The sequence below is a fragment of the Pipistrellus kuhlii genome, unplaced genomic scaffold (genome assembly GCF_014108245.1).
Source record: "Pipistrellus kuhlii isolate mPipKuh1 unplaced genomic scaffold, mPipKuh1.p scaffold_m20_p_3, whole genome shotgun sequence".
In the NCBI taxonomy this organism is placed as follows: domain Eukaryota; kingdom Metazoa; phylum Chordata; class Mammalia; order Chiroptera; family Vespertilionidae; genus Pipistrellus; species Pipistrellus kuhlii.
This window is the reverse complement of record NW_023425529.1, coordinates 32593989-32837781: the sequence shown is the minus strand read 5'-3', so window position 1 is coordinate 32837781 and position 243793 is coordinate 32593989. Positions and strand designations below refer to the sequence as shown.

Below are 243793 nucleotides of genomic sequence, written 5' to 3'. Positions count from 1 at the left end.
TAAATGGGCATGCCCACGCCCTAAACCTCCAGGAAAGCATATCTAATTCTAATATAAATATTGGGATTTTTAAAACAACATCGACAGGAAATAAAAAATATATGCATATTTTGAAATGGTTACTTCAAATTAGAACATTTTATAAGACTAGTTTTTAAAAACGCTATTGCTTAATGTGAATTGCTGTTTGATATTTTTAAATGGATAATAACTTCTAAAAATTTGAGTAAGATATATAATTTAATAATTTTAAAAACTGAAGCAGTTATGATGTGAGCAGGATAATTTTTATCTATCTTTCAAATAAGATCCAACCTGACCACCTCATTTAATAATACTATGTTTCACTTTCTCCCAGCACAATCTCTTTCCCCCTGCTACTTTTTTCTTTTTCCTCAAAAGTTTCATATTTTGCTGTTTACATATTTGTTTTACTATTTTTTATATTTTCCCTCATTGCTACATGATATAAACTTCAAAAAGGCATGAAACCACCTTCATGTTGTTTTCTGACACAACTTAATCTGCTAGAGCAATACCTGGCATAAAATAGGTTCTCAATAAATATTTGTGAATTAGTGCATGTATAAGTGAATGAATGAATTTCATCATATAGGATTTTAATAGTGGCAGCTACTGTGCTATTGGAAATACTATTGGCTACCAAAGGCTAAACACTGTTTGAAAAATAGCTTTAAACATATGTTTGAAAGATCTTACATATGTATTTCACTTAATCTTTGCAATAACCTTGTCAGTAGGCATTTTTACCTCATTTTAAAAATGAGACAGTTGAGGTTGGAGAGGTTAAGTGCCTTTCTAGCATCTCAGAGCTGGTAAGTGCCAGGGCTAAAATTTGCACAAAATTTCATGCTTTATTAAAAAAAAAAACAAACAAACAAACCTCCTGCTGACAGCCTGCTTTAGAAGTTATTTCTTTAGAATTCGTGCTAATTTTTATTTCTGACTTCACTATGAAATATTTCTTTATATTCTTATTTTTTAATAGATACTATATTTCCTGGGTTGAAATAGAAACTATAAAAAGATAATCACCTACTGAGAAATCTGACTCCCTCTTCCCTCCCACCCCCTATTCTCTCCCATCAACGCTTTGCTCTTTGACAGGTAACTATTTCTATAAGTTTCCACAGTTACCTTATGGAAAACAAGAAAAAAGCATGTTCTTATTTTTTTCCCTTTCTTACTTATAGGGTAGCTTCCTATAATGAGAGCTGATATTATCAGTGTCAATGTATTTCAATGTGGTGAATAACTTGTTTCTCCTTTATTTGAGAAAGAAGTTTATATGACTGGCATTAATCTTGGCCTAATAATAGTTCTTTAAGTGAGGTAAGTCATCCTGTGACATTTGATGGATGTTATTAATAATTTAAAATGTCAAAGAAAGTCAACTTCTGAAGGTAACAGTAGTGTTCCTACATTAGGTTTACTTTAATATACACTAATTAAAATGTTTACTGATCATATTTTCAAGTTTTAATGATTTTTATAATCTCTGTACAACTTGATACATATGTGAGGTTTTAGAAATTTTGAGTTGAAATGCTGCAGTGGAATATGGAAGTATTGCAAGATTCAGCTTTCTTAAGTCTTTGAAGTAATGACATTTTTTCCCCCTAAAAACATAAACCCATTATTTTTTTCTTCTAAGCACAGAAACCAGGAAATTCATTGTTAAAAATAAAGCCAGATCCTGGATAGCGAAGTTCATTGTTGAGGGAGGTATTGAATCATTCTTTCCGCACAGTCTGGGGCTAGGCTGGCTTCATGGGCATGCGGACCTGTCTGGTCATACGAGGCTTGTGCTTAGGACCCCCTGCTTAGTTTACTGCCACGGTCTTGAAATTTTTAATAATTTTTGAACAAGGAGATCCATATTTTCATTTTCAATGAGTCTCACAAATTATGTGGACAGCTGCAACATTTTTTACTATTTACAGGATCTCACTAGAGTTATGATTCATCTTTGCATTGCTTTCTACATTTAAATTATTTTATAAATTGTGTTTGCTTTTGACACTGGCAATATTTTTGCCAGTGAGATTTATCTTCCTTGACAGTTATGTTGTAGATAAATTATTCTGTTTCTTCTTAACATATCCAAGTCATAGTTGATTCATAAAATGTTTAAGAAGGAACTCTGAATAATTTCAAATACAATGTTAGAGATCTAGTTTTCAGATTGACTAAGAGAGAATCATAGGAATAATCATTCACTTAATTTAACGACCATTTCCTTCAATTAGTTGGTATTTAGTACCTACTGATGTCATTGTAGGTAACATTAGGTTCTATAAACTTGATTCCTGATGTGTTATAAGAAAAGCTAGATGGCAAAGAACCCACTTTATTGAGTTCCTCCAATGTGCTAGTCAATGCATGTACAACCAAAACAAAGAAAATTCTTTCCATAAATTCCCATCAATTTTGGCCTCTTTCTTATCCACAGTGGGGTTGCAGAAACACGCCACATGGCTCTCACAACAATATAGTGCTATCCAAGTCTCCTGCAAAATGTAGGGATGAGAAGAGATTTTTCTTGACACTCCTGGAGGCTGATCCAGTTTAGCTTTTGAATGCAACACACTATCAGTTTTATTGCATAAGAGAAGATCAAGGGCCCCATAGACTTATAGTTCCAACCTCAAAGAAAAACAGTATCTTTCAGAAGAGAAAATGGAGAGATTTTTAGGAAAGTTTATGCTATTATTTCTAGTATTTTATACAATAGGCAGGTGGTCAACTTTAGCTGGGATTGGTGCAGTGCCCATGGTGGGTTATAATGAGGATTGCATTAGAGGTTTCAATTTATTAGAACCTCACAGAAATCCAATTCTGTCTGCTTCCCCACCTCTTCTGTCTCCCCGAAAAAATCAAGTCAAAGAGCAGGATTCTCAACAGCAGCTGATTTGCTACAATACATATTTGTTCTTCAAAGAAGGCGCTAGTAAATGAATTCTTCTCAAAGTTTTGGGTCTCTGTAGTAAGAGAACAAAGAAGAATTGTCTCCCCAAATAAAGCATACAATCTTCATTCTACTTTCATTAAAATCATGTTTCTTTCATTAAAATGTTTCCCTTTTTCAGAACAGGTATTTCTTTCATGCCTAATTCACCTAAGTGTAGCCTCTTGCCGAAATAACCTTTTAGCAAAGATTACGAGGAGAGATGAGAGGTGGAGAAAATGGGCAAAAGTGATACATGTTTCTTAATAAGGAATGTGCAGACATGTCAAAGCAAAGCACTCAGTTTTTGGTTCAAGTAAGTGCTCAGTTTGAATGAATATATAAATCATGTAGAAATTCATAAACTTTTTTTGCAAGTACAAATTAAAGAGAAGTTGCTCAAACTGATAGGTGAAATGAACAAAAGATAACCAGTTTATTTACTGGGAAGAGTTATGCATTACACCATATTTAGTTGGTAACATAAACCAAGATATAAGAATTAATATATTGGCTTCATTTATTTTCTTAGCACTGGAGTATCTTTTCCAACCATTTGAGTGCATGATCAGATTACAGAAATGCAAGCACATATATGGATTCTCCCATGAGGCATTCACTTAGGATTGTCTACAATTAAAAAAAAAAATGAAAAAAAAGACAAGCAATGATAAATTAATAAGGAATTTTTTGAATTTAAAATATATGCACATATTTACTTTGAGAACAAGTTTCCTTTGAAATTTGGATTTTTAAAAATAATTAGCAATTAATTTAAAGGTCAGCCTTTTAGTCATGTTTTTATGTGATATTTTCATTATGTGGAAATGCTTCACATCATTTATCCCCAAAAGACATAATAACAAAATTGCAATTAAAGGTGGAAATAGCAGAATAATTACAACAGTAAACATACTGTGTACAAATTGGGGTTGGCCACACATTACACAAATGTTAATGCTGGAAAGAAACACAGTATCAGAATCATGTACGGTAAATCCCATATACATAATCATGCAAATAAAAACAGAGATTATAAAAATGTCATAAAAGATTTCCAAAGAATTAATTGACTCTAATAGTCAAACCATCCAGTTTAAAAATGCCGTGGCAATAATGTTAAAGTCATTTAGTTTCTCTAAGTTTTGGTGCACAATCATACTATGAACCCAAACAACAAAATGATTCATTCTCTATCTCCATTATTATCGACTAATGATTTGTCAACAAAATGATGGCATGTCTCTCTATAGTTTTCTGATCTTTGTTTTAAAAAGACTTTGAAAAAAGGAAAATAGTCACACGTTTTCTTCTCAATGTTTTCAAAAGAGAACCAATTGATCAGAGACTAATTCTGAAAGGAAAAAAAAAAAAGTTAAAATCAGAATGTGCTCTCAACCAATGTTACACAGCAAGTAAACTCGAATCGCAGAATTAACCAGGCTCAGCAGTTTATCCAGGTTTCAGTTTAAATAGTACAAAATTTAAATAACTCCAGAGGAAAGGAATAAAAATATACTGATTAGAGCCATGCATTTCAATATGGAAAGGAGACCAGATATAGGTAACAATCTCCTTACATTCCTAATGGAGAAATCACAAGAAAATAAGACTTCTATACTGTTCATATTATGAATATGGGAAAGCTTACATGGTGGGAAATATCTCATGCAAACATTTTACATGGCATACTTTTATGCCCTCATACCCTTATATTAAAGGCAGTTAATTGCTGCTCTTCTTCGAAAGTAGATTATTTCTGGAAAATTCTTGATTGAGGAACATATTTTAATACTAAATATCTTTTTTTCAGTTATACTTTGAGTAAAAACAATAGAAGAGATGTCTAGACAAAACCTTCCAGATGTTAAGTAATGGAATCCGGTTACAAATGAAATACATCAGGAACGATGGCAGTTAACCTGGTATTTAAAATAAATTGAATTCAATTTCAGACACAACTCATCTGGGGGCATTATTACAGACAATGGAGAAGTTCATTCATTCAGGAGCTAGATCAGTCTTGAATGTCCACAGAAATTGATTTTAAGGTGAAAATTCTGTCAGTATCAGCACTCATTAGACCACCTATCACTACACCAGTTCAACAGTTTTTTGAAGAATTATGTTCCCATTATTTGGAAACATATTTTGCAATCTTAAATACAAGGACTATTTAAAAAAGACTCTGGTTCATAAACAAATAAGTTATAGGGCAATATTTAAAATCGTGAACTTTTCCCTAAGAGTTCCTTTTGAACCTAGTCCTGCTTTATATCTACAACATCAGTGCATTTGTGGTAACCTTGGTTGAACCAGCACAGTTACTTCCGGAAAAATCCATGTTTCCTCTGATGTGCCTTTCTGATAGACAGATTATGTCTTTTGGCTGATTGAACAGGACAATTATACATTAAACTTACCATTCTTATCACAGTAGAAAATAGATTTCATTTTTCGTTTTTACATTTCGTAATTACCATTTAAGACTGCAGAGGATTTTATTTAAAGCAGAATATCAGGAAATGTCCACATTTATGGTTTATTTGATCGACATTTTATGCTTGTTTGAGACATAAGGACTATCTGTACATGGATATTTAACAAAGCCTGAAAAAGCAAATGTTGTAGATTGAAGATTCTTTTAAGGAAAGATAATATTTGAGAGGCATTTACACCCCTAAGGGAATGCAAACCTTCTATTTCCAAAGTATTCCTGAGGATGTTTGTTTTTTTTAGACTGACAATTGAGGCTTTTATAGTAAAATTACTACATTCTGGATAACTTTAAAGATATGAAATATAGCTGCAAGAAAAAAATACCAACAATCTTGTTTTATTTTTTACCAAATATTTTGGAAACTCAAGATTGCTATCCTACTTTCAAGGAATAAAATATTTTATGGCTAACCAGAATACTTTATTACTAAATCTAAAATGAAAGACTAATAGGATTATGAAATCCTAGAATCTTAGTATATCATCATAAGGTATCTTTCCATGTAAATTAATCCTTACTGGACAATAAATATTTAATTTTGTAAAAACAAATCATCAATATTGATTATTAATTTCCCACTGTTAAGAATCTCTTTCCTAGAGTTATTATAAATCCCTCACACTGAAGCCTTTTTTTTTTCTTCTTATTCTAGTCTTAATAATAATGTCAATAGCTGGTATCTATCATTGGTTACATTTTCTTGCAGATCAATAGTCTACGTCTTCTTCCTTAGGCTATAGTTTAATCTTTCTGAATAGGTCCTTTCTTAGTTATTTAATAACTTTGATCCCTCAAAGTTATCCAAATTCCTCTTATTGAAACAGAAGTGGATGGAAAGGATATGATTGGGAATATTAATCCGAGGGTCGTGTATGCTTTTTATTTTATCATTTACCTAAGAACAATCCTCTGAAGAAAGCATTTCCACATACTGTCCTCTTCAGTATGGTAATTGTGCTTACTTTTCAAAAATCACCTGGTTACTCTGCTAACCACACTTGCTGGCTACCTTTAATCTTTGCCCACCATGTTTGAAATAATTAGCCAGTATTTTTTTTTTTTGTAGTCTTCCTCTCCCCAACCCCCACCCCACATCTCTCTTGAAGTGGTTTTACTGAGTTTTATTCCCCCCCCCCCACTAATTCTTCAATTTCCATTTATCATTACAGCTATACTGATTTTTATCAGTGCTGCACATATTTATTCATTTTAAGTGCCTATAAATAAATATAGATGGGGCTGATTTCAGACTATACTAAGTTACATCATAGTGTAAACACATGGAGTTCTCTCTGACTGCTTAGGGACTATGACCTAATTTTGTGACAAAAATTTATTTCCAAGTTTCTCTACCTTCTTGGCAAAGTTTTGCTAAAATGAACATTTTTATAGAATTGATGTTTCCAAATAAACATTTCCCATTCTGTGAGTAAAAAGGAACTAAAAAAAAATTCATATAGACTTGATAAAATTCCTATTGGAAGAAATAAAAGTGTTGTCTGTGACCCGGCCTTTCACTGGGGCATAAATACAGAGAAAGAGAGCAACAGTGCAACACTGTGCTTGCCAGTGGGATGGCTGCTCTATGGTTACACAGAGATGACGCCCACGGCTGAAACTCCCAGCACCAGCAACAAACCCAATGAGGCGATATAGAAAGAGGTTCTGAGGTACTTTTAAAATGGTGTATTTTCCCTCAGATACAAACAGTTTTTATTAAAAGTCAACTTTGCAGCTAAACCACTTCTCAGGTTCGCACACATAATACTTGCAAAAGAAATAACAAAAAGAAAAGAAAGAAAAAGCAATGGTGAGGAGCAGCTACCTTTAATTGAACTCTCATACAATCAGTCTCACTAATACTGGTACAAGGCAGATACAACACCAATAAAAAGAAGAAGGTGTTTGGGAACAGCAAGGCCATTGCAGGTGAGAAGAAAAAAAAAACAAACAAACAAAAAACAAAAAGGCGAGGCTGCCATGATTGAGACTTGACGAAGATTTGTTCCTTTTTCTGTTTCTTTAACCTGAATCTCTATGTATGGTGAAGATCTCTGACTACTTCAAGTTGCATACTAAGTGACACTGTTGAAAATAGCACTCATATAAGAAACGACAAACCTCCTGGTTGCTTTGGTAATAGTGACCCCAGCCTCACAGGTGCATGACTGATGAACGCTCCTGCACTGGTTTGTGACTTACCGAGTGGCCGCCATCCTCAATGGACCATTCCATTAAGGTTCCACCCACTTCCACTCAACGGGCTGAGTGGCTCTGACGAGATCTTCATTACTAGGGCCCTGTATTGTTAACCATCTTCCGTGTGAACAGTGAGGATTGTGTTTGTTTTAAAGAGAAGTTTACAGACATCATTACATGGGCAGGCCACACCGTTATGATTTTAAATAAGTTAAGGCTACCTGTCTAGACCAGGAATCAGGGCGAGGAGCAATTGTGTGGGCAGCACGTGGTGGTTAAGGAGCCCAAGAGTGTTAGACCTTTCAGCCCGATTCGCTGTTTTCCTTGGGCATCAGGTTATGTGCAAACTAAATCTTGCCATGAACATCTACAGCCTTAAATCAAGTCGTAAGTTACCCGGCAGAATGTGTAAGTGAACTAGGAACATGTATGATCTCAATATGTATAATATGATTGTAGGCACCTGAGTATTTGTCAAAAGTAGACAATGAGCTAAGGTTTATTATCTATTTTTTTTTTTTTTTGGCAAGGAAGATTCATTATGAAAAAAACTAACAACAACACATAACAATTTTAATCACTATTTGAACACTTTCTGGGTAAATTCATTAATCAAAGGCGAACTTTCATCTATCTATGTATATATTTTCCCCATTTGTACTTGATACCTTTTAGCAGGAAAGACTCATAGGAGGGCCCTGAATTTGGGAGGAAAAAAAAAAGACAACTCTGGTCATTAAATAAACACACCATTTCCCCCCTCGTGTTTTTCAGCCTTCTTTAACATGATCACACACACATACACACACAAAGGAGCAGCACCAGGGCATCTACTCGTCTGCAATTTTAAAAAATTAAAGATGCCGTCAAAAGTTGAATAAGTCAATGAATCATCACATAGTCTCTTTCTTAGATTTACTTAATGTCCAGTGAAGACTTCTAGTTAAATTTAAAAAAAAAAATCCAGCAGTTAATGAGCTGATTAGAAAGTAAGTGCATAAACAATATCAGCGTAGCAGCAAAATACAGTTACGGTTAACATTCCGATGCACCTCATTTATCATTTTGTGCAAGAAAAATGTCCACAGTCCGGCCGATGCCAGATTTCAAACCATATTGCAACTCATACTTCATGGAGCAATGACACGTCTCTAAAAATACAGGAATTAAGTTCGCCTCTTAGAGAAATGATGTTTATAAACATAACCCATGTGGCAAGTAAGAGTACAAAATAAATACCAATGGTGAAAAAAACAAACAGTGGAATCAACCTCTACAGCTGAACGTGACGTTTGAGGAAAGATGATTTTACAATCTGTGTATTTTACATGGTCTTAGATCTCTCTTATGCTATCGAGATAAAGCCAGTCGGCTGAGCTGTGTGTCCTGTGTCTTGTTTGTCTGTTTCATTGAACTGTGGCCCTGTCATTGCAGAAGTTTATCTGTGACTTAGAGAAACCGTAATACGTTGTATCACTTGGGAGTCTGTTACTCTTCTTAACTGTCCTTCACCTTCCACAGATGTGACGATTACTGATCCCAGCACAACGTCTAACTACCGAGGAGCCAACAGCGGCTGGGTCTTGGGCAGTGTCCTGTGTGTGGCTACAAAACCTTCACCCCAGATGCTCGTCGGCGGGGGATGGAGAGGAGGGGCCGGGAGTGGAGAGAAGGCGGAGAGGGGTGCACTTCGGGCTGGAATGTGGCTGCTCGTTGTCCGGGAGAGCGAGGTCAGGACTGGAAATGAGAGACAAGCTGGTCAGCAAGACTGGCATCTGCACTTGGTGAGGCAGGCACAGGTCATTCACTGAATCGAGAGAAGAAACATGGACAGAAATGCTGAGGGGAGGTGGTTTGCATGCCAGGACAGCCGCCGCGGTTCAAAACCGCTCACAAACCAGGAAAAAAGAAAACGCGTCAGGGGAAACGTGTGAATGCTTCCTTGCGATCACTTCTGTCACCATTTTCGCACACGGTCTTGTTCCCCTAACTCAGGGGTCGGCAAACTCATTAGGCAACAGAGCCAAATATCAACGATTGAAATTTCTTTTGAGAGCCAAATCTTTTAAACTTAAACTTCTTCTAACGCCACTTCTTCAAAATAGACTCGCCCAGGCCAGTCGTATTTTGTGGAAGAGCCACACTCAAGGGGCCAAAGAGCCGCATGTGGCTCGCGAGCCGCAGTTTTGCCGACCATGGCCCTAGGTCTCTGGGTTGGTGTTTTTTTTTGTTGTTGTTTTTTTTTAATCTCAGACTTGAATGCGTACTCCAGTCATGGGGGGGGGGGGGGGGGGGGGGGGGCAGCAGCTTGGGTGAAATGCAAAATCTGGATCTGCAGGTGGGACCTGAGAACCTGCATTTCTACCAAGCACCCGGGGACCAAGGCTTTAGACGAGAGGATCCTAATCAGTTCCATGGTAGATTCAGATGCAATAGGATCATCAGTTTGCCAGCTGGATTCCTAATTTGCTCCAAGGACTCCCCCTATTTGCTTTAGCTTGGCAGTTTAAATAAGACTGCAGAGAGTTTTAAAGCATTTTCTATTTGCTAAGTGTATCACGCAGACTTCCGCAAGACCTCCAGGAGCCTCCAGTTTAAATAAACTCAGGCATGCTCAGGCTCATCAGTACCATCAGAAATAATCCTGAAGAACAAGGAAGCATACTTACTGAATTTCCTAAGGTAAAACTACACATCGAATCTGGGTTCAGACCTTTTGAAATCCAATGGGGAGAAAGGAATCCCACTGTGGGGATATGTGTATTATTGAAAGAGATCAGAGAGAGAAACCAAGAATGCAGCCTACCACAACAAATTTGAATTTAGAACTGAAAAACAGGGTAAACATCACCCTGAAGTACCGGACGGCTGGCTGAGAAGAGGCTCTACCATCTGGGAAGGAGAAAGAAGGTGCGCTGAACCTCAGGAACTGTGAAGGTGCGGAGAACCGTTTGCACAAAAAGGCGGCCACCCGACTTCGCTGCCGGCTTGCTTGCGGAGTGCAGAGAGGGCGGGCAGAGTTCGCTGCTGGCTTACTCCTTCCCTGTGCGCAGAGAGGGTGGACAGCTAATGCGTGGCTGGCTTTCTTGTTCAGGAGGAAAACAGAAACACCCTATTGCGCTGATAGACGGTCCCAGACAGGGAGAGGCCAGACTGTCAGGAAGTGGGCAGAGATCTCTTGGAGGTGTGTGAAGCCAGCAGCCATTACTGCGGGACTCAGAAACCAGACTCTCGAAAGGAGGGGCTGAATAAAGCTTGTCTGCACCACCCGAGACTCTGCCCCATTCAAGTGGAGCACAGAAGCCCTTTCAGTGGCTAGTTTTCTCGTTCTTAGTGAATGGGACTCTCCAAGGGAGTGACAGACAGGAATCTAAAGCTTGTCTGCGCCTATACCAAAGAGGTGCGTGCACCTGCAACCAATTTTGTGAGATTCAACAAAGCTTGTCTGTGCCACCCCAAGACTCTGCCCCATTCTAGCAAAATGCAGAAACCCTCCTAGCTGAGACACTTCTGATCCTCATAGCCAATTGGCTTGGAGATCAACACTTCCCAGTGATTCCAACAACAAGCAAGGCTTAACAACAAGACTGCACACACAGCCCACAAAGGGCTACACCAAGACTGTCCACCTCAAGTAACTGGGAGGCTGACTCACTGAACCAAATAGGACACCTTAGCACACAAAGCCACCCTACCAACTCAGGGAAGCTGTGAAAATACCTAGATAAGGAAACAAATCACAAACAAAAAAAATGGAGGAAAAGAAGCGACTGGATATAGAGTTCAAATCTACGCTTATAAGGTTTTTCAAGAATTTCCTAGAAAAGGTCCATAAGACCTATGAGGATATGAAAAGAGATGAATTAGAATTAAATTAATAAGGAATCAACAAGAAATGATAAGGGATCAACAAGAAATAAAGAATACATTGTCTGAAATAAAAAATATTATACAGAGTCCTAAAAACAGAATGGAAGATTGCAAGAATCAAGTCAAAGATTTGGAATATAAAGAGCCAGAAGATACTCCTCTGCAGAAGCAAGAAGGCAAGAGAATCCAGAAAGTTGAAGATAATGTAAGAAATCTCTGGGATAACTTTAAGCGAACCAACATCAGAATTATGGGGGTCGCAGAAGATGAGAGAAAGCAAGATATCGAAAACCTACTGAAAGAAATAGTGACAGAAAACTTCCCCCACCTGGTGAAAGAATTAGACTTACAAGTCCAGGAAGCACACAGAACTCCAAACAAAAGGAATCCAAAGAAGACCACACCAAGACACATCATCATTAAAATTCCAAGAGCAAAAGACAAAGAGAGAATATTAAAAGCAGCAAGAGAACAGCAGGTAGTTACCTATAAAGGAGCACCCATACGATTGTCAGCTGATTTCTCAACAGAAACCATGCAGGCCAGAAGGGAATGGCAAGAAATATTCAAGGTGATGAACAGCAAGAACCTACAGCCAAAAATAATCTACCCAGCAAAGCTATCACTCAGAATCAAAGGCCAGATAAAGAGCTTCACTAATAAAAAAAACCTAAAGGAGTTCATCACCGCCAAACCAGAATTATATGAATTGCTGAAGGGAGTTCTTTCGAAAGAGAAAGTAAATAAAGATAAAAACTATGATCAACAAATACATAACTATCAACAAGTGAATCTAAAAACCAAGGGAATTAAAAAAAATCTGATGAACAATATTAACTGTTGAATATAATAGAATCAGAGGTATGGAAGGGGAGTGAACTGACGATTCTCGGGGAAAAGCGGAGAGAGGGGTGTGGGAAGAGACCGAACATAAACTGTGCACCTATGGATGAGGACAATGGGGGGTGGGGAAAGGGCAGAGGGTGGGGTGGGAACCTGGTGGAGAGGAGTAATGGAGGGGGGGGAAATGAGGAACATTTGTAATAATATGAACAATAAAGATTTAAAATAAATAAACAATTTTTAAAAAGAAAGAGAACAGCATTTTTCCATAACTCTGCTTCCCCTCCCCTTATATTATGAAATTCAGTACCATATAATTCATTTCTGACAGGAGCAAGGTTTGAGAAAACTATTCAAGGTTCATTATTATTATTATTATTTACTTGTTTATACATAACTTTTGGGCTACTGTTATCATTGAAGTCAGTTGAAAATGATCATTAAAACAATTTTAATCTTTGGTGCTGAAATGACCCTTCATATATACCTCCAATTTAATATATACATATAGATTTTTTTTATGGAGAGGGAGAGAGAGTTAAAAACATCAATGAGAGAGAAACATCAATCAGCTGCCTCCTGCACACTCCCTACTGGAGATGTGCCTGCAACCAAGGTGCATTCCCTTGACCGGAATCAAACCTGGGATCTTTGAGTTCGCAGGCCGATGTTTTATCCACTGAGCCAAACCAGTTAGGGCAAAATATCAGAATTTTGATACAAAATCAAAATTATGCCAAATACCCATCTGCTTGAGGTCACTCTTAGTTCCCAAAGTTTTTGAACTGCCATCCATTTAGTTGAAAAGGAGATATGCTCTACTATAGAGTTGGAACCAGCAGTGATAAAAATGATTTTTCCTATTTTAAAAACGTGGTAGGTAAACAGGGGAGACCTGGTTCCAAGAGGACTGGGGAAATATTTTGTGGCCAGACTCTCTCTCCCCTCCCCAGACAGTCAGATGGCCCGGGAAACGCCACAGCGGACAGACTTTCCCACAGACCCAGCAGAGTTCCTTTCCGTTAAACCTGCACGATTTAGAATGAGTTTCTTTTCAGGGCAGCAGACATGTCACCCAGCCAATGGCAAGTACACAAGGGATACACGTTTGAGGGCCCTGTGTAGTTCAATAGAGAAAGGAAGACAAGCATTTCTGCCTGGCCAGCTAAAGTGTGTAGCAACAGCTTACACATGAGGTACCGCCCACTTGGCCCAACCTTGACATTATGTCATTCATGATCATTTAAAAAATGTTTTCAAGGTGAAGGGATTAAGAAGTTACAAAATAGTCACAGGGATGGAAAGCGCAGCACAGGGAATATAGACAATAATATTGTAACAACTATGTATGGCGCCAGGTGGGCACTAGACTTATAGGGGGAAATATTACTTCGTAAGTTATAGAAATGTCTATATACCTATGCTATATACCTGAAAAGAACAGAATATTTAATATCAACTATAATTTTAAAATTAGAAAAAAATTAAAAAAAATTTCCCCCATTATTTCAGATTGCTTGCATGGTATGATATTATATTTTGTATCATAGTATTACTATTCTAAATTTGCATGAATGCAATCACACCACACACACACACACACACACATATATATATATATATATATATATATATATATATATATATATATATATATATATATATATATATATGGCAGAAGCATATTTTTGGCTTACAGAATAAGAAACTATTTCTAAAATGTAAGTATTTGATAGGTTCTAATCAAAATGATTAGCTATAGGAAAGAATTCAGTTTCACTTCTGACTGCTAAATATCTTTAGGAGCTGACTCGTTCAATTTTTACCATTTACAAGTTTAATTTATGTAGGTAAAACCATGTTGTGAACAAGTAGATCTAGGGACTATTACTAAGTCCAAAAATGGATATATCTTCAGAAAGGTTTCTTTTCCCAAGTAAGCAAGTTCTTGGGGAAAAATACCAAATACCAAATATCTCTATGTATTTAAATATTACATTCAACGCTGCAATACACTGGGGAATCCTTTCATATTATGGTTTTTATTATCTATAAACAACTTTAGTAATTTAACTCTACAATGAAATCAGCCTGTAAAAGACATTTGGAAAGTTCTATATTTTTAAATATGAGAAAATGTTTTTATTCAAAACCCCAATATATGTACAAGCTGTAGGAAGTATAAAACAATTTTTAAAGTGAGAAACAGAAGTAGAACACCTGACCTGAAATCACTCATCATTCTTAGCTCCTTTTGTTCTTTATTAAACAAATGAACCTTTTCAATTCAGGGATAAAGAGTCAACACGGGTGATTGAAGCGCTCTCTGACTTTGCTTCTCCCAGCACGGCTAAAGGGGGACGGGGGTGTCGGAGCACCTCCAGGCAGGGCCCCGGTACATGGTGGTGGTTAGGAGAGTCATTGGGCTCAGTTGCTTTCAGGATGGGCGACCCTGGACAAGTCATTTTATCTCCCCCAAACCATGTTCTCCTCATTTTCAAATGGGTGTAATAACTGTTTACCTTATTGGGGGGTTGTAGTGTTTAATAAGTATAAAGAATTGAACATTTGTGTACGATAAGAATTCAAAGTGTTAAGTTTTCTGTCGGAAAGAAGTGAAAAGGGCAGCGAGGACATTTCATTTGATCCATTTGGCAGTGGGCAGAGGTGGGAGGGAAGCCAGTCGTAATTCCAGCAACTTAGAAAAGGACAGTCTTTTCGAGTCTAAACGCATTTTATCGTTTCTCTGCGTGGACCACAAGGAGGGACAGTGAACCGTGCTGTATTCATGTGGGTAGAAACCAGAAACATTTGCAATTCATTAACTTTTTTTTTATTTGTGCGGAGGTTGCAAGCCATCTAAATTCAGTCATTTCAGAAGGTATGGGACTGGGGCAGGTAATCATTTAGTCAAACTGGTTCTCAAAAAAAAAGGGGGGGGTGCAATATAAAATAAAAGTGAAGTTAAAAATATTCCCCACTGGCTTCTCCACTCCTTGCCCAAGCTAATTAGTGTCTTGAGGAAAGGTTAGGCAGTGAGCACGGTTCGCAGCAATGTCAGATACCAAGAGCACACTGCGGGGCCAGGCCTGTGCCTCCTTCTCATCCTTCCTTTATGAGAGATGGAACTCAGCCAGCGAAAGGAACTTCCCAAGAACGCACAACTGGCATGTGCTAGAGATGGAACCGAAACCCAAGCAATCTGACTTCAAAGCTCCTTCACTCTTCTCTGGCTGAGCACGGGTCACGGCCCTGGGAGGGGGTGCCGGTGAAAAAAGAACTGCAGGTGTAGGGCCCACATGCTTCACCGCTCCCCACGGAAAATCGGCTGAGAGGGGTGTGAACATTTATAACTGCATTTCCCTGACGTGACTGAAATTAGTCTAAGCTGCCTACAGTAGACTAACGGCATTTGTACGTTCATGTACAGAACTTACCTGACGTAAAACCCTGCTGCTGGAAGTGGTGGGGGAGGCAGGCTGAGGTAGCAATCAGGAGACCCAGGCGTGGGGTCTCTTTAATCATGTCCCTTTTCGGGCTGACTCAATGTCCCACTTAGCAGGCACTTAGCAGGCTGCACAACTGCCTCAGAGACCAAGGCACACTGGGGCTTTGGGGCCACTGTTTCTGGGCAACACTTGTGACACACACACCCCCCCCTTTTCTGTCCTCCGCGTTTTCCAGCTAAGCCCTGACCACCGCCACCTGCTAACAGACACCTACTCCTCAGACACACATGGAAGCACACGGGAGCCTGCCCTACTCAAAAGAAGCCCTGCCTGGTAGAAGTGAGCACAGTAAGCAGATAGAAAGGCCACGCCAGACTCTAAAGGTTTGGCACCGTCAGAAGCCAAATAACTGGAGATGAAATACCATGGAGGATGGTGAGGCCTGACGGGGTGCTCTATGATGTAGACGTTCACCCGGGACGAGAGTTCTCGATGGACAGGCAACGCTTTCCCTGGAGCAGCCACTGCCAGCGCCCTCTCTGGCTGAGTGTCTGGGGAGTACGGAGACCTGCCTCTAAATTTCTTCAGTTCATCTCACAAGGAGGGCTCTGTCACTGCAAATATTCCTTTTTTGGAAATGCCGATTACTACAAGTTTTTCTCCACCTTCCCATGTCAGCTTTAATGAGGGTGCTGAAGAAGGTTGTAACGCCGTCTAAGATCAGACGTTACCTATGCTTTATATCCTTCCTGTTTGTTTGCCTGAGGAATATATTCTTTTAAAATATATATATTTTATTGATTTTTTTACAGAGAGGAAGGGAGAGGGATAGAGAGCTAGAAACATCGATGAGAGAGAAACATCCATCAGCCACCTCCTGCAAACCTCCCACTGGGGATGTGTCCACAACCAAGATACATGCCCCCCACCGGGAATCGAACCTGGGACCCTTCAGTCCGCAGGCCGATGCTCTACCCACTGAGCAACACTGACCAGGGCCTGAGTAATATATTCTAAGGACAAGGGACAAACAAAAGAAAAAGTAGGGCAAGCATCCTCACAACCCCAGGCTTTCTATGTGGGAATATAATGGAACGTCGGGGTAATGCAAATAGCTAGTCCTGCCAGCGGCCAGGAAAGCAAACGCTAGCTTCTCTTGGATTTCCATTAGGTCCACGTGGACTTCAGGTTCCAATGTGCATTCGCATCACCCCTATTTGGAATAAGATGCAGCAAGTGAAATGATGCGTAGGCGGTTATGGTGGTGAAAGGAGAGCATGGGGTGGATGGCTCCGACATGCAGTTGGGTGGGGAGAGAAAGGACGTCTGAAGTTACCTGACAGTCGGGCAGTCTTGCCTCTCTGCTAGTTGTGAGCACTGTGGCGGTACGGAGGCAGCAGGCTGCTGACAATCTACAAGAAACTGATAAATTAGACATGTATACAAAGAGACGACAGAGCATCATGTTAGTAACGAAGCAGCTGCCTGAGAGATTTAGTGAGGAATGCGTATTCACCCAGAAACATCTAGATTAAGCTATTCCCCCCAATCATGCCGATAGAAAAGACAAGACTTTTTTCTTAAATACCGTATTAGTGACACGAAATTAGTAATGAGATTTCTCAAGCACATCAGGACACCTGTGGCCATTCGTATTTGGTACTTGGATACATCTGAAAGTAAAGGGTCCTTTAATGTAATAGAAAAATCTTCGGGTTCTAAACTTGCACGTGACGGTAGTGACTTGCTTTGGCACTTAGATCTGCTATTTCCAAAATGGAATACTTTAATATAACTGACTTTATTGTCAGGACAGCTGGACATAGTATCATCCCATAGGTACATGGAGAAAAGCAATCTTTTCCATGACTAATAGGAGGATATCAGGGAAGAAAGTAATCTTTACAGTTTTCTAAAATTAGATTTTTTGTAATTTTCCCAAGAAATAATTGGTTAGCAGAAATCTTAGGATGTGTAAGTTGTTAGTAGCTGGGACTGATGAGAAAACCAATCTGAATGGGAAATCCACTTTTGTTTTACTTTTGCTATTTAAAAGTATATAATATATAACTCATGCTAGGTCAGTGGTCGGCAAACCGCGGCTCTTGAGCCACATGCGGCTCATGAGCCGCGGTCTGCTGCTCTGTTGACTAAAGAGTTTTCAGACCACTGTGCTAGGATAACAAATTGCTAGTTAATCATGCTTTAACTGATCATGCTTTACTGGTACCAGGCCAACCACACTAGAATCACCAAGGAAGCTGGCTAGAAATACATAGATTATATTTCTGCAAAAAGATTTGGCAAAAAGGTTAAAATTCAAATTATAATTAGAAGTTTGATTATTTGCAAAATTTCCTCTTGCTAAATGCTTAGATTATGTGTTTGCCTAGCCTGCCTCTTTCCCCATGTTATGAAGATAACACTTAAAGATAAATTCTAAATTTGCAGCCTTGAATTAATGAGAATGTATTTTTTTAAAATCTGTATTCCAAAACTGTATCCAAGTATTGCTTGTTCTAAAGCCAGTATATTCTCTATTATAACAAAATCTGACTAGAACTCCAGACTATCAAAATTCATAAAAGTTGCTGATGCTTTTGTATAAGATATTGAAAACACACTACAGCTGTCTGTGATGCAGAGTAGAACACAATAGAAGGCAGGGTTGGTTGGAATTCATTCAGGAGAACATTATTGAAGGGACCCTTTAATAAGGCGGTCTTTGTTGGAGATTAACTTATTAATTATTGATTATCAATAGGAATGAGATTTGATTCTTGTTTAGTATCTGATATTCAGATTACACACTCAGTAAAAGTCCTTCAAACATAGCAAATATTTCCGTTTTCTCTGCTGTGAGGCACTCTTTTTGTTTTTCTTTAACTCTTTGTTTTCCCATTTTGCAGCTTGATTAGCTCAATGGTTCCCTTTTGTAGAAACTCAGAGTCTTAAAGGATGAATTCCTTTATGCTCCTTTTATCTTTTCCAAAGAATTTTCTAAGTGATAATTTAGGAACATGTTGGACTAATTTAGATAAGGATTCTGATACAGCCAGGTGTGTGCTGCCCTCCCATGGTGCATTTGGGTAATGTAATGGATGCAAATGAACCCGAATCCTTGGAAAACATGCTGGAATCTGGCCTTATGCCTTACATTGCAGGGGAGGTATAAATACAACTCTTTTATAGCAACGTTTTGGCCTCCATGAAATGAAAAGCCCTAGAATCTGGGCCAATGCAATCACACATTATTCATTTGAAACAGGGGTCCTCAAACTTTTTAAAGTGGGGGCCAGATCATGGTCCCTCAGAGAGCTGGAAGGCCGGACTATATGAACTACTAATTCCTACTGTAACACCTCGGCTGCGCTCACTGCCCAAAAAACCTGGCGGGCCGGATCAGACTCCTCTGCGGGCCGCATGTGGCCCGCGGGCCATAGTTTGAAGATGCCTGATTATTCATTTGAAATATGTTGTGTGTTGAAAATTGAAAAACCGGTGAGCAGGACTACAATGTACTACCTAAATGAACTCTTAATATGAGGTAGATAGTCCTTCCATCTGTAGTGAATATCAGCTTTTTTTCTTCTTTAGAAGTAACATTCTCTGGCTAATTATTATTAATTGTTGCATTTATTATTTATATGTACTTAAGGGATAAAAAGTGAATTCCACAAATAAGATGGTGATAGAGGAAAACAAAAGAAATTTTAAAAATAGCTGTATTGCTCCAACTCAATTTTCTTCTAAACTTTTCTCATGTCAGTAGCCATCTAATCACATGCATGTCTAATCCCGCCGAACAGCCCGTGTATTAGCATGTACTTGGTGAAATGGAAGGGATGAGTTGGGAGATTGAGGAAATCCCCTCCAGCGCTGAGATGCTGTGGGCTTTGCATAAACTCACCAGTTCGATCTAGGAGCTGGTAAACTAATTCCTGAAGGAACTAGGCCTCATCTCATTGTGTTAGAGGGCATAAAAGGTGAACATTATGTGTCTTAAAGGAGGAGGCATTAAAGAACCCTTGCAGTCACTGCTGTTATCTGGGGGCTACCAAAATTAGTCTCAACCATTCAATAGTCAAGTTAAACTCCTATTATGTGTCTGAAACTGTGTTTGGAGGTGGGGATAAAAGGAAAACAGAGAAGATACAGTCCCTGGTCAATGGAGAAACACAAGCACATTCAACAAGCAATTACAAACAAAGTGTCATGACAATGAGGTGGTGATGATGATGGTAGCAGCTCACACTTACTGATTGATGGCCATGTACTTGGCGCTGTGCAGGCACTGAAATGCAAGCCCTTCTTTAACTCTGTTTTATTATTCCCCGCTTATGGATGAGGAAAGAGGGATTTTGGTTAAGTAACTTGCCAAAGTCCACTAAGAGGTGAGGCTGAGATTTGAATCTAGGACTGTATGACCCAAGGGCTGAATTAAACTTACAGACACATTACTGCCTTACTGCCCACGATAAGGAAGTTAGGGCTCTCAGAGCAGAAACAATGAACTAAATCTAAGTGGCCAGGGAGCGCTCCCTGGAAGTTTTGACAGCTGTGATGTACATCAAAAAATAAGAGTTGGCCAGGAACTTCTTAGCAACTGTTATGTGTTTATGGTCTCTACTAACAGTAATTAAACATTTTACAAGATTAAAGTGTTTAGTTGAAAGGTCCAGAACTGAATTAAATAACACTGTGTATTTATATCATAAAGTCACAGGCCTGAGAAAGGCCACAGCATACACAAGAGATTGTTAGTGCCTTAAGGGCAGAGGTAAATAAAGGATGTTATTGCGCAAAGCACCTGTGGGTCTGTTTTAATTACACATGAAGAGCATCCTTATACGACATTCCTCCATAAAACAAAGGCCAAGGAGAAAGGAAGGTAGTAAAGACAATGAGGACAAAGGAAGGAAATTACCAGCTGCATCAACATGAAGTAGTTTCTCCTAGAAACTTATACTAGTTATCTGTCTGGACTAAGACACTCTGGAGTTCTTATTTTCACTATTCTTACCATGAGGAAAGCAAGTATTTTTGGTATATGCGACAATATCAAAATCTCATATATCCTGAGACTGTCTTTTTTCTTTAACATTTTTCATGATCCTTGCTACAGAAACAAATTCAGAGTTTAGCATCAGAGCAGGGTGTCTACAAACACTCAGTGATTAATGAATTACTACAGATCACCATATATATATTAACTTGCTCAAGGTCACAAGCTGGAAAGTAGCAGAGCAAGTATTTTACTTCAGACTTTTCTGATACTCACTACTCTCTCAAATTGACACCAGCTGCCTCTATAACATACCAGGGTCATAGAATCAAAGAAACATAAAAACTTCACCAGACATGGTAGCTTGGAGGCAACCAATTACCTCAAAAACACAAAGCAAGATAAAGGTTGGGGATAGCCGGGACCGGTTCGGCTCAGTGGATAGAGCATCGGCCTGCAGATTGAAAGGTCCTGGGTTCGATTCCGGGCAAGGGCATGTACCTTGGTTGTGGGCACATCCCCAGTAGGGAGTGTGCAAGAGGCAGCTGATCGATGATTCTCTCTCATTGATGTTTCTAACTCTCTATCCCTCTCTCTTCCTCTCTGTGAAAAACCAATAAAATATATATATTAAAAAAAAAAAAGGTTGGGGATAATGTCTAGTTTCTCTAAAGAGGCGGCTGAAATCAACAAAATTCATTGGCTAGGGAGAAAGTCTCATCCTATATTTTCCTCTTCAGGCTTCTACTATATTTTAAAACTTTCCCAATGCAACTTAGAAAATGAACGGAGTCTCTAAAAGTCAATGCCCACCGGTGGCGGTTTGGGTGGGGAGGGAGAGCCTCCATGGAAGGAGGCAGGGTGCGCCTCTGTTTTGGCTCCACCCCTGGCTCAGAGGAAGAGGTGGGAGGTGGTGAGGACAGTTGGGTGAAGGATGATCTGTGGAGATAACACCAGGCTATGAGGAGTCGTGGGGCTGCGAAATGGCGTCCTGGTGGCCAGATGCTGGGCGAGAGGCAGGGCAGCAGCTCTCTGTGGCAAACAGCCTCCTCTGGAATGGCTTTCACTCAACCCCTGGCTGTCCTGACTTGAGAACAAATGCAAGCCTACCGTTTCATGAGATCTTATTTTCCACATCACATCTGCTTCCCTCATGACCATAAACTCCTCTGGGTGCTATGTACTTTCCCATGAAAACTCTCTCTGTCCCCTGAGTTTTCCTTAGGTCACATTCTTTATTTTTAAAATATATATATATTTATTTACTTCAGAGAAAAAGGGAGAAGGAGCAAGAGATGGAAACATTAATGATGAGAGAGAACCATTGATTAGCTGCCTCCTGCACAACCCGTACTAGGGATTGAGCCCGCAACCCAGGCATATGCCCTGAATAAGAACTGAACTGTGACCTCCTGGTTCATAGGTCAATGCTCAACCACTGAGACACACCAGCCTGGCAGGCCAAGTTCTTGCAAGACATGATTTCAACTTCCCTCACTCTCCTCCTTGCTCCCTGACCATGCCCCAGTTTGTGCACAGCCTTCTGAAAATGAGGTGTTCAGGACAGAAATCAGGTGAGATAAGATGTGACTGGCGGAGTGGGGTGGCAGAGTCTCACCTTGTCTGAGACATCCTGGTTCTATGAAAAGAGCAGAAGCCCGTGTGGCATTTTTTCGGCAGCCACATCTCCCTGATATTTCCCATGAGCCTGCTTTATTTACAGACAGTGCTCTCAAGCTACGCTTTCTCCATCCTGAAGTTACAGTGTCTGGGACTCCAATGGAATATTGTATGTACTTTTAGCTTTCTGTTCACTTCTAACAGAGGTTTCGCCTTTTCCTACCTGAACTATCTTTCAGATCTGATGCTGTCATCTAGCATATTAACTTCCTCTCCCTTTTATTTCTCTTTCAAATCAGAAAATGTGATAACATGACCTTGATATCTTTATATCTAAGATTAGCAACTAATAGTAAGGCTAGGCTAAGTAGAGACCATATTTTATAAATATCAGTCTATGAATTTGGACCCTTTGAACATGTCCATTCAACCAGTTATGAATCCAAACAATTATAGTATTATCTAGAATTTCTGTCTAAAAAATATTGTAAAATACCTGGTTTGCCAAAATGTTGTTTACTATTTTGCCAGGTTTTATAAGCAAGAGAATGAGGGTAAGTCTAGCATAAGTCATTCTTGAACTCATGCTGGTTTTTAGTAATCCCTACCTTAGATTGAGCATATGAAACCCATTGATTTCTAGAAATCTGCTAAGGATCAGCCTCAAGGTTTTAGGTCTACAGGTTAGAGAAATTACTTTCTTTTATGAGAAATTACATTTCTTCTTCTGATGCACATAGGAATTCACCTTTTCATTTTCATATTCTATTTCTCCCTGGGACCTCTCCCCCTGTCTTTGTAAGGCCATGTTTTCTTTAAGCATCTTTCTTTCAACAACAACAAAAAGTGAGAAGGAGAGGGATATATGCTTTTCTTTTCTTTCTTTCTCATTTTGAAAATGGCAACTCATAAATACTCAAATATTGGCAGAAGTGAAAAATCATGACACAAAGAGCAAACAGTAACTGTCTCTTGATGAGTCAGTTAATATCTTTGATAACTTGGTGTACTGTTTCCAGGACTATTGAAGAAAGATAGCCTTAATAATCAAATCTACCCACCTGGGCAATTGCTGTTATAGAATATGACATCACTATTATTTCCAAATAGATATACTTTGAACAACAACTTTACCTATTTGAAGTAAACAGTCACTCTTCATTAAGGACCTTTCAGTAGAGCAGATGATTAACAGTAAAAAAGCAAGAATGTTTAATTATTAACATCATTACAATAAGAGTTGACAGGGACTTGTTCTAAGGTAACTCCATAGTTAATGATCACACCCTCTTTATATCCATAAGATATCCTTCTTTCTTCTTTCTGCAAATCTGGCCTTGTTCTTCCAAACTATTCCCTAATTGAGATTTCAGCAAATACATAAAAGAAAGAGCATGCAAAGGGAAAGTAGAAGGAAGAGGAAAGGATGAAAAATAATGGGTAACATGTAACAAGTCCTGCATATATGCAAACACTAGGCTAAGCACTTTGCATGCAACAGCTCTTTCATCCTTGTAAAAACTCAAAGAAGTAGGTTTTGTTTTTATTTTATAAATAAGAAACTGAGGCCTATGGAGCTTAAGGAACTTATGCATGGTCACTTTCTGTATGGTATTTATAGTGAACAAAATCTTTTTAGTGCTCAGGATACTCAACTAAATTTGGTTGTCATAGCCCATTTTACAGATTAGAACACTGCGGATCCGAAGAGTTAAGTGATTTTTTCTGAGGCCCCTCAGAGAGAGGAACAGAGTAAGAACCTGAGCCCAGGTTTCTGACTGTGCACCCCATGTCCTTTTGGTAGAATGCCCCATAGTGCCTGTTATATAGACTGACTATGTGTTTCCCCACCCCTCCAATCCATATGTTGAAACACTAACCCAGTACCTAAGAATATAACCATATTTGGAGATAGGCTTTTTAAAGACATACTTAAGGTAGGGTGAGCCCTAATCCAATCTGACCGATGCTCTTATAAGCAGAGGAGATTAGGAGTGTAGGACACCCCGAGAGACCCAGAGATGCATTCACACAGACAAAAGGCAGTGAGAAGGCAGCCATGTGCACAGCAAGGAGAGGCCTCAGGAGGGACCAAACCTGCCCACACCTTGATCTTGGGCCTCCAGCCTGCAGAACTGGGAGAAAAATAAATGTCTATTGTTTCAGCTCCTTAACCGAACTAATACAGAGCCTTTGTACCTGATCCAAAGTGAAAGCAGTTATTACTCTCTCTTATCTGCCAACTCTTTAGTCTTAATAAACCAATAACTAAACTTCTCTTGAATTCTTCTAAAATCTAAGAAGTCCAAGGGTTGAAATAAATAAATGTTTTAATTCAAGGAAACTCAAATGAAAGGATATATACAGAAAGCCAGAGCATAAATTGTAAGTGAAAATCTACACTTGAATTTCAGCAGACTTTCTTCTTAGCAAAAAGCACTTTAGAAAGATGTAAAAGTGGTCAAATCAGGGATGCTGGGGAAAACGAAATCAATGATAGGATGTGAAATTTGAGTAATTAGGTTAGCAGAAAGTATAAGTTTCTCTGCACTGTGCACTGAAGGACAGAAAAACTGCATAATGATTTTTAAAAGCCTCCCTAATGCAGGAATTCTGGATTTTTGTGGATAATAGCACAAAGGTGCTTCCCATAGTTACTGACATGTTTCTTGAGGTTTTTACACAACAATCTAAGGGAATGGGTAATGGGTATGTCACAACAATGTCCTTCTATTTGCCAATGATGCTTCTGCAGTAATTTTCTATACCTCTTTGCCTTCCTCTCCCTTCTTCCCTCCCCTCCCCCCCGACACTGTGCTCCTCAACTTTCCTCCATTTCAGCATGAATTTCGGGGTCCATGAGAGACCTCTGGGTTTTGATCCCCGCTCCACCACTGAGCAGTTGAGGGACACTGAGGAACCATTCTGCGTCTCAGTTATTCTATCTGTGAAGTGAGGACACGAAATGCCAATTTTGCAGATACCAGGTGAAAGAATGTTCGGGAAAGCACGTAGCCCGGGTTCCATCGACAGGAACTGGTCATTGATTAGACATGAGGGACCAAAGGGAGGAGTCAGCATCAAGAAACAAAGTAAATCCCACTAACAGGAAGGAAAATTAAAAAGGCCCCAAATAGACTATATGATGAAATCATTTCAATCCAGCCTTTGCTCCTCACATTGCATTAATCTGAAATGGTCTCCCTTCTCTCTGACTATTCAGAACCAACAAGTTCCAGCCTGGTCACTCCAGGAGGAAGTGCCTGCTTCCTCTAAACTCCTTCAGCACTTATCTCATCTCCACCAGCATTTCTCGTGTCCAGCGTGTGGCCACTGCTATCTGCCAAGGAGACCTAACTTCCTCAGCCAGGCTGCAGGGTGAGGCAGCGAGGGCCTTGCCTTCTAATTCTTGTCATTATTCATTTCCCCAGGGGAGTGTGCCTGGAGAATTTGCCTGTGGTGCAAAAATACTTTCTAATATACTGACTTCACTTCCCCTAACAGATCTTTGGACTCATTTCTTCATTAGTACTTTATTCATGCCATTGTTGGACAGATCCTCTTTGAAAAGGGAGAGTTTACAATTTAGATATTCTTGTCATCAGAACCACATATTTCTAATAAAAGGAATAAGAAAGAGGAAATGTTACTTGATAAAGATCTTAGAGCTAGTTTAGCTATATCAGGTCGTTAATGATGACTTTGATATATACATTTTAAAAATAAAATTTTAATTGCCATATTTAAAGTGTGCCCAATACTAAATTATTCCTCACTAAATCTACCAAATGATTAATAACATGTTGCTGAATTAACAGAAAAATTAATGGAAAAAAGCATCAAAATACGTTCTCCTAGGAGTAACAACTTGAACAGTTACGTAGTCCTATGATGCCTATACATGTAAACTGAAAAAACAAACATAGAAAGTAAAAGAGTTAGAAAAATATAAGAAAAATTTAAGGTAGAAACATTATATAAAGAACAATAATAAGGAGGCATGAGATAGCAACATTTACATACATAAAAACTGGTTAGAAAAATTTGAAATATTTTTTAAAATGAAATGATGAATTTAATGGTGCACTGACTATTTAATGGTGCACAGTTGATCTGTGAACAACTTTTAGCATTTTATAATCAAACACATAGAGTTGACTACCTCATCCCTTTTTGCCATACGTATCACATATCCTATTAATATATTAGTTTATCAAAAAGTACCCACAGATAATAGCATTATTTCCAACTACGCAGGGGTGCAATCTGCTAATTTATGTCACCAGACACTTCAGGTTTAACTTTACATCAGTGTTTAACATGGAAAATTCCCACATTTATATCCTTGATAGTCAGAAACAATCATTTACTCATTAAATCTTTCTGGAATAAATATTATTCATTAAATATTTCTAGAAAAGACAGAATTGTTGAAACACAAAAACATGTCAGTATAGACAATGCAAAAAATATTACTAATAAATCTTTAAAAACTTTTGGCTCTACCTTTACATAATGACAACTGTGTACAGTTTATTACACTTTTGGGACACACATTAAAACTGCCTTCAACAATGTAGACTCGAAGCATGACTTGCTAAGAACAGGGAGCATTTTTAGACTTTATAGTGATTAGAAATTAGACCAAGCATGTCAAACTCGCAGTCTGCAGGTCGCATGAAGCCCACAATGAATATTTTTTGCGGCCCAGCCAGTATAACTGTTTGTAAAAAACGTTTTAATAAAAATTTCATCACTTAATTTTTACAATATCCTCTTATACATAATTATTAATAACAAACTACAATGTTCTCTAAGGACATTGATTACAATAATCGTGTTGCATTCATTACCCTTATGCGCAGGCACACCATTTCTCTCCACTAATACTGGCAGTGAATATTTTAGCGGCCGATTGCCCCGTCATTAGTCTTGTGCTCTCTTGTTTGGTGTGCACAACCAGAAATATTTTGCTTTTTGAGAGCAAGAAAAATAGGTTTGCTTGTGTTACACTTATTAATTTGTGCAGTTATTCAGAGTCTGGTAAGTTAATGTCCAAGAAAAATATAAATTTTCATTATGTTCTACCCTGTTTCCTCGAAAATAAGACAGTGTCTTATATTAATTTTTTCTCCCAAAGTTGTGCTAGGTCTTATTTTCAGGGGATGTCTTATCTTTCCATGCGCTAGGTCTTATTTTCAGAGGATGTCTTATTTTTGGGGAAACACAGTATTATTTTATGTTATTGATTACTCATTTATTTCAGCCCTTTGTATTCAGCACCTCTCTATAGAAATAATATTATTCATTAAATACATTTCTATGAATATTAAAGCTTTTGTTTTTTTACGGCCTACATAAACTTAAACCTTGTATATTAGGCCCGCATTAGCCTTTGAGTTTGACATGCTTGGATTAGACAAAAACTTTCATCTAGCTTCCCATTTTCTGTCCTGAAGAATATCATCTGACTCGCTGGTAAGACAAAGCAATACTCATAATCTATTTTTATTTCAAACCTTGCAAAAAAAGAAATATAAAAATGCCTGGCAGCAGAGTTAATGTTCTGCTCCTGAACAACTTACCATTAAACTATGAGCATGTGTGTAAGCAACAGCCTTTGGTAGGAAAGACATGGGAGGTGAGAGGGAGGGTAATGAAATGCAGTGGCACCAAGAGGTAAAAGTACATTTTGCTGCTAGATTCTTACACCAAATAAACACCCATTAGGAAATTGTCTTTTGTTCAGAAATGACCTTTCCAAGAACAATGGCATAGAGTTAACTGGCACCACGGTTAACTCAGGGTGGTTTGGTAGATCCTTTCTCAATCAGTAACAGCATGTATCAGATAAAGACCAGCTTATACCTTTGAAATGTCAAGATTAATTCATCATCAAAAGAAAAGATAAAGTTAAACAAACTACAACTAAAAGATCAATTGTAAAAATATATACCAAACAAGAAAAATATATGAGACACCACTCAGTGAAATGTGTTTGATTTTCCTGTTCAACATTATTATTTTTTATCATTTAAAAAAAATCAATGCTGGGAAATACTCTGAGAGGTTCAGGGCATGGATCTGAAAATTACAGGCTTTCACCATTGTCAATTGTTTCTTTTTTTTCCTTTTGTTTTTTAAGAAAAGAAGAAAATCACTATAACACATAACCCACAATTTTGGGGGAAAACAATTCAGAAACCCCAAAACTAAGCCAAGTGTTTCAAAATATACTATATCCTCATAAGCAAATTAAACCATACGTATAGCCCAGATAAAGTAAAAGCAATATGTTTAAATATTAAATATTTTTAAATCCAAGTTCATAGAAGGTGTTGATTCATTTTTTTTTTCAAAGAAAAAAATAAGTATTTACAATGACAAGCTTTCTAATGTAAAAGTATTTGATTTGTAGAAATTTAAGTGAAGCAATGCTATCAGGAATATATCTATTAAAGAAAATAAGATTCACTTTCAGTTTTACATCCAACTTACCTCTTTTTGCTTGATGTCAAGTAGTGCATAAAAAGAGAAAAAAATGTGTTTAACTGATTCTACCATCATCACACAATGGCTTATTCTATAAATACCTACTCAGACTAAGCGACTGTACTATTTTTGTTTTCTCTAAGGATCCTATCAGCAGAGGTGGAGCCAGGTCTGCCTGGAAAGCCAGAAATAAGTATTTAAGATGAACTAAGCAACATTCGCCTTAGGAACTCTGTGCCAGGGACTCAGGGACCTTTGGCCAGAGCAAATGGTGCTCCTTTCTACTCTACATTTCCAGTTTCATTTCTTATGATCCAAACTGGTTATAGACTGATGTTCAACTTTTTAGCAAGACATAATCTTAAGTGCAATGAAGAATTGAGAGGTGAGGTTCAGTGTAGAACAGAAAACTGATTTGGTGAATCGCATCAGAACACCAAAAAAGTTCTTCACGTGAGCAAAATACATCACCTTCAACTAAAAAAAAAAAAAAAAAAAAAAAGGACCAATTTTATATCCACTCAAAGTAGGTTAAGTTAAAATGACAGTCCTGTTCTAAATCGTTATCCTGCAAAATAAATGCACGTGTTTTCATATAAATCTTTAGTGAAAATACTTGAAAATCATCCAAATCGTTTTTATTTAAAAATCTTATGATTGTGCATCTTTACTGCCAATAAAAGAAATGGATGACTACAAGTTGCAACTATGAGAAGAAAAAGAAAAAAAGAAAGAAAGAACCTTGCCTTTTAAATAATTATGATAATTATATTCTGAAAATATAATTATAGTCTAATCTAGTCTACCTTTCCAGAACATTCACTGACTCATGCAATGACAGGAGAGGCGTGTTCAAGAAGCAAGATCTGATTTGTGGGCTGGACACTCTGCAGGACATAAGTAACCTAAGCACCAGAGCAGAGGAGAGCATCTTGGGAGTCCAGGATGAGGAAGGCCAAAACAAGCGCGGCTTTCATGTGGATGGCTCACCAAAACTTTAAATGTGAGATACTGACAGTATATCAATGACTTCCTTTTTGGCTTAAAAGACAACAAAATTAATGATTAGATAAGCAACAGAAAGGAGTAAAGTCAACCATTTTGACTTGTGCTTTCCCTTGTGCATAACAAACACACCGTTCATGGACGACTAAAGAGCGGGGTGCGCGGAGGAAGAGACCCAAAGCTCTGCACCAGGAAAGGAGAGGGCGGTGGGTGCTGCCCTGCAGGGCGCACGGAGCACCGTGACTCTTGTCTGGTCGGTTAGCTGTGCAGTTTAATGACCAGGTCACTTGAAGTAGGTGTGAGTGCTAGGGAACTGCACTGTCACTTCATCATTGAAAACAAAGGAACAGTTAGCAGAATAGCAGGTGCAGGCTTCCCGTGAGCAATAGTCCTGCAAGGTGCTCCCTAGAAGTCAGCATCTCCGCCAGGCCCCACCCACACCCTCAGAGCCAGGGGAGCTGCAGGGCCAGGTTTGGCGCAGCCAGGAGAAAGGTGGGTTCCCAAGCTGTTGAATGCACAGAAGAGTCTGCTTGGCTGCCATGTTGAAGGGTACCGGATTAAATCAGCGGCCCCCATATCCAGTGTAACAAACTACAATAGGTCTGGGTTTGGACAAGGAAGCCCGCCCGTTTGGAGAAGGAAAGCAATGCATCAGCACGCCACCAGAAGTCAGCGTTAACGCAGAACACTGCTCTTTCCGGCCAGTTCATGACACATACATATATTAAACTGTTCGAAAGTATATTAGATTGCAGGAGTTTTCCTTGGTGAAAGGTATGCTATATGACGCTAAGATCTTTTAGCATAGTTCTGTTTGGAAACATGAGCTCCAGTCCGAATCATGGAGAGAAAGTTTGTACTCGTGGGATCAGAGTCTCAGAGTTGGGAGAAGGCCCTTCAGTATTTCTTCCCTCTAGCTGTCCACGCATCCTTATACATGTAAAGGGGAGCCTGACAGCTCTTAACCTAGAGACCGGCTTCACGGGGTACCTTTTGTGGCTTTTTCTTATTATGTTTTCCTTGGTATTCTTTCTAGGTAGAAAAAGTCCCTTTCAAAGCTGCAGTTTGAATATAGCAATCCAGGAAAAGCTTAGAATCAGAGGGTTTTTTTAGAACAGAGGTTGTTATGTAGTTGCACGAGGTAAACAGTAGGATACATAGACTAGTGCCAGTGGGTTGAATTAAATAGTGTAAGCAGAGCATAGAGGGTGCGGACAGCCATTTCCCCCTGGAATACATTGAGGGGGAGATCCCACTGTCTGCCAGACAGAGTTCAGCACTAAAACTCTTATTTGCACGGGGACGGGGGCCTTTGGGATATGAAGGCAAGGCCAAGCTGATGGCACAGAGTTGTAGCACCTGGTTCCTTGGTACAAAAGATATCAAAGAAACTAAGGGCTAGGTTCTGTAAGTATAAATATGTATGTCATGAACTGGCTGTACCAGGCAGGAAAGAGCCGTGTTCTACGTTAACACTGACTTCTTACAGTTTGTCTGGTAAAAAAAAAAAAAAAAAAAAAGCTGTTCTCTGACTTAAGAATGGGAAGCATACATAGGTAGAAGGTGGTGGGATAACATGAGCCATTTAAAAAAAATGGAGCCTTTTTATTATTGTTTTTTAGAGAGGAAGGGAGAAAGAGAGAGGAGAGAAACATATATCAGTTGCCTCCTATACACACCCTGACCAGGAATTGAACCTGCAACCTGGCTATATGCTGTGATCAGGAACTGAACCCTCCACCTTTCTGTGCGCTTGACAATGCTCCAACCAACTGAGCCACGGGAGGCAGGGCTGTGCAACTTTTAAATTTACAATTTAGACTAGTTTGTCCTTTGGGGGCAGAGTTGCTCTTTTTTGGTGCAGCAGGAGCTATGATTTAGGAACCAACTATAGAGGACCCTGTGTCTTTCAGGTTTTCCATCTGCCTGTCAATATTTTTCAGAGACCCAGAAGGTGCCGTTCCGGCCAGGTCTGGAAAGGAAGGTAGGTATTGCCTAGAATGTCCTGGACCTTCCCTATGTCTCAACCCCTCCAGACTCAGCCACCTTCCGGAGGCCTCTATCTTTAGCTAGTTAAAATTGTTCGTAAGTAAGGTCAGAATTGCACGGCCCAGTACAGTAGCGACTAGCCAAACCTGGTATTGAGCACTAAAAATATGTTAGTTCAAACTGAGATATTCTAGAGTGAAAAGTACACATTGAATTTCAAAGACTGAGTAAGAACAGAATGTAACGTAGCTTAATTATTGCCCTCCTCCCCCTGATTGCATGTTATAATGATAATATTATGGATATAATGTGTAAAATAAAATATTCACCTGTTTTTTTTTCATTTTTTCTCAAGTAGCTATTAGAGTATTTAAAATTACATATATAATTATCACATTATCTTTCTATTGAATAGCTCTGATCTACAAGGTGAAATATTCTTATAGCTGTCATTTTATTATGTGGCAAGAAATATTTCTATTCTGCACATGGAAATACTTCAAGCTTTCTTAAAGGGTTCAATAATATCTTCCTTATTTTCCATAACTTCTGGTTAAAAATAAATAAAAGGATAAGCACTGATATGAATAAAAAGCCAAGATATATTAAGTAAAAAAAAAAAATCAGCATGCATAACAATGTTTGTGGTTGTGTCACTGCTATTAATACATATGTAAAATACATATTTGTGAGTATATATGTATCTGTTTATATAAACTTGCTTGTATGTGTAGAGACTGTTTCTGAAAGTATGCACAAGGTTGGCTGGACAAAGTTGTGGCATGAGAGCTACTTCTTTGCACACCCTTTTGTGCCTGTTGAATTTTGAACCATCATCTACGGAAAAATATTACTTAAAAACTATAAAAACATATAAAAAGGAATAAGAGAAAAAAGGGAGGAATGTGTATATATTTATATGAAACCTTTTACTCAACATTATATTATTCATACATTTTTGCCTCTAAAAATGGATATTGTCTCATAATTGCCTTGATTTGGGGGCATGCATATATTAAAACAACCAAATAAAGAAACTTCAAAATGATATATGCTGTCTGTACTAAATAATAAGAAAAATGAGTAACTGACTTGAAAAATGTCTAAATGAAATTGTTATGTAGATTTTATTACATCACCTATATTAAACCATATTGTATAAAGTATAGCATAGGGAATATAGTCAATCATATTGTAATAACTATGTATGGTGCTAGTAAGTGGGTACTAGACTTACAGGATGAGCACTACATAAATCATATAAATGTCTAATCAGTATGATGTACACCTGAAACTAATATAATATTGAATGCCAACTGCAATTGAAAAAATTGGGGCGGAAAAAACAAAATTGTAAGAAATATTTTTAAAAATCTGAAATACACTATTTATAATTCTGTACACTAGAACTGCATGTATAAATGCTAAACCACAACAAAGTCATACACTGTAGAAAATTTGGATTAATTACCAGTTATTTAAAAATTTGAGGGTCTCCTGTGTATGAAGTACAGGGCAAGATCGTGGGGATTAAAAGATCAAGGAGGCAGGATGCCTGCTCAAAAGGAGCTTATAGATTCATGGAGGAATCTGATTTAAGATGAACTGTGACTGTGCTCTCTGTCACTGGGCACAGAGGAGGAGCAACTAATTCTGCCTACAGGAGGCAAGGGACCAGAAAAAAATCTTCATAATCTTTATGTGTGTTTTTTAAATCCTCAACCATTTTTCCACTGATTTCCATTGATATTTAGAAAGAGTGGAAGAGAGAGGGAAAGACAAAGAGAAATATTAATGTGAGAGAAACACATTGATTGGTTGCCTCCTGCAGGAGTCCTGACGAGGGCCCGGGCCTGGAAGGACCCTGCGACCAACATGCATGCCCTTAACCAGAATCAAATCTGGAACTCTTCAGTCCACAGGCCAACACTCTATCCACTGAGCCAAGTGGGCTAGAACTAATCTTTGTGTATTTACTTACACAATGGTAAAACTGGTATGTAAGACATGCAGCTTAATCCTTTGCAATAGAAAATAAGAAGAAAAGAAAATCTGAAAAATTCAATATGTTTTTGTATGAAATTTGTTTTCTGGATGAAAATCAAAACATTCATCAATATTGGAGGATACTAAGTATTTACCTAAACAAAGCAAATGCTGAGTTCTTTGAGAAGACGTTAGATAAATTTCTGTATTTCTCAGATTTCTGTAAGGAAACTGTCATTATAGAGATGCTCAGAATCTACTGAAGAGACACATCTCTCAGATAACATTCTTAACATGGCACATTCCAATGGAAGATCATCCTATACTAAAAGATCTCCCATAAAAATGAAATTAATGCTTGAAGAAATACTGAAATAAATGAAAAGAAAATTGAGGGTGTTGTCTGTCTCTACTGTAAAAGAATTATGGCTAACCTAGAACAAGAAAGAAAAATACTCTTGCAGCATCCCCGATTCCCTAAAATTTGGAAATCTGATGCAATTTCTAATTGCATATTACACTGGGGCAAGATTTAAAAAAAAAATGCATTCCTCCATACATGGGTGGTAATTTTGTGAATTTATATATTTTAATTAACATTTGGTTTGGCGGATTCTAAACTCAGGGCAAGATGCTAAACTCAGGGAAGAACTCTGTGGAAGCTACATTAAAAGAAAATACCAACCTAAAATACTACAGATTTCAACAGAATATTGTTCACTCCTGCCACTTCGAGAATTGAATCCTGTGGAAAAACAAAGTATAATGATATGGGGAACTGGAGTACACATAAATGTAAAAGTCTATATAGGATAACATTTTAGGGGGGGAACCCCACTGAGGTGGTCAGTTCAGAAAGTTCAAAGAGCATAGACTGAGCTTCTTGCACATACAAACTGCCAGAGGATGATGGAGCAAAGGCGGTTAGATGAGGTTGTGTGTGCCTGGGACACGCTGCAGTTCACACATAGTTGGACTTCTCTAATTTAAGATTCATGTAAACATTCACGCCCCTTACAGTTTTGATTCTGAGTTTCCACCACCTCTCATCTGCATATTTCATTAATCCCTGTAAAGACTTCTTTACCTTCAGTGTTACCCACATCTAATCCATTCCCACCTCCTGTCAGAGTGATATTACATGATGAAAATCTGGTTTTGCCCAGCTGGTGTGGCTCAGTGGTTGAGGGTTGACCTATGAACCAGGAGGTCACGGTTTGATTCCTGGTCAGGGCACATGTGTGGTTCGCCAGTTTGATCCCCAGTGTAGGGCATACAGGATGCAATCCATCATTGATTCTCTCTCATCATTGATGTTTCCATCTCTCTCCCCCTCTCCCTTCCTCTCTGAAATCAATAAAGGTATATATTTTTAAAAATCTGGTCTTATTCTTAACACCATGCCCACAGAATAAAGTCTGCTTTCACTAAACTGGCCTCTGTTTCCAGACCCCTGCCCACCTTTCCAGTCTCATGTCCCTTCACTTCCAAGTCCTGCCCCCGTTTCTAGCCCCAAGCTCACGGCCTTTGCACCCCTACTAGTTTTAGTCACCTTTCATGACCAGTGCTCTTCCAGGAGGATTCTCCTAAGCACCTAACTCCTCTGTTATCCCAAAAATATCCATTAATATCATTACTTATTTACCTATCTAAGTCCCATACCAGATTATGAGTTTCTTGAATAAAAGGGGTAGAGTTTTACTTGAATGTTATTATTTCAAGGGCCAAAAAAAGGGCCTGACATATAGCAGGTGCTCATACATTTTGTTAAATTTTAACAAGTGAGTGAATGAGCAAATGGATCAGTGAAAAAACAAACATAGCTTTGGCACATAGTTAAGAATATAGGTTTTACAATATAACAAACACATAAATGAATGTCTACTTGTTTGAATGCAGTGAAATGTAAAAGCAACTTTCACTGTCGATTCTACATGTAAAGATGTGATTATGTACCCAAGGGTAAGACCTTCTACCAGCTGCTTTAAAATCAGTAAAATCTAAAATAGCATAGAATATTTTTTCAGATTTCAAAATAATACCATTCTTTCATACTGGTGATGTTGTCAGAGAGAGGGAGGGAGGAAAAGAGAGAAGCAGAAAAGGGCGGAGGGAATTGAAACCATACTAGGAAGGAAGCATTCAGGAAGAAAAGCTCCTGTGTGGGAGACACAGGATGAGCGTGAGTTGCTTGGGCTATCACTTCACAAAGAGCCCAAACTTGCTTTTGCAAGTCTGAGATTCCTTGCTTATCCTGTACAAACAATGTCGTTAGGTCTGTACTACAGAAGTAATATCACTTACCTATGAATTACAGGGATACCTTGTACATATTCTGGTAGACTGCTTTTAAGTATTGATTAAATGTGTGATGATTATGTAGATCTAGGTGGTTAAGGCATTGAGAGAAAATGTCAGCTACAGCATTTTATAGCCAATGATTTTATAAAGATATACTATCTGGTGCCTAATTGCAAACTCATTAGTAACAATAGGGTCCCCTTTTTTTAAAATCCTTACTCGAGGGTATTTTTTCCCATTGCTTTTTAGAGAAAGTGGAAGGGAGAGAGGAAGGGGGAGGAGAAAGAGAGAGAGAGTGAGAGAGAGAGAGAAAGAAATATTAACGTGAGAGAAACACATCGACTGGTTGCCTCCTGAATGGCCCCTGCAACTTAGATATGTGCCCTTAACTTGGAATCAAACCTGAGACCGTTTGGTGGAGCCAATCCTCTCACCACGGAGCCATGGTGGCCTGGGTGGGTCCCTCTTGATTCCAGTGGATCAAAGCTGTTAGGTATGTGTGGGAGGACTTGGAGCTTGTACATCAGGATAAGGATAAAGTCGATAATAAAAAAAGCCAACAAGCCATGCGCAGAAACAGAATTTCAAAGGCCAAGGCAGCAGAGACAGAGCCAAAGCTAAAGGCAAGGGCCACAATTTTCCTCTAAAAGGTTGTAAATCAATTAGTACAAGGTACTAATCAATTAGGACAAAACATTCTACTAATTTTTAAGATCAATGCCCCATCCTAGAGTTGATTCTCCAGAAATTGAAAAATTGTGCCTTGAAGAAGATGGTGCTTGCTGTTGATCATTTTCATGGTAAATATTTATGGTAAATAATATTTTACATTCTGCGCCTTAAAATAGTTTAAAATATATTGTTATTGATTTTAGAAAGGAAGGGAGAGGGAGAGAGACAAACAAAAATGACGAGAGAGAATCACTGATCAGCTGCCTCCTGCATCCCCCATATTGGAGATCAAGCCCGCAATCCAGGCATCTGCCCTTCCTGAGAATTGAACCATGACTTCCTGGTTCATAGGTCAACGCTCAACAACTGAGCCATGCCAGCTAGGCTGTGCCTTAAAATTTTTAATGTGATTTATAGCTCTATCAATTTTTTAACCTAAGGAGCCAAACTAAATTAATTTCATTTTATTGACTTAATTATTTCAATGATCCTCAATAGAAAAACAACCCATGTATGTGCTTATTAGATTAATTTAAATTACCTGGAAAGATATATTAAAAATATATTTTAGAAGACGAGGTTTACCAAAAACTGTTCTGACAAATTAATAGTGAATTGTCCTTTAAAAATGATGACTAGTATATATTGTTACTAGCCATTAACTTTTATAATAATCAACAACATCAATTTACAAATAAAAAATACACATAAAATTGGTTACTTCCCATGAGTTTAAGATATTTCTTGTATAGAACCTAGGATTGGTTAGTTATATATGGCATATTTTTCTTTGATCAGCCTAATTAAAATATTTTATGTAGCAAAAACATCATAAATAATGTTTACTACATCTTACCCAATATAGCTAAGCATAGGAAAAATAACATATAGTCAATAATGCAAATATTTTTAGAAGATACAATTTAGCATAGACAGTTACTCAGTTTCTACAGTAATTCTTTTAACTGGAACCTTTTAGAAAATACTGCTGGATTGATCTAAGAATTTATTAGGGACTGGTTGATTTCATGATACACAACTGAAAATTCCTTGGGATATATTAACAACATTACTTACTCCCCTCTTTTATTATAAACTTCAAATAAATTTTATTATTTTATTATATTATTAAAATATTCAAATATTATAAAACATGACAATATATTTGTTGTCATGAAAGTGCTTCTTTGGCCTAGAGGTGGTTCTGAATTTCGTATTATTTGTATCTTTAATCTCGCATATAACAATAATTTCCAAGTCCAATGTCATTTTCTGGTTATTTTAAAATAAACAGTTTAAAATAACAATGCTACTCTCATTCATGTATGTTAACTAGCCTTAGAGATGCAAGATGTGTAAAGTGTGTGTAAAGAAGTAGAAAGAATCAGAAGGTGTGAAAATGAGAAAAATGTCTTGTGGGGCTTTTAGTACATTGATATACCCTTTTTTACAGCAATATCAAAATGGAGCAAACACATAAAGAAGCTCATACTTCTAACCCAGTGGTTTCACTCAAGAAAAAAACTGAATCGATGAGGAGTGGGATACATGAGGATATTATCCGTGGTATTCTAAATATGATAAATAATGAAGAACTATCTCAGCGGTTAATGAGAGGAAGTAGTAATTAATATGATAACATCTACAATGAAGTATATAATACAACCTTTAAAAAGAAAAATAAGACTAGGCAGCATGGAAAAGCTTATGATATAATGTTAATGGTCTCCACAATGAATGACAATAACATAAAACATATATTCATGAATACAATGATCAAATAGTCACATACAAACTGAAAATAGCTATTGTTCATCTTTATTATTAATTCTTAATCATACTGATATGACACCTTTAAAATTAAAATACTAGGCTCACTCATTAATTATGTAACTTCTTTTCTAAGTTCTAGTAGACAGTGCAACTAAATCTATTGTATGTGGAACACTAAAAAGACTTGTGGGGTTTCATTCAAGTTAGGTGTCTTAATGGACCCTTACCATGTTGGTAATTCACAGGTATTTTCAAGGTACCTCCCAGTAGGGTCTAAGACAATAGGAAATGAGCTGTGGAGGCACAAACACCCACGGAGTTGTTGTCCTTTTATTTATTTATTTTTTTAGATGTACATTTTGACTCTCAGGCTCTTCCGACTCATTGTCACTACGGATTGCCTCAAACATTCTTAGCATGTTGAAAACGTGCTATTAATTTCCACACACTTTTTTCATCCCAATCAGTAGGCTGCTTCATGAATCAGATAAGGAAAGTATTAGAGATCCAAAGGCTGAGGTTTCCAAAAAGCAATTAAGGTAAAATTGAAGTAAATGAAGTAGGAGTAAATTAATTAAGTTGAGAAGTAAATTGAAGAAAGAAAGGAAGAAGGAGAAAAAAAAAAAAAAACTGTGGCCAAGGTGGGGAACTCAGAGGCTACAGGAGGGACCAGAGGATAACAGAAAGGAGCGCAGCAGGCTGGGTGCAGTGACGGGGAGGGAAGAGGCAGGGCCACTGCAAAGCTTGGCCTGTGTAAAAGCAGCAACCGGCCCCCAGTGCTAACGGGTTGCTGACATGCATGAAGCAGACCCAAGACTGGCAGATACTCAGAATCGTTCAACGTAGGTGCCCATGTGAACTCTCTGTGTTTCTGTTGACGACTCACTTAACTAGTTGTAACTTTTCATTCCCTGTACGGCCAAATGGATGCCTTTCGGCTTGTTTTGTTCCACGGGCTTTCTCGTGTGCCCCCTCTGTTATCTTTATTTGCCTGAAGTCACGTTTTCAATCGAGGCCCTTCATAGGCCAAAGAAAAAGAAAAATGCAAAATGGTGAAGCTGTGAGCACATGGGCTTGCAAACTGCAAGAACATCGCAGCAAGACTCGCATGTTCCTGAGGAGCAAAACCTCGGAGGATTTCACTTTGTCTGTAATGACGGAGGAAACATTCTGAGTCACTACAAAAAGGAAATGAGCCCCAAAGGCTTTTTGTTAAAAATGACCAGAACGAAACGACCAATTTTGACCAAGATGGAATTGCTATGAGCTACCACATGGCAAATAGGATACAGGTGTGTGTCCTGCGTTGCACCTGCCTGCGGCAAGTTTCTGGTCACCTATCCTATTCCTTCCAACTCTCACTTTCCAGCCTCGGCGGTTACTAAGGTGACCAGACGTCCCGCTGTTGGCAGGACAGTCCTGATTTTTAACAATTTGTCCCACGTCCCGTGGCGTTTTAAAAAAGTCCCGATTTTTGGAAAGATTATTTAAATCTTTTGGACTTTTTTAAAACGCTGCGGGACGCAGGACAATTTGTTAAAAATTGGGACTGTCCCGCCAACAGCGGGACGTCTGGTCAAACAGAAGTCCCGGTGGTCGACTGGCTGAGGAAAGGAGGACCCGGGAGGCTAAGGGTAAAGGTGTTTTTTTAGTTGAAAGGTAGGAATTTCCCCGTCATCAAAGTGAGGCTCTGCGGATGGGAGGGCAGGAGTGGGTGGGAGGATGGGGAGAGCTGTCTAGTCAACTCATCATTTGCGTCACATGCACCCAAGGAAAAAATGTTTACCTGGTGGAGCCACCGTTAACCTTTTTTCCTTGCTGAGCCGGTGCCCTTGGATGAATTCACTCATGGAAGGGGGGCCCTTCAGAAGAAATGACTCTGTGGAGTTGGGGTCAGGGGGAACGCTTAATAAATTCTGGAGGTAGGACGCCCCTGAAGTCCTGGGACGGCTCTGATCACAAAGGGAAGGTGAAAATTGTCTTGCAGGAGATCCAAGAAAATACATATAGGAAACAAAAAAGTTTTACTTTAATTACCTTTCAAAGCCTCACCAATGACAACATTATTTATATTGGCATTTAATTTTTTTAACATGTAAATCAATATTTTATTTTTTTATTATTAATTTTTTTTTTTTTTTTTGCTAATTGCTTAGTTTCCACTCCAGGTTACAACCCCATTTAGAAACTGTATTGGAAACTGAGAAAGAGATTTATTATAGTTAGTTTGAACCACAAATAAGAAAATACGTATATTATTTGATTTCTTACTGAAAGCTCCTAAAATATAAAAATCTGACTATTAACTGAAAATAGAGGGTTAAGTAACTCAACATCCAGGACTCTGGGAAAAAGGTCAGAAAGGCCACTGACAACCTTACACGTGATTTCTTGGAGCAATATTCGCATACCAGATGAAAATGCACAAAAACCTGCTTTAAAGAAAAAGACTATACACATTCCATCCCACTCTACCTAAATACAGACATCTCCTTTAGTCGGCTGTCCGTTTTGGTAACACAAACAAAAGTTCCCTCAGAGAACATATCCATATCCCGGCCCCATTAAAGAGAAGCTGCTAACAGCACCATTACCAGAGGTACCATGATTTTTAAATTGACCATCCATGTAAAACATAGCATCCTTCTTCATATCCATCTTTTATCTACCAAGTTTTAGGCTGGAGGTAAGGGAGAGGTATATTTGTGCATATAAGAAACAGCAAAAAATGTTGACAGACACCGAAGTTATTTTATGGTTAATTAAAAGTTGGGGTGTGAGGGACAGAAATGAGTAAATAAACATAATTATCCAACGGTTTTGATTTTTTAAAAAATACCAACATTAGCAAGGCCCATTTATACACCCACTCCCAGTTTTTCTCCTCCTTCCCTTCCTCCATCCTCCACAATAAGCACACATCAATTTTTGCAGTTAACGAACATCTGGCCACTGCACCACACTGTGAAGATTGCTGCATGCATACCTTTTCCTCTGAGTGCCACCGCTGCCCCGAATGTTGGGTGTCTGTGGGCCCTGCCTATGCAGGAGGTAAGTGTCTATGGTGGGCACGGTGCCTGAAGCCTCCCCACTTACTTTAGGGCTGCCGATCTTGCTCTTTCCAAATTTGCCTTTGCTGCGTCTCGACTGCTCATGGTCAAATTCTAAGTCCTCCAGCCGCTGGGTCAGGGCGAGTTTTTGCTGGATAGCCATTCGTAACAAAGTATTTAGAGTCTTCTTCTCGTCCTCTGCGGCTGCTAACTGTCTCTGCATCTCATCCAACTGGGTGACATACTCATCACATCTGGAACCAAAACAGAAACGTGGTCAGGAGAAAAACCTAGGTGAAACTGGAGTCGGATTTCAGTGGGAAAGGAATGGATTTTACTGGAATACGGTGGTCTTATTCCAGCAGAAGTGAGGTAACCTACGCTAACAGAAAATTAGAAACTGTAGAGCAGGTTCCATAACTGATGGTTCATCTATATCATGGAGTACATATTGGGACATTCTTTTAAAAATATATATATTTTTATTGACTTCATAGAGGAAGGAAGAGAGAGAGAGAGAGAGAAACATCAATGATGAGAGAGAATCATTGATCAGTTGCCTCCTGCACTCCCCCTACTGGGGATTGAGCCCACAACTGGGGCACTGAACCATGACTTCCTGGTTCATGGGACAACACTTAGCCAAGGAGCCACACTGGCTGGGCTGGGAACATTCTTAATCTGTGACATCTTCAACCCCTTATTGTGGGGGCTGCTGCATGATGGCACAGGATTAAGCAGACAAGTCTCAGGCAGAATCTTAGGTGAGTTACAGGTGGCTTTTTCTATTGTGTGATGTGTTCTTCAGAGAATTGTGTGTGACAAGTGTGTTATAGGCTATGCCTGTAACATGCAAAAAAATAATAATGTTTGTAAAGAAAACATTTCCTTCTTTATCTATATTTATAGGTTCTATTTTAATGAAGCATAGATTGCAGCTGCCACTGCTTTCAATATGGCAGGTTTGTTTGCATTAGAAACCTGAGTCTTTTCAATGATTTTTCAACCAGATGATTAAGCAATAAATGTCAAAGAAAGCCAAGATGAGCCTAGGATTTGTGCTGCAGCAGGAAGATACGCTCATTGGTCTTTTATCCACATCAAAGGTAAAACCTGAGCACACATACTGTTGGGAGAAAGAAATCTACATAATAAAAGTGTGATATGCTAAGTGTCCTACCCGTCAGTTGACTCACTTGACTAGTCACTATGACGTGCACTGACCACCAGGGGGCAGATGCTCTGACTGGTAGGTTAGCTTGCTGTTGGGATCTGGACAATTGGGACTGGGCAAGAGGGCTGGCCATGCCCTGGAGCCCTCTGTGGCCCTTCTCCACTGGCCAGCCCCCATGACCCCAATTGGGACTGGATGAGATGGTCCTGATTGCCGGCCAGGCTGAGGGACCACAACCATGCATGAATTTGTGCACCGGGCCTCTAGTTATTCACATTAGAGTTTTTTTCCGAGTTTATTTACCCACTATGATAATAATAATAACAAGTACTTTTTATATACCAATAGATAGTTAATGATTTTGTGGAGTAGTCCAAAACGTATTGTATACACTTTGCAATCAGCACAAACCTTATGGCATTTTAAAGAAAAAAACAGACCCTATAGTGAAATAAATTGAGATCTGGGTAGGTCCCCATTTTCTTTAACTTTGAATGTCAAAAAACACATAGGGATTTCATAAGAAAATCTAGGGCTTAGTAAAATAGAATGTAAATTTCAGGATCCTGGATTTATTAAATTGGCCAGATAACAATATTTTTTAAAATACTATGGAGCAAATAAGGCAGTTACTATCCCAAAAATAAGACAAATTTCTGTAAAAATGCATTATTTGGGGGAAATAATCTAACCTAATAATAGAGCAATATGCAAACTAACCATCACTCCATCACACAAGCCACACCCACCAGCCAATCCGAGTGAATATGCAAAATTAACCCAACAAAGATGGTGGTTAATTTGCATATGTGGAGGAAGGGAGGAGTGAAGACTGAAGACAGCATAGAAGGAAGAGGGAGGGAAAGTGGAAAGCAAGGCAGCTGTGGCTGCTGGAGGGAAAACACTGGCAACACGTGTGGGGCGGGGTGGGGTGAGGTGTACAGCAGCAGGAGGCAGCGGGTGCAGCAGGCTGGGTGGGGCACAGGCAGCAGTGGGCATGGCTGGGGAGGCAACGGCAGCAGTGGGGGGCAGAGGGTTAGGCATGTGGGGCGAGGTACGCAGTGGTCATGACACTGCTTGTAGCCACGGAGACGGTGGCAGCAGTGGCTGCGGGCATGATGGGGCAGGTGGGGATGGGCGCCCTGCTCACCGCAGTGGGAGAGATGGGGGGGTCGGGAGGGGTGGGGGTGGGGGAGCGGAAAGGAAACTTGCAGGAAGTCTTACAGGAATATTCTTGCAACAGGTGCCTAGTTCTTATATAAACCAGATTAAGACTTTCAATGTCCCTTTAAAAAGATCTGATTTCCTTTTCAAAAAGGAAATTTGTGTTCTTGATTCTACATATCATCCTGATTGGTTTCTTTCATCAGTGAGGGGTACGTGCACTATCCGAATTCTCTATCTTGCCTCCCCTCACAGTGGCCAGAGATGCATTTATTCTCCCCAAACTCTTATGCTTCAGTCCCTCCCCCCAACCTCCTCACCCCAAGTTCCATTGGGCACACAGCCGCCTCACTGCCACCTCCGAGAGTCAGTCACAAAGTATGAGCTTGAGCCTTTCTCTCCTGACACCCAAAGAAAGCTGGGCAGGTTCCTAGGATTTTGTTTTACACTGATATCAGCTATATGTAAATTATTTAATGAATCTGCAAATAAAGGCATATTGATGGTTTGTGAGCTTTGTATCAAGTTTGCATCATATAAGATATATAACTGTGTTTATTTTGGCAATACGTTGTGACAGCAAAAAAGGTCACATATTGAGATCTCAGGATTTTGAATGCCTTGAATCAACAGATTCTTAATAATCACTTCAAGTTTAAAAACAAAATACAGTGGTACCACATAATGAAACTGGTGGGAGGGAGGTACTAAAATTTGGTGAGATAATTACACTTTAGAAGTTATAGTTTCATCAGTGTATTTAAGTCTAAGTAATTAGCTGGTATAATGAATATTAATCTTCATTATAATGGTATCCTTCTCATACAATATTTATTAATGATAAGCACTTTGGTGATAGTGAATTTCAGTGGTGATAATAGTTAGCTACTTTAGCAAATAGGACTTTTCCCCTTGTTGGAGAATTCTTTTGTGTGTTCTAATTCTTTTCGGTACATTAAGTTCTATTGTAAATATAGAAAAAATGTCTCTTGTATTAACTTAAAATACTTCTGTGTAAAGGAATTGCTTGATCCAGTGTGTCCAGTAGAGGGCTCTGGAAAACAGCACGAGAGCTGGTATCTCTGGTTTGTCAAGAGTGGAATCTTTTTTCACGTTTACACTCAGCATGCAGGAAGATACCCGTGTGAATTCCAAAGTCTTTCCCCCATGGACCACACCTAGTCTTAGAAGAGAAAACGATTACCTTGTTGCAAACATTGCTCTCAGGGATGAGAAAGTTGCTGCATCTTCTTTCAGAGCCTTCAGTTCATTTCTAAGTTTTGTCATCGTCTCAGTCACCATCGCTTTCTCATTTTCATATTTGTTCTTGAGATTAGCTAGTGCCACCTCAGCTGTCTAAAGTGGAAAGATCACAATGCTTACAACTTTCATATCAGGAAAATCTATCACACAGATTTCTTCATGCTGGGAATATTACTTTCTTTCATAAATGGAGGTGAAATGGACTTGGCTATATTTTATATAAATATAGATATGTATTTTGGACTCAAGGCAGTTTCCCTTTAATGTCAAAATGTGTTGTGAATCCATGTGGTGAGATTTCCCTAGAAGCTGCCTGTGTCAGTATTAAGAACTAAGGCAATGATAGTTCAGTAAATATTTAATGTAGATTGTTGAGAGGGTATGATTTTTCAGACATGAAGAAGCCAAAATGAAATTTTACACAAGAATTTTATCAACGAAAAGTTAGGGGAAAAGCACTGCTTCCAACTGAAATGCAATAGAACTCAAATATTCTTGTCACCTGAGCTCTGTGGGCCAAAAACAAAGATGTAAGCCAAGCATGTCAAACTCGCAGCCCACAGGCTGCATGCAACCCTATAACGAATATTTTCGCAGCCCAGCCAATATAACAGCATGTAAGAAACGTTTTAATAAAAATTTTGTAGCCTAATTTTTACAATATGCTGCTATACATAAATGTTAATAAAGAACTACAACTGTTCACTGATTGATTACTATAATAGTATTGCATTCACTTCCCTTAATGGCCTTAAGCGTAGGTGCACCATTTCTCTCCACTCATACTAGCAGCGAATATTTTAGCAGCTGATGGCTACGTCATTAGTTTTGTACTGACTTGGTTAGTGTGCACAACAGGAAATATTTCGCTTTTGGAGAACAAGAAAAGTAGGTTTATTTGCGTTACACTTATTAATTTGTGTAATTTTTCAGTGTCTGATAAGTTAATGTTCAAGAAAAATATTTTTATTAAAATGTTCTATTATTTTATGTTAATGATTACTCATTTATTTCAACCCTTTGTATCCAGCATGTCTCCATTGAAATAAACCTACATTTCTATGAAAATTGAAGCTTTTGGGTTTTTTTGCGGCCCACATAAACTTAAACCTTGTTTATCTGGCCCGTGTTAGCATTTGAGTTTGATATGCTTGATGTAGGCCATTGAAATTTATGATGAGCATCTGATAAACTATTAATCCAAATTTTATGTTTAAGGAAAAAAATTAACAAAGAACCAATGATTTCTGATGCCTTTACATACAACTTCTTCAAAACATTCAAATTTAATAATCAGATTTTAATAATCAGAAAATAAAAATAATCAAATTTGAATATAGTCAAATTTAATTCTTCACAATGCCCATAAAAGAAAAAAATTCCAAAATGGTGAATGAACTAAAATATTTATTTGAATTTGGGCATGTTAGAAGTTTTAAGAATAATTAAGCTTGACACATGGCAGGAACTAAAATTTAAAAATGTTGAGTGAATCTATTAATGAAATGAATGTATATTTAAGGGCTGTCTGTTAGGTGCATAGCACATGGTATGCATATTGAAGCCAAACTGAGAACACACCATTTTTTACAAACTGCCAACTATAGCTTTCCGGCTATCTAAAAATATTCAATACTAATGAAAAAGTCCCTTAATAATGAAAGGAAATCCATTACTAATATGATTTCCCAGGAACACTACCCTGGTTTTTAACATTTCTTTTTGTGCTTGAAATGGACAACTTCAGTTTTCTTAAGCAATGCACAATTTCTATGGAGGTAAACGGATTCTTTTTAAATTAAAACAATGTTGGGATGGGGTAGTTTGTTCATGTTTTGATTATAAAGTAGTTCCTTATTAGTTTTGATTGAATTTAAGTTCAAATTGAAATGATTTGAAATGATTCCACTAAATTATAGCACTACAGGACATATTGAACTAATTATAATTACTCATAAAATAGTGCAATATGTCCTGTAGTGCTATAATTTAGTGGAATCTTCAGAAATATTATAAATTCAGAAAATTGTTTGGAATGCAGAAATTGACCTGGGGAAATGGCTGTTTTAAATTTTTAAAAAGAAATTATGCACATATCCATTTAGAACAGATAGTTAAGTTTAAGTTGTGCAAATGTAGATATAACAAATTTGTAAGCATATGGAGCCTCATGGTCAGTTATCTAAGGAGAGGTGAGTGGCGAGGGTGAGTGGGGGGAACAACAGAAAAACAAGATCTGAAATAGAAGTACAAAGTTATTTATTATTTGTGAGAAATGCCCCCAAAGGATTCAGCACTGTTGATTTATTTGTCCAGACTGTATAACACTTTTTCAGAATTAAGTAATTCTAAGTATCTATGTATAACCCATTAGTACATTTGTTGGCATCAGTAGCATTTGCTATATTCTTCAAACTCTCCCAAATTTTACTTTCTAAATAAAAATCTTGTTTCTAGCCACAAAGACCTTCAAAATCATTCTTTAAATATATCTTTCTCTTCTGTGCCTCAACCGCCTACTGTTCTTTCTGTCTGGAATTATTTCCTCCTCTTCTAGAAAACAACTCCTCACCCTGTAAGAACAGACACAGGAATAATTCCTTCTATGAAGTTTTCTCTAACTCTTCTAAAAGGCATTAGATAATTCCTCTGCAATGTTCCCCTAACTCGATTACAGCACGGAAACGTCAAACTGTAATGACCTGTTTCTATTCTGACTTCCCCACTGGTCTGTGACTCCTCCTCTGCGGGGTCAGGGACCCTGGATGAGTCTTTGAATCTTTAGCATCGAGCACAGTTTAGTAAACAGAGGGTACTTCATAAACATTTGCTTGTTCATCAGAAGACACTGTGCTTACCAAAAAAAATTTTTTTTTAAATTTCTAAATCATATTAAAAGACTCATAGAGAATGCAGAAAACTTTTAAAATAAAAAATTCCTTTTCCTGCCGAAACCGGTTTGGCTCAGTGGTAGAGCGTCAGTCTGCGGACTGAAGGGTCCCAGGTTTGATTCCGGTTGGGGGCATGTATGTTGGTTGCGGGCACATCCTTGGTAGGGGGTGTGCAAGAGGCAGCTGGAAGATATTTCTCTCTCATCGACGTTTCTAGCTCTCTATCTCTCTCCCTTCCTCTCTGTAAAAAATCAATAAAATATATATATATTTAAAAAATTCCTTTTCCTATATCACAGAATTCTCACTTAGCCTTAATAATTTACATTCCACATGCAGAAATATCATGAATGTTGTCTGTAGACACTTGAAGCTACTTACGGCATATATGCATCACAGCAATAGGCCCAGCATCATTAAAATGTGAACTAAATGCACAGCTAGAAATGTGTTCTCATTTAATTTACTGAGTCCATAAAGGCTATGACGTTAGCATAATGCAAATGGTACCAGAGCCAGAAATGCTTTGTTCTGCTCTGAATTCCTATGGCACTGTTTATGCCATTCTTAAGTGCTTGCTATGTATTATCTTGTAGACAGTTCTGGGCATTGTTGAACTCCTTCGAACTAGATGATCAGTTACTTATTTTTTCATCCTTACTGCCTGCCTGCCATGAAATATGTAATCAATGAGTGCCTGCTCACAAATTCATCTCTCTTGGCTGATCAACCATCCTTATTATCTAACCGCTGTGTCAGTTATGTGTTTTGACTTTCTTATAGATCTAGGTCTCTAGGTTGTTAATATTCAACCTTCAAGAAGAAATCAGAGAAGTTATCTAAATGGTTTTATCACAAATACCCTGGATATAATGTCCTTGAAAAAGGTTGTCTTATCTGATATGGTATTGATTATTTATGACCACTCTAAATCACTGGGTCTTTGGATTGTAGCAGGATTTATGATAACAAATTCCTTAATTCTGATCTCAAATCGGAGTCAGATCTCTCACACATTCTCCATTCACCCTAATCTTTTCTATTTCTCTGAACTGATGGCACAAAAGTAGGACCTACTTCATTCACCCTTAGATTTATATAAAACATGTTCATAGTGTGGACAATATTACTGTTTGTGGTATAGACCTCCAAATTATATGAATGGATTTATGGGAACTGTGGATGAAAATGCTGGAGAGCTGCACTGTAGATGACAAAATAAATGTGTGGTTTCCCCCAAAGGTAAAAGGAAGAACTCTGAATCTGAAATGAACCTCTAATACTAGCCCAGCTGACATTTGTAAGAAGGTATCTGATGCCTTGTTGCTTCTCTTTAACACCCTTTTAGCACCCTCCTCAAATCTGTCTTTCAGGGCTCATTTTCTACAGAAACTAAAGAAAAGTTAAAAATATTTTCCTGTCTATATTTCACAGCATAGCCACCCAGGTAAAGCTCAAGGTGGGAAACAAATCCAGTCATCAAGGAGATCTTGGAATTAGGCAGGTAGGGCCTTGTGGTAGCATCCTTACTTATTCCAGAGGATGAGATCTGTGGTTAGGAAAAATTCTCTACTGCTTAAGCTCTAACCCAAGAGAATTAATATCCCAACTGAAACTAAACTTCAGATATGTAGTCACTGGCACAGCTAGTGCACATGTTACCTTAATCTCTACCTGTTTCTCTACCTCTCTCTCTCTCTCTAGGTGACTCCCCTCTGTTTGCTCTGGCTGCCTGCCAGGCTTTCTTTCTTGCTATATCTCCCTGTTGTAAGTTGCCATGCCAGCCTATTCTGCCACCCCTCCACCTCATGTTTTCATACTCAGTGATAGCTGGTCTCCAGCTAAGTACTGCCTGAACAGCCTTTCTATGTCTGCGTGGATCCTCTCCTTTGTTCCTGCTTTAATTTCTTCACTTCTACCTCCACCTAATGGAGCATAGCGACTCTCCTATTGCTTCCATTCACTGAGCTAAAAACAATTATTACATTCTGACCTGGTACTGGAACTTAGTTTTATTTCCTCACTGACCAGGAATCTGAACTCTCATCCTGATGACAGTGGGACGCTCAAAAACATTAAGGACTAAATGCGTTAGGAAGGTGGTGGCTAGCATGCGTGGTCAGTAGGATGAGGTCACCTGCTTGTTGGCTTTCAACACAGCCCTCAGGGTGGCGATCTGCTCCCGTTTGGTGCTCAGCAGGGACTTGAGCTTGAGGATCTCCTCCATTAAGGCTTCCTTGTCTTTATCGATCATGGGGGCCAGCTCCCGTGCCGCTGCTCTCTGACGAGACAGCTGCAAGGACCGGTCCACGGCTTTCTGCAGATGCTTGATTTGGTCCCGGATAATGGCATTAAGGTTGTAGATATTCATTGGCTCTTTGCGGATGTCACTTGTGTCTAATACTGGAGATGATGGTGGGGCAGTAATTATGGGAGAGATGGTGGGGGTCTTGGTTGGGCTTGGTTCTTTGCTGGCCTCTGTGTTTTCTTTTGTAATCGGTTCAGAGGAGGTCCTTGATTCCACTGGGGATGACACACCCCGCCTGGCTAACCGTGGAGACAACAGTCCCCTGGGATCATCAGGCCCTTTTAGGCTGCCACTACGAGTAACTCGGCTTTGCCTATAGTAGTCCAGCATGACCCTGTTGGGGGTTTCATTGTTACACAGACATACATGGTGGTAAAGCTGAGCTAGCTCCTCACTAAAGGTCACCAACTCATCCTGGGCTGTGTTAAGGGTGTTGTGATTTTCGTTGGCTATGCTGGTCATCTTTTGCAACTCCTTCTCCATGTGGGCCATCTTCTCTCCACTCTCCTTGGTGGTCTTCTCAAGGCTTGTCACCTGCTCATCATACATTTGGATCTTACTCTCATACTTGGTCTTTTCTTCAGTATAGTTTTCTACAGATTTATTGTATTTCTCCTTTAAGGCTTTAATTTCAGCTTTCAAATCGATCACCTCGGTCACTGCCACCCTGTATTTGCACTCCAGGATCTCTAAGCCATTGATGTCCACCTCATAGTCATGCGCCTCTTCCTCTGGGACCCGGCCCTTCTCCCCATCCAGCTCAGTCTTGAGCTCCTTGCTGCTCTGTAGGCCCCTCATGGCGTTGACGTGCTCCGTGAGCCTGTGCACCCGTTCGTGCTGCTCTGTCAGTGCCCCCTTGGTGTGCTCCAGCTGCGTCTGTGACTCCTGGAGATTGGCCAGAAGAATGGCCTTTTCCCGCTCTACCTGCAATAAAAAAAGAAAGTCTCTGAATGCCTTCAATGCAATGCCACTGATGAGCTGAATCCATTCAATGTGGGACATAAATACATTTAAAGTAAGTGCAACAGACCCAATGTCCCAATTATTTCAAATTAAATTGGAGTGTGTTTGCTTATTTCAGCAGTCCTAGTGAGTCAATCACTCTGAAAGCACATCATTCTAAAACAATTATGCTATGCATATTTACCCATCCAAATTCTCATGCATTATACACATCCACTCATGAAACTTGAATGTTATTCAAACAATCTTATTTTTATCTTTTCACACTTCACAGAAAACATAACATGACTTCAAGAGATAGTACTTGGCTCAGTCTTTATTTTGAGAACCTGAGAGTGTATCTGCTCCTTGGTTCACGTGGGATAAGTAGGTGCCTATGAATCATCTTTTCCTTCCCAGAGCTTAACCCAAAGTCAGGTTAAAACTCTAAGACTCTAACTTATAAATACTGCTGAGAACCTTAGACATTCCCTTAAAAACAAGCATTTAATCCCCCAAATAAACATATACTAAATTTGAGAGCTTTTAATACAAAAGCCAAAGAATATAGAGTTTTAGGATTCAAAGACCAATTTACAAATCATTTCAATTCCTTCACTCCAAAATAAGAATTTTTAAAATTGGTAATTAATCTGAATAATATGACAACTTTGTTATTATATAGGTGGTATTACTGTATGCTGGAAAATATTCAGGGCTCAATATAAAACAGTGTGTCATTAAACCAAGTCTATGAGAAATTATAATCTGAAAAATTGTAAAAACCATTTCTGCCTGACCTACATGGCTCAGTGGTTGAGTGTCGACCTATGAACCAGGAGGTCACAGTTTGATTCCTGGTCAAGGCACATGTCTAGGTTGCATGCTTGATCCCCAGTGTGGGGTGTGCTGGTCACCCCTAATCAGTTGATCAATCATTCTCTCTCAACATTGATGTTTCTATTTCTCTCTCCCTTCCTCTCTGAAATCAATAAAAATACATATATTTTAAAAAGAACCATATCTGGGAGAAACCAAGATGGTGGCATAGGGTAGACACCCGAATGCAGCCTACCACAACAAATTTGATCTCTCAGTTCCTTCATAATAGCACCTCTAGAAAACATTAAATAGAACATTGCTCTTGTGTGCCTACACTCCACATACAGTGCTGTTTTCCACACTCAACACATTTCTGGGGAAACCACTTGAGAATGGAATGATATCCATATTTTACACACACACACACACACACACACACACACACGCGCGCGCGCGTTCCAGACAATTTTTTTTTGTCTAACAAAAAAAAAAAAAAAGGAATTACTAAATTATAGATCATTTTCTAAAAACTAGCATTATATTTTCTCTTAGCTATTGAGGCTTAATTGTATCTGGATTTTAGAGAGTCAGAAAGCAGTGCTTAAACTATTTATGATACATTGTGCTTCGAATTCATAAAGGCTAAGCACTTAAAAGATTAAAATGATTAACCATTGAACTGTGCTATTTTAATCTCCATTTGTAAACTTATCCAACAGAGACTTTCTCATTTAATTATAATGATCTATACTAGTAGTGACTGAGAATAGTTGTCTTATTTCACTTTCTACAATCTTTATCTTCTAAGTAGAACTGGGGATTTTACTTTTTTGGTCATTTTACCAGAAAACCTGCATGCTAAATTTATAAACTGTTTAGTCCAGTATAAGTATATATCTTAACTATTATTGCTGTTGTTATTATGTCCCATAGAAATTATGCTTAATTTCGCTGAATGTTTATCTTTTCAATAAACACATTTACATCTATTGAGAACTGATAGATTCTTTTGTGAAGGAACAACAATAAAAAATATATCCAGATTTGCACATTCCTAATAGGACTTCTACAGAATAAAAAATTTAAAAAAATCAAAGCTATTCATTTCCATAAAGTTTTAAACCTGGTCATGGGACACTGGACTGATTGGTGTGAATCTAGTAGTGGTATGCATAGTATCAACATACACAAGTAGAAATTAGAAATAAATAACTTTTTTTTTTTTTTTTTTTTGCTTGAGATGAAGTTTCTCTGGCAATGCATACCTCTGCTCTGATGAAGGAGAAGTGTGAAAAAACCTTAACATAGAACTAAGAAACACTAGGTGAGAGAATTCAGCAGTTGGAAAAGAAGAGAATATAGTTTGGAGATTGTGGTAAAAAGAAAACTCCTTTATTCTCCCTTTCTCTTATGCCCACACACATATGCAAAAGTCATACAACTGTACAAAGACAAAAAAAAAAAAAAAAAAAAAAAAAAAAAAAAAAAAAAAAAAAAAAAAAAAAAGATGGGGTAAGACCCTTTCAACTTATTCTGAGGCCACTATTACTGATACCAAAACCAGATAAAAGATGTAACAAGAAAAAAAAACACACACAAAAAACAACAACCTACAGACCAATGTTTCTTATAAATACAGACACAAAAATCCTCAACAAAATAGCAAACTAAGTCCAGCAATTTGACAATCAACTGGGATTTATCTTAAGAATACAACATTCAAAATTCAATAAATATAATCCACTGTATTAGTAGAATATAGAGCAAAAACCACACGATCGTCTTAATATATGCAAAAAAAGCATTTGACAAAATTCAATACCTCTTCATGATAAAAATAGTGAATAAATGTGTAAATAGAAAACTTTCTCAAGGTATTATATTAAGTGAAATAAGCCACAGATAAAATATTTAATGGTGAATATTTTCCTCCTAAGATCAACAACAAGACAAGGGATAATGCTCCTGCTACTTTTATTCAACATTATACTAAACGAGGCTATGATCAAAAGGCAAATGATAACAAGTTTTGGCAAGGATGCAAAGAAATCAAAATACTCATACACTGCTGATGGAGAAGTAAAATGGTACAGTTACTTTGGAAAACAGTATGGTGGTTACTTAGAAGATGAAACATAGAGCCATCATATGGCCCAGCAATTCCACTCCTAGTATATATACAAGAGAATTAAAACATGTGCACACAACCCAGACTGTGTTGCTCAGTGGTTGAGCATCGACCTATGAACCAGGAGGTCACAGTTGGATTCCCAGTCAGGGCACATGGCCGGTTTGCAGAATGGATCCCCAGTAGGGTGGGTGCAGGAGGCAGCCAATTGATGTTATTCTCTCACATAGATGTTTCTCTCTGTCTCTCTCTCTCCCCCTACTCTTTCTGTAAAAATCAATAAACTATTATTTCCAAATAAACAAACAACCCCACACACACACTGGGTTCTACCCTTTAAATAGGTGGGCTGTAATGGTACATGAAGCTCTTCATAAAACTCTTCTTAAGAAAATCTACATAGATACTTCCCCTGGTTTCAATTGCAGATGCTCTTTTTATGTTTACTGATATACATTAGAAAAGTGAAGCTTTTGGGAAATATGTTTGGTTATAAAGCTATAAAAGTAATCTTATACTGTGAAGTCTGATATTTTACTTAATTTTTTGACAGTTTCTAAATGTAATTTTAATTTTAAAAAATCTTTATTGTTGACAGTTTTACATATGTCCTCTTTTTCCCCACATTGATCCCTTCAAGCCTGTCCCCAGGCCTTCACCACTTATTGTCTGCATCCCATGGGTTAATGCATATATGCATACAAGTTCTTTGGCTGATCTCTTCCCACCACCCCCCATCCCCTTCTCTCTGAGATTTGACAGTCATACTTCTATGTCTCTGGATCTATTTTGTTTATCAGTTTATTTTATTCATCAGATTCCACATATGAGTGAGATCATGTAATATTTGTCTTTCTTGGGCTGGCTTATTTCACTTAATATAATACTCTCTAGGTCCCTCCATGCTGTCTCAAAGGGTAAGAGATCCTTCTATTTTACATCTGCACAATATTCTATGATACAAATGTCCCACAGCTTTTTTTATCCACTCATCAACTGATGGGCAGTTAACTATTCAATAGTTTATTACTGAAACTATAGCTTATAAATTTTGTACTGGAAAATTGTATTTATCACTTCAAGTTTTAAAAACAAGTAAAATTCGAAGAGTTTTTTCCTGCTTAGTTCTGTGAAGGTTACAGATATGTAAACCCAGGGAAGTTTAAACAAAGACCAGTAGCTAAAGCTGTAGCCTACCCTTGCTGACAAACTATTTTCTGCCCCACCTGGGCAACGTGGGAGGGGGAAGGAAAAAAAAAAAAAAAAAAAAGAGCAGTTTTACTCAGACAAGACAGACAAGAAGCTTTTGGTTCCAAAAGCAGCAGAATAAGAGGCGGCACTGGTGGGACCTTGCAGGCACTTAGAAAAGGACCAGGACAGGGGAAATTGGCAAAGCCCCGCTGGCATCATATCCGTTAAACATATGGTGGGGGCCCTAACTGGTTTGGCTCAGTGGATAATGCATCGACCTGTGGACTGAAGGATCCCAGGTTCGATTCCAGTCAAGGGCATGTACCTTGGTTGTGGGCACATCCTCAGTAGGAGGTGTGCAGGAGGCAGCTGGTCGATGTTTCTACTAACTCTATATATCTCTCTCTTCCCCTATTTAAAAAAATCAGTAAAATATATATTTTAAAAATAAACATCTGGTAGGCAGCATAGGTATTAATGGGGACCAGCTGGTCCACGTCTGCCTGTGACGTCACAAACCACGCAGGCCCTGCAGAAGTGGGAGCTGAGTTAACTATGAGGTGATTACAGCTTTGCAACTTCTGTGCCCTTGGGGGCACGGCAGCAAGGGAATGGAGGGGCGGTAGGCGTGACCTCCCACCATTTCCTCGGTGACATTCAGAGGATGTCGTATCTGTAACGTTACCAAGATATAAAAATTTAATGGCCAAATTGAAAATGGTTAATTCTGTGGTAAAGACCAAATTTTTCATGTTAAAACTGGTTTAAGTTTTAATAATCTTTAAATTGGGTCTACTTGACAGCTTTTCTGAATGTAATATTTCAAGAATTTAACTGAGAGACAGCTTTGTGACACCCCTAGGGCCCCAAAGATTTATTCTCTCTCTCTAAAAGAAGTATCTTTGAACTAAATTAGACCAATGCCATATACTTGAGATTGCATGAGGAAACTCTGCCAAATAAAAATTAATGTGGCAATGTTCTACTTAAAATACATATACTTTAAATGTTACAGAAATTTGTTTGCTATAAAAAACACACACACACACACACACAAAAACTCATACACATTCAAAGCCAAGTTCAAACACAAAACTTTCAGTCAGGGAAAAAGGGAAAGTGTGATAATTCTCTGTCTGCCAGTGATACCCTTGGGGGTTTACATTTCTGTTATTGGGATTTATAAATTGTTTTCAATGCTTTAATGCACTGTCTGCAATAAGCCATGTGCCACATGTTATATATATATATAAATTGTTTGTTGTACTGGAATGTTGTTGTCTCAGAATATTGTACAGCAAAGGTTTTATCAATTGCATTTTAAATAAATCTATAACTTTTGAATTTTGTCATTGGACAGCCATTGCCTTACTTTGGTGCTTTTAAGTCTTTAGAAAACCTATGGAAAAAACTCTTACTCTACATTGCAGGGTTCTACATAGGCCATATGTTTGAACGAAAAGGTGTTTGTGAAACTTTAGGAAATTATTAATTAGAAACAATAACTGAAATATGTAGAGAAGGTGGCACCCCTTTCCTAGCATACCCTGTGGGACCCTTTCCCTCCCCCACGTGGGAGTCCGTACTTGTTCTCCAATAAACCTCCACCTTTGCTGTACCACCCTCTGTTCGTGGATTCATTCTTTGACTCCAGCAGACAAAGAATCCAGATTCCAGCCCCAAAATTCTGTATCATTTTGATTCTCTGTGATGTGAAGTTAAACAGAAGCTATTTATCAAAGGTAAAAAAATTTAGCAGAAGCATAGAGACTCCTTTAAATAGATTGGGTAACTTAGTTTTCCCAGACAGGGTCTACTTCTATTCATTCTAATAAAACTAATTAAGGCACTTGACTATTACTGGAAAATGTCAATTGTAAGATATTGGAAATAACTGAGTCTAAAGAGCACCAAAAAGCCAAAATAATTTATCCAATAATACTCTGAAAAATGTCTCTTAGTGAATAAAGAATGACACTAATTGAGCTGTTCACTATCAAAGCCTATTGTCAAGTTTATAGGGACTTGTAGATGGATAAAATAAGTTTCTTTGGATTCCAGCCCAAAAATTCTGTATCATTTTGATTCTCTGTGATGTGAAGTTAAACAGAAGCTATTTATCAAAGGTAAAAAAAATTTAGCAGAAGCATAGAGACTCCTTTAAATAGATTAGGTAACTTAGTTTTCCCAGACAGGGTCTACTTCTATTCATTCTAATAAAACTAATTAAGGAACTTGACTATTACTGGAAAATGTCAATTGTAAGATATTGGAAATAACTGAGTCTAAAGAGCACCAAAAAGCCAAAATAATTTATCCAATAATACTCTGAAAAATGTCTCTTAGTGAATAAAGAATGACACTAATTGAGCTGTTCACTATCAAAGCCTATTGTCAAGTTTATAGGGACTTGTAGATAGATAAAATAAGTTTTCTTGGGGGACTGAGTGAAAGGTGAAGGGATTAAGAAGCATAAATTGGTAGTTATAAAATAATCACGTGGATGTAAAATAAGGCACAGGGAATATGTCAATAATATTGTAATGTCTATGTATGGTGCCAGGTGGGTACTGGAAATATCAGGGGAAGACTTTGTAAAATATATGATTGTCTAACTACTATGCAATACATCTGAAACTAATATAAAATAACATAGAATATAAACTGTAATTGAAAGATAAAATTTAAAGTTCTTTTAAAAATGTTTTCTTATACATATTTTATAAATTTCTTACATGAAATTTTCTTATATATATTTTAATTCATATGGATTTGTGTTATGTGAAAGTTAGCATGACTGGCTAAATTTAAATTATACCTATAATTTATTGCATACCCAAGAAGAAATACAGTTCAGTAAAATATTCACCCTCGTTTTCTCTAGTATGGAAAAAAACAGCCCCATATATAGATATAGGCTTACCATCGCTTGCCCTTCCCTGTACTTTCTATGCTTTTTATATTGACTGTTTATATAAAGTGGAAGTGGCACTCTAAAACTGATGGACGATTCCAGTACAATCATAAAAAATGGAGACTTATGCCTGGTTCCATATTTGGATGGTATGCTCACCAGAGCTTCAATGTAATTCTCTGCAGGGGGCACTGTTGTCCCCCATACAATGCTAGGGGGCACTCTTAGATGATAGTTGTCCTAGATTTTTATATTATTACTATTTCCCAGCAGATGGCAGTATGATACCTTGAGGAAGGGGACCTGGTTTGTTGTTATTGCTTTCCCTGCTAATTCCAACATGAGGCATCATGGAGACTAGCGATGGGGCTAATTTATTACCTTTCTCTGGATGAGTGTGTCTCAGAGAAGTGAAGCAACTCACCCAACATTCCTGATACCCAAGGCAGAAACACAGATTTATTTTCTTCCCCCCATTTCAGAACCAGATGAAGTAAATACTCGTGGGTGGGAAAACATCATTTACATACATAGATGGAATCTTAGAAGGTAAGAAAAGGCTGTGGCCTGGATATCCGGTTTCCAAAGGGTTTCTTTAATCCTAAGGAAGAAACTCTTTTTTTTTTTTTTTAATTTATTTATTTATTTTTTTTTACATATTTTAATGATTTTTTTTTGCCCCCCTCCCTCCCTCCCCCATAGCCCCTCCCTCCCCATAGTTTTATGTCCATTGGTTGTACTTATATGCATGTATACAAGTCCTTCGGTTAGATAATAGATAATAGATAATAATCCTAAGGAAGAAACTCTTAAAAGCTGCGTACTCCTGGCATAGAGTGTTCTATCCCTGCCGGTGCCCCTGGGCATCTTCACAGACTGTCAGTGTTAACCAAGAGCAGGAGTTCAATGTGAAGGCGCAAATGCAGTGCTCTGGATCCTGGCCAAAAGAGGTCCTAAGAGAAGAGAACTATGGAAATAAAAACTCGCACATCCCAGGTCACACACTGAGATATACAAAACTGAGAGCTGTCTAATAGCTACAGCGATTACTGTACCAAAGGCAGCCACAATCGCAAAATTCTTTAAAGTTTTATTGTATTTCACGTGGTGGCAACATTCAGACAGAACTAAATTCCCTGAGCGGCAAAACTGCACCTGACTGAGGTGAGCCCTCTTCGGGCCCTCATTTTTTCCTCTTAGTGTGAAAACTCACATGTTTCACTGCGGAACTGTTAGTGTTGGATCATTCAGTGCCACGCATGACCACGCTGGGGTGGGGGAAGCAGCATTTGCCCCCACAAAATATATATATATATATATTTTTTTTTTTTTTTTTGCGGGAAGGGGGGATATTGATTATTTTAAGCTGGTTGTTTTTAAGAAACAAAAGACTCAAGAAGAGCCTTTTTCCTTCTCCTTGCCTACCCAAAGGAATCCAGGAAGGGAGCTATCACCGTAGCTTAATATGAATAAGTGTGGCAGCCGGGGAGGAGCCGAGCCAGGCCTGCTTGGTAGCCCACCCTCTGTGCCCCACTGTTGTGGCCCAATTGGAATTTGTTTACTCAAATGCTCACTATTTCTCACCTACCTGTGCATTGCTTACATTCCCTCTGACCTCCCCCTCCCCTGCCTTCCCTTCCTTAGCCCAGAACTGCCCCATTTGTCCTCAGGTTCCCTATTCTTATGGAACTCCCATATGTACACATGTAATAAACTTGGCTATTTTCCCCTATTAATCTCTCTTGTATCAATTAAAAAAAAAATCCTCACCTGAGAATATTGAACTTAGAGAGAGGAAGGTAGAGAGAGAACAGCTATGTGAGAGGGAAACATCAATTGGCTGCCTCTCCTACACACCCCAACAGGGGCCGAACCTGCAACCTACATGTGTGTCCTGATCCAGGAATCGAACCTGTGACCTTTTAGCGTACAGGACGATGCTTCAGCCAACTGAGCAACACCAGCCAGGGCTCTCTCTTGTCAGTTTAATTCTTAGGCAGGCCAGTCCGAAAAACTAAGAAGGAATAAAGCAGAAGTTCCCCCTCCCTTCAATATCAACCTGCTTGGATTTGTGTACATTTAGCAAAAAGACGTGTGAAAGTATTACCTACAAAGAAGTGGGCCTTTCAGTCAGGCAAAGGTCTATATGAAATTCATTTTCTTCCATCCAGTGCCTATGCCTTCTTATCTTGATTCAAATGAAACGTTGTGAAAACATTCTCTTTCAGCAGCCCAAAGCACTGAGCAAGTGCAGCATATGTTCAACCGATGTAGTAGTAAAAGCAAGCCTTTTAATAAATTAACTTTATTCTTACTCTAACCTCTTATTTATTTCTGCTAATTTCATTCTTTATTCATCATTTCTGTAGAGGTAGGAAATTATAAGTGCTGTGTACCGTACTATACAAATAAATGATTGCTGGAGCCTTAACAGCCTCTCATTAGCAGCTATTTGGAAAGCACCTTGAGGGATAACATTCTGAAGCTTCAGCTCAAACTTAATCACCCAACAATCTTGTTGAACCAGATTCTTGGTTCAGTAGATTTGTGTGGAGCCCAACAATTTGTAGTGCTAAGAAGCCCCCAGGTGATGGTGATGGTGATGGTGATGGTGATGGTGATGGTGATGGTGACGGTGGTGATGTTATCCAGATAAAATTTCCACCAGTACTGGATTAAAGTATAGCACAGAAGCAAGACTCAAAGTAGAAGGCCATTTTATAATGAGATTATCTTAAACGCGGACTCAACACAAAACATCTTATTTGAATATGCTAAAATTAATTTATGTTGGGATCAGAATGCCTTGGTTTTAGATTTATACCTGTTCTGTATTTAATCATATGGTTTCCAGGCTAGTTAGTATATAGTAAGTCGAAGTATTGCTGTGAAATATAACCACTATTCTTGAAACTATATATTGTAGACTAAAAGAGGCCACATACTAACCTGATAAACTCAGGGAAGGCTTGCAAAGACGGCCTTACAAACTCAGAGACCTAAAGTAACCACTGATAGGTCCTCCCTTCCTCCAACTGATGGACGGAGAATGACGTAAATTCCACCTGCAGCAGGGCATTCCTGAGCACTGAACCACCAATCAGCACCTGCCAAATACCCTAAGCCCCCATTCCTAAGTTCCTAGGTTCCTAATCATGTGCCTTATATGAAACCACCAATCAGCATGTGCTGAGTGCCCTAAGCCCGGTCCCCTCTCTTTCCTCCCCTTAAAAGGTGCCTGCACCCCGGCCCTCACTCTCTTTCTCCTCTGGAAGCAGCCAGCAGTGGTACTCTTCTCTTCAATAAAGCCTATGTCCTGGCATCCTGGTCTCCGGCCCCCTCTGTTTCCTCTTTCAACCACAAAGGGTGGTCTGAAATGAAAACCTTTTTACTAAAAGCGGTTTATGGCAAGTAATCATGTCCTCGGCCAGCATCTTCCCTGACAAAAGTCAATCTGTACCTTCACTGAGACTGTCTATTGTGTCTTTTTGCATCTACAATACCGTATCCTTAGAATGTCAAAGTAATTTTCCTTTCTCTGGACCCCTCAATGCACAGGCACTACTCGGTGGAAACCACAAAACCCCTCATTGTTACTGAGTTCATTGCTGACTGGTAATTATCCTGTGTACCTACTAAAGTAGAAGATGTATGTATCTATCATTTTATTTTTTTCAACTAACCCCAGGGTTTCCCACTTTGCTTTTTCCCACCTCCCTAATCTATCACTAATGGATTTCATGTAACCCACTTACGTCTCCTCTTTTGATTATAATGTATAAAATATGGTGCAAAACTAGCATTCTCTGGAGCATTAGCTCAATCCGTTGAGATTTTGCTTCCCAGCAGCTGTCGACAGTTTGGCTCAAATAAACTCACAAGAATACACTCATAAGAGTGTTTCTTATGCTGACAATATACAATTGCTTAAGATGGAAAGGATAATTTTCTGTCATTTCACTTGTATAGAAAGTCTGAATTCTTTTGTTAGACATGCATCGAGCTGTCTTCTGACTGAGATCTGATCTGTGACTCCAAGAGAGAAATTTCTTAAAGCAATGCACATGAGATGCCTCAACACTTCTTCTGTTGTGTCTTTATAAAATACTGCACTTTCAAGTTGCTAATTAAAGAAGTAATATTTAAAAAATAATAATAATCTGGAGCAAAAATGTAGGAATAAGAAATCCCACAACATGCTATGCAATCTGTAAGAAATTCATTCTAATGCCCTTAAACAAAATTCTTACCTGCATAAGCTGCTGCTTCAACTTCTGTATTTCTGAAATGTTCAGCTCGCTGAATAAGTCGGACACCGGGTGCAGAGACTCTCCTTTCCTCAGAGTGGGAGTCCGATAGTCTCCGTTCAGTTTCACCAGAGGCCCGTGGATGTGCCCGTTCATTTTGTCGTCGTTGTTCGGCTCGCTCCCGTCCTCCGCAAACTTGAGCCCGTCCACGGAGATGCTGAGGTGGTTGTCGTTGAGGGTGATGTACTGGGACAGCTCCTTCCGCAGGTTGTTCTTTTGCTCCCTTTCGTTCTTCAGGGTCTCCAGGGCTTCCTCCAGTTGGTGCTCGGAGATCTCTTTCAACCGGATGGCGTCCTCCAGCTGGCTGTTCAGCAGCACCGTCTCCTCTTCAAACCGCTTAATCTCGTGCTTTAAGCCTTCGTATTCAACCTGGATTAGATAGGACAGAGAAGATTCATAAAACTAAAATTTGCGTCTTACAAAACTGCCATTAGACACTCTAGTGGACCTAATCATTAAAAAAAAAAAAAAAAATCAAAACATTCGTCTACAAAATAAGTCTATAAATACACAGTCTATTAGTGTATACCCTTACGGTAACACAGGATGGTTTTTTTTAGAAATTACATATCAAGATAAATTCAATTCTTAGCAGAGATGAAAATGTATTCTGTGTTTGGATTTCTTTTATAAGGTCCAATGGTCAAAAGGGGCATGGCTGGCCGAAACCAGTTTGGCTCAGTGGATAGAGCGTTGGCCTGCGGACTGAAAGGTACCGGGTTCAATTCTGGTCAAGGGCACATACCTTGGTTGCAGGCATATCCCCAGTGAGGGGTGTGTAAGAGGGAGCTGGTCGATGTATCTCTCTCATAGACGTTTCTAACTCTCTATCCCTCTCAATTCCTCTCTGTGTAAAATCAATAAAATATATTTAAAAAGGGGGGGGGGGCACGGCTGGCCTAATAAATTGGGGATTTTTTTCTTTAGTGATTGTTTATGAGACTATTCACAACCAAGATTTCATCATCACTATTACTTGTTTTCTTTAATTATTAATAATGAAGTAATTTTTATACCCAGAGATAAATTAGTTAAAAAGATCACAATAGCCGAAACCGGTTTGGCTCAGTGGATAGAGCATCGGCCTGCGGACTGAAGGGTCCTGGGTTCGATTCCAGTCAAGAGCATGTACCTTGGTTGCAGACACATTCCCAGTAGGGGGTGTGCAAGAGGCAGCTGATCAATGATTCTCTCTCATCGATGTTTCTAACTCTCTATCCCTCTCTCTTCCTCTCTGTAAAAAAATCAATAAAATATATTTTTAAAATAAATAAATAAATAAATAAATAAATAAATAAAAAGACCACAATAAAACATACTTTCAATAAAAATGTTTAAGGGTAAGATGAGGAAGCAAAAAAAAATTTTATGTGCTTAAGGATAGAATCTGGAATAACTATCATGCAAATATATATACACACACACACACACACCTATATACATACATATATATAATATTGTTATCAGTGTAATATTATTTTGAATTATATCAAATAAGAGCCTGCTCGAACACCCTCTTGATCATGAAAGCACAGAGAAAAAGATTTCTACCCTAAACCAACATTCCTTTCTTGGGGCCTTTTCCATGGCACTTATCACGGGCACTTTTCAAAAAATATTTTATCTCCACACTACATTGTAATCTCCTCAGAGAGGGGAAAGATTTTTTATGCACCAAGGTGTCCTTCCTAATGCTTCAGTGTTTGCTTGTAGTGTTTTAACAGAATTCTGCTCTACAGTAAGTTGCTGAATAAACTATTGTGGATAAAAAATTAATAGAAAAAGTAATATAATAAAGTCATTATAATATGAGGTACTAATATTACCTATGTGTTTAGTTTTTAAAAAATTTTTGGTTTTATTAGTTTAAACTTGTATTAAAAAAAAAAAAAACTTTTAAAAAGTAAAATATAGGGATCATAGACCATTATCACTTTCATACATTTCTAATTCTCCCCCATCCCCACCATCCTTCTTCACATAACCTCAATGGCTTGTCTTGCAAAGGTTAGGATAACAGTTTTCAATATAGTTTCAGTTAGGATGTAGGTTTGGCTGATGTAACAGAGGCCTAAATAAGAGCGATTTAGTTGAGATAAGAGTTTGTTCCCTATCATGTAACAATATGGAAGTTGTCAATCAAGGACCACTAGAAGTCTCTGCTCTATGAGGTCAGCCAGGAACCAGGCTCCTCCTAGCTTATTACAATAACTCTCATTGGTCCAGATGGTCTAAGGTGGCTTGCCATTTTTATTATGTTCCAAGCAGTGGGACAAGGTAAGGGGGCATGCCTTCTCTCTTTAAGGACCTGTCTCAAAGGTTGTCCATATCACTTCCCATATCCCACTGGCCAGGACTAGTCATATGACACTTGGTTGCAAGGGAGGTGACGAGTATACTTTTTACTCTGGGTAGATTATGTCCAGTTAAAAACTGGATACAATATTGGGAGAAGGGATAATGGATACTGATGGACAACCAACACTTAACTGCTATACGGAATTTCACAGGTCCATGTATTTTTGTAAATAAAGTTTTACTGAAACACAGTCACGCTCTTTTGTTTACAGATTTTCTATGGCTGCTTTTCACGCTCCAAGAACAAAGTGCAGTGGTTGCAGGAGAGACTATACTGCCTGCAAAACCTAACTAACTATCTGGCCCTTAAAGAAAAAGTTTGTCGACTCCTGGGCTTGATGACATTAATTTAGTGTTTTGTAGATTTTTTTTAAATTCTGTGATTTGTATTCAATTGATAGGAGACTTCCTATGAGACCTGATCTCTTTCCATTTGGGCAGCTTTACTCACTCCACTCACTGGTTCAAACTCCTGATATTTACCCAGATATTTTTGTCTTTCTCTACTTAGGTGAGGGCTAACATCAGAAAACTCTTATTTATCCTTCAAGATCCAAATCAGGAATCTAACCCTAACTCCGGTCTTTGTTGACCAGCTCAGGCTGACAGCTCTCTCCATGGTGCCATCATTGCAAGGAGGCATCAGATAATTAGAGCCCAGCAAACTATATCAACTAAGACACAGGGTGAGAAGGCACTTAAAAATTGGTGTCCAATATTTTAAAAACAGCATCAAAGTAAATAGTTACCGTGAGGGGGGAAAAAAATCAGTATTTTGTTGAGATTCCTTATAGCAAGTTCACAGTTGAGTAGCTCTTTTTATTTTTTATTACATGGGGGTTGGGAATAGGTACCATAACCTTTTCAAAGTCAGAAACTTTAAAGATCTTAATGTGGCCCTGTATTGCCAAACCTAACATATAGCTTTAACATGCAACTACATAAGTGTTCTCTGAGCCAGTGACCACATCTTTGTCCTTAAAAAAGTATATGGCTTTATAGAAAAATACCCTGGAAACACTGGTTCACTGAAGTCAAACTGAATTGAATAACAGTTCCCTAGGTCTCTTATGATATTATTGCCTGATACAGAAATATATCCCTGGAGGAAATGTTTTTCATAATAGAGATAAATTGAATTATTAATTTTAACAAGTATTATAGATAACACATATTTGAATGCTTTAGTTCAATATGTGAGATGTTAGGGAAATGAAATTCATTATTTCCCCCTCCTCTCACCATCATGTTTCTAAAAATTAAAACTAATGTAATTTCCTGCCCTATGCCAAACAATTGTTTTAATACTGCAACCAGGCAAATTTTCCTATCCCTCAGCTCTGCTACCAATAATAGGACTAGGCATGAAAAACTTAGCTGCTTACAGGGTCAGCTCGCTCCTGGAAGAGGAGACCCAACTCACACAGCTTCCTCAAGACTCATGTCAAGATGCTCACTCTGTTGTACTTTCCAACTCAAAGCTATTGTTATAAACTCAGTCTGTCCCGACCATTTGCCACCTGGCAAAACCCAGTCCAGATCCTAAAATCCTACAAACACTCTTCCCTAATGCTCCCATTTTGAGACATTACTAATGTTTTGTCAAGGTGGCTTCTTTTACAAGAGGTCTAAAAATCAGCTTTGCTTCATCAGTGGATTTTTTTGACAGTTGCCTTGACCGCTTTTTATCGTTGCTGCTTTTCCTATGCTTCGCTTAAAAAAAAAAAAAAAAAAAAGCATATTAGGTGGAAAATGCATTCAGAATGTTTTCATTTGGTACACAGAACCAAATCAGCACATGGAGGGATATGGCTCAAGTTTGCAGTCATTTGTTGATGATGTTCTATATATTTCATATTTAAGACCACATATAAAAAATGGTTTGGTGAATTATAATTTCCTCGCTGAGTAAATGTAACAGAGACTTAGAATTTATTCTTTTCGCCAGCAGATATTTATTTAATACCTTCCACAGGCCAGGCTCTATTCTAGGTGAGGTGCTATATCATAGTGGAAGGAGAAATGGAAAATAAACAAACTAATACATAAAAACTATAAAGGAGCCAGTCAATGAAAGAGAAACACCACATGACCTCACTCATTTATGGATAATAAAGAACATTATAAACTGATGAACCAAAAGATAGATGTAGAGACAGTAAAGCAACAAGCAGACTGTCAAATTACAGCGGGGAGGGGAGGGAGATCTGGGGGAGATAAGAGATCAACCAAAGGACTTGTATACATGCATATAAGTAAACCAATGGACACAAAACTCTGGGGAGGGAGGGTATGTATGGGAGGGGAGGGCAATGGTAAAATATGTACACAGATAATAATTTAATAAAAATTTTTTAAAAAGGACAAAAAAACTATAAAGGAAATGAAAAGTGCTATTTGAACAATATTTTAAAAAGAAAATAACCCTTAAGGAAAATGGAACTTCAGAAGGAAAGAATCTTCTAGTTCTTTGAACTAAGTCTTATATAATGCTAACAGCTTTGCTGCTGAGAGAAACATCAAACCAGGCTGGAGAGTGCATTTTGTATAGAGAGCTGCAATTCAAAGCAACAATCAGTTCAATTTTGAGGTTGAAAGTCAACCATCATTATCTGTTTGGGGAAAAAATCTGTGGCATAAATTATTATACTTAATATTTCATTAATTATATACTGAGTTTATAACAGATGCTATAAATAAAGGCCAACAGTAGGAGACAAAAACCAAACCAGTGTTTCCTTAATTGAAAGAGACTTGTGATGTGACAGTATATCCCTCTGTCAGGGAATAAGCCAGAATGGCCCTTTGTAAGGAAAATTATGTCAAAGTAATGAACTAGACACTTAATTGGGAAATTGTCATATTGCATCTAGAAAATAAAATTAAAGAGATGTTTACATTGTCCTATTTGTGTGTGTTTTTTTTTTCTTCTTCATACTTCTGAGTTAAGCATTCTATTCCCATGTTTCAATTACCGGTGGAAGGGCCCGGGTAAACTGTAAACAGCAATCTGCCAGACTGCTCGTACAAACTCCCACCAAAACGGCCTCTGGGTTAATGAGGACTCATAGGATACCTTGGCAGTCTTTCAAGAATACGTAATCCTGGCCTAAATTAACCTCCTGAGTAAATGAGTCTGCCACATGCAGTGATGGGAGGTCCCACAGCGCGGCTCTGGGCGCACTGCTGCCTGTGCAGAGAGCACTGGGGAGTTTTAGGAATCAAACAATGACTGCTTTAAATATTTGCACTTCGAAGGCAGGGAGTATTGAGGGGAGGGGGAGAAAGAGACCAACTGAAGGACTTGTATGCATGCATATAAACACAACAAATGGACACAAGACACTGGGTTGGGGGGGTGGGGGGATGAGGGCATGCGACAGGGGGTAGAGGAGGCTGGGGGAAGGTCAATGGGGAGGGGGAAGGAGATATATGTACTACTATATGTGATATTTTAAACAATAAAAAAATATTAAAAATATTTGCACTTCAAGTATATTTGCTGTAAAGCCTTTACATACTTCATGAGTGACCAAAATACAAACAAAAAAATAACAACAACAAAAAGACCACAAAAAATAGCCTTCTTATTTAAGAAGTTTATGAGAAGCATAGTTTCTAAAAAATTATTTGAAGTCTAATTTTCTCCACTGTGAGCTCAATGACCACAGTCAAATCAAGAGCTGGTATTGAGAGCCCTCTGCATGCGCATGTGCGCTCACATACACACAGTGATTCAGACTTAAAAGGGAGGGAATAAGGTAAGATCACATGGTGGCATCCTGGTAACCCTTTTTTCATGATCTGAAGTCGATCCTGCACTCCTTAGAAGATATCTTGTTCCCCTACATTCCAAAAATGGGGGAAATGGCAATGATCAGAAATCAAATTGCAATTGTATCAATACCCGAATTTTTTCCCCTCTGGATATTGCCTTTCTTCTCTTAACCCCTGTATCTATCAAAAGCCATAATAGTTTGGGATTAAGCTACCAACTTGAGTAGAAAGAAGAAGTAGAAGCATACATCTGGGCTGGCCTTTAAGTCTACTGAGGGCAAGAATGCTATTCTAGCCATAACCAGTTTGGCTCAGTGGATAGAGCATCTGCCTACGGACTCAAGGATCCTGGGTTCCATTCCAGTCAAAAGCATGTACCTTAGTTGCAGGCAAATCCCCAGTGGGGAGTGTGCAGAAGGCAGCTGATCAATGTTTCTCTCTCATTGATGCTTCTAATTCTCTATCCCTCTCATTTCTTCTCTGTAAAAAATCAATAAAATAAATATATTTTTTTTAAAGAATGCTATTCTATGGGTTTCATATCTTTCTAGCCTAGCACAGCACCTGGTATTTAGTGTGTTGACCTGAACTGAGAGGTTACAATAGCGATCAGAATCGAAGTTGTGGCTGAAGAAGCACTCTGAAAAGATCTTTAATATACAATCCAGCTTCACCTAATTACTTGATAAAATTGTATTCATAAATAAATTCTTCTAAAATTACAGGTTCAAGAGTGCTATAGCTAATAAAGGAAAATTAAACATTTAAGCTAAGCCTTACTATCAAAAAAATTTATTTAAACGTACACATGCCATCTGTTTAGTCAGGTTACAGCTGAAAAAAGAAATCAGGCATTTTCTTTTTCTTATAATTCTGTTCTTACTGCTTTCTATTTCTTAATCCATTTCCTTATATAACGCAAATGTCATTTTCAGAAAGAGAGAGAGAGAGCGAGAAGAAGAAGAGAGAGAGGATTGGTGGGAGACCTTAAGTCTGTAATACAAAACAAGCTTATGATCAGGTTTTTAATAAGTTGTCAGGTTAAGTTATTATAATACATGATTTATTCTGAAATAAATTAACATAGAGCTAAAGTATAAACTAAGATTTTTCTTACCCAATGAAACTTTACTGTAAATCATACAACTTCTAGGTTTGCCTTCTAAATCTTAGCTAAAATAGAAGCACTGGGAAATTTCAGCATATAAATATTGTAGGGAGATTAAGGCTTATTTTGACAGGTTCCTAACAAAGAAATAAAGAGAAGATTTAACCTTAATGGTCCAAAGACGTGGTCCATCTGGAGTGTAGCCAAATAACTTCTTAAATCTTACCTGGTTCTGTTTTAACGTGGACACAAGCTTCTGCAATGTGATATTTTCTTCTTCCAGTTCAGTGTAGTCCTGAAGGAGCCGAGCCTCTCGGAATTTATATTCTCGAATTTCATCCTTCATCCGTATTCTCTGCAGCTCCACCATTTCATTGTTCTGAAACGATACAATAAAGCATCAATACAAACCCTTCTTATTCTAAGTATGAAATGTAACGTCTGGGCAGTAAATAATACTCATGTGCCATTTAAGAACGGCAATAGATGCTAAGAAATTTGTTTCCTGGCGATTTCTTTGTGGCATGAGCATCACAGAGTGCATTCACACAAACCTAGACGGTCTAGCCTACAACACACCCAGGCTCTATGGTACAGCCTATTGCTCCTAGGCTACAAGCCTATACAGCACATGTGTCAAACACAAGGCCCGCGGGCCAAATCCGTCCCGCCAGGCCTTGCAATGTGGCCCGCACCGCGCTGTCATCACTGCACTCGGCTGCGTTTCCATCACAATGACAGTTTATGACTGTTCAGTAAACCATTCGACCCGCAATTTAGGCTGGATTTTAGATTTTGGCCCCTTCTCTGATTGAGTTCGACACCCCTACTATACAGCATGCTACTGCACTGCACAGAAACAGCACAAGAATAAATAAAACAGCAGAAAATTATTCAAAGAGACACAGTAAATACAAGATGTATGTATTTTATAAAGGAAGTTACAAAATGTTTTTTGCTGCTGCCGACATAACATGGCATACTGTCTTAGAGCAAACTTTTTTTTTATATAAGTAGGAAGAGTACATATACTCTAAAATAATGATTAAAAGCATAGTATAGTAAACACGTAAACCAGTATAATAGTCATTTACTATCATTATTGAGTATTATGTATTATATATAATTGTATGTGTTACACTTTTATGTGATTGGCGATACAGTAGGCTTGTTTATTTTATTTATTTATTTATTTATTTATTTTTAATATATTTTATTGATTTTTCACAGAGAGGGAGAGAGAGGGATAGAGAGTTAGAAACATCGATGAGAGAGAATCATCAATCAGTTGCCTCTTGCACACCCCCTACTGGGGATGCGCCCGCAACCAAGGTACATGCCCTTGACCGGAATCGAATCCGGGACCTTTAAGTCCCCAGGCCGACGCTCTATCCACTGAGCCAAACCGGTCCCGGCAATACAGTAGGCTTGTTTATACCAGCATCCCCACACACATGTGAGTAATGTGTTGTGCTACTATGTTAGGACAGCTCTGATGTCACTAGGTGATAGGAATATTTTTTAATTCTAATTTTTTTATCCCAAGGACATGGTTTTTAAATTTTATTTGAGAGAGAGAGAGAACAAGGGAAGGGGTAAGAAAGAGAGGGAGAAACACTGATGTGAGAAACATCCATCAGTTGCCTCTCCTAAGTGCCCTGACTGGGATGGAACCTGCAACCTAGTTACGTGCCCTGACTGGGAATTGAATCCCCAGCCTTTGGTGGCCAGGACAGCAATGGTAATTTTTAAGCTCTATTGTAACCTTATAGAACCACTGTACATATGCAGTCCATCGCTGAGCAAAACATTGTTATGTGGCACATAACGGTACCATAATTTCAAAGCAAAGACGGCACTTCAAAATGCCTGCGAGAACTGAGATATGGTAAGAAGATAGTGATCACAAAGTAACAGGTGCTGCTAATACCACTGAGGTTTGTTGTCTACATTCAAGCAGAAGAAAACGCTAAGTTTCAGTCTGAGTTCAGTGAAAATAGGTAATTATTTTTTCCACCCACATTTCCCATCCTGAATTCTGTCCACCGTCACCAAGGACCCTGATTAGGAAACTCTTCTGCTTCTACATGTCTCTTAGGTCTCAGTTCAAATGTTACCTCCTCAGAGAGGCTTCCCTGAAGAGCTAATATAAAACAACTCCCTCTTTAATCACCATCACCCTATGGTTTATTTTATAGATCAGCATCTCACATGAAGTAGGCACTCAAAAAATAATGGTTTTGGGGAGGGTGCTGGAGCAGGGTGGAGGGGATCAATGGAGGACATTTGGAATACTTTCAACAATAAAAATAAATTTTTAAAAAGCCAAAAAAAACCAAACTCATCTTAATTCCACCATCCAGAGAGAACACTGTTAATGCTTTAATCTGTATCCCTTAACACATCTTGTCTATGCATATCTGTACATATGTTTAAGAAATGAATCTTACCACGTAAAGATATTTTACAGCCTATTTTCTCACTCAATAAGTTGCATAACTCCTTCCAAGTTAAAAAAAAAGTAGTAATACTAATAGTTGAGGGAATAGTGTGGCACTAATCATTACTTGAAATTGGTTCTTTACCTACTGTTTACACTTTTTACATTTACTAAATTTCCTTTTCATCTGAATATAATAAACCTTTCTGTGTTGTTCATTGATGTGTTTAATTTCTGTCACATTTTAGGCCCTCATATTGATGGGATGGAAAACAAAACAATAAGCAAATTGTTCAACACAAAATTTTAGAAGAGTATTATTGCATGGATGATGGTATTCTGTCTTGCATTGTTTTAGAGGGTGGGAACAAAGGGGAAATAACGCACCTTGAACTGAAATGTGCCTAAGTAACTAGATGTTTAATTCCTCTTCACTACATAGTCTAGTGACATGGGGACAGAAACATTACTTTATTCCCTGCTCCCTGGACAATACTTTGAGCATACATGCTCAAAATACACGATAAAAAAATGGTAAAAGTTTGGCGATAAAGCCAAATTATAAAACTTCATTAAATTATTTTATTTTGCAAAAACATGAAACCTTGATATTTTTATACTTCTCAAAAGATCTACTATAACTGAGTAATATATAGTTTTCCTTATTTATGTGTATAACAACATGAGGAAGCCTGATAAATTGGATGCCAGTAATTTATATAAAATTATAAAGAAAATGTTAAGATACAAGAGATTCTGTAAAATGTGTGTACACTGTAAAAAATGTAATGACCCGAGGCCTAGTTTGTATATACTGAGAATTAACCATAAAATCTTATATAGTAAGATAGTAAATGTCAAGATAATTTTAAGACCACGGCAAAGTAATGAGGATCTCTAACCAATAACTCATAAAATAGCTAATGGAACTCCTGATGCTAATTAAGAAAAATCTTGGCTGGGAAACTGGTTAAGTTGAAAGGCTTGCTATCAATAAAACACAGGTAAGACCCAGCGAGAAAGAAAACTGGTCTTATTTATTTTGCTAGAAATCCTTGTTTTGATTGCCAAAGATTAAATTCTATGGCTATATTCTTTGCTTCCATAATAAACTTAAAAGATTGCTACTGTTGTTTTGTGCATAGCTCATGATATTTATCTCCCTCAATTTTTTCCTTACTGGGATACGATGGTGCTGAACTCTATTAAAGCAATTCCATGAAGAAAAACGAAGGTGAGAAAAACAAAGCATGAGAGAAAGGGGAGACAAGGGCACTACCAGGGACGGTGTTAGCCTTTGCCTTTCCCCTCCAGAGACCTGAGTCTCAGCTTTTCCTCAGGGGAGCGGGGATTAACCTGAAATGTGTGGGACAGACTGGCCTTATTATTTTCATGGCACCTGAGCATAGCAGCATTCTTAACATTTCATTTTAATGAACATGGAAAGGATTTCCTTCTGTGGGAATCATAAATTCCCTCCACTATTGTCAAGAAGAAAATATCAACGTGAACACTTATTACCACACACCAGAGTAATGTATCAAAAATAATCAAGCTGAAACCCGTTTGGCTCAATGGATAGAGCGTCAGCTTGGGGACTGAAAGGTCCTAGGTTCGATTCTGGTGGAGGGCATGTACCTTGGTTGCCGGCATATCCCCAGTAGGGGTATGCAGGAGGCAGCTGATCGATGACTCTCTCTCATCGATGTTTCTAACTCTCTATCCCTCTCTCTTCCTCTCTGTACAAAATCAATAAAATATATTTTTTTAAAAATCAAGCCTTCCAGTTCTATGGCTCTTCGTCTTTTATAAATTAACTAAAGGCCCGATGCACAAAATTCATGCAAGAGTAGGCCTTCCTTTCTTCTGCTGCTGACGCCAGCTTCCCTCTGGCACCCGGGACCCGGGCTTCCCTCACAGCCCCGGCTCAGTCAGGAAGATGTCGTCCAGAAGGAAATCCAGGAGGTCATCCGGAAGGACGTCTGGTCTAATTAGCCTCTTATGCTTTTATCATTATGAATTGTATTCATTGCCACAGGAGATCTTAAAAATAGTTTGTGTGAGGTAAGTGACTGACGTTCCTGTTTACTCATCTATAAAAAATGGGTATCCTAATCCTTAATATATGGTCACTGTGAGGACTTAATGATAACACATGGGGATGTGGGCAGGGGTGCGAGACACAGATAATTTATCATCACCGAACTAGTGCTGCTACAAAGATCCCCACCAAAAAGCTGAGTGACCAGTACTCCCGGGGACAGTAGAGAAAGCTTTATAAAGGAAGTTACATTTGAGCTGAACCTTGAAGGGCGAGCAGTTAACTACATGGATGAAGAGGCAGATAGACTTTCCAGCCAGAGGTCAACTTTTGCACAAAAGCGGAGTCAGATTTGTGGGGAGGGCAGTGCTACACTCCCCAACAGTCAGAACGAACATTTCCTGGGGGCACCAGCGAAGCTGGAGGGCTGCTAGAGAGGAAAGAGAGGAATTCAGAAAGATCTAGAAAAGTGCTCATTACTTTTAGCTTATGCCTAAGTGTGGGTAATTTCCTACCATAAAACATTAAATTACCGATTAGTGCTGTAAACCTGTGTGACACTGGGAGGGACCAAAATGTGTTCGGTGCTTGGAACCTTCAAAGGTCTTAACTCAGCTGTGGCTCAGGAACTATGCAGTCTCGTGTCAATGGAACAAAGAACTTGAGACAGTTTTTGCAGGAAATTCTATGCTAAACAAAGCAATGTGGGGAACCGGGAAAATCTTTTAAGTGAAGCAGCCGTGTGATTCTGTAGGAGGATGGGGGAGGAGCTATAAGAAGAAAGAGCCCCAGAGAATAAGTGAAGTTGGCTCTGTAACTGCCCAAAGCAAAGGATGGTGAGGAATGCGGAGGAACATCTCAGTTAGATGGAACAGGACTTGGTCATTGATTGATGTGATAATAAACAAATAAACAAGCAAACAAATAAAAACAGTACAGTAAACGTGCGCGCGCACACACACACACACACACACACACACACACCAATGACCTAAATAAGGATCAAAGTGCCTGAATAGAGTAGTAAGAAAAAGAGAAAACTTCCAAGGAGTGAATGTGAGAGCAAGTGATGTCCCTATAAATAATGATAATATTAATTTGGATTAGTCAAACCAGGAATTTCTGGACCTGTGAGTGGATAAAGGCAGACAGGAAAGGACAAGGAATGCGGTACCAGCTTTCTCACTCTCTCCCAGAAAGCTGCCACTGCCAGGGAATTCAGGCAGCTCAAGAATATTTATTTTCCTTCATTTGCCCCAAAATTAACGCTCCTCTTGTGGAAGAGAGGAGCCGACAATAATTCTCCTTGCCCCGCCCTCCCAGGACTTCTCTGCACTGGGACGTTTGACGCGGGCAGTGCTGTGGGCTTCACAGTTAGTCAGGACTCGAGAGCCACCAATGAAGAAAACATATATCCAGAGCACCATATACTCAGCATTGGCAGATGCCATCCAGACTTAATTGGGCAATCACTAGAAAAAACAGACAGGGCAAGTTTGAAGTGTGGCTTAAAACAAACATGCCCAGCAAGAAAAAAGAAATATAGAGATTTGTGATGGCTGGGAAAAAGTAATAAAGGAGGAGAGAATTATGACTGCAGGAGAGCATTTTCCACAGAGTTCTGAAGTTGAGTAGTTCTAAGCAGGATAACGAGGAGTCACTCAAACATAAGTTTGGGCTCTGGCCAGGTGGCTCAGCTGGTTGGGTGTCATCCCGTGAACTGAAAGGTTGCCAGTTCAATTCTCAGTCAGGGCACTTACCTAGGCCTGGGCACATACATGTTATTTCGCTCTCTCTATTTCTCTCTCGCTCTCTCTCTTCCCTTTCCCCTCTCTCCAAAATCAGTAAAATATATTCTCAGGTGAGGATTAAAAAAACAACAACAAAAAACCAAAGCATAAATATGAAAAATATTAGGTTAAATACAGTTACATATTTCTTTGTTGTTCTCAGAGCCCTTAATGTGCTAGCATGCACTGAGACTATGTCATGAGGAAGGCATGGTATGCAGCGTATGCTCAAGTTATTTAACCACAAGACCTCTGCCTTTTTAAAGGAGCCTTCTGAACAATGCACAGACCAAAGCATCAGGAAATGCTATTCTGAGACAATAGAAAAGGACAGTAAGCCACCACGGATCCTTACAGCCCAACTGCAGATCCCTTCCCACAGGCCAGGGCTGAATGGACCATCAGATTTAAATAATGGCACACAATTAAAGCGGGGGGGAGGGGGGGGCGTGGGGGGCGGGGAGAGAGATAGAGATAGAGATAGAGAGAGAGAGAGAGAGAAAGAGAGAGAGAGAGAGAGAGAGAAGGGTGAAACAAGACGATCAGGTCCTGTGTGGCAAGGAGCAAGTGACTATACAAGAGTAACAAAGCTATGATGAAACCAAGATTCTGTAGCTCTTCCTGTGAGGTATATGCAAATCTTGCTCTGAAAAACATGGCACCACAAAGGGTTAACTATCCTGGACTGAATCTGAAGCAATACAGGCATCTCTCCCGTGGGATAACCGCCCCATTAGAAGTCAGGGACCAGTCCATTTCACAAGCAGTTCACATTTCAGTGCCTCATTTCAAACATTTATCATTAGCAAAATCTTGACAGCCACATAAAATCTGCCCTTTTATTGCACGTACACATTTGTGGTAAATGGCACAAAATAAATAATACATGACTGATTTTCTTATACCCCATCTATAGCTTTTCCTTCTTCACTAAAATAACAACAACAAATAAAACCCAGATATTATTCCAAGTTTAAGAATAAGAGTTTAACAAACATTTACATTGCATCTTAGTTGGGTGGAACATGTGTTTCATAGGAAAGCTTTTTGTGTAAGATGTTTTTGGTATCAACTTTATTAAGATATAACCCGCATAATTATAATTCACCTGTTTAAAATGTACATTTCAATGGTTCTTGATATAGTCAGAGTTGTGACAGTCAGCATAATTAATTTCTGAGCATATTTATCATCTTGAAAAAAATTATGTACCTTTTAGCTATTGTCCCCCCTCCCCACGGCCTCATTCCCTCAACTATTAATCTACTTTCTACTTGCTTATGCTGGACATTTATATAAATGGAATCATACGATATATGGTCTTTTGAGACTAAGATTTTACACAATTCGGTTACTGCTGACAAAATATCTTTGTTTTTTGAAGTCTATAGACAGATTTACTGCAGCCAGAAGCATGTTTCACACTATTATCAGCAAAGTACTGCATTGTGCTGGCATTGATCCAGCACACATCAGATCCAGTTATCGCGATATTATGTTTCACAAGTACAGTCATTTAAGCACATTCACTCAATGGGCTGCAAGTTATTTTTTTTATTATTATCAATAAAAAAATGTGGCTTTGTGAGTTGGTGTGGCAGCATAAATACACTGATTGTTTTGGAATGAGCTTTTGTTTGTATAAAATGGTAAGATTTTTCTGTTTTCTATAATCCTTGAAGTCAGGAAACCAAGATCACTTCCCAAAATAGTCTAGTTGCTTCTTGCTTGATCTTTCTTAAATTTCCTTGATTTTCCTTTTTTAAATGTCTCATTTATTACTTTAAAGATGCAAAATACCATAATGAATGGTGGGATGATAGTTTTCTGATAGTATCTCACTATAACTATGAACATACATGCTAATCTGATTACACAATTACTCTAATAACTCATTAAATAAAAAGGGAAATTTAGGTACTACACTAAATAGATTTAAAATCTACATTGTGCAATAAATATGAAATTCCAGAAATAATTTGATCTCTAGCCAATCCTCCTTTCGCCTCAGCTGCACAGACTTTATTGTGACCTTGCTTTAAAGAATGATCTAACCCAAGAGATAAATAGCACCAACAGATAAATAGCACTCAAAAATCCTTCATCATGATAAGTAATTTTAGTTTCCATCAGTGTGGGAAGACAATATATATAGATTTTTATTGAGAGGAGACATTGTAAAAGGAAAAGAAGCGAACAGAAACAGAAGTAATGGTATGCATTAAAGCGACTGTTTAAAAATGGAAGTAAACATTGAAAGAAAACAATGTAGAGTGATGAAAAAGGAGTGGGGATTGAAGATCACAAAATGCAAGGTGAGTACCTACCATCAGGATGAAAAGGCTGAACAGAAAGGGGAAATTAATATAATTTACAACTTGCTTTGGAATGTATAAGTTAACCCCTCAAGAGACTGAGGGTTATTAGAGACACTATTTGTTTATACTTTGATTTAAATTTTTTTTAATTAATTAATTTATTTTTTTTACATATTTTAATGCTTTTTTTTGCCCCCCTCCCTCCCTCCCCCATATCCCTTCCCTCCCCATAGTTTTATGTCCATTGGTTGTACTTATATGCATGTATACAAGTCCTTCGGTTGATCTATTATCTCCCCCAGATCCTCCTCCCCTCCCCGCTGTAATTTGACAATCTGCTTGTTGCTTTACTGTCTCTATATCTATCTTTTGGTTCATCAGTTTATAATGCTCTTTATTATCCACAAATGAGTGAGGTCATGTGGTGTTTCTCTTTCATTGATTGGCTTATTTCACTCAGCATGATGTTCTCCAATTCCATCCAGGTTGCTGCAAATGATGAGAATTCCTTCTTCTTTATGGCAGCATAGTATTCCATTGTGTAGATGTACCATAGTTTTTGGATCCAATCATCTGCTGACGGGCACCTAGGCTGTTTCCAAATTCTGGCTATTGTAGATTGTGCTGCTATGAACATAGGGGTGCATATATCCTTTCTGATTGGTGTTTCTAGTTTCTTGGGATATATTCCTAGGAGTGGGATTACTGGGTCAAATGGGAGTTCCATTTTCAGTTTTTTGAGGAAACTCCACACTGTTCTCCACAGTGGTTGCACCAGTCTGCATTCCCACCAGCAGTGCACGAGGGTTCCTTTTTCTCCGCAACCTCGCCAACACTTGTCGTTTGTCGATTTGTTGATGTTGGCCATTCTGACAGGTGTGAGATGGTACCGCATTGTTGTTTTGATTTGCATCTCTCGTATAATTAGTGACTTTGAGCATGTTTTCATGTGCCTTTTGGCCTTCCTTCTGTCTTCTTTTGAAAATATTCTATTTAGGTCCCTTGCCCATTTCTTAATTGGATCATTCATCTTCCTTTTATTTAGTTCTATCAGCTGTCTGTAGATGTTAGAGATTAAACCTTTATCAGTGGTGTTATTTGCAAATATGTTCTCCCACACCGTGGGCTTTCTTGTTGTTTTGTTGATGGTTTCTGTTGCTGTAAAAAAGCTTTTTATTTTGATGTAGTCCCATTTGTTTATTTTCTCTTTAGCTTCCATTGCCCTAGGGGCAGTATCAGTGAAGAAGTTCTTTTGGCATACGTCTGAGATTTTGCTGCCTGTGGATGCTTCTAGTATTTTTATGGTTTCCCGTCTGATGTTTAAGTCCTGTATCCATTTTGAGTTTATTTTTGTGTATGGTGTAAGTTGGTGATCTAGTTTCATTCTTTTGCATGTGTCTACCCAATTTTCCCAACACCATTTATTGAAGAAACTGTCTTGACTCCATTGTATATTCTTTCCTCCTTTGTCAAATATTAATTGAGCATATTGATTTGGGTTGATATCTGGGTTCTCGATTCTATTCCATTGATCTATATGTCTGTTCTTGTGCCAGTACCAGGCTGTTTTGAGAACAGTGGCTTTGTAATACAGTTTGAAGTCCGGTATTGAGATCCCTCCTACTTTACCCTTCTTTCTCAGGATTGCTGTGGCTATTCGGGGTCTTTTATTGTTCCAAATGAACTGTTGGAGAGTTCTTTCTAGGTCAGTGAAATATGCCCTTGGTATTTTAATGGGGAGTGCATTGAACCTATAGATTGCTTTAGGAAGTATGGACATTTTGATGATGTTGATTCTACCAATCCATGAACATGGTATGTTCTTCCATCTCCTTACATCATCCTCTATCTCTTTTTTCAATGTTGTGTAATTTTCTGCATATAGATCCTTTACTTCCTTAGTTAAATTTATTCCTAGGTATCTTAATTTTTTTGGTGTGATGGTAAATGGAATTGCTTTTTTAGTCTCTGTTTCTGTAGTTTCACTGTTGGTGTATAGAAATGCCATGGATTTCTTGGCGTTAATTTTGTATCCTGCTACATTGCCAAATTCATTTATTAAGTCAATTAGTTTCTTAATGGAGTCTTTTGGGTTCTTTATGTACAATATCATGTCATCTGCAAATAAGGATAACTTTACTTCTTCTTTTCCAATTTGGATGCCTTTTATTTCATCCTCTTGTCTAATTGCAATGGCTAGTACTTCCAGTACTATGTCAAACAGGAGTGGCGAAAGTGGGCATCCCTGTCTTGTTCCTGTTCTTAGAGGGAATGGTTTTAGTTTTTGCCCATTGAGTATAATGTTGGCTGTGGGTTTATCATATATAGCTTTTATTATGTTGAGGTATGATCCTTGTACTCCCACTTTGTTAAGAGTTTTTATCAGGAAAGGGTGTTGGATTTTATCGAATGCTTTTTCTGCATCAATTGATATGACTATATGATTTTTATCTTTCAATTTGTTTATGTGATGTATCACGTTTATTGATTTGCGGATATTGTACCATCCTTGCATTCCTGGAATAAATCCTACTTGGTCATGGTGTATGATCTTTGTGATGCTCTGCTGGAGCCGATTTGCTAGGATTTTGTTGAGGATTTTGGCATCTATGTTCATGAGGGATATTGGCCTGTAATTCTCTTTCATTGAGTTGTCTTTATCTGGTTTTGGTATTAGGGTGATGCTGGCTTCATAGAAGGAGTTTGGAAGTGTTCCTTCCTCTTGAATTTTTTGGAAAAGTCTGAGGAGGATAGGTTTTAGTTCTTCCTTGAATGTTTGGTAAAACTCTCCTGTGAAGCCGTCTGGCCCTGGGCTTTTGTTTGCTGGAAGCTTTCTGATGACTGTTTCAATTTCTTCCCAAGTCACTGGTCTATTGAGATTTTTAGATTCTTCCTGATCGAGTTTTGGAAGTTTGTATTTTTCTAGGAATATGTCCATTTCCTCCAGGTTGTTCAGTTTGTTGGAATAGAGTTGTTCGTAGTATTTTGTAACAATCAGTTGTATTTCGTTGGGGTCTGTTGTTATTTCACCTCTTTCATTTCTGATTTTGTTTATTTGGGTCCTCTCTCTTTGTTTCTTAGTTAGCCTGGCTAGAGGTTCATCTATCTTGTTTATTCTTTCAAAGAACCAGCTCTTGGTTTTGTTGATCTTATGTATTGTTTTTTTGGTCTCTATGTCGTTTATCTGTGCTCTGATTTTGTTATTTCCTTCCTTCTGCTTACACTGGGCTTTTCTTGTTGCTCCTTTTCTAACTCTTTGAGTTGTAGAGTTAGATCATCTGTTACCCCTTTTTCTAGTTTTTTGCAATAGGCTTGTAAGGATATGAACTTCCCTCTCAAGACTGCTTTTGCTGTGTTGTTTATACTTTGGATACATACGTACAGTGGGTACATATAGCAGATGCTAACTGATTAAGCTTTTACAGGATGTCTGGCAGGTCTGACCTCACTGTTTGTTTTGTTGCTCCTTTTGTCTTGAAATAAGTGGAAACCGAACTTTGGAATCACCTAAAGAAAGGAATTTTGTTGTGACAGGAGTGATAAGATGAGATACAGAGGAAGACCTAGATAGTGAAATTTGGAAGCTATAAGGTCCAAGTGAGAAGTAAACAGTATTAGCAAAGGACAGGGACTACTGGGTAATCTTGCAGTTCACTTGTGGTCAAAGGAAGCTCTAAGCTCATCTCCAGGAACCCCTGGACGTCTGTGACTGGCCGTGGGCTAGGACAAGGATGAAATAATCTAACTAGTGACTTATAATGTACTCTTTAAATGTTAAAATTCCATGACACACACTCTACTAGTTTGTTTATATTATTTGTAGGAAATATACAGGTTGATAATTGATACTTGGCTTCTTAGATTATACTAGAGGTCTAATGCCCAAAATTCATACAGAGAGTGGGGGTGGGAGGAGTGTCATTCAGCCCGGCCTGTGCCCTCTCATAGTCTGGGACCCCTTGGGATGTCCACCTGCCAGCTTAGGCCCAATCCCCATGGAGTGTGCCTAAACCAGCAGTCAAACATCCCTCTTGCAGTGCAGGACCCCTCACTCCTTACCGCCTGCCTGTTTGCTGCTCTTTACCACTCAACTTGCTCCTCCTTGGTGCTGCTGCAGAGGCGGGAGAGGCTCCTGCTGCCACCTCTGTACTCGCCAGCCATGTGTCCGGCTTTTGGCTGAGTGGCACTCCTCCTGTGGGAATGCATTGACCGCAGGGGTTAGCTCCTACCTTGAGAGTCTGCCCCCTGGTAGTCAGTGAGCATCATAGCAACTGGTTGTTCTGCTGCCTGGTCAATTTGCATATTGGGCTTTTATTATATACGATTGTCTAATTTAGCCATATGAACAGTGGGGTACACAAAGACTTTTTGTAAACTTGAGTCTTGGATTTCCTGCAAATTGGTATCTTGCATGTGTCTTAGCGGTTCACAACCTGGACACAAAGCATATATCATGAAGACAGGAAAGAGATCTGGAGGAGCTTCTGGAGATTGGAGACCTCTTTCCGTTGCCTGTTTTCTTTCTCCCACTGCACCACATGCCTCTGTTTATCACAGCTGAGGCGGAGCAGCATGTACCTCCCCAGAACATGCCCCTCTGGCATGGGGGTTATTTCAAGCTGCAGACAATTGAGGTCTAGCACACTAGAAAGAGCCCTTGACCTCCCCTTAACTCTAGAAGAATGCACATAGTTGGACTGGACGAGCAGGAGAGATACTTTTTATATCAGAAAGACTTACCACCCTAGCTGGTTTGGCTCATTGGACAGAGCTTTGGCCTGAGGACTGAAGTGTCCCGAGTTCGATTCCAGTCAAGGGTACATGCCAAGGTTGCAAGCTCTGTCCCCAGTGGGACAGGTGGCAGCTGATCAATGATTCTCTCTCATCATGGATGTTTCTCTCTCTCTCCCTTCCTCTATGAAATATATATATATATATATATATATATATATATATATATATATATATATATATATATGAATGAATGAAATATTTACCTGCATGGCATGACAACAGTGTTTACCAAGCATTTGTTCTTCTCACCATCCTGTGAATTGCCTTCCTCCCCTTTTAGCTCAGGATGGGACATAAGCCTCGATTACCTGACTTCTGGGGAATCTCATATTTTTGTGGATTTCAGAGAGGAAGGGAGAGGGAGAGAGAGAGAGAGAAACATCAATGATAAGAGAGGATCACCGATTGGCTGCCTCCTGCACACTCCACACTGGGGATCGAGCCCACAACCCGGACTTGTGCCCTGACCGGGAATGGAACTGTGACCTCCTGGTTCATAGGTCAACGCTCAACAATGAGCTTACTCTGGCTGGGCTAGAGAGAGCTCTAAGTTTTGACTCAGGCCACCCAGATCCCTAAGTCTGAGCTATTGTGTATCATTAAGAGATCCAGACTCAGATGATGAGGCAGAAAGGCAAAGAAAACAGACTGAGGGGAAAGAATAAAATAAACAAGGAGAAAAATGGAAAGTTCTCGGCAAAACGAATTCCTCATTTTCTGGGCCTCCAATCTCTGGAGGAGGCAGGGAGTACTCTGAAAAGAGAGAGTGAAAAGGTCGTAGCTTTAAGCTCTGACTACAGTCTTATTTGGCTCAAAGGAAGGGAGAAAACGGAGTGTTTGGGGGATGAGAACAAGCTTTACCTCCTTGCAGCCCCAGAGTGCCACACAGGCGCTCAAAGGAGGGCTCCCTTCCCCCAGGCCTGGGAAAGAACTTTAGAAAGCGCGAGTGAGTCTTCTTTTGGCACAGGCCCCTCGGGGCTCCTCAGCCCGACCTGCACTGTTGAGAGACATGAAGGCTTCCGGCTGGTGAGCAACTGGTGTCTATGCTGTTCTGGAAGACCCCCCCTGACCACACTTCACACACAGGGTCCCTCTCAGTCGGCAGAGTAAAGAAGCTTTTACAGCAAATAAAGTCTAATAAGCAGGCCTTTCATAGACAGACAAAGGCCAGTGATGTATTCTCCCCTGCCCTGAATTTCAATTAGTATCGTAGGCAACAAAATGACTAATTGGGAAATGACTGCAGTAAGCCTGTGGGCCAAGGCCAAAAAAATATTATAAAATAGATACATTAAGAATATCTATTAGCTAGATGGACTCTCAGTGGGAGGGTGGAGGAATATTTCATAAAAATATTCTGTCAGAGTTTTAATATTTTTAAAAAAATCCTTCAGTGTTTTGCTTTAAAACCCCTGATAATCATCTTTTTGCTTTAAAGTATTTAACATTTTAGTGAATTAAATAGTAAGATACAATACGTTCCTGTCCAGCATTTAATTAAAGTAGATGTGAGATCTCTTTGATTCTTTGATGGTACTTCATTTATTTAATTTCCTCTGTTTCCAACTTGTATACACTTTTAGTAGAGCTCACATTCTCCAGAAACAATTAAATTAATGGACTTCTGAAATATGAGTTTTTCAGTGAGCCAGAGCTGCTTTTTGAAAAGAATCAGGCATAACACAAATATAGTATCAATTATATTTAGATATTCATGATATATTATTTATTGCTATTTATATATGAAAATGTAAGTAATGATATCTTAGATTAATCACAATGTTAAATGAACATATGTCTGGGTAAATTTTAAGCAAACGTAAAATTAAACAGTATTTTATTTTTTTATTTTTAAAAAAATATATTTTATTGATTTTGTACAGAGAAGAAGGAAGAGAGATAGAGAGTTAGAAACATCGATGAGAGAGAGTCATTGATCAGCTGCCTCTTGCACACCCCCTACTGGGGATATGCCCGCAACCAAGGTACATGCCCTTGACCAGAATCGAACCCGGGACCCTTCAGTCCCCAAGCCGACGCTCTATCCATTGAGCCAAACTGGTCTTGGCAGTATTTTATTTTTTAATCAAAGAGAACAATTTTGGCATATATTCTGAATGAGCTATTAACCAGTGTCTCAGTCATAGGATTTATGGTGAAAACAGGAGGCAAAGAGAGAGAAAAAGTCCATTTTGTTTCAGGGGCCATTAATAATTTAGTTTTGTTCTAAGATTTTTCTTTGACATCAATTTCCATGAAACGTGCCAAATTCTGGGAAGGTGGATAACAGGCTAAATCCACTCCAGGCCAGTTATAAGGGAGGTGAAGTGTGGCTTAAGTATTTTTGTATGCCCTTCTGAGAACTTCTGTCCCTTTTTACAGCTCTATTTCCTCTCTTTCCTTCTACATACTCTTCAATCTGATACCCCATTACTCTATCATGACCCCAAATACTAATGCCAGCTTCTGTTGCTCAGAATCTAGCATGACATAGACCATTATTTGACCATTGTCCTCCTCACCACAATTCCTTCTGCATCAATTGTCCATGCTGAAAATAACTTATTCTTTCCCACCATATTATATCTCCACCAGTTCCTGATAAGTGCCTGCTACTCACCTCCTAAGTTCACTAATGTAGTGAATGGCTAATACTGGTTTCCTAATATACCTCTGTAATATGTATTTTCTTATTACTAAGGTTGTCCATAAGTGACAATGCCATAATTAAAGGACCAACTTCTCTAATAATGGACTTAGAAGAATTTTGGCATAGTAGTTGGAGAGAGATTTTTTTTTCCTGTATTGGATCAAGAAATTTAATTTTATTCCATTATGTTCTAAATTAAACATGTATTACTCACTGTGGGAAAAAAAACAACAGGAGGCAAGTTCAAAGTGTTATAAAACAGAGAATTTAAATTTTCATCTATAAAACTGTTAGAAATACTAAAATGATGCACTAAATATTTACCTATCTTTGGTGAAATATTTTTCTATAATTTTTTTTTCTTTCTGAAAATTTTGAAATTAAAAAATGCTTTTTGCATATAGAGTATAGCCTGTTAAACTACTCATCTTATAGCTTCTATATAATACTCAGGTCTGAAGAAGAACATGCTCTAAGTTTTCAGTCTAAGAAAACAATTTACATTAAAAAAAATAAACAGCTGAAGCCGGTTTGGCTCAGTGGATAGAGTGTCCGCCTGCAGACTGAAAGATCCCGGGTTCGATTCTGGTCAAGGGCATGTGCCTTGGTTGCGGGCACGTCCCCAGTAGGGGGTGTGCAAGAGGCAGCTGATTGATGATTCTCTCTCATTGATGTTTCTAGTTCTCTATCCCTCTCTCTTCCTCTCTGTAAAAAATCAATAAAAATATATTTTAAAATAAATAAATAAACAAACAACTTCTACTATTAAAGTCTGGGAGGACAGCATTCATATTTATATTCTTTTTTAAAAAAGCACAGCAACATTTACTTTAAGTACAAAATATTACGTATTCATAAATTTATTTCCAATATTATACTTTAAGTAAATCTGCCTTTCTAATATGATGTTTAATATTAATATACAGTACTATTTAAATCTAATGACATTAATTCAAGGGGAAAAGGAAAAAATAATGGCTACTGGATGTCGTAAACATATTGATAGACAGCAGCATCAACAGCACATGAAAACTTCTTAAAAATGAAAATTCTCAAGCCCTACCCAGACCTAAGAAATTGGAGAAACTCCAGCAATCTGTTTTAACAAGCTCTTCTTGCGCACACTAAGTTTGAGAACCACTGGTCCAAATAAGAAAAATCAACTTTCAACAGCTTAAGTTCATCCAGAAAACAGATGCTCATATTAGGATGCTCTGTTAGCTATTCAATGACATCAACTGTCTAGAAATTACGAGTAAATAAATAAATAAGATAGATAAACAATGGAACAAAATGAAGAACCTAGAAACAGACTCACGTTGACATTAAGACTTAATAAACAACAGAGATATCATTGGAGATCAGTGGCACAAAGATAGGTTAGAAGAAATTATTCTAGAACTAGAGAAGTGGTGCATGAAATTCAGGCCCTCTTTCAGTCTGGGAGCCCTCGAAGGGTGTCCCACTTCCAGCAGTCGGACATCCTTGGTGCTGCCATGGAGGCGCTGCCATGGAGGTGCTCATCAGCCCTGAGCTCGGCTTCTGGCTGAGCGGTGCTCCCCCTGTGGGAGTGCACTGACACCAGGGGGCAGCTGGTGCATTGAGCGTCACTGGTGGTCAGTGCATGTTATAGTGACAGGTTGTTCCGCTGTTTGGTCGATTTGGATATTAGCCTTTTATTATATGGAATATATTTAAGACTTTGCAGCAGAGAATCCTATATAACAAAAGGCCAGCAACCATAAGCATATCGATTGAAACGACCACTCAACCAGTTGCCATGAGGTGCACTGGTCCCTCCCAACCAGGCCCTCAGGCTCCAATGGCAGCAAGACAAATGGGGAACCACAGCAAACTGAGGTGAATGGCAGAATGGCCTACCTCTGCCTATGGTCCCTCCCTCCAGCCTGCAGGCTCTGGGGAACCGGAGCCATGCTGCAATAGGGAAGCACAGTGAACTGGGGGTTGGCAGCGGGGTGGGACTGGGGGCTGGCGAGCCAGCAGAAGATGGCCCTGATCACAGGCTAGGCCTAGGGATCCTACCCGCACACCATTTCGTGTGCTGGACCTCTAGTTTCTAAAATAAGAGACAAAAAATGGCTTACCATAGATGAAAAGATTGATACATTTAACTATAGTAAAACTCTATACTCTGTTCATCCAAATATCATTTACAATAAGGGAAAAAATAAGATTAGATAGTGAACTAATTAATAGGAATTCTCTAAGAATTTATATTTCTCACACATACTGACAAAGCTTTGTATTTAATATTTATTCATTTAGGAACTATTCATTGAGTAGTCATGTGCCAGACACTATTACAAGTGCTGGGGTTATAGTAAACAATTCCAATGAGCTACGAAGATCTCTGCTCTCTTGAACTTACATGCCTTGCATACAAAAGGCCTGATCAATAAGTATAATTATACAATTGGTTTATATAAATTATAGATAAATTATATATCTTAGGTAAATATATAGGGATCCAGAGGAAGTCTGGAGAAAGGTATATGGATGAATTCTTATTTTTTTTCATATATAGGGTGTCCCCCAGCAATGTATCCACATATGGTTTTTGGATAGTTCAAGTGATGCTTTTTTTCTTTTCAGATTTAGCCCACTGAATTAATAATAATTCAAAGTATGTATACTTTTTTTGTGATACCCTGTATTGTTATTGATTTGGGGGACAGAGGAATGGAAAAGATGAGAGAGAGAGAGAGAGAGAGAGAGAGAGAGAGAGAGAGAGAGAGAGAGAGAGAGAGAGAGAGAGAGAGAGAGAGAGAAACATTGATGTGAGAGAAAAATCATCAATCAGTTGCCTCTTATATGCACACCAACAACTGGGGATTAAACCACAACCTGGGCATGTGCCCTGACTGGGAATCAAACCAGTGACCTTTTGGTACATAGAATGACAACCAATTGAGCCACACCAGCCAGGGCTGGATGAATTTTTGGTAGTGGTAATGTAGTGTGGAGATCTTTGAAGTGAATATTAACACTTATCAGAGAACATTTACCCAGGAAGAGACACTAAACAACCAGGGAGACAAAATGATGTAGACATCTGACATCGCCAGCCTCTGCCATCAGCTGCTCTGTGCTGACACCAAGGAACCATGAAAGCGCTTGGGGACTCCTGTCTGAACATAACAGAATTCAAATCTCAGGGCCGGGGATCTCGGGGCAGGGCTCTCACTTCCACGAAATGACTGAGGTATTATTCATTAACTTCTTGCTCATTCTAAGTTGTCCTCAGCTGTCATTATCTTGGATTTGGGGCCATAGAGGGTCCCAAAATATCTTTTTGGCTGATGAGGTTCCACTGCTGTTCTGGCAGCTCACATAAAAGCTTCTGAGAATCGGGTCATCATTAAGGAGGAAATGAATTTTTAGAATGTCGACAGGCTGCCATTACAATATCGAGTCCCTATGCTGAAAAGAAAATCATCTGTTATAAAGTTACAATTACCACATTTTAGTGAAATTTGAAATTTTCAAAAAATAGAATTTTAGTGTTTTTCAGAAATACCTTTGTCAGACAAGACAATCCTCTAGGACAGTGGTTCTCAACCTTTCTAATGTCGCAACCCTTTAATACAGTTCCTCATGTTGTGGTGACCCCCAACCCTAAAATAATTTTTGTTGCTACTTAATAACTGTAATTTTGCTAGTGTTAATGAATTGTAATGTAAATATCTGTGTTTTCCGATGGTCTTAGGCTCTACAGGTTGAGAACCGCTAACAAGGTCACCTAAGACCATTGGAAAACAAAGATATTTATATTACAATTCATTAACAGTAGCAAAATTACAGTAATGAAGTAGCAATGAAAATAATTTTATGGTTGGGGGTCACCACATGAGGAACTGTATTAAAGGGTCACGGCATTAGAAAGGTTGAGAACCACTGCTCTAGGAGATATAATGATAAAATGGCTCTCATTCTCGGTTCCCGCCCACCACTGCTTACAACAGACGTAATTAATCAGTAAATTGTAAAATAGACTGTATATGTATGATAGACCCATGGGGCTATGACCTTAGAGGGGAAATGACTGATTGCATGGAAATAACATGAACAGAAATGGTCTCTATGCTTACATGAGGAAATCTGTATGTATCATCATTAAAACTTTAAACCAGTTTGTGAAAAGCAAAGAAGATTCTACTAGACTATGGCTATAAGAATGGATGCATAAATAAATGGAGAAAGATGACACACTTATTCACCCTCCTCGTAATAAGCTATAAGGTGTGTGTTTTGCTGCAGGTAACATTCTTTTATACTTTAGAATTCCAGTGTTCATTCTTTTTTTTTTTAATTTTTATTGTTGAAAGTATTACATATGTCTCTTTTCCCCCCTCTCATTCTAATTCACTAAAGCAGGAAGGGAAGATGAAAAAGTCTGTTCTTGAAGTAAACTGCTGACCGAGTCTGAAAATCTGCCAGCAGAGCCTCGTCACCACTGAGTCACGGCTCTGCAATTCTCAATCAATAAAAGAGCCAACTGCATGAACTTAAAAGTCTTCGTTTACAGTTATCTTTTTTTAAATTTTTTATTTTAACCCAACACACTTGCATGGGAACTGCTTTTAGTCACGATGAAGTGACAAAGAAAGGAGTTTAACTTTCATGGTAAACAATTAGAAAACTGGACAAAATATATGAAACAGTTGTTTCCCGACTTAGAACAACAGATCTGTAGGTCTTCATCTCTAGGCGGGAAAAAGATGAGGTGAGCACTATGAACAACCCAACTCTCTAAATGGAGGCAACTTATGGGCTGCAAGTGCCAAGGGGAGAAACCAGAGAGCCCAGATGCCCAGCGGAGGTGAGGATGGAGTGTGGAGCTCAGGGAGCCGAGGCGGCTGGAAGTGTTGGGGTAAAATTACATAGAGAGAGAGAGCTACAGAGAAAAAGCCCTCCAGAAAACTGCATAAGAGTTTCCTCCAGCCAGTGGTTGGCAAACTCATTAGTCAACAGAGCCAATATCAACAGTATAACTCGTGAAATTTCTTTTGAGCCAAATTTTTAAAACTTAAACTTCTTCTAACGCCACTTCTTAAGAATAGACTCACCCAGGCCGAGGTATTTTATAGAAGAGCCGCACTCAAGGGGCCAACGAGCTGCTTGTGGCTCGCGAGCCGCAGTTTGCCGACCACTGCTCTAGCCCTTCCTGTGTGCCAGGCTGCACATGCCTGTTCTATGGAAATCATTATGCAAGAACTGGAATTACAAATAAATACAGGACAAGGTCTCTGCCTTTCAGGGCTAAAATATGGAGAATTTCACATTGGTAGGGATTTCCTTTTCTCCTCTTAATTATACCTACAGTTCTTTCATAATTTTAAAATTCTTTTTGTTTTGTGAATGAATTTTTTACTGTAACATTATAACTTTGTCAATTCTAAACATATTTTATTTTTTATGGAGATACTGTGAATATAGCTATTCATTCCTTTTATTAGTTCAACAAATATTCATTGCATATAATATATAAGAAATACTGTAGGTTCTGGGACTATAAAAAGCATAGGACGTTGCCTCTGTCTCAAAGTTTATAATTTAGTTGGGGTGTTGATAATATGTAACATTTATTGAATCCTGGTATGCAAGTACTGTTCCAAATTATGAGTATTTTGTAAGATATTTATAGCCTATATATGACTAACAAAATTATTATGGATTCATATCTGAAAACATCCATAATATACTATATGACTCCTGCAGGGGAAAAAAAATGCATTGAGTTTGAAACAATTTAAATATGAATTAACTTCAGGAGTACTTTATTGCCAGTGAAGAGCTGGTTCTATAATGTGTTAGATATAATTTAGCAAGCTTTCTCTTATTATTAATAATTGAAAAACGACTTCATATTCTTTTCTAGTATGTTTTTATTATTTAAAAATGCTCAGCAATTGTGAAATAAATGTTCTTGTGGGGCTGTATTGTCTCCCACGGTCTGAGTTTCTAAGGCTGCCACAACAGATGACCATAAACCGGTGGCATAAACACCGAATTTATTTTCACAGTTACAGACGCCAGAAGTCTGACGTGAAGGTGCTGGGAGGGCCACATCCCTTCTGAAGGCTCTACGGAGGACTCTTCCTCGCCTTTTCCAGCTTTTGGTGGCCTCTAGCCCTGTCTCATGGCAGCAGACCTCCAGTCTCCGCCTCCATCTTCACGGCCTTCTTCCCTGTGTCTCTGTCTTACTCTTTTCTGTCTCTTATAAGGACACCTGCCATTGAATTTAAGACCAGCTGTTATCCAGGATGATATCATCTCAGGATCCTCACCTTCATTACATTTGCAAAGACCCTTATTCCAGATAACGCCACACTCTGAAGGAACAAGGGGTAGCAAGTGTCGAGCTGTGGGACATACATTTTGACACCACTATTCAATCTACTATACCCATCTAAATTATTCTTATTTTTTGTTGTTTTGCTAACATTAAGGGTGGTGGGAGGCTGAAGGGGGTGAATGGCCAGGATGTGGAGAGAAACTTGCTAGTAACAGGGACAGAGCTGGAGAAGGAAGTGGGAGAATAAATAGGAAAAGCAGGAGGAAATAGAGGACACAGATAGCAGAATAGCCAAGGAGTTCATGGCTGTCATCTTCTCAAACTCAGATGCATACACAGAGATCAAGAACAGAACAGGCAGAAAGGGAGACAAGATGAAGAAAAAGACACATTAAAATAAGGTCAAAGTTTTGGGCCATTGTTCAAGTATTTTTGGTAATGAGCTGCGTCGGCACTGCTAAGAAAGGGCATTGAAGGTAAAGTACCCTCACAGACAAGGATAAATAACTTTGTTTTCTGAGCCCAGACTTAAAAAATATTCCTGGCTCTTGCCTCTACTAGCTACGGCAATATCGCTAATGAACTAACCTCATCCTCATAATTATTTATCGGAGTTTCTCTTACTTGTTTCAAGAGCAAAGCATTGATCGGTTGCCTCTTGCACAATCCCCACCGGAGATTAAGCCCAAAACCTGGGCATATGCCCTGACAGGAATCAAACCAGCAACCTTTCGGTGCCAGTATGATGCCCAACCAACTCAGCCACACCAGCCAGGGCTGTTCCAGGAAAATTTTGCCCACAGCCGATAAGACTGTAAATAGATAATTTAATTCACTGTTTGCTTTAGGAAAATCAATTGATCTTAGACAACAGACTGCTCATGTGGGCCAAAGGTTCAGGAATCACTCTAATTGAGCTTTAAATAGAGCTCTTGGATTCCCAGTAAACAAGTGTAAAAGGAAACCATTCTAGTTATCTGATTTTTAAAAATACCATTAGATATTCAGGATAGACACATTTCTTCAGTATTATTTTTATCTCCCCTGTACACATGAAGAAACTGAGGTTTAGAAAAATTATGAGATTTAGACAAGATTCCACTGGGACTAAGTGGTGGGATCTGCATTTAAACCCAACTCTCATCTGACTTCCTGAGTCCCTATTTTTAAGCATCACATCATACTGCTGATAAGAGGGTACAGCTTTCTAATACCCTTTGTCAAGAGAAGAATAAACATAAGAGAAAATGGAGGAGTTGGCAGATTGCATGTCACTTGGGTTATGGCCCTTGAATATCTGTCAGCTGGGGTTTGACAGGAATAGAATAACAAGTAGGCAACGGAAGGTAGCCCTCTCTGATGGCAGCCTCTGAAGAATATTCTGTGCTGCAGATTGAAGATGCAGATGGTTTGGGTACCAGGCAAGCAGGTGGCAAGGCTGAGATTCCATTTAAAATGATGAAAAGCCTGCTCTGATTATTTGATTGGATGTAGGGGTCATCTTATTTGCGTGAGGGGGGAGGGCAAAGAGGAACACAGAGTCAATCGGGCCCTGTCGTACTGAACACCCATCAGCAGAACAAAAATTAGACTGGAAAATTCAACGAGTAGGGTACTCTTAGCTTTCTATTTCAAATACAAAAGGAACTTAGTACTGACCTTGGCAATGCCGGTTGTGAATATCATTAGTTTCCATATTTCCTCTTAAAGATTATATATGAAAGCAATGATTTTAATTTTGGAATTGTTGACCAAAAAAAAAAAAAAATGATTCTTCTTACCTGTAGGCAACTGAACTAATTATTTCCTAAAGCCACTCCTACCAGAAGTAAACAACAACAAAAGGAAGCCTGAGCCTGTCTTCCGAACTGTTCTATTGATCAGGAATACTGGAATCTAAAACCTGAGTCAGACCGCTTCGATGAGGGTTAGAAATGGAATGAAAGGGCCACCAAAATAATTAAAGCAGAAGGAAAAAATAAGAGGAAGATAGTACTAGTAAACTTTAAACACACTGCTACGTGACAATAATTACAAAGAGAAAACCAGAACTAACAGTAGACAAACAGAATAACAGAACAGAACACAAGACAAAATAGACAGAACTAGGACAAAAGGGATAGTGAACACAGAATAACGTAGGTGCCCTTGTGGAAAAGAATGTAAATGTCATTAAGAAATAAATCAATTTTAGTTAAAGGCCAATTATGAAGAAAATTACTCAGATTAAAATAATCTATTTATTTAGAAATGATGTAAGTAATTACCTTCTCAGACCTGGTAAGAAATCTGAAGACGAATGAATATTTAGGATGCAGGAAGCTAATCAAAACCTATTGCTGACCAATGAGATAGGGAGATTTGACTACATTCTTGTGTTTTTTTGATATCCAAAGTAAAATTATTGAGACTGTCATCAGAAATATACACCCTTAAACTCAGGACTTATGCTAATTCTAGAAGCTTGTAAATCATTTCTTTAAAAACCATAAAATCATAAAAGCCATATCTTGTAGCTTCTTCCTCAGCGCTGCCCACATAGGTGGCAGCCATCTCCTACTCGGCACCATGGCTGCCCTCAGACTCCTCGTGAAACCCAAGATTGTCAAGAAGAGGACCAAGAACTTCATCCAGCACCAGTCAGACTGATACATCAAAATTAAGCGGAACTGGTGGAAACCCACAGGCATTGACAACAGGGTGCGTAGGAGATTCTAGGGCCAGATCTTTATTCCCAACATTGGTTATGGGAGCAACAAGAAAACAAAGTACATGCTGCCCAGTGGCTTTTGGAAGTTTCTGGTCCATAACGTCAAGGAGCTTGAAGAGCTGTTGATGTGCAAGGGATCTTACTGTGCTGAGATTGCTCACAGTGACTCCTCAAAGAACCCCAGAGCCACTGTGGAAAGAGCAGCCCAGCAGCCATCAGAGTCACCAATCCCAATGCCAGGCTGCGCAGCGAAGAAAATGAATAGTCAGATTGTGTACACATTGTGTTTGTTTTAATAAAATCATAAAATTCTGCCATAAAAAAGCTATATATTGTAGAAAAGAGTAATAATGCACTACATATCTCTATTTTCTTCATTTGAATTAAAAGTGGTCTTCCTAACAATTCTTTCTCTTCATTTTTTTTATTTTTTTATTCTCCAATACTAAAAATATTTGAGGTGTGGTTTTTGGTTTGTTTTTATTTTTGAGATTGCAATTACTCTGATTAAACTGTTTTTAATACGTTTTAAAACATAATAAATGAATTTGTAATACTCTTTTTTAACATTTAAAAAAAATTTAAATTTATTTTAGAGAGGAAGAGAGAGATAGAAACATCAATGTTGAGAAAGAATCACTGATTGGCTGCCTCCTGCACATTCCCTACTGGGGATCAAGCCCTCAACCCGGGCATGTGCCCTGATCAGAAAGCGAACCATGACCTCCTGGTTCATAGGTCCATGCTCAACCACTGAGCCACACTGGCCAGGCTGAAAATGTTCTTATAAAAAAAATAGGGGTAGCATGTTGAAATGGTGCTGGGATATTTAGGTATTTAGGGGAAGATTTTTAAATATATACTCCCACGTTGTTTTACATACCAAACTGAATCTCACAAAGATTAAAACATTAAAAGTAAAAAATTAAAACCTAAAACTGATAGAAATTAGTATTAAATTATTATAATTTTGAGAAGGATGAATAGAAGGAAAAACATTCTATGCTTATAACCACTAAAAGTAATCTCATAGGAAGAAAGTAGTAGATTTAAAAGCAATTGCCAAAACTTGATTTTGTCAAAAGCAAAATACAATCAAAAGGCAAACAACTGGGTGAGATACTCATGGCAAATTAAGAAAATCAATAATTTCAGAAGGAATGTAGGGAAGGGTGGGGATAAGGAATAGAGATCAATCAAAGGACTTGTATGCATGCATATAAGCCTAACCAGTGGTCACGGACAACAGGGGGTGGGGGCATGTGTGGGGAGGAGTTTGGGATGGGAATGGAGGGATGAGGACAAATATGTGATACCCTAATCAATAAAGAAATATTTTAAAATAATTTCTCATAGCATGCATAAATAATAGAAATACTAAACCTAATAAGTAAATGTGTAGAAATTATGAAATATGTCCCAAATTGATTAATAAATTACTAATATTATTAATGAAAAAGTATTCCACAAATTAATGAAAGTGGCAAATTTCTCATTTATCCATTTGTCCTTTTTTTTTGAGTGTCTACTATATACTAAGCTCTTTATAGCATATACTAGTGAACAAGATAAACCACATCCCTACCCCTCTATGACCTTATACATTAGTACTGAAATGCCATGATTCACATACTATATGAGCAACCTGAGGTGCTATGAGGATTAATGCTTGCCAGGGCTCAGTGAAATTGCAATTCCTTGCTATTACTAATGGGAACATAAATTGCTTTAATACTTGAGAAAAGCAACATGGCTATATTTATGACCTTAGAAAAAAGGTCTTGTACCATGTGACACAGTAATTCTACTGCTCAAATACTATTCTTGAGAAGGTAAGAGATCAACCAAAGGACTTGTATGTATGCATATGAGCATAACCAAGGGACACAGACAAGAGGGGGGTGAGGGCATGTGCTGGAAGGTGGGAGTGGCCGGGGAGACGTCAATGGGGAAAAAGGAGACTCATGTAATACTTTAAACAAAAAAGAATTTAAATTAAAAAAAAAAAAAGCAATGCAAGTAGCAATGAAATTATACAATAGCTAATACTGACTCCGTGTTAACTATATGCCAGGCGTTGTTCCAAGTGTATCACATGAAAGAATTTATTTAATCCTCACAACAGCCTAGGAGGTAGGTGTTGCTATTATTTCACTTAATAGATAACAATATTGACATCCAGGGAATATAATTCACTTGCTTAGATAATTAGCATATACATAACCAGGGTTAAACCCTAACAAATATGAAGGTGAATACACTGCAAAATACACTTGGCTCTAAAAATAAAATCCAAATCTTCTAACTTCAATTATTTGCAAAGTGTTAAGTAATAATTTTGTAAGGGATTTTACCTAATACAATTTTTCTTTTGTGCATCTGCTTTATCCAAAATGAACTTCTATATTGCTAGGCATCAATAAAATTTCCTGGGAATCCAGTTAAAGAAAATTAAGATGCTCAAATCTTCTATTCCCAAGAACAACAGCTGTTTTTAGCCTATGATTTGGTAGGATATGTTGGGGAAAGTCTGTTTCCAAAAGCAATTGTTTAATTCATTTCAGATAGAAGTACAACACACAGGTTGTTAACAGATTGATTTCAAGGCCATCAAAGATATCCAATATATAAACAAAGAGGAAGCCCCCAGCCGGTGTGGCTCAGTGGTTGAGCATGGACCTGGGAAGTCATGGTTCAATTCCTGGTCAGGGCATATGCCCCAGTTGCAAGCTCAATCCCCAGTGTGGGGTGTGCAGAAGGCACCTGATCAATGATACTCTGTCATCATTGATGTTTCTATCTCACTTAACCCTCTTCCTTCCTCTCTTAAATCAATAAAAATATATATTTTAAAACAAAAACAAAGAGAAAGCTGGCATTCAATCTTTAATAATCCTTCTTAGGTTGGAGAGCCAAGTGGTGTCCACTGGATGTTTCCCAGAGGATACTAGGCAGTCTGTACATGCAGAGGATGTCAAGCAGGTATTTTCTGCCTTAATTCAGACCGCTGTCCTAACAGGAACAGCCCAGGTGGAAAAAAGAGCTGTCCAGTACTAGAATTAATCATACACTCATTTTATCCCTCTGCATTGCCTACTAAAGGCAGACACTACCTTACACATATTTCCAGCAGCGTTTGGCTCAGCATTTGTACAGACTAGGTGCTTAACAGAATGGTCACTCCTGAGGGATACATTTTGCAGCAAATAAAAATACAGAGAATTCCCATTTCTCTTTGCCAAAGTCTGAAAAATTGTGGTTACATATGACTATCAGCACGTACACATCCAAAGCATTTGTCAACTCAATAGTATTTCTCTCAATCGGAAGCTTAATGGTGGATTTGCCCATCACAATACGATGAGGTAATAACACCGTCTAACTTTGGCATGACTCATTGCCCTTCTCTGCTGACTGGCCTCAGCAAAAAAAGACGATGCAAAATAAGAGAATGGGTGAGTGTATGGCAATAAGATGGGTATCGCCAACTCTACTCTTTCTAATCCTACCAATTTTAAACACATCTTCTCTCTGATTTAATGGCAAGTGAACCAAATAAAGTAAGATATAATAAAGAATTGATTACTAGCCAAAGTTACATATTTTTTATTCCTTTTCCTTCCTTCCTTATCTACTTTCTTCCTTATCTCTTTTTTTCCTCCCTTCCTTCCTTCCTTCCTTCCTTCCTTCCTTCCTTCCTTCCTTCCTTCCTTCCTTCCTTCCTTCCTTCCTATAGTCTAGAACAGTTGTTGTCACAACATGGCTCTCGAGCCACATGCAGCTCTTTGGTCCCTTGAGTGTGGCTTGGCATTAGAATCACTTCTTCAAAATAGACCCGCCATGGACAAAAACTCGCCCTGCACATGGGCCACAAAGTTTCAGTTGCACTGTATGTACGCACCCACACGTGGTATTTTGTGGAAGACCCATACTCAAGGGGCCAAAGAGCCGCATGTGGCTCGTGAACCGTGATTTGCCGGCCACTGGTCTAGAACATGCATTTCCAGTAAGGTGAGATATCACACCTGTGGTGGGCTGAATAATCCCTCTCTCCCTCCCACCCCCCCCAAAGATATCCAGGTCTTAGTCCTGGAACCTGTGAATGTTACCTTATATGGCAACAGACTTGACAGATGCGATTATGGATTTGAGATGAAGTGTAATCATGGTGTCCTTATAAGAGGGAGACAGAGGAGTTGACACAGAAAAAGGCAAGGCGGTACTGAAACAAGACACACTGTTGGCTCCAAAGATGGAGGAAGGGTCAGCAGCCCAAGAAAACGAAGGATGCCCTTCTAGAAGCTGGAAAAAAGAGGAAACTGGAAGAGGAACCGGACATTCCACACCTGCCTCCAAGAGGGAGCACGGCCTTGCCAACACCTTGACCTTAGCCCAGTCATCTGCGGACGTTTGGCCTCCAAACAATAGGAGAATCCATCTGTGTTGTTTGAAGCCACAAAACTTGAAGCCCATTGTTCCAGCAGCCACAGAAAACGAATACGGCCTTACCCTGCAAACTCTCGTTCCTCAATATTTAATTTTGCAGCAATTGGGGGGGGGGGATATCTAAAAACTCCTTAAGGAGATGATAAGGGAGAAAATAAGACATTGGAACATTTCATTGTAAGCAATGCCAGTGAAAGATTGATTCAAATAAAGATGCGAGACTTTTATTACTCTCAAGGCCCAGTTTCATTATCAGTAACACTTGGGAGTGAGAGGGGTGTTGTTATCCTGACAGGTTCTTTTATATCCTTCGTTCTAATATAATAAATATTTTGCCATCTAGAAAATGGTTGCTGGCCCCTTCTTTATACACGAGCCAAATCTTCCCTCGTTGTTTAAAAACAACTCTAGCCCTGGCTGTTTGGCGCAGTGGATAGAGCGTCAGCCTACCGACTGAAGGGTCCCAAGTTCAATTCCAATCAAGGGCTCATGCCCGGGTTGCGGGCTCGATCCCCAGTAGGGAGTATGCAGGAGGCAGCTAGTCAATGATTCTCTCTCATCACTGATGTTTCTATCTCTTTCTCCCTCAATAAATATATATTTAAAATTAATAATATATTAAAAAATAAAAACAAAAACAACCCTGGGACTATATTGTGTGCCAAAGCCCATCAGGAAACACATTTTGATATTCTAGATTTCTTTGATGTAATGCAGGTGGTGAGGTTTTGTCCACTGTGATAAGCTCAGAAGACTGTTAGTTACAATTCTGCTTTTGGAAAAAATTGTTTTGGTGAAACCAAAACTCTATCAGACTATTCTTTCTAAATTTAAGTATTTTTATTATTGAACAAGTGATGATGAGGAAGATGCCCAGGTCCTATATTCCCAAGAATATCAGCTGTTTTTAGCCTGTGATTTGGTGCAATGTGTTGGGAAAAGTCTATTTCCAAAAGCAGTTAAGGAGGCAGACAGTATAAAGCCTTTCTTCTGGGATTCAGGGTATTTTTCTATAAGTCAAACTGAAAGTCAAAGTTTGGGTCTATTATCACCCTAGCATAATTGGTCTAGAATATTTATTTTTAAAAACATCTTTGTTGGTTAAGCATTAAAAAGGTTAACCCAAGATATATACCAGAATTCCTTATATCACTAAACTCACTCATTAATTTGCTCTTTCTGACTTGCTCAAGTACAAATTTTCTATAACCTTCAAGAAATTAGGTTCTGAGTAGATTGAGGTATCTTTGATTGTTAAATTGAGCCATAAATTCCCGTGGGAGAATTAAATGCCTGAACAGAATCTTAATCAGGCTAGATCTGCCAACCAGAATATTCTTTGGAAATAGAGGTCAAGATGTAAAAAAAAAAAAAAAAAAAAAAAATTAAAATTGTCCACTAAGCATTCCAGCTAAGATGCTGATTGTGCATTACTATTCCTTCCACCTAGACTGCACAGGGAGCAAAACCTGAGCTTGGGTGGGAGAAAAAGCCTGAAACTGAATCAAGCTATTTTTAGTCCAAGAATCAATATATATGAAGTGAATTGTGCACAGACCTTTATTCTATATTCCAAGATGTAGAAAACTGGTGTTTGACCTTTTTCACAAGATGGGAAAAGGAAGGGAGCAAGGCCTGTGAGGAGGAGGGATGAAGGAAGGGAAGGAAAGAAGAAAAAAAAATTCATATATATATACCTTCTATATACCATACCAATTCTGCATTTTTAGAAAATAGGCTGTCTTTCACTATTTTTTATTTTTAAATGATAAAAGATAAAAAGTAATTGATAAAAACTTAATTATCCTTTAAAAAAAATAGTAAAGAGACTACGCAAGATTCCTTTAAAAAAAAGATTTTATTTTACCAGTGTCAGCTCCAGAGAAGCCATTTCTACAGCCTGCATGAGACATGAATGATCTTTCACTGTTTCTAACTTTAGCTTGACCTTCCCTGCGGTTTCCGATTTAATTCTTCATTTGGCACTAGTTTAACGACTGACAATTACAAAGGAAGTTGATGTAACTGTTATTATCAGTCCAGAAGTTTATGCCCCTTGTTATTGTCTAGTGTAGGAAAAAGAGTGACAAACAAAAATGGTACTATTCTGCAGCCAAGTGCAAATGATATCCAACATCTGGATGTTGAAAATATTTACTTGTGTTTTCATTTTTGAAGTTTCCCCCAAATGTTTGGGATTATGAAAACACAGGTCCTCATTACCTCCACAGAATAAGGCTAAAGGGACTTCATTTTGAGAGTTATCCCAAAAGCTACTGTATTGTTTCTCATTGGAAAATATAATAATGCAACTTTCCAAATCATGGAAAAAATATTTACAATCCTCAAAAAGAGAATGAAGTGTATGTGCTCCTTAGAGCATTGCATGCAGTGTAATCGATGGTCACTGACTGAGCGAATGGGATTACAGCAGGCAGTAAGGAGATCTTCAGATATGTATAACGCACATCCTTCTTGTTTTAATGGAAACTGCCTCTCCCCTGGGCACACTATTTCCCCTGCAGCTCTCTCTGGTGCTGGCCTGGTTGACTGCTTTCAAAAGCATTCTCCCCCTTTTTCCTTCCCCAAAACTCCTCTGCTTTAAATTTCAGGTCATCATGAGATTTCTTTTTAAGCTGGTACATGTACATTTTTGGGGAAACAAATTAACAGTAGCTTCTACTGTGACAAGGTCATGACAGTCACTATCCACTGTCCCCTACCAGCATGGGTACTGTCCCCTACCAAACACCAACTCGTTCCTCCTCATTGCTCCGAGGCTTCAGCTCCTGGCTCATTGTCAACATCTCCAGAACTTCTGGTCTCAATTCCCATAGATGATCTTGACCCCTGGAATTCCTTCTCTTGAGGGACCTTCTCCTTCTGCTTTGGCCCATGCTAATACTTTAGTGGCTCACTCTCCCAGGTGACTATCTCACCACTTTTTTCTCCTTAAATTCCCAACACCTCCTCCCCTCTGCCCTCTCAGCTGCTGACCTTGCTTCCTGCTTCAGTGAGGAAACTGAAGTGGCCTGAAGAGGACTTTCCAAGGCTTCTTTCTCTTCATTCACACCTACTAAGGTACACACATCTGCATCCACATATCCGGTCTCCAGGCACTGACAGAGATGTTCGCAGCACCTTGCTCCTTCCCAAAGGCAATCCCTCTATTTTTGCACCAGATTCTATTCCTTTCTTCTTCATGCATGGAAATCAGTGCTCCAGGCATTTTCTCCTTTTCCTTTTACATCATCAAAGTTTCCTTCCCCACTGGGTCATACACATCAGCAATCGGCAGTCCCATATGCAATTATTTCATTAATCTTAAAAACAAATTTTTAAAAATTCCTTTTCTTTTGAGCCTATTTTTGCCCCATGGTTACCTCCTCCTTTCTTTGGTCCTCTGCAAAGAAAACCAGTTCCTGAAAAAGTTGCCTCTACTCTGTCTCCAACTCTTCTCCTTTAATTCTCTCTAAAACCTACTCTAATCAGGCTTTTGGTCCCACTACTCCAGAGAAACTTCTCTAAATGAGGTGACCAATGACCGCATCTTGCTAAATCCAGTGCTCAATTCTGTTTCCTCATCTTATTTGACTCTTAGCAGCATTTTCAATATTGATCACTTCCCTTGTAGACATCACTTTTTTCATTTGGTGTCTGGGAAGCATTCTGTTTGTTTTCTTTCTACCTCATTATTAATAATAACTATTATTATTATTAAATTTTATAATAAAATTGTATGGGGGCTACATTGGTTAATAGGGTCATACAGGATCACTATTATTTTTAATGTCACTTCTTGTCCCCAATATCTCACTGCTGAGGTAGCCTAGGGCTCAATGCTTGGGCCCTTCTCTTTTCTATTTACACATCCTGCCTTGGTGATCTCAGTGGTAAGTCTGAAATAGCATCTGTCTGCTGATAATTCCAAAATTTATAGTTCTCTCCCCAGATTGTTCTCTCACACTCTCAGCCCTCATCTTCCACTACCCATTCAACATCTGCATTTGGAAGGCTAATTGGAATTTAAAACTTAACATGCCTAAAAATTAACTTCTGATCTTCTCTCCTAAAACCTGTTTTGCCTGAAACTTTTTCCATCTCAATTTTCAAGTTGGTCAAGCTAAAATGCTTGGACTTCCTGTTACCTTTTCTTCTCATCTCATATTCTCATCCAACCATGAGAGAGTCATGTTGGTTCTTCTCTCAAAATGTATTCTGAATATCGGTGACCTCTTTTCACCACCTCCTCCTGTCATCCTGGCCCAAACCACCATTTTCTCATATCTGGATGACTGCACTAACCTCCTACTCTTATCCTGTCCTCATTAAAGTCACATCACTCCTTTGCGCAACAGTTTCCAATAGCTCCTGCTTCACTCATAGTGAAAGCCAAACTCTTTTCAATGGTCTCAAAGGCCCTACCTAAGTGACCTGGCTTCCTATTTTCTCTGACTTTATGACAACATGGTATTAGCCATGTTGGGATAGACATATAGATCAGCGGAACAGAATCTAGAAATAAACTCAAACAAATGTGGCCAATTGCTTTGACAAAGGTGTAAAATTTTTCAATGGAGAAAAAATAGTCTTTCAACAAATGGCAATGGGACAATTGGACACATATGAAAAAAAAAAAAAAAACTTCTATTGAAACCTGAAATCTTTTACAACAGTCAACTCAAAATGCATCATAAAGTTTCTATCTCTCTCCCTATCTGTTCCTTTCTCTGAAATCAATTTAAAAAATATATTTTTAAGAAAGAGCAAAATTGTAGTATACCCATACAGTGAAATATTATTTGGCAATAGAAAGGAACAAATTAATGATAATGCAACAACTTAGATGAAATCTCATAGGCACTAATGCTGAGAGAGATTACATATTGTAAAATTTCATTTACTTAACATTCTTAAAAAGACAAAACTGTAGTGATAGAGAACTGATGATTGGTTACCAGAGGTTGGGATCAGGAGGGTATGATGACAAAGGAATAGTACAATACAGGTGAGGTTTTGGGGTGATGAAACTATTCTGCATCTTGATTGTAGCTGGGGTTACATGGGTCTACATAAGTATTAAATTCACAGAACTATACACCAAAAAATTTCTGTATCTATAATTAAACTAATCCCACAAACAAACCTATTTATGTAACTTATATTTCCCAAAAGCACAATCAAATCACAATTATTCAAAGGTGACTTGTCTGTATATTGTCAAACCATGCTTTCAAATTCCTGATGATGTTCATAGGGATATTTATGTACTAGTGTAGTAGGTTCAGCACAGGTTGGAAAGAACTTTCAACCAAAAGACAGCTTTCGCTGGTGGAATCAAACAGCCAATAAGCAGGCACTAACATGGTTAGGAGTCGGATTGCCTGGTTTAGGGCACCAGCTTCACTACTTGTTGGACACACTGTTTATCCTCTCTTTGCCTCGCCTGTAAAGAGGAGAGAGAAACGGGACATGCCTTGTAAGTTTTTTGAGAGAATTAAGAGAGATAATGAATGTAAAATGCCTACGATAAACTATCATAAATGTGAGCTATGACACTATTATTTATGTAAACTAATTAAAAACAATGATAATTCTTTACTGTTTGGTATGTTGCATCATTCCAGAGGTGCATTGTGAGGTTCGTCCCCAAGTACGGGGAGCAGGAGAGGAAGTGGGATGTAGCTTCCTGGCTCTACCCACCCACGTCAAGCCTTTAGGAAATGGTAAAAACATCCATCAGTTGGAAATGTCAATTTCATCCCACTAACCAATTATTCAGCCAGAAACATCAAAGGCTATAAAAAAAAAAAAAAAAAAGCTTGGTTATTTGTTGGATGCGTTAATTACAGAGTTTAACCTTTTCCCCATGACACGGGTCATCAGTAAGCACATTCAATATTGTACTGAGTAGCAATGCAGTGACCCTTTCAAGAATCAGCCAGGTATGAAAGGTTATTTACGCTGATAATAAGGTCACCCAGACAGCCCTCCTCTTCCAACCTCCAGGCCTTTAAATATGCGCTATTTGTTCTTTTGGTGCCAGGATGTCAGCCACTACTTCTTCCTACTGTCAGAAGGTGCTGGGGCCTCTCCCTCTATCCCAGTGCATCTTTCTAATGTATTGTTTCTGTCTTGCTGTGTGTAAGTCTGGTTACCAGACTTTCAAACAATAAATAACACTTACATAGTCCTCTAATCCTTATAAATTACTTTCATGAAAAGTATTTATCTTCATAAAAATCATAGGGAATAGGACAGGTGTTATTATAATGGTTTTATAGTAAATAATAAGTTTAATCACACAACCGGTAAATGGTGCAGTTAGGACCTAAACTCAGATTCCCTGATTTATAATTCTACACTCTTACCACATCACCATTGATACAATAGAAGCAAACAGATGTTTAAAAACTGGCTGAAGAGCTCTCCATGGAACAAGGTGAATATGTGCTGGTGGCTGGGGTCCATGGCTTCTAATTGCTGTTTAAATGATGTTTTTCATTTACTCAGTCACAGCAGGTCCACTTATTTGCAGGTTTAATGAGAGGCTAAGATGTGTTATGTGATATTACTATACAAAACGTTGCATGTTATCCTAGCCTATTTGGACTGCTACAACAAAATACCACAGGCTGGTCGCTTAAGTGACAGGCATTTATTCTCACAGCTCAGGAGGCTGGGAAGGTGAAGATCCAAGTACCAACAGGTTCTGTATCAGATGAGGGCCCGCTTCCTGGTTCACAGATGGACGTCTTCTCATTGTGTCCTCACATGGTGGAAGGGGCAAGGGAGCTCTCCTAGATGTCCTTTATAAGGACACTCCCACCCCATTCATGATGGCCCCACTCTCATGACCTAATTACTTCCCCAAGGCCCCACCTCCAAATACCATCGCATTAGGAATTAGGTTTGAACATATGAATGTTGTCTAAAACAGATCTCTTTCTATTTCTATGATACTAAAGAGTAGAGGGAAATAGTTTCTAAACACTGAAATTGGGCACTACAGTTTCCCAGGCATCTGGCTTATAGTAAGTAAGCACTGAGGAGACCTCTGCTGAATGAATGAATGCATGACCGCAAGGCTGAAAATCCAAAAATATAAAAACGAAAGACAAAACATTTTAAGTCCAATGCTTCAAAATGTCAAAGATTCCCAACAAGAGTAAAGACAGTCAATAGCATCGTGCTTTTTAAAAAACAAAGACCCATTTTTAAGAGACACTGGATGCCAGTCTAAGAAGGTCATAACCAGGATGCTCAAGCATCCTGCAACCATGTTACATGAGGATGTGCTAATGGATCTAGATTTGTTTATCCTGAAACAGAGAAGACAAAATAGTTCTTTCCCAATATTTGAAGCTGCTGAGCATGAACTAAAATTGTCAAGTAGAGTAAGAAGTTTTTAAAGTGTGTTCTCTATAAATCCAGAGTTTAGAAATATGGCCAGCTGGTAAAAATTGTAGGGGTCAACTTCTCACTGAACAAAAAGGAGCAGTTTAATACTTAGTGCTGCCAAGCAACGGGAGGGCAGCTTTGGGAGGGATTTGGAAGGCAGGGAATTACAGTAATTTGGTATCTCCATTGTAAGAGGCGTAGAACCTGGATTTTAGTATTATCATCTCCATGTTAGAAGTAAGGAAAGTGAAGCTTACTGGTAGAGAACAAAAATAACCTGTCCATATCAACAGCTGGTGAGTGGCACAGCTGAAATTCAAATCTAGTGGTAGTGTTTGTTTGTTTGTTTGTTTCCAGTTCAATTCAATTCAACAAACATTATTTTTTAATGTCTGCTTTTGACCAGGCATTATGCTGGATGCTGGAGATACAAAGATAAATGAAAGATAAAAGAGCTCCTTTCCTAAGAGGACTCACAGTTCATCTTCTCCACAGTGTTAGACATGTCTGAGAAAAGGCAACGTGACCATTCAAGTCTACTGGTAAAGTGTTATTAACCTTAACCAAATAATCACTATTGGTACACTCGCACCCTAAACGCTTACAGATGTGGATTCCTTAGGATACAGTAGACAGTTCTAAAATGTTGGCATAATAAGAGATTTCTGGAAATTCAGCCACAGGCATATTTTAAAATATTAAATGGCCATATCCCAGTAAAATATTACCAACAAGTTTGAAATATAGCTACTGCACTAAAGCTTCAGATATTGTGCCAGAAATTTCATTAGCTTGAGGCAAGGTTCAGAAAAGGGAAACTTGTGCTCTTGGCGACTACAGTGACATGGCTCGGGGGTGTTTAGATCACAGCCAGGATTCCTAAGTTCAGACCTGGATTGTCACTTATCATCTATGTGCTTTGGACAAGTTACTTGACCGCTCTGTGATTCACCTGCCTCATCCGTAAAGTGAGATGATATAATAATAGGACCTACCTCAATAGGGTTGATATAAGAATTTAGAACAGGAGAAACCAGGATGGCGGCATAGGGTAGACACCCGAATGCAGCCTGCCACAACAAATTTGAATTTAAAACTGAAAAACAGGCGAAACATCACCCTGAAGCGCCAGACGGCTGGCTGAGAAAAGGCTCTACCATCTGGGAAGGAGAAAGAAGGCGCGCTGAACCTCAGGAACTAAGAAGGTGTGGAGAACTGTGCGTGCGAAAAGGCGGCTGCAGAGTTCGCTGCCGGCTTGCTTGCGGAGCACAGAGAGGGCGGGCCAAGTTCGCTGCTGGCTTACTCCTTCCCTGCGCGATGAGAGGGCGGACAGCTAATGCGCGGCTGGCTTTCTTGTTCGGGAGGAAAACAGAACCACCCTATTGCACTGATAGACAGCCCCAGACAGGGAGAGGCCAGACTGTCAGGCAGTGAGTGGGCAGAGATCTCTCTGAGGTGTGTGAAGCCATTACTGCGGGACTCAGAAACCAGACCCTCATAGGGAGGGGCTGAATAAAGCTTGTCTGCACCACCCGAGACTCCGCCCCATCCAAGAGGAGCACAGAAGCCCTTCCAGTGGCGAGCTTCCTCATTCACTGCCAATAGGACTCTCCTAGGGAGGGGCAGACAGCTTGTCTGCAACCAATTGTGTGGGATTCAACAAAGCTTGTCTGTGCCACCCCAAGAATCTGCCCCATTCAAGTAGAATACAGAAACCCTCCTAGCTGAGACACTTCTGATCCTCATAGCCAATTGGCTTGGAGATCAACGCTTCCCAGTGATACCAACAACAAGCAAAGCTTAACAACAAGATTGCACACACAGCCCACAAAGGGCTACACCAAGACTGTCCACCTCAGGTAACTGGGTGGCTGACTCACTGAACTATATAGGACACCTTAGCACACAAAGCCACCCTACCAACTCAGGGAAGCTGTGAAAATGCCGAGACAAGGAAATAGATCACAAACAAAAGAAATGGAGGACAAGAAGAGACTGGATATAGATTTCCAAACCACGCTTATAAGGTTTTTCAAGAATTTCCTAGAAAAGATCGATAAGACCTATGAGGAGATGAAAAGGGACCAACAAGAACTAATAAGGGATCAAAAAGAAATAATAAGGGATCAACAAGAAATAAAGAATACATTGTCTGAAATAAAAAATATTATACAGAGTCCTAAAAACAGAATGGAAGATTGCAAGAATCAAGGCAAAGATTTGGAACATAAAGAGCCAGAAGACACTCCTCTGCAGAAGCAAGAAGACAAGAGAATCCAGAAAGTTTAAGATAATGTAAGAAAACTCTGGGACAACTTCAAGCGAACCAACATCAGAATTATGGGGGTCCCAGAAGATGAGAGAGAGCGCAAGATATCAAAAACATACTGAAAGAAATAGTGACAGAAAACTTCCCCCATCTGGTGAAAGAATTAGACTTACAAGTCCAGGAAGCACACAGAACTCCAAACAAAAGGAATCCAAAGAAGACCACACCAAGACACATCATAATTAAAATTCCAAGAGCAAAAGACAAAGAGAGAATATTAAAAGCAGCAAGAGCAAAGCAAGTAGTTACCTATAAAGGAGCACCCATACGATTGTCAGCTGATTTCTCAACAGAAACCATGCAGGCCAGATGGGAATGGCAAGAAATATTCAAGATGATGAATAGCAAGAACCTACAGCCAAAAATAATCTGCCCAGCAAAGCTATCACTCAGAATCAAAGGCCAGATAAAGAGCTTCACTAATAAAAAAAAAAAAATCTAAAGGAGTTCATCACTGCCAAACCAGAATTATATGAATTGCTGAAGGGGGTTCTTTTGGAAGAGAAAGTAAATAAAGATAAAAACTAGGAAGAACAAATACGTAACTATCAACAAGTGAATCTAAAAACCAAGGGAATTTAAAAAATCTGATGAACAATATTAACTGGTGAATATAATAGAATCAGAGGTATGGAAGGAAAGTGAACTGACGATTCTCAGGGAAAAGTGGAGAGGGGGGTGTGGGAAGAGATTGAACATAAACTGTGCACCTATGGATGAGAACAATGGGGCGTGGGGAAAGGGCAGAGGGTGGGGTGGAAACCTGGTAGAGGGGAGCAATGGAGGGGGGTCGGAAATGAGGAACATTTGTAATAATATGAACAATAAAGATTTATTTATTTTTTTAAAAAGAATTTAGAATAGTGCCTGGCACATTGCTGGCAGTCAATAAACATTCAGCTATTTGCACTTTAAAGTATAACTTATTTTCTACTAAAGTCAATAATCCAGTTTAGCACTCCAATCTTCTGCTTTCCATCCAAAAGGGTCCATCTTCTGTGACATCTCTTTTTTTACATAAACACCAGTTCTGGTTAGGAATACTGGCGTAAGTGCATTGTATACTTTGTAAATATTGCAGTAAATTCTGATTTATCTTATTAACAATTGAGACTACTCAGTAGTATTAGAAGTTTCACTATCCTATTTTGTGATTTCATCAATGTGGATTTTAGTTTAACTTAGTACCAAGTAAGTGTTCAATAAATATTGTCCAAATAATCCTGTTCAGGCTATCTTCTAGTATGTGAAGACCTATAGTTTGGAGATTTAAAAATATGAAAGTCCAATGTGTTTACTAGTTACTGCTTCAGCACTATAGTAATCTATCTGTTCTTGTTAAGCTCTCAGCAAAACGATGCCTATCAAGGCAACCCAAGGATTTTTTTCTCTCCTCTATCACTGGCCCTGCAGGATTAACTCCTAATTTGGTTAAGATTAACTCCTAATTTGGTTCTTTGATTTGGGTGATTTTTAAAATACTTCCTATACTTTAAAAAATTACTTAAAGCAGTTTTCCATTAAAGATATATACAATAAGACTGATAAAATGTTTAAAGATGAGAAGATTTATATGAAACATCTAGGTTCATATCTCAACAAGAAGAATTTTCAAGGTAACAAATTCAGAGAGATATTTATCTAACATTTCTTTAACTTAAGAAAATGGATCTACATAATAAGTGATATCTTCAACAATATTTTCATGAAATGTGCAGAAAGTTACCAATGACAAGAATTTATGTTTATTATATATTTACTACATACTCAAATAATCTTTATAAATGCCATGAATAAAATTCTAAAACTTTTAACAGAGTTGAGACTAAATATTGATTTTCTAACTCTAATTCAGAAAATTTACCTTTTTTTTCACTATATTATCTTATACCTACCATATATAGAGGAAAATTTGATTTTGTAATTATAGACATGTACATACATTCATGCAAACATATGTATAGAGCTTCCATAATTCACACACCACATACAAACACATATGCCTTTGCCATTACTAACAATCTTATTGAAGAGATGAGTCCTCTCAGTAAGTAAATATGACTCCCTTAATTCAATGATTAAATTCACACAGCATCTGTCAAGCTGATGATTTACTACATTTTGCATTGGTTACCTTTGTCCATTTCCCATGTTTCCATCATGTCATGATTTTTTGTTTGTTTGTTTCAGAATCTTTCTTGCAATCACTATACAACAATCAATGCCCAGAATGTGAAAAATAAATAAAATTGAGCCTATAATAAAACAGATCTGGAATTTTAATTTAATACCAGTCATCAAAAGTCTGGATCAATACATCAAAAAATAGAACTTATTCCTTTTCTCGTTTTATAAATGGAGATAGTTCTAAATACTAGTATTAGTTTTATTAGCTACATTAAAACATGAGGCATAGATGAAAAACAGTAGGCCTTGGGGTGTAATGATACCACTAGCTTTTAGCCCAGACAAGAAAACATCAACAAATTACATTGTTGGCACACTCAGAAGACTAGGAAACCAACCAACAACTTGCCTTTTTTTTCCTTTTAGTTACCTCACAAACCTGAATGAATACATTCATCAGCTAAATAGCCTTGTGTTATTTGAGATTAAAAATGTTGGATGTAACAAGTTATTCTCTTATTGCAAATAACTATTGAAAAGGCAGATATCAAAGGACTATAACCAAGTGATTCATTCAGGAGATTAAGGTATTTTCAGCAATTCCCTAAATTATGATCCTCTGATACTTCCTTTCCCAGCTTTTGCTTAGCCACACATCTAAATGAGTGGTTCTAAGTGTGGTCTCCAGAGCAACAGCCACAGATCCATGTGCGTGAACTTATTAAAAATTCTTATATCCTGTTGAGACCTGCCGACCCAGACCCTCTGGGAGTGGGGCCCAGGACTCATCTCTGATGAGTTCTCTAAGTCAGGGTTTCCCAAACTTTTGACATATGTGTACCCCTTCTATAATTTTCGTAACGCCGAGTACCCCTAGTACTCATGAGAACGTAGAATTAGGCACAGCTAAGCACAGTGCAGTGCATATCCCCACCAAACTCCGGTGCAACGCGTACCCCCACCAAACTCTTCCCGTACCCCTGGGGGTACACGTACCACATTTTGGGAAACACTGCTCTAGGTGATTCGGATGGTCACTAAAATTGGAGAACTGATCTGAATAAAAAAACTCCTCAAATTCTTTTTGCCTTTGATGCCTCGCTTTATTCCTCACTTACACCTTCATTCATAATTACCAACTCCTGCTTATTATAGATCTATTCATTGGAAACTGCACTCAAGCACAGTGTGAGGATGCTCTGTCAATCACTGCTGTGTTGGCTCAACAGAAAAACATCTCTGGATTCTCTGCCCCATCCTCAGCTGCAGCTCTGTGACTGCAGGGATGTGCAGCTTTGAGGGTCCATCCAACCGGCCGTCGTGACTGCTTGGCTCATTGGTCACAGTTCTGCACAAAACGCCTGCAGGCGTGTGCACTTGGTCCTCACGTTGCTCATGTCCCACCCTCTCTGCTGACTTGCCATGTGAATCTGCTGCTCACGCTGCTGAGATTGCCTCCTGTGGATGTTCAGTAACTTGTTTAATCAAGGAGGGTGGTCTATGTCACTATATGACCTTCTGCAGCGGACCCCTGTCTCATAGGGAAGCTTGGAATAGGAAGGGGGACTGGTAATTCCTCAGGAGGAGGAGCAAGGGCTGGCACTACAAAGGGTAAGCAAGTGATGCCCAAGCCCAGCACAGAGAGATGCAGCAGATAAAGAACTGGAGAGCAGTTTGGTTTTTAACAATCGTTTGCAGCTAAGGGAAGTGAGGCAAAGCATCACTTCCTGAAAACTGTCTTACATTCTTAGCACTTGCGTGCTAAGAATACTAACTTCTCCTTGGTTGGCTCCTTTCTCTGTCTCCACAAATCATACAACTATATTTGGATATGTCCAAAAATAATGAATTGGGCAAAGCAGATATCTTACTGTAGATGTTCAGTGAATTCATTATAATATGATTATAATATGGATATATGTAATATATGAAAATTACTGATTAAATTCCAATAAATTCTGGATAACATATTGCAAAATAACAAAATGCTATTTGTAACATGTCACTGATTTTAAGAAACACATCAATGGATTACTTCTACTGCATTTCACAACATTAACATGGTTTCATCCTACCTTTTTCTACTACTAAAATGCTCAATTAATAAGCCCACTCGGTAGTGGACTTAACACCTGTTGGTCAACCTCTGCTGCACTGGTGTCGTAATTCGAGGACATCAGCACCTCTTCCACAGCTTTCATATCAAAAACTGGAGTCAGGTGAAGCTGGTTTGGCTCAGCGGTAGAGCGTCGGTCTGCAGACTGAAAGGTCCCAGGTTCAATTCCGGTCAAGTGCATGTACATTGGTTGTGGGCACATCCCGGTAGGGGGTGTGCAAGAGGCAGCTGATCGATGTTTCTCTCTCATCGATGTTTCTGACTCTCTATCTCTCTCTCTTCTCTCTGTAAAAAATTAATAAAATATATTAAAAAGAAAAAAGAAAAAGAAAAAAACTGGAGTGAATGATTTACTATGAAGTTTCCAAAAATGCTCTTAACAGGATTTGGTGGATGAGGCTGCCTTTGGCTCTCTGTGTCCCCAACATCACTGGTGGACGGACCCTGCCTGTCCCAAAGTAGTCTGGCGCATGATGCAGCGGTGGGAAAGCTGGAGTGAAACAAGAAGTCCAGGAAGGAAGGCTCCCAGACCTAATGCATACCAGCTCTAATCTGCTGCCTTGTCTACAACCAGAGAAACAGTCTATGGTTCTGCATCGCAGACTCTAAGAAAACTCCCCCGACGTCTCTCTGCCCAGTGCAGTCTTGAGATAACCTCACTGTCATTTTGAATCAGTGCCGACACAGAGCATCACAGCCAACCATTCTCCACTGCGTGTTACAACAGGGAAAGGGGGGAGAAGTGTTAAGGTGTTTCTCTCTATATATATATTTTTTAATATATATTTTTTAATATATATTTTATTGATTTTTTACAGAGAGAAAAGGGAAAGGGATAGAGAGTTAGAAACATCAATGAGAGAGAAACATCAATCAGCTGCCTCCTGCACACCCCCCACTGGGGATATGCCCGCAACCGAGATGAATGCCCTTGACCGGAATCAAACCTGGGCCCCTTCAGTCTGCAGGCCGATGCTCTATCCACTGAGCCAAACCGGTTTCAGCTATATATATTTTATTGACTTCAGAGAGGAAGATAGAAACATCAATGATGAGAGAGAATCATTGATCCGCAGCCTCCTCACACACCCCACTGGGGATTGAACCTGCAACCTGGGCAAGTGTCCTGACTGGGAATCGAACAGTGACCTCCCGGTTCATGGGTCAACACTCAACCACTGGGCCACACCAGCCAAGTACTATATTTTTTAAACACCTTTGCAGAAGCAGGAAGCCCAGTTCCCAAATACTCAGTAAACAAATGTTTTAATCCTTAACGAACCGTAAGAGAGAAGCTCATCTCAGAACAAGCTGCCATTTCACTAAAATTGCTGGAAAGGTGCTATCATTGGTTTTAGGTGCTTCTTGCTTAATAAGCTCCTCTGACAGAACTTGATCTCATTTCTCTTGCCCCCAGATTGCTCGCAGGTGCTTGTTTACCTCCTTCAGGTCCTGCACCACGGCGGTCAGCCTCTCGTTCTCTGCCTGAATGTTAGTGACCACAGCCCGGCTCTGCTTCAGCTCGTTCTGCATCTCCAAGATCTTCCCCAGGTAGTACGCTTCCTTCGAGGCCGACTCCTGCAGCAGCGTCTCCTCCCGCGTCTCTCCATCCTCAGCTACTTTCCGGTGGATGGAGTAGGACTGCCCAAAGGCCTGCAGAGCATTTGCAAAGAAAAAAAGAGTTCACAATGAAATGCCCCAAAGAATGCTAGTACACAGGCTTAGGGAAATGCTTTGCTTGTAAGAAGAGCTGATCTGCAAGACATCCAGAAGCAAAACTACATTTTTTTTTTAATAGAACAGTCTAGCAGCTTTCATTGATATTTAAAATAATTCAAATTCAATTAATAAGGAAAACTAAATTTGAAATGTCTTGTTAAATACATATTGGGTTAAGGAAAACCTGAAAAACATTGCTGCTTAAACATTGTTGCTTGCTTTAAATTACCTTTTTTGTTTGTTTACAAATCCTAAGAAACAGATAGTTCAGTGCTAATGAGCCCATTTAAATCCATGTTCTCATTTTCATTTTAGAAAAAAAATCCCCAAAATATTTTTTAAGGAAGAAAGCAATAGTTTCATTAGCTTCCTAATATATTAGCAGTAAGGATACACCAATCTTGAGCAATACCCTTAAGACAAAATCATCAAACAGCATTCAAATTGCCTGTACCACAAAAAGACTTTGAAATATAGTCAATGTATAAGGAGACATATAGGTAGCTACTTATTTGTTCAAGAGGAAAAACAGAATAATAAATCAGAAACTAATGAAATTGGTTATATGCAGGAGGTGAGTGAGAAGGGGGTAGCAAGAATGAAGGAATGAAATGTGATACAAGGGGTGGGGGTGGTGCTTTTCTGAGTATGCCTTTCCATATAATTCTGACTCTGAGAACTAAAGTAATGTTTCACATACCTCCCCAATAAATGATAATTAAAGCCAACCTCTATGTGTCAGGGGAACCCAAATGGAGCACAACAACCAATGAGCCTGGCTGTATTGCAAATGAACAACATAATTACACTAAAAGGGGTGGAGGGGAAAAGACCTAATCTGAACAATTTTGGAAATCAGTATTTTTACTATATATTACAAAGCTAAAGACAAAACGAACCATACCCTAACACTACTGTCTAGTTCATATATTTTTTTCCTCACAAGAATTTAGAAATCACTATTCTGAAACTTTATGTTGTTGTTAATGCTCACCTGAGAATATTTTTCCATTGATCTTTTAGAGAGTCGAATAGAAATGGAAAGACAGAGAGAAATATCTATGTGGGAGAAACACACCAATTGGTTGCCTCCTGCAGGCACCCCAACCAGGGCCTGGGCCAGGGAGGAGCCTGCAATCAAGGTATGTGCCCTTGACCAGAATCAAACCAGGGACCCTTTGGCCCACAGGTCAATGCTCTATCCACTGAGCCAAACCGGCTGGGGCTGAAACTCCTTCAGACGTAAACAAGAGTTGAGCAAATAAGTAAATATAATACAGATAATGAAAGCCAGATCTCTCAGTGTTGGAGAAAGGAGTTGCAAACAAGGAAGAGGAGATGTCTAGAAGGAAACTAGTGGTATTGGGTTCTAATTAGAAGCATCAGGATGAACTTATAGCCTTCAATAGGTAGATAAATATTGAGAGATAGATAAGTAGATAGGCAGAGGAAGAGAGGGGTTTATATACATATACATACTTCCTAGTTTTGTCAACTGCGAGGGCATAGAAGTAATGACATACCAATGAGCAAACCTTGCACCAAAATTTTGTTCCTAAATATCAATCTCCAATGAAAAGAATTAGAGGTATTTAGAGAAAAGACCAATTCCTACACTAGAGCAAAATGAACTTGGTGCATCTTGTGATTCTAAAAGATTAAGTAACAAAATACCTTTTTTTTTTAAATAATGGGGCTATATCAGGAGACATAAGAGCCTACCTGAAGGGGCACCCCATGGCCAGAGATAATGTGGGCAACAAAATAAATATAGTAATGAAGTATAATACATGAGCAAGTATCCGCAAGTCCACACTCATATAATAACTGAATAAATGAGGGAAGAGAGAAACCAAGATGGCGGCATAGGGTAGACACCCGAATGCAGCCTACCACAACAAATTTTAATTTAGAACTGAAAAACAGGGGAGGCATTGCCCTGAAGCGCCAGACGGCTGGCTGAGAGGAGGCTCTGCCATCTGGGAAGGAGAGAGAAGGCACGCTGAACCTCAGGAACTGTGAAGGACTTTTCTAAGGCGAGACTGACAGGGAACCAAAGATTGTCTGCGCCACCCCGAGACCCCGCCCTATTCAAGCAGAGTACGGAAACCCTCCTAGCTGAGACACTGCTGATCCTCACAGCCAATTGGCTTGGAGATCAACGCTTCCCAGTGATACCAACAATAAGCAAGGCTTAACAACAAGACTGCACACACAGCCCACAAAGGGCTACACCAAGACTGTCCACTGCAGGTAACTGGGAAGGGTGTGCTACTGGGCTCTACCAGAACACCTAGCACACAAAGCTATTCCATCAAATCAGGGAAACAACTAAAATGCAGACAAGAAGAAGGACACAAAGGAAGGAGATGGAGGAAAAGAAAAGATTGGACATTGAGTTCAAAACTACAGTTATAAGGTTATTCAACAATATCCTAAAAAAGGCCGATAAAATAAATGAGACCTATGAGGATATGAAAAGGGAGCAACTAGAAATAATAAGGGATCAACAAGAAATGAAGAAAACATTGTCTGAAATAAAAAATATTATACAAAGTCCTAAAAACAGACTGGAAGATCGCAAGAATCAAGACAAAGATTTAGAACACAAAGAGCCAGAGGACACTCCTCTGCAGAAGGGAGAAGATAAGAGAATCCAGAAAGTTGAAGATAGTGTAAGAAACCTCTGGGACAATTTCAAGCGAACCAACATCAGAATTATGGGGATTCCAGAAGAGAGAGAGCAAGATACCGAAAGAGTACTAGAAGAAATAGTGACAGAAAACTTCCCCCACCTGGGGAAAGAAATAGACTTACAAGTCCAGGAAGCCTGCAGAACCCCAAACAAAAGGAATCCAAGGAGGACCACATCAAGACATATCATAATTAAAATTCCAAGAGCAAAAGACAAAGAGAGAATATTAAAAGCAGCAAGAGAAAAGCAGGTAGTGACCTATAAAGGAGCACCCATAAGATTGTCAGCTGATTTCTCAACAGAAACCATGCAGACCAGAAGGGAATGGCAAGAAATATTCAAGGTGATGAATAATAAGAACCTACAGCCAAAAATAATCTACCCAGCAAAGCTATCACTCAGAATCAAAGGACAGATAAAGAGCTTCACAAATAAAAAAAGCTAAAAGAGTTCATCACCACCAAACCAGAATTATATGAATTGCTGAAGGAGGTTATTTAGGAAGAGGAAGAAGATAAAGATAAAAATTATGATCAACAAATACGTAGCTATCAACAAGTGAATCTAAAAACCAAGGGAATTTAAAAATCTGATGAACAATATTAACTGGTGAATATAATAGAATCAGAGGTATAGAAGGGGAGTGGACTGACGATTCTCAGGAAAAAGGGGAGTGGGGGTGCGGGAAGAGACTGAACAAAAACTGTGCACCTATGGATGAGGACAATGGGGGATGGGGAAAGGACAGAGGGTGGGGTGGGAACCTGGTGAAGGGGAGCAATTGAGGTGGGGAAGAGGATCACATTTGTAATAATCTGAACAATAAAGATTTATTTTAAAAAATGCAAAAAATAAATAAATAAGGGAAGAAATAGCTCTTATAGAATTCTAATTAATAAATTTGAAGGAATGATAGAAATAAAATATATCAGCGACTGGCAAACACCAAGTAATAACTGTTTCAGGTAAGAATTATCAGTGGACTATAAAATTAACAGACAAAAACTATGATGAGAAACAGGACATCTGCACAGTTTTAAAGCATCTTCTCCCAATAGTTAGACTACAAGCAATGAGACATATTGATATAATATGTACCCTCTGATATAATACACTGAGAGAGCACAGCATTGCTTCTGTGATACTCTTGCCAAACACACATAAGCCAATTCTTAGCATAAAGAAATAAAATAAACCCAAACTGGGCGACATTCTACAAAATTACTGGCCAGGACTCTTCCAAGTATTGAAGTTATAGAAAAATAGAGAAAGACTCCTGCCAGACTAGATGAGAATAAGAAAACATTGTCATGTTTTTTGTTAATGAAAACATTAAATGCACTGTAGGGTCCTGGACCTACAAAAAGACATTAGTAAGACAATTGGCAAAACTGAAATAAATGACTTTTATTGGTTAATATTATTATATCAATGTCCATGTTGTTTCCATAATTAGATTATAGTTATGTAAGATGTTAACATTTGGAGAAGCTATGTAAAGGGCACAATGAAATTCAGGGTAATGTTTTTATAACTTTTTTCTGGGTCTAGCGCTATTTGAAAATAAGTGAAATCTCTGCCCTAAAGAAATTGATAGATCTGCGAAAATACTGGCACACAGGGTTATAAAAAATGTATGTGCACAAACTCCAAAGGGATACTATATTCAGTTAGAAGTACTATGGCTTTATTATGTAACCTGTGCTATTACATTTTGAAATTTTAAAATGTCATAAGATGATGCTTCTGGGCTATGTATAGTCCATGAGGAAATAAGGCAAAAATGAACCTTTGAAACTCAGTTTCACATTTGTTACAAACCTGAAGGCAGGAAGGTATGTTAGTCATTATAAGGACATTGTAAAAGTCAGGAGGAGACGGCTGGATTTAGTGATTCCAAAGACAATCTGGTACTCTTCTCCAAATTAAACTCATAGAAACAGAAATTAAAAAAAAAAAAAAAAACTAATCTGAAAACCCATGTCTCAATAAACTATCCCCCTTAAAATCTCGACATGAGCCGAAACCGGTCTGGCTCAGTAGATGGAGCGTCGGCCTGCGGTCTGAAAGGTCCCAGGTTCTATTCCGGTCAAGGGCATATACCTTGATGGCGGACACATGCCCAGTGGGGGGTGTGCAAGAGGCAGCTGATCGATGTTTCTGACTCTCTATCCCTCTCCTTTCCTCTCTATGAAAAATCAATAAAATATATATTTTTTTAAAAACTTTAAAAAAAAATCTTGACATGGCCCTAGCTGGCTTTGCTCAGTGTATAGAACATTGGCCTGTGGACTGAAAGGTCCCAGGTTCTATTCCCAGTCAAGGGCACATCCCTAGGTTTTGGGCTTTATCCCCAGTGTGGGGCATGCAGAAGGCAGCCATTCAATGATATCTCTCATCATTGATGTTTCTATCTCTCTCTCCTTCTCCCTTCCTCTTTGAAATCAATAAAATAAATATATATCTATATTTTTAAATTTGACATGGATCAAAGTTAAAGGATGGTTACTAAGCATCAACTAAAGAAGAAATATTCCAGGATTGATGTTCACCTGTACAGTGCAAGCTACTGCTGGTGTTAGGCTTTCAGCTTCTGGACAGAAAGAACTTATTTGAAAAGCCAAATTTCCACATGTGGAAAAAAGCATACTGACTCAAGAATAGGTGGAAAAATTATTTTTGGAAATGATGTTTACGTTACTTTTCCATCAGTAATGGTCAGATTCTGCAAGGTCAAGTCTGAATTCACTACATCAAAAAGACTTTGGGGGCAAGAGAGAGTTCTGGAAGGAACCTCCCCACGTGACCTGGGAAAGTCTTCAGCAGACTCTCCCCAGCAAAGGAACCCTGATTCTACAGTCAAGTATCAGGACAATTTAAAATTAGCATGGCCTGGCTGGTTGGCTCAGAGGTTGAGTATCAACCTATGAACCAGGAGTTTATGGTTTGATTTCCGGCTTTGGGGGGTGAGAGGGGGAGTGGATGCAGGAGACAGCCAATCAATATTTCTCTATCATCATTGATGTTTTTATTGCTCTATCCCTCTCCCTTCCTCTCTGAAATCAATAAAAATATTTTTTAAATAAAATAAAATGAGCATGAACTGTGTGTCAAACTTTAAGCGAGTTTCCTTTTCACAACTACTTCCCTGCTTCTATGTTATAAAGATCCTCAACGGGGCCATTTTTCTTTATTCTGCGAGTCAAGTCAATAGACTCAGATGGTCTATGGCTATCACATTATTCTCAGCACACAGGCAATGGTCGCCTGATGGCTAAAAACAACCCCTACAGTCTTAACAGCAAGTGAACATATCTGGATCCTGCACCAGTGGAAAGCTTTAAATTTAATATATATTCCCGGAATACATTTTCCCAAAAGAGTATCAAAACTAAAATTGCAAATATAACAATTGTGATGAATCTTTAACTCATATCTATTGCAGCTTAGAAACCTTCACTGAACATATAGGTTTCCAAAATTAGTCATTTTTTAGATGAAGAATTTGGTCCTGCCTTGGACCTGATTTTAAAACCAATGAAAGGTTATGCAAGGACATTTTTACTTAAAATAGAAAAATAATACCAATCCTGCACAGCCTACAAATAAATGCCCAACAATCTGCATTTCCAAATTTACTGATAACTAACACTATTCAGAAAATATCTGCATGTTGGAAAGAGAGGGTAAAGGAGAACAAGCCCCTACTTTACCTAATTCCTAGTTGTCAGTAACTAAAATTGGGCATGACCATCAACTGCCACCTATCATTTGGCCAATTGTGAAGGTTGACTATCAGACACACCCGGCAGTCAGGTACCTCCCTCCTCCACCACCAGTCCAAGTACATCCCAGCAATACTGAGCCCAAAAGAATAGAAACAACCTTTTCTAAGGCTATTGAAGCTGCATTCTTGGCAGAAATCACAAAACTACCTTCCATGTCTATTTATAGGCAACCCTAAGGTAGTCATGCTTATAGCTGTATTTGTCCAGACAGCAAATTCCTTTTAGACACTGCAATCATTTCATGGGTAAGTTTTATTTAAAATTAACTGAGGTAAGCTGATATTTCTAAATAATTTTAGAATGCATTATGATTTCTCCTCATGTGTATAGCTACAAGTGCACAATGCTGCTTTAATATATTCCACTGCCATGTGTCACGGTTGCTGTAAATTATGTTGCAGAGTAAGTCCAATTAGCTCTATAATAAGCATCTTGGTTTTTCTCCTTCCACTCCCATGACTTCAGAATCCAAAGAAAACTGATATTTTTAACATTTTATGTTCAGGACAGTATGTGAGCTGTTAAGCAAAACTTTCATACTTACTATTCTCCATAATATGAAAGATAAAAGAAATAAAAGTTTGGCTAGCATATTTAGTAATATCATTATCTTTAAAGTCTGTGTCCTTGGTTACAGAATTTTCGTTCTTTCATTAAAATTTGTGGCAGAACAGTGTACTACCGTGTTTCCCCGAAAATAAGACATCCTCCGAAAATAAGACCTAGCACATGGAAAAATAAGATATCCTCTGAAAATAAGACCTAGCGCAACTTTGGGAGAAAAAATTAATATAAGACACTGTCTTATTTTCAGGGAAACAGGGTAGGTCACCCACGGACATTAGACAAAGTATTTTTTATTTGAAATACTAAAATTCACTCATTCATTCATTTGTTCCTTCATTCAACAATATTTACAGAGAACTGTAACAGATACTGCTTTAGACACTGAGCATTCAGCAGTGTTCTAGCGGGGGGGGGGGGGGGCGGGGACTTCTCCTGTTGGGAGCATACATGCTAGTGGAACATAAATAAACCAACCAGTGTGTGGCATAATGTTGGGAAAGTTCTAAAAATAAAATGAGTATAACACAGCACTGCCCAACAAAATGCTCTGGGATGATGTAACTCTGTCTTCCAATATAATGACCACTATCCCCACAAGTGGCTCCTGAGCTCCTGATATGTGACTAGTGTGACCAAAGAATTGACTTTTTAATTTTATGTAATTAATTTTAATTGTCCCAGATGGCTAGTGTCTATGGTGTTGGATCATCCAGGGGAGAGAGAGTAGAGCAGGTGCACAGACAGGGAGCCTCATTAGTGAGGACTATGAGAGAAGATGTCTCTGAGCGGACAGACACCTGCTCTGAGCAGACACCTGGACAAAGGAGGGAGGGAGCTAGAACCTAACCTTTCCCCAGAGGAGCAAGCCTACATTTAAGTGCTGCTAAGCAAGAATTACAGATAGCCATGGCGCCTCTACATAGACTATCAGTGGCAGTTCTGTAAAGTCCCTACCACAGCACTTTAAGATCTCAGTGCTCCAAGGAATATGTGGACATGATTTAACTTGTAGAAGTAAAGGGTTGGCAAGTGGCCTGTCACTGAAACCCATCCTCCCCAAAGCATGATCTTTCCTTCTCTGAACACATAATAAACATTTTTGACCAATTATATTTCTTTGTTGCTCAGCTACCAGGAAATTCAGCATTAAATGCTCTGTAGCAATCAATTACAATACCTTAAGTCTCTGGTATAATTGTCTCCTGTTTTCTGTATAGTTTAGAGTTCTTATTGTTTTTATACCCATTATCTCATTTTTTTTTCTACTTCAAATACTATTAAAGTAGAGCTCAGTGACTGGTCCCTTGCTTCTGGCTAGCACTTTTTGCGTCTCACTCAAGATCCTTCCCTTCTCCAAGGTCATCAAGCTATTCTTCCAAATGGTTAAAAGTTGTGCCTTTTATATTTATATCCCTTAGTTCACCTTCAAATGATTTTTGTGTATGAAATAAGGACAGATCTATTTTCATTATTTTTATATGAATAATCAATTTCTCTAGCACCATTTAATGAACTGCCCTTCCTTTCCCACTGTTGTCGAGGGAGGGCCAAGAATGCCATAAATCATATTGACATAAGTGTGCCTGTATTTAGGCTGTGCCATAATGCTTTAATGATAAGGTATTGAAGTGAGGAGCAGTTCCCTATTGGAAAAGAAAAAAAAAGAGAGAGAGAGTATGCATCATCTAAACCGTTATTCATTAAGTTATTCAAACTTTGAAATATCTGCATAAAATTGGATGCTATTACTAACATAAACTAACAAAATGTATTAAGTGTATTAAATGGAAAACCATACTTGAAAAAAGAGAGCAAGTCCATATGGATTTTGAAATTTAGTCAGTAATACATGAAACTAGGGGTGTTTTTTCCCCCTTTATATTAGTAACATATTTAATTATAAAAAGAAATACAGGTAACACCAAAAAGCAGAAAAGGAGAACAAATGACCCATTATACCACCTTCCCTCCCCCTCCCCCAACAATTTAGGCAAGTTCAGGACCTCCACATCTTTGCATTTGGCTTCTGGACAGATCTTTGTTTCTAGACAGAAGCTGTCTGCTGGGCCCCTGAGATCCTGAACACTTGTTCTTATTTACTTGTACATACTTACCTGGTTTGAATCTCAAATCAAGATCTGATCTTCTCCCTTCATGAACTTGGCTCAACCAAAAGGATTCCACCTGCACAGGCTGGCAGCCACCTGCGCTTCCTCCCCTAGTCCTCTCTAGTTTCTCATTTTTCTTTTCGTTGGCAGGCTAATACATGTTCATAAGAAATCTTGGGACAAACAGTGTCCCCTAATTGTTGTATATAGTCAATCTTATTTCTTATGGTTCACTTTCAGCCTCCTTTGCTGAATTGAAAGCTAGTCTCTTATTATTACAGCTACCAATTACAGAGAATTTAAGAATCAGCATAGGGAAAACTGTGTACTCAGCAAGCAATCTCAAAAGATCTGTCCAGAAGCAAAATGCAAATGCATACATGCTATCATCATAATAACCAGAAACTTTTTTATAGATCCTTTTTTTTTTTTAAGATAAAACATGTATAAAATATAGGTAAAATATTCTTTTGGGGCCTCATCCAATGAGTGTCTTTGTCATTAAAAAGCATTGTGGCATAAAGAAAGTTAACTTCTTGCCCTGCCAGTGTGGCTCAATGGTTGAGTGTCAACCTATAAATCAGGTTGATTCCCAGTCAGGGCACAAGCCTGGGTTGCAGGGCGCAAGCCGGGGTTGTGGGCTTCATTCCCAGTAGGGGGCGAGCAAGAGGCCACTGGTCAATGATTCTCTCTTATCATTAATGTTTCTATCTTGTTCTCTCTCTCCTTTCCTCTCTGAAATCAATAAAAGTATATTTTTTAAAGAAATTTAACTTCTTAAGTCATCATAAGTTATATTCTGGGTCCCCTAGTATAAAAATATTAAATTTCACATTCCTTTTCCCAATTAAATTTCAAACCAATCCCTATTTTTTTTTTAATTCTTTTGCAAACTTTCCTTCCTTCCCTTTCTTTTATTCTTTTATCCTTCTATCTGATAAACATTTATTGAGTGCCGCTGCATTTAGGTCCCAAATCACTGGAATGTCAAAGCCTCATTATACTGTATGAAAAAAATCAGGTGGCTATTTATATGCCAGTTTTGTATAAAAATAAGTCTATCCCTTTAAAGGACAACTTTTTAAGCCATTCATTCAACTGAGCTTAAGCAAATGAACTGAAATCAGCTCATGCAGAATGACCTCACTCCAATTCCTCTGGAGAAGAGGGATCCCCCAGAGGAAATTATTCTAGTTCAGGGCTCAGAAAAGGAAAGCCTCAGAAGAAAGAGCCATAGAAAGGAGGTTTTCATTCAGGAAAAAGATTATTTCACACTCTATTCCCAGAGAATAAATACACTGGGCTTTTCTTAAACCTAAAGAAGAAAGTAATGGAGGAATATTCCTGATCTTGCAATTATTAGCAAAAAAAAAAAAAAGCAGTATTGACATAGAGTTATCAATATGACCTAGATTTTCTTAAAGTTCAGTTGTGACTAGGATGTAAAGAGAATGGCTCAAGTGACTTTTATTATTAATCAAATAAGAAAAGAAAAATGTTTCTTGGACATAGGGTTTCCTTTGCTCTGAATGTGGGCACTTACGTTCTTATTGGTTAAGAAAGTAAATGAAGGATTATGTGTGTCTTCTTGTTTTTGCAAGAAGCATGTGATGTGTCGCTTGAATTTTTTAAAGTTGTCTCGGCCTAGAAAACATTATTTATAATAACAATATTGTTCCCTATTTGGCCTATAAGTTTCAGTAACCTGCCCGAGTCACCAGCTGGTATGTGGCACAGTGGGGATTCCAACCCGAGTCTCTGAATCAACTACTCCATACTGTGTAGAGCAGAACCTCAGCAAGGAATTAGAAATGAGGAACCCAATAAGATGTATTAATGAGATAGTATGAAACTTTAGCTGTAAGCTTATGGGAAGTTAGGAGACACTAAAGGAGTTTAAATAGACATGAGTTTGTTTAGCTAAATTAGAGGAGAGCCATCATCTACTGAGCTCTGCCTTAGTTTGCTATGTAGAAGGGACTGTGAATTGCCTACACAATAGCCATTCTTCCCTCTTCCCTAGTAAGAAATGTTGATGTTATTTGCAATGGCCATGTCCCCAGTTTAAACACTACTTTTCCTAAACTCCTTGGCTTCTAGGGGTGTTCAAGGAATTATAAGCAGAAGCTAAATAGATGGAAGCCAGTGAAGCTCTTTCAAAAGTGGAATTTTGGATGACGATATTAAGGATAAAAGTGAAATCTCAGGGGGGAAAAAAAAAAAGATAATTTGCCTTGAATGACTGATGGCTTTTCCTGAGATGAGTAAGTGTGGCTGGTAACATTCTGATGTCTAGTTATACGTGGTTGGCCTGCCAGGTGGTATTTAACCCTCAACCCATCTCATACTTCTCTTTGGTTTTATGCCTCATCACCTCCTCTGATCCACCATTATATCCAGTGTCAACAGGGCAGGGGTAGAGAGTAGGGGGAAAGAGAAGAGGAGGAAGGGAAAGCAAATATAACAAGCTGGTCGAGAGTGGGGTGAGGCTCAGAAAGTGAGGTTGTTTGCTTTGCACATCAAAACTGTAAGCCTAAGGACAAAGCTCTTCCTATCAGTCTTCAAGAGTAAATAAAAACATAAACCTGAAAATAGTTTAATTCAGCCTGAGTTAAAATTAAAGAGATATCTCATGGGTGATGAGGGTACTTAGGGAGAACTTTCAAAAAAAAAATAATAACTTTGATACAGATTATTTAAGGTACAAGGTAAAAGATATGACGAGCACATTGAACAAAGAACACTTTAGCAACAGGCACAAATTTCTGCTTTAAGTTTAAATGTGCACATGCTCTGTCTCTTGTCAAACTACTAAGTAACTGCAATGTTGTGCAAGTAATGTCAGGGAACCTCTGTGGTATGTGATTTTATTGATTTTTTACAGAGAGGAAGGGAGAGAGATAGAGAGCTAGAAACGTCAATGAGAGAGAAACATCGACCAGCTGCCTCTTGCACACCCCCCACCGGGGATGTGCCCACAACCAATGTACATGCCCCTGACCGGAATCGAACCCGGGACCCTTCAGTCCGCAGACCTGTGCTCTACCACTGAGCCAAACTGGCTTCGGCAGTGGTATGTGATTTCAAACTGCAAGGGATTTAACCTATAACCTTGAGACTATGTATGTTTTAGAAAACTGGATTTCCTAGAATGTGCACCATAACAAATGATCATTTACATAAAGTTGCAAACTATGTTCGACATAGAATTTGGTTTTGCTCACTCACCTTGTTACAATGAACCTGATGGTGATAGACCATCACTAATCTTGTTATAATGAACCTCATCCCTACACAAACTATGTAGAATCTCATGCTAGTCAGGAAAAAGAAAATAGCATTTACAGCAGATTCATTTTCAATACCTCAACACATAATGTCACTCTTCCATGCACTTGTCAAGCTGTTTGCCCAGGTGAGCAGCATATTGTTCTAATAACAGAGTTGTTTGCCCAGAGGAGCAAACTGTTTGTCTTAATAAATTGATTTGAAAGAATTTCCTAAAGTAAGCAGTGAAGTTATTTATTAAGTTACTGTCTGGTCTTCCTGGGCAAGAATTTCCTGGAGCAAAGAGTTAAGTCATGTTGACACAGGTGGGCTCAGTTCTAATATCTCCCATTCCACATGTGCATTGAAAATGGTTAAAGCGAACAACCCTGATGGAAATAAAGGAATGTTCAACCATATAATTTTAGAGGTTGTCAGAAGTCTAAGCTCATAAATTCACTGCAGAAAAAATTGAGACTTGGAGGGTTTAAATAACCTGTCCAAATTCAATATAGTCAGTTGGTGATATTTTTCTCCGAATCCAATGTTCTTTCCATTACATGGCCTGATTCCTGCTTGAAATAGGTCCTTTAAACATAGTGAAACATAGTCTTTTGTAACACCTGTAAATGATCCTTAGGCTTGCCAGCATCTCCACAAATGTAATATAGAAATTTAAAGAAAGGCACGGCATTTGTTAAGTTGTCAACTCTAATATATCTCACATACTTCACAAGGACGAAATTCAGAAATGAGCGGGAAGTTTTGTTCACTTTACATTTACTTTATATCATTAAAGATCACAGTCTTTGGCAAAAATATCCATTCTCCCATTTCTACTTCTGCACCCTATATTTAGAGCTATTAACATGAACTTACACTAGTAAAGAACTCTCAATAGTATTCCACTATCACAACCATCATCAATGGAACACTATATAAAGATGTGATTTCCTTTCTGCTGTTTGTTTCTCAAAAAGACTGCTCTGCTATGTTTAAAGGACTAAAGGCTCTTAGTCATCCAGAAAAATGTCTAATTTAGACAATGAAACTGACGGTCCTTATGACTTTAAGTTTAGCTTTAAATCCTAACTCTAATAATCATATCTCTTTCTCCTTTTCTCTCTCCACCCTTCAGAGACCCAGCCTTTCCCCCTGGATAATCAGCAACCCCCAAGGCAGAAGAGAGTGGCCTGGACCTGACTAAGGGTCACAGGATCCAGACCTCTGACAGGCTAAAGATAACATCGTAACCTAAGTCATGTTACGGCTCCAGAGCGTAAGGTAGAAATATGCCATGGCTACTTTCCCATGAGACCAGACAGAGGGACGCCGGAGCAGACCTCAGAGCTATCCTGCAGAAATTATTTATTATCCTTACCTCACCTCTAACCAATCAGCTCCCAGCACAACCCCAAACCCCCTAACTCACGGTACCTTGTGATTCTGCCCTAAATAACCTGTAACCTACTCCCAAGTGGGGAATTGAGTCTTTAGCATTAGCTCTCTGTCTCCGGACCGGCTAATTCAATAGTAAACTATTTTTCTTTCTATACTGAAAATGGGCCATTACGCACAGGCAGACAAACTCAAAGCCAGTGGAACCCTGGCAACACAGCATGTGTAGATTGCTGAGAAAGTGGAAAGGCTTATAATACATCACATAGCCAACAAGCTTCCTGCTGTCTAAGGTTCCATCTTCCAAAAACATAGCCATTAGCCCATGTGGCCATTTAATTTTAATTTAATTAAAATTAAATTAAAAATCAGTTCTTTGGTCACATGTTTATATTTCTACAGCAGAAATGTGCATGGTCTTTCAGTAATTTTTAGGCGTATGTTGTATTTGGCTGCCACCACAAGATGCACATCACTAGTAAATATGAATCATTAAATAAATCAGAAAGCAAGGTAATATCAGTAAAATTATACATAAAGGAACCATAAAATCTGTTTTTTAACCCAACGAAGGTTCATTTGTTCTAACCCATAGTTCAAAGTAGATGTTTCTGGATAGGCAGTTCTGGATACATCTCTGAGCAATGATTTGGGGAGACAGGCTCCTCTGTATTCACCCCAACAGTGATGAGAGGGGAAGGGTGGGGACGGGAGGGAAGGAGAGAAGAGGACAGTTTGCCAGATGTTTGGGAGCTAGGTCTAGAAGTGCACACATCACTTCTCTCCGTAATCCACTGCCCAGAAACAGTCTCCTGACCCCAAATAGACACAAAAGGGTTGAGAAAGGCTAACTTCCTATAATCCCAGGAAGGAAAGGAAATGTGCGGAGATTACAAAGGGATGTCTGTCACAGAAGTCAGCCAACATCAGACCTCATCACACAACAGACGAGAATCTGTTTACAGTAAGTGTCAAGATTCTATAACTATACTAGACTGCATCATTATTCAAAACATTCCTTGCCCCTCACCAGGGATTATACGTCCTTGCCACACTGATGCCAGGCTTGGCTGCAAGACCTGGGGGGGCCCCTTTCTAGAGGACTGCACATCCCAGGGGCCATCAAATTTGGTGTGTAAAATGTGTGTCACAGCATGTGCCACTTCCAAACAGAAGCTTTAAGATCCATTGTATTTTCCATTATAGGATTTTTTCCCTCTGACAGGGCCCACTCCTTCAGCTCATGTCTCAGAATGACAATGTCTTAGTTACCCAGGTCTTAGTTACCTGCAGTGGATGGATAGCATGAAAGATAAATCTTTGTTGTGGCCAATCCCTAAAAATCCAGGGGGTTGTTTGTAACCACATTGTAACTTAGCCCAAGTGACTAACGAGGTATCAAAATCATAGCAGTAGATGTGGCTCTTATAAGCATTCTAAATCAAGAATGGGAATTGCTGCCCTAACCGGTTTGGCTCAGTGGATAAAGTGGACTCAAGGGTCCCAAGTTTGATTCCAGTCAAGGGCATGTACCTTGGTTGTGGGCATATACCCACTAGGCAGCGTGCGTGAGTCAGCTGATGGATGTTTCTCTCTCATCGATGTTTCTAACTCTCTATCCCTCTCCCTCCTCTCTGTAAAAATATCAATAAAATATATTTTAAAAATAATAATAATTTTTTTAAAGAATGGGAATTGCTTATCATTTGTGATTAATAATAAAAACATTTCTGCGATTGGTAGAGAATGTGACAAAAGCAATAATGTAAATTAAGCACAATGCTCACCTTGGACTATTTTTAGAAAGAAAGACTTTTTAGAAAGAGAGAGCGCCTGGCTGGTGTGACTCAGTGGTTGAGCATTGACCTATGAACTAGGTGGTCATAATTCGATTCCCAGTCAGGGCACATGACTGGGTTGTGGGCTCCATCCCCAGTAGGGGGCATGCAGGAGGTAGCTGATTAATGATTCTCTCTAATCATTGATGTTTCTATCTCTTTCTCCCTCTTACTTCCTCTTGGAAATCAACAAAAATGTATTTAAAAAAAGAAGAAGAAGGAGAAGAAAGAGAGAGAAACATCTATTTGTTGTTCCAATTATTTATGCATTCATTGGTTGCTTCTTGTATGTGCCCTGACCATAGATAGAACCCGCAACCTTGGCATATCGGAACGATTCTCTAACCAACTGAGCTACCCACCCAGGGCACCTTGAACTTGTTCACTTGTAAAATTACTTCCCACGTCCTAGGGAAGGCAGAGTCCCTGCATCTCCTGTCAGACAGTGCAGGCTGTGGACGGAGTGGAGTTCCCGAGGGTGGTTCTGCTCCTACATTTACTGGCGGATTAGCTCAGGCACATGAGAAGGTAGAGAGACTTCCCTCTCTACAGAACTTATATATAATAACATGTTCCTAACCACTGATTTACAAATAAACCTCTAGAATTCAAATCATACTGAAAACCACAACGTTGGTTCTGTAAGAATGCAATTAGTAGGAATAGAAAAGTTTAAAAGCTGAAGAAGAATTTCGCTATTTAATTTATCTACCTAGTTCCAATGTTTCAGGCTAAAGGAGTCCTATTGTAAGAGAATTCCTAATATCCTCCTTTTGCTGTTTTGAAGTCTTAAGTTCCTTGCTGTTATTTTAAGCAAATTCTCATTAGGTCTTCACCTAGAATGAAAAACAACCATCTTTCAAAGAAGATTTTAGTTATAGTCAATTACTGTCTTTTTAGGGATTCAGTGTACAATGAAATCAATAAATACATTTTTCTCCTAGCAAAGCACTGCATTAGATACTATCACAGACTGTTTAAATACTTTATAGTACCCTGTAATGTCAGCTTTCTTCAACAGTCCTGTCAGCATCAATTCTGACACTTTAAAATGAATAGCAAATTGTCCTTTAAAACTCTTTAGAAACACAGAAATATGAAAGGTCGCACAATTTTTAACAATTGAACAAATAAAGCTCTGTGAATGATATTCACTGAACATCATGATAAATTATGACAACACTTCTAACTCTCCTTCATTTCCAGCGGGGACTGCAAAGCACCCTTTTCTTGCAAATGAATCATCTGCTCAGGACTGAAATTTACATATAAGAAGAAATTAGAAAACTACAATACAATACAAAATGTAATCTTCTGCACTGTGAGAAATCTGGTCTTCCTCTTTCCCATAAAAATCAAAAGAAGAACACTGGCCAGTGTGACTCAGTTAGTTGAGCATCACCATAAGAGGTCACTGATTTGATTCCAGGTCAGATTTTGAGCTCGATCCCCAGTAGGAGGTATGGTGGACACAGCTGATCCATGTTTTTTTCTCACATCAATATTTCTCTCTCCCACTTCCATCTTCTTTCTAAAATCAATACTACCTAATAAAAGAGTAATATGCAAATTGACCATACCTCCGATATACCACAAGCCACACCACCAGCCACACCCACCAACCAATCAGAGCGAGTATACAAATTAACCCCAACTAAGATGGCTGCAGCCACAGAGAGCAGGAGGGAGGCTTGGGTTTCCCAGGCAATGAAAGAAGCCAAGCTTTCTGCCTGCCCTAGCCAGCCAAAGCCTCCACTCAAGGATACAAAGTTTCAATTATAGAAGGTAAACAAATCCAAACAGAAATGGCGGAAGCCACTGAGCAAGCAAAGGTTTGGCTCTGCTCCAGGCTACAAAGTTTCAATTGTAGAAGATAAATAAATTCCAGATACCAGGGCCTCCAGTTGGGTCGCCAGGGTGTGTGGCTGGCCTGCAAACACCACAGGCCCCTCATCCAGGCCACCCCACACCCCAAGGGAACACCCATCCTGATCAGGGACACCCTTCAGGACAAACCAGCTGGCCCCCACCCATGCACGAGGCCTTTATCCTCTCTAGTAAAAGAGTAATATGCAGATTGACCATCACTCCAACACACAAGATGGCTTCCCCCATGTGGTCAAAGATCCTGCCCCCATGTGGACACAAAATGGCCGTGACAAGATGGCCAGCAGGGGAGGATAGTTGGGAGTGACCAGGCCTGCAAGGGAGGGCAGTTGGGGGTGATCAACCCTACAGGGAAGGGCAGTTAGGGATACCAGGCTAGCAAAGGAGTGAAGTTGGGGGCAAATAGGCTGGCAGGGGAGCAGTTAGACATCAATCAGGCTGGCATGGGAGTGGTTAGGGGGTGATCAGGCTGGCAGGCAGAAGCGGTTAGGGGCAATCAGGAAGGCAGGCAGGCAAGCAGTTGGGAGCCAGCAGTCCTGGATTGTGAGAGGGATGTCCCAGATTGGAGAGGGTGCAGGCAGGGCTGAGGGACACCACCAGCCATCTCCCCCCCCCCCTCCCGGCCCCGTGCACAAATTTTGTGCACCAGGCCTCTAGTAAAAACATATTTCTTAAAAACCAAAAGAAGACATTCAGGTTTCACCACCACCTTTCTGAACTTGATTGATAATGAGCAGCTTCCTGTTTTACATTAATATTCTTTAAATTCTCTTTTATTTGGAATGTAATAAATTTAAGTAGGTCTAACAAGCATACACTGGTAGTTTTTCATTTGCAGCAGCTAATTAAAAACAGCTGCAACACTAGCCTTTGTAAACAGAATACATCTTAGAACAATTACCATCACAGTTCTGCCAGACACCAGGGTCTTACAGTGTGGACAGATCAGCAAATTACTTCCTCCCAGCAATCTGCTGTGCAGGGACTTCTAGTTTTGCTTTTGCTGAATTGATGAGGTACATACAGATATAAAGAGAAAAACATAATTACACTAAAATTACATAGGTCAGTGTTTTACTCTGTTAAGAGTCATAAAAAGTAAATTCCAATTATAAGCAAAAGTTGTTAATAAAATCTAATTATGTTCCAAAAGCCAGTGAGTGAGAAATTATATTTTCCGATAGAATCATTAGCTTAGCTGAATTTGGAAATGTGCTAAAATATACTCTTTCATATAGAATATAAGATAACCAGCTGCCTTATTGCATTTTCATGCATAAAGAGGGGCTCCTGATAGTCACTTTGAATTATTTCCAATGTTAATTAGAAAAAAATATCAAATCTAAAAATAACTGCTTTCACTTTATAGCCAGAATTACTTTTCAGCATGACATTCAATATGAAAAATTAAACAACTGTTTAGTTTTTTTATGTATCTCTCCAAAATGCCAAAAATATTCCTAAATTCATTTCTGATTCCACTTTAAAAAGTAATATCCCATCTTCTGAGTAAACATAGATTAAAAACATTTATTTTTAGCCAAAACTGATTTGGCTCAGTGGATGGAGCATCAGCCTGCGGACTGAAAGGTCCCAGGTTTGATTCCAGTCAAGGGCATGTACCTTGGTTGCAGGCACATCCCCAGTGGGGTGTGTGTGTGTGTGTGTGTGTGTGTGCAGGAGGCGGCTGATCGATGTTTCACTCTCATCGATGTTTCCAACTCTCTATCTCTCTGCAAAAACTCAATAAAATATATTTTTTTAAAACATTTATTTTTACTCCCTCCTAAAACTCTGCTAAAGCTACAGAATGCATTAAAAAATGTATATGTATATAGATGGATAGATTGATACATACATACAAGAGACCATAACAACAGCAACAAACTATTAAAAACTGGGCGGCCAGGCCCGGAGCAGCGGCTGCCAGGCTGGGAGCGGCCAGGCCCAGAGCAGCCGGGTCTGGTGCGGCCAGGCCCGGAGCAGTGGCTGCCAGGCTGGGAGCAGCCAGGCCCGGAGCAGCGGCTGCCAGGCTGGGAGCGGCCAGGCCCGGAGCAGCCGGGTCTGGTGCGGCCAGGCCCGGAGCAGTGGCTGCCAGGCTGGGAGCGGCCAGACCCGGAGCAGCCGGGTCTAGTGCGGCCAGGCCCGAAGCAGCGGCTGCCAGGCTGGGAGCGGCCAGGCCCGGAGCAGCCGGGTCTGGTGCAGCCAGGCCCGGAGCAGCAGCTGCCAGGCTGGGAGCAGCCAGGCCCGGAGCAGTGGCTGCCAGGCTGGGAGCGGCCAGGCCCGGAGTAGCCGGGTCTTGTGCGGCCAGGCCCAAAGCAGCGGTTGCCAGGCTGGGAGCGGCCAGGCCCGGAGCAGCCGGGTCTGGTGCAGCCAGGCCCGGAGCAGCAGCTGCCAGGCTGGGAGCAGCCAGGCCCGGAGCAGCCGGGTCTGGTGCGGCCAGGCCCGGAGCAGCGGCTGCCAGGCTGGGAGCAGCCAGGCCTGGAGCAGCCGGGTCTGGTGCGGCCAGGCCCAAAGCAGCGGTTGCCAGGCTGGGAGCGGCCAGGCCCGGAGCAGTGGCTGCCAGGCTGGGAGTGGCCAGGCCCGGAGCAGCCGGGTCTTGTGCGGCCAGGCCTGGAGCAGCGGCTGCCAGGCTGGGAGCAGCTGGGCCCAGAGCAGCCGGGTCGGGTGCAGCCAGGCCCAGAGCAGCAGCAGCCAGGTCCAGGGCTACTAGGTCGGGAGCAGCGGTGACCAGACCCGGAGCAGCTGGTTGTGGAACGAACCAGAGCAACGGAGGCCAGGCCCGGAACAGCCAGGCCCAGAACAGCTCGCTCTTCACCTGCCCCTGCCCCACGGCTGCCTCTCAGACATGGCTGGAAACTTTTGTGGGAACCTGAGGGTCTGCTGTTGACCTATTTGGAAATGTCTTTTGTGTGAAATGTATCATTGGGCATGTGGTGGTATTATTGATATGAGAAAATGCTAAGTAACTGATTTACTATCTGAAAAGGGATTTACTATCGGGGAAAGGGAGGGAGGAAGAGACTGAACATAAACTGCACCTATGGATGAGGACAATGAGGGATGGGGAGGGGGCGGAGGGTGGGGTGGGAACCTGGTGGAGGGGGGAAGAGATGAGGAACCTTTGTAACAATATGAACAATAAAGATTGATTTAAAAAAAAAAAAACTATCAATATTAAAAACTGGAATACACCCAGATAAGGAGTCATTGATGTGGCAGACCTGAGAAAGCTAAGGCTCCTTAATTAATAACATAATAAGAATGAAATGAAATACTATATGTTAACAAATATGCATCCAATAAATGTGAGCTTTTATTATTAGTAAAATATTTACAAAGGATGACTTTTGGAAGACGCCATAACATTCTGAATTAGCATGCCAGGCTAGGGGGGACAAACAGTATGAGGAAAATGTAGCCTGCTGAGCCCAGGGTGGTAAATTATTGTTCATCTCCTCAAGGGAGCCACGTGTTTCCAGCAGGATGAGGCTAGCCTTGCCTAGGAAACCCTTCCCATAAAGGAAGGAAGAGACCCAGGGGAGAGTATATTTGGAAATCTGATGAAGTAAAGAATTAAATTTTTTTAAAAATCTGACCACAGGAAACATCAAGAAATGGCCCAACTCAGAATGGTAGTAGAATGTGTGCTGGTGCCTATTTGAAGGCATCTGAGCCCCCTTTAGACCAAGGCCAAGTGCAGCTGAGACGCTTCCAGAAGACAGCCACCGTGAGGAAGGGGAAAAGCAGCCCTGTTACTGCAGCCTAATATACACTCTGCACTGAACTTTACAAAACCAGCATGACAGCTATGAGACTATCTTCTTTCCACAGTCTGAGTAAAATTAGCACATTGGGAATCAAGAATGTAGAAATTTACGTTCATGTACTACTCAATCTATTGATGGGGTTCAGGATACACTACCCCAGAATAGGGCACCTTAGCATATAGGATATTTTAAGCTAAAAGAGTTTGAGAAAATGGCAAAAGGGAGGGTCCCTCTGACCAGTCTCCCTCCACCACCTCTGCTCTTAAAACACGTAAGCAAGCCCTCAGGTGAGACAAGCCTGTGTCCTCCCTGCGTGGGAGGAAGGGAGCATCCGTGTCTCCAAAGACAAAGAGACACGCAGGAGAATCTGAGAGAACAGGTCTTGCTCAGGGTTACTCCTCAACCTATCACACGTCTCTACAACTGTCCATTCTTCACCAAAATTAGCATTAAAATGCTCAGGTCTAACAGTTTCTTCAAGGCTTCATTTACTAACAAAGGCTCCCGTATCACATAAAACTTGTATTAAATAAGTCTGCATGCTTTTGTCCTGCTAACCTGCCTTTGTCAGCTTACTTTTCAGACCCAGCCAGGGAGGGAGGAGAACTCTTCTCTCCCCTGCACTGTCCTGTCATTAGGTTTTAAGCACTGGCCAGCACAAAGAAGAAGAAAAACTATTGACCGCAAAATGTGCTTTTTTCTGTTTCTGAGAAAGGATCAATATCTCTCTGTCAGGTTCCACCTTACCTATTATAATATGGATTGATAAATATACCGATAACACAAAGTTTCTACTTTGTAATGCATACTTCATCTAGAAATTGATTGTATCATTTATTTAAAATATGAGAACATTCTTGGAATAGCATTTGGTGGGAACTGCATCCGGAATCTGGTGTAAATGGGTTTCTCCACAGAACTGCTTGTCACTTGAGGTGTGGCCTACTGCTTCCCACAGAGGCACAAACAGATCACTTTACACAGAGAAATGCAAAGCATTTCACTATGGGGAATAACTCCTTCTTAAAGGAGGTCCCCTTAAATTTTTATTTCCATTTCAGGGGGCTTTTTAAAGAACTGTGAAATAGTGGGACATTTACACGATGGAATACTATGCAGCCATAAAAAGGGGGATCTCTTACCCTTTGGGACTGCATGGATGGACCTGGAAAATAAAATAAACCAATCTGAGAAAGAAAAATATCACTTGCTCTCACTTATTTGTGGAACAAAATGAATTGTCCAACAAAATAAAGCCCAAAGCATGGAGGCATGAAACAGATCAACGTACCACAATGTGGGGCTGGGGGACGAGAAGAGATAAGCCAAAGAACTTACATACTTATATGCACAGCCCATGGACACAGGCGATAGTGAAGGCCTGTGGGGGTGGACAGGAGCTGGGAGGATAAGGGTAAAGAATATCTATAATATTATCATCAATAAAAAAATATATATTAAAAAATAAAAAAGTTTTGTAAATGAAAAAGAAAAAAATAGCAGTAAAACATTACCACTGTTAGTCTATCAAATTGCTTAAAAAAAAAAAAAAAAAAAAAAAAACCAAGCAAACAAACAAAAAATTGTGAAATATATAATGTTATTTTTGGTTAATATTTTACATGCTCCAAAACCCATCCCTACCACATGTGAAAAAGTGGCTGCTCTCTGTTAAAAGTATAAGCACTCTATTGACTGAGAAACAGCTATTTCGCTGAGACTGCTTTGGCTCAGTGGATAGAGTGTCGGCCTGTGGACTGAAAGGTCCCAAGTTCGATTCCAGTCAAGGGTATGTACCTTGGTTGCGGGAACATCCCCAGTAGGAGGTGTGCAAGAGGCAACTGATCAGTGACTCTCATCGGTTAATAACTCTCTGTCCCTCTCTCTTCCTCTCTAAAAAATCAATAAAATATATTTAAAAAAAGAAAGAAACAGCTATTTCCCTAATATGAAGTGTGAAGCCCTTAAATTAAAATGTAATATATAAGAGCCTCCTTCACCACAGCTGGAAGGCACTGAATTGAGTGACTGCAGGTGCCAGCCTGCAGTGGACCAGAACAGACAGCAGCAGAAACACAGTAACTCCCTACATTAGCATGGGAAGAGCTACCCACAGTCGGCGGGCTTCTGTACACATTTAGAGACAACTCAGAACCAGCAAGGAACCTCCTGCCTGACTTTTAATGTTGCTGAGTCATGAGATTCTCGCTTCCGTGGTCCACCCAACTGGCAGAATAAACTAGAGTAGAGGTTCCAGTTTGCATAAAACCAGTTAACTAAATTCCATCCAATCATATCCTAACTTTTGTTCTGTAAATCAGGAACTAATTTGCTGACGTAGCAGATTGATCAGTCCCATTTCACCCAAGTCCTACCCTATCTCACCTTACTGCCCTTTTCCTAGAAACTAAGCTATGTCCCAGGGAGAACTGTGGTCAAGCCTGTACGTGGCACCAGGTAGGCCCCAGCACTGCAGCCAAGTGGAGAATACCTTGACCGCGGCCTGCTCTTCTGAAAGGCTCTGACCTGTTTCATGCTGAGCCATTTTCTCATATGGGCTGTGTTCAAAGGTGATCTCTTGGTATTATGAATCAGAATTATTCTGAGGTTTGAGGGCAAGACATAGTGTTTTAAGAAGTGAACCCTAACCTCACTCAGCCTAGTATGTAATTAAAGACATGACTAAATCTCATGGTATTATGGCTCTATCAGGAACAGTATAATTCAGGTAATACAGACTGTAAGTAATACATACTTCAAGAAATAACTTGAGTATAATTCAGGTAATACAGACTGTATTGGTAATACATACTTCAATAAATAACTCCTTTTCCCCCCTCTAAAGTTAAAAAGAAAAAAATCCATCATTACATAATCATATTAGAACAAAGTAGCAAGGGTCAGCACAATCTTCTGCAATCTGAATTTTCATTTCTTTTAATTTAATGCACATTCTAAACACATGTAAATGACTACTTTTAACAGCTGCAAATAATTTCACTAAGTTAACCATTTATACTGTTTCCAAACCTTGTCATTTTAAGTTTTCACAATCGTATCTTACAAAAATATTTATACTCTTCTAAAAATCATTTCCTTTCAAAATAATATATTTTTATTCTTTTTTCCTTTTTTTTCTTTTTAACTCAACTCCTTCCATCTCTCCTTAGCCATTCCCAATACTCCAGCCAGGAAACCACAGTTAGCATCCCATTGGAAATCTGAATGTTTTCCCTTGCCTATAAGATTGTAAACAAGTACACTAGCTTTTGTTTGTCTTATAAAATTTGTATCATACTATGCATAATTCTCAACAATTTATTTCATTGAAAATATTCCAGAAGGTCCTGAAGATCAATAAAGATCTAACTCATTGTTTCTATTATCTGTATAAATTCCATAGTATGAATGCATGATGTGGATTTTATCAAACCATTCCTCTACTGATAGACTTCAGATTTTTCTAGGTCTTGCCATTATGCAAATAATGTAAATTATCTATGTATGCATACAGTTGAGTCCTGGTGATTTTATTTCTTTAGAATTGATTCCATTTATTTGTTTGTTTATTTATTTACTTAGAGAAAAAGGGAGGTGGGGAGAAATAGAGACAAACATTGACAAGAGAGAAATATCTATCAGTTGCCTCCTATAGTGCTCTGACTGAGGATCAAACCCGAAACCTGGGTATGTACCTTGCTGGGAATCGAACCCACCACCTTTTGGTGTACAGGAGGAAGTTCAAAAAAACTAAGCCACATTGGCCAGGGCTAGGTTCTGTCCTTTTTAAAAAACTGTAAAAATCTTTATTTTATTGAGACAAAGGGTAGAGAGAAAAAAGCTACATGTTTATATGGAGCTAAATGATTTATATTTACATATTTTAAAAAAGAAAAATCTGGATATAACCAAGAAAATTGTGAAAAACAAGAATAATGAAGGGAGCCCAATTGTCATGGCTCAGTGATTGAACCTCAACATATGAATCAGGAGGTCATGGTTTGAGTCCCGAGTTGTGGGCTTGATCACCAGTAGGCAGTCAATCAATGATTCTCTCTCGTCATTGATGTTTCTATCTCTCTCTCTCACTCTCCCTTCTTTTCTGCAACCAATAAAAATATATTTTTTTAAAGAAAAATGAAGGTAATCGCTACTATTTTTAAATTTCTGTTAACGACAACACTTTCAATGTTGGTTATACTGTCCTAATTATAGGAAGAAAGATTTGTGGAACAGAACAAGAAATCTGGGAAAAGACATGACTACAGACAGAGTTGGCAATCCATTTCATAGGGCTGTATAGTCTAATTATGCTGACACAATTGGTTATCTAACTAAAAGAAAATAAATACTGGATAATTTAGTGGATTTAAGCTTTAATTGGAAAATATGATTTTCAAATTTTAGAAGAAATTTATGAGTATCTCTAAAACCTAGGGATATGGTAAAAAGGAGAAAATAAATATATTTGACTATGTAGGCATCTTACATTTTTGAAAGACAAAAGATACATAAATAAACTTGCTGGAAGCCAAGATTAACAGTAATTAATATAAATGAGAGAAGTCTGGTCAGAAGGCTGAATGGGGCTTTTGATATTCAGAAAGCTGGATGTCTGCATTGTTATTACCTGCTGCTGACCCCCCAAACCTGGTGATCTCTTTACTGCTTACTAAACATCATCTTTGATATGACTGTTTGCATTCCTAAAAGGCAATTGTATATTCTAGTAAATAAAAGGCAGATGGGAAAGGAGACTCAGTGGAACTTGGTCCCTTGTACCAAGCTCACAACTGGTTCCCCCCATAATTTCCAAATTTATATTTCTTGTCTTGTGTATTAATTTGCACGTCAGTGCTTTCTCCAAGTCTTTGAACCCAGGCCACGCTGGCAGTGGCCTCACATAAACTCAATAGAGAAACAGTACAAAAGGAAAAACTATTTTCAAGACAGACGGAGTCTATTATATTCACAATAGACAAAGGACGCCTGCGAAGTCATGAGGGGGAAAGGGGAAATGAACTACCCAAAAGAAAAATGTGATGATGCCTTTTTATTTCTACCATAAACAAGTTTAAAATATGTTCAAGATCATTACACAAAAGCTGTTTTAAAATTCTGTAGGAAGAAGCAGACTAGTTTTTTGGTTTGGTTTGGTTTGGTTTGGTTTTAATACAAAAAAAAAATAGCTTCTGGAGACCTTGGTAACAGATCATTTGTGGAATAAGTGATTCCTAAGAGTTCACATTCATTTATCCAATCAATTATTTATTAGATTCCAATACATGCATGTTTCTTAGAGAAGTGTTTAATGAATACATATGGTAACTATATATAAGTTAATTTTTCAAAGAGGAAAACCAAAGTAAAGTAAGTGGCTAATAATTTCTAAACAGTTGATGAGAACTAGATTTGGAGGCAAAGATTGTTGTCTTAGGGTGGTTGATCTATCTTTGAGCCACCACATTTGTAAGAGGCAAAACTTGAAAGAACTTAAAACTAGGTGAACATAACTCTAGCAGCCTCCCCCGCCCCTCTCTCTCTCTCTCCTTCGCTCCCATCTTATTTCTCTCTTAGATAATCTCTTGTCACTTCAAATTCTAAAATTCAATGCTCTAGTAATCTCTGTCCAAACCAGTAAGACTTTTTGCCAAATTTTGGGCACACAAAATATATCATTCCAAGAGAGTAATAACTATAATCTGTAGAATGACACTTTGAAAGTAAGCCTTCACTGCTATAAACACAGCATCTAGAGGCCTGAGCCTTCTCCTATGCTGATATGCTAACTAAAATTCTGTAACCTTCAAAGAGTACAGTACAATCTAGGGCGTGAGCAAACAATATTCTTGCAGAAGGTGGGGAACCAGATCTTTTTCTGTAAGTAATGTTTAGGCTCTGTCCCAAGAAGCTTCTGTTTATAAGTGGACATATTTTATTTATTGAATTTATATCCTGCCTTATTCCAAAAAGCATTTGAGGCAGCTTGCAAAGATATATATATATAATAAAATGGAAAGAAAGTAATAAAAATAGGGGAAATAGGTAAAGAACTAAGAGGAAACAAATATTCCAACCCTTTTTAAAAGTCAATATCATTTAATAGGTTTTATGATTCTGCGTAAAAATAGGTAAAAATTTCAGGATGTCTGAGGAAAAGTTGGAAATAATTACAGAATTTGCATTGTCAGAGAAGAGAAAATGTACTCATTCTCTATATAACAAGGGTTTTCTTAGGATTAAACTCAGAAATATAATTCATGCAGGGAATATGGGTTTCACAGGGGAAAAAAACAAATCAGTTCTTATATGAGCCTTAAATATAATTTAAAAGCATAACTTTGAAACACAACTTGATGGAGGTGTTTCTTTGGGAAGCAAGCTAAAGCAACATGGGTAGCCTTCAAATGAGTCTCATAGTGACCTAGGTGACTCAAGGGTAAGATGTCATTTGCAGACAGAGAAGTTTTCAAAACTGTGGTTAGCACAGAAATCTTTTCTTCAAAGAGAACCTTCTAGAGAAGTCTAGCGTATAATGGGTCAAGATGAAGCTACACCTTTCCTTCCTTACATGCTCCCCTTCTCAGGAGGCCTCAAAGGCTCTTATGGTAGAATTCAAAAGCCAAAAATACAGAGACTAAAACTTCAAATACTTTGAATACATTCAACAATTCAGCAACTATGTATTGTGTTCCTGCTAAGTATCACTGTAAATATTACTTTATATATTATTTTTTTAATATTTTTTCACCACAAAAATAAAAAAATTTAATTTTTTTCATGAGAAAATTGACAGTCCATGATACTATTCTTCGTTAGAGCCTAGAGTGCTGACTAAGCCCAGGTCCTTAAATGTATCAGAGTTCAGCCAAAACCGGTTAGGCTCAGTGGTAGAGTGTCGGACTGTGGACTGAAAGGTCCCAAGTTCGATTCCGGTCAAGGGCATGTACGTTGGTTGCAGGCACATCCCCGATAGGGGGTGTGCAAGGGCAGCTGGTCGATGTTTCTCTCTCATCGACTTTCTAGCTCTCTCTCTCCCTTCCTCCTCTCTGTAAGATATCAATAAAATATATATTTTCTAAATGTATCAGGGTTCATCATTGAACCACTTCTATTACGGAAATACAGGCTCCAGTCCACACTTCCCATCCAGGTACAAGGCTGTGCCATCTTCCCAAGACAGATAGGCACACAGTTAGAATTATTTTCTTAGGAACCCATTTTGGATGCACGCAGGACCTGACCAAGTAGTTGATTCACTTTCAAACTAAGCAGTTTGAGCAGAAAAATCTCAACATCAACATTACCAGTGATCAACCACTGTTAGGGCTTTTTCACTTCTATCAACCAAATGCCAGTAACTGTTGTCCTCATCTCAGTCTCAAGCACCACCCCACTTCTCCCATCCTTTTCCCTGAAAGTCCAGAATAAAACCTACCCAGAATTCCACAAAGTGTGCTTTCTCAGACTTTATCTCATGGTTCAAACACAAAGTGGAGGCCCTCCTTGAGAAAAAGTGGGAGAGGTGAGGAAAGTGTTTGACCAAGAAGTACAACTTGGAAAAGCATCGGTCATGCATTCATAACTACTTCTAAATAACATGATATTCTTTATGTAACCAACAGCATGAATGAGCCATAGAGCATACACCAATGCTACTGAACCAATTAATGCAGAATTAATTAACATAGAGGCAGCAGTCTGGTATATCCTGTTTAGATGTTGATGAACGTCTATTACCTTGTTTTATCAACATTAGTGTTTTGTCTTCTTTGCAATAAGTTTTTAAAAATTAAGGTTAAAAACATATCCAATTTTCATAAAATAGTCCCTTTTATGAGCCAGGCATTGTTTAAAGGGAATATATATATTTAAAGGGAATATTCTCTCTCTCTCTCTCTCTCTCTCTCTCTCTCTCTCTCTCTCTCTCTCTCTCTCTCTTTCCTTTTACCCTTCATATTACGAGAACATTATTATTTCCTATTTAAAGGTTTGGCAACTAAGTCACAAAGAGCTATTTCCTCAAGATCAAGAAGCTAAGTGTTATGACTGGGGATCTGATGCAAGGAAACCAGCCTGCAGAGTCTGTGCTCTAAACCACTATATGACTCTTCCTGAGTTTCTCTTAATCGCATGTGACTTGACATTAGGAAAATCCACATCAAATAAGAATGACTCTTAGCTACTTCCTTATTTCTTGTCTGTGTGAGTGTTTTTTTTAATATACTTTATTGCTTTTTTATAGAGAGGAAGGGAGAGGAATAGTGAGTTAGAAACATTGGATGAGAGAGAAACATTGATCAGCTGCCTCCTGCACACTGCATACTGGGGATGTGCTCTCAGCCACGGTACATCCCTTGACCGAAATCGATCCTGGGACCCTTCAGTCCAAAGTCCACTGAGCCAAAGCAGTTAGGGCTACTTCCTTGTTTTTGCTATGTGCCCACGGAAGAAGAAATAATTTTGAAGTCTAAGCAAAACATGAATACATATGAATAATTTTAGCAATATAAAATTCTATAACCCATTCTCCAGTCTATCATAATGCATCATTGCTTTTGCTATCTCAGAATATTGGCAACCATTTTATTTCTCGTTTTCATTTCATTTCAGTAACACAGCTTTCCACACACTCGTGAATCAGGTAATAGCTGAAAATATCCAATTGTTTTATGATCCAGATAACCTAGACTTGGCTCTGGAAAATAGAACAATATTTAGAATGTATGATATGGCACCTAAAGCTTCCTTTTTAATTGATTTTAAATGAGTTTATTATTTTCTTATTATAAAAAATGTATGTTACGGTAGAAAATTTTTAAATACAATCTAAGAAATAGAAACTTAAAACCCATGACACAGGGATAACCAATACAAACATTACAGTGTATATATTTTCAATTTTCTCTCTATGTCTATACTAGCTATCATTTATTGGGCATTTTAAGATTGTTAGGCACTGTGACAAGCACTTACTATGTTTTCTCCTTTAATTGTCACAAACAATTTCAAGACAAGTATTATTATTATTATTCTCATGCTTTTAATAACTGAAGCTTAGAGAGGTCTAGAAATATGCCCTCAGCCAAGGTTTCCAACCTAGGACTGCAGGGGTTGCTGATCCTGTGATCTCACCGAGGTAGGTACTCCATCAATAACCCCATCTTAGGCACTGTGCTGGGTACAGGCTTACCAAATGTGCTCAGCTTTCATTTCCCAATTTTATCCCTCTGTTCATTTAAATGCAAGTTCTCTGGTTTACTTTAACTCAGGGTTTCTCAACTTGGCAGGTGTGACATTGTTAGTTGAATGATGTGTGTGAGTGAGTATTTGTGTGTGTGTGTGTGTGTGTGTGTGTGTGTGTGTGTGTGTGTACATACTACCCTGTGCAATGTAGAATGTTTGGGTGTTTAGAAACATCCCTGACCTCTACCCACTACATGCCAGTAGCATTCCCCTACATGTGACAACCAGAAATTAGGGTTGGAGGGCAAAATTCAAAATTGGAGGACTCCAATTGAGAACTATCACAGTTTAATAAATTCTGTAACAGCCTTTGGAAATTCAAAGTCTGATTAACAGTCTGTTAACTGAGATAGACCTTTTTCATAGAAACAATTCCATAAAGACGATCTACAAATTTCCCTTTATAAAGAGCCCTCTTAGAATTGCTGGCCGAGTCCCCACGCACTTCTCCATAATTCTGCATTGTTTTACTGTGTTTTGTTCAATCCTTGCAACTCTGCAAATCAGTCAAGTGCTAAATGAGCTTGAGGCTACCGGCCAAATCCTCTGGACAAGTGAATTTTGACAGAACATCTCCTCAAATACTGCTATACACATCTGAACAGTCAATCCTGGAGTCTTTTCCAAATATGTCTTCCAGTAATTCTAGTCTTTCCCCTCATAATATTCTATTTTATACTCATGAACCCAATTCATCTTTATTACAGTTCCTCTGACCTCGAATGTCAAATGCAAGCTCTCAAGGATGCTTTGTCTGACTTATCGTGGTCCCATGAGGACGTTTCTCAACAGGAGGTCTCCCGCTGGTCCAGCAAAAGCCGAGCGGTGTGAGCTGATTACAGCCCTAAGACCCCAGACTTGCCATTTCACCTCCGCTGTCAGGATGCAGCTATCGGGGAGCTCATTAAAAATAATTTTGATGAAGGGCATAAATACTGACAATTAGCTTTTGTGACCTCCTAAAATTCATTTTGTCTCTTGTTATTTTCCCCCTGCAACAGTTAGAGTGCTAATGGATTCACTTTTGTCCTTGGAGGCCCTTGAAGAACAATCTTTCTCTTTAACCATCAAATGCGCTCCTGAAAGGGATTTCTGAATGCAGGCTGCAACTTCCCCCTTTGACCCTCGCCACTGAGGAGCAGACAGAGCCAGGTTATATCTGGCTTTTTCTAATTACCTTAATTGCCTCTAAAAACAAATACCGGAAAGTTTCATTTAACATCAGGGCCTTTCCCAATCCATTTATTTTCCTCAGCTCAGTGGAGATGTTGCAGCCTAAAATATTGACTGCTTTGATATCAACAAAAAAGAGAAAAGAGACAAAAATAGATTATATGATAGCAAGCTTTCTTCAGTCGTTCACTTTTGAACCATATACTCTGATTTATCTCAGTTTACGTGTGGAAAGAGCTGAGCGTTAAATGCACTAATGAGAATTGGTGCATAATAGCCCAGCCATTAGAACTGGGGAGGGGGGGGAGGGGAGTATGACAATAAATCAAAACCATTGGTAAACAAGACAAATTATCAGAATAATAATAAACAGAAGCTGCTACAATGGACAGATCTGTAAATCTCAATGGTTTAACTCAACAAATGTTTATTTCTCACTCAGGTAAAGTCAAAAGTAGATTGGGCAGACCTCTTCCAGCCATGCCACCTGAATATACCACCTCCAAGTTCATTTCAGCAGCGGAAGAAAGAGATAAAGGAAACACACTGGCTCTTCACTGCCTTGGCCTGATAGTGACCATTAGTGAATTCTGTTCACAGATGACTGTCTAAAACAGTGACTGTCAACCGGTGTGCCACAAGCATTTTTATTTATTTATTTTTTAAATATATTTTATTGATATTTCACAGAGAGGAGGAAGGGAGAGAGATAGAGAGCTAGAAACGTCGATGAGAGAGAAACATCAACCAGCTGCCTCTTGCACACCCCCTACCGGGGATGTGCTCACAACCAATGTACATGCCCTTGACCGGAATCGAATCTGGGACCTTTCAGTCCGCAAACCGACACTCTACCACTGAGCCAAACTGGCTTTGGCCACAAGCTTTTTTTTTTTTTTTTTTTTTTTTTTTTTTTAATATTGAGAAAGGGAGATAGAGAGCTAGAAACGCCGATGAGAGAGAAACATCAACCAGTTGCCTCCTGCACACCCCCTACCGGGGATGTGCCTGCAACCAATGTACATGCCCTGGACCGGAATCGAACCTGGGACCTTTCAGTCCGCAGACCGACGCTCTACCACTGAGCCAAACCGGTTTTGGCGGCCACAAGCATTTTTAAATCATGCAATACCTATTTCATCAGGGACACTGACCTCTTTTCCCTTAGGTTGTAAAATTTAAAAAATGACAACAGTCAATATAAAATAGCCATCAAGTGTGAAAGAATAAAAATTATAACTATGATTTTAGTCACACTGGAAAAAAAAATACTTTTTGGTGTGCCAAAGAATTTTAGTGTTTAGTTTGTGTGCCATGAAAATGCAACTTTTCAAATTCCAGCCTCGGTTAGAAAGGAGGCTCATTAGAAAGAAATTGGAATGGATCTTAAGCACCAACCTACTGTGTCTATTCCACCTTCTCCACAAGTTATATTCCATGAGCAATCTTTGGAAGAACGTATGTAGGTGGAAATTTTTCAGTGCCAAAAGATAACAGACATGTGTAGGGTAGTGGTTAAGCATTTGGGCTCCAGAGACTTCATGCTATCTAAAGTCGAAGTCTCTTTGCCTTCTTTGAGCCCCATTTTCCAAATCTGTCAATGGGTATAATCTTTCTTCAATACGACTAATGGTAACTGAACAAGAAATGTTATGCATTGTAATTCTTACCATTATTCATCAAATTTTTTTTACTAATAGGAAGTGGAGATTCTATGATGGAGAGAAAAAAAAGCACACGAATTTTCCATCATAATAGATTTTTATGTAAGACTGTATTTTCCAGATTCTTTTGCAGCTTGGTTTTTTTACTGTGATTTAGGGTTCACCACACACACACACACACGAGGATTTAAACAGCAGAAATGAGGCTGAGTTACACTGTTTCCGCTCTCAAGCCTGATCATGAAGGTATTTTCCATATCTGAGACCAGAGATTGCAGTGTCTATTCCCTTGTTTCATGGGTCTGTTGAAGGGGGAGTCCATTTGCTGGTGCACAGTAAAGCAGGCATGGCTTGGTTCTGGAACCAGCAATGGTATGTGCAGTATCCTGATCCTGTCAGATTCTAGAGTATAGGGGCTGGCAGCTTCGCAATATCAGAAAATTAAACAAAAATCCATGCAGTTATATATGCATTAAAAAATATTTACCCAAAGCCTTCTATTTACCAGACACTATACTGTACTAGGTGATGAGAATTCAATGGAAAAGCAAAATATATACACCCCTGCCCTTAGGGAACGTACACCCTAGTTGAGGGAACACCCTAGTTGAGGGAACAAATAAATATTTATTTACAAACTCTGACTACTCTTAAAGTTGGGCCTGCTTTCCTTTCATCTTATTCCCTGGGCAGCAAATACCATCAGGAATTTTTAGAATTCATATAAACTTACTGAGTGCTTAGTTCAGTTTACTGATCTTAACCGTTAAACTAAGGGAAGTTACAATCAGTGTGGGTATCAACTCCAGACCAACTGAAACCAGCAATGATGACAACGCAAAACTTCCAAGACGGCCTTCTTCTGGCAAAAGGCTACAATTTAATGGTTACGGTAAGCAAAACCATTCTCTCCTAAAGACAAAGAAAAAAAATACAATCAGGATGTCAGTACTGAGGAAAATAATTGGTCATATTGACAGAGCGTTAATGGAGCCTGCGTCTCTGGATGAATAATATTGATTTCACTAATGTTCTTTCCAGTGTCAGCTCCCTTTCATTTGTTATACAGCATGCCATCTTCCAGCCTGGAAGGGTTACCACCCAGCATTTCGGTGGGCAATAATTTGGCAACAGTGTCTTCAGGCTCAGGTCTTTTACCATGCACGTGGGGGGCACAGTGGTCAGGTAAAAGACTGGGTTTGGGTGAGTGTGAAGACATGATGACATTCAAATCATTTTTCTTTCTGGATCTGAACAGATTATGGACAGTATTCGGTATTATTATGTCATTAAGGCTTCCAGACAGATAATAAAGATACTGCTTATGAAGTCATAGAATTAACCCATCCTATAAAAATGTTTTGTTTTAAATATATTAGCTATTTATAAGGTTAGGTCACAGTCTTACTGAAAATAAAGAAATGTAGATGGAGCTTAAGTACAATTAAAATAGCTATTTACATTGCCCGGCTGGTGAGACTCAATGGTTGAATGTCAACCCATGTATCAGGAGGTCACGATTCAGTTCCCCATCAGGGCATATGCCTGAGTTGTAGGCTTGATCCTCTGTGGGAGGTGGGCAGGCAGCAGCCTATCGATGATTCTCTCTCATAACTGATGTTTCTATCTCTCTCCCTCTCCCTTCCTCTCTCTGAAATCAATTTTAGAAATATTTTAAAAACACACCTACTTTCATTTGTTTTAACTTTTAATTATGTAAGGGGGAAAAGAAAAATTAATACAATATGTATATATGTGTGTGATATCTAAAAACTTAATAATACAAAAAATAGATTTCACCCAAAATAGATCCAGAGACTCCGAAGCATGCAACAGACTGATGAATCTCAGAGGGAAAGAGAGCCCCCAACAAGACATTAACCAAAGAATTTATATGCATATATGCATAACGCATGGACACAGATGTTAGTGCAGTGAAGGCCTGGGGAGAGAGCAGAAAGGGGTAAAGAAGGGGGGAGGGGTCAATGGGGAGGAAAGGGGACATCTATAATATTTTCAACAATAAAGATACATTTTAAAATGCATAGGTTTCACCATTAATAGGATATCTACCTATCTGAGTAGCTTGTACATAAAAAACCCTAATTTGTTACATGAATAAATGAATGAATAGGAAACACAAATGCAATGTGTTTTAAGTGGCAGCACTGTATTTTAAGATGATTCAGATTTTCTTAGCAGATTATAAGAATTGAAGCTAATTTAAGTCAGACAGCTCTTTTTACCTGGACAGCCTCAATAAGAGTGGTTCTTTTTACTTTAAGCATATTTATGGGAATATTTTTAAAGCAGAAAAGATGGGGAGCAACCTTGATTTATCACTCTTAAAATTTAGACACAAAATGTATAGGTTTCCATTTGTCCTCTTGTCCTAGATCTCCAGCATGTTTAGGGGTAGGTCTGAAAATCTGTCAATACAAACTATTCAAAAATAATAACCAAACACCCGCATTTGCACATCAGCAAAATGCCTGTTGTACCAGACTGCAAACTAGAGAAGGCAAACTTGCAGCATCCCTAGGAGCGGGCCTGGGTCCTTCACTAAGGTTTACATCCATACACAAAGGGCACTATAAAAAGGCAAAAGCATAAAAAAATTAAATTCAAATTGATACACAGAGGCAGGAATTAAGTACTTGTCTCTGAAAATAAGACTCTAAACTCAAAATAATTATAACAGAGTGATTTCTAAAACATTTCATCTGCTGAGTCAATATCTAATATTTTTAAAACATGTGCTAATTAACATCCAACAGTACTATTTCTTAAGCCTGTGAAAACCAGAACTGTAGTTTAGAAAAATAATTATTATATCATATACCTAATAGTAATTATATTCCAGGCAACAGTTCAAAGTGTTTTATATTTACCAACTCATTTAGTATCTGTATACTCACTTGTCTTTCTCTCTCTCCCTTTCTCTCCTTCCCCCCATACAAATGTATTTGGATTGATGACAGTTGATTTACACTAATCCAGAGATAATCAACCTTGACACTATTGACATTTGGGTCAGGTCATTCTTTGTTTTGGGGGGCTGTCTTCTGCACTGTGGGACATTTAGCAGCACCCGGGCCTCTACACAACATATGCAGGTAGGAACTCTTAATTGTGAACAACCCAAAATGTCTCCAGACATCGGCTAAAATCCCCAGAGAAAGAGGGGAGGGCAAAATTACTCCCAGTCAAAAGCCACTGATACATACTAGCTCATTCTGTATATGTATATACATGTAGGTATCCTCTAGAGTAGGGGTGATGAACTCAATCAGAGAAGGGGCCAAAATCTAAAATCCAGCCTAAATCGCGGGCTGAATGGTTTACTGAACAGTCATAAACTGTCACTGTGATGGAAACGCAGCGGAGTGCAGTGATGACAGCGCGGTGCGGGCCACATTGCAAGGCCTGGCGGGACGGATTTGGCCCGCGGGCCTTGTGTTTGACACATGTGCTCTAGATAGAAAGAGGACATGGAAATGTGATGCATTAATGCATACATAAAAGTGTACAGATAGACAAATACATAAAATCCTAAGAGGTAGATCCCATTATCTACAAATGAATAGACTGAGGCATAGGGATATTAAGGTTCACAGCTTAGCAAGTAACAGATCCAGAATTTGCTCTGGAAGCCATGCTCTTCAAAAGTGAATTACACCGCGTAGCATAAACTGTTTAAGGAATAAATAATTTAAAGGTCTAAACTGGAGTCCACTCCTCTCTTTCTTGGAAGGCAACATGGTGCAATAGATCAGTGCTGACTGTGAAAAGTAGTTTGTGAGTCAGAGAATCTGCTTGACTACAAAAAGTATTAGTTGATTTATAAATGCCAACATTACAGTTATCATAATAGTCAGTAGCACTTACTCAGCATAAAATATTACCATCGTGTTAGAGAAATTATTTGAAGAATTAAAATGTAAGGATTTCCTGAGATTTAGTCTAGGTCAATGTTACAGTGAGAATACTGTTAAATGGGTAGTAATCATAAGATATAGAGATATAAGCACAGACACATTAGTAAACAAAGCACCTCACACACATAGAACACAGCATCACACACTACATAAGACTAAACAAAATGCCTCCCAACATACAAGTTGTGTATGTAATGTATTATATGTATGGATTTAATATATTTATATGTGTGTAAATGTGCATATATATATATATATACACATATACAATGAGTGGCCAGATTATTATGATCTCTGAACGCATAATAATCTGACCACTTAGTGTGTGTGTGTGTGTGTGTGTGTGTTAGAGGCCCAGTGCATGAATTCGTACATGGGTGGGGTCCGGCCAGCCTGGCCAGGGGGAGGGGACATGAGCAGTTGGCCAGCCTGCCTGTTGGTCAAACTCCTAGTCAAGGGGACAATCTGCATATTAGCCTTTTATTATATAGGATATACACTGAGTGGCCAGATTATTATGTCTTCAGAGATCATAATAATCTGGCCACTCAGTGTGTGTGTGTATACACACACATCTATAAAAATAAAAGCGTAATATGCTAATTTGACCAGACGACCTTCCGGACAAAGCTGGGGCTGCAGCCGTGGGATCGAGGCAGCTGCCACAGCTGTGAGGGAGGGATTGGGACAGCCACTGTGGCTGTGAAGGCCTACTCTTGCACAAATTCATGCATGGGTGGGGTCCGGCTAGCCTGGTCCCAATTGGTGGATCAGAGACTGGCTTGTCAGGAGGAGAAGATGGTGGGAGGTTGGCTGGCCAGCCCACCACAACCAATCAGGGCCAGGCAGGCTGGGGGAAGGGGTCGTGCCAATTGGTTGGCAGGCCCCACCCCCAACTGGTGTGTTGTGGGGTGGTCAGGGGCGGGGCAGTCTGGGGGGAGGGGCCATGGGAGGTTGGCCAGCTGGCCCCACTCCCTGATCGGGCCAGTTTGCTGGCCACAATGGGTGTCATAGCAACTGGTGGTTCTGGTCATTACGGTGTTCCAGTTGCTGGATTTTTATATATAGATACATATACATACACACACAAACATATATACCGGTATATATACATATACATATTATACACACACACACACACATACACATATATAACACAATTTTGCAGATTTTTCCCTGTTGGGACAAGAGAATTCAAATACAAGTAATTTTCAAATTATTTACTAAGAGTATAAAAGCAGCTTTGACTGCTTCTAGGACTGTCATACAAAACTCTTTGGTTGCTCTAAATACCCGTGTCTGAAATACATAGGTTCCCTGCTTGTGGTAATATCAAAACAAGATTAGGATTGTCATCCCTGCACTATTTTAAAATGTAAACCTGCAACTTGACAAAGAATTTACAGCTCTCTAGAAGAGAACAGTAAGTATCTGGAGCCCAGAACACCAAAAACATATTGATATTTTAGGGCAAATAATTTAGGTCTTGGGTGCCAAATAACTCAAAATGCTGCCATCCAGAGCCAACAGAACCCTGCTGTGCTTCCCTTCACTAGCGTTAAGCATGTCCTTAGATTTCAGCAATAGGAGAGCTGGGAACCTGAGCCCCAGCTGAAGCTGCCCTCGACTATATCCCTTTGTCAATTCGTCCCAAAGTTGAGGACTGAGCAGAGAAGATGGCACTGCGTCCTCCCTGGCAAACACAGGACAAAAGCAGGCACTTCACACTCGGAGAGACATGCTGTCCCACCATTGGAAGAATGCTGTTTGCCTGCTGCCTGGACCGCAGTGTATCTTAGCGATGCAAACAAATACCCTTGGAGGAGCCATCGCTTTTAGGTGCAATTTGATCGCAGAAAGACCTGCGTGTGCTGTTGTCCCTGTACCAATGTCTGATGATCCTCTCCCGTCACAGACTGACAGGCGCTGCTATTTTACTTCCATCCACTGGGGCAAACCTCAGGAGAATAGTTATCTCTCAGTGGGCGGCAACAGCAGGGCTATTTCAAGACCTCACGCCATTTGAAAGGTATTATTTGTCCACACAGACACATAAATTGCCATGGAGTATCTTTTCTGAAGTATGCGCTGGTCTGTAGGAGTCCTAGATCATTCTAATTGGGCTGAACATCTAGCCAGACAGCGAAGTGAAGTACTCTCTCAAGTTTAACATCATAATAAAGATGGAAAACATTTTCAAAAATGTTAAGGCATTGATATAAAATCCATTTAATATAAGCAAATATATCTTCATATCCTAAAAAATATTGCTCCCAATGGTTTCTTTTATTTTAATGCAGTTGAAATGGTAAAATAAAGCACATTCCTTTTTATCTCTCCAGGATGTTGAACTGCAAACAAATGCACAAACAGGGAGATGGACTGTTCTTAGGGTATTCTATAACAACAGTGGCAATCTCCTTGCATTTTACAAGGACTTCTTTTTCTCTGTAGAGTTTCATTTATTTACTTATTTACTTATTTTTAGTAAACATGTAGTAAAGAATGTATTTTTAGATGTTCTCAGTGGGGAAAGGGGCTGTTTTTCTCTCTTTGCAAATCCTAAAACAATGAGTTCTTGAACTAGATACTACAATAAAAATAAAAAAAATTTAGCTGAAATTCAGCTCAGCCAACTAAAGGTTGAATTTTAATCTCCATAGCTGGACAGCTGAAATTCTCCTTTTTTGCATATCAATTAGATTTAGTCGCTCATTGTTCTACCTTATGGTGCTTCCATTCACAGATGGCAACTCCAGGGATGGACGCGTTTCAGTAACAGTTTGGAATGCCCCTGGGTAATCAGGAGTGTAAATGATGGCTGCACGCCTTTGAAATAACGCACTCCAACTGTGAGTGGCTGATGAGTACAGCTGTGGGCAAAGTCCACCCTTGCTTTTAGGGCCCTGTCTGCACTGCAGATTAAAGAAACGTTAAAATATGTTGATGGAAAAGTAATAATAAATGTCTCTCAAGATACTGAATTGTAAGAAAAAACACAGCTCATTTTTTAAAATTGCATTTCAAGTAAGGACAGCAAAAAGGTTAAGCTGGCAGATGCTCATCTTTCTGCCTAATTGCAGAAACGATATGGGGTAAACTGCTTGAATTAGCGGAAAACCTAAAATGGGATCATTTTAATGGGATACAGGATAGAGCAGGAGGAGGTTTATCCACAATCCATCAGTACAGGCATTACCGTATTTTTCGGACCATAAGATGCACTTTTTTCCCCCCAGAAGTGGGGGGGAAAAGTCCCTGCGTCTTATGGTCCAAATATAGCCTACACATATACTGTTAAAAAAAAGTTTTTTTACTTGCCCGGCTCTGTGTGGTCTCTGTGTGCTTGCCCGGCTCTAAAATGGTTCTAAATGCTGCTGTTTACAGGGTTGATTACATGTGTTTATGACTGTGATGTTGGGTTTTAATGCACATAAAATATTTTAGGACACTATTTGTTTCAGAATCTTTTTTTCTTCATTTCCCTTCTCTAAAAACTGGTGCGTCTTATGGTCCGGAGCGTCTTATGGTCCGAAAAATACGGTATTTACTGTGTGGTTAATCTGATTTAGAGTACCTGGCTATGCTAGACTGTGGTCAGATAACCAAAAGCTTTCCTACTCTTAAGAAACTGAAACTCTTCTTTGATAGAAAAGATTTTGTGTATCCAAGACAGTTCATAATCAAGTATTAAGTTATAAGCTATACAGATGATGATAAGACTAGGGGTATGGGGGCAAGAAGGAATAACATAAGCCAGATCCATTGGAGAAGCTTGGAGGGAAAGGTTAAAGAGTTAAGGAAGACCTACTTTAATGAGACCAGTAAAGTCATAGAATGTACATGTGGCAGACAAAGGAAACACTAGCTGCTCAGAGTTCAGGAGTCACACAAAGGGACAGAGAGTGCTGAATGCCAGACTAAGGAGCTTGACCTTAAACAGGTGTATGTGGAGGCTGCTGAAAAAGGAAGGTTTTAAGAGGTTTTTAAGCCCTAGCCAGTGTAGGTCAGTGGTTGAGCATCAATCAATCCATGAGCCAAAAGGTCATGGTTTGATTCCCAGTTAGGGCACATGCCAGTAGGAGGCAGCCAATCAATGATTCTCTCATCATTGATGTTTCTATCTTCCTCTCCCATCCTCTCTGAAATCAGTAAAAATATATTTTAAAGAAGAAGTGGATATGTGAGAGATCAGAGCTGAAAACACATTCTGAACCAAAGCACTGGAAAGACTTAGTAAAATGAGTGAAAAAGAAGAGCAGGGAGGTTAAGGACTGAGCCTGACCCCCTATTCACAGGGTGGGAAGATAAATCACATTTGGGGAACTTTGGAGGAAAATATTTAGGAGGAGAATGAAGAAAACAGAGTCACTGAGGCCCAAAGAAGGAGGAAGTAGTTTTAAAATGTGAGGTACAGCCAAAACCGGTTTGGCTCAATGGATAGAGCGTCGGCTTGGGGACTGAAGGGACCCGGGTTCGATTCCAGTCAAGGGCATGTACCTTGGTTGCGGGCATATCCCCAGTGGGGGGTGTGCAAGAGGCAGCTGATCGATGACTCTCTCTCATCGATGTTTCTAACTCTCTATCTCTCTCCCTTCCTCTCTGTACAAAATCAATAAAATATATTTTAAAAATAAATAAATAAATAAAATGTGAGGTACAGAATATTCAACAGGGGGGTGGGGGGGAGATAGACTTTGTTTAAAATAAGGTCCATAATGAACTTGGACAAGCCCATCAACAAACTGCAGAGTTAGGCGAGTCTTGAGTCTACCCTCTGATTTCAAGCGCAGAAATCTGGTAAACCTGAGCTGATTTATGGGTGTTTTCATTCCTTCTGTTAGGTGGGCCTAGCTGACTCACGTAGTAAGAGCAGCTTTACTAAGGAAGCTTCAGGAATGTAACCTGAACAGCCCTCAGATCCAGGTGTCAGGTAAGCAATCACATCTAACCAGATGTGGCTGTGCATTTCTTTGACTATATTATTATTATAGGAAGAAGGTTTTGATTTCTTCAAAAGAAAAAAATAAAAGGTTGTAACATATACTTCCAAAAGGAACTCCTCAAATAGGAGAACTTATTCTCATGTTGCTCATGTGTCTGTTTCCTCAGGGCTGGGCCCCAGCAGCCATGTTTATACACACAAATCTGTCTCCCTGGTTATAGCAGAACGGACCAGCTGTGAACACCTGATCCCAGGCGGATCAATCAATTTCTCTCTCCCTGGCAGCTGCACTTGGATGTAAAAATACTAGTCTCGGCTGGCTGCTTAAACTGAAGATGTAACCTCAGAAACGGCGGAGCGTCCTCCTCCACCATGGCCATAGGAAAGGACAAAGAGGCAAACCGAAGGCAGGAAAGAAAGACGCAGATGTGCAGGCAGAGGCAGGGAAGCCCGCCAACCTCAGAGTCTACTTAGGTGCTCGTCACCCTGTGACTCAGAGTGCTGTGACGCAGTTGCTCTCGGCATCTGCTCCTCTTCCCTCTGCTGCTTCTGATGCTCCCGTTCCTATCTCCTTGTCTCTCACAAGCTCCCGAGGGAGATCTGATCCAGTTTGGTTAGTCACCACCTGATAGGAAGGAACCATAATGTATAGCTGTAAGCCTAAGGATGCCTGAGAACATGACCTTCAATTCATCCAGTCTTGCAATGACTACTGTGCAACTTATGCTTGGGTTGGCATGTACATGTCTCCAAATTAATAAGAGTGACAAATGTGCCCAGCCTGCATGGCTCAGTGGTTGAACATCAACCTATGAACTAGGAGGTCATGGTTAAATTCCAGGTCAGGGTATATGCCTGGGTTGCAGGATCAATCCCCAATGTGGGGCATGCAGGAGGCAGTCAATGATTCTCTCTCATCATTGATGTTTCTCTCTCTCCCTCTCTCTTCCTCTCCAGTCTACAAGTAATTAGTGAGCTGCAGCTGGTGAGCAGGAAGGCATGCAGCCAGCAGCTCCAGAACAGTCAGAAGGGCTGTCATGGCACAAAGATCACCTAAGAAGAAGATGCCCACCGGTGGCAGCTGCACTCCTGTAGCATAGGCTCTTGAGGAGCTAGACTTCTTACCTCTGTTTTGGAACATGCTACACTGTCACCTGCTCTGTGCAGAAATTTCCCGTCATGTAAATCTTTAAAAACATAAAGGAAACCTTATATCTTTAAGCAAAATATGTCTGCTATCATCTTTCCAACAATGCCACCACCATCTGTTTCAGTGCCTACACATCAAACAATGGATTCTATATTTTTGGAGCATTTGCTGAAGTACAGACTTACCAGAGTTGCTGAGAAGCTTGATACAGTTTGTATTAAGATTACAAGGAAGGGCCATCATGAAAAGTGACATGGAAATGCTCAAATAGAAGAGTCAGTGAATTTACCATGAGTCTTGTCTGCCTCTTTACCTATGGAAAAAGGTTTTTTCTTAGATTACTCTCTCTAAACAGTCTGCATATTCTTATCTATTTCTTAAGATACTGGAATAGTTCTACCCTATTCTAGTGGGATATCAGAGTAGCGCGCGCGCACACACACACACACACACACACACACACACACACACGCTTAGCACTGTTGTGGACCAACCCAATGCCCCCAAGTCAGGCTGTGCAGACCTGCACTGCAGAACGCCAGGTGTGTTTTCCATCACTACTCACCAAAGCTGTACAACACAACAGCCCTGAAAAGGACCGGTCTATAGCATGGAAACACCAGGAACTTGAGTTCAGAGAGGTTAACAAGCAAAGAATTCGTACAGCTAACGAGAAGCATCTCACCTTTTCAGATCATCATTCTCTCTGCTCAGCCCCTTCACCCAGTTCTTCTAATCCTATACTCATCCGCATGCTTCTCCCAAGATCTTCCCCTTTGTACAGAGCAGACCCAGGCTAAATTCTCCAGGTCAAGAAAAAAGAAAATATGTGCTTTTTATCTTATTTCTCTAGATATACCATCAGATAGTCAAAAATGATCCACCAGACTACCAGAGAATCCCAAACTGGACACTTGTTCTTCTTAGGATCACATGACCAGAATTATCCCAAGTCTGGCCGGATCAATGTTTTGCATTTACTCTCATTTTGCATCTATTAAACTATGACACTAGTTTGTTTTTTTCTTGGTTCACCTAAAACATTTAAAGCCCTAATCTTATTGTTCTACATTTCAGGGTATTTTCTGACAATGCTTCTTTGACAAAGCATATAAATTTAGCAATATGAAATGATTTCATAAAAAAAATCATTTCTCCTCTAAAACATATAGAAACATATAAAGGTAGATTGTGTTATTAGATTGTGTGGCCTATGTAACTTACTAAAAAGTTACATGCAGTAAGATATATATAACACACATGAATAGATAGTTGTATAAATGTTATCATTCATAAGAGACCAGCCCATCACTAGGGAGAAAATCTTTATCGATGACCAAGCTTTATCAATGACTCCGATATTATCCATGATCTGCATTTAACACATGTGTAGGAGCATCATGGCTCCTTACGCAGACGATCAGGCTACAGAGAAATGGCCTGGCCCATGGAGTTGAACACAAGGAGCCACCATCCAATCTGGGACAATCGTGACATGCTTACAAATGACCACTCATTAACTTCACATTAGAAAATATGTTTCGCATCTTTACAGTTACAGAATTAAATCTAACTACGTTAAATTTTATCGTTGTTAGAAAAGTAACAGTAACCTGTAAAAGTTCCCAGAAGGCCTTACGGTGACACGGAGTTCACCAGGAAAGCGCCACCTGCCTGTCTACCTGGAGACCTTAACAGGGAGCATAACTTGGTGAACTTGACATGGTTCAGGTTAGAGCCATGGACCAGGAAAGTTCATCCCATTCCAGACTCATTCAGGCCCCCAGATGCCCTCACACGTGAATGGAGAGCCCACAGGAAGGAGAACACTGCACAAAACCAGAACAGACATTTATTTTTTAATACATTTTTATTTATTTCAGAGAGAAAGAAACAGAAACATCAATGATGAGAGAGAATCATTCATTGATCAGCTGCCTCCTGCACGCCCCACACCAGGCATGTACCCTGACTGGGAATCAAACCACGGCCTCCTGGTTCATAGGTGGTAGCTCAACCACTGATCCACGCCGGCTGGGCTACACATTTATTTATAATAGAAATTATATAACTGCCAGGAGGTCAGAGAGGGACAGCAGAAGGAGAATCACATTCTCCACTCAGAGGCAAGCTCTCCGGCACCCAGCTCGCCAGGCGCCAGGTGGGGAAGCACGGAAACAGATGACCATGAGCTCTGCCGGATCCGAAGGTAGGTAACTGCATCAGGCCCTGAAAACCCAGCACGTCAGCACAGCCCGTCCGGGAACTGGTCACTGAGGCGCCAGGCCTGGTGCCCCGCCCCGGCTCAGTGCCCGTGGCCAACCTCTGCTTCTCAGGTCCTCTTTGTTCTCTGCTCCCTTCTTAAACCTCCCTACCTCGGACTGCGGCAGTTGTGATACAGATATTAATGTCTCTCCTTAAGACTGCTGACAAAGCTTGCTGACCTGGAGCCACTCTGTCTCTGAGATTTTCCCTTCTCTGCTCTGGCCCCTTGTTTATTTTATTCCTTATTTCCAAATTCGCAGCAGGCACTTGGCTGTCACACCCATGCACTGACTGCCCCCATTCGCTACATTATGGTGTACTTGTTCATGTTTCTAGAAGTCTTGAAAAACGCTTTTTTAAAAACTGTCACCATAGAGACAATGTAAAGGGAGTAACCTTGAAGTACACATGTAAAAAAAAAAAAAAAAAGAGGAAGAAATTGGATGAGCAGTGAGGTGGAAAATGAATTGCATAGCTTTGGTCACAAATCATTTATCCTTAAATAATAAAGAAATTGTTCTTGATAAATCTTAACTATCAAGAAGTAAGTAGTTTAGCTGTCTGATAATCAAATATCCAAAGGGGGCCCAGGACAATAAACCCCACCCACCCTCCTGCCCCTTTAGTGAGGGGAGCGCTGTGGGTTTCAGAATTCAGACTCTGTTCGTGTATCCACGAACCTCCCAACCCAGCTGCTGGCCAGTGCTGCTTTCTTGGTCTCTCGTTCTCCAGGTGCTCGCTTCCCTGAGCCCCGTTCTGGGTTCTGGTCCTCCTCCCAGCTCCCACCTCCTCTCTCACTTTCCCCTTCCTCCTGCTCTGCCCGAAGGGCTGTGCTTCCAGGGCTCCACCCCAAGTCTTCCCCATCTTCCTCTGCTTCATCTCATTCCACTCCCCCGAATTCACGAACGACTTATGTTCTTAATATAAAATTTCCTGGGTATCAATTGGTCAGGAAGGTATGAGACAAGCAGAGAGCTCTAATCAAGATCCTTGAACTAGGAAAGACAAAGAAAAAAAAGAAAAGAAAGAAGGAAGGAAGGGAGGGAGGGAGGGAGGGAGGGAGGGAGGGAGGGAGGGAGGGAGGGAGGGAGGGAAAAAAAGAACCAAGAGAAAGGAATTTCTTTGGAAGCATTCCACCCAAACACTCACTTGAAGGAGAAGCTGGCTCCTTATTCTCTACACCCAAGCTGACGACTCAGACTGGGTAGAGGTAAATATTGTATAAATAATTTATGAAGGAGGATGAGTGTTTGTGTCTATGAACAAACTTTCATGATATATACACACAGAGAAAATAGAAACCAGCTGTCTTCTGGAACTTTGTTCTACAGTAAGCCTTTCTCCCTAACACCTGCATTTATAGAAATAATATTCACTCCCAGCCTTAAAACAATCAAAAAAAACCCTCTCCCTAACTCTATCAACTTGGTCCTCTAAAAGCCAACCTAAAAACTTTTTCCTGGCTCTGTGTTCCCAATACATCCTGTAAATTATCATGTATTATAATAATAAATTATGTTAGTATCTCCATCCTTCTTCCCTTTTTTTTTTTTTTTAATTGATTTCTGAGAGAGGAAGGGGGAGAGAGAGAAACATCAATGATGGTGAGAATAATTGATTGGCTGTCTCCTGCACACACCCTACTAGGGACTGAGTCCACAAACTGGGCATGTGCCCTGATGGAGAATGAGCCATGACCTCCTGTTTCATGGATTGATGCTCAACCAGTGAGCCACATTGGCCGGGCCCTCCTTCCCTCTTTTAAGACCAAGAGCTGCTTAAAGCTGTTTGGGATCTCCTGTAGTGGGCTTACCGCAGTTCCTGGTAATTTAACTGGCACTCAATAAATTATAGTCAAAAGAAAGAAGAATGGGATTTGGAACTATAACCATAGGATTTTAATAGCAAAGATGAAACCTTTCATCCCTCCTATTTGGCCCCTTTCCATGGCCTTTTCCTCTACCATTTTTTGTTATATCTATGCCAGAGAGCCTTCTTCATGATTTCAATGATGTGTGGCTGTGGGCACCGAAAGGATGTACTTGTCATTGGTGCTCCTTTACTTCCTCATTCCCGTCTTATTCACTCAGCCCCTTAGCAGAAGCAAAGACCTAACATGTAGGAATCCAACACAAGGTGCTAAAAGATGCAGAGATAATGTGTGCATAGTGGTACTGATTTAAAATACTGCTTTCAATAAAAGTCTCCCTCTATGTCTATGTAAACTACGCAACCATCAGGAGACACCCATCTCTTTTCCAAGATAAGGGAAATGGCACTTGTCCCACCCACACTGATGCCATGGGTATTTGTCCATTAAAGGAATTCAGTGGCCTCATATATGCATACAAGAGAAAGCTCTGAGCTCTGTGATGACTGCTAATACTATGTGGCCTTTCTTATAGGGGAGGGGAGGGAAAGAAAGTGATTCAGAGCAGGATGGATTAATATTTGAATCAATCTTTATGAAGGAAACAAGAACTTAACTTGCTATTGTTGGGTGTGCAAAAAAATTTTTTTTGCCTCCCACTCCTATGTCCTTCTAGCTGGGCTCATCACCTAATTCATATGAGACAGATTAACAGGAGAAAGTGTCCAAAGTGTGTTTAATATATGTACATTCAGCAGTCCATAGAATATGAGACCCAAAGAGGCATTGGGCAGTTAAGACTTATATGCCACTTTGGATATAAGAGAAGGGGGCAGGGGTCTGGGATTTTGAAGGGGAAGTAGGCAATTCACAGGTAGAAGAAATGGTGAGCACATGGCAAACAGATTGCTGCTGGGCGACCCAGAAACAGTGCAACACAGGTGGAAATCCATAAGAATGAATTTTTGCAAGGATCTGTCCAGTCTATCACACTTAATTCAAAATGGGTAGACCATCATGTAAAAGTAGGTGTGGAGACTTCTGTGTTTTTCATTATAATTTTTCCTCCCTATTAAAAGGAATCTACTATCTCCTCTTTTGTTCAGCAAAATGGAAAATATTGATGAGATTTATACCTTTTTTCTTAAAACTAGACTATGATTTAGCTCCTACATTCAACCAACATTTGTTGATCACCTACCATGTGGTAGGCCCTGGGGAGAGACAAAAACAAGACAAGGATCACTGCCTCCTGAAGCTTACAAAGAACGGAGAATAAAAAAGGCAAGAAAACCAGTATTACAGCATACTGTGGTAGGTGCCATTCAAAAATCTGTCCAACGGAGGGACCTCTACATCAAATTTCTCACTGAGCATTAGAAATAAAGGATTTTGTTCTGAGATGTCTTTTCATACATTTTTAGCTTAACAAAAACACATCAACTGGATCAAAAGCAGATTATCAGGACAAAAAAATAAACCAGAAGCATAAATTCTGAATAAGCTATACATGAGACCATCAGATCTTTGAATAATTCCATTTTCTTAATTTTAAGTTGGTATCATATAAGACAGGAGTATAAAATCACACAGTGTCTGTTGGAATTGTGAATCCCCACTTTGGAAAGGGCAGATGGAGCGCCTTATGTTCACAGAAAGAGAGCCAAGGGCTCAGAGAAGGTAACGGCTCGGCTAAAGGGAAAGAAACAAACCAGAGAACCGTGGTTCTGAACTTTTATCCCCTCAAAGGGTACAGAAGACTCTGAACTTGAGAGATTTTTAAGAATTTAGAAAGTAATTAGTATAAATGTCTCTCCCGTGTTTTCCTTTCTGAGTCAAGGACACATGAACATGCTTAGGAAGATTTCAATTATACGGAAAAGTTTTGAGTTCCCAATCATTGAATTTATGTCAACACATTTCTTCTGGTATATACCATGCTGTTATCATTATGTCTTCTTTCTATTTCCTCAAATGTCAAAGCTACACACACTTAAGTATTCAATCCTATAAGAATGAGAATATATATGCAAAATTTTATTCATCAAAAAAACCCAAAACTAAACCCCAACAATTTAGTTATGTTTGTAGATCCAGCTCTTATAAACATTTAACCACATAAATAAACTGCTTAGAAAATAAAGATATTCTCTAACTCTGGCACTTCTTTCAATGGAGGTGTTAACATGAAGTTTGATAAGGCCACACACACCAAAAACAATTTGTCAGAAGAGGAATTTTAAGTGATTAAATAACATGAAAAATTTTTTCAACCTTATTAATAATTTTAAAATTCTGAATGGCCTGGCATGCCATGTTTTACTTATTTAACAAGTAATGATTTTTGGAAAACAGATTTTCATTTTCTCTGTGTACAGTTCAGTAACACCTGTGAGCACAATTAAATTCCAGCACTTTTCATAATTTACATTTCCAGTATGTTTGTTCCTATTGATAAACCCTTGGAGCAATAACAGAATTCCAAAGCTCCAGCCAGAAATGAAAGTCGCAGAATGCTGCTTGGGAAACAAGGAGGACTATTTTTACTTGGTTTACTAGACATTTCATTGTGAAACTGCATCTCATCAATGGAATATTATTGCTACCCTTAAATTAAATATCCAAGCTTTATATTATCATCCTGGGCCTGCTTTGTACTCAGCCGCATAGTCAGAATTGAGTGCTTATGAATGAAGTTATACATTTTGTGTTTTTTTAATCCTCACCCAAGGAAGGAGGATCTTTTTTCACTAATTTTCTAGAGAGATGGAAGGGAGGAGGGAGAGAGGGAGTAATAGGGGGTTGAGAGTGGGAGAAACAGCAATGTGACAGACATGTCGATTGGTTGCCTACTGCACTTGCCCAACAGGGGGCAGGGATGGGACTTGAAACCCAGGTATGTGCCCTTAACCAGGAATCAAACTCACTGAGGCACACTCAATGCTCTAGCCACTTAACCACATGGGCCAGTCCTGAAGTTACATGTTTTCATAAAAATATGAAAGCATCATGCCATAACATACCTGTATCACCCCATCTTAGCTCTTTCCTTGAGTTCTAGTCTTTCTCACTGAATTCTTCAATTAAAATAGAATAAAGACAGAATGCCTAGCAAAAGCAGAGGCAATGATAAAGGAATAATGGAACAATAAATACCATTCTCTGTAAGTAATATTATCCTATCTATTATAATAAAGAGGGAATATGCAAATTGACCATCATGCCATCACAAAGATGGCTGCAGCCACAGTGGAGGCCGAGTTCCCATAACGAGCCTTAACAAGCAGTCAGCAGGGACCTGAGGCTGCATGGAAACATGAGGCTGTGCCCCCTGCCCAGTGGGGCTTGAGAGGGGACCTCAGGCCATCCCCTGCCCTGGCTGTGGGCAGGGGGACCTGAGGCCTCTGCACTGCCCCCCCACCCAGTGGAGCTTGATGGATGGAATCTCAGACCATGCCTCCCACCTGGCAGGGCTTCACAGGGGAACTCAAGGTGCACCCCCCACCCCGTCCAGGAGGGCCTGACGGGGGATCTCAGGCCAAGTCTCTATAAGTATTATTATCCTATCTAATAAAAAGGAAATATGCAAATTGGCCATCACGCCATCACAAAGATGGCTGTCACAAAGACCTCAGGCTGCACACACAACACACACACACACACACACCCAGGAGGGCTTGACGGGGGACCTCAGGCCACACCCGCCATCCCGGTGCCCGGCCAGGGGACCTCAGACTACACCCCTACCTGACATGGCTTGACAGGGGACCTGAGGCTGCACTCCCCACCCTGCAGGGCTTGACAAGGGTGGGGCCAGCCAGGTCTGGATCTTGCCCAATGGGGGTGGGGCTGGCTGGGTCTGAGTCTTTGCGTGATTTTGAGGTGCCGTGGGTTGACAGGGACTTGCCTCTGGGTCCCGCGGTGTGCCCCAGACTGACAGGAGAAAGATTTTCATATACACTTTATTAATTTTCCTTCATCTCTGACACTTCTATCATAGAGAAAGGGCAAATAGCAATATTAAAATATTTCCTCTAATCTCCTGTTAATGTGCACAAATTTCATGCACTGGGCCATTAGTAGAGAATAATAATGGTTGCAATGTAGCAGGGGAGGAGGTAGAGAATATACCACTGTCTCTGGATTCTTGAATTCGAAGGATGTGTGAGAAAATGAGTAATATCTTCTACAAATTGCTGCAGAGGAAGACAAGCAAACCAAGTCCAGGAGATGGAAAGAATATTCTGAGAAGAGATTAAGAAGGGTTACAGAGCCGAAACCGGTTTGGCTCAGTGGACAGAGCGTTGGTCTGAAGATTGAAAGGTCCCGGGTTCGATTCTAGTCAAGAGCATGTACATTGGTTGTGGGCACATCTCCAGTGGGGTGTGCAGGAGGCAGCTGGCCGATGTATCTCTCTCATCGATGTTTCTAGCTCTCTATTCCTCTCCCTTCCTCTCTGTGAAAAATCAATAAAAATATATTAAATAAAAAAGAAGAAGAAGAAGAAGAAGAAGAAGAAGAAGAAGAAGAAGAAGAAGAAGGAGGGTTACAGAGAAGTAGAATGAGTAGGAGAGTAAGAGAAGGGATGAGCAAAGAGATCTTTGATTGAAGTAAAGAACACGAGTCTTTATGAAATTAAGAATAAATAAAAAAGATGAATAAAGGATATTCAAGTCTAACTCTAACAGTCTCATTTATCCCTTTTCTTTCAGTAGAATACATTGAGATATTTATAAAGATGTTTTATTCTTGACTTTTAAGCATTTTAAAAACATTACAGCCCTGGCCGGTGTTGCTCAATAGTTAGAATGTCATCCTATGCTCCAAACGGGCATGAGTTCAATTCCAGTCAGGGCAAGTGTAGAAGCAACAGATCAATCAGTGTGCGTGTGTGTCTCTCTCTCTTCCTTCCTCCTTCTTTCCCTCCTTTCCTCCCTCTCCTTACCTTTCCTTCTTCCCTCCCTCCCTCCCTTCTACTCTCTCTAAAAATCAATGAAAAAATTATCCTGGGGTGGGATTAGCAATGTAATATACATATTGCCAAAGTAAGAAGGCAGGCAGGGAACCAAGGAACTCATTGGGAGTATAATTACAAACATTTAGCATTGTTTTGAACGCGATAAAAAGAAATTCTTCCATTTAAAGTAGTTTTTTCATAATCTCAAGAAAGAATTCACCCACCATTTATTTTCAGGGAAATGTGCTGCTTCTTGGAAAAAGCCCAGAAGGCCCTGCTGTTAAATCAAGACCCGGGCAGGAAGAAAAATGACCCGCTCCACACGGACACGGCATGTGACACAAAGGCAGTGGTTCTCATCCCGCAGGGAGAGGCCCCTCCGACAGGGACTCCCACCGGCCGACTTAATTACTGCGCAGCGAGCAGAGCCACCACAAAGACGGGGCAGGACAGATGGCTCTGCTGCTTCTCCTGTGGTATGAGACCTTCTAGAAAAATCTGAAGATGGATACATGCCAACAAGTTTTTCACTACTAGATTAAAAAAAAAAAGAAGAAGAAACCAACCTACCATATGCTACTTTAAAAATAACTCTTAACTTGAAAGTCAATCAGCAAGTATTTACTGAGCTGTGACTACATACTAGGAGTATAAGGGATAGAAAAAGACCTAAAGCAGCTTGCCATCTTATTTAGAAACACGGACCAAGCCGATTCAATGTAAGGGCTTTTGATTTTTCACCAGGATGGACACAAAAGGAAAAAGTGCAGCAGATGCCGTAAAACTACTGCCTTGGAAACTGTCAGAAATGATTGGTCACAAACAATTTTTACAGAAACAGAGCGGGTCCGTGGTGTACTGAAACCTAATTCAGCAGCAAAAGTAAATGAATGCCGTTCAACAGTCACCATAGCAACCACAGAGGCTAGGCACCAGACAGGTCGTTAGCCCTTCCAATTAGGAAGTTGTAATACATTTGCTAAATAATAGCACGGTGTGAATTCTATTTTGTAAAAAGTTCTAAAGAACATGGAAATTGAACTACAAACTTACTAAAGAAAGGTCCAAACTATTAATGTCATGCTGTTTTGTGAAATTAATATACATGTAGCTTTCCTGCATGCAGCCAACTCTACCTTCCTGATCACTTTAAAGAATAGAAAATTAATCAAAATCACTAAATTCTTCAATCTCATGTGTGAATGTACAGTACTGCCACCTAAGGAATTTAGAGTTAATTTATAAATTCCATAGCAGTTATATAAACATACCAATAAGTATACACACATAGTCATGTTTAATACTCATAATAATTCTCTGAACTAAGAAATCACCGCTCACTTAAGTTAGAATGAATTTATGTAAAACACTTGACCCACAGCCAGCTCTATGAAAGTCCAAGTCATTACTCCTACCAGTACAGGAATATTATTGTTGTTTTGTTGTTTTGTTTTTAAATATATTTTATTGATTTTTTACAGAGAGGAGGAGAGAGAGATAGAGAGCCAGAAACGTCGATGAGAGAGAAACATCGACCAGCTGCCTTTTGCACACCCCCCACGGGGGATATGCCCCTGACCGGAATCGAACCCGGGACCTTTCAGTCCAAAGACCGACGCTCTACCACTGAGCCAAACCGGTTTTGGCTATTGTTGTTGATATTATTATTTTTATTACTTTAAAATCTAAGTTTTGAAATCACACTGCCTGTCTCAAATTTTAGTTTCATCACTAACTAGATAGATACTAATCTATCTGACTCAATATTCTCATCTATATGATGGAAGTAATAATAAAAACATCTAATTCAGCCGAAACCGGTTTGGCTCAGTGGTAGAGCGTCGGTCTGCGGACTGAAAGGTCCCGGGTTCAATTCCGGTCAAGGGCATGTACGTTGGCTGTGGGCACATCCCCAAGTAGGGGATGTGCAGGAGGCGGCTGGTTGATGTTTCTCTCTCATCGACATTTCTGGCTCTCTATCTCTCTCCCTTCCTCTCTGTAAAAAATCAATAAAAAATATATTTAAAAAAAAAAAAAAAAAAAAAAAAACATCTAATTCAAGGCTATTGGGGGGAAGGGAGGTGCAAGGTAAGATGTATTAACTCTTTGACACAATAACCACTATGTGGTAGGCAGCAAACACAATTGAGCCTAACAGGGCAAGAGAGTATCAGCGTCTAGATCAGAAGGCGACCCTCAAATGTCAACAAGGCAGTGACAGATGATGTCCATGAAGGCAGGGGACAGTAAGATGGTGCAGGTGAGATGGAATGGCGGGGCTGTGGCAAATTGGAGACTTGTGCCCCTTATGAAAGAAAAAGACTCACTCAGCTCCAGCCCTCTGCTGTCTGACAGCAACACAAGCCGAGCACTTTGTGAAATCTTCCAATTTCCTGAGAATGAACTGAAATCCAGATTATTTTATGACTCTACTTTTTTGTTTGTTTTTTAAGCAGCTCCCTACATCAAACGTTTCTATATCGCTGGGCTGGATTCTGCTCACGGGATACCAGTTTGCAAAGTCTGCTCCAGAGGGGAGGAGGACAATCTCTCTGGGATTTCTCTCTACCTGTAGAGTTTAATGGCTAAGCCGCCATTGCAAAGCAAACCACCAGACTGGTGTGGCCGGTGTCACCAGGACTTTATTTTCATTCTGAGGTCTGAACGAGTCAGGTACACTTAATGACAGTCACAGCGCTGAGGCAGTGCAGACATCCTGTCCACAACTATTAAGTGCCTGACTCACTTCCCTAGGATCCCTACCAAGTAGCTCTTTGGCTTCTCCTTAAACATTTCTATTAGCCACAGGTGGATCTCTTCTCAGAAGGCCTCATATTTCCCACTCTGCTCTTAGTCTTCTGGAAGGAAGGTCCTTCTTCATAGGAAGTTGAGTTCTGTATCCTAATATCTGACACCACTGGTTCCTGGATCATTATACCTAGAACAATATTCCAGGAGTGGTTGGGTGACATGTATCATCACATTCTGGACAGTGCTTCCATTAATGCAGACCAAGATCCCATCAGCTTCCTCGGGTCCTCTTCACCTGGCTCCCGAGCCTTGGGGACTGCAGCATGCTCCGGCCCTGTGAGCGAGGCAACAAAGGTCCACCATAGAGGGAAAAGGACGCTCTTCTTTGTGCCAGCCACAGTTTTTACTTTAATTAGAGTGGAAGGATATATTTATGCCCCACTCTCCATGTTTCTACTCTACAGTACACACATTGCTTCCTACTCGTAATTATTTTAACTCTGGTTTAAAAATTACGATCCAAACTGGATCCAAGACGGCAGCAGAGTAGATGGAAACTAAACTCACTTTCTCCCAAAACCATCAGTAGATGAGTAGATGAGAAGCTGTTACATTTACACAATGGGATCCTACTCAGCCTTAAAAAAAAAAAGAAGGAAATCGTACCTTTTGTGACAGCATGGATGGAGCTAGAAAATATTATGCTAAATGAAATAAGCCAATCAGAGAAAGACACATACCATATGATTTGATTATATGTGGAATCTAATGAACAAAATAAACTAACACATAGAAACAGACTCATAGATATAGAGAACAGACTGATGGTTGCCAGAGGGGAGAGGAGTTTGGGATTAAGCAAAGATAAAATAAAATTAAGTAGCTCAGAAGCACAGACAACAGCCCGGTGATTACTAGAGGGGAAAGGAGTAGAGGCAGGTAGAAGAAGGTAAAGGCGGAGAAATGGTGATGGAAGGAGACTTGGCTTGAGGTGGTAAACACACAATACAATATACAGTGATGTATTATAGAACTGTACACACAAAAGCTATATAATTTTACTAACCAATGTCACCCCAATGAATTGAATTAAAAATTTTTTACACTGACATCCATTTTAGTAACTGGATGAGATTGGCTTCCCAGAATATTAAGAGTATATATGACTAGTTTGTTTGATAGTATCAGACAAAAAAAAATGACTTGACATTTTATCTTTGTAATAGGAAACCACAAAATATGGCTATATCCCCAATGTATATCATGAAATGTAGCCAACTTAAGTCCAGTAAATTACATCATAGAGCATAACTATAGGATGATGCTTGTTTTTCTGTCAAAGTCATGAATCCTTTCCAAATATTAAATGCTTTTGGCAGACGTATCTTTCAATTCCTTTTAAACAAAACATCAAATTTGGGATCCATAGAATTAAATTCAAATAAATTGCAATATTTAATCTGCTAAATGTAACTGTGAAATATTATATTTTATTCCTTCTTTTTCTTATCTCCTTAGTGTAGGATTTCTTTATATTTTTCTTAGTTAGGAGCCATCCTGATTTCTCCCTTTCATTTGCTCTCAAATTCAATTAATTAGCAAATCCTTCAACATATATCCTGCATCAGATCATTTGTCACTTCGATTAGATTCTCCCCAGTCCAAACCACCATCACCTAATTCTGGAACTACCGCCAACAGCATCCTAATTTAGCTCACTCCTCCCACAGTCTGTAAGGAACTGGCAGAGTGATCTTCATAAAACATTTATCAGATCCCATCACTTCAGTGGCTGCCCATTATGCTTAAAATAAAATCTGGACTTCTTATCTGGGCCCAAGGACCGAGTCACTGTCCACCTCTCCTTCCTCCTCTCTAACTCCCCCTCCCCGCACCTCCCTTTCTGGCTTCTTGGTTGAGAGTACTATTACCCTCTGTGGGGAGAGGGAGTGTTTATTTGAAATATGTGAGAGTGGGGGGTTTTCTTCTTTCAGACATGTAATACTGTATTCCTTTTAGGTGTAGAACATAATGATCTGACATTTATTTATTTAATATTTGTACTGATTTCAGAGAGGAAGGGAGAGGGAGAGAGACAGAAACATCAATAATGAAAGAGAATCATTGATCCGCTGCCTCCTGCATGACTCATACTGGGGATCAAGCCCACAAGCTGGGCATGCGCCCTGACCCAGAACTGAACCAGTGACCTCTTGGTTCCTGGGTCGATGCTCAATAGCTGAGCCATACTGGCTGGGTGAAAGGAAGGTTTTGTTTTGTTTTGCTTTGTTTTGTTTTTATGAGCATATTTTATCTGTGCATAAACATGTTTTTTCCTCTGGCTAATATGGTCAGTAGAGCAATGGGAGCACTGCCTCGGGGGCAGCAATGAGCACAGGGGATAGTGGTGGTCCCTTTATTTTGGGAGGAGCAAACTCTGAATCCACCAGAACCATAAGCATCACCTTTTGTCAAAGATGCTCACAAGCCCGGCCAACATGGCTCAGTGGTTGAGCAACAACCTATAAACCAGGAAGTCACAGTTAGATTCCAGGTCAGGGCACATGCCCGAGCTGCAGGCAGCGTGGAGCATGCAGAAGGCAGCTGATCAATGACTCTCTCATCACTGATATTTCTATCTCTTTCTACCTCTCCCTTTCTCTCTGAAATCAATTTTTTTAAATGCTCACAAACATATTACCAAAACCAAAAAGGGTTAAAAAAAAATAATGAAACATACATTTTCACTCACATTTTGAGAGTGCTAAATCGAAAGTTCAAACCACGTCTAAGAAATGGGCTAAGAGAGAAGGGAGAAGTGGAGATGCGTAGGATCACAGTTAGGTTTTTAAATATTGTTTTACTTAAATGTACAAAAGCATTATTTTTTTTAATATATTTTATTGATTTTTTACAGAGAGGAAGGGAGAGAGATAGAGTCAGAAACATCGATGAGAGAGAAAGAGAGAGAAACATTGACCAGCTGCTTCCTGAACACCCCATACCGGGATGTGCCCGCAACCAACGTACATGCCCTTGACCGGAATCAAACCCAGGACCTTTCAGTCCGCAGACCGACGCTCTACCGCTGAGCCAAACTGGCTTCAGCCAAAAGCATTATTTAAGTATATAGAAGTCTGTAAGATAGGTTAAAGAAGAATGAGTATAATCTAATTATTTTTATGTTCCAGATATATGCGATCTATGCTTAGATAGAGCTACATTAGATATTAAATGCTAAGCAATGCTTTTCTTGGACAGGTGGCATTTGGGCACCAATATACTATTATCTGTCATTTGTGTGAGATTGTTGGGCCCAAGCACGGTGTGCATTTTATATCTTGATACAGATCACATGCTCAAAACTCACAGTAATTCACACTCCCACAGACCATGCTCAGACCATGTGAGAGAATGCTCACATGTCCACAAACTTTCCAACACGGTGTGTATGATCGATATTTAAAATTTTTGTAAATTATTTTTTAAAGGGAAAACTAGTCAATAGTATCACCCTGCATTCAGTGACTACTAAGATTGAGCGTTTTAAAATGTTTATGGATCATCTGCACACAGTCTTCAGTTGGTTTAGTTACAGTCTGTTTTTTTTTATTTCTACTGAACTATTGTTTTTTTTAGTTGATTTATAGGAGCTGTACATTGGAAATAATCATCTTTGTCCCAGGGTGGAAATGGCTGGGTAGGGAACATCAATTGTGGGAAAAGGATATATATGTAAAAATTTAGACAATTAAAAAAAATAATAACTAGCTTATCTATAAGCTCAAAAAAAAGAAAGAAATAATCTTTGTAAGTCATCTATGTTGCATTATTTTTCCAATCTGTTGCTTGTATTTGACTTTTGTTTGTGATACCCAGCACCTTATTTTTTACATTTCTCTGTAACAAATGCGTCGGTACTGCCCTGTGATGCTAAGATTTATATAAGGTTGCCTCCACACTGATGTTTAATAAACATTCTCAGGAATTTTCTCCTACTTTGAGCTTATTCTTTAATGATCCATTAAATCCTTGTTATTCTAGGGTAGAGATAATGAAGATTGAGGGGATAAAAGAAGATGAGAAAGAAAAGCATAAGGGAGAAAGGGACTGGAAGAGTCTTACTTTTAAGTATTTTAAACGTGATGCCTGTCTCTTGCTTCGACAGTGTTTGGACGGAACAAACCCAGAGAGCCCCCTCCCCCAGCCTCCAGCCATTCTCCTGTGTCTTATCCAGTCACCCCCTCAGAACCACCTCCGGGACCAGCCAACACGCCGGGTTTTTTCTACCCTAACTCCTTATTGCCCAACAGCCATGAGCTCCCAAATTCGTCAGAATTATTCCACCCAGGTGGAGGCTGAGTCACCTGCCTGGCCAGCCTGTACCTGCAGCCTCCTGCACCTCCCTCCCTCCCTCTGGGCTTCTATTTCCACCTGATGGCGTGGCTCTGGAGGGCGGGGGCCGCTTCTTCTGAGAATAGGCGGATCGCTGAGAAGAGCGCCTTCTCTTCCAGGATGCACTGAAGCCTCCCAGGATAAGTGGGCAGAACTCAGGGCCATGGAAGCCGCCTGGCCCTGGAGAGGGGCCTGAACCAGCCCTTTGGGAACTGCAGGCCCTGGGTTCTGCCAGCGCAGGCCCTCATCCTGTGGCTCCTGCAGAACCACTTCCGGGGTGAGGAGGTGAAACTCATCTAGGAGATGGGGGACACCTGGCTCACCTTTGCAGGCTGGCGGCCCCCAGGCTGGGCTGGGTATCTCTTCCAAAGGCTCACCCTCAAGCACGACTAGGAGCCTTTGGAGCCCAGAGGCCTCTGAGGGGCCCCTCTGCATCCCCTGGTGTCTGGCTTTACCTGAGCCTCTCCCCAAAACTGCTAGCCATTCTTTTAACCACCTGAAGCCCTCTCCCATGCATCGGACCAAATGAAACAATAAAGCTTTTTTAAAAAACATATTTTATTGATTTTTTACAGAGAGGAATACAGAGGGACAGAGAGTTAGAAACATCAATGAGAATCATCGATCAGCTGCCTCTTGCACACCTCCTGCTGGGGATGTGCCCGCAACCAAGATACATGCCCTTGACCGGAATCGAACCCGGGACCTTTCAGTCCGCAGGCCAATGCTCTATCCACTGAGCCAAACCAGTTTCAGCAGCAATAAAGCTTTTTGCAGGAAAAAAAAAAATTTTTTAAATCCCTATTTGATCATGAATAAATAGCAATGAATTTTTTGTAATGAGAGAAACAATTATAATTTTCAAAATATTGCAAATGAAATGTATCAGGTAAATGATTCAAAAAAATTAATTTCTACTTAGGTAATATTTCATCTGAGTCTGTTCCATAAAAGTTTAAGTTTTGAAGGAGTATGATGTTATTTATACCAAAATAGACTTGAGAATTAGTGCAGAAATTTATTTTTTTTAATTACTGTGGTTTAAAAACAAAATAACCAAGGGAAGAATTTTTAGAGAGCTAGAGGTAATAAAATATTTCAGGTGCCTAGTTAGAAATATGCATATGCTTGCCCAAAAACCACAAAAGGAACATTGAGGAATTAGAGCTTATGTTTTTTTAATACTTTATGAAAAGCACTTGATATTTTTCTCCAAAATGACTTCTGGAGAATTAGATCAGAGATCCCATTCAGGCTTCTAGATAACATCTAATTAGACAAGTGAGTTCCTTTGTTGGAGCTTGCCTCCTTTGCTTAAGACAGCGGTCGGCAAACTGCGGCCGCGAGCCACATGCTGCTCTTTGGCCCCTAGAGTGTGGCTCTTTCACAAAATACTACATGCAGGCACGCACGTTCAGTGCAATTGAAACTTCCTGGACCATGCACAGAAGTCGGTTTTTGGCTCTCAAAAGAAATTTCAATTGTTGTGTTTATATTTGGCTCTGTTGACTAATGAGTTTGCCAACCACTGGTTTAAGACATACACTACTCTAGGACAACCCTGCTTATTCAGGAGATGGAAGTAAACAATTATCTACCCTTATTCACTTAAGGCTCTTTTGTAAATGTTGAAAGCATATGACAGCAAAGAGCCAATGGGAACAAAGAAGACTCCTAAAGCCAATGACTTCTAAAGAAGAAAATACTAGGGAGAAATATCCCACCAGCAAGACCATACCGTAAAGCTGTAACAGTGAAACAATACTGTGTTTACATAGGAATGGAATAACAAACCACTGAAACAGAATAATCCATAAGTAGACCCACGCCTATATGAAAACTTGACTTATGACAAAGTAGACAGTGAAGATTAGCGGAAGAAAGAGAGTGTTCAACAAGAGAGAGTTCAGAAAGAGAGTGCTGAGATAACTTATGGGGAGAAAATTATGGTGAAAAATTATGAACAACATTAAATTAGATATCCATCTCACATCAAACACAAAAATCAATTCCAGGGACAATTAAACATTTAAATAGAAAATTAGCAGGAACCGGTTTAGCTCAGTAGACGAGCAGGGCGTTGGCCTGCGGACTAAAGGTCCCGAGTTCGATTCTGGTCAAGGGCATGTACCTTGGTTGCGGGCACATCCCCAGTAGGGGCTGTGCAAGAGGCAGCTGATCAATGATTCTCTTTCATCGATGTTTCTAACTCTCTATCCCTCTCCCTTCCTCTCTGTAAAAAATCAATAAAACATTTATATAAAAAAGTCTATAAATAGAAAACTATAAGATATTCTAAAAGTAATATGCGAGTATTTTTATGACATAGTGAGAAAAGATTTCTTAAATAAGAAACATTAAGAGTGATAAATCAACTAAATTAAAATTATAAAGTTTTCTCCATCAAAGGTCACCCCAGAGAGAGGGAAAAGACAAGCCACAACTAGAAAAAGAAAGTCCTGACATACATAGCTGGGAAGGCTTAATGTACAAAACACAGACATATAAATAATACCAGTAGAAAAATGGGTAAGAGAAATAAGAAACCATTTCAAGGAAGAGACACACATTTCAAGGCCAGTAAACATTTAAGAAGATGCTTAACCGAATTCATAGTCACAAAAATGCAAACTAAAGTTATAATAAGATACCCTTTCCCATCTACCAGTGAGGCAAAAATTCTAAAGTTTGACAATACAAAGTAATGACATGGATGTAGAGACAGTAGTACCCTGTTCCTTGTATATTTAACAACTGGTTTTGTTGTTGTTATTGTTGTTACTGTGGGTTCATTTTTTTAGAATATTATTTGTGATGATTCTTTGTCAACCATTATGATGGTAGGTTTCTTCAAAGCAAGTCTGCTTTTGCTTCTGAAAGACATTTGCAGGCATGACTAACCTGGGATCACTCTAAATTCTGATCTTGATGTTTTATGGATTTCATTTCCTCTATACATATGCACACTCTGTGTGAATAGTCCGTAATCTTAGTAAGAGCCAAAGGGTGGTATGAAGTCTAACAGGACATACTCAGTTTTCACATAAGTCACCTGTTGGAGGTGGGGAATGGTGGTAATATCTTTTTTCCCTTACACGGGTGTAAAGTCCCACTTTGGGGCCCAACTCTATGCTTTGTCTCCTTCTCTCTCAGTTTTACCTGATTCAGCAAATGCACTCAAAGCAAAGGTCAGCTTTGATGCACTGCTTACTTCTAAAGGTTTTTGCCTTCAATCAGTTTTAGCTGCTGAACATCCTTACTAAGAAGTCAAGGTATTCATGCATTTGAAGGGCTAGTTTTATATTGTATCTAGCATTTTAACTATTGCCAACAGAAGGATTAGTCAGTGGTGCTAGACCACTGTGCTGCCAGAATCAAAAGCCAGAAATCAATTTTAAAACATAAGGTTATTGCCGAAACCGGTTTGGCTCAATGGATAGAGCGTCTGCTTGGAGACTGAAAGGTCCCGGGTTCGATTCCGGTCAAGGGCATGTACCTTGGTTGCGGGCATATCCCCAGTAGGGGGTGTGCAAGAGGCAGCTGATCGATGACTCTCTCTCATCGATGTTTCTAACTCTCTATCTCTCTCCCTTCCTCTCTGTACAAAATCTATAAATTATATTTTTTAAAAAAAAAACAAAACATAAGGTTATTATATTAATCTTCTGGTTTGAAACTTTCGATGCTTTTTCGAGGCATCACCTGTAACACAATACAATAAAGTTCAAGCACCTTAGCACGCCCATAAGTGGCCTGAGCCTGTTCCAGAGGTATGAGGAAGACCTTCCCAGAGGAGAAGCAAAATGAAGGTTGAACATGAATCAGTGGCAACTGAGAGAAAAGACAAGAGAGAGGAGAAAAACGACAATTAATCCTAATTAACAAAGCCAATGGGCAGGGGAATCTTTAAGTCTAGTATAGACAGAGATCAATATGCAACCTGTCTGGTCAACAGGTTAGAGAATCTAAATCAAGACACAGGACATGCGTGGCTTTCAGAGCTGAGAGAGTTGAGAATCAGAGGGATGTGTGAGAGATCGGGGTCATCAGGAACAGCCCCAGCCCAACCATGTGGACAGTAGGTCCCGAGGACCCAACTGAAGGGCAATAAGGCAACCTGGTCCCAATGTGGGGAGACTGGGAAGCTGCCACCCTCTGATTCACAAGACGCTAGAACAAACCCTAAAACACAAGCAATGGGCATGGGAGCAGCAGACCGCAGTGGAGTAGCTGTGTGATCTTGAACCTGGGACATCCAGGCCATTTGTCAGTTGGAGGTATTTCTTTTTCTTTTAAATATATTTTTATTGATTTCATAGGGGAAAGGAGAGAGAGACAGAAACATCAATGATGAGAGAGAATCATTGATCAGCTGCCTCCTGCACACTCCACACTGGGGATCAAGCCTACAACTTGGGCACGTGTCCTGACTTGGAATCAAAATTTAACCTCCTGGTTCATAGGTCGATGCTCAACCACTGAGTCACGCCGGCCAGGCTGGAGATACTTCTTATAGTGTCACTGGACCTGGCCCTCAAAGGCAATGCCTTCCCATGGCAGACATCATTACAGTCAGCTACACCCAGGCCTGCCTAGCAGGGACTGACAAGCCTCATTACAGGCCTTTCACCAACAGCCCCAAACCTTGTCTCCAGCTCACTTTCCACCTCCCATCCAAATCAAATACCACCTAATGCAACAACACAGCTGCTGACAAGTAGCGATCTCTCCAGTCTTCCCTCCTTTGCAGGCTGTTTCCTCTTCCTGCGTGAGGCTGCCCTCTCCTCGGCCTGGAAAACCCCTACCCTTTCTTCACGCCCTCCCCTCCACCCCCGTTCCCTTGATCAGGAAGTTTTCTCTGATTCCTTCAAGATGAGTTTGCTGCTCTCCACTTTGGTGTCTTATCAAGCTCAGCCAATGCATTATTATTTTAATATTATTATTAATTATGATTACCACCATCACATCCATCATTTATCAGGTGATCATTCTGTGTCAGGAACTGTATTAATTGCTTTCCATGAATTTTTCGTTAACACCCATCGTTATAATCTTCCTCCATTTACAGAGGAAAAGAGTGAGGTGCAGAGAGTTCAAGTACTAGCCTAAGATCACACAGCTACCAAAAAGATTGAAACACAGTTCATTCTGACTCAAAAGTTCATCATCTTTCAAAAAAAATATCATACTCACATTTATTCAAGTCTGTTGCCTCCAATAACAAATAACTTAAAAATAGAGAGTACGTCTTCCTCATTTTTGTATGCCAGCATAATGCTTGTCATATAACTGATGCTCTCTAAATATTCAATACATAAATAAATGAATGACCAGTATTGATTCCAGTCTCTTGGGAACTAAAACATCAACTGTAACACAGCACCAGTGATAGAATGCTGAAACTGTCTTTAAGTCACCTAAGCCTGGCTCTTATGGTCCAGAATAAGGGATGGGGAGTAGATGACAATTAGGTAAAGATTCGGGTACAAAGAACCAGGTAAGTCAGCATAGTGTCTTTTACTAACTGGTTTAATTAGTCAAACAAATGGTTAGTTTTAGAACAAGTAGTCTATTCTAAACTCTCCTCAAAATAGCTGGCTATCTTAATAAGTTCTTTTTTTTTTTTTTTTTTTTTGCCTAAATCAATGCAATACCATCAACATTACCCAGAATGTCAGCTTCATGAGCATGGAGATTTCTGCGGGATTTGTTCTCTGTCATATCCTCGGCACCCAGATCTGTGCCTAACACATGGGAGATGCTAAATATACAAGACTGAACGAAAGAACAAACGAACCATTATTTAGCTTTATGCAATGACCTGTCTGATCACAGCATTTACCTTGGTACCCACTTTCCTCATTTCTAATGATATTGACATCACAAATTAAAATGCAATTTAAAAATTTTTTTACTTGGAATTGATCAATGATAACCACAATGTTATCTTTTCAATGTCTTTTCCTGACATGTCTTACTTTGAGCATTGTCTAAAAATGTAATTGTAGTTTTGAGGCTCTGGCCTAAATTTTAGCAAATAATAACTCATAGTATCCCAAACAATTCAATGTGACTTGCAAAGGTATGTTATTTATTTCACTGAAATGAAAAAAGGAAAAAAAAAATCACCTAACATCTTACAGGAAATAACTATAGTGATTAAGATAGAGGACTTGAGACCTGAGAACTCTTTTTAAGAAAAGGCTCTAGTTTTAAATTACTTTTAAATATTAACAAAATGGGCCCTGGTCAGTGTGGCTCAGTTGGTTGCAGCATCGTCCTATACACTGAAAGGTCACGAGTTCAATCCCGTCAGAGTGCCTACAGAAGACAACCGACCGATGTTTCTGACATTTCTTTATTTCATTCCCTCACTCTCCCCTCCCCTCCCTCTCCTTCTCTCTCTCTCTCCCATTAATAAAACTATATCCTTGGGTGAGAATTAAAATAAAAGTTAAAAATAACAAAAAGGAAATCTTAGCATGTAAATCTATACAACCAGATCATTAAATCATAGTTAATTCTGAACTGCTAACACTAATTAAAAGCCTTATTAATTTAAAAAAACAACAAAGAATCAAAAGGTATTTACAATTGGTTTTCAAAATTCAAAAGGTATTTCTAATTGGTTTTCAAATACATTATATTATTGTCTTTTTCCTCTAACTGTTGCTTTTCCTTCCTAATTATATTTTCTTGAGGTTTTGAGCCTCAAGGCTCTGTGCACATGCCAGCATTAGCAGAAAGCAAGCCAGATTGTGATTTAGCGGGGAGAGGGGATGGCTGTGGGTGCCAAAGAGATGATCTGCAAGATGATAGTGTGTTCAGCTCAACAAAAAAAGTCATGTACAAGATTAAACTTATGTTGTCTCCATCTAGTTACCTCACACCAAGGTCAACTTTGAAAAATCGCCTAAGACCATTTACAAAATGGTAACCATGAGGCTTATCTACAAGGCACATCCACATTATAACATAAACCTCTTTCAGTTCCAAAAATTGATGGCTAAGGGCTCTTCAGCAAGTGGCATTTGATTTCACATTAGTCTGCAGTATGCAAGAGAAAAACAAAGGCCCATCATTCTGAACCTTCCATTTCAGACCCACGCCAAGCTGCAACAAAACATTCTGAAGGAAACTGCTACTGTTATTGTGTATTTCCCATAAATGTAAACAGGTTTCTTACTCTTGATTCTAAATTTAAAAATGAAAACACCCCATAAATATTACATTTTAGAGTAGTGCTTTTTCTCCATAAAATGTTTGAAAGTGGTAAGCATATGTAACTGAAACAACAATGGATATTAACCCCAGGCCCTAGCCAGTTTGGCTAAGTGGATAGAGGGTCGGCCTGTGGACCAAAGGGTCCTGGGTTCAATTTGAGTCAAGGGCACATACCTCAGTTGCAGGCTCCTCCCTGGCCCAGGCCCTTGTCAGGGCATGTGCAGGAGGCAACCAATCAATGAGTTTCTCTCACATCAATGTTTCTCTCTGTCTTTCCCACTCTCTTCCTCTCTCTCTAAAATCAATAGAGCTGAAACCAGTTTGGCTCAGTGGATAGAGAGTCAGCCTGTGGACTAAAGGGTCCCGGGTTCGATTCCTTTTAAGGGCATGTACCTCGGTTGCAGGCACATCCCCAGTAGGGGGCGAGCAAGAGGCAGTTGATCAATGACTCTCTCATCGATGTTCCTAACTATCTCTTTCCCTTCCTCTCTGTAAAAAATTAATAAAATATATTTTTTTAAATAAATAAAATAAAATAAAATCAATAGAAAAATATCCTCGGGTGAGGATTTAAAAAAGAAGAAGAACTCCAGAAGTTTAAGATCAATCTATCAAAGCAATTCTTTTTTAATATTCCATTTCTAAACTTGTAAAACTGGCATAAACAACTGGAAGCAGAACAGAAAAAGCAAAACGGACACAATAACAGAGATGAATAACTTTAAAAAGGACCTTTACCAACCCTGAGGACAGACTATTAAAGTCTCATTTAACATACATCTTCACTGTCTAATGCAGGTTTTGATGATGATTGAAAGTTTTCTGAAAGCCATTACAGAGTCTTCACCTCCAGAAAATAGAGTAGTAAAAAGGTTGTGCAATGTTTATATATGAGCTCATAACTTCTCAGCTCTTCTTACCAAACACTTCTATTCCTACAGAGTTCTCTGCTCCTGGAGTGGTGCTCCTCGGAAAGAGGGTGTCAGCGCTGCAGCACCTACGAGAGGGGGGTTCACCCCCTGAAGCCCCAGCTCCACCTCCAAGGGCTCTGATGGAGCTGTCCCAGAATAGGGTCCAGGCAGCAGTATTTTTTTAACGGATTTTTATTGATTTCAGACAGGAAGGGAGAGGGTAAGATAGAAACATTGAGAAGAAACCAAGATGGCGGCATAGGTAAATGCCTGTACTCACCACCTCCCACAACCACATCAAAATTACAACTAAAATTCAGAACAACCATCATTCGGAACCGCCAGAAAGCTGTCTGAATGGAAGTCGCAGAAATAGAGAAATAAAGAAGAAAGCGCACTGAGGCCAGGAGGAGGTGCAGAAGCGCGGAACGGGCTGCTCTGGCACCCGCTGTGCTGCTTTTTTAATTGGGAGGGAGATTGTCTCTGCAGAGGCCACTGGGAGGAGCATTGGGTCCCAGCCGCACACCAGACGCCCAGCCCAGGGTCCCAGAGCTGGGAAAAGAAGTCCCTAGAGGCAGTAAGAACTACAGGCTTTAAAACTAGTGCAGACTGAGGTTCAGTGACACAGAGGCTGCTGGAGACCCAGCTGGTCCTCTTAAACGACCGGCACCACAAACTGGAACTTACAAGGCCCTGCTTCCTCTGAGCTCCACACCAGGGTGAGGCTCTGGGGGGACACACTTGTCTGGCATCAGGGGAGAAACTTGGGGGCAGCTTTCTCCCAGTTGGAGGTGCTCACAGGGATCATTGTTCCTATGCTGGGACCTCCCAGGGCTGACTGGCAGCCATTTCTGTTTGCTCCACCCTGGTGATTCCCTAAGACTGTGCCTTATCCAATTTACCACCTCACCCAAGCAACCTGTAGCGACTTTTACATATGAATGGACTGACCTTGAAAATCTCAAATAAGCTGCAGCTGGGTCAGGGAACCCCAAACCTACCCCAAACCTATCAATAAAAGGACCAAGACACCTTCCCCTACCTGACCTCACCACTCCACACACACACACACACACACACACACACACACACACACCTGCACCAGCCTGCCTTGCTTCACAGCTAGGCCTCATCTGGGCACGTCCAATCCCGATACAAAGAGAAACCTGCAGATCTCTCCACAGCTCCTGCTGGGTGGCCCCAGGCAGTGGCAGACTTTGTACCTCCCTGGAGACCCAAGAGCCAGTATACCAGTGGTCAGGGTCAGACCATACAAGATTACATCTCTAAACATCCATAAGCAACACTATAAAATGTCCTCTTTTTTTTTTTTTAAACTGTGGCCCGGCCAACGTGGCTCAGTGGTTGAGCATTGACCTATGAACCAGGAGGTTACAGTCACATGCCTGAGTTGCAGGCCTGATTCTCAGTGTGGGGTGTGCAGGAGGCAGCTGATCAATGATTCTCATCATTGATGTTTCTTTCTCTCTCCTCATCCCCTTCCTCCCCGCTTCATCTCTGAAATCAATCAAAATATTTAAAAATAAATAAATAAATAAATAAATAAATAAATACCTGTGGAAGGGTACAGTACAAGTGGGAAAACAGGTGGATTTTCCTGGCTGCAGCTGAATAACCAGAGGGGAAATGGAAAGGAAGGAAAATACAGAGAAGAATTGATGCCTATCCCTGAAAGGTAAGTGAAAATTACCGCAATTAAGCAAGAGTAGCCTGTACTTTATTAAAAAAAAGTAGAATACATTTGAAAAGTAACAGACATGTAGATAAATAAGTAGACTGCATTACCTTAAAGCACAGTATCATGGAAGTTTAGAGCTAATAAAAATCATAGAGATTATCTATTCCAAATCCTTAATTTTATAGACAAAGTAGTTAAATCCCAGGAAGAAAAGGTATCAATTGCCACAAGGAAGAACGGTTTTGTGGCACATTTTCCTGTCTTGTACTCTCTTCTCCCCATGGCCTGTATTCATTCACATGCTGAATCTGAGATGCTGTAGAAGGTCCTAACCAGCCATCTCAAAACGCAAGTATCACCAGGCAAAGATGGGATGACATAATGAGCCCCAACTGCCTGAATCATCCTGGCTTCTCACCAAGACCCTGTATGGACAGGACGTGACCACACTGCAGGGCTGGCTACTGCTGGCCATGGTCAACAGCCACCCGTTAATGCTGATACACATAGCTCCCTCCAGCCAAAAAAATAAATCAGATTCGCTACTGATTCACCCACAAAACTTTCTTTTTCTTGTTATTGATTGGTATGGGGCAACCAAACAAATCCCATCCATTTCTTTTAGACACATCTACACGTGTTCTCTGTCACTTACCACCCAAGCTATTCTTAGGGGAGAACCTGAGCCACCCACCTGCACTCCACTACCACCCACACTCCCTGGGGCTTTCTGGCTTTCTTCCCTAATCCGCCCCATTTTCTTCACACCTTAAACATCAGTGCCTTAAAAATACAGTCCTGTCCAGCCAGTGTAGTTCATGATTGAGGGTGGACCTATGAACCAGGAGGTCACAGCTCGATTCTCAGTCAGGGCACATGCCCAGGTTGTGAGCTTGGTCCCTAGTGTGGGGCATGCAGGATACAGCCAATCAATGATTCTCTCTCATCATTTCTATCTCTCTTTCCCTCTCCCTCTCCATTCCTCTCTGACATCAACAATATATATATATTTTAATACAGTCCTGTCCTTCAAAACACTGTATTTTAAAAGTGCATACTAGTAGCTGAAACCAGTTTGGCTCAGTGGATAGAGCGTAGGCCTGCAGACTGAAGGGTCCCAAGTTCGATTCCGGTCAGGGGCATGTATCAATATCTTAGTTGCGGGCACATTCTCTGTGGGGGGTGTGCAGGAGGCAGCTGATCGATGTTTCTCTTTTGATGTTTCTAACTCTCTATCCCTCTCCCTTCCTCTCTGTAAAAAAAAAAAAATCAGTAAAATATGTTAAAAAATAAAAGTACATACTAGTAAATGAAAAATGCCAGGTAGCAAGAATTCCTCTTGCAACTTATGCCTCCCCTCTGCATGGCACAATTTCACTTTTATAAAAACAAGAACAAACAAACAAAAAACCCTGCATACAAATTTGTATGTTTAAAGGTATTTAAAACACATATAAGAGAATACCCACTATAGTAGTAGCAATGCAGACAGATTTGGGAGCAGAGGATTTGTGTGTGTGTGTGTGTGTGTGTGTGTGTGTGTATGTGATTTTTATCTAATTTGGGTGAGAGCCAGAAGCTGTCATAATTATACAATGGTAATTTTTAAAGTGCAACTAACCTCTTATGAAAAAAATTTTAAACACTTAAAAGCACTAATGGAATTTCAAGTACCAGTGAGGGAGGGAGGTGCTGCTCCCGCCCCTCTCTCCAGAGAGGTCAGCAGGGCTAGTTTTCTGCTGAGCTGCCCTGGAGGTGCTCACTGTGCCAACCCAGCGTCTCTGCTTTTTCCACTGTGTACTCGTCTGCACGTCTCCTAATTCAGAATACAATCTGAATTAGTTAGCGAGAATGTAGTTAAAGTGTTCATATATTCCATATTCTGGGAATTAGGTTTGGGCACCCAAGTACACAGATTCTTCATTTGTTTTATTGAAAGCTGAGTATTTGAATTCCTCTTGCAACTTATGCCTCCCCTCAAAGAAAACATGAATTAAAAGGATTCACATATCTTCATTCGCCACCAACTTCCTTCTCTAAAAGTGCTCCAGGCCATTGGACCTTCCTTCGTGAGTGGAACTATCTACCCATCCTGAGACTCACAACTCAATGCCTATTTCCAGTCACATCCAACACTGAGCTCTGCCCTAGCCTCCCAGGTTTAATCCCTCCTCACTATCCCTTCTGCCTGGCACAGCTCCACCCCACCCTCTGTGACCAACACCATGACTTCTACACTGCACTGGGACTGCCCGGCCAGCATGGCTCAGGGTTGAACACTGACCTATTTACCAGGAGGCCACAGTTTGATTCCCAGTCAGGGCACATGTTCATGTGCCCAGTCTGTGGGCTCGATCCTCAGTGTGGGGTGTGCAGGAGGCAGCTGATCAGTAATTTTCTCTCTCATCATTGATGTTTCTACCTTCCTTCCTCTCTGAAATCAATAAAAATATTTTTTAAAAATAAATAAACTGCACTGTGACTGAGACCCACTGTGACTGTGACCCTTTGCAGTGGCTACCTGACTTCACATGTCTTTCTTTTCTTTTTTTATATATATTTTATTGATTTTTTTACAGAGAGGAAGGGAGAGAAATAGAGAGCCAGAAACATCGATGAGAGAGAAACATCAACCAGTCGCCTCCTGCACACCCCCCACCGGGGATGTGCCTGCAACCAATGTACATGCCCTTGACCGGAATCGAACCCAGGACCTTTCAGTCCACAGACCAACGCTCTACCACTGAGCCAAACCGGTTTTGGCACTGAGCCAAACTGGTTTCGGCCACATGTCTTTCTTTACCATAATGAAGGACTTAATAGTAAGACTATGCATCTCTTCATGTCCTCTTCTCCTTCAAAGCCATATTTATAGGTATAACCTTGTGTATGAGAAAGTCCACTTTACTATATTTTTCAACATACAACTAAATATATTTTTAACCTGGCACACAATATCAATATCCATAAAGTACAAGTGCGTTTAAAGGGACGACAAGGAAGAATATTTGTAAGCATGAAATTCTGAAAAGAAAAGAAAATCTTCAAACCATGGCTGCTATCCATGTTCGTGCAATCATGGTAAATGTAATGAAAGAGTATAAAATCCCCTGAAATGGTATCTGAGAAGTAACTTTGCCACAGCTGAAATGTTGAGTTGAAAAAAGAGGGGATGATGCAAGATAAAGCAATTGGGTCAAAAAAAGAGAAATGTGATTGAAAGAGGTTATGTTTGTTTTTGAGGTTGTCCACAGTTTCCCAGAGCTTATGTTGATATATTTTAGATGTTTTGATTCATTTGATAATAAACTGAATAATAAATTTCTTCTTTAAAAGCAATAAGGGAAAAATAATAGAGTAAGTCAAATAAAGAATTAACTTTCTGTTTATTCATAGATGGGGGTGTGGAAATCTGGTGTGTTTTTTTACTTCCTCCCCACCCCCATATGATTTCATGATTAGAATTTACAGGCATAAAATAAGCTAACAATTTTTCTTAAGCATGGAGGGGGGAGAGAATTAGTTCTTTAAAGATGAAGGCAGGTAATTAAGTGGCTTTCATCAGGTCCCTAATGTGACAATTTCTAAAAGTAAATTAAACACTATTTACTGAATGATTTCACTATGGCCCTGGGGGGAAAAAAAACACATGTGCAGTGCCCACACAGTGCTTCTTCAGCAGGCGGTGTCTATCCTTGGTATCAGGGTTGAGAAACAGACCAAGAAAATGAGTTGAAGATTCTTAGTCCACAGTTTGTTGGAACCTAGCTGCACAACTTTCCTAAAGTTGTCCTGTCATGTGGATATGTTTTCTAAAATTATACCAGAAATGCTGAATCATTCCTGTCTTAGGGGATCTTTTTAAACTTGACTACATTTAAAATTTCAACTATATTTTTTAAGTTTAAAAGAAATCCTTAAATTTAAATTCTATGGTGTGTGTGTGTGTGTATATATATATATATATATATATATATATATGATTGATTTTTTTTTTTTTTTTACAGAGAGGAAGGGAGAGGGATAGAGAGTTAGAAACATCAATCATCTGCCTCCTGCTCACCCCCCACTGTGGATGTGCCCGAAACCAAGGTACATGACCTTGATGGGAATCGACCTGGGATCCTTCATCATCCACAGGCCGATGCCCTATCCACTGAGTCAAACCAGTCAGGGCTCTATGGGATTTTTAAAAATATATATATATACATGTATATTTTTGTTTTTCAAGTTATCTTAGAATCATGACTTCTTCAAGTACTATTTTGGCCTGGGGACAGACGGTGTTGATTTGCGCACATCCCAGACATAAAACCAGCCAGGACATAATTGGGCATGGGTGCCCCTCAGGTCACTGAAAAGCAAGCATTATCTGTGAACTCAAACCACGGTCAAGCATTCTAGTGGACATGCTGCTTTGTCCAGCTGCCCAAGTATAATGAAAAGGAGGCCGTGGTGAGGTCAGACGCCACCCTTTTTTCAGATCCTTAGTCCTTTTCTCTGAAGTGTGTTCTTTTGGGAACACAATTTCAGCAGTCCTGTAGGCACAGGGTACAGGCCTTCGTGTTATCAGCCCAGGCCAAAAGGCAATCCGGACTGAGGAAAGACATGTCTAAAGGAAAAGTAATAACTTCATCCTCTTGGTTTTGTACGTCTCCAGGCAGCACGGCTCACTTGCACTACGGGCAGGGCAGAGCCCGGCCTGGGGAGGAAGGCGGCGGCATTGTGGGTGCTGACTCTCAGAAACAAAACGGCCAGTAAAGACTGAGCCAAATTGCTGCAATGCAAATTACTAACGTCCAACTTGGACTTAGTACAGTGTTTTTCTGTTGACATTCCCATCCCAGTTATTTAATAATGAGTCATATTTGTTGCAAGAGCCTAGACACAAGCCAGAGATGCCCGGCTGGTGTGGCTCAGTGGTTGAATGTCGCCCTATGAGCCAGTAGGCCAAGGTTGGATTCCCAGTCAGAACTCAATCCCCAGTAGGGGGTGTGCAGGAGTTAACCGACCAATGAGTCTCTCTCATCATTGATGTTTCTATCTCTCTCTCTCCTTCTCAAGTATCATTTGGTAAAAATCCTCCTGATAAATTCTATTACCCTCCTGCCACAAAGAACAAAATATGCCTCAAATTTCTTACAGAAAAAAAGAAAAATTTCTTACAGGAAAAAAAAAAAATGATTGGTGTTTGCATTATTCTCTGTTAAGAAACCAGGTTACGCCAAAACCAGTTTGGCTCAGTGTTAGAGCGTCGGTCTGCGAACTGAAAGGTCCCAGGTTCGATTCTGGACAAGGGCATGTACATTGGTTGTGGGCACAATCCCCAGTAGGGGTTGTGCAGGAGCAGCTGGTCGATGTTTCTCTCACCATCGATGTTTCTAGCTCTCTATCCCTCTCTCTTCCTGTCTTTAAAAAATCAATAAAATATATTTTTTTAAAAAGAAAGAAAGAAACCAGGTTACACTATTCCTACAAAACACTGTTTTGTCATTTTCCCCACTATTGCTGAAGAAAGCAATACAGGTAGTTCTTTTTAACACTAGTCCCTTTCCGTACTTCCTAATTTTCTTGGTCTTTCTCTGACACTAATCAATATTGACTAGTGAATGCTTGATAAAGGTATCCTCTCCCAGTATAAATTTATTCTTTCTTAAAATTCTTATTGCACACTCGCTGTGCTAGGCTTTATGTTAAAGACTTTGAGAACAAAGTACAATAAATTAAGTCAGATTCCTTGCCTAAGAGCTCATGATCTAGAAAAGGCAAAAAACAACTGAATTAAGGTTTACTCTGCATGGTCAGTACAATGACACAAGGGAAAAAAAACCCTGAAAGGGTTATTTAAATCCAGCAGGAAGGTCAGGTAACAGTTCTACTCCATTTCACTAGAATAAGTCTTCCTCCTTTATCAAGGACAGGCTGGCTTAACTCTGCCTGGTCTGCACTTCCTCGTCTTGGCAAAGCCATGATGACGGTTGTAGACAACATCAAAACATCTCTGAGAATTACAATCATCATCCTGTTTCACAAGGTTTAGTCTGACTGGATTTAAACACATCAGCCTAAGACCCAATCTAAACTGGAAAATACCAGTAAGTCCAGCTGTTGTTAGAACCAGACATGGACACGGTCAGAGAAACCTGCACGAGAAATTCACAGCCTGATACACACAAAAAAACCGATTTCCAGGTAGGATCTTTACCATATATTAACTTTGGGGACATTTAGGCATCAGAATAAAAACTAAACGGTACCTGAAAGTATATATGCTTACCATATTATGTACTCAATTAGAAGGCAAGTTGATTAGTTATGCCATAAATGTTTTAAACTATAACAACACAATATAAGATGCTCCCTCCCCACCCCTCTCCCCCCACCCCCCAAAAAAAACAACAACAACAACTGAGTGTGTTTTAAGAAATGCATTTTTGGTATTATATACAAAATTAGAATTAACATTTCAAACGCCAATGTGCACCTAAAAATAAAGACTTGCCAAGCACTGTGTACATTTAAATGTATTTACCAGCGACTTGCTACCCATAGTGTCTCAGAAATGGGATGAAACAGACTGAGTTCCTTCAACAATAGGTATATTCCTATGAGTGTTGTTGATAGGAAATCAAAGCATACTTATTCTTTTCTCCCAATCCATTAGCCCGTCTGTAAAAGAAGCCAAACACCAAAAGACTGAAGAGGGCAAGTGTCCATTTGCGACAGTCCCGTTTGATAAATGCGGTCCTTTCCAACACAAGAGCCTCTCGTGAAGGGCAGGTCTGCCCACGTATTGCTTCAGACCATTTGTGCGGGAGTTAGCATTCCCCTGGTCAGGGTGACCTCATAAGACTTGAGCACAGGCCCAGCCGGCCTGACTCAGGTGAACACAGGGCAGTGGGACCCTCCAGCAGAGTTGTTTTTCTCCCTCAGCCAGATGACAATCATAAGTAAAGCCCAGCAGAAGGAAGACTGCCGAATGGGATTGGCAGGGAGTCCTTCTAACAGTCCCCTCTCTCATCAAGAAGTGGTTACCTTTGGCAGAGAATTCTACATAAGGCACCCTAGGTTCTACATCCTGAAATTGTGGGTCCCCGGACACAAACCTGCTCAAAGCCTTGGAGTTATGGGGTTGTCCCTGAAACCTGGGTTTGCAGTAACAGCAGCTTTGCGAAGTTGGATGGATAACATTCCGACCCAGTGGAATGTCTGTCGCCTGAGAGGAGTGCTGGGACTCCAAGACTCTCATGCATCTCCCACCCCCACAGCCACCACCTCCCAAATTCCAGCTCCTACATTCATTTCCTGGGCAATTTTTCTCTGGTGAGGAAAACAATGGACCCTTTCAATGTCTCTTATCCCCAGAGGGCTCTGAGATGAAGAAACCATCCTTTCCATAGCATCCTTTCCGACCTGGTAATAAAGGATTAAGGATGAGGTTGGGGATGGGAAGGATTGGGGCGGCGAGGAAGATGGGGTGACAGGCGGACTCACCTCCTTCAGCTGCTCCAGCTCCTGCTTGAGGCTGTCGTACTCGGCCTCCAGCTCGTCATACTGCTGCTTGAGGGTCAGCTTCTCCTCCAGCACCACCAGCCCGTACTCGGCAGCCTGGATCTTCTCGTGGGTCGTCTCCGTGAGCTCCTTGGTCAGCCTCTCTATCTCCGTCTTGTAATGGTCCACCGTCTGCAGCACCTCTTCCGCGGCCATAGCCCCGGCGCGCGGAGGCGGGAGGGGGTCACCGGGCGGGGGAGACGGATGCCGAGCAGGCGAGGTAGAGGGAGACGGGAATGGAGATGGGAAAGGGGATACAAATGGAAAAGAAAAGTGTGGCTGAATGAAGGAGCAGAGAGCAATGTCCTGCCTGCTCCTCCGGCGGCGGCAGCAGCTACACCGCCCGAGACGCTGACGCGGGACGCAGCATGGAGAGCGCAGGGCGCGGCGGCCGCGGTGTCCTCCCGGCCGGCGCCCGGCGCGCTCAGCGGCCCAGCGGCATGGCCCCGGCGGCTCGGGGTGCGACTGCTGCTGCTTCAGAGGCGCCGGGCCGCCACGTCTCCGGGCAGCGTCACTGCGGTCCCCGCGGAGCTGGCGCTCCGCTCTGTGCGCGCCGCCAGCTCCACCTGCTCCTCTGACCGCGCCGCAGCCGCAGCCGGTGCGGAGTGATGCAGCCCGGCCCCCGCCCTCCCTCGTCTCTCTTTCCTCTCCTCCCTCCTCCTTCCGCCAGGCCCGCGCCGAGCGGGCAGGAGGCGGGGAGGAGGGAAGGACCCCACGTCCTGAGGCGCGTCCTGCTGGGGCGCGCGAGGCCACGCGCTGCACCGCCGCCGCTCGCTGCACACTGCACCCACTGAGCCCACTGCACCCACTGCACCCGCCGCTCGCTGCACCGCCGCCAGCTGCACTGCCACCCACTGCTTAGGGGGTGGGAGTGGGCGAGGGAGGCAGAGGCTTGGGGGTGCAGGACGCAGGAGGAGGAGGCAGCGGCGGGACAGCTGCTGGACACTTCAGGAGGGAGCCTCCGCCCTGTCCGCCCAGCCAGCCCTCCAGGGCCAAGCCCCCTACAGTGCCGTGGGCGCCCCTGCTCCGTCCCTGACACCAGAGCCCCAGCTCTGCAAACTGCCTAGACTCAGCGTCTTCCTCAAAGAAAAGCAAACAATAAGGACACGCTCCGGGCTCGCGCATCGTCCTGGCCTGGGTTCTTCCTCAGCCTCCGGGAGCCAAACGCTGTGCTGCCCACGCCTATCGAACTGCTTTCTCCCCACTTCCATCCCTTGGCCTGGGTCACCTCACACTCAACAAGGTAATCTCCACCCGAGGAAAGTCTGCAAAAGATGCTTGCCCTTGTCCAAGCTTTCCGGGCCCAGCTTATCACAAGATCACTATCACAAAGAAGAAAAGACAAAATCTCTATGGTGCTTGCCCCAGGAAGCCTCTGAGTGCCACTATTTCTTGCCCCAGTAGTTCTCTGGATTCTTCAATAAAGGAAAGTTGTATGAAGTTCCCTAAGTACAACAATCCCCTAATAAACATTTTTAAATAACATGAGCTAATAGTTATTGAGACCATGTGCCAAGCATTCTTCTGAGAATGGCACATGCATTCTCTCCCATCCTAACAGCAACTCTTTGAGGTAGGAACCGTTATCCCTCCTCCAATTTATAGGTGGTGAAAGGAAAAGTTAAATGATTTCCCGAAGTCAGGTAACTCTTCAGTGATGAAGCCACAAATTGAATCATAACTCCAAGGCCCTGCACTCAATCATTATGTTGGCTTCCATAACTAAATATTATATCTTCCTTTAACATGGCCACTTTGGTCAATATGAAGAGCAATGATAAAGAGTTATTGTACAAAAGGAGCTGAAGGCAAAGTCAGAGTGAAAGAGAATAAAGAATAAAGAAGAGTTGAGGATGGAGGACAACCAACAGGATAGAAGGGATAGAAGTGGGGGGGAAAGCTATTTCTTTAAATATATATATATATATATATATATATATATATATATATATATATATATTATTGATTTTACATAGAGAGGAATTGAGAGGGATAGAGAGTTAGAAACGTTGATGAGAGGAAAACATCGGCCAGCTGCCTCTTGCACACCCCCTACTGGGGATGTGCCCGCAACCAATGTACATGCCCTTGATCAGAATCGAACCCGGGACCTTTCAGTCCGCAGGCCAACGCTCTATCCACTGAGCCAAACCGGTTTTGGCGGAAAAAAGCTATTTCTGTGTAACTAGGAGGCTGTGGGATCAATAGACCAGTTTTTTCTCAGTGCCCAGGAGTTGTTCATCACACACACACACACACACACACACACACACACACACACACTAGAAAGCAGGAATCAACTCTCCCATCATTGTGTACATGACTTAAAAAAAAAAAAAAAGGACAGTTGCTGATGCTGTGGAAAGAGTAGCAAATGACCATGCCCTTGACTAAGAGGCTCTCTGGGTGTGATTTCAGTGCCTCTGAAACAAACAAGAAAACTTCCTTCCAGATGCTGACAACTGCAACTTAATATTCTCTGATAAGTGAATGGGGGGTGGAGGGGGTGGGGAAATACTTAAAACTTGCAACCACCATGAATTCAACCTGGCAGAGAAGCAGAGATGATAAATGCCCAGCATGTCACCTATATCATTCCTAGCTCTGTTTTATGTCCCACCAATTTTTTATTACTTCCGTGTAATTCTTGAAATTGTCTTGTTTTATATGCTCTGCCTGCTGCCTTAACTCTATGCAGTGGAGCATAGCGGTTCAGGGCCTGGCTCTGGAGTTGGAGCCACTTCCTGCCTGTGTGCCCTTGGACAAGTAAGTTGCTTAGCTTCTATCTTTCTGTTCCTCTCCCTTCTTCTCTGTGGGGGAAAAAAAATCAATAAAATATATTTTAAAAAATAAATAAATAACAAAAATTAAATAAAAGGTTAGGGACTCTATTTCTTTCTGCCTTCTGTCTGCTGAGAGAGGAGAAGACAGGGTAATGGAGGGAAGTACTAGTCACAGGCAATGGAAAATGGGCGACCTGGAACACATCAGTGGATGGTGGGGTTAGTGTGTGGGCCCTGCAGCATGAATTGCCTGGATGTGTGATTCTAAATGCAAAACATAATGCACACAGTTGACATCTCCGTAATCTAACTTTCTCCTCTGATTCTTTTAAATTATGAACAGTTCAGAAAAACAGTTAAACATTCAGGTTTGCTCTTTAGGTCGAAATAAAATTCCTTGGACTACAAAACAACTTTAAGAACATAATCAAACACTTCTCTGTTGCAAAGACTGTAGAAGAGTAATTGTTTTTGTAACCATAGAAACCCAGCTGATGCCATGGCTACATAACCAACTTGCATAATAATTTTTAGTAAACCAAGTCAAACAAATCACTATGCCTCCTAAAATCATTTCATTTTAGAAGTGCTTTCTCTCGTTGACAGTGGAGGAAAAGTTAGATGATTTGGCACTGTGTTGCATACCCAGCTAAACTTCTTAGTGTTTTTTTTGGCATTTTCTTTTTTTCTGCTATTTTTGAAAGTGTTTTTTAGCCGAAACCGGTTTGGCTCAGTGGTAGAGTGTCAGTCTGCAGACTGGAAGGTCCCAGGTTCGATTCCGGTCAAGGGCATGTACATCGGTTGTGGGCACATCCCCTGTAGGGGGTGTGCAAGAGGCAGCTGGTCGATGTCTCTCTATCTCTCTCCCTTCCTCTCTGTAAAAAAAAATCAATAAAATATATTTTAAAAAAAGAAAGAGTTTTTTACTCCTTGCCCAATGATATGTTTCCATTTATTTTAGAAAGAAGAAGGGAAAGAGGGAGAGCCTCCCTTATAACTGGGGATTGAACCTGCAACCTTGGTATGTGCCCTGACCAGGAATCAAGTCCACAAAGGGATGATGCTCCAACTGACTGAGCCACCTGGTCAGGGCTTGAAATTTTTTTAGTAAGTACCAAGCACATGTCATAATAATTCTCTACTCTGTCCTCTGATTTCTCCTACTGAAGTTCCTGGATATACCAGCCTATTTTCATGATGATACTTGAGAGACCAAAAGATGCTATGCCCTGCCCCTGGCCACATGCTAGACAGAGTTACACAAGCCTCATTGACAATTTATTTAAACTACAGTATTCTGGTGATTCAGAAAAACCCTCTTAAAAGCTCTTGATGTTCAATTTAGTAAACAGATATAAAGATTAATCCTAACCTATCGATAATTCATCATTTTCTTCAACTTTTTAAAAGGATAACATATCTTGAATGCCAATCTATGATAAGCCCTGTTCTAAACATTTTTAAAGCATTTTAATTGATTTTTAGAGAGAGGGGAAGGAAAAGAGAGAGATACATCGATATGAGAGAAACATCTATTGGCTATCTCCTATACATGCCCCAACCAGGAATTGAACCTGCAATCTGGGTATGTATCCTGACCTGGAATAAATAAATAAATAAATAAATAAATAAATAAAACAGGAGCCACATTTATAATTTTTATATACTGTTGTTTCATTAATTTATGACATAAACATAACTCAGCTATTGTCTATTTTAGGAAATTAGACTTCAGGTTCATGGAATGAACTGAGTCATCACTGTGGCTTCTATCCAGACCAAAAGCAAAGTTGTTATATAACAATAATCATGCAAGTATTTTAAATGTGAGAACTTCAATGAATATCTATATTTTGCATAGAAAAACAAGTAACATTTAAAAGCACAGCAAATCACTTAATGTTTGTAGTATATGTTTAAGAGCAGATAATGAAAGAATTTAAGAGCATTTTGGTAGAATATATATATATATATATAATTAGGATCTAGTTGTTTTAGGAATATCTACAGGGGAAGAAATATTATAGGATAATGAGAATCATTTTAAGTGTAAATCCAGACATATATTTTTTTATAAAAGAGAGAGAGAGAACACAAAATGGAAATGAAAACACAGTTGGTAAATGTCAATGAAACTATGAAAAGTCACATGTAAGCACAGATCCTTTAGGTTAGCCACAGTATTACTTGTGCAAAGCAAACCTCCTCAGACCCCAGGGTGAAGGTGTCCTGATGTAGTCTAGAGAGGAAGTCCATTAGAGCGCAAGAAGGTTACTTTAAAAGTCACCCCATCAGAGAGGACCCTAAGAAAATAACTACTCCATGGAAGAAGTTCTTCATCCCCAAAACCATCTCTATGAATTTAGGGGAACAACCATAAGCTTAAAGCATTGTTCCTTAGGGAACCGGGAAGGCAGTAAGTATTGAAAAGAAGATAATATAGCCAAAACCGATTTGGCTCAGTGGATAGAGCATCGGCCTGCGGACTGAAAGATCCCGGGTTTGATTCCGGTCAAGGGCATGTACCTTGGTTGCGGGCATATCCCCAGTGTGGGGGGTGCAAGAGGCAGCTAATCGATGATTCTCTCTCATCGATGTTTCTAACTCTCTATCCCTCTTTCTTCCTTTCTGCAAAAAATCAATAAAATATTTTTTTAAAAAAAGAAAAGAAAAGAAGATAATATATATATTGGGCACTATACATACTCAACTTTTTTAGTCTACACAATACACATCTCGGAAGTATTATTCCGATGCTATAAATGGCAAAACGAATGCTTGTTAAGATACACTACAAGCAACAGAGCCAGAATCCAAACCCAGTTTTGCCATCTGTTAAGTTCTCTGCTCTTTCTGGGCCTCTTCCACTGCAGACTTAGGTATAAACCAAGACCCTCCCTTTTAACCAGACGCCACCACTAAGATCAGATTGGGGCTCACCAAGATGTGCACAGAATAGGAGGGGTGTAGACAAGGAGAAGAAAGAAGCATCAAAACTTAAGCTCAGAAGTCTAGTCCAGGGGTTGACAACCTTTTGTTGTAAAAGACCAGATAGCGAATATTTAGGTTCTTCAGGCCACGTGATGTGATCTCTGCCACAACTGCCCAGTTTGGCCATGACACTCCGGAAGCACCCAGAGACAATACTCAAACAAATGGGCAGTTGTGTTCCAATTAAACTTTATGGATGCTGACAATTGAATTTATTATAATTTTCACGTCACAAAATACTTTCTCCCCAACCATTTAAAAATGTAAAAACTACTGTTGGTTCGTGGGTAGTACAGAAATAAGCATTGGGCCAGTTTTGACCAGTGATCCATAGTTTGCCAATCCCTGCTCTGGGTTAAACCAGTTCCTGACTAGCAGCTGTTCAGATATTCTTATTACCCAAATTTCTCTTAGTTTCTTCTCAATGATCTACCTTCTTTCTTCTTTTCCTCACTCCTTTCTCATCGTTTGCTGTTATGTAGTACACTGAGTGGCCAGATTATTATGATCTCTGAACATGTAATAATCTAGCCACTCAGTGTGTGTGTATATATATGTATTAGAAGCCTGGTGCATGAATTTGTGCATGGATGGGGTCCAGCCAGCCTGGCCATGTGGAGGGGACATGGGCAGTTGGCCAGCCTGCCTGCTGGTCAAACTCCTGGTCAAGGGGACAATTTGCATATTAGCCTTTTATTATATAGGATATATACTGAGTGGCCAGATTATTATGTGTTCAGAGATCATAATAATCTGGCCACTCAGTGTATATATTATGCCATTTAAATAAAACCTCCTATGCTATCATACAAACTTATGGAAAAAAATAAAGAAGTAATTATTTTCACAGTATGCAGGGGTTGCGGTTAATTCAGTCTGTCCCTGACAATATGTTAAGGGTCAGGCAGTGAGAACTTCAATGAATATCTATATTAGGCCTGGTTCTAGAGATAAGATTCAGTCCCAGGCTCACCAATCCTATATAATAAAAGCCTAATATGCAAATCAATCCAACTGCAGAACAACAGGTCATTGTGATGCACACTGACCACCAGGGGGCAGATGCTTGATGCAGGAGCTGCCCCCAGCCTGCAGGCCACAGGCCAGGCAAGGCGGTTGCCAGCAGAGGTGTCAACTCCTGATCACCTCACCAGTTGCCCCATAAATCAGCCCTATTCACCAGCCAGGCCTAGGAACCCTACCCATGCAAGAATTTTGTACACCAGGCCTCTAGTAAAACTTGTATAAAAGACACCAATTGAGCATTTCATCTGTCAAATGTTCTGACCTATTGAACAAACAGAACTCTTTAATAAAATAAACCATGTAGCCGAAACCGGTTTGGCTCAGCGGTAGAGCGTTGGTCTGCGAACTTAAAGGTCCCAGGTTCGATTCTGGTGGAGGGCATGTGCGTTGGTTGTGGGCACATCCCCAGTGGGGGATGTGCAAGAGGCAGCTGGTCAATGTTTCTCATCGATGTTTCTAGCTCTCTATCTCTCTCCCTTCCTATCTGTAAAAAATCAATAAAATATATATATATAAAATAAACCATGTAGATAAGCAAACAACAAAACACAACCCTCTTTGCTACAAATGACTAAAAGGATTACCTAGTAACTAGGCCTAATAACCTAGGAGGATTAATGTGCAAATAACATTACTTCATTCTAACAAACACAAAATCTGATATCTCTGCTGAATTGTGCTAAAATTGTTATTACTGATGTTCCCTTTTCCTTTAAAAGTTTTTTTTTTCTTACCTTAACTGATTTGGCTCAGTGGATAGAACCTCGGCCTGTGCACTGAAGGGTCCCAGATTCGATTCCGCTCAAGAGCATGTACCTTGGTTGCGGGGACACCCCCAATAGGGGATGTGCAGGAGGCAGCTGATCAATGTTTCTCTCACATCGATGTTTCTAACTCTCTATCCCTCTCCCTTTCTCTCTGTAAAAAAATCAATAAAATATATTTTTAAAAGTTTTTTTTTAATTTGCTGTATTCTGCTAAATGCTTTCACTTTATATTGACACTTGTTTTTAATAAGCATGAAATTCCTCCTTTGTAAGATGGTGGGGTTTGGGGTTGTTGTTTTTCCTTTTTAATGTGATTTTTCCCCTTTTTATTAAATGTATTGGGGTGATGCTGGTTAACAAGATTATACAGGTTGCAGGTGCACAGTTCTACAACACATCATCTGTACACTGTATTGTGTATTCACCTCCCCCCCCCCAAGTCAAGTCTCCATCCATCGCCATTTGTTCCTCTATCTCCCTCTACACACCCCTCCAAAGCACCACACTGTTGTCGGCATTCATGAGGGGGTTTTTTTGTTTTTGTTTTTGTTTTCTTTTTTTTATTTATTTATTGATTTTTTTACAGAGAGGAAGAGAGAGAGATAGAGAGCTAGAAACGTCGATGAGAGAGAAACATCGACAGCTGCCTCCTGCACACCCCCTACCAGGGATGTGCTTGCAACCAATGTATATGCCCTTGACCGGAATCGAACCTGGGAACTTTCAGTCCGCAGACGGATGCTCTACCACTGAGCCAAACCAGCTTCGGCCATGAGGGGTTTTTTTTTTTTTTTTTCAATCCCTTCACCTCCATGTCCCACACAACCTGTATGACGATGTTAATAAAAAGAAACATGGCTTGTTTTTAATGTAACCTTGTGGCAAATTTTATTAAAGACATGCAATCCTCGCCAGAACTGGTTTGACTCAGTGGATGGAGGGTCTGCGGACTGAGGTGTCCCAGGTTCGATTCCGGTCAAGGGCATGTGCATTGGTTGTGGGCACATCCCCGGTGGGGAGTGTGCAGGAGGCAGCTGGTCAATGTTTCTCTCTCATTGATGTTTCTAGCTCTCTATCCCTCTCCCTTCCTCTCTGTAAAAAATCAATAAAATATATTTTTTTAAATAAAGATATGCAATCTTGCAGACACACTTCATATTTTGAGATAGTCACTAATAGAAACTTGCTTTGATAACCCTCAGTATAGCTACCATAATGAATACATCAAGAAAATGAATTAAAGGCTGATATGTCTGAGGATTGAAGACAGTAGGCATGTTGTTGTACAGCAGCAAAGTAGGAAGAGACAGTTCATTTGTATACATGTCACCATTCTCTCTGAGAAGCATCATCAAAGGAAAAGCAGTCTCTGAAAGTCAATGAACAGGGGCGGTGCTGAATGCTAAGAGCTTCACTGTATGGTATCTGGTTTATGGCGGCAGCAGCAGGAAATGTTCCAGCTGCCACTTGGTGACACCTCGACAGTGGACTGACGTGTTCTGCTGTCAGTGAGTGGGGTGAAAGCCCCTGGAATCCTTCAGGAAAAGCAATATCCTTGTCACTTGTCAATGCTCTTGACAGGCTGTAGGAGAGCCTGTCAGCCAAATGGTGGTACTAAATTAATGAACATTGACCTTGAGGGAGGAGGGGGCACAACTAACAGTTTTAGCACAGAATGATCAAAGAGGAAATTTACATATTTTTTGCAAATTGTCAAAACGTGCCCATTACCAAGGTGCCGAGGATGGGAGCAGTTAGAAGGTATTCTTCCACTTTTTCACTTCAACAAGACCTCCCATAACTAATTAGAAGGCGTTTGATTCAACATCGCATATAAGATCACAGCAACATAGAGATGTCCCAAAGGTTGGCTTTTCATTTACCGATGCGGGAGCAGAAGGACGGCTTTATTTGGCCACATTCCTCCAGTAGTAAAACAGGTAAAAACAAAAAATCTGCCTGGCCAGTGTGGTTCAGTGGTTGAGCGTTGACCTATGAACCAGGAGGTCACGGTTTGATTCCTGATCAGGGCACATGCCCAGGTTTAGGGCTCGATCCCCAATAGGGGACATACAGGAGGTTGCTGATCAATGATTCTCTCTTATCATTGATGTTTCTATCTCTCTGTCCTTCTCCCTTCCTCTCTGAAATCAATAAAAATATATATATATTTTTAAAACAAAAACAGCCAAAGCTGGTTTGGCTCAATAGATAGAGCATCGGCCCTAGGACTGAAGGGTCCCAGGTTCGATTCCAGTCAAGGGCACATACCTCAATTGCAGACTCAATCTGTGGTTGGGGAACATGCAGGAGGCAACTAAATGATGTGTCTTTCTCACATCAGTCTTTCTCTCTCTCTGTCTCTCCCTCTCTCTTCCATTCTCTCTAAAAAATCAATGGAAAAAAATTCTCAGGTGAGGCTTAACAATAATAACAAAATCTAAGAATTTTACTTGAACAGATCACCATCCTATTTAAAAGAGAAATATGTGGATATTTTAATGAGTTCATATATGGAGCTACCTAAAAGAAATTTCAGAAATAACTCCTTAATCTATGGCAGAGAGTCACTATTTCTTTCTCCTCAGCTCACAGGAGGCATCATTCATTCATCTTGGCCCTCATGCCTGTAATTCCTTCTCAAACATTCTGTCCCTAATAGTTTTCCTGGAGTTGCTGCTGAATTGCAATCCATTTCCTCTCTGCCTTGCAGCAGTAACCAATTAAATAGCTCTCCTATGAAAGATCTTTCTTTAGTTGAAACCGGTTTGGCTCAGTGGTAGAATGTCGGTCTGCGGACTGAAAGGTCCTGGGTTCGATTCCGGTCAAGGGCATGTACCTTGGTTGTGGGCACAACACCGGTAGGAGGTGTGCAAGAGGCAACTGATCGATGTTTCTCTCTCGTAGACGTTTCTGGCTCTCTATCTCTCTCCCTTCCTCTCTGTAAAAAATCAATAAAATATATTTTTTGTAAGAAAGAAAGAAAGATCTTTCTTTAAAGAAGTCTGCGGCAGATCCTCCTGTTCAATGTCAATTCCAGCCCCTTCCCACCTGCCACCTGTCCTCTATATGCTGGAAAACTAAGGACTCGATTTTTTTTAGACATGTACTGTGTATAAGGAAGTTTAAAAAAATAAATCATTTTTGGGTCTGGAATGAATTAATTCAATTTATATTCTTTCTAATGGGGAAAAAATGATTCTTTTTTTTTTTTTTTTTTTTTTTTTTTTTTTTTTTTTTAACAAATCACCTCTCAAACAGCCTTCTGGAATGGATTAAGTTCAAGAATTGAGGTTCCACTGTAAAAACAAAAACAACTTCAGGCTTAAACAAATAATGGATAAAGTTTCTCACAAAGCAAAGCCAGCTACAAAATGATGCCGTGGGGACTGGGCCCTCTTGCCGTCCTGCTGTGCTCGGTGTGTTGGCTTTTGTCCTCAGGCTTGTCATTTCAAGGATCCAGCTGCGGCTTCTGCTGCCCCAGGCATTCCCCCAATCCAAGCCGGTAACAGGGGGGAGGGCACAAGAGATTTTCCTTTCCGGGCCTGGTCTTGTTTTTTCAGGAGCAGAACCCCTCCCAGGTCAGCTCCACTCCCATCGCATTTGCCAGAATTGGCTCATATATCCACTTTAAATAAATTATTCAAGGGAACAAAATCAGAGTAACAATTTTATTTTATTTATTTATTTTTTAATATGCTAGTTGTGTGGCCTAGATAGGAAAAGCAAGATATGCCTTTGTTTCAAACGAGTGAACAAGCAGGGGAGATTGAAGCAATCAATCAGGCTCCCTTTTTGCTACTTATCCCCTGAAAGTCCCTGTGCAGTGCCAAGGAGAGGAACCTTTCTCATAACCACACACAATCCTGGCCTTGAGATCTGCTATGAATCCAACAGAGAACTAGCCGAGAGATGGAGCAAGCCCAGGAACGAATAATCTGTGACAAAAACAGCATACTGGTAATGGAATCAATCCCCAAAGTACAAGTCCAAAGTTGTGTGAGTGTGTGTGTGTGTGTGTGTGTGTGTGTGTGTGTGTGTCTTAGGAGGGAGGATGTTGATTCATGTCTGACCCAGGTTGGGAACTATTTTGATTGACAGAGACTTCAGTATAAGAATCAATGGGTACTAGCAAGCCTTGCTGTCAAAATCATGGCATCCTTGTGGTTCAAGAAGCCAGGACACAGAACAAAGCTGAGGATTTGGAAAGCTGTGGCCAATTCCACGAAGAAAAAAAAGATTAAGCAGTGCAGGGGATCTGGTCCATCACCAAATGGGTTGGTTAATGGTAGTACTCAAATCCCAGTGGGCACTTCAAATTAGTCACATAAAATGTGGAGTGAGGAAGGGAAAGAGGGAAAGGTGTACCTCTGAACTTAACTCTGGGTTCTGTAAGGAAAGCAGCTCCTGATCCTCCCCATGTGAGATTGGGGGGGGGGGGGGGGGGGGGGGCGTTTCCTAATCCAGTCAGGTTTATTTTCCATTGACTTGGAGGCTGTGCAGGCCTAGGGCAGGGCTCTGACATTTAGGAGGAAGAGACAGTTCCTTCTACAAATGGAGCTTCCACTCTGTGCCAACCTGGAGATGCTGCAGTGGGCAAAACAGATGTCACCCCTGCCCCCATGGAGTTCACTGGTTTCCCGTGAACAATTGTGGGAGAGAAAAATGACCACAGTCCAAGGCCAAAGCACACCAAGGCTCCAGCATCCTCTGATCTGAGAGGAAATGTGAGTCCCAGGTGGAGGTTAAAGGTGTGCAAGATATGATGCCTGTCTTCAAGGACCTGCTGGCATAAAGGGAAAGTTTCCATCAGGAGACGTCGAAAGAGACATAACCACTAACACCCAGACCACACAGCTTCAGGAAACCAGTGCCCCTGCCTCTCAGAAAGTGTTCCCACCCTTTAGCACAGGGCAAGGGCTACATCTAGAGCTACCCTTAGTCTAGTACAGGGAGATATGCACCCTACACATACCACCGGCCCCTCCCCACCCCCACCCCTGAGTGCAAGAATTTCGTGCACCAGGCCTCTAATTAATAATAAAACTGGGCCGAGACCGGTTTGGCTCAGTGGATAGAGTGTCGGCTTGGGGACTGAAGGGTCCCGGGTTTGATTCCGGTCAAGGGCATGTACCTTGGTTGCGGGCATATCCCCAGTGGGGGGTGTGCAAGAGGCAGCTGATTGATGACTCTCTCTCATCGATGTTTCTAGCTCTCTGTCTCTCTCCCTTCCTCTCTGTACAAAATCAATAAAATATATTAAAATAATAATAATAATAATAATAATAATAATAAAACTGGGCCCAGCTGGTGTGGCTCAATAGCTAAGTGTCATCCAATGAACCAGGAGATCAAGGTTTGATTCTGGGTCAGGGCACATGCCCAGATCGCAGGCTCAATCCCTGGTAAGGGGCATGTAGGAGGCAGCCAATTAATTACTCTCTCATCATTGATATTTCTGTCCCTTTGCCTCTCCCTTCCTCTCTCTGAAATTAATAAAAACATATTTTTTTAAAATAATAAATCTGTTATGCAGATGGCTACACTTCTAACAGCTGTGATCAGGGCTTGCTCTTTGTCCGAGTGCTCTGCCATGTGTCTGAAAACGCTTTCCTGCCAATGATTGTTTACCTTACTGACCCAATAACCTAAATTACAAATATGAACAGAAGCATGGAAAATAGTTCAGAAATGCAAACTCACTCATGCAAACAACCATTTCCATTCCATTCCCCAGAGTCTGTTAAAGCATCTGTTTTCCGGGCACAGAGCTTTCAGACAACACTCAGTTTTCCAAGGTGGTAAAGGAGTAATTTACCACTTAACTAATCATAATGGTGAACGACCAGCAAATAGTAGGTTTATAGCTGTGAGTATGTGAAACAAAGAGTTCATTCTTGTATTTTTATTTATTAATTATTGAATTATTTTCTATACAAACAACTGTAAACCTACTTTTGCCATGCCCAATAGTGAAACTGACTGATTCAGTTGTTTTTTTTTATCGTATTTTTTACTGACTGCATAGTCAGCTAATGAGGAGAGGATTAATTATTGGTAAAATAGCCACAAATCATATGACACAAGAAAGAAGAAAGGTGAAAAGGGTTTAGCTTATCCATGATATAGATAGCCAATCTCTAAATTTACATTAATTAATTTGTAATTAAGAAGTAATTATAATTAATCAAGAATTCAACACAGAATATAATTAATGTCAAATCCATGTAATAAAATCCATTTCTCTTTCCAAGGATCAGAAGTACTTAATAAAAGGCAAAATTCATAGCATTAGCAATATCCTAGAAAAAGTAATCTTTGAGAATATGGTATGAAATATGTTAAAATCATACTGAAATACTATTTACCACCTATCTGTTGGCAGAACTTCAAAATTTGACATTATGTTCTATTAGCAAGATTGTGGGAAAACTGGGCTCTCTCACATTTCTGAAGGATATGCAAAATGGTTCAGGCTTTGAGAAGGGGAATTTGTCAATATCTAAGAAAGCTACAGATGCATTCATCTTTTGGCCCAAAGTCCAATTTCCAGTAGCCAATCACAAATATACAAGTGTAAGTAAACAAAAACATTTTCTTATATTTGCATAATAAACTAATGGGAAGTTGATGAAATATTGATTAAAATAATTACTCATTAGGGAATAGAATGGAAGGGACAGTGATGGAAATGAGACTTGTCTGAATATAGTTATTTAGTTTTAACTTGGAAATAATAAAAATATTTATACAATCACAAACTAATTTAAATTAAAAGTCAATATCTAGAAATTGAAAATAAATTAAAACAAATGAATCTAACTATATTGCGCAGTCTTTTTTTTTTTTTTAAGAGAGGAAGTGGGAGAGATAGAAACATCAATGATGAGAGAAAATCATTGATTGGCTGCCTCCTGCACGCCCCCCACTGGGGTTTGAGCCTGCAACCATGTCTTCCAGTTCATAGGTCCATGCTAAACCACTGAACCAAGCTGGCCAGACACTGCACAATATATTGTATCTTGACTGAACATCTCAACAGAGAATATATCTAAAGATAAAAAGAAGTGTAAAAAAATCTTGAACTTCATTTAATATTCTTATTATTAGCAATGATATTAATATTTTGATACAAATATATATTTTGTATATTTGTATATTTATATATTTTGATACAAGTATATTTATATTTTCTGTGAGTAAATAAGAATTAATTATGCTAATGATGTTAGGAATCAGGGTTTTGGGTTTTTTTGCTTTTTTTTTTTTTCTTTTTTTTTTTCATTTGTAGCAGTACTTAGTGTCCAACAGAAACCACTCCGTCTGTCAAACAATATCTCGACTGCAAAGCTTCTCTTACTGTTGGTGGATAGATAATGACACGGACAGTCACTATCACCGTAGCAACAGTGCCCAGGAACTATCAGAGGAAAATTGCACATGGAAGGCTGGTTCTAGAGCAGTCATGCCTCAGCTTCCTCCGGGGTATGCTTTTCCTGCAAGTCTGGTGTGCCCTCGGGTACCACCAACCCAGTGCGGCTCCAAGACTGCAGACAGGAATCAGGGTTTTTAACATGAGAAGGGAGATACATGTAAACTAAATTAAATGTTTTAAGTAAAACCCAATAATCTAAAACTTGAATTGAAAATATGGCCCTGGCCTGGTAGCTCAGTTGGGTAGAGCATCGTCCTGATAAGCCACGGCTGTGGGTTCAGTCCCCTGTTAGGGCACATATAAGAATCATCCAGTGGCTCAGTGGTTGAGCATCGACCCAGGAACTAAGAGGTCTCCTGTGCCATCCCCAGTCAGGGCATATGACATTTCTCTATCCCTCCCCCTTCCTCTCTAAAATCAATAAAAACACTTCTTTTAAAAGAATCAACCAATGAGTGCATAAAAAAATAAAATAAAATCTGTTTTTTTTCCCTTCCAGTCTCTCGAAAATCAACCAATCAATCAATAAAAGAAAAGATCAAGGTATACTCATGTTTTCTTCCTAGTGCAATCCAATGAGAAGCCCTTAAAACAATAACCCCATAGCAGCATACATTCCCAAAATCTAGATTGCAGTCTTCAAATAGCATTCCTCAACTATGAAAAGTAAAGCTAATAGGTGAATTTGGCAAAGTCACAAGATACAAGGCTGTTAAACAAAATTCAATATTATTTATGTATGTTAGCAACAATCAACTGGAAACTGAAATTAAAAATACTATTTATAGTAACATTCAAAATATGAAATACTTAGAAAAAATTTAAACATAATATGTATGAGATTTGTGCATTGAAAACTACAAAACATGCCTGAGAAAAACTAAAAAAGATCTAAATAAAAGGAAATTATACCGTGTTTACAGATGGAAACAATCAATATTGTTAAAATGTCAATACTCCCTAAGTTGATCAATATATTCAATGTAATTCCAATTAAAATTCCAAAAGTCTCTTTTGTAGATACTGACAAGCTACAATTTACATGGAAATTCAAATAACCTAACAATTTTGAAAAAGAAAAAGTTCAAAGACATACTACTTGATTTCAATACTTACCATAATAATCAAGACAATTTTATATCAGTATAAGGAGGATATATAGATCAATGGAATAGAACAGGGAGTCCAGAGGTAAACCCAGGCATATGTGATTGTTGATTGATTGATTTTCAAAAATGATGCCAAGGTAATTCCATGATGAAAGGACGTCTTGAGGGATCCAAGATGGCTGCGCCCAGGTGAACACCTAGCCGCAGCCGCACACAACAATTTCAATAAAACACAACTAAAATATAAAACGGACATTGCCCAGAACTACAGGAAGGTTGACTGACTGGAAATTCTACAGCGAGAAGCAAGGAGAAAACCAGGAGGAGGCGCAAGGTACGGAGACGCAGCGCGCGGAGAGGACGGAGCCAGAGAAGAGGGGGAGGCGGAGTGCCTGGCGGGCGTTCCCTAGCGGAAAGGAGATAAAACTCCTACTGTGCTGGGCCCCCGACTGCTCTGAACCCCAGTTCTAGGCCAGAACCTGGGGAGTCAGGCTCAGCCATAGGGAGCCGGGCTGTAAGGCGGAACCCTGGGGAGAGGCTAAAGGAGGTCCCGGAGGCCCGCACACTGTGTGCAGAGAAGGGACGGTCAGCTGTGCCGCGGGATTGCCCTGACGGGAAGGAGACTGGGGCTCCAGACTGCTCTGAACGCCACCTCCAACTCCACTTCCAACTGAACTGAACCCCAATACAGGGCTCATTGGGGGAGAGCATAGACTGTTTGGCAGCAGGCGAAAATCGAGGGCACCTTTCTCTCAGAGGAGCCGGCAGCGAGCACTGAAGGACCCGCATAGGGCGGGGCTGACGGAAGCCAAAGCTGCAGGCTCCACCCTGAAACCCCGTCCCATCTGTAACTGCGAAATGTGACAACAAAATAGATCACAAACGAAAGATATGGAGGACAAAAAGCGTCTGGATATAGAGTTCAAATCTACGCTTATAAGGTTTTTCAAGAATTTCTTAGAAAAGATGGATAAGACCTATGAGGATATGAAAAGAGATCAACTAGAATTAATAAGGAGTCAACAAGAAATGATAAGGGATCAACAAGAAATAAAGAATACATTGTCTGAAATAAAAAATATTTTATACATTGTCTGAAATAAAAAATATTTTACAGAGTCCTAAAAACAGAAGAGAAGATCGCAAGAATCAAGTCAAAGATTTGGAACATAAAGAGCCAGAAGACACTCCTCCACAGAAGCTAGAAGGCAAGAGAATCCAGAAAGTTGAAGATAATGTAAGAAACCTCTGGGACAACTTCAAGTGAACCAACATCAGAATTATGGGGGTCCCAGAAGATGAGAGAGAGCAAGATATCAAAAACATACTGAAAGAAATAGTGACAGAAAACTTCCCCCACCTGGGGAAAGAATTAGACTTACAAGTCCAGGAAGCGCACAGAACTCCAAACAAAAGGAATCCAAAGAGGACCACACCAAGACACATCATACTTAAAATTCCAAGAGCAAAAGACAAAAAGAGAATATTAAAAGAAGCAAGAGCAAAGAAGGTAGTAACCTATAAAGGAGCACCTACACGATTGTCAGCTGACTTCTCAACAGAAACCATGCAGGCCAGAAGGGAATGGCAAGAAATATTCAAGGTGATGAATAGTAAGAACCTACAGCCAAAGATAATCTATCCAGCAAAGCTATCTCTCAGAATCAAAGGTCAGATAAAGAGCTTCACTAATAAAAAAAAGCTAAAGGAGTTCATCAACACCAAACCAGAATTATATGAATTGCTGAAGGGGGTTCTTTCAGAAGAGAAAGTAAACAAAGATAAAAATTATGAACAACAAATACGTAACTATCAACAAGTGAATCTAAAAACCAAGGAAATTAAAAAAAAAAAATCTGATGAACAATAGTAATTGTTGAATATAATAGAATCAGAGGTATGGAAGGGGAGTGAACTGACGATTCTTGGGGAAAAGAGGAGAGGGGGGCGTGGGAAGAGACTGAACATAAACTGTGCACCTATGGATGAGGACAATGGGGAGTGGGGAAAGGGCAGAGGGTGGGGTGGGAACCTGGTGGAGGAGAGCAATGGTGGGGGGGAAAAAAGGAACATTTGTAATAATATGAACAATAAAAACTTATTAAAAAAAAGAAAAGAAAAGAAAGGACAGTCTTTTCAACCGCGGCATATCCATTTGGGGTTGGTGAAGGGGAGGGAACAGGAAAGGGGGAGGAAATAAACCTGAATTCTTACCTTACACTGTACACAAAAATTAACTCCAAATGGATCATAGACCTAAAGATAATAAAACCATAGAATCACTAGAAGACACAGAAAAAAAGTATTTATAGTGTTGGGGTAGTGAAAGGTATCTTAGGATATATATTTAAAAAAAAAAAAAAAGTCAGAACCAACAAGTTTCAAAATATTTTTTAAAATATACTTTTATTGATTTCAGAAAGGAAGAGGGAGGGAAAATAGAAACATCAATGATGAGAGAGAGAGAATCACTGGTAGGCTGCCTGCTGTTCAACCCCTATTGAGGATTGAACCCAAAACTCCAGGCATGTGCCCTAACCAGGAATCCAACCGTGACTTACTAATTCACCAGTGGACACTCAACCACTGAGCCACGTTGGTCAGGTTCAAACATTTTTAAGAGACAAAAAGCAAATATGATAAGTGTACATTATTTTTGATACCCTAATTCAAATAAACCAATAATGGAGGAGTTCATTTACTGGATGGACAAAAAATTGATAAACCCACAATCCAGACTAAGAGGTAAATTTCAACGAGTAGTCATAGCTTTATATAACCATGGATAATTAGGCAATGTGGTTACATGGAAGTCTTCAGGATCTTTCAGCATTAATTGCCCCCATTCATTCATATCTTCAAACCCCTCCGTGTCTGTTGGTTCATCCTATTTAACTAAAAATATTTATCCTCACAATCATTAAAACACTCACTCCTTTCCCCTACCACTCTATTTTAGATTAAGCCCATGGAGTTATTTCCTTACCTGGAATACAGCCTGTTGACGAATGTGTCTGCTTCTCCTCTTTGTCTTCCTGAAGCCTATTTGTCTGGTAGATTTTCCTAATGTGGCCATTATACCACAGTCCTTTTTTTTTTTTTTTTTTTTTTTTTTTTTTTTTTTTTTTTTTTTGCCTAAAACCCTTTAAACCCTCACTTACTATTTATTAATTAAAATCCATTCCCCTCTATTAGCCTGCAAGGCCTTCCATGAACTGGCTCCCCAGGTTCCCAGTTTCATCTCCTTTTCCTATAATGGAACTTTACTCTCAGGTAACACTTGATGGCTGTTGGTCTCCTGCTCACAGCTCTCCCTCCCCCAACATTCCACTGTAAATCTGAGAATTGTGGTCCCCTTTGTGATTGTTCTCACCTTGAGATTGTCTTCCCAATGTTCTTTGCTCAGCAAACTCTGGCTATTCTAAAGGCAGTTCAAGCAACTAAGGAATCATCAGCTCTAAAAATATCCCTGACCTCCCAGTCTGGGTCTGGTCCTCTTACTGCTCCTATGATACCTTTAGATTAGCCTGATTTGTTGGAGTTTCTATTTGTGTCTTTGCCCATCACAACAGACTCTCCCAAGTCAGCACAGAGCACACAGCACAGAGCACAGAGCTTGGCATCTGATAGGTGCTTAACAAATGTTTGCTGAACTGAACTGAATTACAGCAAATTCTACTGGAAGATATATTAATCAATCAGTGTTTAACTAATAGATGAAATTATTAAACTATTTGCCCCTGAAATACAAATAATTGGAGACTCAAATGGTTTCAGCAGTATGTTTTTCAGTCTATACAATTGCTCTCCTAGCTAAGAATTGTAATTACAATAGACGCTCTTCTAAAGTGATTAAGTGTGAAAACTTTAAGTGATTTAAAGAATCGTTATTATAACATTAAAATGCAAGCCATTACCTGCTAAAGATTGTTCTGCTAGCAATATTAAAATTCAGAGTTCTTAAAGATTCTGATAAATTCTAACACAGATACGGTGGTCAACTAGTATTCTCTGTTGGGGAGTTTCTAGCAGACTGTTAAATGGAATATTTTCTCCCTCTGCTGCCATCTTTTGGCTGAACAACAGTAAAAATCTTAAGCAGGAGGTAGGAAAGAAATTTTATCTTAACACATTTCACTCCAGGCACCAGCTTAGGGATTACTAATATATTATTTTATCTTATATTCATAGCAGTCTTCCATAGATGTTATCATCCTCCTTTTGATAAGGAAGAAAACTGAGTGTAGCAGACACTGTTGGTCATTTATCCAGAACCAGATTTTTAAAAAATATATATTTTATTGATTTTTTACAGAGAGGAAGGGAGGGAGATAGAGCTAGAGAGAGAAACATCGACCAGATGCCTCTTGCACACCCCCCACTGGGGGTGTGCCCGCAACCAATGTACATGCCCTCGACCAGAATCGAACCTGGAAACTTTCAGACCGCAGACCAACACTCTACCACTGAGCCAAACCGGTTTCGGCCAGAACCAGATTTTGTTCATCATGCAGACAAATCCTACAGAGGAGTGTGAGCCCCTCCCCAAACTATGAGATAAATTGTAACTAGCCCAGACAACCATGGAAGTATCATTTTGAGCAAAGGCACGGAATGAAATCTAGCCAATGTGGTTGGCTTCGGGACTTTTAGGAAGGGTTCCTTAGCTCTTAAAAAGAGAGCAAAGCGGAGATATAACTTACAGTATTTCCTGCCTCTGAACATTATCATTCAGATGTGACTAGGGCAGCCATTTGAAACTACCATGTTTCCCCAAAAATAAGACATCCTCCGAAAATAAGACCCACTTACAGGTTTCCTTCTGAGTGAAATATAAGGCACCCCCCCGAAAATAAGCCCCCACCCCACCCCCGGCTAAACATGAGAGATTTGGTTCACTGATTCTGAAAGAAATGGAGTCACAAGAAATTCACCAGGAAATTCAGGAATTGGATTGTTAGGATGATGTTCCAGAAGATGATGACATGATTGTCATTGAATAAATGAGTAAATTCTTGATACTGTAGGATTCACAGTTTGTCTGGTTTGTGTTGACAACTACCGTACTACTGTACCGTATACAGGTAATAAATTTCCTTTATTTTCATTTAACAATAAATGTGTACCGTATTCTTCTTCATGGAAAAATAAGACATCCCCTGAAAATAAGACCTAGCGCATCTTTGGGAGCAAAAATTAATATAAGACACTGTCTTATTTTCGGGGAAACAGGGTACCAGTATGAGCGAAGCCAGCTTAAGGAGACAAACCAGCGTGCTGAGAATGGCACAATGGAAAGACAGAAAGAACTGGGTACCTTGATGACACCCCTGAACAGCTGCTCTAATTCTGGGTGTCTTTTATGTGAGATATTAAATGTCATTGTTTTATTTTTATTTTTTATTTTCTGTTACTCGCCACCAAAAGCATCCTAATGGATTCACTGAAACTTACTGAAACTAAAGACTTTGGAAATACAAAGATTTGAATCGAGTACTGAAGTATGGTAGCAACCATACTTAGGTAAAAAAAAAAAAAAAAAAAAAAAAAAAAATGCTGTTTAATATTTTAACTTTGCTGTTTTGGGTTCTGTACTCATTTAAAAGTTATTCTCATTTTCTGAACTTATGCATGCTATTCCAATACTCCATTGATGATGGTTTGAATGTCCCCTTGATTGTGATCTCACTGGCTACTAAAGCACATTTTTCTGGGAACTAAGACAGATAATTGAGTTTCAGTTGACTCAGTGGTCCCAGAATAAGAGCACAAATTATCCTAAATTGTCTCAGTAGCTACAGATAGTGCATTCCTGCTGACTCAGTGATCCCAGAATCTGGACAGCACAATTATTCTAAATTATCCAGGTGGTCCCATTGTTTCTGTTGATTCTGTGATTCGTAGATAACTAAGTTGCTCAAATTCTGCTTCTGAAAAAATGCTTTTTCGAGAAACAGGTTCCTCATTCCAGATACTTTGTGATATTCTGCCAATATAAGCCAGAGGTGACAAGCTGTTCCAGGCTGCGAGGTATGGAGCGTTTTGCCTTTAATAAATGACTCCATAAATTTTTTTTAGGTGTCCTTTGTAAGATGGGGATTACACCACAACAGTACGTCATGCTGTTATCTACCTGTTTCTTTCCTACATACAGAAAAGAGATAGAAACTCTGAATGAGGAAATGTTTAAAAGTAAGCTTTCACCTGGCCAGTGGATAGATCTCAAGCTCCTAAAAAATGAATGTATAATCCTTGATTGGATTTTGAAGCAAAAAGAAAAAAGAAAAAGAAAAGCTATAAGGACATTGGGACTGTTGGAAATTTTGTAATGTGGAAAATGTATTAGGTAATAGAATAGCTTACTGTGTACCTTCTAAATTTTCTGAGTGAGATCTTGTACTTAACCATCTAAATTAAAATGTTTATTCTGCCAAAACCTATTTGGCTCAGTGGATAGAGCGTCGGTCTGCGGACTGAAGGGTCCCGGGTTCGATTATGGTCAAGGGCATATAAATTGGTTGCAAGCACATCCCCAGTAGGGGATGTGCAGGAGGCAACTGGTCAATGATTCTCTCTTATTGATGTTTCTAATTATATCTATCCCTCTCCCTTCCTCTCTGTGAAAAAAATCAATAAAATATATTTTAAAGTAAAATAAAATAAATTTTTATTCTTTTTTAAAACTTAGAGATATTGCCAAAACCGGTTTGGCTCAATGGATAGAGCGTCGGCTTGGGGACTGAAGGGACCCGGGTTCGATTCCAGTCGAGGCATGTACCTTGGTTGCGGGCATATCCCCAGTAGGGGGTGTGCAAGAGGCAGCTGATTGATGTTTCTCTCATTGATGTTTCTAACTCTCTATCTCTCTCCCTCTCTCTCTGTACAAAATCAATAAAATATAAATTAAAAAAAAAAACTTAGAGATATAATGTTTATGTCAATTATGCCTCAATTTTAAAAAGTTAGGAAAAGGCTTTGCAACCTAAGTTTTCTCACAGAAATACTCTAAGAATACTCTATGAAGGGTAACAGGGAAAAGAAAATTAATTTTAAAATAATGAATGGAGCCAAAACCGGTTTGGCTCAGTGGACAGAGCGTTGGCCTGTGGACTGAAAGGTCCCAGGTTCGATTCCGGTCAAGGGCATATGCCTTGGTTGCAGGCACATCCCTGGTAAGAGGTGTGCAGGAGGCAGCTAATTGATTTTTCTCTCTCATCCCTCTCCCTTCCTCTCTGTAAAAAAGCAATAAAATATATTTTAAAAAATAAATAAATAAAATAAAATAATGGATGGATAAAAAGAGGAAGAGGGGGGAAGAGAGAGAAATTAAAGCAAAAGTGATAAAAATGTAATGATTGAATCTAGGTAAGTGGCCTAAGTATTCGTGCAACTTTTCTAAAGGTTTGGAATTTTTCAAGATAAAAAGTTGAGAACTATCAAAGAACTATCAAAGTTGATAGTTCTCAACTTTTTATCTTGAAAAATTCCAAACCTTTAGAAAAGTTGCACGAATACCTAGGCCACTTACCTTAAAAATATAACTCTCATATAAATATAAAAGTTTGGTTAAAGGTTTATTTAACTCATTAATGAAGAGGACCAGCTGGATGAAAAACTGGTTCAAAGGAGAATCTGAGAGACTGGGTACATATCAGCATACCTCAGAGATGCTAAGGTTTAGTTCCAAGCCACTGCAATAAGGCGAGTATCACAATAAAGAGAATTGTCATCTTTTTGCAGGTAAAGGGTCCTTCAGTTTGTAAAACAATGCAGCACTTCTGACATGCAAGAAAATGAGGTGCAATGAAGAGAGGTGTGCCTGTGCATAATCCCTGGGAGAGAGGGGGAAAGATTGCCAGCATATGATTGCTAAATTAGATACAAAAATGCCTTGCCCAGCCAGTGTTCCTCTGTGTTTGAGCATCAACCTATGAACCAGGAGGTCACGGTTTGATTCCTGGTCAAGGCAGGCTCAATCCCTGGTAGGAATTGTGCAGGAGGCAGTCAGTCATTGATTCTCTCTCATCATGATGTTTCTCTCCCTTCCTCTCTTAAAATATTAAAAAGTTATCCTATATAATAAAGAGGTAAAATGCAAATTGACCTCACACAAGATGGCCACCCCCATGTTATCACAAGATGGCCACCACAAGATGGCTGGCAGAGGAGGGCAGTTGTGGGTGATCTGGCCAGCAGGGGAAGGCAGTTGGAGATGTCCAGACCTGCAGGAGAGGATAGTTGTTGGGGACTGGGCCTGCAGGGGAGGGCAATTGTTGGGGACCAGGCCTGCAGGGGAGGGCAGTTGGGGGTAACCAGGCCAGCAGGGGAGGACAGTTGGGGGCGACTGAATGGCAGGTAGAAGCAGTTAGGGGCAATCAGGCAGGCAGGCAGGAAGGAGAGCGGTTGAAAGCAAGCAGTTCCAGATTGTGAGAGGAATATTTTTTAATTCCTTTTCTTTTTGCTCTTCTGGTTGGTGTTTCTTGCTTCCTCTGATTCCAAATCATTGATTTGATTCTCAGAGTCCTCTAGTCTAGTGTTGAATCCCTATAGATTATTCATTATTTCAATTAGTGTATGCTTACTTTTTGACTGGTCCTTTATGTCCTTGAAATTTTCATTAAGATCCTTGAAAGTCTCACTAAGTCCCTTGAAGCTCTCATTAAGATCCTTGAGCAGCCTTATAGCTATTGTTTTGAACTCTGTATCCAGTAGTTTGCTTGCTTCCATTTCTTTCCTTTGTGACATGTTTCTTTGTCTCCACATTTTGAATGCTTCCCTGTGTTTATTTCTATGTATTGGGTAGAGCTGCTATGTATTGGATAGAGCTGCTATATCTCCTGGAATTGGTAGAGTGGCCTTGTGTAGTACGTGTCCTATAGGGCCCAGTGGCTCAGCCTCCCCTGTTAACTGAGCTGGGCACTCTATATGCACCCCTGTGTGGGCTGTGTGAACAATCAAAGCATCACTGACAGGAATTAATCTCCAAGTCAACTGGCTGTGAGGACCAGCTGTAACTAACTATAGTGGAAGAGCTACTGTGCAGGAGATACCTCATATGGAGCAGGACTTCCTTCAGTGGGGCTTTGGTGCTTACTGAGTCTGCCCCTGGAGTATCACTTGTGGATGTGTAGAGGTGTAATCTAGTATGGTCTGAAACGTCCACCAGGAGCACTGGCTCTGGGGCCTCTTGGAAAGTGCAAAGTCAGCCACTGCCTGGGGCCAGCCAGCAAAAGCTACTGAGAGATTTGCAGATGGCTGCTTCTTGTATTGGGCTTCGAAGTGCCCAGGTGAGGCCCCGCTGTGAAGCAAAGCAGGCTGGTGCTAGTGCCAGATCCTGGGCCTTTTATTGATAAGTTTTGGGCATGCTGACACCAGCTGCTGCTTGTTTGAGAGATTTCAGCAAAGTCTCAGGGAGGGGATTTTCATTCTAGCTCTCTATGTGGGGAAAATTAATGAAAGAAAACTAAAAATGTATGAGAAAGGTGTCAAATGTTACCTCAGTCATTTCTTAAGTGCCTCAGTTCTCCAGACTTCCCTGAGGGCTAACAAGAAAAAATATTCCTTTGTCCCTACCACTCACTCCAACCCCAAGCCAGCTTCCAGGCAATAAAATAATGCTGCCCTACCCTAACCCCACAGGCAAGGACTGATTTGATTTGTGGCAGATCATCTTAGTTCTGTGATTCTCCATAGGAATTATACTGCCCTCTGGAGGGAAATTCTTTTAAAGTCTTTTTGATTGTCCCAAGGACTAGGATTTTGAAGTGAAGGTATTAGTATGAGCAATACTGTCATTCAGTAGGTGGGGAACTGGGACACTACATGTGACAAGAGTCTCACAATGCAACACTGTCCCTCAGCTAGCATGAACTTTGTCCCTCCACTCATTTATGGTGCTTAAACACCTGTTTAAAATTATCTGAGCTTAAACCTTATTTTGTTTCACATATAAGCAAAATATTTTTGCATGGTTTTACTAGACACTAAATTTTCCAGGAATGCATACACTGTGCAAATCTGGGAAAGATTGTGCTTTACCTGGCTCAGGATTTTTTTTTTCCAAATATATTTTATTGATTTTTTACAGAGAGGAAGGGAGAGGATAGAGAGTTAGAAACACTGATGGGAGAGAAACATCAATCAGCTGCCTCTTACACTCCTCCTACTGGGGATGTGCCCACAACCAAGGTACATACCCTTGACCGGAATTGAACATGGGACCTTTCAGTCCGCAGGCCAATGCTCTATCCAGTCGGCCTGTGGACTGAAAGGTCCCGGGTTCGATTGCGGTCAAGGGTATGTACCTTGGTTGCGGGTACATCCCCAGTGAGTGGTGTGCAAGAGGCAGCTGATCGATGATTCTCTCTCATCGATGTTTCTAACTCTCTGTCCCTCTCAATTCCTCTCTGTGTAAAATCAATCAATAAAATATATTTAAATAATAATAATAATAATAATAAAAATGAACGTCCTCTCAACGTCACCTGGACTTACATTGTGAAACCACATGCTACCGGCAGGCCTCAGTCCCGTCTGGTGACAATATACTGTAACTGTTTCCGATGCACTGGTAACCATCACACTCATCAGCCTACATAGAGGCCCAACCAGCACACCATTCAGTATCCCTTCTAATCTGATCATGTCAAACATTTACATATTAACTATATTTTTATAATTAATTTTTTACCACTTTCGTATCTTCCATTTTGAGCATATTGATTTTTTTGAAAATAATGTTATCAAGAGGTGCATTGTATAAAGATTCTTACAACATATTTTTACTGAAAGCAAGTACATGATGAAACAATATTTCACAATACTGAGCAAAACAGCCTATGTACCCATTGCCTGAGACATTTCTATCCCAAAATGGGACTTTGGTTTTACTTTTCTGTAATGAAAGGGTCCATTGAAGTAGTATTCCTAAAACCAAAGTCAATTCAAATTTCTCCCTCTAGTAAAGTTAGGAGCAGAAATAGAACAATGGGGACTAGCTATTGTTATAAGAAATATTAAACCTGCTCTGTTAACCATGATTGTTCTGTTCTGACTAGAGAAACCACATTCTAACCTGGCTGAGAGTTATTCACACCTGGACTTGGGAGCCAACATCGGAGTGCAGTCCATCCTCCTTTTCCGGGAACTGCCTATCATTATAGAAAGATTAACATCCTTGTTGCTGAAACAATCTAGTCTCAGAGGCATCTGCCCTTTGCCAACCCTTTATGACCCCCAACCCACAATACCTGTAACCTGTAGCCCTTGTACCTTGTCTGCTTCCCCAGGCTTGTAATCTTACTTTCCCATGTAATCTTTGTCCTTCTATCCAATATAAGCAGCTGGTTTATAAGGAAGGTAGAGCAGATTTTTTTAAATATATATATTTTTTTATTTTTTACAGAGAGGAAGGAAGAGTGATAGAGAGCTAGAAACGTCGATGAGAGAGAAACATCAACCAGCTGCCTCTTGCACTGCCCCGACCCACAGGGCAACAACAAGGGTTCGCAGGAACCACCTAAGAGAATGAAACAAACAAGGAACTCGGAAGAATGGAGGCAAGACAAGGTTCTGATCAAGCCTCAAACTTTATTTTTTGAAATGGTAGTATATATACAGCAGGAACAAAGGGGGGCAGGGTTGCCTACGCAGAGGGGTCTTTGGCAGTGTATAATAGGTTTTGGCACTGAGTGGCAAGGTGCTAAGGTATCTGGCAACACAGGATTGGCTAACTGCCAGGGCGGTGTAACATTCCAAGGTGTAACATTCCAAGGCTGGGCTAGCTATGGGGGAGGATCAGGAAGGGGAAGTTGCAGAGATGCTAAGCGGCAGGTTAATCTTTTAGCTTCTGGCCAAACCCTCGGGGCACCGCATAACTTCTGCTAGAAGGAACTTAATTCTATTTCCTTAAGACGGAGTTGCTTGTCTCAACTCTGATGGCTCCCAACATTGCACACCACCTACCAGAGATGTGCCTGCAGCTAAGGTACATGCCTTTGACCGGAATCGAACACGGGAGCCTTCAGTCCACAGACTGATGCTCTATCCACTGACTAAACCGGTTTCGGCTAGAGCAGATTTTTGTATATGACCTGCTGCCCTCCCATACTGCTAGAATTATTGGAATAAACACTTACATATGACTCAATACTGACTCTGCTTAATTGGCTCAAGTAGTGATAGGCAGCCGGAAACCATTGGTTGTTGGGTTTCAGAGATTTTTGACTGGAAGAGATGCAGATAACTTGTTGGTGAACAGAATCTGGCAGAGATGCAAATAACTTTCATACAAAGATGTGTGGCTAGTGCTCGCTTTGGCAGCACCTATACTAAAATTGGAACGATACAGAGAAGATTAGCACAGCCCTGCACAAGGATGATAGAAAATTTATGAAGTGTTCTATATATATATATATTTTTTTTTTTTTTAAGTGTGGCTAACTGGATATTAATCAGTAGTGCATCCTATAAGTCTTATGCAATAAATATCTTTGCTTCTTAAAGCATTGAATTGGTCATAACATCTTCACTGGTTCATCCATTTACTTAATCAATTAGTTAAGTAACATCTTTGATACATGTTCATTTGATGTTTGCCAGAAAGTCATGAGTTCATCTTTTTGAAAATTATTCTTTAACGTATCTCATACCTGTACATAGATGCTGGTCACAGGTCTGTCCCAATACAATAGGGAGAGGACCAGGAACTGTACGTGCTGCATTTCATGAATTTTGAGAAGGCTGAGTTAAAACTATGAAATAGTGATGTAAAGAACTGGATCTAAGTTCAATTTATTTCAAATATTAGTGGGCAAGTGGCTGCAATAAAATAGTTATCTCATGAAACCTCTTCCTACACAGCAATTGGGGTGAGGCTTATATTGACAATAATTAAACGGAATCCATATTTCAAACAGTGTGGGAAGCCACTGCTTGCCAATACTGTCAGTGCGCCAAGGAACTCAGAAGGCCAATGACCTTGGGCATTCACAAGGCTGACGTGACGCTAAGCACCCGATGTTGAGATATAGTGGTGACTCAAGACAATTCCCTAACCTGATAATTCTCTTACTGTTTACCGAACTTTACCTTTGATATGCCTGTATGCATTGCTAACGGGAAAATGTGTATTCAAGTAAATAAATAGCAGACCAGACCAGAAGTCAGGGTGTCACTTCAAGAAAGAGGCTCCGCCGAGACCGGTTTTCTTAATGGATAGAGCTTGGGAACTGAAGGGTCCCAGGTTTGATTCTGGTCAAGGGCATGTACCTTGGTTGCGGGCATATCCCCAGTAGGGTGTGCAAGAGGCAGCTGATCGATGTCTCTCTCTCATCGATGTTTCTAACTCTCTAACTCTCTAAAAAAAAAAAAAAAAAAGGCTCCACCTGGTCCCAAATGCCTTCTAAATTCATATTTCTTCTATAGCATTTTCATTTGTGCATCAGCCCCTCCTTCAGATCCTGAACCCACCACGAAGGTCTTGGCAAAACAGTGTTGACAATTTTGAATGTTTTGACCAACCTCTAGTAAAACAAGTTAGATTTGGGGGGGGGGGTTGTTTTGGGGTTTTTTTGTGTGTGTGTGTGTTTTTTCTTGTCAAGTAGCTGATTAAAAAAAAACTTCTACTGAAGAATACTTGACAATGACGCATGGCTTACTGTTTGCTGGTTCATGCCCTCTTAGGGTTATTTTCTAAACCAGCAGTTTCTCTGTAGGAGTCCTCTAATGCCTCCTGTCCACTGTGTAAAGGTAGTTTTAGTTGAAAATAGGTAATATTATCTGCATTTAACCAACCACCCACGATCTGGAATATGTTACTACACTATGAAGCGGTCCAGAGAGGAACTCTGCCAGCCTGTGAAGCTTCTACTCTTCTCTGTGCAGGTGATGTGTGGCAGGTTCAGAGTAAAGAACCCAGTGCAAATTGACAGTATGATAAATATCAATAAAGTTTTGCCGAAATCAGTTTGACTCAGTGGATAGAGCGTCGGTCTGCAGACTGAAAGGTTCCGGGTTCGATTCCAGTCAAGGGCATGTACGTTGGTTGCGCGCACATCCCCAGTAGGGGTTGTGCAGGAGGTAGCTGATTAATGATTTTCTCTCATCAATGTTTCTAACTTTCTTTTTTTTTTTTTAATATATTTTTTATTGATTTTATACAGAGAGGAAAGGAGAGAAATAGAGAGTTAGAAACATTGATGAGAAAGAGTCGTCGATCAGCTGCCTCTTGCACACCCCCTACTGGGGATATGCCCGCAACCAAGGTATTAATACATGCCCTTGACCGGAATCGAACCTGGGACCCTTCAGTCCCCAAGCCGACGCTCTATCCACTGAGCCAAACCGGTCCCGCCGATGTTTCTAACTTTCTTTTCCTCTCTCTTCCTCTGTGAAAAATCAATAAAATATATCTTAAGTATATAAAAAAAAAAATATATATATATATATATATATATATAAAGTTTCAATTCTTGCTTGCATTTTTCAATAAAAGTAAAATAAAGTAGGAATTATGGTATTTTCTTCCAGCATCCAGCAGCTTTTCTTGCACACTCCGAGGGTACACACAGCCTACAGGCGTCTGAAAAAAGATGTAGTTTCTTTTCCAGTCTAAGGTTTGGCAGTTACTACATAAGTACTACCACTTGGGGGCAGCAGTGTCCCACAACAGGAGGATTCATGTTTCAGAGTTGGATAAACCATTTCTAAAAAGTAACTAACTAGTAGGGGAGGACAGCATGTGCCCCACTGTACACAGATCCTTCTTCCTCTTGCCTACTGATGGTGTGAACTGCACCTGAGCCCTGCGCTTCTGGAGAGCAGTGATGATAAAGAACACCTCCCCAACCTTTTGTTTCCAGAAATCCTTTGTGCTGTAGGAAATAATTTAAAGAAATACCCTTCCCTATAAGACTTAGAACTCACTGTCCACCCTCTCATGACACCCATAATTCTCAGGGTTGACACCTCTGTTTATTTGTGACAAATCTGCTGATAAGATCACAGACCTTCCACCTTCCTATTTTTTGTTATAATTGACTAGTGGCCTGGTGCATGAAATTTGTGCTTGGGTCGGGGAGGTGTTCCTCAGCCCAGCCTGCACCCTCTCCAAACTGGGACCCCTTGAGGGATGTCCGACTGCCCGTTTAGGCCCAATCTCAGGATTGGGCCTAAACCGGCAGTCGGACATCCCTCTCACAATCCAGGACTGCTGGCTCCTACCCACTTGCCTACCTGTCTGCCTGATTACCCCCTAACCCAGGGGTTGGCAACCTTTCAGATATAAAGAGCCACTTGGACCTGTTTTCGAAGGAAAAAAAAACCTGGGAGCCGCAAAACCATTGCGACATTTAAAACAAATATAACACTGCATATATTGTTTCTTACCTTAATGCTGTATACCGGATCGTGCAGAAAAAGGATTTTTTCACTTAACAAATAGAGCCGCATGCCGCTCCGGAGCCGCAGGTTGCCCACACCTGCCCTAACCACTCCCCCGCCAGCCTGATCGACACCTAATTGCTCCGCTGCTAGCCTGATTGCCCATAACTGCCCTCCCCTATCAGCCTGGTCACCCCCAACTGCCCTCCCCTGATAGCCTAGTGATCCCTAACTGCCTTCCCCTGCCAGCCTGGTTTCCCCTAACTGTCCTCCCCTGCAGGCCTGATCGCCCTCAACTTCCCTCCCCTGCCAGCCATCTTGTGGTGGCCATCTTGTGTCCACATGGGGGCAGCCATCTTTGACCACATGGGGCAGCCATCTTGTGTGTTAGACTGATAGTCAATTTACTCTTTTATTAGATAGGATTATCAAAAGTTAGACCAGATGGTATAGTAAAGGTGGAAATTTACTGAAGAACAAGTACAGACTCCCATGTGGGGAGAGGGAAGAGTCCCACTGAGTCCCTGTTTCCTTGGTTTATACTAGAAAAAGCTGTAGATCTTGGTGCCTTGATATCCCCTCTGATTGGTCACTATTCCCTTAGACTGGTTATTATAGTAACTTCTGAACTCAAAGATCAAATCTCACATGGGACATGTGAGGTTCTTTCCCCCCCCCCCCCCAAATCCCCTTATTTCCTTATTGTTTTCCTGTTCCCCCTGGGCTTTCCTCTCCTTCTGGAAGGACTTCCTTCTCTTTATTTTGTAAATATAGACCTTTTTGCTGTTTCCAGCTCCCTCATTCTATGGAGACATATCTGTTGCAACTTTTCAGCTCCCCTATTCTATTGAAATATACCTTCTGCTGCTCTGCAGCCCTGTGCTTCTTCCATGGTCCCCTTAATTTCTAAAATTGTGGTCCCTTGTTCCAATATGACTGGTCTCCTTAGAAGAAGAAAAAAAGAACCCAGCCGGCATGGCTCAGTGGTTGAACGTAAGGGCTCTATGAACAAGGAGGCTATGGTGTGATTCCCGGTCAGGGCACACACCCAGATTGCCAACTCGCTCCCCAGTGTGGGGCGTGCAGGAGGCAACTGATCAATGATTCTCTTTTATCGTTGATGTTTCTCTCTCCCTCTCCCTCTCCCTTCCTCTCTGAAATCAATAAACAACATATATATTTTTAAAAGTCTGGGGTGTCACAGGAATGCCCTGGGAAGGGGGCCAGAATGCCCAAAACCACAAATGTGGACACTCGGGTAAGGTCTTCACCTGGATACCAATATGCATGCGACCTCCATGGCGATGATAACTGAGAGCTCTGACCACCCAGTGCTGGTGCTTGCTGTCCCGCAGGTCACCTGCTGGACTTCCACTCCAGCAGACACATGCTCCACTGCAGCCGCCTGGCTTCAGATGGACGCCCGCCTCTCCGGAGACCTGAGCCACTGCCAGTGACCAGGGCATCGCACTGAACATCTGCCCTGCTCACTTCCATCATGTAAACTGCCCCTCTCTGTATGTAATGTGCATGTGACTCTACTGGCTTATTGGGGAGTCTCCCCTAATACACCTGGCATTGTGGAAAGGCACTCACGTGTGCGAGTGACTCCTTTTGAAGGTGCTCCCTTGCTCAGACGCAAGTCAGAGAGATGATTCCCAGGTTCTTGAGAAAAACCTTCCTGGGTTGTAAAACTCACAAGAGGCATTTAAAAATATTCACATCTCAAAGGGGCAGAGAAAGAATGTATAATTATCTTTCCTAAAGCTGATACTCTGACAGAAGGGAGCTCGGGGCCTAAAGTCGGAGAAAAGCCTGTCTATGGTTAGCCAAGCTGAGAACACTAAAGCCATCCTGTTCAGTGGCCTTCCACTGCGTGAAAGCTGTTGTTTTTATTGACCCTATTAATTCTTTTGTGATAAAGAAAGGGTCTATTAAGTATTTTACACTTAACGAGATAGTTTGGATTTTAAAAAATTACACACACACACACACACACACACACAGTATATTACCACACTTTCCTTACCTGTTTAAAAAAATCAGTTGAGGGCTTGGGGTTGACAAAGTATAATTTTTCCTATCTGAAATAAAATGAGAAGCAGGCTCCAGTTTATCATTTTCATGCAGAACAATTGATGTGCCCCCCTCAACCCCCAATAACAGATTATTGTGTAAAACAGGAGATACCTGCATTTCTAACCTTGTTTATTGATTTTTAGAAACTGTTGAATCAAAGATACAAATTTTCTTTAAAGAATAAACTCTCCAGCTTGGCGGGTCAGCGGTTGAGCATCAACTCAAGAACCACAAGGTTTCAGATCAAAATACATGCCTGGGTGTACCTCCAGTAGGGGGTGAGCCAGAGGCAACTGATCAAGGATTCTCTCTCATCATTGATGTTTCTCTCTCTCTCTCTCTCCCTCTCCCTTCCTCTCTGAAATCAATAAAAATATTTTTTAGCTGAAACCGGTTTGGCTCAGTGAATAGAGCATTAGCCTGAGGACTGAAGGGCATGTATGCCTTGGTTGCGGGCACATCCCCAGTCAAGGATTTGCAGGAGGCAGCTGATTGATGATCCTCTCTCATTGATGTTTCTAACTCTCTATCCCTCTCTCTTCCTCTCTGTAAAAAATCAATAAAATATATGTATTTTAAAAATATTTTAAAAATATATATGTATATATTAAAAAGAAAGAAAGAAAGAAAGAAAAGAAAAGAAAAGAAAAGAAAAGAAAAGAAAAGAAAAGAAAAGAAAAAAAAGAATAACCTCTCCAACAAGGTAACTCAGTGCCACCTTCTGAATCCTAGAGCCAGGTCCTGTTTAATGAGCTTTCTCTCTGCACCCCCACTTCTACGCCCACTCCTGTCACGATCCAGGACAGATGGCCCATCAGTTCAAAGACCCACAGCAGGACAACCCCCGCTGGCATCCCGCCTAGGACTGTTATGGAGTGAATAACAAACATCTGTTCTCAAATCTGCAGCCCAGCTCTGAGAAGGAGACAGCTGCTAGCCAACACGCCCTCTACCCCAAGACAAAGCTTTAAAACAGGCTGATGAAAGCCAAGAATTAAAAACAAACAAACAAAAAAAAATACAAAAAACCAACTGACGCCGGTGGCCGGCCGGCAGCTGAGCACCATGCCAGCATATGCCAACCAGCCAGCCCACCGTGCAGATCAGGGAGCTCAGCAACGAGAATGTCCAGTTCATCATCGAACATACGGACCTAGCGGGGTGGCCAATTCTATTCCAAGGGTCTCCATCACCGAGGTGCCCATAACAGCCACTGCCTGGGCTCAGATGGACGCCCCTTCCTCAGCCCTCACAGGCTTGGATTAATCCCCTCACTCGCGATGGCACTGTGGGCAAGCTGCTCCGGGGATTGCACGCGTGAGTCCCGCCCCCGGAGCCCGCTGGAGTCCACTGTGCACAGGCGGTGCCACCAAGACCAGCCTCGTGACGTCACGTCTCCTGGATCTCATCTCCAGCAGCCCCCGGTCATCGCAGTGGCACCCCGGAACCGAGATAACGCCCCCAATGACTACGTGGACCAGGACGGACATCCTCATCGTCCAGCTGCAAAAGGGCCAGGAGCTGAGACTGCGCGCCTATGCCCCAAAGGGCTTTGGCTAGGAGCATGCTCAGTGGAGCCCGCCTGCAGGGTGGCTTTGGAATATGATCCCGACAATGGCCTGAGCACACAGTGTACCCCAAGCCAGAAGAGCGGGTACTCGGAGCTGGATGAAGATGAGTCCCAGGCTCCGGGCGACCCCAATGGCAAGCCGGAGAGGTTTGACTACCACGTGAAGCCCTGTGGCTCTCTGTGCCCTGACACTAGCGTCCTCTCCGCCCTCCCTGGGTTGAAGAAGAAGCTGACTGATTTACAGACCCAGTTAAGCCAGGAGATCCTGAGGGATGTCCTCACCATAAATTAACTGAAGCTCATCAACCTGAGCGGAAAAGGATCCGAGCAGCAGCTGTGTGCAAGTCTCCTGAGAGGCTCCTAGCTTCTCAAGTCCCGAAAGCCGTACTTACCGTATTTTTCGGACCATAAGACGCACCGGACCATAAGACGCACCAGTTTTTAGAGAAGGGAAATGAAGAAAAAAAGATTCTGAAACAAATAGTGTCCTAAAATATTTTATGTGCATTAAAACCCAACATCACAGTCATAAACACATGTAATCAACCCTGTAAAGTAAACAGCAGCATTTAGAACCATTTTAGAGCCGGGCAAGCACACAGAGACCACACAGAGTAAAAAAACTTTTTTTTTTAAAGTATATGTGTAGGCTATATTTGGACCATAAGACGCAGGGACTTTTTCCCCCCACTTCTGGGGGAAAAAAAGTGTGTCTTATGGTCCGAAAAATACGGTAAATTCTTAGCAAGGCATCAGCGCCAACTGGAGAGGTAGCAGAGGGGAGGGGTGCCCCGCCCAGCCTTGCTTGGTGCCAGGTAGATTAGGGGGCTGCCCCTGGTATTTGAGGCAGGACATTTGAGCATGCAGCATCCCTGGCCCTGCTTGCTGATGGCCTTGTCTCCCCAGAACCCGGACTTTCCTTCCCCCCTGATCTGCTTGCAGAGGTCATACTGCTTCTGTTGAAAACCACTGAGCTAGACCCTCCTCCTTTGGTCATTTGAGCTCTTGACTTACTTTCTGTGTGAAAGTTAGCATTTTCACAGTAGTACCTTTAAGTTTCTGCTGTTAGGACTGAGTGTTAGAAGTCTAATTCAGGCCACCTACAAACCCACCCCTGCCCACGGCCGACCTATGCTTAGCTCAAATCCCAACAACAACAAAGAAACCAAAACATAATAGAATAGAAAAGAACATAATGTTGTAAGGATAAGTATTGAGTCAGGTACGGTATGTATGCATGTATTGTATGTATGTATGTATGTGTCCCAGGACATAATAAAAGGTGTATTCCTTTGAGAACTGTTCTAGGAAATCCACAATAGTTACTTGAAGAGAAGGGGAAAGGAATCCTCAGTTATTCCCTTCTGTTTTACATAACAATAGGCCAGGTTTTGAGATCTAGTCCCTCCCTGTCAATTAACCTACCCATTGATATTACTGGTATTCCAAATCAATCCAGGAATTTTTGGCTGCTGGTTTGGCATTTGAAACCCAGACTCATTTCATTGCCGTTCTCATTCACCTCCTGCCAAGCAGCCTCTATCACTCACTTCTGGTCAGCCTGTAAAAGAATAAAGTGAACAGGTAAAAACAAAAATCACATCACCCTTGTTTCTGTAAATGGATAGATACGGACAAATAAAAATAATCTCAAGGGACAAGAGAGAACATCTTAACCCAAACTCCCTCCTCCTTACAACTGAGAAAAAGTTATTGCTCAAGAGGTTTACTTGAGCTCACACAGCAACTCAGTGACAGATTCAGAGCAAGAAACTTAAGTCATTTCAGACAAGGGTTCTCCCTGGTACCCCCAGGCCCCCTGATAGAGAGGTGTGGATAGTGCTGAGGTGTGGATATGTTTTCATGAAATTTTACTCAACAGCCTGCACCCTGGTTGTCTGGAACACAGCAGACAGAGAATGCTGTGCAGCTGGCCTGTGGCTTCGTTCTTTCTCAATCTACTTGGAGTCAAAGCATTTTGAAGAAAGAGGCTGAGTCCAGTTTGACATCAGCAATCATACAGCAGCTGCCTCCGTGGGGCTGTAAGATGGTGACTCCCAGAAGTGTTCTGGGCAGTGTGTTTCCATGTCTGCAGCACCTGATGGGGAGTGTATCTGCAGTTTACTAAAACACCGTAGTTTTAAAAGGTGGTTGAAACTTATGAATTTTCTATCAATTATACCTCAATACGGCTGAAATAGAAGAAGAAGGAAGAATAAGAGAAAGAGAAGGAGGAGATATTTTCTTGTCCTGAATTCCAAGACAAAATTCTATAAGGTGAAAGGCCTAGTGGAAGTTGGGGAAAGGTTCTATCTTTTTTTTGGTGAGAACATTTAAGTTCCACTCTCTTAGCAAATTTCATTTATTTATTTAAGATTATATTTATTTTTATTTTTTTTAATATATTTTTTTTATTGATTTTTTACAGAGAGGAAGGGAGAGAGATAGAGAGCCAGAAACGTCGATAAGAGAGAAACATTGACCAGCCGCCTCCTGCACATCCCCTAGTGGGGATGTGTCCGCAGCCAATGTATATGCCCTTGATCGGAATCGAACCCGGGACCTTTCAGTCCACAGACCGACACTCTACCACTGAGCCAAACCGGTTTTGGCGCAAATTTCATTTATAAAATACAGAGTTATCAGCTATAGTCACCATGTTTTATTTTACATCCTCAGACCTTATTAATCTTGTAGTTGAAAGTTTGTACCCTTTTAGTAACCTCTATTTTCCCCACTCCCCATCCCCTGGCAACCACTTTTCTGTTCTATTTTTATGAGTTTGATTTTTTAAGCTTTTTTTTTTTTTTTAAATTTCACATGTAAGTAAGACCACACAGTATTTGTCTTTCTCTGTCTGGCTTATTTCACTTAGCATAATGCCCTTACGTTTCATTCATGTTGTTGTGAATGATAGGAAGTCCTTCTCTCTATGGCTGAATCATACTCCATTGTATGTATAGACCACATCTTCTTTCATCCATTTGAAACCAGACAACCAGTGGGTCCAGGTTGCCTGTCACCTCCTTGAGCCAGTTAAGCAGAGACAGGGTTGAACCATATGTGAATGTTTATTCCAATTCTGCCAGCAGTATGGGAGAGCAGCAGTTCACCCACCAAGATCTGCTCTACCCTGCCCCCCAAGCCAGCTGCTAATAATGCACAGGACAAAGATTACATGGGAAAGTAGGAATTACAGCCATGGGGAAGAAGGCAAGGTATAATGGTTACAGGCTACAGGCAATGTGGGCCAGGGGGTCGCAAGGATGGAGTGCCTCTGGCACCAGATTCTTTCAGCTACAAGGTTGTTGATCTTTCTCGGAAAAGGAGAACGGACTGACTGCATTCCCAGGGTAACTCCTATGCCTCGAAGAGTACAGCTTTGGGCCAGAGTAGAATGTGCCTTATCTAATCAGAACAATCATGGTTAATATTTCTTATAATTATAGCTAGTCCCCATAAATCTATTTCTGCCCCTAACACATTCATCTGTCGATGGACACAGGTTGTTCCCATATTTTGGCTATTGTGAATAGTGCTGCAGTGAAAATGGGGTGAAGTTATCTTTTCTAGTTAGTATTTTTGTTTTCTTCAGACAAATACCCAGAAGTGGGATTGCTGGATTAAGTCATGGTTTTATTTGTAATTTCTTGAGGAACCTCTATTTCTATTTTCCATAGCGGCTACACCAATATATACATTCCTATCAACAGTGCACAAGTTTCTCTTGTCTTCACATCCTTGCCAGCTCTTACCTCTTGTCTTTGTTTTGTTTTTTAAATATATTTTATTGATTTTTTACAAAGAGGAAGGGAGAGCCAGAAACATCAATCAGCTGTCTCCTGCACACACATCCCACAACTGGGGATGTGTCCATAATCAAGGTACACGCCCTTGACCAGAATTGAATCTGGGACCCTTGAGTCTGCAGGCTGATGCTCTATCCACTGAGCCATCCGGTTAGGGCATCTCTTGTCTTCTTGGTGATTGCCATCTTAACCAGTGTAAGGAGATAGCTCGTTGTGGTTTGGATTTGCTTTTCCCTGATGATTCTTGGTTCTTTGTATGTCTGCTTTGGAAAAATGTGTATTCAGACCCTCTGTCCATTTTTAAATTTAAACATAACAATATATTGTTAGTCATATATATTAATTCATTTTAAATGAGCAATATACATAATTTCCAACACTCCTTTCCTTTGACCCAAATCAAAGCTTTTATAAATTTCTCCTCACAATGAATGTTTTGTGCAACATATCATATAACTGGACAGAGTCCAGATTTCAATTCTCATGGCCAATCCAATGTAAAGGTGTCAGGTGGCCTCTGTCAAAATCCAGAAACCGCTCAAAATAAAACCAGAACAATATAATTGTCTTTAGTAAGAGTTTATTGTGTATAGATGAACAGTTCACAAACAGAATCGTCAAACCAATAGTCTTATAGAGCCCAGAGCTATATAGTAAAAACACTGAGGCTAATTAAACTTTATAGTTAGTTATAACATTTGGTTTCCCCCACAAAATAACAGGGGATTCATTGAAAGTGGTCATCTTATGCTAATTTTGATTTCATCGAGGAAGGGAAAGGGACAGATTTAGAAACACCAATGAGAAAGAATCTGTCTCCTGCACACCCCCACTAGAAATCAAGCCTGCAACCCAGGCATGTGCCCTGACCAGGAATTGAACTGTGACTTCCTGGTTCATAGGTCAGTACTCAACCACTGAGCTACACTGGCTGGGCAACAATATATGTGTTTTAAGTGACTTTCTGAGGCATTTTTAAGAAACAACCCTAGTTAAGTTTTGCTTACACTGCAGAATAAGCTACATTAGATTTCACTTACATGGCTTAGCTGGTTTTGCTGTTCGGGGAATTTTCAAGTTTGGTCTCCAGTTGAATTTTGTTTTAACACCTATGTTCTTGTTTATTCTAGAAATTATCATAAGCTCTTTCCCTTATAAATGAGCAATTGAGGTAAGATACAAAGCCCTTGCCCACCTGGCAAACAGGTTTTAAAATTAAAAGTTAATTTCCCAATGGTATTTTTCACAGAAATAGAACAAACAATTCTAAATTTGTATGGAACCACGAAAGACCCCCAAATAGCCAAAACAGTTTAGAAAAATGGAAAAAAGCTAGAGGCATCATGCTCCCTGATATCAAAGTATATTACAAAGCTACAATAATCACAACAATATGGTACTAACATAAAAACACACGTATCAATGAAACAGAATTGAGAGCCCAGAAATAAATCCATGAGTTTGATTCCCAGTCAAGAGACATAATTAGGTTGTGGGTTTGATACCCTGGTTGGGGATGTACAGAAGGCAACCTATCAGTGTTTCTCTCACACATCTATATTTCTCTCCCTTTCTTTCTTAAAAAAAAAGAAAAAAGAAAAAAAAAGAAAACATATCCTCAGGCGAGAATACACACACACACACACACACACACACACACACACGTGACATAACCACAATAATGTCATTAATTATCCAGAGTGTAAATATAAACATTGTAGACTATTAAAATTATAAGGCATAATAATAAAATGTTAGCAAGGAAAAAAATAACCCCTCAAAATTTCCAGAATGTAAAAGTTAATAATTCCTTAATTCATCAAATATGCTGTGTTCAAATTTCAAATTCTCATTATTTTTTTAAATTTGTTTGAATAAAAATTCGACTTACTTGGGGAAAAAAAGAAAAAAAAGAAAAAGAAAGAAATTATTCTGCAGTGCTTACACTGCAGAATAAGCTACATTAGATTTCACTTACATGGCTTAGCTGGTTTTGCTGTTCGGGGAATTTTCAAGTTTGGTCTCCAGTTGAATTTTGTTTTAACACCTATGTTCTTGTTTATTCTAGAAATTTGACCAAAACCTACAACCAAACAAAAGCTTTACTTGGGAGCCTTTTTAGGTATTGCAAATCTGGAAGACACAGATATAGGTAGAAACCCAACTTTATTCTGAGGGGGAATGAAAGGATCAGAGTTTATAGAGATAGAAAAAAAGGGGTTTCCAGCCTAAACCAATTTGGCTCAGTGGATAGAGCATCGGCCTGCAGACTGAAAGGTCCCAGGTTCAATTCCGGTCAAGGGCATGCACCTTGGTGGTGGGCACAATCCCAGTAGGGAGTGTGCAGGAGGCAGCTAAATCGACATTTCTCTCTCATCTATTATATGTTTCTAACTCTCAATCCCTCTCCCTTCTTTTCTGTAAAAAATCAATAAAATATATTTTTTTAAAAAGAAAGAAAAGAAAAAAAGGGATTTCCAGAGGGGTTGCACAAGTTGCTTTGAAAGGACTATGATCGATGCTGGCAAACTAACTTACATTATGGTATAAATGATTAACTGCTAGCTATGTCTATTGCTAGGTTAAAAAAAAATTTTTTTAACAGAGTTCAGTGACTCAGAGCCAGTTCCAGAAACTGTGTTCCCAGCTGGTGTGGACATTGGTTGAACATTGACCTATGAACTAGGAGGCCACAATTTGATTCCCGGTCAAAGTACATGCCCAGGTTGCCAGCTCAGTCCTCCGTGGGGGGTGTGCAGGAGGCAGCCAATCCATGATTCTCACTCATCATTGATGTTTCTATCTCTTTCCCTCTCCCTTCCTCTCTGAAAATAATAAAAATATATTTAAAAAAGAAAAAAAAAGAAAACAAAAACAACCTGCATCATGATGTATTGTTGGTTTTAGCCCAGTTTAAAAGTTCAGTTTCACTTGGAAGGAGTGGGTTAACTCAACTTCCTGAATGCTACCCATTTTAAATTGCTCTCTGGATAATACCAATTCTATTTTGCTGTTTTTCTTTCACATGGTCAATTAATTTATGACAAAGGAGCCAAAATTATACAATGGGGAAAGGACAATCTATTCATAATGGTGCTGGGAAAACCTGACAGCCACATGCAAAAGAAAGAAAATGACACTGTATCTTACACCATACACAAGAATTGGCACTAAATGGAAAAATGTATCAAACTGGAGAAGCCAAGATGGCGACATAGGTAAATACCTAAACTGCTGCCTCGTACAATTTCAAAACTACAACTAAAATACAGAATGGACATCATCCAGGACCACAGGAAAGTAGGCTTAGTGGAAATTCTACAACTAGAAGGAAAAGAGGAAAGCTCACGGAGAATCAGAGGAGCTGCAATGGACTGAGGTACGGAGACACACATGCAGGGAAGAAGGGCAGCTGAGAGCCTGGCTGGCTTTCTCTGGCGGGAAGGGGAAGGAAGCCCCTGACTACACTGAACCCCAGTTCCGGGAAAAACCTTGTGGACCCAGGCTCATACAGGGGTGTCTGGACTGTCAGGTAGAGAGAAAGAAAACACGGAGTCTCGGAGAGAAAAAAAACTTGGGAGAGCCACGGCAGGCAGAAGTCTGGAGGCTCGCACACGTACGCTCAATAAGTGCACACAGAGAAGACTGACTACTAAGGTTGCCGCTAGCTCTCCCTAGCAGAAGAGAATCAGAAGCTCCTGACTACACTGGACCCCAGATCCAAATGCACTGAACCGCCATTCAGAGTGAGCCTGGGGGAATCTGGACTATCAAATGGAAACTCAGGGGAGCCGAGGAAGGCAGTATTCTGGAGGCGCGAGCACAAGGACAGGGCTTATGGGAAGTCAAGACTGTCTGCTCAGCCCTGAGACTCTGCCCCATCCAAGCTGAGCACAGAGGCTTTGCCGATTTTGCAAGTCTGGTCCCATAAAACTGTTTCCAGGACAGGTCTCCCAACGTAGACACAGCTGATACACATAGCCTATTGGCCTGGAGGTCAATTCCTCCCAGTGATACCAAGACTTAACTATAACAAGACTGTACACACATACCACAAAGGGGTGCACCAAGAGTGTCTACCTCAGGTGACTGGGGAGGCTGACCCACTGGGCCATATAGGAAACCTAGCATACAAAGCTCCCCTACCAACTCGGGGAAGCAGCGAAAATGCAGACATGCCGAAACTGGTTTGGCTCAGTGGATAAAGCGTCGGCCTGCAGACTGAAGGGTTCCGGGTTCAATTCCGGTCAAGGGCATGTACATTGGTTGCAGGCACATCCCCAGTAGGGGGTGTGCAAGAGGCAGCTGATAGATGTTTCTAACTCTCTATCCCTCTCTCTTCCTCTCTGTAAAAAATTATATATATATATATATATATATATATATATATATATATATATATATATTTAAATGCAGAGACAAAATAACAGATCACAAACAAAGGAAATGGAGGAAAACAAATGTCTGGATATTGAATTCAATATCAGACCCTCAAGGATATAAAAAAGGACCAACTAGAAATTAAATATACACTGACTGAAATAAAAAAATATTATACAAAGACCCAACAGCTGACTAGATTAGGGGTGTCGAACTCAATCAGAGAAGGGGCCAAAATCTAAAATCCAGCCTAAATCGCAGGCCAAATGGTTTACTGAACAGTCATAAACTGTCATTGTGATGGAAACGCAGCGGAGTGCAGTGATGACAGCGCGGTGCGGGCCACATTGCAAGGCCTGGCGGGATGGATTTGGCCCGCGGGCCTTGTGTTTGACACATGTGGACTAGATGAACGCAAGAATCAAGTCAAAGATTTGGAATACAAAGAAGCAAAAAACACTCAAATGGAAAAGCAAAAAGAAAAAAGAATCCAAAAAGTTGGGGATAGTGTAAGAAGCCTCTGGGACAACTTTAAGTGTACCAACATCAGAATTATGGGGGTGTCAGAAGAAGAAAGAGAGCCGAAACCGGTTTGGCTCAATGGATAGAGTGTCAGACTGCGGACTGAAAGGTCCCAGATTCGATTCCGGTCAAGGGCATGTACCTTGGTTGCGGACACATCCCCGTAGGGGGTGTGCAAGAGGCAGCTGATTAATGATTCTCTCTCATCGATGTTTCTAACTCTCTATCCCTCTCTCTTCCTCTCTGTAAAAAATCAAAAAAATGTATTTTTTTAAAAAGAAGAAGAAGAAGAAAGAGAGCAAGATACTGAAACCTATTTGAAGAAATAATGAATGAAAACTTCTCCCATCTGGTGAAAAAAATACTTATAAGTCCAGGAACCCCAAACAAAAGGAGTTCAAAGAGGACCACACCAAGACACATCATAATTAAAATTCCAAGAGCAAAAGAGAATATTAAAAGCAGCAAGAGAAAAACAGTTAATTACCTACAAGGGAGCACCCATACAATTGTTAGCTGATTTCTCAACAGAAACTATGCAGGCCAGACGGGAATGGCAAGAAATATTCAAAGTGATGAATAGAAAGAACCTACAACCAAGATTACTCTACCCAGCAAAGTTATCATTCAAAATAAAAGGTGAGATAAAGAGTTTCACAGATAAGAAAAAGCTAAAGGAGTTCATCACCACCAAACCAATATTATATGAAATGCTAAAAGGTATTCCTTTAAGAAGAGAAAGAAGAAAAAAGTAAAGATAAAAATTATTAACAACAAATACATACCTACCAACAAGTGAACCTAAAAATCAAGCGAATTAAAAATCTGAGGAACAAGCCAAGATCGGTTTGGCTCAATGAATAGAGCGTCGGCTTGGGGACTGAAGGGTCTCGGGTTCGATTCCGGTCAAGGGCATGTACCTTGGTTGCGGGCATATCCCCAGTAGAGAGTGTGCAAGAGTCAGCTGATCGATGATTCTCTCTCAGCGATGTTTCAAACTCTCTATCTCTGTCCCTTCCTCTCTGTACAAAATCAATAAACATATATTTTTAAAAATCTGAGGAACAGAATAAACTGGTGAATATAATAGAATCAGGGGCAAAGAAGGAGGGGATTGATAATTATCAGGGGGTAAGGGGTTAGGGGTGCAGGAAGAGACTGGACTAAAATCGTACACCTATGGATGAGGACAGTGGGGGAGAGGTAAAGGCAGAGAGGGTGGGGTGGGAACCGGGTAGAGGGAAGCGATGGGAAGGAAAAAGGAAAAACAATTTTAATAATCTGAACAATAACGATGTATGAATTTTTTTTTTAATTGGCACTAAATGGATTAAAGACATGGATATAGCTCTAACTGGTTTGACTCAGTGGATGGAGCATTTAATTTCTATAAACATACTCACTAATAATTTCTATAAACATATTCACAATATATTTTAAATATATTGGATTAGATAAAATGTATTATTGAAATTAATTCCACCAGTTCCTATATACTCTTCATAATGTAATTATTAGAAAACTAAAAATCACATTTTTGCTCACATATCTTTTGTTACAAAGCAGTATATGCTAGACAATAGGTACTCTGAACACAAATATAACTAAGGTAGGACTTTGGTACTCAAAGAGCTTCTAACTTATCTGGAAAATGAGGTTAATTGCAATATAACAGGGTAAGTATTTACAGCAGTATAAAAAGTCATCAAAATCTTAGAAGCAGAGTCACACTTTATGACACCTGAAGAGTTTCGGACCACTGCGAATATCAGATAGGAAAACCTGAGCAACTGTTCTGCCCACAGATCTCAGTGAGGAACATTTTGGAAACCATCTGAAACATTTTGGGATCTACTGGATCCAGATGTGTTATACAAGTCAATTCCTGTTTAGGAAAACATTGAAATGTCTGCTATAACAACTTCAATAAGATAACCTCCTACCTTGCCAAAACCGGTTTGGCTCAGTGGATAGAGCGGCAGCCTGTGGAATAAAAGGTCCCAGGTTCGATTCCAGTCTAGGGCATGTACCTTGGTTGTGGGCACATCCCCAGTGGGGGGTGTGCAGGAGGCAGCTGGTCGATGTTTCTCTCTCATCAATATTTCTAACTCTCTATCCCTCTCCCTTCCTCTCTGTAAAAAATCAATAAAATATATATATTTTTTAAAAAAGAAAACTTCCTACCTTGTTAGTGACATAGGCCTGTTTACACAAGGAAAAGCATGAGCAGCAGTCCGAAAGGTCCAATTTTATATATATATACAGTTGATTTTTTACAGAGAGGAAGAGAGAGGGATAGAGAGTTAGAAACATCGATGAGAGAGAAACATTGACCAGCTGCCTCCTGCACACTCCCTACCGGGGATGTGCCCACAACCAAGGTACATGCCCTTGACCGGAATCGAGCCCGGGACCCTTCAGTCAGCAGACCGACGCTCTAGCCACTCAGCCACACTGGTTTCGGCCGAATAGGTCCAAGTTTGATTTGTTCATGAAGTTCCCCAGGGGCACGATCATCTTGTTAGGATCTGCTTTACAGTTGTCAACAGGACTATGATCCTCAATTACTTTAACCACAACCTCTCCAAATCTTTCCGCATAAAATTCTTCCAACCTATGATATCTCTGCACGTTTGGTTATTTCAGGATCCTTGTCAAAAAATCCCTGTTTACCCAAATCCCCGAACTTTGTTCCATAAACACCAAAAAGAAAACAGATGTCAAATATCTGCCAATGAACAATCTTGCTGAATGCTTCTTGAAGCTGGTTTGGGGCATTACCACAAATGAAGGAAAGGGAGGCAATAAGGGACAATCATGTTGACCCAGAGAGGAAAAGTTAGAAAATAAACAACAAAGCCATTTGGAATTTTAAGTGCAATGCCAAATACAGGTGGGGGCTAAGGGACATTGTGTGAGTACTATGCTGGAATGCCTTAAAAGGCATATTTTGGCCCAATTTCTAATCATGGAGAAAGGACAAGTATTGACATTTACCATGTCATGGAAATGTTCCCTGGTAAGAAATGGGTAGTAATTGTACATTTTAGTGCTTGGAATCTAACTAGAAATAGTGTAATAATTATATTAATTCTTAGGTGTACATTTGTTTAAAAGCTGTTTGAATTCTTCTTCTGTGTATGAGTGTTCTCAGTCATATAGCAAGGCCAATATAACTGCCTGGTTTGTTGTGAACAATCACTAATGATAAATGAATAAGGCTAATAAAGGATGCAATTGAATATAAGCACAAAAATATAACTATCCATGAACTTCAGCTTCCCATGGGATTCTTTGAGGCACCTAAGAGAAACTGAGTTAAGGTAATTCTCCCCACGCAGAACAACTTGATATTATCCTCAGCCCATGTAGCCTTAAGTGTGGGGTTCATTTTGTGGTATTTTTATTTCTTAACAAATAAGGAGTTTGGAACTCAGGAACTTAGGTATATCACAAGGTAGGAGCCATGTTTTATTTTAATTGAATTTATTGGGGTGCCATTAATAAATTTTCAAGTGTGCAACTCTATAATGCATCTATATATTATATTTTGTTTACCATACAAAGTCAAGTTGCCTATCACCATTTGTCCCCACTTTACCCTCTTCTGCCTACCCCATTTCTCTTGCCCTCTGGTAATCACCATACTGTTGTCTGTGCCTAGGAGGTGTGTTTTTTTGTTTGCTTGCTTTTTTTTTTTTCTTTCCCTTAATCCCTTCACCTTTTACCCAGCCTGCCAGCACCCTCCCCTCTGACAGCTGTCAGAGTTTCTATTTTTTTTTTTCATTAAATTCCACATATAAATGAAATCATGTATTTGTCTTTCTCTGACTGGCTGATTTCACTTAGTGTACTCCCCAGGTCCATTCACGCTGTCCAAAAGGTAAGATTTCCTTCGTTTTAACTGTGAGTAAATGTACCACAGCATTTTTTACCCACTCATCTACTGATGGGCATTTGGGTGGCTTCCAAATCTTGGCTACCATAAATAGCTCTGTAATAAACATAAGGGTGCATATACTTTCTTAAAAATTATTTATTTTTAGAGAGGACAGACATATCAATTTGTTGGTCCATTTCTTTTTTATTAATATTTTTTATTGATTTTTTATAGAGAGGAGGAGAGAGAGCGAGCTAGAAACATCGATGAGAGAGAAACATCGACCAGCTGCCTCCTGCACAGCCCCTACCGGGGATGTGCCCGCAACCAATGTACATGCCCTTGACTGGAATCGAACCCAGAACCTTTCAGTCTGCAGACCGACGCTCTACCACTGAGCCAAACCAGTTTCAGCTTTTGGTCCATTTATTAATGTATTCATTGACTATTTCTTTTATGTGCCCCAATTGGGGGTCACACACCCAATGTCAGAATATCAGTAGTGTTTCGGATTTCTTCGGCAACACTCCCAGAAGTCATGAGGCAGTTTCATTATTAACTCCATACTGTTTTCCACTGTGACTGCACCAATCTGCATTCCCACCAACAGTGCATGAGGGTTTCCTTTTCTACACTTTGTCACCAACACTTATTGATAATAGCCACATCAACAGATGAAGTGATCTCTCATTGTGGTTTCAACTTAAATTTCTTTGATAATTAGTAAAGTTGAGCATCTTTTCATTAGGTCTATTGTCTATTTGTATGTCTTCTATGGAGAAGTTATTAAGAACCTTAGCTCATTTTTTAATTGGGCTTTTTTTTTATCTACTTTTTTTATTATTGATTTTTTTACAGAGAGAAATGGAGAGGGATAGAAATCTAGAAACATCAATGAGAGAAACATCCACCAGCTACCTCCTGCACACCCCTACTGGGGATGTGCCCGCAACCAATGTACATGCCCTTGATCAGAATCGAACCTGGGACCTTTCAGTCCACAGACCGAAGCTCTATACACTGAGTCAAACCAGTTTTGGCTTAATTGGACTTTTTTTTGGAATTACGTAACTTCTTAAATTTTTCGGATTTTAACCACTTATCAAATATATCATTGGTGAATGTTTTCACATTTAATGTGTTGTCTTTTTGGAAACAGTTTTCTTTGCTGTGCAAAAACTGTTTGATGTAGTCACATTTCTTTTGTTTTCCTTGCATGAGGAGATATACCAGAAAAAAACATTGCTATGAGAGTTTAATTCCTTTTTATTCTTGTGTATAAGGTAGTTTACTTTTTTGCATCTATCTGTCCAGTTTTCCCAACACCATTTATTGAATACTCTTCACCCATTTTGTTACCTTGTTAAATATTAATTTCCTTGGGAAATTTATGAGGTTTTATTTATGAGTTCTAAATAATTCCGTTTTCATGCCAGTATTATGCAGTTTTGAGTACTACGGTCTTATAGTATTGTCTGATATCAGGTAGCATGATTCCTCCAACTTTGTTCTTTTTTAAGATTCTTGTGGCTATTTGGGGTCTTTTATGGTGCCATATAAAATTTTGGAATATTTAAGTTCTGTAAAATATGCCATTGATATCTTGATAGCAATTGCATTGAATCTATAGAATGCTTTTGTTACTATAAACATTTTAATGATGTTAATTCTACTGATGAACATGGTATGTACTTCCATTTATTGTTTCTTCTGCAATTTCTTCAGTGTTTTTTAATTTTCTAAGTATAGATCTTTTACATCCTTAGTTAAAATTATTGCCAAGTAATCCAGAATCCAACCATGACCTCATGGTTCATAGGAGGACACTCAACAAATAAGCCATGCAGGCTAGGCTAAAAAATATAAATATATAAATATGTATAAATATTTTAATATATTTATATTGATTTCAGAGAGAAAAGGGAGAAGACATGGAAACATCAATGATGGGAGAGAATCACTGATCAGCATGCAGCGGGCATGTGCCCTTGACTACAATAGAACCGAGGATCTTCGTCCATAGGCCAACGCTCTATCCACTAAGAAAACCAGGTAGGGTTAAATATATATATATATATATATATATATATATATATATATATATATATATATATATATATATTTACATATATTTATTTAACCCTATATATATATATATTTAAATATTAACTATTAAGTAATCAAAGAATAATTATAACAGCCAAATCAACATTAATTAAAGGCAATTCTAAATGGTTTATAAAATTTAAGTATTTCAAAAATTAATGTTGACTTTTTGGCAATCACGAAAGACTAATTATCCATTTAATTATGTTAATTCCTAAAACACCACAGTAACTGTCAAAGTGATTTTTTAAAATATATTGATATATTTTATTGATTTTTCACAGAGAAGGGAAATGAATAGAGAGCTAGAAACATCAATGAGAGAGATACATCGACTAGCTGCCTCCTGCACCCCCCCGACTGGGGATGTGCCTTCAACCAAGGTACATGCCCTTGACCAGAATTGAACTCGGGACCATTGAATCCACAGGCCGACACTCTATCAATGAGCCAAACTGGTTTTGGCAAGGCATTTTTTTAAAAGACATACACATGACTAACAGACATGTGAAAAGATTTCACTATCACTTATTATTAGGGTAATGCAAGAACACCTCAAATCTCTTAGAATGATTATCAAAAAGACAAGAAAAGTATTAGAGAGGATGTAGAGGAAAATGTATCCTCATACACTGATGGTGGGAATGTAAATATGGAAAACAGTACAGAAGTTCTTCTAATATCTAATAGAACTACTATATGATCCAGCAATTCTTCCTTTGGGTATTTACCTAAAAATTATAAAAACACTAATTCATAAAGAGTAGGCTGCCATCTTTGTGAAAGAGTGACAGTTACATTTGCATAATTCTGCCAGGTCATTCATGCTGCCCGCACTCAGCGGCTGCACTGCTGGGATTGGGGGACTCTGGCAGGGCTGAGAAGAGTGGGCTGCCATCTTTGTGACAAGTTACATTTGCATAATTACCTTTCTATTAGGATATTTAAGACAAATACAACACATGTATTTATGAGTGGGGAAGTGACATGATGTGTGTATACACACACACAAACACCAGGTGTACTAATAAATAATGTAGATTTTTATTTTAATAGATGGAGTTATACATGTTGACATATATGCCATTTGATATGTATAATATGATAGTTTGTTGTATTGATAGCAAGCTTCAAAACTTCAAGTCAAATTTTCTGAAGGGGTTAATACCATATTTTGATGCTTCTAAGTGTCGAATTAAGTGCTAAAAGAAGAGCATTTGCGGGGAGTTTTATTTCATTATTTCATTTTGATGTGTTGCTAAAAGTTATATACTTTGAAAGCTTATGGTGAACATGCTCCACTTCAAAGATACTTGTGAACGTTGGTTTAAACTCTTTAAAAGTGATGATTTCGATGGGAAAGACAAAGAACATCCAGGTCAACCGATAGCTTGAAAACCAACAATTACAAGCATTATTGGATGAAGATGTGTGCCAAACTAAAAAACTTGCAAAAAGATTAAACATTGTTCAGACAACAATTTCTGATCTTCTTCCAAACAGTAAAGATTTCAAAGGAAGGAAAATGGGTGCCACAAGTACTGAAGGAAAGACAAGTGGAAAAAGTCATCAGTAAAATGTTGCTTCAAAGCAAGTCTTTTTTGCATTGAATTGTGATTGGCGATGAAAAGT

The 243793-nt window shown here is 39.9% G+C and overlaps 1 protein-coding gene, 2 non-coding genes and 2 pseudogenes across 10 annotated transcripts; 3 read left to right on the top strand and 2 right to left on the bottom strand.

Annotated features, from left to right (window-relative positions):
• Positions 1–3385: 3385 nt before the first annotated feature.
• On the bottom strand, positions 3386–192942 carry BICD1 (BICD cargo adaptor 1). 8 transcript variants are annotated; one of them, XM_036456898.2, is made up of 11 exons: positions 192267–192942; positions 114988–115200; positions 70296–70448; positions 62770–63195; positions 50352–51446; positions 45265–45416; positions 41659–41976; positions 40459–40652; positions 28953–28961; positions 17166–17241; positions 3386–9404 (listed from the first exon to the last, which is right to left on the bottom strand). In XM_036456898.2, the coding sequence occupies exons 1-11, from the start codon at positions 192477–192479 to the stop codon at positions 9284–9286; spliced, it is 2970 nt and encodes a 989-aa protein (XP_036312791.1). In that variant the 5' UTR covers positions 192480–192942; the 3' UTR covers positions 3386–9283. The 8 variants fall into 8 exon arrangements, with proteins under 8 accessions (XP_036312791.1, XP_036312792.1, XP_036312803.1 ...); XM_036456899.2 differs by lacking the exon at positions 28953–28961; XM_036456906.2 differs by lacking the exon at positions 40459–40652 and having other exon boundaries at positions 9276–9404; positions 41769–41976; positions 192267–192940.
• LOC118729407 lies at positions 94284–95441 on the top strand (annotated as a pseudogene).
• A 14231-nt stretch (positions 192943–207173) lies between the features above and the next one.
• On the bottom strand, positions 207174–207446 carry LOC118731041. Its single transcript, XR_004991743.1, has one exon. It is a non-coding gene; the product is annotated as a small Cajal body-specific RNA 13 (non-coding RNA).
• A 13293-nt stretch (positions 207447–220739) lies between these two features.
• Positions 220740–220844, top strand: LOC118730963. The gene has a single exon (XR_004991688.1). It is a non-coding gene; the product is annotated as a U6 spliceosomal RNA (small nuclear RNA).
• Positions 220845–226580: 5736 nt separating this feature from the next.
• On the top strand, positions 226581–227848 carry LOC118730411 (annotated as a pseudogene).
• The last annotated feature ends 15945 nt before the right edge of the window (positions 227849–243793 follow it).

Bases quoted from the DNA above. Each gene is read 5' to 3' on its own strand.
- BICD1 (XM_036456898.2), bottom strand. From the start codon at position 192,479: ATGGCCGCGGAAGAGGTGCTGCAGACGGTGGACCATTACAAGACGGAG. The intron at 63,196-70,295 runs GTAAGATTTAAG...TATCTAATCCAG, and splicing joins CCACGTTAAAACAGAACCAG to GTTGAATACGAAGGCTTAAA. The intron at 51,447-62,769 runs GTAAGAATTTTG...TTTTTATTGCAG, and splicing joins TGAAGCAGCAGCTTATGCAG to GTAGAGCGGGAAAAGGCCAT.